At 39.5% G+C, this 222384-nt stretch overlaps 5 protein-coding genes across 8 annotated transcripts; 1 reads left to right on the forward strand and 4 right to left on the reverse strand.

Annotated features, from left to right (window-relative positions):
• Window positions 1–1871: 1871 nt before the first annotated feature.
• On the reverse strand, window positions 1872–14408 carry CAPSL (calcyphosine like). Of its 2 annotated transcripts, none has more exons than XM_072359968.1 (5): window positions 14204–14408; window positions 10392–10528; window positions 9067–9244; window positions 8098–8307; window positions 1872–6533 (listed from the first exon to the last, which is right to left on the reverse strand). In XM_072359968.1, exons 2-5 carry the CDS (start codon window positions 10526–10528, stop codon window positions 6432–6434), a joined length of 627 nt encoding a protein of 208 aa, XP_072216069.1. In that variant the 5' UTR covers window positions 14204–14408; the 3' UTR covers window positions 1872–6431. The 2 variants fall into 2 exon arrangements, with proteins under 2 accessions (XP_072216069.1, XP_072216070.1); XM_072359969.1 differs by lacking the exon at window positions 14204–14408 and adding an exon at window positions 13944–13960 and having other exon boundaries at window positions 6432–6533.
• Window positions 14409–28864: 14456 nt separating this feature from the next.
• On the reverse strand, window positions 28865–61400 carry LMBRD2 (LMBR1 domain containing 2). The gene is made up of 18 exons (XM_072359841.1): window positions 61235–61400; window positions 56727–56955; window positions 56211–56290; window positions 54021–54116; window positions 52543–52710; window positions 52125–52335; window positions 50058–50132; window positions 49630–49743; window positions 47346–47529; window positions 45123–45304; window positions 43697–43830; window positions 43269–43374; window positions 42597–42694; window positions 40743–40846; window positions 39382–39428; window positions 37557–37659; window positions 36120–36249; window positions 28865–34403 (listed from the first exon to the last, which is right to left on the reverse strand). Exons 2-18 carry the CDS (start codon window positions 56898–56900, stop codon window positions 34343–34345), a joined length of 2067 nt encoding a protein of 688 aa, XP_072215942.1. The 5' UTR covers window positions 56901–56955; window positions 61235–61400; the 3' UTR covers window positions 28865–34342.
• Window positions 61401–61496: 96 nt separating this feature from the next.
• Window positions 61497–69192, forward strand: SKP2 (S-phase kinase associated protein 2). The gene is made up of 10 exons (XM_072359694.1): window positions 61497–61609; window positions 62077–62330; window positions 63164–63275; window positions 63549–63692; window positions 64277–64411; window positions 65674–65772; window positions 66805–66932; window positions 67424–67475; window positions 68152–68259; window positions 68827–69192. Exons 1-10 carry the CDS (start codon window positions 61602–61604, stop codon window positions 69035–69037), a joined length of 1251 nt encoding a protein of 416 aa, XP_072215795.1. The 5' UTR covers window positions 61497–61601; the 3' UTR covers window positions 69038–69192.
• A 1513-nt stretch (window positions 69193–70705) lies between these two features.
• NADK2 (NAD kinase 2, mitochondrial) lies at window positions 70706–103323 on the reverse strand. 2 transcript variants are annotated; one of them, XM_072360218.1, is made up of 12 exons: window positions 102888–103323; window positions 89055–89143; window positions 88611–88699; window positions 87131–87212; window positions 86080–86163; window positions 82569–82705; window positions 81498–81576; window positions 79415–79510; window positions 76923–76978; window positions 76783–76836; window positions 76023–76146; window positions 70706–73761 (listed from the first exon to the last, which is right to left on the reverse strand). In XM_072360218.1, exons 1-12 carry the CDS (start codon window positions 103182–103184, stop codon window positions 73623–73625), a joined length of 1326 nt encoding a protein of 441 aa, XP_072216319.1. In that variant the 5' UTR covers window positions 103185–103323; the 3' UTR covers window positions 70706–73622. The 2 variants fall into 2 exon arrangements, with proteins under 2 accessions (XP_072216319.1, XP_072216318.1); XM_072360217.1 differs by having other exon boundaries at window positions 79415–79558.
• Window positions 103324–108021: 4698 nt separating this feature from the next.
• On the reverse strand, window positions 108022–143861 carry RANBP3L (RAN binding protein 3 like). 2 transcript variants are annotated; one of them, XM_072359422.1, is made up of 15 exons: window positions 143428–143861; window positions 134323–134381; window positions 134024–134060; window positions 133328–133405; window positions 132208–132282; window positions 131040–131108; window positions 130239–130363; window positions 129699–129802; window positions 123720–123804; window positions 122556–122646; window positions 118561–118691; window positions 117122–117242; window positions 116478–116620; window positions 114187–114367; window positions 108022–108408 (listed from the first exon to the last, which is right to left on the reverse strand). In XM_072359422.1, the coding sequence occupies exons 1-15, from the start codon at window positions 143642–143644 to the stop codon at window positions 108365–108367; spliced, it is 1560 nt and encodes a 519-aa protein (XP_072215523.1). In that variant the 5' UTR covers window positions 143645–143861; the 3' UTR covers window positions 108022–108364. The 2 variants fall into 2 exon arrangements, with proteins under 2 accessions (XP_072215523.1, XP_072215524.1); XM_072359423.1 differs by lacking the exon at window positions 143428–143861 and adding an exon at window positions 139870–139955.
• Between the last annotated feature and the right edge of the window lie 78523 nt (window positions 143862–222384).

A 222384-nucleotide genomic window follows, 5' to 3' on the forward strand; every position in this document is an offset into this window, starting at 1 on the left:
AGAGAGCAGCCAAATTGAGGAGGCTTTAGGGTTAGCAGTAAGGTTTGCAAAGGAGCTCGTCTCTCAGAAACAGCAATGAAAACCTGAATCACATCAGTAGAATCACAGAACCACAAAATGGCATAGGCTGGAGGGGATGTTAAAGCATACCTATTTCCAACCCCTTCTGCAAGCAGGGATGCCCTCCACCAGCTCAGGCTGCCCAGGGCCCTTGAAATCTCTTGAAAAAATCAGTCTCTTGCTATTTTGCTGGTGCTGGGTCATGATAATTCAGCAGTCCCATTGTCAGCATTGCTGAACATCACATGCTATTCAGTATTCACTGACGTAAATACAATGTGTATATATAGAAATAAAATTGCTCAGTAACTTGCAGAGCTCTTCTAGCAGGAAAAGAAAAAGAAGAAAAAAAAGGAGGAATACAAGTAGGTACTAAAACAAGATGCATAGCCCATACTCCTGGTCTACAGACAGCTTGTAGACACACAGTACATGCATGCAAGCCGTTTCTGAGGGATCTACTTACTCTACATAACAGCATTTCCCCCCATTGCTGTTCCCAGCTCCATGTCAACACCTGCATGCCATCCGGCTCCGCTTTCACATCCTGTGCCCCCTTCTTCTCTCTAGCACAGCCTTTCTCACCCTCACATTCTACATCCTGCACTTGAACTCAGCTGCACATACTGTCTGCAGAGAGCCGGGCTGCCCTGCACTGTGTGACGGGGGCTGACAGCTGCTGTGTGTTGAGGCACTGGGCTCCCAACTCCCAGTCCTTCTTGTGCTGATGGTTTGGCACAGCTGCCCTCATTTCTATCCTCATCTTTCCACAGCTTCTTTGCATAATGCAAAGATCTTCTAAAAGCACACAAATTACCACCCCCGAAGTAAAATGTCTTTTGTCAGTTCTAATAGAATTGCTGCCTAATTTTAATGAAGCTAAAAAATGTTAATTATCTCCCAAGATGATATTTTTTCCCTGCTGGGTTTGTTTACCAGATCTCCTCCACTTGTACGTGTTCTTTGAAAATGACAGTAAAGTGCTGGAAAATGTGACACAGGGTTGTAAGAGACCAGCTAGGGGCTGAGCGAGGGGAAGCAGCGGGGCTGGCTCTTCTCTGCCCCTCCTGGGCTCAGGATGAGTGTGCGTTGCCTGCATTTACACTATGATTCTGTGGTGCAGCGGTGAGAAGGGCCACGCTCACTGTGCTTTTGGCTTGAGCCAGTCATCAATTTGTTATGAATTTCTGAAGCTATCTTTTAAAAGTAGCTAATGTGTATAACAAAGGACTTGCTATCTCTGTGAAAGCATTATTTTAGGGTCAGAGACTTCCATGTTGCTGTGATCACAAAGAATCCTGAATTAGCACTGCTGTGTCTAAGAGAATACTGATAAAACAAACTGAATGCGTCGACACACAGGAAAACAAGTGCTGATGCTGGAGAATGCAGGTGACCCTTTACACAAAGCTAGTCCTTTACTGATAAGTGCCACTTGTTGACACATGGAGTCACAGGGGTATGTATGGGACACTGCTGGTGTCACCACTTCATGCTGCTCACAGATTCGGTTCAGATCAGAATGAGGAAAAAACACAACAAGCAGAGCCGTGTTTCACTTCTTTATAGCCTCTGCTTCCCAACAAGTTGGGGCAAATGGAAGAAAAAGTCAGAGTTTCTAGGATTTCTGCATCGTTAAAACAAAGTATGCACTGCTGTGCACAGAGGCACTCACTGCAGAATGGTAGCTCAAAAATCCATCTTTCATAACCTAGGAATGAGAAAAGTAGAGTTTAGAATGTATGATGGCTCTAGGCTGCAGCACACAGGTGTTTGTGTAGAATATGCCCTTTCTTTTTTTTTTTTTTTTTAATTCCAGAAAATTATTTAGCTGCTTTCACAGAATTCCAGTGTTTTGGTTAGACTGTCTTGACCTAACATCAGGATGCACTGCCCCAACAAGCTCTCACAGTGCACCTAATCCAGTGCCTCTGAGGTCTGTGGATTGTGCTTCCTGTGTTCAGAAACAAAGTTGTTGTTCTGTCCTAGAAAAATGAATCTAAGAAAGCTATTCTTACTATAGCTAAATATTGACAGCATGGTTTAGGTGCTGTAATGAAATTATATTGTTCCAACACTAGCACCGTCACCAGATGAACGTGGAAAGCCCCAAAGGGCAATCAGGCAAGAGAAAATGAGAAACAAAGAAATGCATTGGTAGGGCTAAAGGAAGAAATCTGTGCTATAGGGTCAGACCTTGTCTGGAGGAGCTCTGATAGTAGGAAAAGCCACATAAAGTGGGCATCTGGCAATGACATCAAGGCTTTCTGCTCTACCATGAGCAGCTGAACGTTCTGCTACTGCTGCTCCTGGCACAGAAATCAGGGGCATGCCCAGATGAAACCTCTGGTCTCACATCAGCAAGATGGTACAGCTCTGTTCTGCCCTCTGTTTGAGGGCTGAGTAGTTGCTGCCATGATGGCTTTCTTCAAGCAATGTAAGGAGCTGATTTCATCTGCATAAGCCTCAGCCATTTCCCTCTGTCCCTGCAGTGCTGTGAAGTGCACCAGCAATGCCAGTCATCTCTGCCAGTGCAATCACTTGCCATGTATGTGTATATGTGCTACATAAGCAGAATGTGTTCTGGCTGCCTAAACCAGAAACTCATGCTGAGGGAGGGAAATATGACCCAAGCAGCTGTGGATCAGATCAAGCCAAAAAGCTCCCCTCTGGGAACAAAAACACAAAGCCGCAAAACCACACTGGGGGAAAACCAACACCAAGTCATGAGTGAAAAGGCAGGAGCAGTCCCAGCCTAGGAAGGACCAAAGAGAGAGTCTGTGCCTTGTGTGGCATGCAGGATCACGGAGATGCTCTCATAGCTCAGGCTGGGGAGACCAGGAGGAAAAGACAACACTTTTGCAGCAAGGCTGGAGCCAAAATCATCACCTCTGGTGTTGCCTTTCAGCCATGCAGATTCAGATGTTCCTATGGTTTATGCCATCTTGTTTAGCATTTGTTGCACAATCAGAAAGAAGTAAAATGTTCGAGCCTGAAGCACTGACTGAGATCTGACAATCTTGATGGCAGCACCTGATATGGTCGTGTGCATTGCCACCTATCTCCCAACATCTGCTGCGTGCACTGTGCAGCCCTAGGCTGGCAGGACAGCCTGCACGCTATATATCTGCAGCATCTGTACCCAGCACACAGCAACCTGCAGCTGAGCGAACTGGGAAAGCCACACAGGACATCCTCCTGAAAGTGCTGAAGAATGGGCCCTGTGGGTGATCAGCAGGGAGGTGGGAGAACAAGGTCAGTTGCTACAAAAAAAGCATCACCGTTTTGGGTTCAGCTGTTTGGCTCTATTTTCTTCCTTTTGCAAAGTCTTCCTTTCTAGATAAGTAATTTCAGTTTGGGATGAAGGGGTTAGTACGGGGAAGACAAGCAGGCTGGGAGTCATGGTTATTCAGATTTAAACTTCCATTGCCCTCGATTAAATGACAGCTCAACAAATCATAGTCAAGTCTGAAACTACGAGCTAGAAGGTCAGGAGGAAATAATGTCTTCATTTTGCGATGCCCTCAGTCTGTTAACATTATTTTCTTTTCATTTAAAAGTGACAATAGCTAACATGACACGATGCCCTGTTCTGGAGCCAATTAGTAAATGAAAATGAAACGGATTGCACACAAGCTGCCAGGACATGTAAAGCCTCTATTTCACTGCAAGTTTTTTGTTTGTTTTTTTCTCATACAAGCTATGTTGGCACCTCAGTAGCTTTCCAGTAATTAAAGACTCCTCATACTGTCAATGCCAGTCACAAAGAGACACTTATAGAATCACAGAATCATAGAATTACCCAGGTTGGAAAAGACCTTGAAGATCATCAAGTCCAACCGCAGCCTAACCATACTACCCTAACTCTAACAACCCTCTGCTAAATCATATCCCTGAGCACCACATCCAAAAGGTTCTTAAACACATCCAGGAATGGTGACTCAACCACCTCCCTGGGGAGCCTATTCCAGTGTTTAACTACCCTTTCTGTAAAGAAGTGTTTCCTAACATCCAACCTAAAGTTACCTTGGTGCAACTTGAGGCCATTTCCCCTCATCCTGTCACCTGTCACCAATGAGAAGAGACCAACCCCACTCTCACTGTAAGCACCTTTCAAATACTGGAAGAGAGCAACAAGGTCTCCCCTCAGCCTCCTTTTCTCCGGACTAAACAGCTCCCTCAGCCTCTCCTCATAGGGCTGATTTCCCAAGCCCTTCACCAGCCTCACTGCCCTTCTCTGGACCTGCTCCAGTACCTCCATGTCTTTTTTGTACTGAGGTGCCCAAAACTGAACACAGTACTTGAGGTGAGGCCTCACCTATGCTGAGTATAGGGGCAGAATGACTTCCCTAGTCCTGTTCACCACATCATTCCTGATACAAGCCAGGATGCCATTGGCCCTCTTGGCCACCCAGGCACACTGCTGGCTCATATTCAGCAGACTGTCCATCAGCACTCAAGAGTCCCTTTCCATCTGGGAGCTTTCCAGTCCAGTTTCCCCAAGCCTGTAGGGTTGCCTGGAGTTGTTATGACCAAAATATAGGACATGACACTTGGCCCTATTGAAACTCATGCTGTTAACCTTATCCCATCGATCGAGTCTATCCAGGTCCCTCTGTAGTGCCCTTTCCCCCTCAGGCAGATCAACACTCCCTCCCAGCTTAGTGTCGTCTGCAAACTTACTGAGGGTGCACTCAATCCCCTCATCCAAATCATCAGTGAAGATGTTAAACAGAAGCGGCCCCAGCACTGAGCCCTGGGGGTCGCAGCTCATGACCTGCTGCCAACTGGATTCCACTCCATTGACTACAACTGTCTGACCACAGCTTCACACAAGGTTACAGCACTAGCCAGCATGCAGGTATCTGGAGGCTTCCAGTTCAGATAAAACAATTGAGTTTGCACAGCCTTTACTCAGGAGCTGCAAACTTCTATGACTTCTGCTGAGGTAATGACTAGAAAAAAAAACACAAGCAGAGCCTGCAGAGGACTAGTGCACTCAGGACTGCAGTACCTGAACTCCTAGGAAGCTAGACTAAGTACGAGCAGAGACTTCATTCAGGCTCATTTGAAAGTACAGTGTATAAGTCTATACTGCTTTTAACTGGCTACCAATCTGAGACAGAGCAAATGCTGCTGTGCCCAAACCATTTACTCTGCCACAGCAGCAACAGGTCAGTCTGAGAGAACAGCAGCATGACATGAGAGAAACAGAAGGAAGACAAAAGCAGAAGAAATCAAGGCAGGAATAATTAGATACATTCCCCCTTCCCAGGTGCCACTTTGGAAAATGTTTCCTCATTGAGCTATTTCCCTACCCGCTGCATGGGGAGAGGCCAGCAGATCTCAGAACTCAGGCAGCCCTACTGGTGCAGATAGGACAGCAGGAGAGGTGTCAGTTCCCATCCTTCACACAGCATCAGAAACAAAAGATGATAAGAAAGTTTTAAGTTCTTGAGTTCCCAGAAAGTTTCTTGAAGTCATGAGCTTGGTCATAACCCAGCACAAGTATAAAAAGCAGTAAACAACTTTTTGGTATCGGTGAGTATGGACAGCAGGTACACAGCTGGTAAACATTCCAGGAACAGAGGGAAGAAAGTACTGTAACACAATTTTATCCTTTAAAGCAAACCATTAGTGAAATGGTTTCAGAGTACAGAATGAAAGAAACCAAAGGCACAGAAACAACCAGCAGATCGACACATGTTTGAAGCAAGGGATGTGCAAGAAAGTAGGCTGCATATTGAGCATTATTGGTTCTAAGTCACAGAAAAATCAGGGTTTAAAAGAATCTTCAATGCCTAAAATTGGTCCATGTCTCTCCTGCTTGATTTGTTCCTCCTTCAGCCTCCCACACTCAAAGGTGAGCACTCAGGCAGCTGCTCTGTCCCACTGATGTGAACTGAGAAGACAGGCGGTGTAGCAGGAGAGGAGTGCTGTCCCTCCAGCCTGCACTGAGGAGGCTGGTCCCTGCTGGGACACTGTCTCTGGTGCTGCATCAGGCCATCACCCTCCCAGAACTTCTCATTTTCCTCCTCTTGCATCCTTTGCCCAACAGAGATGGAAGGGGAAAGCATTCAAGAACCAGAGAAAAACTGTGACGTGAGAAAAGCAGCTCATCTCAAGGATGCAGGCAGAAAAGAGAGAGATCTGTACAGTGTCTGGATGCCAGATCTGCTCTCTGATTGTGCTGTCCATCCCCTGAGGCTCAGCCTCACTAAAGCATCTGGGAATTACTTCCGTAGATTGACTGTAATTGGCACAGTTACGGGAAGCTGCTATTTTGGAAAATGAGCATGTTGTTGTACATACACTTAATCATGGGAACATACAAAATATGGAAGTGAAGTCTTGTTCATTTAATCATACAATCAGAGTTTCCAAGCATTCTTCATCATGACGATAAAATAGACATCGGTGTCTATTGAGGCACTGACTCCTGCATAGTAGTTCATGAATTCTTCTGTTGTGACCTGGGACAGAAGAATTTAAAATAGAAAAATTAACACTTATTTTTTTCAAAGTAGAATAATTTAAAACCAAATATTGGGAAAAAACACTAAACGAAATCCAATACCTGACATTTTGCATTGTTGGTAGTGAAAAGGAACCCAACAGGAAAAACTAAGACAGTAAAAATTTGTAGAGTGGGTTTCTCTATCAGAAATAAGAGCTCCTTCAAGAACACTTGGATGCAGATTAAACGCACACAGTTAAGTTAATCTCATCAGGAACTAAAGTTAAAATCAGTGCTGCCCATGAAGACAAATGTTTTAATCTGATTTTTTTCCAAGAATGCTATCACCTCGTTCTTTGCATTATCATTAATGAAAGTAGATTGGGTTTCTGGTGCAACCCAGAGACAGATAGGAGCTTTACACCCCTTCAGCAGAGAGAAAATATCAGTGCTCCACACAAGTCTCACTTAAAGAACCAAAAACGTTTTTAAATACTGAAGAGATTTCAATATCTTTAATGGGTATTTGGAGGATAAAAATGGCATGTATCTCTTGTGATATCTTAACTCTTGATCCATTGGGTCATTCTTTGAATAAAACATCACACAGAAAAATAGTTGCTCTTATAGGATTGTGTTTTTCAGAGCTAAGCAAAATGCTGCAAACAGGAGAAGCAAAGCGTACTGCCTGTCCCACCATTACAACTGAGCACAAACTTCTCTGACCATGTCCCTTTCAAAGGCATCTAGCAAGAACACATTGAAGAGGACCTTTACAGCAAATACTCAGCCTTGAGCCATTTCAGCTGAAAGTCTTTTAAGGGACCTTTAGTGACCTCTGATTCTGGCACGGGAAACTGACAGACAGTTCTCAGAAGAAGCAGCAATCTGATGAGCTACCTTACATCAGGATTGTTGAAAAAAGACGTGAGGCATCAGAGTAACTTTTCTTTAAGTTCAAACACTATGGTATTTTTAAGAAACAAGGCATTGGAGAAGCCCATTGGAAGCACTCAGTTTATCAAGGGGCAATCTGAGGGCACATCTTGTTTAATGTATTCATTTATGACCTTGGCACAAAAAGTAGGAATCTTTTGCTGGGATTTTCTATACACCGCCAGAGCTGCAGGTAAGGCACAATTCACACGGTGCTACTTCTGAGAGTGCCGAAGTAGAAAAAGGTTTAAAAATCAGCTCTACCAATGAAAAGTCTTTCCCAAGGGAAATAAAAGCAATCACCCCATAAAGTTCCTCCAGTTTCTGTGGATTGTGAAAATTAGCGATTGAGTGGGGTAGTTTGAAGAGATAATATATGAAAATAGATCCATAAAAGCTACAAGCTTATAAATGTAATCACACACCCCTGTTTGCACCTTCTGCCAAACTCCTTTCCTCTCAGTGACTTGGCAAGATGCACCAACATTCTACCGAGATGTTATGTTTTACTGTACCCTGTGTATGTGGCACAAATGCAAGCGTAGTGGCCACAGGATCAAATAGTACCTAGAACCTTTAATAATTTAACTCAAATTGTGAGTCAGCTGGCGATTTTGTAGCCTGGCATTAGGTGTTTCACTTACCTTCCCATCTTTGTCATAAGGAGAATCAAAATTATCCAGAAAGGCCCTAAAAACTTGATCTTCTGTCCAGTCTCCATTTTGGTATTTGGGATGGTGTTTTGCATTATACACCCCCCGTAAATCTTCAATCGTGACGACACCATCTCCAGTTTTATCTAACTTCCTAAATGCCTGCATGATGATCTCTTTCCTGGCATTTGACATTGGAGGCTGTAAAGAAATGCCAACAGATTAATTTTCCGTAGTAAAACTGTTGGAACAAAAAAATCATTCAAGGCACATGGGATAATAAGGTGCTGATAGGTTATGTTGCCCATGACATAGGAAGAACAATATATCATCCAAAAATGGTTTGGTAGAGTTTAATTACTGCCTACCAGTAGGACAGTGAATGGAAAATAAGAGAGAAAATGTTTTCTAGAATATTTCTACCTATTTAAAATATGTATATAATCATTAAGGACTAACTATTTTCTTTCTTAATTGTTGAGACTTCAGCAGAGCAGAGGGTCCAACCAGAAACTGTCACACTGAGGTCTCACCAGTCTACCTGACCTTATGAGGAGGAGATACAGCATAAAGAGAAGGATAGATAAGTAAGATTAACAAGGTAAAATACATATATATCCAGACTACAATATAGGAACTGATGTATCCAAATCAGGAAAGCAGTTCATAAGGATCCATCATAACCATCTGTTTATTGGGAGCCTTAGGCTTTGCCAATAAATTGCAATTATGTGTAAGGTTCTGCCAGTCACTGAAGGGTTATTTGTGGCAAAAAATTTTTTTAGCATATTAGATGGAAATGCAATATTTTAACAGCTCAAGAGTTACAGACACATAGAGTACATCTGCCGATTTTGCTAATTACTAATTAGTCATTAACTATAGTGCTGTAACTTGCTAGTTCTAATCAAGTTTAGCTAATGAGAAATTTAATGCAGTAACATGAATTCCCAGACTTACTCTCAGCGTAACAAGGAATTCATCAAAATCAATTGTTCCACTGCCATCTTTATCAAATATCCGGAAAATCTCTTGTGCTTCTTCCTTGTCTATCATCATAGCATAATCATTTAATCCTTTCACAAATTCTTTGAAATCAAGGGTCCTACTGTTGTCATCGTCCATAATCTGAAATACTCTGTAGAAAACATGCAAATAGAGGAGAAAAGAAAGGAGAAATTAGAGGACACTGCAAAGGTTTAGCACTGAGATGAACAGTACCATCAAAGAGTCATGTGTGTCATTGAAGTTTCAGCTGGTCATGCATGGTCCCACTTGTGGCTACGTGGGACGAGCAGGGGGATTCAGGGCATGGCCCAGTTCCCCCTCCCTAGACTAGGTTGTCTACAGTAGGGCCTAGGTGACCCCCATAAGCTAGGCAGTTGACAGACCATTAAACAATGGCAGTCACAGCCCAAGGAATGCAAGGACAAAATCTTTAGTATTGAAATGCTTATATTACTTACAGAAAATGCCAAGTGGCAAGAGACATTTTATATTCCTCTTCTCCCTATGGCAGGCATTATGGATCTTGAGAAAGCACTTTCCTTTGAAGGATTCATGAACATCAGTGCTTTGCCACATGAGCAAGTCAGACCTGTCTCCTAAAACAGGACACTGTGGGCTGTGCCATTTGTGTCAGAAGAGGCAAACATGGGTTCTAGATCCTGCTCAGCCTGCTGCTGAATGGTTAAAGAGTATTTATCACAAAATCAAGGAATTCAAATCTTGAGTGGGTGGGGAGTTTTGAGAACCAAAGTTGGTCCTTAGAATTTGGGCACAGGCAAAAAAGAGCAAGCTGAATAGGATTAAAATCCCTAATTTGTTCTCCAGATCTAGCCATAAATGTTTTAGGGATTCACTGCTCACTTGAAACAAGAGACCAGAGTGGAGTGCTGTGCGTTCCAGGTGTGAACAACTGCACAAGGCACACGAATGATTGTATAACTCAGGAGGACCAGAATTTCAACCAAGAGATGATATTTTGTACCTCTAAATATAGAAATAGAGGACAATTCAAGTTGAACAAGGAATCTGGAAGTGTCTCATGCAGCCTTCTACTGAAAGCAGTGTTAAATTCAGTGCTAAACCAGATTTCTCAGTGCTTTGTCCAGATGGGTTTTGGAATCCACCAACTTATGGCTGTTGACACTCACCCCACCTCTGGACACTCAGTGAAGAGCTTCCCTCTTTTTTCCTATCACTACCTTCTTGCTACTTATGGCTGGGGCCTCCTGCAGCTAAAACTGTTGGATCTAACAAGGAAATTGACTTATTAGACTCACTTGCCAAGTCCTTTGATGCCCGCAGACCCTCTTGCTAAGCACTTCAGTCGAAGTCTTTCTACAGGGTCAGTGGTTTTGGACAGATTCCTTTTGGCCTGGATTGCCATCTCTCGGTCATGCCTTGCTGTACCCGGCATCTGGAAGATAAAGGCTCTCAAACAGACTAGTTTCTTACACACAACACACTGTATGTAAGCCAGACTTAGTATACAGAGCATCCCAAATCCACCCCTTGTAAGGTGCTGGCAGAGGTTTCATGAGGACTCCTTTCCACCCCCTATTTCCCTTCCATAAAATCCTTTACTCTTTATCTTTTCACTAGTGAAAATGATTGCTTTGACCTGTGCTTCATGGGCCACCAAATCTGAACGATAAGCTCAGACAATCACATTGCAACTGTAACCCAGATACAAATGGGAAAGTATGGGTGTGAGTTGGCTTGAACTCACTGAGTGTATGAGCTTGCTGAAAGCTGGTGAGCACAGCAAAGAGTGTGCACAGGTGAGCACCGCTGCATCTCTTGCATCCCATGGGCCTATTCGGTCTTGTGGTCTGGAAGTCAATGTTCTCAACCCAAAGTGTCCTGGTGAGGACTTGTCTGTATGTTGTTCTCTGTGCTGATCCTGGGGAGAGAATCTGTAGCCCATGTGGGCAGTGAAGACAAGCGTCAACTCAGGTCCCTATCCTCATACACAGACTCCACTCCTTATGCAGCAATGCCTACAGTGGTATTGTGATATATGTGTTGATTTCAAACCTCACCAGTTGGGCATAGAAACGAACAAACAAACATTTAGAGAAAACATTTTTGTTCCCCAAAATGGTTTTCACTTCTAGAATAATTGAGAAATTCAGTGTGAAAGAAAATAGATTGTCGTCAGCTTTTGCTTCAGCCAGAAAGAGCAAAGTTCTCCCAGGAGCTCATTAATGAGTGACGAGAAAGGCTACGTGAAGTCAGAAGTCAAAAATATTTTCTGCAGTCAACAGCCTATCCTTAATGGATGTTTCTAGCCAGCATGAATAAAAAATACAGTGAGATTACATAAATGCTGAGCAAACCATATTTTTCTTCAGTATTTATATGCTATATCACACGTACTTTATGTCTATACTATCTCTTTGTCATGAGGACAAACATGCATGCTTAGTATCATGTAATATGCTTCTGTATTATATTTTATTCAGAGATATAAATAGTATGCCAGTGTGGCATGAGGTAAATGATAATTTATCTCCATTACATACTGCAAAAATCTACAGAAACACACGGCATGTAAAGACTTCAGTATCTCTTTGCCTCAAGCGCACTGAAGGCATTTCCCACGTACTGCAATGTTCATCAAATAATCACTGCAGTAAGATATATGAATTGAGAGTAGGGAGGAATCATCTGATATCATATCTATTCCAATTTCCTACACCTCAAGCAAAGCTGCTGAAACTGGTTGTTCCTCTGCAGCAAATAAATAATTTGCTCCTACACAAAGAAATATTTCTAGCTGAGAATTTGCTATTTCTAGGTTACATTATTCTGTTATTGAGTTATTTTCATTTTAAAATATCTCCTTAGTCTGAATTTTCCTCTCATCAGATGTTGTTAATATTTTCTTTTACTAGATTGAAGAGATACCTATTCAAACTTTGTCTGGATGCAAACACTTGAACCCCTTCAAACCTTCCTTGGCTAAAGAATTAAACAAAGCTTAGGACTCTTGACACATAATCAATTTTCAAATTTAAAATACTTTTGATGTTGTCCCTGACCTGCTCCAATATTTTGTCAGTATTCTCTTTTAGACTACAACAAAACGCTTTAACAATCTAATGTCACAGGCAGGAATAATCCCATTTTTTATCTCCACACATAATGGTTAAAAACACTGACAGAAAATACTTCTGCTGGTCTTTGAGAACCTGTACTCTCTAAAATGTTCATTAAAAATATCATATTGCTGTGATAGTAAACTCAGCAATATAAAGATGTAAACACGAGCCTCATTCATAGTAGCATGCCTGCCACTTCCTTATTTCTGCTGGCAGCTGCTTTAAGCTAAAGATAAACCTTTCCAAGACTGTTAAAAGATTATTTTAAGAAATACTGTGAGAAAAGAGCTACTGAATCATGGCATGGATGGAACATTCACACGCCCTCTCCTCTGCTTTCATATTGCTTTCCATATACACTGCTTCTTCCAAGAATCTTCTCTCTGCAGACTGTCCTGTGAAATCAAGAGCAAGTGCAATATATGATCATGTCCATGCTAGACACAAGTGACAAAATCTATGTTATCCAGCAGGAGCAGGATCTGACTGCTGTCTCTGAGAGGACAGAAGTTACAGAGACTACAAGAAATTAAACACTGCAGTGCAAAGCCAGAGTTGCAGGCTGGATTTTGTCGCTTCTTTGCAACAGCATCATATTACTGTGGGAGATGAAGATAGAATAAAACACTTAACTGCAACAAGAGATCAAAACAGCACAACTCCAAAGGGATTTATCACCAGTGACTACTCTCCAGGGGGCTGAAAGCTTTTCCTGATCTCTTGTCCTCTGTTTCTTCTTTGTTTACTAACTCAGAGCAGCTCTTCCTACAGGTTGATTTATATATGCCTCTCCCTGTGCACTGAACAAGAGAACTGACATACATTCATAGCACAGTATGTGCCAGGAGCACACTATAAGGCACCCACAGAATAACCACTGCAAAAACAAATGTTTTAATTAACTAAGGCTCTCTTTTAGGTCTAGCATGAAACAATTGCACAGGAAGTCAGGATTTTTTAACTGTCACAATTCACCATGTATCTTCCAAATGTATTATGCATTAATAACCACAAATAAAGCAAGAAGAGATCTTAAGTATAATTTTATGTATTTATAATTCCTATACGTTCCAAAATCATCAGACATTTCCCACTGTGAGATGAAAAAGAGTCCGCTTAACTTAATTAAATGCTGGACAGCCCTGTTTTGCCACAGCTTGGCTACAGGCAGGCACAGCACTGAGCACTGTTTGTTTCCACGGGCAATGTTGTGTTGTGCAGGCTGAACTACGATGACTGCATTTCCTAACAGAAATGAAACCTGAAATACTGGGTTGGGTTTTTCTGAAAACCTCCATTTGCTCAGCACCCAAATCCCCTTACATCCCTTTTTTCACCTGAAGCTTACATCTGGAAAGAGCCAGATGTAACCAAAATGACATTACAGCTCTGCACCACTCATTTAAACATCATCCTTCTGCTGAGCCTAAGAGCTTTCTTGGAAAATTCAAGCTTTATTTTCCCCAAGAAACACTCAGGCATGGCAGATACAAAGCCACACTGATCTTCAGATTCCAAAAGAGCCTGTCCTGGCCAAAATCCCAAGTCATGCACCACACTTGAGTGAAGGTATCAAGAGTCTGGTGATCAGTTTAAGCTGCTTAAACTAATTGCACGTCCTTGGGATTTTTTCTCACAATTTCATTACATTATTACAAACATGAAGATTGTATGACTATTTGGTGACCACCCAAACATCTAACAAAGAAATTGACTTCCCAGACCCACCAACCCCTCTATATCTGGCTGCAGCCTCCCCTCTGCCTCTGACAAATCCCAGGAGCACCCAGCTCCCTTCTGACAAGTGTGGCATTGCTATTCCACGCACAAATGTATGTACCTACATAAATGTAAAATAAATATATTACATTACATCTCTATATACATATATAGATCTGTAGGTAAATTAAGCTGCTGTTGGCTGAGACCCAAGCTCTTCAGATCAGAGAAATTCATAGTGGGCCAGCAAACAACAGAAAACCTTTTACCTGCAATGCTATCCTGCACGTGGGTTACCACTTGGGTTTCAGGGCTGTCACAGCAAGGAGCCCCAGCTGCTCCCACGTTCTCTCCCAACAAGCAGAGGGTACACAGGTCCAGGCTCACAGTAGAGCTTCCTTATCCATCTCGTTTTACTTGTTTACACAGCCAGCTGCCTTCCTCCACCCTCCCTCCCCCCTTTTTGGGAGGCCTGGAGTTTACCAGCCAGTCTCCAGGGTGACAATGGTGCTGCAGCAGGCCCAGCCTGCAATGACGCTGCTTCCCCAGACAATTGCTTATGCCCCTTTACTTAACCTGATTTGAAATTGAAACCTTCATCCTCCTCATCATCCTGCCCAGAGCAGGGGCTATCTAAAGGCTACAAGGTTGCTCAGAGCAGCTCCCCATTGAAGAAAGGCTGATGCAGCTGGTCTTCTTCAGCCTAGAGAAAGGAAGGCTCTGGAAGACCCCACTACAGCTTTCCAGTACTTAAAGGGAGCTAATAAATGGACAGAGAGTGACATTTTACCAGCTTTGATAGTGATAGGACAAAGAGGGAGTGGGAGGAGGGGGGGAGGGAGAGGAGGGGAGAGCAGTTTTAAGCTAAAATAGGGGAGATTTAGTTTTTATCTCAGAAGAAAAGCCCTTACTTGCATCCATGGTTGGGATTTGGGCTGGGCATGCTCATGCTGCCTCCCTCCTAGAAGCACAGGATATATGCTAAGGGCGCCATGGAGATGGTGATGTTTTGGTGACATTTTTCTCTGCTCCACAGCTGATAGGGCTAAGAGACTTACTGGTTCAGTCTTTTACTCAGTGTGTAATAGGAGAAAGTGATTAATAGTCTGGAAGTTGTGTTTCAATATAAAGAAATTGCCGCTGTATTTTTTTTTTCTCTCTGGTTAATTGCCATTTTGGAAGGCCAGACAGTGGACCAGACAGTGAGCCAGAGCCTTTAGGGAGATTATGCTCATCTGCAGGAAGAAGCAAATTGGAAAAGGTTAAACACCCATCTGATGAGGGACAATTTATCTCCATCTTGACACCACTATTAAGAATCTTGCCTTGCAAAAGGTCACTAGCATTATCAGTGACAAACTGTGGCACCTGCAGAAAGAGTGTCTTGATAAACTCCTCAGGGGTGACAAGGCCTGTGTGTTGCCTACCGGTATTCCCTGTGCTCATGGCTGGGTCCAAGGGCAAGGGCAGGTCAGCAGTGCATGAGAAATGGGGAGAGAGCCCTGTGCTGCCCACAGACCAGAGTGAGTAAGAGCAGGAAATTATTTTAGGCCACTACTAGAGTAATAACATTTGCATCCTGGCAGGCTGCTTATCTTTCATCGACAGGTACTTCCTGGTACTGAACTGCAGTTTCTGCAGGGCTTCATGTGCTCTTTATATCTCCCATCCGGCAACTGGCAGCACATCAGTGCACAACCCGGAAACAATGCATGTTTAATCAGTCACTGATTCGAAAACCATAGCTCCTTGGCAACGTCAGCCCTGCCTGCCCAAACTGCAGGCAAAGCAGAGACACTGGGGCTGGGGATGGAATGTTCTCCAAGCAACAGCTTGATCTTTGCAAGGCAGCATCCTTACAGAGGGGAGCAGTCTCTGTGCGCAGAATTTGCAGTGTTCAAGGATGCCCGCTTGTCTGCACAGCAAGGCAGGCTCTGAAACACAGAGGAGTAAGTTGACATGTGGATACTCTGTTGTTACTGCTGGAAACAATTTATGTGTCTGAAAACAAATATGCAGCAGTTCAGCCTCCCTTCAGCACGCCTCTCTGAAAATGACCTGTTCTGTTTAACGAGTTAGGAATCTGAGTCTGAATAATGATTAATTTGCTTTCAGATGTCTCAGATAGCATATAAGTTTATATGCTAATATCTGATTACCGAGAGCAAAGCTGTAAGCAGAGCACAGATGATTCAAAGTTTATCTGAATGGAGATAAAAGCTTCACCAAAACTCTGGAATTGTTCCTCCTCTGAACACTTAACCATTTGGTTTTTGTTCATGCTGAACAGACTGCTCAGTTCATTCTGCCCAGTCTGTGGTTGAGAATGTGATTGAATTCAGCAATCTGGGGGATCTAATGTAGATGACAAAGAAGACAAATCTTGCTGATGCTCAGTTTCAAAAAATTCAAACTTCTGTTTGAATTTCAGGTGGAGGGAAGACGTAAGAAATGCACAATGTCTCAAAGAAAAGAGAAAAGCCCCTGCATATTTTGCTATAGTTAGTTTACATGCAGTAGTGTTGTTTCTTAGTGTGAATGCACTGTACTGATCTGTGCATATTGGTGCCAAGAAGTTCTCTAACAACACGAAGTGAGGGTGTGAGGCATGAACACAAGTGTGTCCATTCTCACTCAGTATGGCTGGTCAGCAAAGGGCTTAATTTCCATGACAAGATTGGGGGATTAAAAAAAAAACAACAAAAAAACATGAAGAATCAGAATACACCAAAGACGACTATCTATGTGGTATAGACTTTTGGAATTTTTCCTGCCATTAAAACTCAGAAAGTTTCACACACAAAAAAACAAAACAGAACAAAACAAACCCCTTATGGTAGATGATATTGCCAGGGGAAAAGTGTTCCCACTTAAAAGCAAACCGTAAACAAATTAAATTGAATTCCCAGCTTATAAAATATTTTTACATCCTGAAATGCTGTGTCCATGTGCTTGGCAGCCATGGAGCTCTGTAAGCTGTGCTCATGACTGCTCTCTGGAGCATTGCGTGTGCACTGATATTCAGTTCCCACCATGTCCCTGGTGCGCTACTGCCTGCCTGCATGTTCTCCCAAGGAACATCCTCAGCATTTCTCACCCTTCCTGTGTCTTACCTCACCCCTGCATCTCACACTGGAGAAGCACAACTTTCCTGACGTGATTTGCAGAAAAGACAGTTGTTATGAAATCTTGTATTCTTCCTACTAAAAACTTTTCTCATCTGGAGAATACAAATACGAGGTATTTCATCTGCCTGAAAATCTCAGCAACTCATGTTTACCCAAAATAAATGATTGTTAGCCCACAGCACAGAACAGTGGAGATTTAAATTTTAAGGATTTTATGTAGAAAGTCAGTATGTGCCTTGGTACTCTGAGATGGGCAACAGGTATGTGGGATTGTGCAGGCAAGATTTGTCTTCGGGGTAAAAGGTGCTAAAGAAGAGATTTCAGGAGATTTCCTCATTCAGGAGAGGGTTGGGACTCTTCCTCTGGGCCTGGGCAAAGTGTCAGCCTGACACTGCAGGTAGGGGAAGCTGCTTTAGCTGCCAGTGAGAATGCTTCACTGGTCAGTCCATGGAGCAGGTCTGACAGAACCTCCTACTTCAGCCCGTGCATTACAGTTTTTGCAATGACAGATGAGATGTATGTTTTTGTTGTTGTTCTCTGGAGCTCCAAGTGCCAGCGAGGTTTTGCTGCCAGTCTCCAAAAGGTTGCTAGTGGTATGTGGCTCAGATTCTTTTACCAGCAAAAGTGTCCCTGCCAATAGACTTGCCAACCTGGTGACTATGGCTTTCAGCCAGTTTGTTGAGAAGAGTGGCCAAAGCTCATGTGGAAAGAGGTGTGAAGTGGCTCAAACACTTTCCATCTGAAGGGAGCACAGATGGCAGCCAGCTCAAGTGCCTACATAGATATGATGCATACACACAAGAATAGAAGGAATTACAAGTCTAAGTGCTCTCCTCATCTACTTGTTTCTTCTTGACTGTGTGATGTAGGAGTTGCAACTACGTATTTGTAATGCCAGCCTTTGTCATCAGACTTGTCTCTTCAAGGATTCTATGTTATAGTCTTGGTGGAATTAAACCTGCTTGACCTATGCATTTCATAAGCCTTTAATTTCTAGGTTCCCAGTAGAATAATTCTGAGAAAAGGTGCTTGCATTCCCTACCTTACTAATGGACACACATAGGTACCTTTGCCTCCCCAGGGCGAGCCCAAGGGAGTTTGATGCCTGGTTTGCCTGAGGCAACAGTGAGGCTTTGCAGATATTCCTACTGTTCAGCAGAAATATGCAAAGTCTGACAACCACAGCATGAAGTTCTGATGAAATGCAAAGATATTTTACTTTCCCCATTCACTTTTGGTAAGCAATATTTAAAATAAAATACCTACCCTATTTTTTTTCTTAATTCTGATTTTTCACGGTCCTCAATGTGAAATGAAATTTGCAGAATTCCCTTCAGTAGTTACACACAATCACAGTCCTAAGAGCTTCCTTTCTCCCACTCAGAGGTTTCCAAAATGGTTTTAGAGTTTTTTCTGTACTGTTGTCTCTCATTCTTTGATGATGGTACCAAAGGCTTCACTCCAACTGATCCGACTTCAAAAGATTCATTTGAAGGAGTGAGCATACAACTACCTGCACCTGATTACTACTCCCTGGGTATTACAGACCACTGAAACACAGAAATTGTAGTGCTTAGGGGCTTTCATTACAAGCACAGTTTTCTGATAACTTTGACACATGCAAGATTCAAGAACTCAGTCATTCTTTTGATTCCAGCCTGGTAGCATAGTACGAGCAGTAGGAAAGGTCTTTGGAATATATTTCTGCAACAAAATCTTAACCAGACACAGTATAATGTGGGAGGGGAAAAAAATAAACAGAACAATTACTCTTTTCTCAGAGCTACTTATCTCTAAAGCTTCTAAAACCCCTATCCTCAGTTTCATTGGTGAACACTCAGCTAGACAGAAATGGATAGCATAGGACATTGTGCATCATAGGAACATAGAGAAGGACATAAAACTGGATGATGACTCGTCCCTAAAGAGGCAGGCAAGAAATGTCAGAATGTGCAGCTGTGCTGCCCAGTAGCCTGTCATTACTACAGCCAGCAGCATGTCAACAGCTTTGTGCTGAGCTTGCCAAGCCTCAGGGAGAGCCCTACCACCCTTGCACTGTCTGAACTTTCCTTCATCTTCCTGTAGCTCTGTGTTACTTTTTTTCTGTGACAGCAGTTTCTCCAACTACCAGCTGCCCACAGCTAATTGGTTTGAAGAATTTCTATTTTTATATGGTACAAAGGCAGTTTTATACAGCTGGCAGTAACAAGTAGCAGCTCTGTGCATAATGGGAAATTTAATGCTGTCAGGGAAGAGAGATGCCAACCTGATGTAACTGCAGAGGCCCAGATAAGTGGGGATGCAGAGTGCAGCACAGAGAAGCCCAGGGATGTAATGCTAACAGCTGGAGTGTGGCACTGGCAATAGGAAATCCATGGCTCTTATCAGTATCCAGAGAAATGCATACCTGGAGTTGTACAAGGCTGGGTTTGCAGCTTACAGAGCATACAATGAAATAGCTATTAACATGCTTGAAATACACCATACAGAATATATATATCTGTAACATGGATCTGCATAATGTCCAGCTGAGTGAAAGTTAGGAAGGTTCAGTTGCATACTAGGAAGTGCACACAAATGTGTGATTGAGTGTGGAAGAAGCCAGCATCATCAACACTAACTTTCCCAACAAAGGACACCAAAGGCTGAAGGTATTACAGTGTTGTGTTACTGCAATTTGAAGATACAGAATTTATGACCCAAAGAAACTACTGAGGGGTGAGCACAATCCCAAGAATACTGATAAATATTAACAAGTGTGTTACATTATTATCTATACTATTATTATTGGCACATTATTGGCTACACAGAAGAAGGGAGAGATGTGCATGCGGGCTTCTCCAAAGCCAGCACAGGGACAGAATACGCAGTGTAACACCACTCGGGCTCTTTATGAGCTGTGTATCACCTTGCTGTCTGCAAGCTACATTAACAGGAAGTTGTATTGTTACATCTTTGTGGTTACTGTTTCAGCAGATGCTTTGATGCACTATCTTTTGCATGTTTCCCTTAGAATGGGATGGTAGGTAATGCTACTTACCTGGGAGCCAGACAGGTGATTCTCTCCTCATTTACCTCCCTTTACCAGACTGGCTACAGATAAGTGTTTCTGCATCTTCCCCTCTCTTGAATGCTGATCTTTGTTTATCACAGAATTGTCGAATTGTGGAACTGTAGAACGGACTGAGTTGAAAGAGACCTTAAAGATCTGCCCTAGGCTGGTTGTCCTCCACCAGATCAGGCTGCCCAGGGCCCCATCCAAACTGGCCTTGAACACCTCCTGTGATGCAGCATCCACAGCTTTTCTGGACAGCTGTATCAGGGCCACACTGCCCTCTGAGTAAGGAATTCCATTATATTTTCTAATCCAAATCTCCTCTCATTTAATTTAAAGTGATTCCCTGTTGCCCTGTCACTGTCAGACTGTGTAAACTGTTGATCTTCTTCCTGCTTACAAGTTTTCTTCAAGTACTGACAAGCGACAATGAGGTCTCCCTGGAGCCTCCTCCAGGCTGAACAGGCACAACTCCCTCAACACTTCTTCTCAGAAGTGCTCCAGCCCACTGATCATTTTTGTCTGATCATCAGGGCCATTCCAGACCTGATTCAACAGCTCCACATCTTTCTAGTATTGGGGGCCAATCTGGGTGCAGCACTGCAGGTGGGGCCTGACAAGGGCAGAGCAGAGGGGACTGTTCCTTCCCTCTCCTTGCTGCCACCTCTCCTTTGTTACAGCCCGAGATACTGCTGGTTAAAGAAATGCAGCATTGACACATGCATCTTAGACTGCTGTAATAGGAGTGTAGAGTTCTGTCACCATGCTTCTTGCTGGTGTCTGTCACCTGGGCCATGTCTATATTCACAGGCTAATGCTCTCAACATGGGTCTCTCTCAGGATCTCCATTATGAGATTACTGGTGTTGTATGGGACCCTGCTCCTACACAGACTACTAGCAGGAACCAGAAAGCAGCCATTTACACAGCATCAGGCCTAGAATACTGGAAAGTGCCTGCATGTAAGCTTTTGTAAAGCAAATTTTCTGCTGGAAGACATGTTCTTTTTAAAAATAAATTGGCCAAACCATCTCATGTGCTGGTGCAAAAATGTAATTCAGTCATATGAACAAGCAACTGGACTATGAATGCTCTGTTTCTGACATACTTTTCCTGCATTTCAATCCAGATAATACTAAAAAGAATTTGTTAACGTTATCTACCCAGAAGTTGCATAATCTGGCATGTTTGTTATCTCTGGGAGGAAGTCACTATCTTCTGATGGATGAAACCTCACAAGTTTTTGTACAAACAGTCATGCGATCCAGACGTCACCCAAGATGGCTATTTTGATGATGCCAACCTAAAAGAAAAAAAAGAAATAAAAAGAAAAAAAAAAGGCACAAAAAAACCATGTCCCACATGGTAACAAGGCAAAGACACCTACATGGAGTGGATCATCAGGAATGAAGGTGGGAGCAAAGTCCTGAGACTACCGCTGTTGCTTGCAGCAGTGTTTCAGTATGAAAGCCAACTAAATACTCCCGACTGCGCTATCACATCTGTGCCCAGTTGCCTGTAAAGAATCTGACTGACCAGAGGAAAACAGGGGACTATGAAGCCTTGAAAAATTCAGAACTCCCAGCATATTTTTGAGAACTTGTGATAGCATGGCACAAATTCGGCCCTATTCCTTAGTTAGGGACAAAATGTGTAACTGGGATTCACCCTCTGCTAGAGGATCTTTATGAAAGGTTTAATTGCTGTTATCCAGATGCCCTGTCACTGTCCAAGTCTGGGATCCAAATCAAAACAAATATTGAACTATTTGCCTCAGCACTGTGAAAGACCAAGTGTTAATCATTCCTGTGTTGGGCTCATTTTTAGAACACAAGGTAAATCTTAGCCTCTGAAGAGTTCAAGGAGAAAAGAAAGAAGGATGAATAAAAAGCAACATCTTAAAAATGTCCTGCTTTGGAAAATAAATAAATAAATAGATAGATAGATAAATATATGTCATGTGTGTTAAAATAGAAGTAGATGTTCCCTACCAAGGTACAAAGTACTCTGGTATGCAGAACTACACCAGTAAACTCACAAAAATATATGTATTTTCAAGTCACACAGAAAAAGTTTGTGGAGGAGAGGGACTGTCTGCAAAGCCCATCACCATCTCATGGTCCCAGCTAGGATCTTCTTAAATTCTAGACATTAGATACAGATGTCAGACTGCAAAAGTACATCCATCAGCCTAAGTATTTTCTTGCTCCCTCATGACATACCATTATTTACCATATTACTCCTAGGCAAAGCAAAATCTACAAGATAAAACCTGCTTAGAATTAAGTACTGCAGACCCTTATTTCAAGTCTGGGGACTTCCCCAGTGGACCTTATTCTTAGAATAAAATACAAAATAATTCTAGGCACGACACTGAGCAGAGTCAGTGTAGTTCTCAATTCATTACCAACACTTCGGTGTAGGATTAAGACCCAAAACGAGTAATGTGAAAAGAGAAGGAAACACAAAACACAACACATCTCTTGTGCAGATAGTGTTATACTTTCTCTGCTTGAGGCTTGTCTTTTTGGTTGGAACATCCCTGGTCATCAGCATCAGAAATCTTCTGTGGCTGGTGTGGGTGGAGCATCAGTCACCCACTTTAATGATTAACTCCTCAGAAATCAGACAGTGCACTGGGGGAACTTGCAGAGGATATGAGCTTTCCTTTCCAAAGTTTACAGAACACTTAAATTCACAGACTTTTTAGCCCTTACACGGGGACTTTCCCAGTACAGAAGCTTCCTGGAAAGAGACACTGTGTTGAGCCAGGGGTTACTGACATATGGATGTTCTCTGACTGCTGCAGCTTGGATTGAAAACAAACACCAAACACCAAACTCTTTCTGCCTAACACTAGGAACTCAGTCCAGTCCTTTGTTATCATGGGTTAGGGATGGGGAGAGATTCTCTTGATGAATTCTGATCCAGTTGTCACCAAAGATTGTTCCAGAGTCAGTGTCAGGCCTGAGAGACTGCTGTGGAGCAGGCATTTCAGTTGTTGAGAAAGATGAAAGGATCATCACACCAAGCTTGGCAATTTGATGTGTTCAGAGCTACGATGAAGAACAAGCTTCTCAACAAGTGTTCTTCTGGTGTAGGTAGATAGACTTTCAGATTTTACCTATCAGCATAATCTGTTCTGTAGAATTTATAAAGCCTGCTAGTGATTTCCTGGGAGGCAGAACTTTGCCTTACTTGAATGATGAGGCTATTTCAGGTACTGCAATGTTTATCTCAGCTCTGGTCTCTTGAAAACCAACACATGGTTTCCTGTCAACATGAACGAAGCGGTAAGCGGACCAGAAGAGTTTGCTGTGGGGCAGGATGGAAGTGGCAGCTTGTAAGTGGGCATATGTATAACTGGCAAGAGCACTAATGAAACATGCTCCTTCTATTTAAGGGTGCTCTGAAAGTAAGCCAACCTTACCACTGTGGATTTCAGTGGTAAAAAGGACCAGAAGATCTTTTAAAACTTTAACTAGTAGGGCCTGGCTTTGTTTTGTTTTTCCATTTGTTTTCTTAAATACAGTCTATTACACACTTTCCAGAGGACTCACTGAAAAGTTAATCAAATTTGCTAATTTGTAAACCATAAAAATATACAGAATTCATGATTTATAGATCTCACAAAGAAATAATAATTAAAATACTTAAAAGCAATAGAACCCAGACAGTTGTCATTCCATACAAACTTGATTCAGGATGTCTGAATTCATATCCAACAATATACTTAAAGATTTCAATTACTTGAAAGAGAAGTTTGGCATGACTCAGCTCATGCTTTTAATACTTCCTTCTCTGATGTAAAAAAATCAATAAGTCTGAACTCCACAGCATAGTTTTCTATTGACAGAGCTTCACAAGACTGAATCACTATACACATCCAGTATGCCAGTATTTCACTGTCGCTTAACTGTGTACTTCTGAAGCCACGTGGAGTTTTGTGCCTCTCTGACCACTAGCAGCAGAAAGTCATAGATAGACTAAATCCAAAGTGATCGGGAAAGAAGAAAAAGTCAAATTCAAAGCAAAGCTGACTCTACATAGACAACTCTAAAAGTACACTACATTTTCTCTGAATCCAACTAGGATAACAGCCACTGCCCTGTCCTAATTGCATGACAGAAGTCAAAGTGACAGAGACTATGGGGAATCTCAAAGTATAGAGATATGAAGAAATAGTCCTGAAAAAATATTCCCAGTCTTATTGCTGAAAATGCTCTTCTAGAAGTGTACTAGTTTTGACTCTCTGCCCTCAAGCACCTGGAATTATCCTCTGTCCTATGGCTGATGAGCTCGAATTGTCACATGGTAAAAACTACAGCTGGGATTTCTCAGGATGATCACAGAATGGTTGGCATTGGGAGATCTGGAGGTCATATCATAGAAAAGTATAATCGCAGAATGATAGAATCACAGAGTCACAGAGTGGCTTGGGTTGGAAGTCAAAGATCATCTAGTTCCTACTCCCCTGCTATGGGCAGGATCATCAGCCACTAGATCAGACTGTTCAGGAACTCATAAAATCTGGCCTTCAGTGCCTCCAGGGCGTTCACCACTTATCTGGGCAGTCTGTGCCAGTGCCTCACTGTCCTCCGAGTGAAGAATTTCTTTCTAACATCTAACCATAACCTCCAGTCTTCCAATTTAAATACATCTTGTCCTCTCACTATGTACCTGTGTAAATAGTTGGTTCCCATCCTGCTTGTAAGCTCCTTTCAAGTATCGGCAGATCACAATGAGAACTTCCCAGTGCCTTCTCTTCCCCAAGCTAATCAATCGCAGCTCCCACAACCTTTCATTACAGGAGAAGTGCTCCAGCCCTCTGATCATCGAAGGTTGTCTGGTTCAACTTCCTGCTAAAGCAGGGATACCCAGAGCAGGTTACCCAGGTTTGACTAGCTAAAGAATACCATAGCTATACTGTAATCTAAGAATTGGCTTAGTATTTGCTTTTTATTCATAGAATAATAAATTCTTGCAACAAATGCATTATTCAGAGCAGATGATCACTGAATCATTTAATTACAGAATATCCCATGTTCAAAGGATCCACAAGGATCATTGAGTCCAACTATATCCAAACAGCACCTCACAAAACCCAAACCCTACATCTGAGAGCAGTGTCCAAACACTGGAAGCTTGAGGCCATGACCGTTGCCCTGTGCAGTCCATTCCATGCCCAGTGCCCTAACTGGTGCAGAGCCTTTCCCAAACCCAGCCCTCCCCTGTCACAGCTCCGTGCCGTTCCCTTGGGCCTGTTGCTGTCACACAGAGCAGAGCTCAGCGCTGCCCTCTGCTCCCTGTGAGGAGCTGCAGCCGCCATGAGGGTCCCCTCAGCTCCTCTGCTCTGGGCCCAGCACACCCAGGGACCTCATTTGCTCCTCGCAGTTATTTTCTGCTATCTTTTCCTCGCCATCTTTGTAGCCCTCCTTTGGTCGCTTCATAATCTTTTTGAGTCCTTACATTGTGGCACCCAAACCTACCCTCAGTGCTGGAGATGAGGCCCCTCAGTGCAGAGCAGAGGTCAGTCGCTTCCCTCACCCAGTGTCAATGCTGGGCCTGAGGAAACCAGGGTATGGTCCTCCCTTTGGGCTGCTGGGACACACTCTATCTCAGGTTCAACTTGCTGTCAGTCAGAGACCCCAGATGCCTTTCCATGGGACTGCTCTCCAGCCTCTCATCCCCCATTCTGTACATATTTCCAGCACTGCACTCTCCCACATGCAGAATCTTGTACCAAAACCTGATAAACCTTACACTGGAGGTAACTGCCCAGCTCTCTGTTTCTCAGGACCTCTCTATAACTCCTCTCTACCTTCAAGGCAGTCAGCATTTTCTCCCAACTTAGTGTCATCCCCAGATTTCTGCAGTATGTATTGAAGTCCAGTCTACATATCATTTATGAAAAAAATCAGAGTACTGGCCCTACAGTGAAGCCCTGGGGAACCCCACTAGTGACTGGCCACCAGCCTGATGTAATCCCATTTACTGTAACCCTCTGAACCTGACCCATTCCGCTGTGATTTACCAAGTTTTATGCTGGGAATTTTGCCCAGAAGGATGCCGTGAGAAAAGAAAGCTTTGCTGAAAGCTTTGCCAAAATCTGCACCCCTACTGAATTCTCTTGGTCAGCAAAGCGTGTAACCTTGTCACAAAAGGAGACTGAGTTCAATAAACAGGACTTTCCCTTCCTGAACTCATGTTGGCCGCGACCAGTGACTGCACTGTCTTCCAGGTGTTTTTCAGTAATTCCCAAAACAATCTCTGTAATTACACCAAGCACTGAAAGTAGACTGACATGTCTGAAATATTTTCAAGTACATTAATGTGTTCAGATAATCTCTGTAGCAGGTCCCAGACAAATACCCATATAAGATACAGCCTGATCTGCTAACAATAAAGGTCCTGTTCATTTTATGGGGTTAAAACCAAGTTTATAGGTCCTATGGCACAGCGGATATTGTTCCTGATAATCTCATCAGAGTTGAACTCTTAATGACGCAGCTTGTGCATTGGCTAGATACCTGTAAGAGAAGCAAAATCCCCAGGGAGTTTGCACAGTACTGAACCCAATAAGGGCCTTCACAGCTGGTCTGCAACCACAGAACTATGTGTTCTGAAACCTCAGGGGCCAGTTGTCAGTGTGTTGATATCAGAATTCATCTTGAAAATTCTAGGTGAGGCTGTGAGCATGGGAAGTTGTAAGACTAGACTGAGCTCACACTATAGCCATTACCTCCTGCAGCTCCCCCAGGCCTTGCTGTGCCTTTCCCATTGACCACCCCTGTCCCGTCTCTCTGGCCATGGTTCCCCTTGCCTTACTCCTTTCCACATGCAGAGCGATACACTACTTTTGTAACTTGTCATTTTCCATAGATCTGAAAAAAAACCAAAATCCTCCAAAGTAAAAAGCTCAGAGCTTTTACGATATTAATGCTCACAGAAGGAGCCTCTGAGGGACAAGAAGGCACGTGGGTTTTCACAGAGGATGTCTAGGCATAAGCCTCAGTTTTGTTTTTATGCTGAGTGAGCTGTTCAAGTCCACACCTTTAACCAGATAAGCTGTTTGTGTGGATGGAACCCGAGAGCTTTTTGTATGTTTGTGGATAACCTGACAATTGTGCCAGTTCCTGGTCTTTGGTTCTGAGCTAAATCTCCCTCTGCAACTTGTGTCGTGTTCTCCATGAAGGGAAGAAAAGTCATCTTTTCAGTGTCTGGTCCTCATCAACTCAACAATGCTCTCAAAAAAAAACCAAACCAAACCTGATGGCAGTGGTGTCTGGTGAAGAAAAGCACAAGATAATGCAAATGATAAGATGCATACAAAGAGGAAAGAACAAGATCTTCATCACAGCATGCAGAGCAGACTGAGCAGGCACAGCATGACACGGTGCAGGTGGAGAGAAATGAGATGATAGTCACAACTCATACAATTCATTGGCAGTTCACTGCTGTTTCAAAAGGTGTAACATTCACCAAGTACACAAGATAGGTATGTTACTGAACACTGAGAATTAAACAACAGAATCAGTATTGCTCTGGAAGCACATAAAAATCTGACAATCAACACTGAAAAGATAGAAGATCACTCAGCTACCCCAATCTCTTTCCCAGTCAACAGAGGAAATGTCATCCCCTGGAATGTAATAAACTGAGATGAACTTTGTTACAAACCTTTCCTAACATCTGCATGCATAGTTTATCTGCTGCATTGTCCTGAACCCACATATACTTAAGTGGTAAACAAACAAGATCTAAAGAAATGTGATAGTGCAAAGAGGAAGAATGGATGAGATTCCAGAGAGGATGTGACAGGAGAAGTCTTTACCAACAGTTTGAGTCATTCTTACTGCAGTGATGGCAGACGCTGGTCTTGACAGGGACAAACGTTTCCTGAAACTAATTTAAAACAGCAGCTTCAGATTAAATGTAGGAGACAAGAAATCAGATAAGCAGTCAACCTAATCTTAGTAGCAGATACCCTGATGTGCTAATACAATGAGTAATTGCTTGCTCCAGGGTATGGATTTTCAAATTAGTACCTTCAAATGATAATTCTGTAGTTTCCAAGGAAAATCATGTTTCATTAGAATGAAAAAAAAAAAAAAAAACCTAAATACATGTTCTGCCACTATAGCTGTCCATAACACTTTTATTTTTTATTATTACTATTTTTGGAAGGGCAGAAAAGCATGCAAGCAGTAAAAGAGGAGATGAGAGTTAGAGTTAACTCCTTCCTCTCTACATCTTTCTCCTCACAGTTTCTTGCTTGTCACCAACAGCTGGATATACCCACAAGGACTTCTGTTCCAGCATGAAGATGGAAAAGGATGGAGCCATGCCCTCTGACCATCTTTTGTCCCCCACCAAGGGCCCAATCAGCTTCAGGAACACACAGGCACTTGCAGCATTTCTGTACGCACTGTGGGAAGCTTACAGTCTCCCTGCATCCACAGATGAACGAGTGAGCTGTCAGTAAAGGGACTCAACCAAAAGTGCTGGTCTGTGCTTCAAGTCTGGGCTCTGACAATGATATGTTAAGGCATGAAGGCTTCTGAGCAACTTCCCTTTCTAATCTGCTTTAAAGATGTAAAAAAGGTGACCAAAATGTGGTTATATTGTCTCATAGAATAAACTCTCTTTCTGTCTGGAAAGAAGAAATAGGTAGAATTTCTCTGAAAGATCATTATCAAAAACATTTCAGAGAAGTCTGAGTATCTAAAATACAACAAGAAAAAAAAATGTATTGCACAGATGATTTATTTCATGCCAACTTAAGTCATTGACTAGATATTTTAACACACATTTCAAAAATATATCCATTACATCAATAATTTAAATACTACACAGGAAAATTTGTAACTCGGTGAATTTTAAAACAATGTTTTATGCACACATACTTGTATCATAAGGCAAAAGAAGCTAGTCTATCCATGAGCAGCACTCCTACAGCCTACCCTTGATATACACTGGAGAATAAACATCTTCTGTTACTATACTTGAAAATAAATTCCCTTGTCTTCCAGACACTCCTATATAATGTGATCTCTTAAAGAAAGTAATTCCTACAGTGACAGTTAAGATATCACACTTGAACTAATTCACAGGAATGTCAAATATAACAACACTATCCTGAAGAAATAATTGAAGTTGCATATTATTATTGCCTCTTAATTACAGCTAAAACACACACACACAAAATTAGGCATGCTGAGGAACACATTCCAGTGCATTTTAATGGAGACAAAGAACAAACGTGATTGGGATTACCATACAATTGAAACAGAAGATACTAAATGTAATGAAATACAATCAGTGACAGCCATCTATATACTAGAAAGGGATCTAGTTCAAGGTGCTATTCTGCTAGGGATGCTGTGTTTCTGTCAACATAATCAGATGGTGTAGGAGTGTCTCAGCTTCAGATTAGACTACTTAATTAGAGGCACAGATAAGATCAAGAGAACTGCTGTGAAGCAGCATATTCCTGCAGGGTTCATTATGGAAAAGGAATGTAAAAATTTCAAAAGGTTTACAAGATACACTAGTAAGCTTCTCTGTAAGGAAAAAATAAAAAATAATAATAAAAAAAGATCATTTTCTGAATGCTAAAACAAAAATTAAAAGCTAGGAGACAATATTTGCAATGAGTAGCTTTTATTTTCATTATTAAGATGGAAACAATTATCTGTCATGAATAGGCAGACTTCCTTAAGAAGCCTCACAGGAATTCTCCATTCATAAAGTGATCTCTATTTAGTATTGTATATCCCCTCAAATGGCAAGTAATTAACAGCAGTAATGAAAACTGGAAGAAATAACGTACTTTTCATTAAACATTGACAATATTCTGAGATAAATTTAATAAAGTGAGAATTATCATCATTACTGAAAATCAGATCAACCATTGGTAATATTTCATATCTAAAAATCATGACTGTGTTTTAAAATAGCAAGAATAAATACTGAACAGATAGCAGCTTTCCACCATTCCCATTAATACTGCTAATGACAATTTATTTTACAAGTGCTTGATTGCAAAACAAAGACATATTATATATTGTGATTTTTCCAGTAGTGTAAGTTATACAGTAGTATAAAGTTTGTTGCCGTACCTAAATGACAGAATATATCATAGTATGCCCACGTCATCACTTGCTAACACAGACTAGAAGCTCAGTGTCTTTTATATTCCCTCATAAGAAGAATTCCTGACTTTACATCACCAGGACCTGTGCCTTCACATGCAGAGAGGGCTCGTTTCGCAATATATGTAAGTTAGCAGAACATGTACATGCTTAAATGCCTGAAAGCACGGAACTACAAACCTAGCAGGAGCAGTAAGTTTGATTAGAGCTTTTTGCTATCTGTACTTTTTAAGAAATCCAGCACTGACAGACTGTTCAAATAGTTACTGTTTTCACTCCCTCTCTGTAAAGTTTGTGACAATTTACATGGATTCATTCCACTGGTTTACAAGCTTGGGTAGTTGTTTGGTGCCATTTCTATGTGTATATGGTGTCCACAGCTTAAGATGTATACTCTAGCTGCTTGGTAATTCAAAAAGTGAAATTGTAAATTAAGGTATAATTGACACTCTTTAGTTGCAAATAAACATGACTATGTACCAACAGAATTAATAAATCAACATTCTGTTTCCTAAAGCACACTTTGCAAGGTAGTTATACTTCAAAATCATCTACTCTGGATCAAACGTGCTGCAAGAAAAACACATATATTACAATCACTGCTTAAATATGCCCAAGCTGGCTTTAGTTTATTTATTTATTTAAGTGGTCTAGTTTTAGAGTATAATTACAGTAGCAAAGAGCTCAGCAACAGATGCCACAGTCTAGCTCGGAGTTAGGGTAAATCTTCAGGCACTTACTTAACCCCCAGACAAGTTCTGCATCATTTTTTTAAGCAGTAACCAAAGAGGTCTGCAATGAGCTCAAGTGCACGGCAAATGTTGTGCAGGTATATGGTTTGGTTCTGTAATGTTCTTTTATTGTAACCAGGCATTTTTAGTTGAAAGTTTTTCATATTTAGTCATAATAACTTACAATTACTTTTTGAAACACTAATTAGCTACAAAATGCAATTAGAGCAAGAATAATAACTGTTACTCAGAAATGAATACATGGATGAAACATCACATGGATGACATCACTTATCAGCTCCTTATTTAAAATCTTAGCATCCAGCTGGTATGTGGCACTGGGGATCTCAAAGCACTACCCAGAGAGAAATGCTGAGCTATGTGTGTGGTTTCAAAAAGCAGCCATTGGTTACTCTACTACTTCGCTGCAACATGCAATAAAAGGTCAGAAGATTCCCATGTAAATGACTTCAGAATTTCAATATTAGCAGATGGATTCCCATGGCAAATAATTTACAGTAAACTCCTCAAATTACTCTATCCTGAGGAAAACCATACAGAAGTCTTACGTCACAGACTAATTAACTTTTGTATATAAAACCTTCAACAAGCTTCAATTGTAAATTCTGTTACCAACCATCCCACAGATGTCTGAGTGACTGAAGGAACTAGGGTTGTTTAGTCTGGGGAAGAGAAGGCTGAGGGGAGACCTTATTGCTCTCATCCAGGATCAGAAAGGTGCTTACAGTGAGAGCAGGGCAGGTCTCTTCTCACTGGTGACCGGTGACAGGATGAGGGGAAATGGCCTCAAGTTGTGCCACGGTAAGTTTAGGTTGGATATCAGGAAACACTTCTTTACAGAAAGGGTGGTTAAGCACTGGAATAGGCTCCCCAGGGAGGTGGCTGAGTCACTGTCCCTGGAGGTGTTTAAAAACCATTTGGATGTGGTGCTGAGGGACATGATTTAGTAGAGGGTTGTTAGTTAGGGTAGTATGGTTAGGTTGTGGTTGGACTTTATGATCTCTAAGGTCTTTTCCAACCTGACCTATTCTAAGATTTTATGATTCTATGAGTACAGAAAAATCACGCCCTGAGAAGGCTGATTCAATACTCTAAAGTCAACAGCAGCAAGATAGGAATATTTCACAAGAGCTCTGAAAAATAAACATTCCTTTCAGGATTTTTCCATTAGCACTGAATTAGATCCCTTTGTAGTGACATTTCAAGAGTTAAATAAAGAATTTACACCTTATTTCATCCATGTATTTTTATAAATACAAATAAACTTTTGGGCAATTAAATGATATATAAGCTATAAAAATAGAAATATAAAGTCTAGAAACATTAATTGTTGATGGATGTCCAAAAACATATACAACCTCTTTCAGATCAGGCAGGATTAATAATAGCATTTCTAAGTGTATCTAATAAAATTTAAATATGTAACATCACAAAGTTGCTAAAGAACAGTCTGCATCCAAAAACAAGTGTATAATTTTCTTGACTTTCATTCCCTGATACAGCCATGAGATTCTCATCAAGCTTTTGCAAGACATAAAATACCCAAACTAAAAAAAGTGTTCTCTTACATGCAATGTAGAAAATACATGAGCTTGGGTACATTTGAGCATGGCTGTGATTCAGTGTATTCACCTCAGAACTGAGGGTTAATTTATGTCTGCCCTTTTATTTACATAATCATTTTTTACACAAGTATTTTTCCTCCTTCATAATAACAATACAGTGTTTTAAAACAGGCAGATCAATACATTATAAATACCACTACTGTTAGAACACATAATGTACTAAATCACAGGAGGTAGAGTTAGATCCCCATTTACTTCAGAAAAAGACTACTTCTAAAAATTAGTAGAACATGTAGTTCATAAAAGTTTACTTTTCAGACTATCTTAGTCTGAGCTGCTTCAATAGATGCCTGTCTTTTTAAGCATGATATAGAATTTATGACAGAAGCATGTTTTCTTTCCGTTTTCATCATCATTTTGCAATAAGGTCAAAAGAAAACTCCCAAGTGCAAGGAATAAAGCTATAAAGCAGCATTTTAAGTTAATCATATTTCCCAAGATATCATGAGTATGACCACATCTCTTACCTTATGATTACACTTGAAAGTTCATTTGACTAACTACAGCTTAAAATGTATCTACACCAATTAAATTATATAGAAGCACTTCTACATAGTTAATAATTGGCATTTTTGAATGGCATTTAAACAAATATGCATTTATTCTTTTTGCAACAACTTACTGCAGAACACAGGCACCTTAAAAACTGATACATAACGCAAACAGGGCATTTGGGATATTAAAAGTGTTCATCATTATCTAGTCATGCTATGTATTTCCCTTCCTCTAAAGAAACACTCAAAAATTTTAAGCTGTGTCTGATGTTTATGCAAATAATTCTTTTTCAGAATTTAACTCATTATTCACGTTAGATTTCTTTTATGCTTAAAACAACAACCACCAACCAAAACATTAGCATGCCAAGACTTTTCTGCAGTTAGTACTGTAAAAATCTTAAGCAGACATCATGTCTTTGATAACATTTCCTTGCTATTGCACATACGTTCCCATGACTGTGAAACCTTCATCAATATTCAAATAATCACACACAGAATCCTAGAATGGCCTGGGTTGGACCATAAGGACAATCCAACCCCTTGTGCCCATGGCCCCATCCAGCCTGGCCCTGAACACTGGAAAAGAAAATATAACCTTTCTTGAGAAATACATGTTGTTCTTAAACTGATGCCAGCAAGATTTATGAAAACAAACTGCCATTCAGTCCATTTGTTTATATAGGGTCCGATCTAAAGACCACTGAAGCCAAAAGAAGACTAATTTAAAACTGTGAATTTCAGACTAGTCATAAATGTCTAAACAGAAAATGTAGAAAGTGTCCACTGTTGTAGTCACTATAACTGCACTTTGGATGCACCAAGATTTTATCACAGCATCTTTTTTTTATTAAAAAAAAATATATATTCTTCCAGAAAACATTCACTGTAAAGCTTAAGATTGTAATTCAAGTTGAGCCTTTTTTATGAAACTTATTCTCTACTAATTTAATTGCTAGTTCTCTCCTTTTGGTCACTGCAAATAGCTCAAATGGATGCACAATAACATCTAAAATATAAGAATATTCTTGTCACAAATGGTAGAGTTACCATACAGATACATTTTCAAAATATAGTTGTTTCTTCATTTTTTTTATTGAAACAAAAACTGTCTTTTCTGGTTCAGCGATATCATAAATAACAATGTTTACCAAGCAGTGAGTACGAAATAGGTTGCCAGTGATTTTTCTTTAGATTTAGATTAGACATCCTCAAATATTCTGCTTCGAGACATTGACAGATATCTTCCACCAGGCTGGTACCTGCAGAATGAATTTTAAACATGGAAAGATGTCACATCAAAAAGAAGAAAGAGTTTTGAATACGTACAGTTCTCACTGCACTCCTTATTCCTTAAGCCTCAATGATTATTATAGGATCTGAAGTTCTACTGGATTACCGTTTCCATAAGTACTTTTTAGGCAGTCATTAAAGTAAACCTCACGTGAGCAAGAAAAACAGTGATACGAACATAGGGAGTATTAAAGAACTTTGTTTTCTGTTACAAACAAAAGAAAATGAATGTTTTTGTTGAATAGTACAAACTTTTCAACCAGCATTCTTGCTTGGGTGATTAACAGAACATCTCGTACTCCTAGGAGAAATACAGCATGAAAGATGAAAAGATGATTAAAGCAAATGATTGCATAATTTTTGGGGGGTGGGGAGGGGAACAGAGTGTCAGGGAAGAAGGAGAAAGTAGCTTCACAAATTATTGGTCAAGTCTATTTTAAAAGGATTTTAAAAGCACAAATAAAATCTGATAATAGCACAGTGTACTTCCCTCTCTGTAGAACTTAGCAAACTCCAAACAGACAAAATCAGAACTTAACCTTCTAAGTGCTATTACATCATCATAGGACGTTCGTAATTACTCTAACAGCTATCATTAAAAAAGAAAAACAACAAACAAACAAAGAATAAGAAACACAGTGTTATACAAGCTACTTTAAAATTAAAAATTTAAATGCAATTAATCTTGATATATAACCTCCACGAGATGAAACTAAGGTTACTAAAAAAAGGCTCAATTAAGTTCTTTTTTTAAGTTATTTTCTTTTGGAAGTAAAGGACCAGAGTGTTTTCCCCTGCAAACACTGTGTAGGTGCCAGAAGACTTCAAATATTGTATCTGTCACTAAGCAATTATATATTTCTGCTTCCATTTTTGTAGACTGTTACTTATTTCAAACACTGTATAGAAGTGGAAAACAGAACTACGCTAGGCTGCTTCCTCTTTAAACTTTTGTGCTAAAAAGAAACTTGAAAAAAAACCTCCAAAAGCCAAAACTTTTCCAAATGTGGTGACATTAGATCAGACAATTTAGTTGTCAGTACAAGTACTGCTGAATTAACCTGCAGAACCTGCCAGCATCATTTTTAAGCATTCCTTACATGTTTATGAACTGGCCTCTACTTGCTGAAGTTACAGACAAAAGTTAACAGAAACAATTTCAGAAGTCTTACTGGGTTTGGTATGCTAATTTAAACTGAAAAACTTTGCCCGATAGGTTTAGATTTTCATTTATTTTACTAGTCTCAAGATCTGATGCCCAGGAGCGCTCCTGCAACTACTGGCCCCATAATACTCAGTTTATTTCCTGCAGTCCTTGAAGACTGCATTTATACAAGGAAACCAAATAAGCTCTCTGAAGTCTTGTCAGAAATTGAAAAAAATAAAGTACTGAGCATTTGTAAGTCATTATTCTGTTATTTCACTCCTGCATTCACATGCAATAATTTCCAGATTATGCTAACACACAAATTTATGTTCATCTCAAACCTTACTTAGAAAAAATTTCAATTGGGTTGAAAACACTTGGTATCATCAGTGAGAAGGAAAAAAGAAAAATAGACATGTGAGAAGCAAATACTGTTTATAAAGGTATTATTACAAAATCATCTGACATAACTGTTACAGGTCAGGAGATAGGAGCTATTAATATTTTTCAATTGTAAATACAACAGAAGATTCCTCACCTTCCAGAGTCTGATTCAAGAGGGTCATCATTAATTGAGTCTGCATTAAAATCCAAAGGTTCTGCATCTTGAAGAAGTTCTATTCTGTCTCTTTCAGTCCTACCATTTGTTCGGGTGTACTTCGATAGTGCTGAATAGGTAAAAGGAAGTAAAGAGATCCATTTAGTCTGTGAACACCTCCAGGCGTGTGAAAACATCCAACTTCAATGACCAGTACAATATTTTGCTATTAGCTCATCTAAAGTACAATCACAAATATTTAGAATAAATTCAGTATTAAGTCAGTCTGGGTCTTTCTAGATTTTTTGTTGTTGTAACTTCAACAAGCAGATGAGATCCATTTTGCAAAGAATCAAAGAAAATTAGAAGTTATATAAAAACATTATAAATAATTTTGAATAAATAAATAGATCACCTATTCTTCCCAGCTTTCCATTTTTAACAAACTCAGACAAGGATGCTATGTGCAAAATTTAGCTGGATTTTGTTTGTTTTTCCTTCTGTTAGTTTTGAAATGGAAAAACTCATGAATGAATGAAACAGCTGTTTGGCAATTCACTGCCAGCTTCAGTTGAACAGTGCATACATCTTATTTTGGTCTGGGTTAACAGAAGAATATATTTGAATACAATTTTGGTTAGTCTGTGTCTGAAGATTTTGGTTTCCTAATGTTAAAAAGAGTGGGAAGAAGACTTACTTTATTTTTTTATCAAAAGGACTTGCCTTCCATCTTTCCCCTTTTATTTTCTAAACTTTAGTTTTCCATCACTTCATTCAACCTGTCACATTTGGCAATTTAGTTTCATTTCTCACCTGTTGTTAGCTTACAAGAGTACACAATTTATACACTAAAAGTTAGCAAAAGGACAAAAGATTCAGTGGACATCAAAAGGTTTGCTTATTTTCAAACATTTTCAACTCAACATTGTTGTTCTACAAATACTACTGCACATGTAACAATCTAACTTGGCTAGTTTAATGTGCTATTAAATGACATTCATGCACTTGTGTATACTCTGGCTTTATATTTATTAGTCATCTCTCCAACCCTTATCAGTTCATGTAGAAGAGGTACATTTTGACATCTGAAATTTCCAACTTCAAGGTATGCCTTAAATATAGGTATTTTTTTGTTAACAACTACTACTCTAGTTTTATGTTCCATGAGAAAAATCAAGTAATTTACACCAGCCAGATTCTCCAGCCTCAACTGGTCGAAATGCAAAAGATGGGAAGAAACATGGCACTTGTCTTTCATGAGCAAGATAGCACTATTTCCTCCCTACAGAAAGAAGAGCATCAATATATGATCTAAGACTAAAAGGAAACTATTTACTTTTACTTACAGAGTCAGTATTGCACAGACAGGATACTGAAAACCTAAAAGCAAGCAAACAAGAAATCTCCACACTTGGAACAAAAACCCACAAAACTTACGTCTATTAGTATTAGGCTCTGAGAAGCTGGATTCTTTTTGCTCCGTGTGGACAACCCTGTTTCTAGTGGAATCCTCTCTATTTCCATATCGCTCTTTCCATTCCTGGAGACAGACAAAAAAAAGAAAAACATGAGCTGTAGGGAAAGTAACACAACAAAAGCATACACAGGATCAAAAGATACTGCAATGTAGAGCTAACTGGTCAATCGCACCACACAGTGAAAGAAATACTTTGAAAATGTTACTGCTTGGTATCCAGATACAAGAAGAGTTCTTGTTCTGTTTCTAACTCAATGTTTATGTACCTTCACAAAACCAATTTCAGTAACTGCTCTTTAGAAGAAAAATACTCAGAGGAAATAAACCATATATTAAGTCTACAAAATTCTTCAGTTGTTACAGTCTCTGTCTACAGAGAAGACAGATGCTCCTTCTTTAGTTTCTATTTCCATCTAGTGGCAGAATGGTAAAATACCCAGACAAAAAAGAAAAATACACTGTTACTGTTAAATTCCTTTCACATAACCTTTTAGTATTTAGTAATTTTAATATGAAGAATTATAAAGTATTAAAGAAGAAAACCTGCTCTTTTTAGGAGATAAGTTCATAACCCAGTAGAAACTTTTCCAGTTCTTCCAGTAACTTCCATATCATATCATATCGTATCATATCGTATCATATCGTATCATATCGTATCATATCGTATCATATCGTATCATATCGTATCATATCGTATCATATCGTATCATATCGTATCATATCGATATATGGATCCTCAATATACTCAGAAGTTACTCTGCTGATTTATGCCAACAGATTTTACAGTTCAAAGCTGTAGAGGAAGTATTTATCATGATCTAACAAAAGAATACTCTCATATGCTCCAAAAGTTTCAAGACTCTGAAGTTGAGTTTTCTATTGAAACTAAAATTGCTGATTTATGTCAGTTCATTTCAGCATGTACCACAGATACAGTGCACTGACTGGTACTTAATTTTGTATTAAGGGAAAGCTTTAAAACTACGGGATGGAAGGTGCAGAGCAGAGCATCAGAAGAAAGGTCCTTACAGAGCTGGCTGTTAACAAGAGTTGAAGGCAAGTGTCCCTGACCTTGAAGAATCCAAAGGTTTTGGACCCAATATTATCCTGGCTTTCTGCAGATAATACTTTTCCCTTTAGTCACTTAATTTTTCACATATACTCTTTAGATATCTTTGTTTCTTTCCATACTGAATTCAAAGTGTTATTGGTTAGTAACAAAAGCTACAATTAACCGAAGCTGCTTCAGCAAAACTCTCTGAATTACATTTCAATTCAGTAAGCATTCAAAAATGATTTGAAACAAAGATTTTGTTTGTTACTTAGTGGCAGCAGTACTCATTCTTTCCTACTCATTTTCCTTCGCAAAGGGAACTGTTTTCCCTCTCAGAAGGAAAAAAAATTAATTACTGCCAATTACTAGCCAGTGACCACACAAAGCAGCAGGTAGGCCTAGGAAGAGCACGCAGTCCCCACTCCAAGAGAACATTCCATGTTTGTAGCCATGTAGAACCTATGTTTGTAGCCATAACTCATTCAAAGAACAGAGTGAGTAACAACAGAGTACAAGTAGTATGGCCACAATTACCCTCTTATCTTTTAAAAAGAAAATGTAAATTATCTTTTTCCTTCAGCCAGGACTATTCTACAAAATAAAACTGTTTCCACCAGTGACTGGAGGGCTCTTTTGTTGTCAAATACCAGGCTGAATTAAATAGCAATGGCCATCCTTAGCAGATATTTTATTATATTAACATTCTGATTACATAAAATAAATTTTATTACCCTTCTTCTGTTTTCACCTTCTTCCTGTCTTTGCCGTTTTCTTTTCTCTAGAAATAAAAAAAAAAAAAATAAAAATCTGTAGCTAAATACAGGAACAATCACTACTAACAGGTTTTTCTTAAACAAATGTAATGAAAAAAATAACATTAACTACCGAGATTCTCACTGAAATATGTGGTTAATACAATTTAATAAGAAGAAATCATGAAGTTGATTGGAATTTCTCATTAAAATCAGTTTATCACGTTGACAATGGCGGTCACCACTGCTGAAATGCGCCACTCACATGCTCACAGCCACTGCTTGGTCTCCTTAAACATTCAGCAAATATCAGTGAATACCAATTGGTGCCATTTTTTTTACATGGAGGAATTTAATGAAGCACCTTTGCTTCATTTGCACTTCCATGTCAGATGCCATTTTGTCAGACCGCTCCTCTGTTGCCATCTGCCACATGACAACAACATTTAACAGAAATACTGGTAGGAAATCTCAGCCTCTACTGCTATACCATCAACATCCACCTCTGACATTACAGGTCAACGAAGTAAAATAGGAGGCATTACTTTCAGAGCAGGCCTCCCATAAAAACACAGTACTAAAGAAAGACTAATGTGTTGCTTAAGGTAATGTGTGACACTTCCCCTGCTCCAGAAAAGAATATTACGCTTAGCTAATCCAGCTGATCTTGTTTCTAATCAACTATGAAAGGAGTATAAACGTATTGCATAACATAACTTACATACAAAATTTTGTTTCTAAACTATTACTAGAGAACTACTTTCAAGCTGCTAGCTTGAGACAAGAACTCTTTTTTTTTTTTTTCAATAAAAAATTAACAAAACATAAGAAAATCAAGAAATGATCCCAAATAGCTGATAATTTAAGCTCTAAAGAGTACACGCTTAGTGTAATAATGTGCAGTAATTACTTGACCTGGCACAAAATCCTAAGGAAATGATGAAAGTTGGACAGCTTAGCTAAACGCACTTATAAAAAGAAAGACAAAAATAAGGTTGTTGATGATAATGACAATTCAAGCAGTAACTATCTTTTATGACATATGAAACAGGATCTCAGCCCCGCTAAGATATTATTAGATAGTAATGACTTCAGAGTGCCACCACTTAACTGAATTGTAAAATTACCCACGCTGGATGAGTAAAGCTGTATTTTACCGCAGATGTGAAAAAAAGTTGAACAGTACTTAGATAGCAACCAGTATTGTTAATCTGTTCAGTAGATTGCCACTGTACTGCTCAAAAATTGAAAAGCTATGTCTTTTTTTCTTTTATTTTTTTTCTGGACGTGGATGAATTATTATATTTTGTAGGATTATTAGGATATAGGATCTAGGTTACCTCTTCGGATTAACTCTTTTCCTTCATCAATCAAATCAGATGTCATTTCACTGTCACCCATGAACTGCTGAAAACCCAGAAGATTCAAGCAACGAGTTCCTAAACTGGTAAAAGCAGAAGGATAAGAAATTTCCTGTGTTAGTTTACAATGAGTAAATGGATGTATCATACTGCAAAATGTAAAACAGAAATTTCAGAAATACATAAATTAAAAACAAAACAAAACATGAAAAACAGAAAACAAATTATACTACCTGAGAAGTCAGAAATTCAAAACAGTGACAAGGTCCCTGAATGTAATTGAAAGGATGGAAGATCTCTGTTCAACTAGTAGGATAAAAATGCTTATAGTCTGAGATTAGTACAAATGGTTTAAGGCAGTTACTTGATATCTTCTCAAATATAATAGAAATTACACTTATGGTATCCCTCTTGACTCTCATCTGTCAGAAGAAAATTACTGTGAAGACTGCATGCAGTAAGATTTCTGTTTTTGAAACAACAACAGGAAAGCTTTCATCTCAGCTATTACTCTGAAAAAACACCTGGCTTTTTTTCTTTTTTACAGCTGTAGGGACACTTCTCATTTTGGATACCCATCAGGCAGCAGTCAGAAGATAAACTTGTTCCACCGTTCACAGAGGATTAAGCTAATTCTGGAATTGTATCCGGGAACTTTTTCAACTTTCTACCAGAACCTGCAACTGCTGTTTGTGTTGGTTTGTTTTTGTGTTTGTTTTCCTCTGTTATTTCCACAGCATGTTAATATTATGTCTAAATACAGCTTCAGTTACAAGGAAGATTTTTCCTGTCCTATCTCAGCATTAGGACTGCTGGCTAAAATAGCTTTATTTCATAAACTTTAAAAAACATTCAGTCTCACGTGTACTTGATATTTTAGAAAGTATCAGAGTTCATGTAAATCAGCTTCTAGATTTTCTTCCCCTTTCCCTCCCTTTGTATTACACTGTAACAGCAAAAACAAAGACCATCACAGACAAGTCAACCAAAACATTTTTTGTGGCTTTCTTGTTTACTTAGGGGATTCTTTTCCCTTCATATAATCATAGAATGACTTTGGTTGGAAGGAACCTCAAGGATCATCAAGCTCCAACCCTCCTGCCTCACACAGGGCCACCAACATCCATTTCTAATACAAGACCACTTAACCTGAAGGTAGGTAGGGAAAAACTAGGACTGGATTCTTGCTATCTGTGGATGTTCAAACTTTTTTAGCATCAAACTACTTTCCACAAAACTCTAAATATACACATTGCTTCTAATTGAACAGCAATGCAAGACTGAAGTAAACATAAAAACGTATCTCTTAGATTGGTCAGAAGCACTTGTTTTGAAATTAAACAAAGAAAAGCAAGCACATAACAGTATTTCCTGTAATCATCTTTCCGGATTCCAACAATCTGTGTTTAAGGGAGAAAGATCCAGTGACATAAACCACCACATTTTCTAGCTAGTCTGGTAACCATGAGTTTAAATAAGTGAAACAACTTTCTTTCACAGATTTTGATTAAATGTTCGGTTCCACACACATGTATTTGTTGCAAGTCTGCGGGAACATTCATTACCTACAGTTTCTGCAAATCTGTCTATCAGAAAAATGGAATTAGTTTTAAATAAAATCAAACAGTTAGGAGGTCATACAAGGGATATTCTTAAAATGTATACATTTAACATAAATAAGTATGAAACTATTGCTTTTTTTGTTTGTTTGTTTGTTTGCATTTTTGTCATTACGTCACATCTCATCATACGGAAGTGAGTCTCTTCCTAAGTGATAAAATTGAAGTTATTAATATAAAGAAATGTAGAGAATGAGTCTTGCACATTACTTACCTAAAATATGTGGCAATACAAAGAATGACAACAAGCATTGGGTAATATATATAGAATCCATCTGCAATGAAGGACAGCACTTTCATTGATCCCATTATCTGGAAAACAGATCCAGAAGAGCAAGGAGGTTTTCGGTTCAAAACACACAAATACACAATCCTTTGGTTACATAAACATAGGTATTATCATCACAGATCTGATTCTTGTCATCTCACCTAACCCAAATTCAGTACAAATTCAGTGTGTTTCATCTGGTGTGGAAGGACAACAAAGGAGACTATTTGCTAAGAACAAAGTTACATATTACTTGCTGTCAGAAACTGGTCGTTCAGTACAACCAAAACCAGCACTTTTCAGCAACCAGTTAGGTTAGCTCCGAATCCTTAAAGATACACCATATGCTGAAGCCAGTGGAAGCTAAAGTTCTTAAGAGGAGAAGCCTACACTTCAGCAAGCTACACTTTTCTAGGACAGAGAGGACATAACATTTGGTTGACAACTCCACTGTAGCCAGCAATCATTACCAAACCCCTTCTCTATAACTGCTTCTATCCTGTTTAATGTAAGTGCTAAAATACAAACATTTGAATCTTACTACAAGAATTATCACAAAGTATTTTTCCTATTCTCCAAACCATGACAAAGCCTCAATGCTATATTTTCTGTACTTACTGATGTGTAAGCAGTTGGTTGAGCATCTCTGTGAGAGATTGTTGCATCCATGTGGGTCAGGCCCAAGAAGTTCAAGCATAATGGTGGAGTAAGACGGCAAAATAACCTGAATAAATGCAAGAGGTAACAAACAGCATTTAAAACAACTTACTGCATCAAAAATATTTAAAGGCTTATATCAAGGTGTATGGCTTTTATGGCCAGATTGAATGGGGCTTTAGGCAACTTGACCTACATGAAGGCAATCCTGCCCAATACAATGGTCTTGAACTAGATATCTTTAAGGTCCCTTGCAACTCAAACCATCCTATTACTCAATTTAGACACATATGTGAATATAGATGAAAGAATATGAGTAAAAAGCTTAATGGACATTCTCAATAGATAATGTCACAAAAAAAATTGCAAAATATGCACCACATACTCACATGCCACTGAAAAGGAGACTGTATGCATCTGTTTGATGATGTGAAGCTAAGTAGTAATAGTTAAATACACGAATTCTGAAGACAGTGGAATAAACACAGATACTGAGGAAGAAGATGGTAAGAAAACAGGCCATCTGTAAAAGAGAGGAAAAAAATTATTTGAATACAGAACTATCCTGGTTTTGCCTGGGACAGTACTAATTTTCTTCCTAGTAGATGATATGGTGCTGTATTTTGGATTTAGAATAACACTGATAACACATCTACAACTTAGCTGCTGCTGAACAATTCTTTACACTAAGTCAACATATTATCTGATCAGCAAGGAGTAGGGGGTGCACAAGGTGCTGGAAGGGAACAGAACCAGGACAGCTGAACTGAACTAGGTAAAGAGACACCTCATACCATACAGCACCAGGCTGAACAGTAAGACAGGGCTGGGGTCTGGTTAGGGTGGCTGTTGCTGCTCAGGAACTGGCTGGGCACTGGTCAGCAGGTGCAGCACTTCTTCTGTTCATTCTTTTTGTTATTAAGACTTCAGTTTTATTGTTTATTTTCCTTTTCTTCCTTTTTCTTCTCTCTTCTTTTGTATTACACTGTGCTTATCTCAAGCCAGAATTTTTTGCACTATTCAATTTTCTCCCCTATTCTGCTGCATGGAAGCAGTGAATGAACAGCTGTGTGCTGTTTAGCTGCCTACTGCGTTAAACCACAAGAACTCTACTAAAAGTATGAACGTGTTCACACAATCTGCATATGCAACAGATCAAGTGCAGTGTAATTTTTCATTTTGAGGTAGGGCAATAGCAACACAAGTGCCAACACAAGTTTAAGGAGGTTTTTTTCCCTAGTATTGAGCCATACTTGAAATGTTCTGCACTTCATATAAGTATAGCAAAACTGACATTAGAAACATTTATTCTAAGTTTTTGTTACATAAATGGCATTAAGTGCCTTGATAAATACTATGAATGACTTGACACCATCTTTTCTTAAAAAGCTTTAAAAACAGGTGTTTTAAATTGAACCCAATTTATTAGTATGCTGAAGCTTCTTCCACTCATCTGCTTAACTTGTACCTTTCTGCACTCAAATTCTAGCCCCATCAGCCAGGATTAGATTTCTGGCCAGCAGGAGAAAGAGGCCACATAAACAGTCAACAATATGCTAAGTCTAAATACCCAGACTCCAAGCTAACATTTCACAAATTACTCTACATGTAGTATTCAGGTGGAATGGATTTCTCTCTGTAATAGAGAGGCAGAAGGCAGACCTCCCTCACAAAACCGAAGTCTGGTACTAAATATTTTACAGAGCTTCTGAAAGCTTACAAATTACTTACAGAAACTTAAAGTCTGTTTCATCTACTATTATTGCAAAAACAATCTAGTTTAAAGTTTCTCTTGAGTGATTATCTCAAACTTACCTCTATGTATATATAATTGTACGTCTTTTCTGCCAGCTGTATGAAAACTGCAAATAGTGATAAAACCGGCCTTGTGCTGAAAAACGTGCACTCTGACCACACGACAATCACAGAGAACGTGGCCAAAACAACTGCAAGAACCCTGTAAAACCATGGTCGTAAAAGACACTCCCAGTACCACTCTGAAAAACAAACACACATACATCCCTACTGAGTCAGTGAAAATTAAGACAACCAGAAATGCAACTCCTGCAGAAGAACAAAAACCCACTGATAACTTACTGCATGAACGCCCTTACAATCAAGGCTAAATCTTAGAATCATAGAATCACTCAGGTTGGAAAAGACTTTATGATCATTGAGTTCAACCATGACCTAACCATACTAACCTAACTTCTAGCAACCCTCCACTAAATCATGTCCCTCAGCATCACATCCAAATGGCTTTTAAACACATCCAAGGGATGGTGACTCAACCACCACCATGGGGAGCCTATTCCAGTGCTTAACAGCCTGTACAGAAGTGTTTCCTGATATACAATCCAAACTTACCATGGTGCAACTTGAGGACATTTCCCCTCATCCTGTCACCTATCACCACTGAGAAGACACCAGCTCCACCCTCACTGTAAGCACCTTTCAGGTGCTGGAGGAGAGTGATAAGGTCTCCCCTCAGCCTCCTTTTCCCCAGACTAACAGCCCCAGCTCCCTCAGTCTCTCCTTGTTGGGCACATTCTCCAAGCTCTTCACAAGCCTTGTTGCCCTTCTTTGGACCTGCTCCAGTATCTTTCTGTACGGAGGAGCCCAAAACTGAACACAGTACTGGAGATGAGGCCTCACCAGTGCTGAGTACAGGGGCAGGATGACTTCCCCAGTCCTGCTCTCCACACCATTCCTGATACAAGCCAGGATGCCATTGGCCTTCTTGGCCACCTGGGCACACTGCTGGCTTGTATTCAGCTGACTGTCCATCAGTACACCAGGGTCCCTTTCCTTTCCATCAGGCAGCTTTCCAGCCACTCCTCCCCAAGCCTGTAGGGTTGCCTGGGGTTGTTGTGACCAAAATGAAGGACCTGACATTTGGCCCTATTGAAACTCATACAGTTTGCCTTGGCCCATAGATCCAGTCTATCCAGGTCCCTCTGTAGTGCCCTTCTCCCCTCAAGCAGATCAACATTCCCTCCCAACTTGGTGTTGTCTGCAAACTTACTGAGGGTGCACTCAATCCCCTAATCAAGATTGTTAATAAAGATGTTAAATAGAAGCAACCCCAGTACCGAGCACTGGGGGACACTGCTCATGACCGGCCACCAACTGGATTTAACTCCATTGACCACAACCCTTTAGATCCAGCCATCCAGACATTATTTCACCCAGAGGAGCATACACCCATCCAAACCATGGGCAGCCAGCTTCTCCATGTTGTGGGGGACAGTGTCAAAGGCCTTACTGAAGTCCAGGTAGACCAACCACATTGACAGCCTTACCCTCATCCAACTAAGCGGATCACCTTGTCACAGAATGAAATCAGGTTTGTCAGACATCTCAACCTACAGAGTTGCACATCCAAATTCTGAGCTTTGCTGATGTCTAGCGATCTGTCTCAGCCTTAAAGAATTATATGCACAGCTGTGTAAGACAGAATGGATTTGGGCTGCAAATGTTGCAAAATTATTAGGGAGAAGTATTAGAGGGAGCAGAACAGGATTTCCCACTTTCAGCCCAAATACTATGACCCACTTTTTATTTGTCATTTGTATAATGCTCTAACCACAAACAAAGCCTGGACTGTAAAATTGTATCAAGAAATAAATCACTGATAGTATACATCAAATTAGAACTTAATATGTGACAAGACACTTTCTAAAAAACTGCATAAACAACAACATTCCCAATTATCAGTACAGGACAGACAAAGAGCTCTTTCCCCTGTGCTTTACTGCAAGAGCTGCAATATCCTGATATTCTACAAATGCAGAAGTCAGGTACAAATCCGTAATTTGAAATCTCTTAATTTTTTCTTCATTTAAAGCTTCAAAATATTTCAGTTACTATTAAAACAACCTACTGCTATTAAATTTGTAAAACGTTTAAACCTAGAGTCAAGTACATAACTCGACGCCTGATGAATCTTTCTGAATATCTTCATATAAAGCCACCTGTTCTTACATAACATTACCAGTTACTCCTTTATATATTCAAAATCTGGATAACAGCACTTACCAATAGTTGGTGTGTAGAAATACTGAATAATTTTGTTCTCTGGTTCCTGGGACTGAAAAGTATGAACAAACTGTCGAGTTGCACTAGTTTCATTTTTTGCCACATCTTCCAGGTAAAAGGCTTGTTCTAGAAGAATTTGCCACTGGACCTGTGTACGACGATGTCTTTGTACTGAATAAATAACCTACAATAAATTCCAAGAAATTATGGTTACAACATACTCATTCCAAGAAATGAGAGAAAAGCTTTGCAGAAATCCCTTAAAAATTTCCACATTACAAAACTGCTAAGATTAATTCCGTACACTCATAAAGGCAGGCAGTAAACTCTCTTAATAGGTAAGCTGTAAGGGAACAACACATTCCATGGGTATTACTGTACTTTCATAACAATCAATCTGTATCATTAGCAAGCCTACTTTTTCCCAAAATAGCTTTTAATTTTTGCAACTCAGCAAATGTCATGCTTTTTTACAATGAACTGCCAATACGTCATTGCAAGAACCCCAGAATCATCAATCATCTAGCCAATTAAAATACTGTTATCTTGTAAGAGTTTTTACATATCCAGAAAGTAGATCTGTATTATTTGAGATATTGAACTTCTTTATTTTCTTTCTCTCTGAAAAGTCATTAAGTAGTGTTGCAGAACCCACTACAGCAGGCATGTTCAACCTGTGGCCCAGCACAGCTCACAACGCAGCCCATCCCATTCCTGTTGTAGAAACAGCAGCTCTTCCCCACAGAGCAGTCCTGGGCATGTAGCCATCACTCAGCAACAGCTGAACAGTCAGTGTGCTATTAACACTGTCAATTGAAAGCAGGGCACAGGGAAGCCAGTGCTGCACTGTGCTGACTCAGGTGATGGCAAATAATTGTATGCATGTTGATACATAGGCTGAACACAGGGCTGTGAAAAGAGAAGAATATGCAGCCATGCTTTCTGTTTTGATAAAGGAATTTGAAAATAGAATCAGAGAATCATAGAATCCTTAGAGTTGAAGAGGACCTTTAATGGCCATTTAGTCCAAATACCCTGTACTGAACAGGGACATGAACAGCTATATCAAGAGCTCACAACCTGGTCCAGTGTGCCTTGAATATCTCCAGGGACAAAGCATTCACCACATCTCTAAGCAACCTGTTCCACTGCTTCACTACCCTCACTGTAAAAGGCTTTTTCCCAACTTAAATCTACCCTCTTCAAGTCTGAAGCTATTTCTCCTTGTCCTATTACAACAGACCTTGCTAAAGAGTCTGTCCCCTCTTTTCTTGCAGCTCCCCTGTAGACACTGAAAGGCAGCTACCAGCTATCTGATGCCTTCACTTCTCCAGATTGCAAAGCCCCAGCTCTCTCAGCCTGTCCTCACAGGGAAAGCATTTCATCCCTTGGGTCATTTTTGCACCCATCCTCTGGATGCACTCCAAGAAGTTCATGTCTCCCTGCTCTGAGAATTCCACATCTGGATGCAGTATTCCAAGCGAGGCCACAGAGTAGAGGGGGCAGAATCATTCCTCAACCTGTTGGCCATGCTTCTTTTGATGCGGCCCAGGATACAGTTGGCTTTCTGGTCTGTAAGGGAACATTGCAATATCTCCTATTTCACTGTGTTGACCCAAAACATCATAGGTGAGTACTGGAGATATAGCAGCAGAGGCTGAACCTTCCCACCAATATTCCATTAGGTTTTACTGCCTTGTGACAGATGGCAGCAGAGGGGCAGTCTGACAAAATGGAGTCTGACTTGGAAGTGCATATGAAGCAAAGATTTGTCACTGAATTCCTCTATGCAGAAACAAATTGCACCTACTGATATTGATAAATGCTTTCTTAATTGTTATTGAAACCGAACAGTGAACGTGAGCATGGTGAGGTGGTGGGTAGCGTGCTTCAGCAGTGGTGACAGTAGGTCAGATTGTTATGAGTGTGGCATGCAGGTTCTTGTTCATCGCTGGCAAAAATACACAGCTAACGACGCTGACAGTGCTGAAAAACAATGGTTTGTAGCTCAGAATTTGCTCTAATGAATACTGTTATTGTGATCTTTGTATCTGTTCTCATTTCCATGGAGATGATTAGGAGGCATTACTTTTAGAGCAATCTATGTATATGCAACACAGGACTACTTTTACTCACTCAAAGCAGCCCATGCAAGCAAAAAGGCTGGACAATCATGCACTACAGTAAGCTATTTGGGCAAAACATTTTGCAAAAAATCTGTTTGATTTGTATTTATTCTCACTGCATTTGAATAAACTGTATATTCCCTCATTTATTAACATACCTGCTTGTGAAGTTTGACCAAACTTTTCTCACTTGGATAACTGTTCTGTCTTTCATCGAAATCCTCATAATCATCCATGTTCCTACCCATTCTTTCCTGGTACTCAGTAGGACACTGGAAAGAAAAGAAAAATAACTACTTCTTTATATGTTTTTCAATGTTATGAACATTTCATGCAACTGAAAAGCTCACTCTAACTACAAATTTTTCCTTCTGATGCCAACATTTATTTTCTTCTATTAGAAGAAATGTTTTTTCGTAATAACTCATTTCAACTCCAAAGCTGGTCTTAAAACCACAAGATGCCAATTAGAAAACTCATGTTAAAGAGAAAATAAGATACAGCATCCAGTAGGTGCTGGAAGTACTCCTTCCCCCATCAATTAGCTGAAGATAGTCAAAGAAGAGCAAATTAATTTTTTAATTACCTTTTTTAGTATTGTGTCAACACATTTTCTCAAAGGGTGATTATACTTGATACTCTCACTTACTTTACGAACTTCCTGTTGAGAAAAAAAAAAACAACAGAGCAACAGAGCTGTTTGGTCAGTGGATGAAGTTTTACAGGAAAAGACAAGAATTTCTTCCTTACCAGTGAAAACAATAACCATCAGAGTCTACAACCAGCAAAACTCACTGAGTTTTTTACTCGACATCTAATAAAGCACAAATGAACAACAATTTTAAAAGAAGTTATGTATTTATAAAGCATACTACAGTGTCAGCGTGCAATTATTATTCTGCTTTGTAAAGTACTGTTTTCTACTTGTGAATGCTGAAACAGAACTTATTTTCCTGCTTCAGCTGTAAATAAGGGGAAGGAGTTTGCTTCTTACATGGTGTAGTTCTGCTTTCATAGCTAAGTAGTTTGCCAAGTGTCCTCTGGTACTACAGTTTCTAGCATTTTAGTAATTTCTTTCTCTGATAAAGGAAGAAAACAGAAGTCTAAACTAAAACTGGTAAAAGCCAAAATTTTGTGATAATTGCCACAACACAAATGTATAATATTCACAATCAAGTTACAAGAGTCAGCACTGGTGCTCTTAGGAATGTTTTTTAAAAATATTTTCAAGTTTCAGAGTTCCTCTGAAGGCTGGGAAATAAAGAAAATATATGCCAGGCAAGTTTTCTACAGGAAAAGTGCAATGTCTGCAGATCAAAAGACAAGTGACTGCCAGTTCTCAGTACTTAAAGTAACTTTTTATATGCACTAACAATATAGTTGATTTTATGTTGTACAAGATATAACCTCAGAATGTGTCAACTGGCATGGCTAACCAAGGATCTGCTGGTTAGACCGAGGGAAAAGAAACGTACAGGCAGCAGAAGCAAAGTCTAGGAAGAATACATGGATGTTATCCATGGATGGTACCAGAAAAGTGAAGGTGCAGATGGAACTGAACTTAACAAAGGATATGAAAAATAACAAGAAGGGATTCTACAGTACACTTTTCAGAAGAGAGAAGCAAGAAGAGAGCATAACCCCTGTGATAAATCAGAAGGGAGAACCAGCAAAAGCAGTTAAAGAGAAGGATTAGGCCTCAGCTCAGGAGGCCAGCTGTAACCTGGGCTGCATCTAACAAGGAGTGACCAGCACGGTGAGGTGATTGTCCCCCTCTGCTCTTCCTGTCAGGACCCACCTGCAGAATCACATCCAGGTCTATGGCCCCCGCAAAAGAAAGATTTGGAGGTGCTGAAATTGGTACAGACAAGGCCACAGAGAAGATCAGAGGGCTGCAGTACCTCTATTATGAGGAAAGGCTACGCTTGCCTAGTCTGGAGAAGAAAAGGTTCAAGGAAGACCACACTGGGGCCTTCCAATACTTAAAAGGAGCTTGTAAAAAAGAGTGAGACCAGCTTTCTGTCTGATAGTGACAAGTGGGAATGGTTTTAAATTTTCCTAGATGTTAGGAACAAATTATTTACTCAGAAGGTAAAGGAGCAGGTTGCCTTGAGACACTGTGAATGCCCCATCCCTGGAGGCATTCAAGGCCAAACTGGATGGGGTTATGGGAAGCCTGATCTAGTGAGTGACAGCCCTGATCAGGGGGGTTAGAACCAGAACCCAAGCCATTCTATGATTCCAAAACATATCGAAAGATCAGCACAAAAATATACACAACATAGTTCACAAACACTAGCAAAATATCCATACACTAGATTTTCAAGCATCACTCTGGATTGTTACTCATTAGTCACCAACATTACTACAAAAGGGTCAATACACGAAAAAAATAAACCAAACACCAAATAATGACCAGCAGGTTGCCATGAGATAAATATTCTTCTAATTAGGAACTACTTCCTTTCCAATATTTATATAGGATGTAGTGTCAAAGAGGTGCACTATAATGACCTTCTTAAATTACAGATACCTCATAGTAAGTAGTTGTGGCAAGTAGTTTTCTTGCCACAAATACCTAATACCAGAAAATTCAGCAATGACAGCCTGACAATAACCTTCACTTACTTTGTAGCATAAGCTAGTTAATTACCTCCATAATATCCTCCAAATTCTCCTCTGCATCTGCTTTTTCAGTCATCAGTTTGGCAGCTTTGAAATAGGTCTTCATGAGAAGATAACCCCTCTTAGCCCCATTCCAGTGAGAACGGGGAATTTCCACCAGACCATAGCCCAAAAGCAACACAAGAAGAAAGAGACCCCACGTGTTTGCAGCAGCAATCCCAATAGTCTGAAGCTGATTCCTAAAGAAAACAAATGAAAAGCACAAACAGAAAAGTTCAACAAGAAGTTTAAGTCTGTCTAGCAAAAGTTGCGTCAACTAAAAGGTTTTTTTGTGTGTGCATGTATTTTAAATAGCTATTTCAACTACAGAAGACTTTTACACAAGACATTTTTTTATTACACCTTGTTTTAAACACTTGTGCAATTACTTACAGTATTATTCTTACCATTGTAAATTGAACTTCGGGTTTACCGCTACGTATATTAAAAATGCTCCAAAAATCAGCAGGTAAGTACCATAATAGATTGCATTCTCAATCAGTGCAGTTTTAATCTTTCCAGTAATGGAGAACCCTCCTGACCTAGCGTAAGACTGCATGAAAGGTAGCAGAATCCTATGAAGGAAGCAAACAAAAGCAAAACAGATCAGCCAATCAAAAATAACAACAACAACCCCCCCCCCCCCTATATATATATATGTATATACATGTAATAGTCTATCAGTGGAAAGATATTGACACACAGGTGTTAAAAGCTTTTGCCAAGATAAGTTAATGAGGTTTTTATTCCAGATATATTGGTCTGACAGCAAATCTTAAAAAAAAAAAAAAAAAAAAAGTTATAGAAAAAAGTTATAGTTAGCTTTACTAGGAAAAAACTCTTTATCAAGAGCTCACTACCAGTCTTGATTTTAATGACTGAGAAAAAGAAGCTATTTAAGAATGTGCTGGTCACTGATCATACGTAATCTAAACCAAAAGCACAATCAGTTTGAAGTAGATATATCTACAATTTTTTACTACGTAATTCAATAAAAATCAATAATTTACAATACTACATTAAAATTACCCAACTTATTCACAGAATTATTTTGATGTTATATTGTCTAAAATGCAATCTTTTCAGACAATCTCCCCATAAAAATTTGTGTGTAAGCTGGTCAGTCTCAGATACAAATGTGAACTATGGGTACAAGGCTGTCACCTTAGTGACAGGCACAAAAAAAAGTACACTCGATACAGTACTTAGGAGAAATATCTTACTTTCATCTGAGACAAAGTTGTTTTTCTTCATTGAGTCTGGTGTGATGCTATGCTTTGGTTTAGGAGAAGAACAGTGTTGATAACAAATCAATGTTTCAATTCCAGTGCTTTAGAGAGCCAAGGAGATTTTGGTTTCTCAGATTGTTGTACAGTCCCATTAGCGAGAGGGCTGGCGGCAGTGGGGAGCCAGGAGAGGACAGAACGAGGACAGCTGACATAAACTGGGATATTCCATTCCACGTGACATCACCCAGAAGGAAAGCTTGAAAAAGGGTGGGGAGTTCACTGGGTAGCCCCAGCTGCTTGGGGACTGGCTGGGCATTGGTCAGCAGCTGGTGAGCAACTGTTTCTGCACCACACATTCATATATATAATTATCCTATCTATTATTCTTCTTTCTTTCCTTTACCTTTTCTCTATCTTAGTAAATAGCTTCCATACCAACCCACAAGTTATACTTTTTCCCCCTATTCTCTCTCCCATCCCACTGGGAAGGGAAGGCAGTGAGCAAACAACTGCCTGGTACTTAACCACCTGTCAAGTTAAACCACAACTAGAAATTTCATTGATAGATTTTTAGAATGATGATATTACAACTGCGACAATATTACACTTATAAATTATACGTGTATAACACTGTCATATTCCTTGGCCTAACTTACCATGTTAAAAACTGTGATGTCCAGTATACAACGCGCCAGAAAATTGGCATAATTCCATCGGGGATATAGCTCCATGGTTTGAAACATTTTTGCTTGCTGTAATAGCGTAGGGAAACTTGTTAGTAGTTGTGAAGTCAAAAGTGTTGAAGTCCGTTCCTCCCACCCCCTATAAATTCCACTATCTAGAAAAGATTTTGAAAATAGCAGAAGAAATAACACATACTTTTTAAGTAGTCAATTTCAACCACATCAGAAGAAAATAAAGTGAACCCTGATTTGAAGTACATTTAGTATTTAACTCATCAAAAACAACGCATTTGGGCAAGATAGCTTTTTAAAAAAAGAACCTGCTCAAAGAGACATTTTAATAAGCAATTCAAGGCTTTAATTTTTCTTCTTGCACAGAAAGCACTTCCATCATGCAAAGAAAAAAATATTTTCTGTAGACAGAAAAGCATTTAACTTTAATTTACACAGAAGATTTTTCACAGGTATCTTGATATACTAAGAAGACCATTCAGTGGCAAGAAAGTATATTAGTTGTTTCTCCTACAAACCAGCTCAGCTTAGTCATCACATCTGTATAAACTGATTTTGTTGTACTCTTTGGGAGGTACAATAAAGGTAGTGTTTGCTTCAGGAAACAAATAGAAAAAAAGCCACTGGAGGCTTTCTGACAGAGCAGAACAAATGGCATGGTGTTCATCTACACCAAGATACTTGTCGTGTTCTTTTCCACACTCATCTGAGTAATTAAATAACGATGAGTCAAGGGGCAACTCCACCAGTTTAATAGGAGCATCTGCTGAGAAATAATTGATGCTTTCCAGAATCAAACTAGTTAAACCTGTGCTGTGAGGTGTTTTTTGCCTTTACATATGCAGTCTAAATATTTTCAGAACTATCAAATTAAAATAGCATGACACTCAGTGTGACTAGAGGTTTCAAACAAAATGTTAAGGTCTGATTACTGCTAACACTACCTAGCCAACCAAGTTCTAAAATATTTCTATTTTATAGTCTCAAGTTATAAACTGTGTAACAGTTGTCAGCATATTCTGAAATTACAGGCAAGCCACAAGGCTATTAAAAAGTTTTCACATTGTGCATTTACCAAAATATGTTTAATTAACAAACACTGAGCAGTCTAAAACAAAAGGTAAGAAGTTGTGTTTCTAAGTCTAGCATTTTACAGTGCTTCCATAAATAACAATATCCTGGCAGTCTCTACTTTTGGAGAACAAATCTGGCACTACATTGCACATAATGGACACCTTGAATGAAAGTACACTGCACATATCTGCAAGATGCGGAACCAGTCAACTGAGGCAAAATGGATACAGAGAGTCAACATACATCCATGTTTCCCATCTGTAATTATTTTAATTATTTCCTTCCTGCTAGAGGAGAGCAAATGAGCAGTTCCTGATTACTGATTTTTTTTTTTTTTTTTTTTTTTTGTCAGGGAGGCTTGGACATTAGGAAAAACTTGATTACCACAAGAGTGATCAAACACTGGAACGGGTTTTCTAATGATGTCTACAATGCCCCATGCCTTTCTGTGTTGAAGAGGCATTTGGATAACACCCTCAGCAATATGCTTTAAGTTTGGGTTAGCCCTGAAGTGGTCAGACAGCTGCACTCATCTTTGAGGATCATCTGAACTATTCCTACATCCAACTGAACTACTCTATTCCAACTTTAATTATTATATATGCACCATTATTATAATAACCCTTTACATATGTTCCTTGAATATGAGGTAAGTCTTAATCTCTACATTAATAATTTATAGAATTAGATTTTCATATCCAAAGTCTTAAAATTATGGAGCATTCATCATGGCATTTCCTGATAGATAACCAATGTTGTTAAAAAAAACTTAGTTCTATCACTTTAACACCAGGAGAAATCTATTGTGAAACTAAAAACATTAATGGGAATATTTAGGTAATTAATTAGGACTAGTTATTACAAATAAATGCCAACTAATAGATGCAGATATGCTGTTCTTCACCTCTTCTCTCAGCTTCCTGTATGCTTACAATCTTCAAATGTCACTTCACACAGGTAGTACTTACATAGTAGTCATAAAATTATACATATATATATATATATATATTCCCTGCTACTAAAAAAAGAAAGCCATGAAATGTTTCTTTAAGAAAAGCCTATTTGAAGAAAACTTACCTTGGAGCAAGAGTAACAAAAGAGCCATTACTTTCTGCAGGGCTGGAGTTAACAGCAAGCTTGCATCGATTATAAATGGTCTAAAAGACAATTTTTTTTATCAGTGATCAGGAAAAAATGCAATGTGTACTTAAAAACAACAAGTACCATTTTAAACACATTTCCTTTCCTCTGAATTTACATTTGGGAGCAACTAAAGTAATAAACACTCAACATGCAGCCTGCATGCAGGAAAACAAAGTAAAATGGAAGTGCTTCTATGCTGCTGAAATAAATTAAAAGACTTCTATAAACAAAGAGTATTCTAAAATGTGAAAGATTTGTTATGAGAGCAACAAAATTAACTGTAACAGAGAAGTTGTCATGCAAAAAGTGACGTTCTAAGTTTCAAAAGACACTGTTAGAGATCTTTACTTGCTGTTTTAGATAGAGTATCCTGCAATTACAACTTTAAAAACAAACAGAACAGATACTTTATTTTACATAACAGAGTGGAAAGTTTTACAAACTTCTTACCGTACTGACATCCAAAGGCAGTATAAATACAATCAGAAAGCAGAGATACCATGCCAGTAATGTTGCAATGATCACCAGCCTATGCTGTTTCTTGAAGTCTCCATATCGATGAAGTAGGAATAAGGCCAGAAAAAAGACAAACACAATCTCAAGGCCCAACGCTGCACCACTCATTATTGTAGGTTGACTCCAGGCACTCAGCACAGCTCACATAAAAACGCTGATAGAACTGCAAGACAAGACATTATTTAATTACATTAGAATCTTTCAAAGATATTTAGGCAGAAACAAGTTTTCAGTGTAAATTAAACTTACTAATAGGTTTTTCTGATTTTATGTAAAAACTGAGAACAAGATTTTCTGCAAGATGCTCTGAACTCTGCTGCATCTTCATGGTCCAGAGGATCCTGAAATCATTTCTTTGTTCACGAGTAAGTCTATAACCCTAACTTTTAAGATAACTATAGAGAAATCTCTCTTTTACTTTTGTCTACCAGAATGCAAGTAATTTGAACAAAGGAAAGGTTTAAAGTTAAACATTTCCAAAAAGATACTGAGAAACTTCTATTTAATGAGCTGTACATCAACTACAAATTTAAATTCTCTACTCAAGAGTTAATAGAGCATAAAAATACAGCAAAGCTATTTGCAATGCAGCTCTTCTAAAATTTCATATGAGCCAATGTGTTAGGTAGCTAATTCACCTTCCTACTTTTCTTCTGCTCTTCTCCAGAAGAACACAGGTCTCCATTCATTATTAGACTTCCTATATTTTCCTTTCCTCTGGGATGACTTACTGCTACAGTCAAGACTGCTAAAAATCTTTGAAAGCTCGTCCTCACACAGGCATGCTATTAAGCAAAAACCAGTGAGCTGCACAGATCTGTGAGAGAAAATGTCACCACCTTGTTACACGGTTACTAAAATTGCTTCTGATCCTTAACACTTCATACGGTAAAATAAATAAATTGTTTACCGTGTTTAACTTGCTCTTCCATCAAAATTACCATCTTGTTTGTTTTGATTCAACTGAAAGATCTTTCAACATCATTTCTTCACTGTTCTATTTTTAAGTGTTTCTAAGTGTCACTGAACTCAAGATTTAAAAGAAATGCTACTACTAAAATTTCCCTCAATTTACTCAAATTCTGCTCAAGTAAACCATTTATTATACTAATCTCTCAGTACACAGCTAAAATGTTATGAGAGCACTACACACTGAAAGTTGCTTTATTTCCAGAAAAGAATTTCAAAGTTTGTGATGCCAGTACTTGCTTTAGGAAGTCCTCTAGGACCCATCATAGCCACACCTTATGCTATGCAATTAAAAGTATACGTCATACACTCCATGAGTCATACCTACAGAACTTTTTACTACAGTCACACCTAAGGAGCTGCAATCAATAAAGAACATGAAAATTTTGTGTGTGAGATGCCGCACTCAGTTCTTATCCAGAGATTTCAGAAAGGTTATAAGCATGTACTGAACACACTAAAATCAAGAGGGAATTGAACTTGCACAGCTTCAATTCACTTTCAAAGATTTGGTTCAAAAATGTTGGACAGAAAATAGTAAAAAGTAGTTCTAGGGAAAAAAAAAAAAAAAATTTAAAAGTCCTGCAAAGAGAGAAACATATTTCTTGAGTGGAGCTCTTATTGTGAACAAAATCTTCTTAGGAAGACAGCCATACCTGGGACCCTTGCTAATAGAATCAGGACTTAGAATATATTACTGCTTGCCTGTGGGAAACAGCATTTGCCTCTGAAGCTGGCTGTTAACATACAGAAAGATAAGATGCTTGCCCACAATCCTGTTTCTCAACTATTAGCACTCCCCAGAACCAGCTGGCTGAAATTCCCAGACCCTCTCCAGAGATCAGTGAACTACTTCAGAAGAGCTCTTTCTGCTCACATGTTTCTGTTAAGCAATTACAAGAAGTAACAAAGTATCCACTGAGAGAAAGAGCATCTATTGACTCACTCTATCACTGTAGGATGCAGCACCCTCAACTTAATACAATTTAGATGGAAAGCTGTTTTGTTTTAGACATGGGCTAGAACCATATATTTTGAATCCTATGAATGGAAGAACCTGGGTATCCCCATATAGGACAAGAGTTTCAAAACTGCTACAGGAAATCTTCGAAGATCCAAACACAGCTAAGGACTTAGCAAGAACCCCAAAAGGGTCAGTTCACACTTTAATTACTTCAGAGACTCCCTACCACCATGTCTTAAATTACCTTGGCAGCCTGGAGACTGACCAAGTGCAGGGGTACTTACATTACAAATGAACTAACTGCTCACTCAGCCTGGCACAGAAATTAGGTGCTACTAGATGAAACAGCACAAAAACAACCCAGTTGTTTCTTGAAGATTCTAAACAGCACTCAATTTTATAACAGAGGTAATCCAAGGCAGGGCTAATAATAGCAGTGCACATCTGTGAAGAAAGGCCCAGCAAGGAAGTTAATAAAGCGTGAAAGAGACGCTGTACAGAACAACACTGAAGACAGCTGAAGCATACTGGAAAAAACATCTGTGCAGCAGCACCTCCCACCTCAAGCTGATTCCACAGCTCTGGAGCGCAGCTAAGAAAGCTGCCACCTCCAGCACACTATCAGTGCTGAGTTCCATGGTGAGCTCTTGCCCTTTTGGCAGCCATCTCCCAGCTGCTAACAAGGGTGTTCCAGCACATTTGGCAAAAGAAAAGGTGTCTGCCATAACATCTGTGACAGGGCTCTGATGCCTGCCCTACTCTGCAAAACTATCCAGTAAGAATCCCAAAGACGCACTTAAATCTTCTGCACCAATATAAGTGCTTAACCCTAAGCTTTAGAAACTTTCGTCTTTAAAAAATAAAGTGGAATATCTCATGTTTTAGAAATACTAAAAGGAAGAGAAGGTACTACCACGCTGAAAAAGAACCCCTTCAGACACTTTCATACTCAGCTCTGTTTAGTCTGTTGTTTTTCTGTTTCCTCCCAACTTCCATAGTACACACTGACCCTTGCACCACAGGGATCAGATAAGCAGATGACAGATGAAGAGCTTCTTAGCACAGACAAAACTACCTACAGAAAGAAACAGGCCTTCAGCTGCCCATGAGAGCTGACAAGTGCAGTTGCCCTACTGCACCACCCGGAAGAAATAATCTCTGAAATGAGCCAACAGGTGCAATCTGCATAGCTTTGTTCTTCTAAGAAACAGAGATCAAACCATGCACCAACTAGTATTGTATTAGCACCTGCAATTTCAGTCATCTTGGAATGTACAAAATCACAGAATATCCGGAGTTAAAGGGATCCACAAAGATCACCGAGGCCAGCCCTAGCTACACACACAACCACCCAAAAGCCAGACCATATGTCTGAGAGTGTTGTCCAAACACTTCCTGAACTCTATCAAGCTTGATGTTGCTACCAATACCCTGCAGAGCCTGCTCCTCTCCATGAAGAGAGCTTACAAACAAGAGAGGGACAAACTTTTTACATGGTCCAATAGTGACCAGACCAGGGAGAACGGCTCTAAACTAAAGGAGATTTGGGTTAGATGTTAGGAGAAGATTCCTTGCTCAGAGGCTAGTAAGGTGCTGGCACTGCTGCCAGGAAAGCTGGGGTGCCCCATCCATGGAGGTGCTCAAGGCTGGGCTGGATGGGGCCCTGGACAGCCTGAGCTGGTGGGGGCAACCAGCACATGGCAGGGGGATTAGAACTGGGTGAGCTTTAATGTCCCTTCCAACCCCTGCCTCTCTATGATTTTATGATAATGTATGTAAACAAGATTTAAAACTAACTAAACATTTAATCCATGCATGTAATACTCTGGAAATAGTAACAGAGAGAACACCCAGCAGGGAGGCACTACGATGTACAATAAGAAAGCCATGCAGCTGTAGGATGAACCCAGAACAGAACTTGCGATGCGGGCTGCCTGGGGGATGCTCACACAGAGCAGGTGTCACTGAGAAAGTCTTCGTGTGGTTACAACCATAACGCTGCAGTGAGACGGGCAGCCTGCTCAGAAGATCAGAACTGAAATCACAATTATGCCTTATTTATCCCTTCGGTGGCGACGCGGCTGCGGCCGGCCGAGCTCCATCTGCCACGCGTCGCGCTGCTGCGGGCACGGCCCTGTCAGCGATGGGAGGCTCTGAGGAGCTGTGAGCGGAGCCGCAGGTGCGGGGCCGGATTCCACACAGCGCCGAAGCACCGAGAGCCACGCTGACACGGCCCGTCACGCTGCCGGGGCCGCGGAGCCCGGAGCGGAGACAGCGAAGTGCGCTCTGCAACACACTGCCCGGGGTCCTCGGGAGAAAATAAGGCAACCGAAAATGGGCTAAAAACCCGGAAAACACGCGTCAGATGCCCCGCTTCCTCAGCACCCGGCGGAGCCCAGGCCCCGCTGGCCGCCCGCAGCCCCGAGGCAGGAGCTGTGGTGGGGCCCAGGCCCAACGCGCTTCCCGCCGCGCCCCCCCCCGCTCGTGACTCGGCGCTGCGGCCCCTCACCGCGCTCAGCAGCCGCTCTCCCGCGGAGCCCGGCCGGCCTCCATGCTCGCTGCCGCCTCTACCCCGCGCGAGGCCTCAAACCGCCGCGCACACGGCGCCGCCCGACTCGTTCCGCGCCGCCAGGCCCGGCACCGCCGACATTCCCCCTCCGCCGCCGCCGCCGTTGTCGCCGCCTCCTCCCGGTAGGCGGGCACAGGATGCGGCGCTACGAACTACAACTCCCGGCAGCGCCCGCGGCGGCACAAAGAGCGGCTTCCGGGCGGCTGGGGATGCCGCGCGCGCGCGGCGGGACGGTGCGAGGCTGGCGGGCGCGCGGGTCGGTGGGCGCAGCGCGGAGCTGGGGTCTGCCGCTCGGCCATCCGCAGCCATGCTCAGGTACGGACGCCGCGTGGTTCGGCAGCGCTCGCGGGGAGGGAGGAATACAACCGGGAGGAAGGATGGGGGCAGCGCGTGGGGCTTGGCGGGTACGGGGGCAGCTGAGGGCGGGCGTGCTTCTCTGTGAGGAGCGCTCTGCGATCGGGGCGTGAGGGGAGCGCGGGTACGGCTCGCTGAGGCGCGCGGCTCCACATCACGCTGCCCGCGCGCTGCTGGCGCCCAACGGCCGCGTGAGGCAGGATGGGCGCCGAGCGGAGAGCGGAGCGACCGCCCCGCAGCTCTGGGGTGCGGGGAACTGCGGTTACACTGTTCTGAGTGGGGATCGTTGCCTTGGTTGGGATATGGGTTGTTAGCGGGACCTGCTCTCTGCTACGGGGCGCTCTGCCGCCTCTCTGCACTTCGCGTCGCCCTACACAGAACGTGGCGCTGGTCTCGCTGAGCTCTTTGGAATCCCTCAATCCCTGCAGAAAACACCTCCAGGAGATCCCCTCCTCCGACAGCAACGTCTCCACTGGCTTCAGCTGGGACTGGGACTCCAGCAAGGCCTCGGAGTTGCTGTCCGGCATGGGGGTGTCCGTGCTGAAGAAGGACAGGCTGGGCAACGAGAATACCCCACAGGAGCCTCTGCTGCCAGCCTGCACGCCCCACAAGCGGCTGAAGGTGAAGGAGAAGGAGTTTGTCATCGTGCGCAGACCTCGTCTGCTCCGAGAGGCAGAGCCAGGTACTGGCAGGCAGCCCTGCCTCCCCTTACCCTGCTAAATTAACAGGAACTATTGCTGTACCCATCCCCGGTATAATTTTGAAACCCAGGGACTTGAATTTTGTATATAGAAATCTTAAAACTGAGAAACTGCGCCCTCCAGACCACGAAAATGCAGACGTGCATCTCTCACTTCAGGGCGCTAGGGAGCAGCCACTCCACTCCATTGGGGCTGGACTGCATTGGTTGCTAGGGTCCCTACTGGAAAGAGGCTCAGGGCTGGCAGGGGAAGCCTCAGAGAAGTAGGAATACCGTCAGACACTTCTGCTTTTAAATGAATGAGCTCTGGGTCGTAGGCAGCTGTTCTGGAGCTCCAGCATGTATAATTTTTTCCTGGGCAGACAGAAGCACTAGCACTGTATCTGCTTGTGGGAATTTGGGGTTACACACATCCTTAAACAGTTTCTGAGAGGTGTTTTGAAGAGCACTTTGCATTACCTGCTTTTCTTTGTGTACTGTACAGATGCATACCACCCTTGAGGCCCCTTCTGGGGGTGTAAGGTATGCTGCAAGGAGGGATGTATAGGGACAAGAAGTCCTGAGCTGTCCTTCTAGACAAGACTTTCCCTTCCTGCATTTGGGGGAAACATACAAGCCTTCAAATACAAATGGAATAGCTGAGGTGCTCTCATTTCCTGAAGTATATTTCTTAAAATGAGGAGATGAAAGAGAGATGAGTAGTATGTAGAGTCCAGGGACAGACTGTAGTGGTCCTTCTGGCAACCAAACTGAATAAGGCATCAGCAGGCAAAAATGAGCCAGCTTTAACTAGAGCGTGTTCACTCTCCCTAAAGGTGTTTCCTGGGATGAACTTCCAGATGAACTTCTGTTGGCAATCTTTGCCTATTTGCCCTTGAATGACTTGTTGAAAGTTTCCATGGTTTGTAAGAGGTGGCATCGTCTGTCGTAAGTATTACTTATCATCACTTAATGCTAACAAGAACTTTGCTTCCATAGGTTGATAAATGATTTGGTTTCCATCTAACATGGTCAAGTGTAATTCAATCTATTATTTGAGTTGTAAGTATATGTAATCTCAAAAGACAACTCAGTTATTTTATCCTTATTAAATTGTACTCAGTGGTTTTTCTTCCTGTCTTTTGTGAGTCTGGAAAGTTTCTGTAGTTGTACACATAGATGTGACTTTTTCTTGCTAATGAGTGAAATTCTGCTCCCTAGGTTTGATGAATCTCTCTGGCAGACTCTTGATCTGACTTGCAGAAGTCTACTGCCAGGGGTTATTGGACAGTTGCTACCTGCAGGTGTTACTGTGTTCCGCTGCCCAAGATCTTGTATTGGAAATCCGCTGTTTAAAACCATGAAGTAAGGCTTTCACTGTGTACTGAGTCATGGAACTGTCTCAAATCTTCAGTGTTTCTCTCTGTTGTTTTGTTTGTTTTTTTTTTTTGTTTTTTTAACATTTTCACCAGTAGTAGCATTTGTCATCTCTGTGAGGTGTGGAATAGCTGATCAGTGGTTAGGCATATATTGAAATAAGATCTGTATTCATCAGTCAGTTATTAAGAAATCAGCTAACGTGGTATTTGAAAGTATACTTCCAGCACCATTGTGCTCTTGCAGGTGATTTCTTATAGTACCAAGGAATGTGAGCCTTGTCAGCATTTTTATGTGTGAACCTCAAAAATCCTGTCTAACTCCAGCAGGATAGATTTGTGGCTGTTGTGATGAATACCAAAAAGATAAAAGTTCTAAAGTTTTGGCTAGTAGGTTATCAGTACAGCCAGCAAGGTTAATAGTCTACACAGTGTGCAGCTGAAATTCACAAAGAGAACTTCTCTCTGTAAGCTTTGCACACTTGCACAGTATTGCATTGTCATATTTATGCTGCGTGAAATTCGTAGTTGCTTTTTGGTGCAGTTTATTAACCGTGCTTTCTCATCTCTTAGGCCTCTCAGAGTTCAACATATGGATTTGTCCAATTGCACAGTAGCTGTCGCAGATCTCCAGAGTATTCTTTGTCGTTGTGAGAGACTGGAGAACCTCAGCTTGGAGGGACTAGTGCTTTCTGATGATATCATCAAGTGAGTGAAATGTTTGGGGGTACTCTGTAAATAATTACATTCAGTGCCATTCTTTTGTGCAGGCTAGGGACAGAATACAGTTGTTGTCCCTTGTGGGAGCTGTTTGAGATGGCCAGCTCTGTCCACTTAAAGGATTTAGCTGGCAGGTGGTACAAGCTGCCCCTTTCTTATCCTGTTAGTGTTGAAGTTAAATACTAGAAACTTAAGCTAGAAGAGAAATGGATGTCTCTTAATAGCCCCAAATAGCACACAGAGCACCTGGTAGAAGAGTTGCTGGAACTCCTTAAGATACAAAAGAATATGTACACTAAATGTGAGCGTGACAGAAATCAGAAAATAAAAGTAGTTCTGCTCTGCAGCTTCATGCAGGAACAGTAAAAGGACAAAACTGCCACAGAGATAAGCAGTTTCTCAAGCTTCCAAGAACCCTGAGAAATTTCAGAAGAAGAAAAACAAAAATACCAACAAACAACTCTTCCAGAGCAGTGTTTCTTGGACCTGGTCTCGTGAACAGACTTGTGATGCCAAATAAAAAGCATCTGAAAATTGTTTGCAAATTAGGCAACGATTATGAACTTTATTGCCCCGTGTACAAACGTAGTGTTTGTAATGGGAATGCTGCTTCAAAATGCGGCCTTTTTTCTGTTGTTTTTTTTTTTCCTTAACTAACCTCTGCCTTGCCAAGAAGTGATTTCCAAAATGAGATGATTGAGTCATATGATCATTTGAGTTGGAAGGGACCTTTAGAGGTCATCTGGTCCAACTACTCTGCAGTGAGCAGGGACATCTACAGCTACAACAGTGTGCTCAGAACCCATTTAGCCTGACCTTGAACGGATGGGGCATCCGCTGCCTCTCTGGGCAACCTGTTCAATGCTTCACTAGTAAGTGCTATAGTCAGATTGCTTAGTCTTTTGTAGAGGGAAAATGATTTTTAATAGGTCATGGTGTTTGTCCATTGAGATGTAACAGGAGAAGTTGGAAAGGAATTATTTCCTGTCCAGTTTGGCTTATAAATACACAAGCATGTCTGGACCATCATTTAAATAGACAAGTGTCCTTCATCAAGTTGTGCTGTGATGCAGCAGGAAGTTGAGATCCTTAGTGACTCTTTTAGTAGGTCAATTTACTAGAGATGCAGTGTTGAACATTCAGCAAATCTGTGCACGACGTCTTCACTTTTAAACATTATCGTGTATCTTGGCAATAAAAGCAAAGTTCCAAGATTTTATCAGATTTCTCTTTTTTTTTCTCTTCTACAGGAGCATTGCTCAGAATCCCAGTCTGATACGACTAAATCTTTGTGGGTGCTCAGGGTTTTCTGCAGAAGCCTTGGAGCTGATGTTAAGCAAATGTTCTATGTAAGACAAAAATAGTTTTTGCTATTCCTACTTACTCTTAACTTCTGAGAGGAATTGTCCTTTTTGTTTCTTTATAAGCATTCCAACTGTATATGTCTGTCAATGTGTTTCTTATGTGGCTTATTATGTTCTCAAATGCTTAACTGTTGGCTATTACCTGAATAATTATATAATTTCTTTCCATCAATCTGTTTTCTTCTTTAATAGCAAAGAAGTACTTCAGTAATTCTTTGTGAGTTTCTTTAGTCATCCTTAAAGGAAGTCTTGGTTGGTTAAAAACCCACCTACATCCATTTGATTATCTTGTATATTTGATTTTCTTAATGAAAGCAATATGTAATTCTCACAGTGTAAAAGCATACAAGTTTGTGGAAGATACCATCTGAATGTGGAGTACAAGAGCTCCCCGTGCAGTCAGAGAACAGCATGAATGGCAGAACACATTATGCCCTTCCATCCATGGTAGAACAGTTCTTCAGTTTTTGATGCACAGTGTTCAGATTGATGGGTCTAGTGATTAAACCATCTGCTGTCAGAAGTCACTGAATTGAGCTTCAGTAGATGTTGGATTTACAACTTGATCTCTTTGCTGATTTCCCGTGAGATGTTGGACAAGCTACTTAATTTGTTTCTGCAAAATACTATTTTTAATCAAACTGCAGTAGCCCAGTGGACAGACAAAGCCTTAATCTTGCTCTGGGTAGTTAATACTTACTGCTGCTGGATCTGATTACTTGTATGCTGAGCTTCTTAAAGAAAGGCAGTATCTGTACAATGCACAGTGTGTAAAGATCAGGTCTGCTTAAAAAAAGCAGTATTTTTAAATTTATACAATGAGCTAAAGGCTCTGGTCAGGCTGTTTACTATGCCTTTGTCCTCTGGTTACATCTCTTGTAGCTGCACACAAAACAGTGCTATGACTGGTAACGTACTGCTGAGTGTGTAGTTGAGGTAAGGTCACAACCTGGCCAGTACATATATACTTTCATTTCAGTTATTCTTCCAAACACTTTTTTGTTTGTTTGTGTGTAGGCTGGAGGAGCTGAACTTGTCCTGGTGTGACTTCACAGCCGCTCATGTCAAAACAGCAGTCAGTCACATTACCTCAAGAGTAACCCAACTGAACTTAAGTGGATACAGACAGAACCTACAAATATCAGGTAAATAGAGGCATTACAAATATTTTTTCCACTAAGAAACAAGGCTGCAGGCTTTATATTTTCTTCTGATCGGTGTCCACTGTAAGCATTAGAAATACTGGGTGCTGAGACTGATTCTATGCTCTGCATAGCTTTATGTTTGCGCTGTCAGAGAATTCTACTAATTCCTCCATCTTAGCCATGAGGAATGAGATAATTTGTATTCTAAATTTAAAAACAGGTAGAACTCATTTCATCTTCACTTGAAAAGTATAGCCTGCACTTTTGTACTAAGTCCTGCAAGCAGGATAGATTGAATGGATCTCATGTTCAACTGTGAGTCAGCCTTTCTGATACTAACTACTTAGATGCTGCACCAATGTAGTATTCTACAGATAATACATTACAGATCCTACAGTTAATTCAGAAGGCAAATAATATCAATATGTGTGGTATTGGAAGCATGTATGTCTTCATAACTGAAAGGTGGGCTGACTGTGACCTTTTTTCAGATGTTAAAACGCTGGTGGAAAGATGTCCTTTCCTTGTGCACTTAGATCTAAGGTAAGAACTCCTGTGCAGGTAGTCCTCAAGTCCTTATGGTTCAGGGAATTGGTAGCAATACTGCTCTTGAGTAACCATGTAGCAGTAATTAATAGCTGAGTAGGATTGCACAGACAGAAGTTGCTTCCGAGGTTAAACTTAGAAAAAAAAAATACTATCTGTTTTGACTTAGTCTGGAGAGAGTAACTAACTTAAACATTTTGTTTTACCTCAGTGTAAATAGTTTGTACATAAAGGATTTGTTCACTAATAAATGATAGCAGTCAACAGGTAAAATAAAAGGAAGCATTAAGACATGCAAAGCTAAGGAGCTCATAGTACCCTAGTGAGAGTTTCTTTCAGCTCTTGTACTACATGGCCACAGAACTGTTCTGATTTATTTAAAATATATATATATATTATTCAAATTTCACTCTGTAAGGTAACTGCTTTTTCATGTTATGACTTCTGCTGCAGAAAATCTACCTGCAGAGAATCTCTGCTTCATTTGTCCTTCAGTGAAAATCAAAACGTGCGCACATTAGAAATGGGTCACTTCTGTATTGAGCAAGAAGTACTCTAATGGCAGAAAAGCAAGTTGATGTTTATTATACTTCTCAGCTTGAGAAATTTGAAATCAAAGTTACTTCTGTTTTATAATTAAAGGATGATTTCTAATTAATATGCTCTCGTACAGCGACAGTGTGATGTTGAAGCAGGAGTGTTTCCAGTATTTTCATCGACTCATCTTTCTGCAACATCTCTGTCTTAGCCGGTGCTACCAGATATCACCTGCTGCCTTAGTGTAAGTAATCCCTAATTGGCTTTGGTTTACTAATTCAGAGGATAAATAATTTTAAACGTGCTTTATTTCAGGCTTAAGAAGTGCAAGTACTGTTTTGATAAACTTACTGGCACAAACTAGGAGAAGAATAATGGGGTGACTAGAGTGCCTTTTGTCTCTGTTTAAAGGCATTACTTTGCCAGTCTTGTCAATGTCGGTATCAGTGTCAGCATTAGACTTTTAATTAATCAATAACTCGCTTTCAGAAATGTTAACAGAATGGACAGTACTTGCTGACCAGTGTCAGAATCTGTGTATACCTTTCCTTTCTGTGCACCTGCATCAGTTATTGGTTAGCACTGAAACACAGCTTAGAGTTATTTGCTTGAGGGGATTTTTTTCTGCCTTCCGTTATTACAACTGTTCAGCTCTCTCCTGTTTTGCGTCTCAAAAAGTATACCCTCAATAAAAAACCACAGCCTTTAGCCTAAAAAAATGGGTAAGAGTATGTATATCTAGTTTGGATATAGACTGCAAAAGATGCCTTCAGTATAATGAGTAACTTCTCACTGCTTGCTTTCTTTCTAGAGAACTTGGTGAAATTCCAACGTTAAAGACTCTTCAGGTATTTGGAATAGTGACTGATAGCTCCCTGCAGCTGCTCAAGGAGTCACTTCCTAACATGAAGATCAACTGTTCACATTTTACAACTATTGCAAGGCCAACTGTTGGCAGTAGAAGGAACCATGAAATCTGGGGTATCAAATGCAGATTGTCACTGAGAAACCTTATTGGCTAATGGTCTTGTATGGTGGATGCTGTGGATGCAGTGTGTAGTGAAGGTCCTTGAGAAGCAGAAAGTCAGAGCACATCCAATCGTAGTTGCGTTTCTATAAAGTATGGTATCTTGGTCTTGTGCCGTAATGTAGTTCTATAAATATGTTTATACTCTTTAAAAAAAGGAAAAAAGAAAAAAAAAGCCTTTAGAAATTTGGCCATCTGTGAGCAATTGTAGAAACTTAAAAACAAAAAAAACCTTTTTGTTATAGGAGAGCTACTTTAAAAAACAAATTGTGAAACAATCACTGTCATGAAACTGTTACAGCCCTTGTTAACTGCAGCAGGTTCCGATGCAGCTGCGGTTGTACTGTGGGGCTGTAAAGGTGCTTTCAATTAACTCTTCCAGCTCTGCAACTCCTGGAAAATTCAGTGGAGGCACGAGATGTCTTCTGAATGAATTCTGCTGGTCTAGAGTTTACCAAACTCAAATCAAGTACTGCTATCAGAACTATTAAAGTTAGTAACTGAGTGATGTCTGTAGTAAGATGTGAAGCTATCCTGTTTGGGAGAGGGACGGAGAAGTGAGTCTGAATTCGCTGAACAAATGGTAAGGAAGCATTGGAATGGAGGTCTGCAGGAAAGCACTTAAGAGCTCAGTGCTGTACAAATGAGAAGCAATACAAATGAGTTGCTGTGAAGTTTTTCTTCAACAGGACTCCACGTTGCTTTTCCGTGCTTAACTGAGCTTAAATTAGGAGCGCAGTCTCAAAACTTCTTACACAGGGTCTCGGAGCTGCATTTTGTATATTGGAAAAAGTGCTTGCAGGAGCAAGTTATCTTGGTTCTAAAACTGGGCAGCAACACAAACTGGGGCTGCACAGTAAGAATTTTGAGAGGAACTCCTTTGGGGCTTTTAAGAGACATCCATTTCTCTTCTAGCTTAAGTTTCTAGTATTTAACTTCCTGTATCTTTCAGCACTAACAGGAGCAGCTAACATTGTCACAGGAAGAGCTGAATAACTAACAAAAACAAACCGCAAAAACACCAAAAAAAACAACCCAAAAAACCCAACCAAACTAAGACCGGGGACACGTAGTGAGCCCACACCTCTGGGAAGGGACCTGGCTCAGTCCAGCTGTGGGCTGGGCATGTTGCAGGGACAGGGGTAAGCATTATCTGAAGAGTCCCTTAGCACAAAACTTGCAAGCAGTGAGCAACAGTAGGGGATATACCATTGCGGTAAATGGGCTGTTGCATAGGCATGGTGTCTTCCAAAGATAAAAAGCTCAGTAATAAGTACACAATGAAATAGTGTGGAAAATTGCTTGTTTGCAGTTTTAGATTCATGCCTTAAATTGCTTTAAAAGTTTACTTCAAGAGGAAAGGTGTATCTATTTGTAATTCTCTCTCTGTATAATGTAACCCCATAAAACCTGTTCTGCATTTAATAAAGAGCTAAGGAATTGCTATATTGTACAGAATGACTAGTGATTTGCCACCAGCATTTTGGCGTGACTAAAAAAAGCAGGAACTTGTTCAATTGGTGTCTGACCCATTGTGATTTACATGACATGGTATCATAATGTCATGCTTAGTAAATGAAAGTGAGCACATTAAACACGCACACGTGCACACACACACACACACGTATCTAAGTTGAAATCAGGCCTGGGACAGCTTCAAGCGTCTATTAAACTTTTAATTTTATTACATAATGTATAAACTTTAAAAAAAAGCAAAGATGACATGTTTAGTTTAGCGGAACACAAGTGTGGACAGGCACTAAAAGATGACACCACGGATTTGATTTGATTCAGCAGGTAGAAGAGTTCAGTGCCGGTCCAGGCCAATTAAATCAGTGTTACACCAATACTTCAGCCCTGTCACAGAACATTGCCTACAAGGTAAGATGTCTGTACTGCTTTCCTTTGTAACAAAGGATTTTACAATTCTTTAATAAAAAAGGTAGCTGCTTACTGATTATCTATTATAGATCTCTAACCCATCCTTGTTATTTAAATCAAGCATTCACCAGTAAATGCTATAACACAAGTGCAATTAAGATACAGACAAAACCAGTAGAGGCCACTCATGAGTAGGTCAGATTTACATTTTGCTAAGTAACAGTCAGGAACTGAACTGTGAAATGTAAACCCTAAATCAGGTTATACTTTGGGTCCGCAGAACTTGAAAGCTTTGTGTTTTAGTCTCAACATTCAGAATAAGAGCATCTTTATCAGGAATACAACTGACCCAGGATAATCTGTCTTCTTTAAAACACAACAGCGCAAATGTCTCTGGATAACGACCATGCAGGAGCTCTGCCAGAAACTGTTATCGATTCAGCTAAACTGAATACCTGAATAAGATTTTAATCTCAGAGTTGCTGGCAAAGTCCTAAGAGGACGAAGATTAATGTTACTGGCGTTTTTTGAGTCTGAACACCACGCTGACAAGCATACTGGGCAAAAGGCACATAGGGCCATCCTTGACGGGCTACAAAGGGATCAGGAGTAACTAAAACATTATTCTCTGCAGCCAGTGTTTTAAAGTCTTGCATCGTTACACTTAGATCAATGTTGCATACTACTTTAGATACCAAGAGCCTTACTCTGATAGTTTTGAAAGAATATTTGGCTGTTTTGCTTTTCCTCTTCTGGTCTGCAGTCCAGATAACTCAAGATCGGGTGAATAAATTGGTCTAAAGCACACTTAAAGGTGAAATGTGCACAACACAGCGATAGCTTATTTTAACAAGTTCCATCCATACCAGGTTCTCCTTAGAACTGAAACCCGTTTCTAAATTCTAAGTGAATACAAAAACTAACACAGTGTAAGGGAAAAATCCTTTATACGCTTCCTACACCTACAGAAGTAAGTTTATATTTTGTGATTGGCAATAAATACATTGATTGGCCACACCGGAGAACATCCCCATTAAAACTGAGAACATCTATCACAGAAGTCTCTTCATTCAAAAGCAGTTTAAAAAAACAAAACAACTCACTTTTGGAAATAGATTTTTCCTGGTAGGCAGGAAAAAGGAATTGTTTTTCAAGTCACGTTTCAGAAGAGTTCCTGCTGTAGAAATCTCCGTCTTGTCAAATTCTGCCCTCTCATCTACGCCTCCATCAGCACAGATTTTCAAAGGCAAAGTTCACAGTTTCTCTAAAACAGTATCTAAAAAGTCACTTCCTCTCCTACAACCTGTCTTTACGTAACCAACAACCAGAGGCACGTAAAATTATCTTTGCTGCCAGTTTGGTATCAGTTAGAACTCAGCATAATTTTTGTGGGTAAAGTAATAGGGTGATGTGTAAGTATTATTTGCATTCTGACTGCAAGGGCTGCTCCAAAAGTAAGGCCTCCGCTTTTATTACATTGGCCTGTTGTGTTAGAAGCAGATGGCGGTATGGCAGCACAGGAGGAACCTTCCCACCAATACCCCACTAGGTGTTGCTGCCATGTGTCAGATGGCAGCAGGGGGCAGTCTGACATTGAAGTGCAGATGAAGCGAAGGTACGCAACTCAACTCCTCCATGTGGAAAAATGGCACCACTGACATTCAGTGACGCTTGCTGAATGCTTAAGGGAAGACACAGTGGACGTGAGCACAGTGTGGTGAGTGGTGTGTTTCAGCAATGACAGTGGGTCACAGGAGGTATTCCTTTCAGAGCAGCCTATGTAGGACTCAGCTCATTTCATTCTGCAGTTGTAAAGAAACTCAGAACCTAAAATTCCCAATCATTCAACTTCAGGTCCGTATCTTTCTTTATGGTCACTAACTGCACACACTGTGACTGGACACCCACAGACCAGCTACTCCATTCAGTGAGGGGAGATGTCGTATGCATGTTTTCTGTATCATATTCATAGTAAAGGGCTCAATAAAAGCCTTAAGTTTCAAGTCTTTCTCTACTCAAAGAGCAAAGGTAGGAGCTACCTCACTGAAGATATGAAAGAGCTGGAAATTAAACCAGGCTTCCACTTTTGATGAGAATCTACAACGTAGAAAAAAATACTGGATGAGCCAAAAAATTTGCCACGAATTGTGTGAAAATACAGAGTTGTAAAATTGTTGAAAAGCATACAAAAGATTTGTATTTCTACTCTGTCAGCATCAGGAGTTACCAAAATCTATATACATCCTTGCACCAAATCTCTACGTTTTGACAGATTTTCTACAAAAGTGGATGTATGAAGATATGTTTGTTTTTTTTTTAAACCAGTCCCACACTTATTAAAAAACTGTACATCTGAATATTTAATGCTACTGACTTAGTGCTCAAACCCATCTACCTGTGGTTTAAAAAGATGTTCTTTCACATTTGCCATACAAGTTAAAAAATGTCAATTTGCACTGAACTTAGAGGTAAGACTTCAGATACATTTCTTATACACCAGATGCAAAAAGAGCATAAATAGGCATCCAAGATATCCCCAACCCAAGGAATGAAAAGCACCTCAGTTTTCCTCCAATTTCTCTTACAACCAAAAAAAGCCAACTTCCCACTTAATGCAGCATTATGATGTGCTGTCCTCCCCCAGGAGTTCTTCTCTCTCTGGATCCAGAACTGCTCCAGCAGAAGACACTGGGCTCCTTTCATTCTTCTAGCAACACAGTGCACAGTGCATCCTCCGTATCGATCAATATTGAAGCAATCGCGCCATCGTTGAACTCAAATGATGTTCCTCCATCTACAACCATACATGCATCCCAACAACGAGAACGGACACAAACTCTGCCAACAAAAAAATGACACAGTTTAGGAGTGAGGTGGTTCACGGGAGCACTGACTTACCTGAACAAAGGGACTGTTTCTTTAGTGTTTCTTTGCGTGGGCCAGTAAGTGCTGAACCACGCAGGAGCACATGTAGTAACACCAAAGCAGAGGGGATCAGAGGACCTATTCAAATGCAGGCTCCAAGAGTCTGAAGGCTCTTATAATACTATACCTGATAATGAAACTACTTCAGGTGCGTTTTTAAGCAAAGCTACTGACGATCCCATTTAATAAAGATTTGCCTAACCTTTCATAGAAATGAAGTTTTATATAATTTAGCGTGATTTCGTGTATTGGCCTTCAGGTTAAGTGGAATATGCATTTACAGCCAGCAGTGTCTGAAATTCAAATACTCTGGATATTACGGTATTCTGCTGTGCTATATGAATCATTCACAGAAAAGGTAAAGTCATTTCAAACATGAGGCTGAAGATAAGAATGCTTGTCACACAACTTAAGTAGGTATGGCACCAATTTCCTTTGAACATTAAGAGTCTGGCTAGTATGTAGTCTGGTTAATAGAAAAATCTTGCTTATAAATTTAAGGCAGTTCTTCTGCAGCTGGTCCAGGCAGGATATAGTCACTAACCATCTTCTTCACTTGTTGCTATAAGTGAAATTAACACCTGTCGATATTTTTTCTTGCAAATATATAGCAAATAAGAATACTCTCTTTAATACTGTTCTCTATTTTTTTTTTTCATGTTGCTAGATGGGAACCAGGAGTGATTTCAGAAAAGCTGCAAGACTGCAGCCTTACGTAGATGTGCCTGACTGTTCCTGACCTAAGCCTTGGTCTAGACATGTTCTGATCTCCAAGATTTAATCAGCAATTACTCCAGTGACTTAAATCTTCATGAAGACTCATCTTTCACACAGATGAAAAACTTGGAAGCGTGGCCAAATGTCAAACCTTAGCCAGTCGCTGCCAAGTGTGAAGCCTGGGGCACATTCCTCCATTTCACTCTAAACAGCTAAAGTATCTCAGAAAAGAGAAAAAACAGCCATAGCAAGATTTTTAGAACCAAGAGCAAAAGACAAACCATGAGAGGCAGCAAAAACTACTTCAAAGAGGAAAAATGGACAGATATCCTTCATAGATATGTAGACATTTTTTACTGCAGGAGAGTTTCTAGAGCATATCCCACGTTGACAGGACAGGAATTGATCTTGTAGCACTTACAGATGAAAATTCAGTTATTTATTTCTATTTTAAACTCAACTCTTAGAGCCTCTCAAGGTTTGATCAACCTGGAAACCTCCCAGTTCAAAATGACTAAGAAGCAGTAAACATTTAAGACACTATAATTTTACTACAGTGTCATAAAATGTTGCAACACGGTTGTGGCTGAGAAGGAGAATTCAGGTCTCCAAAGTCAAACTCCTTTGTTTTGACACAGAAGGTTGAATAAACATTTGGTTGATATTGACACAATGTATTGTTCTCAGCATAGTTATTCTAAACGTACAATAACAGTTGCATATGTTTCTGTTTACTTTACTGTAGTGAGTTCTATTAAATGTGCTCTATGTTAAAATGACTAAATTACAGGACAATTTAGTTTGGAAGAGCATCTAGTCCACAGCCTTCAACTCAAAGCAGGCCTTACTTCAAAGACAGATTATGTTGCTTTTGGTTTTGCCTTCTCAAGTTTGGACTGTTCCAAGAATACCACCAGCAGTCTCTCAGCAACCTATTCTACTATCAGACCATTATCAGTGAAAAATATTTCCTTATCAGGATTCTATAACATATAGGTCATGACTGTTGCCACCTCCTCTTCTCTCTGAAGAGTCTGCTCTATAACTCGAAGACAGTAACTGTATCCCCCTGCTTAAACTTGTCTTCTTCAGGCTAAATAAAATACCTTTTGACTCCTTCCCATACGTACCACGTGTTTGAGCCCCATAATACCCTTAGGGACCCATTCCTGAACTCACTTGTTTGTCAATGCTTGTCTCATAGTGAGGGCAATGGTATATGTGCTAAGCTGAGCAGTGTGATTCTTTTATTCTGTAAGACCGTGTGCGGCTCAGATGTTATGAAAGCATCATGCAGCTTGGAAACACCTTCTTCCTGTTCTTACTAGAACCATACTCAAGCCACTCAGAACACAAGCCGGTAGTTGAAACACTTGAAGAAATCTCCTGGGTTACCTACACACAGAAAATAAACAGAATGGGAAAGTTCTTCAGTAGCTGCTACAGTCAACGCTTACTTTGAAGAGAAGCCACGCTGCCGACTGCTCGAGAAAACTCTGTTTACAATAGGTTCTCGGATGCTGAAAAACATCTTTGGTTCTTCTGGACTATACAGCAGGGATTCATTGTAATCATTTGTCACTGTAAACAGAAATCAGCCATTAGTTTTTATAGGTAGAATTGTTTTCAGAAAAACACATTCGTCCGGGAAAGAGCAGCTTCCCTACTTAGAAATAACACTGAGTCTTGCCAGGTGTTTGACAGCCTTCACCTTTTGGGTGATTTTACAAGATAGTTCACTTCAGTTCTATTCCATGACCTACATTCACTGACTCTTCAGCAACGAGTATTTACTCATTCAAGTCTTAGGACAACTGAAATTCTCATGAAGATCTACACATACTCAAGTCTAAATTACTGATTTCAGTTCAAGTCAGAAGTTTTTTCCACCAAATATGTGTAAATATTATTTCTGAGAAAGATTAAACTTCTTTACCTTGATGGTGACAAAGCACAGGATCAAGCAGCCAGAGAGGTTGTGGAGTCCCCTTCTCTGGAACAACACACCTGGATGCTTTCCTATGCAATCTGCTCTACAGAACCTGATTGAGCACGGGAGTTGGACTACGTGACCTCCAGACCTCCCTTCTAACAGCTATAATTCTCTGATTCGGTAACACTACAAGAGCACTAAAACAGCTGAAGTGGTGCTGAGAATATAAAAATAAACTGGACAACATTATGATATCTTAAAGATATCTTGCCTTTTTCACTAACCTTTTTGTACTGTTTCCGTGTTCAGTGGCATATTCAAACTTCCATGCATTTTAGCTGTTGGAACAAGATTAAGAAGAGCACCTGTTAGAGAGGAATATCTCTGTGTAAACTTAGCCAGTGATACCAGGCTGTTCACTCACCGATATTAAGGATTTCTTCAACAGCTTGACTTGCTACCTTGTTAATATTATAGGACCTAAACAGAAAAGTAGACATCTTGTTTGGTAAGCAACAAAATCTGAGGAATCAAACAAACAAAAGCCCCAGATACCTTGCATACAGATAAAGAATTAGGTTAAGACAGACAACGGATTTCCTCCTGGGACCAGATTCAGAAACTGACTGCACTGCCTCTGTGCAGCGGTACTGTGAACATCTCAGCTGCCTATTTCTCGGTACAGCTTATAATTCTCAGTCCAGGGCATCAGTTATGGCTGTAAAACACCTTAGAGTGCAACAGACATTCACACGACACACTACAGAAATGCCATGGGTGCTTTTCCAAGGCTGTTGCGCTTACACTTACCAGCCTATGAACCTGAACAAATGCTGAGGAGAAAACGAGATGCACGGCTGTTCTCTCTCCTAACCAGTTAACCTGGAAACTGAAGAAGTACTTGGACATTTAAATATAAATGCCTCACATACTGAGGAGCTCTGAAATCTCAGAGCGAGACCCCTGAACCAGACACCATTTATACAGCAATGAAGATGGGAAATCTTGGAATTTGGATGGAACCCTGGAATCCTCTGCTGAGATTGCTCAGTAGAAAACACATAAGCAAATGAAATGCATAAGAACAGCTTCTGAACTATAACTGTATGTTCCCAAGGTACCAAACACTGGGAAAGTTCTAGCAATCTGCCAGTTTCATTCTTGGCAGCCTCCAGGACAAGGTTATGCTGACTGAATACGAGATTCTGAGTTACAATGAATAGTAAAGCCCAGTAACCATGGTTACAGCATGAATATTCATTTTTCCAATTTCATTAAAAGCTTCTTTTAGTCCACCTTAGCTTGCCACAAAAATCCAGCTTGTTGTACAACCTGAAATGATAAGGATAGCCCAATTTCTAAATCTCTCTCACTGCACAGAAAACTAAATTGATCAGATTTGCATGCAGCACTGCAGTTGTTTAAACTGCTGCTAAGAAAATCTTCTCCTTTGATTACGTTAGTACAGCTCTGCTTGGATTCATGCTTCTTCACCTAAGAAGAATATTTTGGCCAAAAAATGGTGCCTTTTCAGTTATGTTTGAAGGAGACTTGGAAACAGAATGAAAAAATAGATGTGCCAGAGAATACTTAACTACAAGTTTTCCCATTGCTTCAGTCTTCTTCATAAAGGTTTTCTGAGCTTCTTAATCTAAGCAGTTTAATTTGAACCAACAAAACTAGTTCAGAGAAACCTGCCAGGCAGAGCATGACACAAAGTTGGGAGGACTGGCTGACACGCCTGAAGGCTGTGCTGCCATTCAGCGAGACCTGGACAGGCTGGAGAGCTGGGCAGTAAGAAACCGGATGAGGTTTAACAAAAGCAAGTGTAGAGTCTTGCACCTAGGTAGAAATAATTGCATTCACCAGTACAGGCTGGGGGAAGACCTGCTGGAGAGGAGCTCTGCTGAGAGGGACCTGGGCGTCCTGGTGGACGTCAGGTTGGCCATGAGCCAGCAGCGTGCCTTTGTAGCCAAAAAGGCCAATGGCATTCTGGGGTGCATTAAAAAGAGCGTGGCCAGCAGGTCGAGGGAGGTGATCCTCCCCCTCTACTCTGCCCTGGTGAGGCCTCATCTGGAATACTGTGTCCAGTTCTGGGCTCCCCAGTACAAAAAAGACAGGGATCTCTTGGAAAGAGTCCAGCGGAGGGACACAGAGATGGTGAAGGGCCTGGAGCATCTCCACTATGAGGAGAGACTAAATGAACTGGGTCTGTTTAGCCTTGAGAAAAGAAGGCTGAGAGGGGACTTGATCCAGGTTTATAAATACCTGAGGTGTGGGAGCCATAGTGGCGAGGCTGGTCTGTTTTCAGTGCGTGGGGACAGGACTAGGGGAAATGGGCTGAAACTTCAGCATAGGAAGTTCCGCACGAATGTGCGCAAGAACTTCTTTACAGTGAGGGTGACGGAGCACTGGAACAGGCTGCCCAGGGAGGTGGTGGAGTCTCCTTCTCTGGAGATATTCAAGACCCACCTGGACACCTACCTGTGTGACGTGTTGTAGGGAGCCTGCTTTGGCAGGGGGGTTGGACTCGATGATCTCTAGAGGTCCCTTCCAACCCCTACAATTCTGTGATTCTGTGTGATTCTGTGATCTCTCCCTCAACATCCCCAAGCTCTCCTCTCTAGAGAGGGCACACAAACTTCCACGCAAAGTTGCAGGTAAGCTTTTGTCTCAACCCCTCAGCTCCTCATCCTTTCACTTCTTCTCACCATACCTATAAGGGAGAAATTCTCCTCTCAAACACCCAAGACAGCTTGAAACTATGTCTTAACAGTGATACTATTTGGACATAACTGATTTACACGTTGCTTGTTGCTCAACAGTGTCTTAATATGGACAGTATGTTTCAGCAAAACAAGCCAATCTAGTTTATCTGAAATAATATTTTATATCAAAGCAGCGGCATGTACTTACCATGCTTTAGATCCTGTTCCTGTGCACACATTGAGCCCTGAACTCTTCTGCTTTTCCCAAGGACCATCATCAACTGATATCTCATAATAGGAGGCCCTATGAAGCGAGAATTTAAAACTGGGTTTGCAGGACTTAAAGTTCTCCCTGAATAAGACAGAACACAGAGCCTTATCAGGCACATACAAATTTAGGGGGGATATTTTCAAATCTGGATGACAATTTCAAAGGCTTTGCCAAGTACTTCCAATCTGTTAACCACTTTTCACTCAGTTTTATAGCAGTTTTTGTAATGGACAGAAGCAATTTGCAGCATGAAGTTTTAGACAGTTTTCCTTGCAGCCACTTTTACTATTCAGTTCCATGTGAAGAACTCTCTGGATCATTTGGCGGTGACTTTGTATACAAGCAGGGTTTGCTGTACTTAGGAATGAAACTGCAAATACATTACCTTCCTTGCATAATTGTTGAACTACTGCATAAACTGTGCTTATGCTGTGACTGGGTCTCAAAAGTACATCAGGGAACGCTAAGAGTAAATAACAGCATGGCTTCATGCTGAACTCTTGATCTTGGGGCACAATCATCATTCTGCATGGTATCACTGATCTATCAGAGGATTCCTCATCTTAGGCCTATTATAATCAATCTCTCTCCATATGCTTCAGAACTTCCAGACATATTTATGAGCTACAGTTGTTGATGCCTAATAGAAATAGTACGATACGGTCCTCAGATAAACAGATGACCCCTTGGAAACACACCCCAATCACTGTTTTCAGCAGGACTAAACTTCTTCATAGAAGTTTACTGAGTTTTTAGTGATTGACGTTTTGGTCTGGACAAACTAAAAATACAAAACTTTTAATACTTTTTTGTTTTCTTAACTGACATTTGGAAGATGCACCTAATGTTTTGTCTTTTTATGCAGCATTTGAGCCTTAAAATGAAACCCTTCTGTGTGACGTCAGTACTGAAGTCTTCAAGTCCTGTTAACACAAGATTTATTACAAGAGATTTGTTCCTGCAGGCACTGTGTTCTTCATTGCTTCTCAAATGCACTGAACTAAGGAACACAAAGTATTTATGACATTCAGGTGTAGAGGGCTATGGTAAAGTGTTGGAAAACAGCTTTGTGTTCCTTTATCACTGTACATTGAATAAACCTTTTAGAATCTTGATAAAATTATATTTGATTAGTAGACAGCAATATATGTATCTGTTTGAGACTAATTCCGTCTGCCAGTCTGAGGCTGCAGTCCAGATGGAAGATAAAGCACTCATGGAACATTTATACTGTTTCCAGCAGCAATCACAGTGTCCCAGGCACTGTACAAACACAAGAAGATGTTACACACTAAAGTTTAAAAAAATAATAATAAATAAATACAGAGTAAAAGGATACAAAATACAAGTAAAAGTTTGGTGAAGCACTGACTGAGGAACATGTTTTAACTCCTTCCAGCCCCAATCATATTCCCCACGTCCTTTTTGTTATCATTTGACTAGCAGAAATGCATTTATCTTCAGAAAGGACAGTCATGAAAGTACAGTGCATAATGCAGTACCATTATGTGATACAAACTGTCTTCATAGACAAGGACATTTTCCTGCAGTAACAAGGTTTCAGCCAAATGCAGGGCTTCTAAATACAGAGGCAGGGCAAGAAGTTATGGTAAGAATTTCAGTTTGGTCATGCTAGGCTAGTGGAAATATGTTTAAGAAGAAGTGCAGAAGACTAGACAATTAAAAGTTAGCTTTTGAAATCTTCAGTCCATAGTAAAGACAGTAACTGAAAGTATGTGATTAGCTAATAGCTACCCAAGAAAATAACAGACAAGAAAAACAGAGGAGAGAATGACCAGACTGGAAAGTGGAAAAACAGATGCTTACAACACTGCACTTTGCACTTAATCTCTGAGTACACACTTCATGAATAGCAGCAATCCAACCTACTGGATTTTAGATTGATGGGCTAGAGCAGAAATTTGACAGCAAAGACATCATCAGTGATTGACCACTACAGTGTCATAAAAAAAAATGAAGTCAGTTGTGCCCAGCTGAAACAAAAAACAACTAAGCATACCTGGATGAAAGAGATTCCCCAATGAAGACTTCATTGAGTGCTCTCACTGGTAAAAGATGTGGACCAGAGACATCAGATCCTACAGATATTGAAAAGAACCACATTAAATCATGGCTCCAGAGCCTAGATTTTGAAAAACAACCCATGATCCATTGGAAGGAACACTTTACTGCCTGGGTTTGCATTCAGATGTTGGTTCTCAGTGTCCAGTTTTCATTTCAAGGACTCACTTTTTTCACCAGTTTAGCCTCTACCTACCTATAGTCCTTTAGTGGAAACTACAAGTAGTTGAACCAAGGTCAGTAAACCAATGCCACAAGTTTTCAGACATTGCTTTGCCTGAGAACCAATGGCAACTGGACTGATCGTCTCCTCTTCTAGCTTGAACTCAATGACAGTGACTTAATAAATGTTTCAGATTATGTTCAAAGAATTAGAAATATCACAAGTAATTTAAGGGGGTTAACATATATTTCATAATGGACAGGATTTCTCAGTGAGGAAATACAGGACTGGATAAATGAGGCTCTTGAATTCTCAGTCCAGCATAAAGAAAACAGTTGAAGGCATTTGATGCCTAGGAATTACCCATGAAGAAATTGTCACCTGCCTTTTTTCATTTGCTTGGAGACAGAGTGACAGCTTATTTTTCAGCCGTGAGGTAATCTACCTCAAATTCAGTAGAAGTATGTGCAGAGACACTTTCAGAGTGGAACAGCTAAATTCATGGTAAACTGTTCCAGTGGTAACCCCAAGGAATCCCAAGAGACACCACTTAGTAACAGCCTGAGGTATTTTGCCAGCAGATGATACTATTTCAAGAAATCTCTTCAAACTGTTAATGCTGAAAGCTAATTCTAAACATAAACATCCAGAACAAACATACAGAAAACAATCATTCTCCCATCTAAAAAACCCAGAGTCTGAACCTTGAGCTAACAAGTATTGTCTCTTCCTGCTTCTCAGACACAGTAACCAGACTCAAAATACTTCAGCTCTTACAAATCTCTGCCTCCTATTCAAAGTTATCACAGCAAACTGATTACATTCTTGTCACAGACTTTAACCTACTTTGATCCTGGAATCTTTCATTTATATGAGCTCTGCTGTGTTGCTCTTGGCTTAGTTGCTGTTCGTGTAAATCTACAGGGACAGGGTTAATACCAGTTCCTTCAAGATACAGTCGGATTCTTTGTCGCCACTGCCACCTTAGAGAGGGGAAAAGTTTTTATCAGTACCCAAAATACTCATCACAGAATTAGCTAATATCAGAGAGTCTTGAAGACACAAGAGTTTTACCAGTTCATTCACAAAGCAGAGCATCTTATGATTAAAGGCGAAATACAAGGTCCCATTGCAAGTTTCATAGCTTCCATTATCACTTCTCTACTTATGAAGTTAATCATATCAAAATGTTAATACTTTACACTTACCAAATTGCCAGCTGATGTTTTGTTTAAGTGTAAAATAAGTGTAATAACACTGACCAAAAGATGTCTGCAAAAGTCACATTATACTGAATCATGTGGAATCACAGGTGTTGGAAAGGACCTCAAGAGATCATTAAGTCCAATCCCCTGCTAAAGCAGCTAACCTACAATAGATCACACAGGTACAGCCAGGTCTTAAGTATCTCCCATAGAGGGAGACTCCACAGTCTCTCTAGGCAGCCTGTTCCAGTGCACCACCACCCTTACCATAAAGAAGTTCTTCCACATATTTGCACAGAACTTCCTATGTACAAGTTTTAGGCCATTGCTCCTTGTTCTGTCGCTACACACCACTGTTGAGAGCCAGATCTGATCTACTTGTCTCCTGACTCCCATAAGGTACTTATAAAAATCAGATCCCCTCTCAGTCTTCTTTTTCCCCATGCTTAACAGAGGTCACTCAGCCTTTCCTCATATGGGAAATGCTCCAGGCCTTTAAACATCTTTGTGGCTCTCCACTGGACTCATTCTAGGAGATCTCTGTCTTTTTTGACTGTAGAGCCTAGAACTGGACACAGTATTCTGGTTTGACCAGGCAGAGTAGAGGGGAAGGATCACCTCCCTAGACCTGCTGGCCATGTTTCTTTCAACCCACTCCATGATTCTATTGACCTTTTTTTTGCCCCAAGGGCACACTGCTGGCTCATGGCCAACCTGTTGTCCACCAGGACTCCCTCCACCAGGTCCTTCTCTGCAGAGCTCCGCTCCAGCAGGTCATCCTTTAATTAGTACTGATGTGTGTGGTTATTCCTCCTCAGGTGCAAGACTCTACCTTTGCTCTGTTAAACCTCATCAGGTTCCTCCCTGGCAATCTTTCCATCTATCAGCCATGCCTCCCAGCTCTGTATCATCAGCAGACTTGCTGAGAGTGGATTCTGCCCTTTATCCAGGTCACCGATGAAGATGCTGAAGACGACTGGACCCAGCACTGACCCACACATATCTTTTTAAAAATGAAATCCTAATTTCTGAATGCATGACTGATGCACTGAGTCTTAAGAACAAGTACTAAAGAATTTATACAACAATGCCTGCTCTACTTTTACCACTGCTTGCTTATATTCATAGATGTCCAAAAAGCAACCTTATTCATCCTTTTATTAATATGGGCAATAAACACTTTATATATTAAATAAGCTCGCCTGGCCTTGGAATTTTAGAATCCTTAAGAGTTGGGCAGAAGAAGAAAGAGAAGGATAAAGGAATAAAGGTATTCTTCCTTAGGCTGCTAATTACATCATTTAGATTTTTTTAATTTCTTTCCTAGAAATCAATTCCTTTCCCCCTCTTTATAATTTAGAGATTATATAAAATAAAATAGAAATATTACTTTCAATTCAGAAAGAAAAGAATTACAGGACTGGACTATTACATCCTTATTCTGAGACCCTGTTACACTGTTTACCATCACAAAACAAAGGTAGTCTGATACAGATTGCCTTTTATAAATGGACTGGTTGTTACATGGAACATGGTAAATGTTTACAGATTCTTCAAGTGGCTTCCACACAGTTCAAGAATAAGGCTTAAAAAAAACCCACACTCTCTCTTCCCAGCCTCCAACACATGCATCACCATCCCAATGGAACTCTGAGCCATCAGAAGTTCTTTCAGACAAGTTGATCCAGGTTTCCACCAAGTACAAAGCTTCCTTATGTTTAAACAAATCCGATTACACCCACTCAAGTCCTTGAGTATCAGTTTTCAAACTTACTCCGGAACAATAATCAGAAAGATCTTATCTGTTGTGCTCTGGTGAGGCAGTAGCTCTGCTAGAGCAACAACAGGAGCAAAGCAATGAAAATTTCAACACAGCATCCAACAAAATGTTACAAGTGGCTAGACTAGCAAGGGACTTCAGCAGCTTTAACTAAACAACTCAGCAAGATGGAAAGTTAAAAGTTTCTGTTTCCTAAGCCTTAGAACATTTGATTTGAAAAGTACCTTTTCATTTAGTAACACCTAGTAAAACTCCTTCAGTTACATCTAATCAAACCTGAAAGCTATATTCACCTCATTCTATAATTTTTCATGGCACAAATATAAGAATGCTTCAAGCTACAAATTAAGTATGCTAGAAGTATGAACAAAAAACAACTGCAATGTATTATAATGTGAATGACTTGCTTCTGTTTGACTGCTTGCCATCACAGAACTATCCCTGGAATGTTAACATGCCACATGTCACAGTTTGGCCTCTTTCAGTCTAGTTCAGTGATAAGGGGGGAAAGGGACCCACAGACCCACACCCTGGAAAAGGAAGCAGAGGGAGGAAAAAAAAAAGGTAGGGAGATGGGCCTAGACATGGAAAACAGTGGCAACAAGCTAGGAAAAAAAAAAAATCTTAGTTTACTAAATATAATGGCAGAATGTGAGATAATACAATGCAACAGGATCGAAATTGAGGCTAATAAATGAAATAAAAAGAGCTTCCAAAACTGAAGCCCTTACTCTAATGCTGTAGGCAAGACGATTAGGGAACAAAGAGAGCAAAGAGAGCAGAACATTTTCTCCTTTTTTAAATAGGAGACAGCAAAAAACTCTCCCCTAGTTTGTCCTTTAACATTCAAATTGCTTCCTCCTCAGTACAAGTGAGTTTAATTATTCTGAGAATATCTAGTATTGATAAAGAGAAGCTTTCCCTAAGACTACTCTAGTAACAAAATTTAAGTCACTGTACCTTAATCACCAAAACCGTCTACATCAAACTGACCATTTCCTAACTGTGTAGGCTTCATTAGCTTCTATTAGCATTACCAGCCGCTGTACTACAAATGTTTCCGAGTGTTGAAATACATAAAGCAACACATCCTGCCATAAGACTACTGTCCCTTGCTCATGCATTTGCTAAGTTGGAAGAGAAAATCAGCTGGTGAAGGTCTTGCCAAATGCCTTTTCTTCCAGGAACAAGTAGCCAACTTTACAGTCCAGCAGCACTCTTAACACATTTTTCAATACAATAAACATTTACACAGAATTAATGATTTGAACCTTTACGATTTTACTAAGCATCACTTGTTCCTTTATAGATCACACATTATTATGCATTATCCAATCAAGGTATTGTAAAATGAAAAATCAGTGAATCATACCTGAACTCACCACGATAAAGCTTCTGTAGCGCTTCAGGAAATGAGTGTGTATATCTCACAGGCAAACACAGGTGACCCTCTGATCTGGAAACAAAAAGGAATAAAGACACTGGAAAATGACTGTATACCAATATCTGGTATATAAATAAAAAAAAAAAAAAAAAAAGCCTTCTTTGTTACATAAAGAAAAGCAAGACTTTTTTACTTGTACAAGCCTACAGTATTATGCAAGCAAAGTACATCAGCAACCACACCCATCCTTCAGCTCCTGTAGCATACACCAGGTTCTTCTAACAAGGGGCTGCTCAGCTATCAGTCCTGTAAGAATGTGTACCAACAGAGTTCTTGTCACTGCAGTTCTAGGCAAGGAATTCAAAGTTTAAAAACTTTGCCAGTTAGAAACAATATTTAACTCCAGTTGGTGATACAAGACAGGCAGGTGACCTGCCTCAGATTATCTACTAATATTTGATTAATTGATTATACCAGAAGCAAAAATCTAAATCTGAAAATCACAGCAGATAGAGCATGGGTGAATTCTAAGTTTTTATCTGCCATCCATTTGAAGGCTACATCAACTGGGCAGTACTAATACATTGGATCCACCTGCCCAAAGCAATCTTACTGCTAGGTAGAGTTTATAGAAGACAACTAAATGCCATTAAGTGATTGAGGAGGCAGCATCTTCCAAGGATGCTTCTTTTTAAATATGTGTTCATCTACCACACTTAGTTGCTTTTGTTATCTAAGTCTCTTTTCTGTTCAGTACTTTACCACCACCTCCAGCCCCAAGCTTGTGGTCACTAACACAAGTTACCAAGCTCTAAGTACTGCTACACTGGTATGAAAGCAGATGAATAATGTCTATCCAATCAACCTTAGTCCTCTCAGATTAGAGGGGATAAATCATTTTGAAAACTTTTATTATAAAATCAAGTACATTAGACACAAATGTTGCTAAATGCCACAGTCATGCTACATGCATCATGAAAACAGATGCATATTATGCTTGATACTAAATGGAGCACTGCTTTCCCAAATGTGTTTTTACCTTTCAGGATCAGTATTTACTCCAATAACTGGTTTAAATTTATCGAAGACCTTACTGGCTGCCAACAACATTGTACCGTCACCTACAGAAAAACAAAGAGATGTTAGTTTCACTTTTCATTCTGGCATTCCAATCCAAATAGTCTCACATGTTTTGCAGCACATTTGACCCTTCCCTGCCTATCTGCATTTACATCCCGTCACCTAAGAGGTACACACACGTACACACACCAAGAAAGGGATCAGAAAATTACTGATATTTTTAAAGCAAAGTACCACCAACTACATTCAAGATAACCAATGTGACTGGAAAAAAGTTTGAAAAGAGATTTATGGAAGTTTCTATATGCTTATTACCTAGTAAGAGGAATAATTTGGAAAATAATGCTAAACAAAACCACAGAAGCCAGGAAACAATACCAGATTTTACAGTGATTCCCATCAAAGGAAAGACAAAAAAGAAAAAAAAAAAAGCTTTAATTTCATCTCAGAAGGCATAATGTAAAGATCTTATTTGGCTCCATGCATCCATGTTTGGAAAAAAGTCTCACATTAAACTGAGAAGGGTATAGGCCTTTAAATGCCACTGTTTCTTCAGATGTTAATATAGTTCCCTGTCAAACAGAAGGACAATTCCAATCCAAATCAGTCTTTACAAGATAGGAGCTCTGGAAGTCCTTGATGTGCCACTTCTCTCATAACTATGACGGATGTTGCCACAGTCATGCTGGCAGTGGAAATATGAAACCCTCATTTTAATATTCAACTATGAAGATTTCACTGAAATCTACAGCAGTATTATTAGGGTGCTCCTGGTATAAACCACATCCCTAAGACCTATTTTGAGTACGAAGGGCAAAGTGAACTGAGGAAGAAAACAAATGCAGGTCAGTGTTCAGGTCTACTGCCACAATTGCTTGAACATTAGAGCCCAGAAACACACAGTAGATTTTGCAGCAATTTACAAAAGCCAAACTGAATAACCAGCTGCAATCCAGCGTTAAAAGGAATGAATTAGGACAGTTGCTCTGTTGGTTCATTTAGAAAGCTCTAAGCAGTGGCAGAAGCGGCTCAGAAATTGCATACCTCTATCTATCTATCCAAATAGATATGTCTGTCAGTCACAGGAATTAAGTGTGAAAGAAAGAAAGAAAGTTTGGGAAGGGAACAGCAGTTTATTGGTCTCCACCTCACATTTCTCAAAAACAGTGAGGTGATGGGCTCCATGTAATCATAGAAAAGCACCCTCTTCAGTAGAAAGCAATAGAAAAGTCAACAACTTACACCATTTTACACAAGCCAATACAAATCATATCCAAGGTGGCCACATGTTGCCATTTATTTCTTACTGCTACAACTTTAGATACTAGAGAATTTGTTTCCAAGGTATGAACATCTCCAGATGCTTCACACACTGCAAATTTCATTTGAAAAACGCATCTATGAAAACATAATGAAATACTTAATTTTCACAGTCATACCTCCTGCAGATATAACAGCATCTGCCCATCGAACTGTCTCTTCATCATATTCTCGACGTTTAACAAGACGGACTTCTATCTTCTCACTCCTGAAAAGTGAAGGAAAAAGCCAGAATGTGTCCTATATCGTTTCTTGTCACATCCTTCTGGAAAAATAACATGTAACTAAGGACTATTTAGACTGTCATTTGGCTTATAAACATGTTATGCCCACACAGATGCTTTCTATTTTTTCCATCTGTTTTCAAGATAATCATTCAGTGTGTTAGTTAACCAAACTAAACTAATTCACATGATGTTTCAGGAATGACTGTCTATTCACATCATCCTGTTTTCAATATTCTTTTACTAATACTCATCATACAAAGCTTTCTTAACATAATTTCACACAACCTATGTACAGTTGCACTGCTTCTGAAATTCTCAGCATCCATGTATTCTTACCGTAAGCTGTCTACAACATGCTCCACGTTTTTTGTATGAATGCGATGCCTCTCTAATAGACCAGCATAGTTAGATCCCTTCAAGGCAAGCTGTAAGACAGAAAATGGAATAGTTAATCAAGAGCATTTAGTGTAGTGATTAATATAAACAGAAGCTATATAAAACCTATTTTATCTCATTATAAATACACATGCTTTTATAAGTGTCTCTTTAGTTACATCTCGGTATACAGCATCGGCTTACATTCACCACATTAAAGCAATTACATTGTCACAGCAATCAATCTCCAGGGCTGCACGCAATCATGCAAATGAATATGGTACACAGACCTCTATGCCACTGCAGACACTTCCCTGAATTCAAGTGATTTAGACTCTGTGTGAATCTACATAAAACAGTTTTAGTAACATCCTCCTCCAACATGTGATGAAAGCACTCAAGTAATTAGCTATTTACCTAAACTTCATGTTAATCAGAAAGAGGACAACAGAAAAAGCAATACGAAAAAAGAAAAAGCAACAAGGAAAAGCTTAATTAAAACAGGTATCTTTGAAAGACTTAAAGCATTAACCTTCAAATTGTATTTGAGCTAAAATGGAAGACTTCCAAGTGGTAACAAAGGTAGCCTTTCCCTTGCATCAAAAACAAAACAAAACTTTAGGTAAAGCCACCTGCTGCCTTCAATATTGGCCCTTGGTTCATAGTCCAAATTTTTCAAAACCATATCAGTAACAAGTGAAACTGTGTTCAGCAGATGCATTCTAGCACCATCCTTCTTGGAACCAAAGTAATTTAAATACTTAATCTCAGGGCACACTTTAGACTGTGTGAACATTTAGAAGCTCACATGGGTAAGACCTGGATCAGCAGGCAGGTAAGATATATGGCTCATTATCTGATTTTTATTTTTATTTTTTTTTTGCAACAAGCTACCGTTCAAGTAATTCAGTCACTACATCCCTCTGTATTTTCCATCTCATTATTTAGGCTGTTCATTTGGTGCTGGTATGCCAAGTACATGTCTATATGCAGATTATGCCGAATTTGGAAGTTTTCTACTAAACAAAAAAGATGCTATTAAGTGAAAGGAGTTAGCAAATACACTGCTAATGAAAGAGATCCTGCTTGGAGCAGCAGGCTACACTAGATCACCTCCTAAGCTTCCATCTAACCTGAAGTATTCTAGGATGATGCCGTCATCATTTCCCTTTTACAGTCAGCAGAGCAGAAAAAAAAATCCTCCTCAAGTTTGCGTAGAGAAATTTGTCTGTGCCAGAAACTTTGAAAAGGCATTTCCAGCTATTCAATCCTGCGCTTTTATACAAGGCTGCACTGCCTTCCAAGAACAAGCAGTGCCAGACAGCTGAATCTAATCCCATTTTCATACAGATTCCCACACCACAGAACTCCACAGCAAAGCAGAAAGGACTGGCAAGACAAGACAATCACAGTTACCTGCAGTTCAATACCCAACAAATGCAATCTTTATTTGTCTGATAAAAATTGACATCAAGAAATCCAACCGTGAGCCACACACAAAGATAAGTGCTCTAGAAATTATAGAAAAGAATGGAACTGGCAGTTCTGGAATTGCACGTTCATGCTGCCTAGTGGGTTTAGAATCAGTGATTGATACCTACTAGAAATGAAATCCTCGCTGGTTTTACAGCTGGGTCAGGAAACCTTCTCCAATAGAAAGGGCTCTTAGGCTTTGCCTGGATGCCATCAACAGCACTACAGGCAAACAGTGTAGGCAGCTGCCGGCTGTGATTGGTCATGAGCAAAGATAAACCTAAACACCTTCACTGATCTTCCAGATCATTTTGCTTGTTAGCACCACTTTGCTGGGGTGCAGGGTTTTAAGTCCCATAAATTGCCTTGGGTCTCCTCTCCAGCCTATACATTCCAATAGGCCTTCTGCACAAGTACTCATGGTGCTGCTCTGAGGAGCAAAGTGGTGCAGCTGTGGTCAGGGAAAAATATCCCCATGCTGCAGCCAAATACAGCACTGCTCACTGCTGGCCTAGTTTTCAAACTTACAGAATCTATCCAGAGTGGAAAGGAGAAAAGAAAAATATATATATATCTGGTACTCAGAACCCTGAGCACCACAGGTCTAATTTGCTAAGATCTGGATGTTCAGTCATACTTTTTGAAGCACTAACTGACCTTGCTTTACAACCAAAATGAAAACCAAAGCAAATAAACATTACACTCTGGAAGTCTGGGATGGTACACAGAATACACCCCTGGGGATTCAGGTGGAGACCGTTAGAGAGCTCCTCCTCCATCTGGACTATCACAAATCCATGGGACTGGATGGGCTCCATCCTTGGGTGCTAAGGGAGCCGGCGGGGGTTATTGCCAAGCTGCTCTCCACCATCTACCAGTGCTCCTGGTTATCTGGAGAGGTCCTGAAGGATTGGAGGCTTGCCGATGTGACTCGTATCTACAAGAAGGGCCGTAAGGAGGATCCAGGGAACTACAGGCCTGTCACCCTGACCTCAGTACCAGGAAAGTTCTGGAGCAAATCATCTCGGGTGAGATCAAACAGCATGCGCGTAGCATCCAGGGGATCAGGCCCAACCAGCACGGGTTTGTGAAAGGCAAGTTGTACTTGACCAACCTCATCTCCTTCTACAATTGGGTGACCAGGCTGGTAGACACGGGAAAGGCTGTTGACATAGTCCACATAGGCGGTCTCTCACAGTATTCTCCCAGGAAAACTGGCTGCCTGTGGCCTGGACAAGTATACCCTTCTTTGGGTAAGGAACTGGCTAGAGGGCCATGCCTAGCAGGTAGTGGTTAATGGAGTTAAATCCATCTGGCAATCCATTACAAGTGGTGTACCCCAGGGGTCGGTACTAGGGCACATCTTGTTTAATATCTTCACTTATAACCTAGATGAGGGGATTAAGTAACTCAGTAAGTTGGTAGATGACACCAAGTTGGGAGGTGGTATTGATCTGCATGAGGGTAGGGAGACCCTTCAGAGGGATCTGGAAAGGCTAGATCACTGGGCTGAGGTGAATGGGATGAAGTTCAACAAGGCCAAGTGCCAGGTCCTGCACTTTGTCCACAATAACCCCATGCAGCGCTATAGGCTTGGGGCTGAGTGGCTGGATGACTGTGAAGAGGAAAGTGACCTGGAGGTGTTGGTCAGTGCTCAGCTGAACATGAGCCAACAGTGTGCCCAGGTGGCCAATGGCACTCTGGCCTGCATTAGAAATTGTGTGGCCAGCAGGAGCAGAGAAGTGATTATCCCCCTGTACTCAGCACTGTGTGTCATTAAGCCTCAGGGATCCTCTGCCTTTTTCAATTCAAGTTGAAAAAAGTTTATTAAATAGGAAGAGCTTGCAGTTAATCTGAAAGAGAAATATATGATGTAAATTGTGACCCACTGTTAACTTTACTGGTTCCAAAACTTCATGCTTTTAAATCGTCTGATATGGCTTTGAATGCATACACATGCATGGGTACAGGATAGATAGATACATACATTGATGTTTTTACATAAGGCAAAGGACTCCCTGATTTGTGCTAATCTTAGTTCTTTGAAAACAATCAACATGAACTGTGTGGCCAGCGGGAGCAGAGAGGTGATCATCCTGTACTTAAGTCTGATGTCTGCTTATCCTTGTAGCCTATCATTGTAGCCAAAAAGGCCAATGGCATTCTGGGGTGCATTAAAAAGAGCGTAGCCAGCAGGTCAAGGGAGGTGATCCTCCCCCTCTTCTCTGCCCTGGTGAGGCCTCATCTGGAATACTGTGTCCAGTTCTGGGCTCCCCAGTACAAAAAAGACAGGGATCTCTTGGAAAGAGTCCAGCGGAGGGCCACAAAGATGGTGAAGGGCCTGGAGCATCTCCCCTACGAGGAGAGACTTAGGGAACTGGGTCTGTTTAGCCTTGAGAAAAGAAGGCTGAGAGGGGACTTGATCCAGGTTTATAAATACCTGGGGTGTGGGAGCTATAGTGGCGAGGCTGGTCTCTTTTCAGTAGTGCGTGGGGACAGGACTAGGGGCAACGGGCTGAAACTCCAGCATAGGAAGTTCCGCACGAATGTGCGCAAGAACTTCTTGACGGTGAGGGTGACGGAGCACTGGAACAGGCTGCCCAGGGAGGTGGTGGAGTCTCCTTCTCTGGAGATATTCAAGACCCGCCTGGACGCCTACCTGTGCGACGTGGTGTAGGGAGCCTGCTTTGGCAGGGGGGTTGGACTCGATGATCTCTAGAGGTCCCTTCCAACCCCTATAATTCTGTGATTCTGTGTGATTCTGTGATCTGTAGCTTCATTCCTCCTGAAAAAGCCTGCCTCAATCTACCCATAGCAAAGTGCATCAAACATGAACACTTGTTTTAGCAGCTTTTCAAGTAACTACTTCAAATAACCTGAAAAGCATCCACAGCCCTAGTAGGGAGCTCATAGAATCACGGAATGGTTCCACTCCTGTGGTTGCATTTGTACCCACTGCCTCTTGCCCTGCCTCGTACCCAGGATGTGAATGCCACAAAGGGATTACTAACATGACTTCTTAAAAGAGCTCTTCAGTACCAAAGCACTAACAGACTGAGACCACTATCTTGTTTTTACTTTTAAAAAGCTGGAGGCAAAGATCAGACACCCCAGTCAGTGCACATGCCGTCATATCCCTGGAAAGCCTGGCAATGGCTGGATGACCTGACGAGCTCATTCTGCAGACTTAACTTTCAGGCCTGCTGCTCTGACAGGCCCATGATGGACCTTACCAGCTGACTCTTCCAGCTCTCAAGTCCTAGTCCTGCCATTCTGTGTGATGACAGCTGGCAAGTTCCACCCTTCAGATGAAGCCCTGGTTTACAGTTGTCACAGTTCTCCTTTCAGAAAAAAAAGGCTTTGGCAGGCTGGTCTGCTTCCAGCATCCAACAGTGAGCACAACAGCCTCCCAGCTTGTACAGAATAGGATAATGGATGAAGGGAATTCACTGTCTCCCTCAAAAACTCCCCTAGAACAGCTTAACCTTGCAACTACATCCAAAAACTAAGAGCAAACTGAATTCAACATCTTTAAAAAAGAGCATTTGAAGAGGACTTGTCTCTATAACCACCTTGTAAGCAAGGCAAAAAGATGGCTGAAGGGAGCATGCAATGCACATGAACACTCACCTGACTTTAAGGGGAGAAAAGCATGCACTGATCTTCTCTGTTTACATTGCCAGATGTTCAGAGAGCTGAGTGCATAAAAGATGAGGTAGTGACAACTGCAATTCTAACTTTAGGATTTCAGGGCATCATGCCGTCTTAGCCAAAATATGAGAAGAAAACCAGTATGATGGACCAGTGCAGAGTTCATTACATATTTCAAGCTCTACAGATGGCCATTTTGATCTAGGTCTCAAGACTGTCTGAAGAAAAACAGAGAGTAATACCAAACATCTGATAACATCTACGTAAGTAACTTGGTACATGGAGATTTCTTTAGGCTTAACTAAAAAAAAAAAAAAAAAACAACAAAAAACAAAAACACAAGTTACAAGAAACACTTTTATTGCATTTTACCACCAACCTTTTCATGAAAAAATAACTTCCTTGCATGGAATAAACAAATGTTTGACCCAAGAAACTGAAAGTAAAAGTGTCACAGGGGCACAGTTCATAATCCTGCAAAACTTGTCAGTACTAGCACCAGAAAAATAAAAAAAAAATTAAAACAATATAAAGAAACCTACTGGTGCAGTAAAAGGAGTACGGTGTAAACCACAAAGCATTTAAACTTAGAAAGTGAAGTACTTTCAGAAACTGCCAATTTGAAAACTGACTCTATAGACAAGTGGAGAATAAAATGCTGGTCCTACAGAGCTCAGGATCTGCAGACTGCTGCATACCTGGAATTTCAGTTAAAGGCGTAGAAACTTGAAAGCCTGGAGCCCTGCACTGCAGGTAAATATTTATTCCAGTAGTTAGCACAAAAGAACAGTGACAGCAAAGGAAACTGAAAGTACTAAAATACTGATGAATAGAAGTCACAGACTGTAACATGGGAAATAAAACATTTGCCAAGCCCTACTTGCTAAGGCTACCAGAACTGGAAAAAGTTATTTATTTCTGTAAGGGAAGTACATACAGGAAATCCAGCATCATGGCATAAGGACAATCAGCGAAGGGTGACTGCATCAGAAGTTTAAAAAAAAAAAAAAAAAAGAAAAGAAAAAAGAAAAAAAGAAAAAGAAAAGGAAGAAACAACTACAGGTAGCTAATCTGACCTCAAAGGCATGTAAAATTGTAAACATATAGATGTATACATGAGTACAAACATGAGAGCTACTCTACCTAAAGTTTTCTTTGTAGACATATGGTGCACTGTATCAGATTTCAGATAAGTATACAGTTGATCACACCTTGATATGTTAGCTGTTGGTGAGTGGTGCTTACACAGTGCCATGAAGGTTTCAGCTTCTCACACTCCCCTGCCAGTGAGAAGAAGGAAGGTCAGGTACTGGAGCGATGGCATTTGTCTTCCTGACACACCACTGTCACAGAATCACAGAATGACCTGGTTTGGAAGGGACCTCAAGGACCATGAAGTTCCAACCTCCCTGCCTGGCAGGGCCACCAAACTTCCACGTTTACTAGATCAGGTTGCCCAGGGCCCCATCCAAACTATGTGTGCAGAGCCCTGCTGTCCTGGCAGTGGCTGAGCACCTGATTGCTGATGGGAAGCAGCCAGCGAATTCTCATTGTGCCTTGCTTCTGTGTGCAAGGCTTCTGCTTTACCTGGTGAACTGTCTTCATCTCAACCAGGAATTCAAGCACTTTTATCTTCCTGATCCTCTTTTACATCCTCCCTGCAGACAGTAAACAAGTGGCCCTGTGGTGCTGAGCTGTCTGACAGTGTAACACCACAACACAACCTCCTACCTGACCACTTTCAAAGAAAGGCTGATTTTTCATAATGCACCTTTAATAGCCTTTTAGACATGAGACATTTGCAGGAGGCTGCCTTCCTTCTCCAGCCTTCAGCTTGACCCCATGGGACCTGAGCTGTGCAGCCGCTGTTCCAGAGCCCCACAGACCCCATGAGACAGTGCTGCACTGACAGGCCAAGTGCCACACTGGCAGCACCAGGATTCCTGCTGCTGTCCACACATACCTCAGAACTCCTGCTGCTGTCTGTATGGGAATTACAATCCTTGTGTTAGGGAATGGGAAAAAGAAAAGCTGTAGCTTAAGTTTTAATGATATTTCCTAACCTAAGCATTAGGATTGTAGAACAGTAAATATGAATGTTGTCCTGAGCAAAGCTATGAATTGATCACCTTCTACATTTTATCCTAATAGCTTTCCAGATGCACGTAATGTATCTATTCATATTCTAAGACTCATTCCGAATTTGCAACACTGACAAAGTCTTAAGTTGCCTCTGCAGCAGGATGGAGGCAACGCCTTAGCAGACCACAGCTTGTTTTAAGACACCTTAGGAGTCAAACTAGAAACAATTACTCAGGTTCCCACAACAATCTTCCCGCTTCACACACAAGAAGCAAAAGAACGGATTACTGGTTTCCTACCCAAGTTCCATAGAAAGAATCACCAAACAGATTTAGAATGCAACAACTGAACACAGAAGCTTTAATTTCAGCTTGAAGATAATGGTGTTATAACCATTATAGATAAAGACTAGTGACTATTTCTAAGCAAAGCACAGCATTATTAAAAGCCTTGTATCCTCAGAAATTCTCTCTAGATTAACATCATCTCCCAAGTGCAGGCAGATAGCACTCACGCTTTTAAAAGAAACAACCATTTATTTTGATGACACTATGGAAAATTGTTCCTTCTTTTTCCAAGCCTAGAAATAGTTCTGAACGTAGCACACTTCAGGCAGTACACACACTTCTTAGTTTCCTTGGCCAGTATGGAACACTGACTCAAAATCTGCTTAAAGACCAAAGTCTGAGACTGGCAACCTAAAACTGCAACCAAATCGTCTTCCTATGCTCTTGTCTTAACTACAAGACAAATTAATTTGCGGTGTTAAAAACAAATCCACTTTCCTCAGCAGTCAGGTAGTCATGGAGCTTATCCATTTCTCCTCACCTGAATTTAAAAGTTCAACCACATATTAAGCTTTCCTATTATCTACTATAAAAATAATAGGCATACAAATAAGGAGGGAATGAAGGATGGCTCGTTTTCTGGACTTTAGACAATGATGAGAAAAAGACAAAGATAAAAATAAGACTGAACAAAATAAGACTGAGGGGCTTCAGCTCTGTGCTTTCATACAGCAAGTGTCTGGATCTGAGGACGACAACAGCCATCACAGTATCACACCATGCCCACCTTCAGCTTCTGTTAGCTGAAGACCAATTATCCAGGCAACAAACAGTATTTACTCACAAGTTCAGCTGCTGTATTTATACCCACGACCCTGCCCTTGCAGGATTCACCAGGCCTCTTAGACTTTTCAAACTCCCTAAAGCTGAAGCATGTTCTCCTACTTGCTTTTGCACTACAAATACCAAAATGCATCCAAGCTGCCCCTCTATGGTTTTGTTAGAGGAAAAGAAGATTGTGTCATCATCAAATTTGGGAAAAAGTGAATCCAATTTACATCTTTGTCAAAGAAGACAAGGCTAACTGAACAGATGCTTTGTTTATTAGTCTGTGGCTGAAGCTTTTGCTAACAATATGACAGGCTTCAGCAGAATTATGCCTGCAACATGAGAGCATGAACCCATCTGGGGTCACTCAGCCCAGGTAGCCCCACCTAATGAGAGCTGCAAAGCCCTCTCTGAAGCAAACCCAACCGTTTGACTGAGATACAGGTCCTGGATGAACTTAACAACACATTGACTTTAGACGACTTCATTTAAAAAGTGTAATTCACAAACTCAATGTCTGCTTAAAGGATGACTTTAGTAATGACCATTTCCCTTAGCTGAAACAGCAAAGAAACACAGACCTGCCCAAAACAAAGCCCTGCTGAGAATGAGAAAGACCTGGGCTCAAGGTTTAAGTTCCCTACAAAACTTTAAACATGAATTGAGTTTTTCATTTCAAAGTACTGCTGAGTTGCAGGCCGCAGGCATTAAGCCCAGTTCCTTCCTTCTTGTCCCAGTCTGGGACACAAGTAACTACACAAACTGTTCTCAGCGTGTGGCCTTTATGCACGCTGTGTTTCTGTTAGTTCTGTATGGCATTTCCCATGCTGCAGCACCCTAATGGGCTGCTTTATCACGGAAGCATTTTGCTTATACCTCCCAAACCTTCTCTCCCAGCAGTTTAGACCCCTCACTTTTGTTATATGGGGACAGCAGCCTTTCAAATGCTGCCTTTCTAACTGCCATAGAATGACAATGATGAAGCATTTTGTATTCCATTACTTCTGTAGCAGATGACTATTTCTTCACCTGTTAAGTAAAACATGCAACATCACTTTCCAAAAGCTTTAAAGAAATGCTGCTTTGGGGGACGAGAATTTTATCTGCAGATGAACAAAACTAAAAAATACCACAAACTGTTTACTAGTTCTTCATTTACCACACTAAAGTACTGTTACCTTAACCACAACTGAGGAATCCACATAATGGTTTTCAATCTGAGGGCTAATCCAGAACAAGCTGTTGTGTTAACTATAAACAAACCAGGAATTTCTTTCTGCAGTTAAAAGTTTCCAAAAATCCAGCACAATGCAGGCAATCCAAGCAGACAATAACATAACAATGATATAAATCACAGCTACTTAAAGGCCTCCCCCTCCACCCCACCCCCTCCCAAAAAAAAGCCTTTTTTGTCTGTATTAAGTACTAGATTACAAGATAGCTGACATTTAATTTAAACACACCAAAATGCTGTGCATTCATGCCTATTTGCTATACATAAAACTAAGTATACTTGAATGAGGTGCTGGAAAAATGAACTCTATGGAGGAAGAAATTACATTCCAGTCATTTGTTTCAGTTATTTTCCAGACTCCTCACATGACAAAATTACAACCTAGAAGGCATTTTATTCTATAAAGCAGCAACTAAACTTACTGAACACTGAGACAAACACACCAAGTCCGAAAAGTAAAGGTAAGCAAAACAACACTGTGACTATGATTTGAACCACAGTTACACCCACAACAGTGCTTCCAGCAGAGCAGCTCAAACTTTTTGTGAGAAAAGCATCCTAGGTTTATATAATTTCGGCACACTGTAATCCATCTCTTGACTCCACTATTCTTCAAATTCAGTACACAGTATTCATTCTTTTCTTTTCAAGGTGAGGCAGTATGCTATGGTTCTGCCAGTTTTCAAACAGTCCTTGTGCTCTCCCTAGAAGATAATCTGCTGGAACAGTTCACATTACAGAACAAGCAACCAGAGATGGCTAGTCTGAATTCATCCAAATAAAGAAAAGCTTCTCAGCACCACCTCAGTTGTTAATTAAGTCTTCATTAAAAGATCCTACCTTCACACATCACATATCTGGATCCACAGAACATGTGGGCTGACATATACACTAAAGTTCACAGCTTTTTAGCATGGCTCAAGTTTCAAAGTGAAAAGGGGGGAGGCTTTATGTCTTTTTAAAAGACTGAGATTCTGTTTAAACACGAGAATTTTGTTAAACTCGTTAGTTTGCACATTACTTTTCCCTTTCTGCTCCTTAAGAGATGATCTTCTAGGAAGCACAGAAACTTTAATGCACAGATTAGTAACATCTAACCCAGAGGGATGCACCCAACTCCTCCCCACTTCTATCATTTTCTTTTTGGTGCACAAGAACTCACAAGCACAGTCGAGGCTTTCCCACTGCTGGGGGGAGCTCCACTCTGGACCATCCCTGCTAGCATTATTTTGGCACCCCATATGAACACTGAGCTCATATCATGCCTCCTTCAGAGGCAGCAATACCTGAACACTCCTTCTCTACCCATCCGCCATTTTCAAGATACCTAAATGAACGCATTTTTGAGATGACCATCTCAGCCAACTTGCTTCAGTGGTCCAAAGTTTCAGTTCTTTCCTTACCCCACTCCAAAGACAGACACCTAAAATAGTCAAAGCAGCCTATCAGCTGTGGTCCACATTAAATCACCTTCCTCCAGTCAAGACAAACACAACCATAACTTTTCACTGGATGTTTTCAAAAGTAGTTAAACTGCATCTGATGTGTGTTTGGGCAGCTAATTTTGTTGATCTCCCCTAAACACCTTCCAGCAGTAACAGACAAGTCAGCAGTTCAGAAATAGAATGCGAATAACAAAAGTCAGATGTGAACAGGCAGAGCTCTCAACAGACTCATTTTTGAGTGTGCAGAGCATCTGCTGCAGGATATAGGAACACAGCCTCTTGGGAAAAGCATGTGTGACGTACACGCAGAGACGCAATGAAAGATTTAATCTTTCAGAGATCTCCTAAATACTTTCAGTGTTTACTCTCTCCACATGTCTCCCCCATCTGTTCTACTTTTCTGCTGCCTGGACTATTTCTTCACCTCTCCCTGTTTGCAGTGAGAAAGAGTTCAGGAATTCTGAACTTGCTGCTTTGACTTCGCAACCTTTAACAGTGTCTGTGTAGTAAAACTCACTTGGTGTACCCAAAAAAGGGCCACAGCTGCCAGGTGCCTGCATTTCCTACTAGAAGTGTTGGCAAACCAGCTTCTATACCAAGGTAGCATGCAATCTGGCATATGTTATAATCTATATAGCATATCATGTATATGATGCACACTGACTGTATTTTTTCAAATACACTGGAATACATCAGTGATTTAGAGTCTCTGTGAATACAGAACAATTTCACTGCTTGTGTAATTTGTTTAATTTGAAGCCCAAAGGCACGTACAGTGTCACTTCTTCATTGGTGACTTACTGTTTTTCTGTCTTCATGCAAAAGCACACCAAAAGCAATACCTAAACTTGGGCCTGCTTTCTTGTTGTAATGATCAGGCACAAGTGCTTAGGCCCATAACAACTGTTTCCTACACACTTCCATGTTTTTTGCCATCACTTCATCACCCACAGGCTTTCAGACCAGCCCAGACATCCACTTTGCTCCCTGTCTCACCCCCCCACCCAACTGAGCTCTGCATCACTCACATCTGCATTAGGGCACGGCCTTGAGGATGAATCAAACCCCAACCCCAGGTACCCCCGGTGGGACAACCCATCCATATGCCTGGCTTCAGCTTCTCAAAGACCAGCAGCCCTGGGACCAGCTTCTGCAGCCTACACTAGAAGCAGAGATGAGGGAGCAGCATGACCAACTCAGAACAAAAAAAGGCTGTCCATAGCAGGAAAATCATTTTGCCGATACATATGAGAGCTGGTAAGAATCTCCTGAATCCTCATCTAATGCATTCAGTAAGACTGCTTCTAGCCCAGAGATCAAGGAAAAGAACCCAAGACCTGATTCCCAGCAGACAGTAAATAGAGGCATTTTTGCAGAAAGCCTGAATTAATACTGGTTGCCACGTATTTAGGCAAGTTAGACTTTGGCTACGTGGAGATAGTTTTTTTGCTGCAATTTCTCACATGGAAGTATTCTGTGGGGGAAGCTAAATTTAAAGAAAAGGCACTACTCCCAACCTGGAGGATTCAGAATTCCTGAGATTTTCTCCAAAAATACACTTAAGATTTTTCTGCAACTACTGCAATCAAGCACTGTGCATACAGGGTTACTTTTCTTTAAGGGATCTCCAGCTGACACAGGCTTCTGATCCTGCAAAACATTTGTTCTTGGAAGAGCTGCAGCTGAGAGCTCAGGGCCATTACATTCCTCATCGATCCCCTGTTCTGGTCTAGCCTGCACACAAGGAGTTAAGGAAAGGTGAAACAAGCAGTTTTGTTTCTTCTGGGTTCAGCTGCACACGGAGGAACTGAGCTGATACTCACTGAGCACAGAGCTATACTTCGCAGCAATACAGTTTTCTCAAGAGAAACTTAAGTGAACACAGAGGAGCAGTCCCAAGGCGAGCTGGGTGAGATGCTGCTTCTCTGCAGTTGTGGCGGGACAGGGAGTCACTCAGCAGCACTGACCTACACACAGTGACAGTATGAATGCAAGCAGGTGGCTCCACGTGGCACCATGTGAAGTTTGATCACGTAAAGAGATTTACGCAACACACAATATGCACAGACAGGAATTCCACAGGAGATGGATGGCTGCCTGAAGTACCCCGGGAAAAGGTTAAAAAGGAAGACGTTGAAAAATGCCAAGAGCTCTCTTTCTTCAGACACCGTACTTCTGAAGGCAACACAAACACATCATGGGCCTCTCATAGAGGAATGAAACCCCTCTGCAAGTTTCAACCCATCCGAAGCTCCAAATCCAAAGTATCACTTCGGAGCGACGACGGAGACAGTGGGCAGGTGCGGGCCATGGGGTGGGCGGTGCGGCAGGACGGCGGGCACAACGGCGGCTCCGGGGACACCCGCTGCCCTTGGCGTGCCTTCCCAACAACCACCTGTCTTTGCACGGATCGCCTTATAGATCAAACAAAAAGGCATCTCTGAAAGCAGCAGCAGGTCAGACAGATGTGCACGGGAGATCTGACCGTTCGGATGGAGCTGTTAGCAAACGAAAGATGAAACGAGGAAGTGAAGCAGAGCTAAAGGGGTGGGAGAAAACGCAACCAAGTCCTCTCTAGGTGTTGGTTTTCGCAACACAGCGCGTCCCTCAGCGTGCACTTCTGCACATACCGCCTTCTCACCGCGCGCTACAGGGGAAAACAAGAGCGGGGTTCGCTGAGCTCGAACAGCCCGGCGCAAACTCGGGCACCCCCGGCCTCTGGTAACAGCCCCGGCCCGAGGCCGCGCCGCTCTCCCGGCCCAGCACCGGCTCCCGGCTGCCCGGCCCCGCTCACCAGCTGCTTCAGGTCCTCCTCGCACAGCCCCGCGTAGCGGTACCGCTGCTGCTCGAACTCGTAGCGCGTCGTTTTCACCACCACCGCCACCCGCGCCGGCCGGAATCCGCCGCCAGCCGCCCCCGGTCCCCCGCAGCTCCGCCGCCGCGGCCACCACGGCCCGGCCCCGGTCGCGCTCAGCCCGCGGGAGGCGAGGAGCCGTCGGCGGGCTCCGCCGAGCAGCGGCAGTCCCGTCGGGGCTGAGGCGACTCCCGCCGCCCGGCCGGCGACGCAGAGGTAGCGGCGCGGTGCGGACATGGTCCGGCTCGCCGCTCTCTTCTCCTCAGCACGGGAGGCGTGAGGGCACGGCGCTGCCCGGCGCCACCCGCCCCCTTTCTGAGGCGGCCTCCGCGGCCGTGCGGAGAGCGGCACACATGGCGCGGCCGCCCCGACACGCCCCCCCTCCGCCGCGCGCGCGCAGCCACGACCTCCGCCAATCAGGACACGCGGGGCGGGGCGGGAGCGCCGGGCGGCTCTCCCGGGCTGGGCCTACGCGCACCGTGCGCATGCGCTCTGCCGATCAACGCGGGGGTGGGGGCGAGCGTCCGCCGAGCGGTTCCCCAGCCGAGCCCCGGGGCGCGGGCTGCGCATGCGCTCGGAACACCGCCACGGCTCCTGCCTCCCTGTGTGCGGTGGGCGGGGCGCCGCGCCGGGCACGTAGGCTGCGGTGCGGGGTGCGCGAACCTGGCGGCCCCGGGGGGCGTGCGGGAGTGTGGTGTCACCAGGGCGGCCTGCCACACACCCCTTTGGTTGTGCTTACGGAGCAAAATGAAGTAGAATAAAGTAAAATAAAGCTGGCAGCTCCCTCTTGTAGGTCACGGGCGCTCGGTCCTTAGCCAGGGTTTGGGCGTCCCGGGCGGACCTTGGCGAGTGATGCCGGCTCGCTTCGTGGCAAACGCTGCCTGTCAGGAGAGGAGGACCTGCTGACAGCCGCTGTTACAGCGCTGTGCTGAGGAGCGCGAAACACCGCGTACCCTGAGGAGAACGGCTGAAGGCATTCGGCTGCTCCCCGCCGTCCTGCAGCTGTACGAAACCAAGCCTGCACTGACTGGAGGAGGATCCTCTGTCTGCTGATTAGCTCAGCCTTGAAGGACACCGCCACAAACCGGATTATCGGGAGGGCAATTAAACATAACTAATCACCCGATAATGCCTCATTCTGTGTAACCATTAATTTGGGGGCTGTACAAAACAGTAGATAATACGAGGTAATGGAGGACAAATGGAAAACAGAGGATTTGAAAAGTTGTGTCCCTGTCCTGCGAGATGTCTGTAGCACATGTAACTGCTCTTCCAGGGTTCAGTGCCTCTCACAGCACCTATTTACACTGAACTGTTTTGATCATTGTATGCAAAACAAATCAGCTTCAGCCGCTATGTCAGTCTTGAATGCAGAGCACTGTTCTACTCTGAGGCCATCCTGTTGTCATGATATGGCCTTTTGGATTGAGGCCCACAGCAAACACCATAGGCATACAAGATCAGAATGTGCTTTGTAAAATGTAAATTCAAGATGGCTTATGAACTAAATTTTCTGGAAGAAGAGCTGAGGCACAGAGAATCAAGTGATTCATCCATGACTTGCAAGAGGAAGTCCTAGGCAGAGTCACAGAAAAAAAAAAAAAAGGTTTAAATTTTCCATAGCACATAAACCACTTTGTGCAAAGTCACCATGTAGATGGACCTGCTTGCAAAACATTCAACAAATGCTGTTTTTAAAAAGGAGAGACTGATCTTCTACACGGGCAGCTAGTGGTGGGACAAGGGGGAAGTTCAGGTTAGATTCACTCAGAGGGCAGTGAAGTGCTGGTGCTGCTGCCCATCCATAGACGTGCTTGAGGCTGGGTTGGATGGGACCGTGGGCAGCCTGAGCTGGTGGGGACAACCAGCCCATGGCAGCATTGTCTAGTATTAGGTCTTATAAAATCCATGTAGAGAAAAAAAAGAGGATGCTCCTTCCCTCCTTTTCTCTTTTGTGCAGACTCAGTAACATTAAAAACAATATCAGATATGCTAAAGGTTTTTTTCCTGTATTCATTCATTCATTAAATCATTCATTCATTTGTTCATTCGATAGAAATCTTACGAAACTCTAAGTTTGTCGGCAGCAATTCAGAGGTCACTAAAAATGATGATATTAAAAAAAAAAATAGTGATGAAATTAAGGAAAAGAAAATACAAAGAGATTTGACGTTATGGATATATATATATAGAGAGAGAGATATCCATATATATATATTTCATATCCATATATATATATATTCCAATGAAGAGTGTGGAATAAGTCATTTAGGCTGTCCTGTCCAAGTAAATGTTTGTGGAAAGTCATAATCTTTATGGCAGGTATCTGCAGCTGTATCCTTTTATTAGGAACTGTTAATTTTCCCTTCTTTTGATAATTGTTCCTCTACTATTTCCTATGAATTTCAAGCTCTGCATTCTCTATACTTATGAATTATTAGCTGAAATTTGTCAGACATTTTGTATGTTCTTATTAAATAAATAGATTTAAAATGCTGTTCATCTGAAAAAGCACAGAACAAGTTACTCCATGAACAGCAAAATTAGTGATGTTTAACTTACTATGGCTTTGTGCCATATGAAATGTCCCTATGCCACTTTTCAAGCCGTGGTTCCATCCTTCCATGTTTTTATTCTCTTCTCTCCCTGCTCAGAGCCCGGGATGCAACAACCAACCTCACAGAAATTACCAGGCTTGCCGAGAAGCTGTTTCTTCAAAGCGTACCTTTGTCTGATTTATGTCATCCAACAAATGCCAGTTTTCATGAAAAACAGATCTCATACCTCTCAGGAAATGCTTCCAAATTTGCTGTTTGGCTCAGAGTGGTTCTGACAGATAGATGGATGAGGTACATGATCACTTCAACCTTTTTTTGTTGTTGTTCCTTAGGAAAACAGGCTAGAAATACTGCGGAAAGAACAGCAGGAAGTGCTAACTTTCACACACAGTACAGCAAACGGAAATAAAAGCTGTAAGAAAATTGTTTATTGTTTGGCCATAGAAATAGTTGCTCCTGCTGTCATAAAATGACAAATGTTACATCTTCAAGACCAAGTTAATGTATTACAAACCAGCATACCTTCAGTCTCGAGAAACAACAAAACTTAGTGCAATGAGGCTAAATGAAATAAATAATGGATTAGGATCTCAAGAGTAAAACTTCATACTTCAAATGTATCTGCGCATATTTGTATTTCTATGTCTTCTGTTACCACGCTATCCACACTCCTCAAAGTATTCAAACATCTCTTTTCCTCCACAGTTTGTAGGAAGTGTGGCTTCATTTTTCAGTGTGTGTATGTTTGAGTGTGTATACTGGTGTGTGTATGCACATGACAGTCTTGGGAAAAGGCAGCCCAGAAAAAAGGCTTTTTTTACTCATGAATGATCATAAGCTTTGCTGCTTTCACTGTTGAAGTATATTAGAAAGCTGTGAAGTCCTTTGCAAAAATTCTGTTGCATATGCTGTAGTACAACTTAGAAGTTGTGGGAAATGATGATGACACTCCGGTGCTTAAATTCAGTTTCATGGAAGGCTTTGATTAGCAGGGCAGACTTTGAAATCAAACTCTACATTCAGTGCATAACCAGTTGAGCTCCAGGGCAAAGTTCTCCCCATGACCTGTTGCTAAATACATAAGGTTGCTGTTTTTTTTTACAACTGCTGAAGTTTTTGTAACATGGAGCTTTGTTCCTGAGTATGAGTTACAGCAATGAAATATGAAGGTCAGTAATGGAAATGCTGTTGGGCTCAGGAGCGAGGCTGCCACAGAAGGACACAGTGTACAGCTGCTCCAGCAAGAGCATTTTTGTTATCAGCAAACTGAAGGGTGAAAAAGAGTTATAGTGCTTCCCTATTTGAGACAGGTGCTCTATGGTGAAGGCAAAAATCCATTCCCATTTAAACTTGCCCTCATCCATAAGTCAGAGAAGTGCTAATTTTGGCAGGCTGTGTAAGATTCGGTGTAATCCAGATGGTAGTTCAGCTTCACCTGGACTCTAATCTTGATAATTTGGGAAGAAGCTGGAATTTTTCCAACTTCATACATACGTTCAGGTGGGAAGACTAAACTGAAACTTGACTCTTCAGGTGTGATGCAGCTTTTAAGGCTGATAAACACTGACAACTTTTTAAATTAAAAAGACTTAAGATACTTCAGAGCACTTTTTTCCCCCCCAGCTCTGAGAATGATTGGGAATTAATAGTTTGTAACCAACAATATACGAGGCAAGAGAAGTCTGCAGCAGAATGACTACAGATACACACTTTTTGTACCCATTAATGGTGCCTATACTGTGCATAGGCTTGTGAAGGATCTGGGAAGTATTAATTCACATGTGGCATTTGGAGAACTGACCTTCCAATTTGCCATGAGAATGGCAAGGTAGTGGGCTAGTTTGTGGAATCACTTTTACAGAGTTGATGGCACTGTTTGGATTATTGCATATATCTGACTAATGTATTAATCTCATGCTGTTTAGGGATAACTGTGGCTAATAAGAAAGCAGAAACAATCTTAGACAATCTCACAAATATAAGATCAATTTTATGCAGATCCCCACTTATAATGTCCATGCATTTATTTTTATATATAAAATGGACAGCTAAGAGTGCAAGTGCTTGTCCTGTGCAAGCAAAAAGATGTTTGTAAGTGCAAACAGGTTCACTTTTAGATTGTAATGCTCAGAAGTCCCCTAGAACTTCTTACAGCTCTTCATGTTGTAGTCTCATGGAAGTAAGAGCAGAACCCAGTTCTTTGCCCTTTAGCAAACCTTTGCAGTGACTGCTACACATATCAAAAGGAACAGCAACAAAAAGCATTTGAGTTCTGTTGGCCTTTGTCATGTTGAACTGCTACTGACCATTCTGCTTGTGTGTACTTACTGACAGGATGCTGAGTACTAGCGGGCAACTTTAAATAAGTTTTTCAGTGAAGTCCAATTTTAAGTCTTCAAAATGTATCTTTTAAATAAAAGACAAAAAATATATATAAAATATATTTTCAGGTGTGCTATTATTTAATGGTTATGTGTGTTCTTTTTGGTTTTTTGTTCTTTTTTTTTTTTCTTCTTCCCCATCAAGATGATGAATAAACATAGATTCCCTATAAAAGTCCTTACTTTAATAATGCATCTAAGTGTATTTAATTTTAAAATCTGAAGCTATTTTAACAGTTCTTGAACAGCAGGAGCCATAATGTTATTCTCATCTCAGTGCAAAGCAGGCTGACTGGAACCTTCAGATTGCATCTCATGTTCCTTCCCAATGCCCTGAACGTAATCTGTTTATAAAATTTATCTTTGCTTAAAAGTCATAAAGCAAAATTGTTCTGATTTCCTTCTTCCAGCTCCTGATGCATCTCTGGCATTTTGAGAAGATGAGTCCTCAGCAGTCAGTTGTAAACTGTGGTAAATGTCACGAGCAGACTACAGGCTGCCTGCGGGTCCATCTAGAATGATCTGAAACAGAATTTTTAAATAACATTTCTTTACATTTGAGTGTATTCACTTTTTGAAGCAAACTGGCATTTCATAATACCAAAGCAGTGGGTTAAAGTTTGGATACAATCAGTTCCTGGTTTAGATAAATATCTAACCAGATAACGCAGGATTATTCACAAATATTTGAGCATGTGAATAGTGAATGAAGCCTGTGACTCCACATGTCAATAAAGATGAGCACATGAGCACTTAAGGATATAGGTGACCAGACAGAACACTGTTTCTGGGATGCAAAACAACTTGTCCTCTAAGTGGAACACTGACTTAAGTAATTTGATGTTAACACTTAATAACAGATGTCAGTAAACTGTGAGAAATACATCATTTCATTACAACAGTAACTCACTGGTCATAGTACGGTATCCAAGGGTGTCTCTGGTGAGTAATCTAGAATGTTGTTACTAACCTGCCAAAGTATATATGGATTTCAGATACATCACATCACTCTCTCAGAATCTGCTGAAAAATTTCTGCAATCACCTGGCCACCTCTAAACAGTTACTAAAATGTTTAAACCTTTTACAGGTGAACTGAAAGGCCTTGTATTTCAGAATATGAAATCTGAATCTTCCTCTTCCACCTCCCTTCATCCCCCAAAAACCTTTCCTGATATGTCAGCTTTTAAACCAGACAGCTGTCTTTTCTTTTTTTCTTTCATTCTTTTTTATTTTTCAAGGCATTACTGATTTCCACTGCAAAGAATAAGGAAACCTGAACTTCCAGCAACAACAAGAATAAAAGTTGAGATTTAATTCCTCTGCTTATTGAAATCACTAACAACTGTGTGTGCGTGTTTATGTGTGCTTGTGTGTGATTTGTGACTGGATAAGAATTTAAATTGACAAGAAGTGTCAAACAAAGATAGCAGGAGTTCCTACAGCATTACTGAGCATTAGTTTCTTAAAAAAATCTTTTGTAAGAATTTTACTTTAAATCACAACTGCAACAGCAACAGCACTCTCATAACAGAGGTCTTATGTCTTGATGAACAACAGAAGATGACAGAGTCCTAGTGAGACCAATATAGGAGATACATGTACAGTGGACTAAAAAATTTCTCTGCAATAAAACAAAACCTAAAGCATTTCTATAAGAAATACTCTCATGCTCTCTAGTCTCCAAAATCCATGCAATTCTTGATGGATCTGCACAGGACACAGTATGCCTCCAATTTAGTTTTCTCTTAAGGTCTATGGTTCTGTATGGGTAGGCTAGGTCTATGGGTTTGTATGGGACCTACCTAGTCCTGGGTGTCGGCGTCTTTGAATTCACTCTAGTAACTGACATAAAGCATTTCTTTTCCTAGCAATAACTGTCCCCTTTGTTCCTCACAGTCCTGAAGTGTTATGATACCGTGTTGGATTTACAAAGGACTGCTATTTATATTTATTTTTTTTTCACAAGGAAATATGGAAGTTTCTCACTTCAAGGACCTAGTATTTCTGGTGTTTATAAATGTAAACAAAACATTATCTTTTTGAAGAAAGGACAGAGTTTCCTTAAGGGCCTTAAGACAGCACAGTACAACCTCCTAAAATTATCAGAGGCAAGAATATTCTCAGAGACATCTTATTTACTTGGTCTGAGTAATGACTTTTGTTCACAATGGTAAGCTTAGGTATTGTGGTTCTAAATAACAGATCCACGTTCTTGCTGGTTGATTTTGTGAGCCTCTTTTGTTTGTGCCCAGTGGAAAGATGAAGGCACCTTGAAAAAGATTCAGCACTTAAATTACAGAACCATCTATCCAAAAACTATATGTGGAATTTATATGTATTAGTAGAGGAATTCATTACTCCCAAGTGCTGAAACTGTGTCAGCCTGTAGTCAAAGGACTTAAAAAACAGCTGTTCACAATCTGCACAGACTGAACCTGCACAGACACAGGTCTGCCAGCATACAAGAAAATCCCAAACAGATGTTTGAGATCTATAAGCCAAGGCAGAGGAGGAAATGGCAATGGTTTACGCATTATTTTACTCATTGCAGTACATATATTGGGTACTCATTCCTCCTTATCCACAGGGTTTGGGCCCACCTTGACTACGATGACCACTCTTCCTTACCAAGCTATTCTGTACGCTTTGCAAAGGAAAATTCTCCATTCTATCTGTAGAAGCAGATCCATCATAGAGCAAAGAACATGAAGTTTACAAGTGCCAAGAGAAGAAAAACAAGAAAGGAGAGTCATGCAATTGATGGCAGTGGTATTTCCCTCAAAAAGGAGCACTCTAATTCTAATTATTTGCATATTGTACTATCATCTTTTTCATCATTTTACGTCTTAAATTATTTAGCGAGAACGTTTTTCCAATGTACAATAAAGAATTGTGCTGATCTCAGCTAGATGTTACAAAGACAATCTGAGGCAGCTGTAGCGACAGTATCTAGCAGATAAGTTTTATAAATGGAAGGAGAGATTTGCCTAACTTGTCAGTCTAGAAGTTTGCCATCTATTCCAGACTCATCTCCTCAGCTCACTTTTTAGTCAGTGGGAAAAATAAACACTTCTAAGAAAGAGATAATTGCCAGCCACTCTCAAAAATTGATTGAATTTGGATGAACTGCTGTTTCTCTCCATTCAGACTTAAACATCACTTTGTTGCTGAAAGTATCCGATTTGCAACTAGTGAAACACAAGGTAATAAAAACATCAGGTAAATCAGCTTATTATTTATGGATCTTATGACAATAACAACTTTACTTGAAAGTGACACAATTCAATACGATTGTCTATATTGAATAGTAGAAATCTCTCCTACCTTTTACAGCGTCCTTGCACAGGGTTACTATTCTGTGGACAGTATAGTGGTGAACTGCATGTAAGAAAATTCAGTGCAAGCATATTGCATCATCTTCCTGTTCACAAACACTTCACCCATGTAAATTCTACTCGCTTTTATTTGATCTTTTACATAAAAAATAACTTTGATATATTTTTTCCATGTCTTTTACAGAGTCATGAAATATATATTATAACCTAGGGAACTATGTAACTTCAGTTTAACACAGAGAAAACTGCCCATATTAAGAAAAGAGAGAATTGCCATTTTTGGTTTTCCAAAATCAATTGGTTTTGTTTTTTTTGAGACAAAACAGGTAGAATATAATTAAATAAAATCTAGCCATATTTTTTAATCTTATTTCTTGTAATGAAACAATCACTGAGCAGTTTTGCTTCTCCTAGTAGCAAAAGGATTGGCTATTAAAAAGAATTTCTTCTCAGAAGAGATGGTCAGGCATTGGAACAAGCTGCCCAGATAAGTGGTGGAGTTAACATCCCTTGAGATGCTTAAGGAGTGGGCAGATATAATATGTAGGGACATGTTTTAGTGGGCAACATTGGAAGTAGGTGGATGGTTGGAGCAGATAATTTTAGAGATCCTTTCCAACCTTAATTATTCCACAATTTTAAAGGAGAGGATTCCTGGAAATAAATAACATCAATAAGACAATGCACATATTTAAATGAAAATGAAAAGGTAGGATCTTTATCAAATGTTCTTAAATATGCAGGATATTATTTCCTGCATCCAAATACATGCTTCTACATTAGTATTTAAATCTGACCTCGCCTTATTTAAAAAGCTATGACTACAATTAACTGTTTTGGAAATGGAAGTCCCAGGGACAGACAGATAGACACATGTAAAATGTGAATGTCTGCACATAAAGCAGGGCTTGGGTACTGAAATTTATACAAAATTAAAACCTTGTGGCTCCGAGAATAATAGAAAAGATAAGCAGGGAGTGATAGAAGTCATCCAAAAAAGCATTTGAAAGGGATTGTTAAAACTGCTGACAGGAATTGTTTGAACACAAATAGAAGACAGAAGCTTAAACTAAAGGGCTTGACACTCATGAACACCTGACACTCGTATTTCAGAATCTGTTTGCTGGATGCCATTCGAATATTTGTATCACAAATCTCTGCAAATCAAAGTAAATATTTAACTAGTAAATCTGTGCTCCCAAACTGCTTTTATATTCCCTTTCACCTCTTTCTTTTCTTTCTTTTTTCTGGCTTTTTTTTTTTTTCCCCTCCTAAAACAACAAAGAGTTCTTATCACAGTAATCCTGGAAAGAAATCAAGCTCCATCCACAGTTTTCAGGTTACCCAAATCTTTGTAAAGTCAATAGAGATTATTTAGGAATTAGTGAGGGAATGTTTGATTAGCTGGAAGCAACATAGGGAGTTTTCAAAGCCAAAAAAATTTCCATTTCATAAACAGAATAAAGGAATACGTGAGAAGATTTTGTGTAAGAGCATCAAACTTTGTTTAGAGCACCGAATGCTACTGAAGTGTATTTAGGTAACAATTGATCATGGGAACAAGGCTATAAACTGCAATCTGTCAAGTAGGGAAAAAAGGCTTGCTTGTTTTCCTTAAGCAAACAGTTACTCATAGCTGTTAGTTGTGTTTGACTTATTTCTGTTGAATACTTATTAAAAAGAAGAGTTTATAACATGAGGACATCATGTTACTTAGTTAAAGAGGGAAGCAAATTCTAGGAGCAACAGTTCAGTCCTGCCTGCTTTAGTCCTATGAGAAAGACAATTCATTTGGTAGTTTCTGTATCTATAGTAGCAGTTTGGCACTAGCAAGTGAATTTACTCCAGAAATGTTATTTGTGTTCTGCCGAGACAGAAGAGATTGCACGTCTTTCATTTTCTGGAGCAGCATTAAGTCAGTTTGTCCCTTACGTCCTGTTTTAGTTGCATTCTTTACTTTGAAGAGCCTACATTATTATTCTGACTTAAAAAGTTGGATAGATTTGAGCACTGAGCAGTCATTGACAGCGCGAAGTTCAACACAGGAAAATTCTGGGTACTGCACCTGGGAACAAGCAATACAAAGGTGGGGACGGGAGACAAATAGCTAGAGAACAGCTCAACAGGAAGGGACTTAGAGGTGCTGGGGACAGCAGCTCAGCGTGAGCCAGCAGCGTGCCTGGGCAGCCAAGAGGGCAAACTGCCTTGTGAGAGGCCCTGAACACAGCACAGACAGCCAGTAAAAAGCAGTCATTTTCCAATTATTCTTTCCTTGGAATAGCCTCACCTTGAGTATTGTGTGCTGTTCTGGGCTCCACAATACAAAAGGGGTGTTAAGGTCCTTGAAAGAGTCTAAAGGAGGTCAACAAAACTGGTAACGAGGGCAGAGAACAAATCCCATGAGGAGTGGCTGGGGACATTTAGATTGTGCTGTCTGGAGAAGGGGAGGGCATGAGGCAACCTCACTGATCATTGTAGCTCCCTGAGGACGGGGAGCAGAGAGAGGTAATGGGCTCTGCTCCTGGGAACCGATGACAGGATGGGAATGGCACAAAGCTCAAAGCTGCATCATGGCAAGGTTGCATTGGACATGAGGAAAAACGGCTTCCTAAAGAACAGACTTCCTAGCAGTCCCCACACCTGTCAGTGTCTCAGAATTATTGAGATAATGCCTTCAGTAATGTGCTTTAACTTCTGATTAGCCCTGAAGAGGTCACACAGCTGGACTCGGTGATCTTCATAGATCCATTCCAAACAAACTATTCTATCTACAATTTATCTAGTAAAATCTAGCACTGTAAGAGCAGTAAGTTGCAAGGAGTTACTCTCATCTACCTTGCTAAGAGTATCTATAGCATTAACTTTGATTAAAGTTATAGTCAATATGAATATAAGTTTAATTTTGCTTAGAAGGAGAAAACCTTGGAAGAATTACAGCATTCCTGGGAAAAAATTCTGCTTACCAGATCCACTGTTGCTCACTTGAGTTATTTTTTCATCATCTTCATCACTGTCACAGTTTAATAGCTGAAAAGCTGTCTCTGACTCTGTGTCTATTTGATTCGCATCTGAAGCACAGCTTCTCAGTGCCACAAGGCGATGATGTATGGCTGCATACAGATATCCAGCATCTTTTGATCTTGCCTGCAGAAATAAAATTTAGAGTCAAAATTAACAAAGAAACCTTATTTTTATAGAGGTGCTGAAAAGTTCCCTAAAGTAATAAAATAACTTCATTTTTTTTTTTTTAATCAAGATAATGTATGTAAGATTCACAGTAGTTTATTTATTTCTGAAAATAGATTTAAACACGAAGGATGCCAGATTCCCTTCAATGGTCGAAGCTTTAAAATATTCCATAATCACATAAAAAGAAATCCCTTAAAAATTATCTGCCCTGAAAAATGTCTGTTTGTACTGAGTATTTCATACTCTAGACAATTCCTGAATATAATTCCATATAATATAGTAAGGCATTGAAATGGTAATACACGTTTGCATTTTCATTTACAGAATAAATAAAACTTTTAAAACCTAACCACAAAAAATAATAAATTATATTTATAAACCTTAAAAATATACTGAACTTTGCTGCACTTTTTAAATCAAGAAGGGTACTGAAGACTAGACAAGGGACCATTTTGCCAGTACATAAAACTTTAGAGCAACCATGTCCTGACTACTATGTTCTACTTTTGTTGTCATATCTCAAGGACAGGATTAAAGATGGTACAGAGAAGGACACTCAAAATGATAAGGGCATTGCAACTGGATAGCCAGGGAAGTGGTAGAGTAACCAGTCCTGGAGGGGTTCAATTCCAGATGTGACACTGAGGGACATGGTTTAGTTTGACGGGATATCAGCTATAGGGATGGACACCAGCTGCTTCATTGATGGGAACATCATACCCCTATGTGGTAATTCCTTGCAAATAAGTCCACCACATTTCCATCCTCCACTTACCAGCCCCAGCCAAAGAAAACCACTATTCCCAAGAGTGTTGTCTTACATAAAGTCACATTACCAGCTCTCTCAGCTTCTCCTCACAGGAGAGGTGCTGCCATCCTCTTGTCATATTAGTGGCACTACTCTAGACTCTTTCTACTATTTCCAGTCTCTGTGTACTGGGGACCCTGAACTGAACACAGGATGTCAGGGACAGCCGCACCAGCACTAATTACAGGGGAGGGGCAGAGGGGAAGGATCACCTCTATTGACCCAGTGATACTTTGCCTAATACCAGACAAGAACACATTTAGCTTTCTGATAAGAAAGGGCATATTGCAGACTCTTGTTCAGTTTGGTGTCCACTGGAACACTTGAGTCTTTTTCTGCAAAGCTGCTTTCCAGTTGTGGAGCCCCCAGCATGCACTGATATGTTGGATTGTTCCTTCTCAATTGCAGGGCTCTCTACTTTGTTAGAAGTCAGCTGATCTCTCTAGCCTGTTCAGGTTCCTCTGGATGGCTGCACGACCCTCTGGGGAGTCAGACACTCCCCCACTTTTGTGATATTTATGAATTTACTAAGAGTGCACTCTAACCCATTATCCAGGTCATTAATAAAGATGTTACACAGAGCTGGACTTATTATTGAATTCTGGGGTTACTGGCCTCCACCCAGACTTGGCATCACTAAGCAACTATCCATCAGGCCCAACCATTCAGCCAGTTTTCTCCCCTTCTCACTGTTTGCTCCTCCAGCTCATGCTTGAGCAGCTAACCTTTGAGGACATTCCAAGGGACATTACCAAAGGCAAAGGCCTTACTGAAGTGCAGGAACACAATATGCACTGCTCTCCCTTCATCCATCAGACTGGTCATATTAGAGAAGTTTGTTGGTCAGGCACGATAAGTGTTGCAAGCACTGTGTCCAGAATCACAGCAGAAGGCTGCTGCTTTGTTCCTGGGTAATTTATGAATGCATGACTACCTGTATAGAAATTCTTACTAGGTTGCCTTTCTAAGAAACAGTAAGTGATGCATGCTGTACTGTGGAACAATACTGATTCTTTCAGTGGTATGTGAACCAGAGTCTAGAAGTGTCTCTCCTAGGGAAATATTATATCTTCATACCTTTTCTGAAGTATAGTGGGATAACACTGTTAACTCATTTCATAACAAAAGCCACATGAAGCCTAAGCTAATCACAGCTTAACAAGGCATTGAATGCTATTCACTAAAACCATAGCCCCAGCAAGTCTTTGGAAACCTAAATGACATGGGGATTTGGGTGGGTTTTTATTTGTTGATTACCTGAATTAAAAATACTTGAACAGAGTGGTCCTCTTGATCTGTTGCAGTGAAACACAGGCTTTTACTGTTTGCTCTTTTTATCACCATTTGACCCCAGAGCCTGGTGTTGAGAATCAGTCTCAAGCTGCCTTGATTTCGCATAACTAAAATAAGGAGGTTCATTCATAAGTGATTGGAACTGTCTTCCTGTCTATTAGCAGTTACACCCAGCACTTCCGTGCAGCTAATATTTTCAGAATACATTAATTTCTTCAATAAATCTGGCATGCAAAGAAAGTAATCTATTGAAACTATAATGCATTACAAAAATGACAGCACTCCAGAAGTGTCTTGAAACAGTGCTCCTGCATGAACTGTCAGACTGATGGCTAAGCTAGAGATACTTTCAGGTAAAAAGGCACAGAACCTCACAACACAAGCTTGCATGCATAAGCAAACCAAGAGAAAAACACCCAGGCAAGGAAGTGCTTCAGTCTGTAACAAAGCTAACCCTATCAGGTTAGGATAGAAAGATTCTCAGCAGCTTGATTTAAATAAAGTTAGCTACTCAGTTTTAAATGCTCTAAGTGAAAATGATTCTACTCAGTAACAGTACGAGTTACTTAGTGTTTTGTGTATGAGTTGCTTTCTTATTTAATTCTTACTCAGCCTCGATTGCAACATTCCACATTTATTGCTGGAAGTGTCATTAAGCCTCAGGGATCCTCTGCCTTTTTCAATCCAAGTTGAAGAAAGTTTATTAAATAGGAAGAGCTTGCAGTTAATCTGAAAGAGAAATATAGAAATATATGATGCAAATTGTGATCCACTGATAACTTTATTGATTCTAAAACTTCATGTTTTTAAATCTTCTGATATGGCTTTGAATACATTCACATGCATGGGTACAGGATAGATAAAGAGATACACTGATGTTTTTACATAAGGCAAAGGACTCCCTGATTTGTGCTAATCTTTAAGTTATTCTTTGAAAACAATCAATGTGAATTGTGTGGCCAGCAGGAGCAGAGTGGTGATCATCCCCCTGTACTCAGTACTGGTGAGGCCACTCCTCAAGTATTGTGTTCAGTTTTGGGCACCTCACTACAAGACACTGAGGCCCTGGAGCATGTCCAGAGAAGGGCAACAAAGCTGGTGAGGGGTCTGAAGCACAAGTCTTCTGAGGAGCAGCTGAGGGGGCTGGGATTGTTTAGCCTGGAGAAGAGGAGGCTCAGGGGAGACCACATTGCACTCAACAACTTCATGAAGGGAGGTCATGTTGAGGAGGTTTGGCCTCTTCTCCCAGGCAACAAACAAGACCTGAGGAAATGACCACAAGTTGTACCAGAGAAGGCTTAGATTGGACATAAGGAAAACCTTTTTCTCTCAGAGAGTGGCCAGGCACTGGGATGGCTGCACAGGGAGATGGTGGAATCGCTGTCCCTGGCAGCGTTCAAGAGGCATCTGGATGAGGAGCTATGAGATATGGTTAAGTAGCTGTGGTAGCAATGGTAATGCAAGGATGGTTGGACTAGATGATCTTGTGGGTCCTTTCTAACCTTGTGATTCTAGGATTCTATGAATTTTAGTTTACTTTTTCAATTATTTCATCTTTGTTAATTCTTCATCCGTGATATCCACTAACAGGTTAATGCACTACAAGTGCTCTAATAGCATAGTTACCTCATTCTCCGAAAAAGTTACATAGTTATTCATAGAGGTAATTACTAAATAACACATTCTCTCCCAGAAAGTGTTTTGTCATTAAAACAAAACAAACAAACAAACAAACAAACAAACAAACAAAAAACAAAACAAAACAAAAAAAACCTTACTCAAATTACTTCTAATTTTGATGTTTCAGTTACCGTAGCATATGGATATCATATGAAGAAGAAAATATAAACCTTAAAATAAATAAATAAATAAATAGTAAATTAGCATATCTTAAAGCATTTAAAGTTTAAAACATAAAAGCATTTATTGATGTTCTGATTGCTTCAGCAGTAGATTCTGTAAACACGGTAAATTTTAGTAAATTCAGATTTAGACCTTCTTTCCAATAGCAAAACTGCTCACCATCAGGGCTTTATGAAATACACACCTGTAATACATTGTGTTCTTCTTCTTCTCCAGTTATAACTTCAACTTTATCTAACAGGATTTTCTCTCCTGGCTTGGAAATATGAGCAGCTGCTGCCTCAGTCAGTGTTGCATTCCTCAGCAAAGCTGTTCCTGTAGGGGGAGAAAGAAGGAAATCTCCTCTGTAGAATGGGTATTTTTTTGGCATGTATGGTGGCCCATGAATTCAGTACTTCCTGTGGCATCTGATGTCACTTAGTGTTATTATGCTTTTGTCCAAGTAGAAGAAAAAAAAAAAAAAAAAAAAAAAAAAAAAAAAAAGCTGCAATACTGCAAAATGTCTCAGATATTTTATGATCATTCTGAATTGAATGGGGCTCTCTGAAGACGCAGTGATCTGCCCCAAGGGACAAGTTGCAGAAACAAGCCCTAAACAATTAGAAATTGACTTTCCAGATAAAACTGGTTTCTAATAATGCTCTGGAGATTAAAATATAATGAAAAGCATATGTCCCAATTGATGCATCTATTATATATGTTTTCTATGCTGTTATTTTCTTTTTTTACTTTTGATTTGAAAGAATTAAGCTGCAAAAGAAGAAGATCCAAGTACAACAATTAGTAGAGAAGGGTGCAAAGATGACTAAAGGTGGGGACCCATTTGGAATTCCCTTAAAGCCAAGGTTTATGTGTCTTGCCTAGCAGAAAAGCTACCCAATGGAGTCACAGATAACCTCTGAAATCTGTCTTTACAGAAGTTCTAGCCCTACTGTCAGGTTACGAATGAATACAAACATCAGATAGCTTCAAACTGTAGTTCAGAAATGCATTCTGAAAATTATTCACTAAGCTCACTGCACTTTTTCAAATATCAAACATAGCAGTTAAGCTTTATCTTTTCCTGTGTAACTTAGATAATTAATTTTGAAGTCGGTCTAGTTCAGACCTTAAACCGCAGCTGCTTTCTGCAGCAGCACCCATTTGTCATCCTGATCCATTACCGAGAGAGGTCTGCTGCTTACACAGTGCTCACATCAAGGGGGAAAGAGCTGTTGCCAGAAGAGAGTCGGGGGAAGAAGAGGGGAAGAGAGGTTGCCACACCTTGTGCATCCCACTGACTACTACCTGCTGCTACTGTTTCATGCAGGGACCAGTGACACAGCTGTGAGCAGCATGAAGAACCTCAAGAGGGACCATAAGGAGATGAGAGCAGCAGTGAGGGACTAGGGAGCACAGGTAGACCTCTCATCATTCCTCCCAGTTAGGGAAATGGGGAGGGAGAGGGCTGATAGAATTTAAAAAATAAAATAAAATAAAATAAAATAAAATAAAATAAAATAAAATAAAATAAAATAAAATAAAATAAAATAAAATAAAATAAAATAAAATAAAATAAAATAAAATAAAATAAAATAAAATAAAATAAAATAAAATAAAATAAAATAAAATAATAAAAAAATCAATATATGGTTAAGGGAGAGGAGTCAGGAACAAGGCTTTGTCTATTTAAGCCATGCAACTAACTGAAAAACCATCCCCAGGTTAGGGTTAAAGAGAAGGCAGGGGAAGGAGACATTGTAATGAGGGTCTGCTATAGGCCCCTGGACCAGAAAGGCCAAGTGGATGAGGCCTTTTGTAAACAGATAGGAACAGCTTCACATTCAAGAAACATGGTTCTTGTGGGGGATTTTACCCATACTGATTTCTGTTGGAGGGATGACACAGCAGAGCACCTGCTGTGCTGATGATAATGTCCTCTTCCTAGTGGTACAGGAACCTGCAAGAAAAGGTGCCATACTTGTCCTCACCAACAAGGAGGGGCAGGTGATGACATGAAGTTCAAGAAGGACCATCTCCTCCAAGCTCAGAAGCAGTGCATCCCAAAAAAAGAGAAAAGCAGGAAAGAATTCTAGGAGGCCTCCATGGGTCAACAAGGAGTTTCTAGACTTAGTTTGGTGCAAAAAGGAAGTCTATATGAGTGTAAGCAGGAACATGTTACCTGGCAGAGCTGTGAAGATGCAGGATAGGAAAACTAAAATCCAGGTAGAATTAATCTAGCTAAGAACATAAGGGAGAACAAGAACAAATTCTGTAGGTGTACCAGTAACAAAAGGAAGACCAGGGAAGATGTGGATCCTCTCTGGAAGGAAACTAGAGACCTAGTTACAAGGATACAGAAAAAGCTGAGGTGCTTAATGACTTCTTTGCCTCAGCAAGGGCACAAGCTATGCTGCTCAAACTGCAGAAAGAAAAGGTAAGAAATCAGAGAAAGAAGATCTGCCCTCTGTACGTGGAGGTCAGGTTCGAAATAATCTAAACAAACTGAAGATGCACAAGTCCATGGGCCCCAATGAGATCCATCCACTGGTTGTGAGGGAACTGGTGGATGAAGTTGCCAGGCCAGTATCCATCATATTTGAGAGGTCATGGCAGTCTGGTGAAGCTCCCAATGACTGTAAAAGGGGAAACAAAACTCCCATTTTCAATGAAGGGAACAAGAAGATCCAGGGAACTACTGGCAAGTCATTTTCACCTCTGTGCCTGGCAAGATCATGGAGAAGAACCCCCTGAAGACCATACTAAGGCACACAGAAAATAAAGATGTGGTGATTGGTGGTAAACAACATGGCTTCACCAATGGCAAGTCATGCCTGACAAATTGGTGGCCATTTATAATGAAGTTACAGCATCAACAGATAAAGCGAGAACAACTGAAATTATTTATCTGGATTGTAGACTGACATTATCTTACATGCCATCCTGGTCACTGAACCAGAAAAAAATGGAGTTGATGGATGGAGCGCACTCTAGATAACAAATTGGATGGATGTTGGCACTCAGAGGGTTGCAGTGTTGCAGTGGATGGCTCAGTGTCCAAAAGGAGATGGGTGATAAGTAGTGTTCCTCGAGGAACAATGCTGGTACTGATGCTATTTAACATCTTTGTAGGTAACATGGACAGTGGGATTGAGTGCACCCTCAACAAGCTTGCAGAAGACACTGAGCTGAGTGGTGCAGTTCACATGTTAGAGGAAAGGGATGCTACCTAGAGGGATCTGGACAGGTTGAGAGGCAGGCCCATGTCAGTCTCATGAAATTCAACAGGGCTAAGCACAAGGTCCTGCATCTGGGCTGGGACAATCCCAAGCACACATACAGGTTGGGCAGAGAACAGCTTGAGAGAAGCCCTGAGGAGAAGGATTTGGGAGTGTCAGTTAATGAAAGATTCAACAAGACCTGGCATTGTGTGCTTGCAGCACAGAAGACCAACTGTATTTGGGGTTGCATCAAGAGAAGCGTGACCAAGGGAGCTGATTCTGCCACCCTACTTTACTCTCGTGAGACCCCACCTGAAGTACTACACCCAGTTCTGGGGTCCCCAGCACAAGAAGGACATGGAGCTGTTGGTTCAGGTTCAGAGGAGGGCCACAAAGATGATCAGAGGGCTGGAGCACATTCCCTCTGAGGACAGGCTGAGAGAGCTGGGGCTCCTCACCCTGGAGAAGAGAAGGCTCCAAGAGGATCTTAGAGTGGCTTTCCAGTACCAGAAGGGAGCCTACAGGTGAGCTGGGGAGGGATTTTTAAAAGGGCAGATTGCAACAGGATGAGGGGAAAAGGCTTCAAACTGGAAGTGGGTAGATTTAGACTAGATATTAGGAAGACAGACTTTATTGTGAGGGTACATTAACAGTTTGTCCAGTGAGGCTGTGGATGCCCCCTCCCTGGAAGTGTTCAGGGCCAGGCTGGATGGGGCTGTGAGCAACGTGGTGTAGAAGGAGATGTCCCTGACTATAGCAGGGGAACTGGGTCTTAAAGGTCCCTTCCAACTCAAACTATTCTATGATTGTGTGATTCTAAACACAGACTTCACATGCAAGTACACAGTATATTGTACTGGAGATGGGACATGCCGGTAACATTTGAAAACTATCTAGCACCATTCATTTGACAACCTCAAATACACACTCAAACGTGCAGTATGAAAGCTAGTCAAACTTATTTGGTGAGTATGCTTACTGGTTACATGAAAAGATTCTATGTAAAGAGATGTTGTTTCTCCTTCGTATGAATCAGCTTCATTGCATGTCATGGAATGCTTTTCAGGGCTCTAGAAAAGAAAAAAGGGAAAGTAAGATTTCCTATTTATACAAAGTGGCTATATTACTTCTTATTGAACAAAACACTGAATCTTTTAATGTACAGTAGGTAAAAGATTTGGAATTTTAATACATTATGAGTAAAAATTAGTTTTATTATACAATAATTATGCAATTATTGTATAATATTATTCTTCAGTGGAAGTAGTTTTATTGTCATGAAATTAGTTCAAGATCCTGCCAAGAATAATGGCTTCTTTGTAAGGATCCTGGTCTATGCTTTTAATGCACAGAAGAACTTACATGTGTAAGTAACAGCTAATTTCAGTTACATACTTAAATCCCAGAACAGCTTAAAACTCCCAGACATCACACAGTTTCAGAGGAATTAAAACTTTCATCCTATCAGTTTTTCAGATAAAGATTCTTACATATGTTTTAAGTAAATACTTCTGACTTCTGACAATACTGTGACTCGACTTCTTTTATCTGAATCTTTGTCAGGAGTTGTAAACAAGCCCTACAGTTCTCAAACATTTTTACTGGCAGATATGCATATTTTTTTTCACTGTACTCTTACTAGAAAGTGAATTTTAATTCCACTATAAGTGGTGTAGTCCTCAGCAGGATTTAATTCATCAAGCTGTTTCACAGCATGTGCAGTATATCTTAACACAGACAGAATCTATCATGAGTGTTAAATATTCTCTGTTCAGGAGCATTCAAATGAACTTCTGCCAGTTCTTAACAGAACTATTTGAGTGATAAAGGACACATTAACTTCTCTGCTATTGTTGCTGTTATGCTTTACATGGAATATTTAAGCAACTGTTTTACAGGTCAAAAAATTAGCAAAAGAAAATTGCATACTCTTACAGGTTCATAATTAGAGTAGGATGGTAAAACAGGGATGCCTACCCCTCCTACAGAAAATAGTTGTTTTGTCTTCAGCAGCCACTGGAATCTGCTTATTCACATCTTAAAAAAGAACAGAAGGAGCTAAAAAGAATCAATCTCTGAAAAAACGTGCATTATTAGCAATGGTAGTCTTGACAAAAAGTGTGCCAGAATTTACAGATCTTACCACAACTCTCTCAACCATGTTTTCTCCAAACACAAAACCAGAATTGCCACTGCCTAGAACACTTCTGTCTTCTAACAACTGACTTCTGTGGGAACAAAAAAAGGATGTGATTTAGAACTATTTAAAGACTGCAAATTCTTTAAATAAAACAAATATATTACTTGGTAAAGAATATAAGTTCACACACAGGATATGACAATATGTCACACACATCTACTCTACCACATCTTACATTATTACGGACAAACAAAAAAATGACCTTTTAAGCAATCAGATAAATATTGCAAAAATGTGAAAGTTTCACAAAACAGTTGTACTGTCGAATCACATAACAGTTTGAGTTAGAATGGACCTTTAAGGTTCCAACCCTCCTGTCATTGGCAGGGACACCTTCCCCTAGGCCACCATGCTTAAAGCCACATCCAACATGGACAGAGAAGAGGCATCCAAATCTTCTCTAGGCAACCTATTCCAGTGTTTCACCACCATCATACTGAAGAATTGCTTCTTACTGTCTATCCTAAATCTGCCCTCTTTTAGATTAAAATCATTTTAGATTAAAAACATTGACCTGTTGCTACATACCCTGGTAAAGAGTCTACCATACTAGGATCCCTTTAAGTGCTGAAAACCTGAAGTAAGCTCTTCCTGGAGCCTTCTCTTCTCTAGACTGAACAATCCAACTCTTTCAGCTTTCCTTTACAGAAAAGGTGCTTTGGCTCTCTGATCATTTCTGTATTCCTCCTCTGGACTCAACTCACAGAGCTCATGCACTTCTTGTTTTTGGTGTCTCAGAGCTGATGAATTCAACTCCAAATGAGGCCCCACAAGACAGGACTACAAGAGGCTGAAAATCACCTTTGTTTAACTGCTGGCCATGAGTCTTTTGATGCAGACCAAGACATGATAGGCTTTCTAGGCTGCAAGTGCACATTGCTGGCTCATGATAGGATATATTGTGGTACAGCACATGGTTTATGGAAAAGTGTAACTAAAACAGGAAAGGAAGACTTCTGCATTTTTAATGGCCTTTTCTACAATTAAATTTACCATGAGAAGTGAAGAAAAGTAAATACTTGCAGTCCTGCTACATTGGTCAGTTACAGTTTGGGGAAATAGATCAGAGAGAAAATTTCATGCTGCAGATAAATTACTTTACAACAAGGATCTGGAGTTCCTTGTATGTGACTGGTTTTGGCAGAAGCTACAGTAAAATACTTCTCCCCTTTTTTCTTCTCAGTGACTCAGATTTTCCGGTAAAAGCATTAAATTCTATTTGCATTGCCACCCAATTAGCCTTTTGCATCTCAGGAGGCTTTTAGGAGGTGAATACTTCATTCAGTAGTGACAGGGTCACAACTTGTAGAAAGCACGTTACCTGTGGATCACGTTCAAGAATGTTCTAGTATAAATGGAGTTGTGATTATTAATTGTGATTACTGGTAACTACATAGCCATCTAAAACTAATATGATCCTGTTTTGTTTTGTTTTGTTCTCCATAAAATTCACTAAAAATGTTCTAGTAAATTCCTTGTGCGTAAGTTGTTCCTGCTAGCATTTTTAGACAACAGCCCTGTAGGTGGCTCGTGCTTATTGTAGAACTGCATCTCTTGATGTCAAATTCAAAACCATTCTTGTCTTTTTACGTTCTAGAAGGAAGTTTTGACAGGAAGACGATCTGACGTTCTGATACAAACTGCACACTTCATCACTCATCAAGGCATTTCTGAGCATTTATCTCACCTTTGAGGGTTTGGTGACACATCTTGCAGAGGATATTTCTGTTAATAAGTTTGGTTTGTTGATAAAAATTATGATGATCTAGCCCAGGAACTGTCAGAGTTTGTTGAAAGGGTTTTAAATTAGCTATGAAGGGGGAAGGAGTTAAAACATGGCTCATTAGAGATAAGCCTGGGGGAACAATGTTGGGGTAGAAGGTGATGAAAATGGATCATCTGAAGGACATCTACACCAATGCAAACAGTGTGAGCAACAAAGAGGAGAAGCTGGAAGCCATGGTGGAGCAGACAAACCTGACTTAGTTGCCATTACCAAAACATGGTGAGATTGCTCCAATGACTGGAATGCTGCAATGTATGGTTATAAGAAATTCAGAAGATATAGGCAAGGAAGAAGGGCTGATGCTGTAGCTCTCTTTGTTAGAGTTTCAGTGTTGCTGAGTTTCTGGATGGCAATTATAAATTTGAGTCTCTATGGGTAAGAATCAGAGGGAGGGCCAACAAGGCTGACATCCTGCTGGGGTTATGTTGTAAACAACGTAACCAGGACAAAGAGATGGATGAAGAGTTCTACGAGCAGCTGGTAGATGTTTTGTGATCAGCAGCAAAGCTGCTTCCTAGGACATCCAGAGGGCAGACTTTGAACTGTTCAGGACACTGGTAGGAAGAGTTCTTTGCAAGTCAGTCCTGAAGTGTAAAGGGATCCAGGAAGGTCGGATGTTCCTCAAGAAGAAAATCATAAAGGAGCAGAAGCAGGCTGTCCTCCTGGGCTGTAAGATGAGCCAGAAGGCAGGGAGACTGACATGGATGAATGGGGAGCTTTTTTTGAGACCCCAGGAGAAAAAGAGAATCTACCACCTGTGTAAGAAGGGATGGGCAACTCAGGGAATGTATAAAGAAGCTGTTAGGATATGCAGGGAGAAAATTAGGAAGGCAAAAGCCAAACTTGAACACAACCTGACCACTGTGATAAAACGGAACAGAAAGCTTTTTACAAATATATTATTAATCACGGGACAGCTAAGGAGAATCTCCATCCTTTACTGGATGCAGTGGGGAACATGACCACAGAAGATAAGGAAAAGGCTAAGGTTCTCAATGCTTTCTTTACTTTAAAATTTTATGATCTGAGTTTACAGCTAACTTTCTGTGTTCACAATGGCAATGTGCTTGAAAACTCTTCAAGTAGGATGAAGGAATTCTTCAGTACAAACTGTTTCCATCTTGCACTTAAGAAAATATATATATATATATTCGTATTTTTATCCCATACTTGATGTGCCACTAAGACAAAGAAAAAATAAGACACAAAATCTGAAAATCAGATTTTTTTCAGCCTTGAAATCTTTCATACATGTTTTTCACCATTAAAGGAGAACCTGCAGTGTGTTTAAACTAATGACTTTCTTGTCCTTTAGTAAAGAAAATTCTCCTCTAAATTTCACTGAATTGCAATCAATATCTATCCTAAGATTTCATCAGACATATCCAGGTTGCTGCACCAGCAAATCGGTAAGGACAGCATTCCAGGAGAGCTAAAAAGCCAGAAGCCAGAGCACTCACTGTCTCACACAAATAATGTGTTAAATGTATTTTGTGTGTTTTGAGAAATTCAAGAAAGAAGTTATCAGTGCAGGATTTTTCTAGTTGTTCTTAAATTGGAAGTACCAGCCTGAGAGACTCATTAAAACCTTAATATCCTCATGTTGCTGCAGGGCAAGAACAAAATGTGCCAGGGATGATATTGCCATGGAGATGCAAAACAGAGGCACTGAATTCAGGGAATTACCATGAACAAAGAAGAATAGAAGGAGAAACTTGGAAAGGACCCTGGAAAGATAGAAGCAGATCTATGTACTCAGCTGATCCTTCTCGATGTCCAAAGAGTTGACAGTTCTAGTGCTGGCCCTGACCCCCTGCAGGTTTTCAAGCAAATCATTGTGAAAACCTGAATACATCATCAGAAGCCTGGAATTTGACAGCATTGTATTTGTCGCTTAAGAAATTATTTCCTTTTTTTAACAATATTTTCTTCTTTCTTTTAATAATTTTGTGTTCATAATTAATATTAATAACAATCATTTTAGTAATTTTAATGTAATTACTGATTTCATAATCAGGCTCAAGAAACTCAATGACTTTCTCTAAGCTACATCCAGTTCAGGAAACTGAACTGTTGGAAATGGGGCACGGGCAGCCACTGCGATTAAGGAGGACTAAGAAACCATTTTCATTCATCACTCTGAAGAACTGCATTACATAGAGCAGAACAAGTGGAAGAAGAATGACAGAACAAGACATCTCCAGTCAACAAGAATCCCTGCTATTGAATTTCCTTCATTTTTGTTGTTGTTGTTGTTTAATGTACACAAATGTCAATACCTTCACCATGGTTAATAATTAAAAATACACTCACAAGATATTTATTTAGTAATAAATGCAGGCTTTGGCTGCATTGGTTGCTATTTTTTAGCATGTATATGGAATTTAATGTTATATGAATATCTGTGAAGTTACCTGTGAGAAAAGAGCTATGCCAGAAAAAGACTTTAGTGAAGTATTTCAAAGAAATGAGCACCTTATAGAGATCAGAAGAATGGCACTAACCGCCCCCACCCCCCCAGCCCCCGGGTCATGCCAAGGGAACAGAAAGTACCTGGTCATTTTTAAATGAATAGTCAGCTTGGCAATTAACTCGACATTTTTTCACAGTTCTGATACACAAAATTAATCAGGCACTGAATACACCAAGCAGATGAGAAATCCCTCTTAAAAATGGAAGGAAAATAAACACTGTAAGAACTTTCAAATCCTGTATCTTGCCAGTACTGAAACTCATCAGAGCATTTCTCTATTCACCTATTTCATAAGAGACAGCCATTCAGTTGTCCTTTCCTAGATACTGTGCAGGTGTCAGAGGGTAAGTGGATTTGGAATATTCTTATCAATTGACCTGAAGGTGGTAAAGTCTTCCTTTAGCTTTTCTAATATGTGTATTACCACCATTCTGAATCTCCTAAAAATCCAGTACTTTACGTGGCTCCATCTTGTCCTTACAGGGTTTCATCACAGCATGGATGTGCTGGCCCTTCCAAAATCACCACTGTGCATCTCCACCTTAAAAACCCTCTTCTTGTTGATAAAGACTAAGAAGCTAAGTTGTCTGAGCATATAAAATCCCTCATCTCTTCTGAAGCCTGGCATCCCAAGTTTTTTTGGGGATTCTTTACCTGTGGTCCCATCACATTCTCTGCCCTCTTTGGGTGGGAGGAAGAAAGGATGCAACACTGAAAATACACTCCCTGTGGTCTTAGCAATTAAATAATAGAATCATGGAATTGCTCAGGTTGGAAAATACCTTAAAGATCATCAAGTCCAACTGCAACCTAACCACACTATCCTAACTCTAGCGATTTTGAAATGTTCTTCTCATCAGTAACTCATTTCAGGTATTTTCCTGATACAACTTTCAAGTAAAAAACTGTCATCCACTGTTAGCAAGCGTTATTAATACAAAATAACCTGTTTGCACTAAACTAGCTAACCTCAGAAAGGTCTTAAGTATTTTCATGATCCAGACTTCAGAGAGAGGTGAGTAAATCAAGGGACCACTTTCACACTGATATATTTCAGTTATACAGGGAGGTGACAGTCCCAATGCAAAGAAGTCAGCTTCCTCATGCAGAAATTCAGAACTTCATCCTGGACAATCCATCTCTGTACAAATATGCTACTCCACTGCAGTCATCACAGCTAGTCTCTCATGCCACAGATTTTGGTATGTGTGCAAATGTAGCATATCAGCTGCTTTATTCAGTGATGGTACTGCATGCTTTTCTTCATGAGTTTTGTGTCTGATAAGCTTGCACAGATTGGCAAATCATCTGTTTATGAAGAGGGGCAGCTATGTAATCAGAACAGGGTTCTCCAAAGAGAGACAAACATGACTGTAAACATTCAAAATCAAGATATAGTTTGAACTGGCAAAGCTGCATGAGATAGTGAACCAAAATAGTTTCTGGCCTGGGAGTTGTTAATGAGAAATGAACTGTTTCCTGGCAGGACTCCATTCCGTATGGCATATGGAACTCAAGTCAGCACACACAGATCCTGGCACCACACACAAATACCAGTGAATACAGTGTGGATTTGGACTGTGTAGGTTTAGACATACAGTACAAAAGGGCAGGCCGTATGCTAAGTAACCAAATAGTATACAAATATAATAATCAAACTTACCGTGCTGTTTTAGAGCTAGAAATATTTACAGTAATAGGTGACTTCACTGCTGTTTTGGAACTTGCTGAATTCTCAGATGAGGAATAAGAGCTGTCTTCAGATAACTAGAAATAAAATAATAAAACTGGATGTATTAATCAGTCCAAGCTTATTTTCTGTCATAAACAGGTTTGCATGAAATCCAGAGTCACTGAGGTTGATATATGTGGTAGTTGGTAAAAACTTCCTCCTGCTGTATACTCAGCCAGCACCCTTAATCAATACACCAAAAAATCCAGAAAATCCCCAAACTCCATTTGCCCAAAGAACTCTGATATCTGAAAGTAGCATCAGACTGCAAAGAAGACTTGATTTTTTAAAACTGCACTGGTTTAACATTGATTCCCCTCAAACTGATAGAGGAACTTCCTTGAAAATCATGCCATGGAATACTGAACTGAACAGATCCATGCTTTTGTTTTTTATTTTTATTTATTTACTTTATTCATTAGATTGAGCTCCAAACATATTTTTTGTCAGTAAAATTACTTTTCTTTTTACCTGAATATGTGCTTGTTTCTTAGTCACCAGAGACACTACAGGATTTTCAGAACAGGTCAGGGCTTGTGGGGGTTGTAAAATGGCAGGTCTAATAACATTCCACAACTGACTTTCTGACAAGGATCCTTGCAAAATACAAAGACAAAATGTTTAAACAGAGGCATTTTCTCCACATTTAGTTAATATCGATGTGTTTTGTGTTGTTAACTGAAAGCTTCAAAGTATTCAAATTACTTCTATTGTTACTGCTTCTTTAGTACATATTCTAAAAAATCTTAATTCCTCTGAAACACATAACTCTGGAGGTGTCACTACACTCTGTTACCCTATCAGGACAAGAGGGTAATGCACTATATATATGTATATATATATTTAAATATAAGATATTTAAAACCTAAATGTATGTTTGGACCTAAATATATTGTGCATTTACATATATTACACATTTAGGTCCAAACAAATCAATACTGCCTTCCAGCATTTCATATTTAATCATGCACTTGCTAATGAAGATGCCAAGAAGGCATTTCATCGCCTTCTCAAAGAGTAGTTTTATCCCTATTCAGTCATGTGTTAAAAAAGTGGAATTTCACTATTTGAGATTATATTCATTCCATTGAGGAACTAAATAGTCAAAGCAGAAACTCAGACAAGAACTCAGGGAATATCTACACCATCAAATAAATAAATCATAAACTTCAAACAGGCAATTAGCATATCACTCAGCTATTTTACCTTTTCTGAATCTGTTAACAAGGTATTTGTGGAGCTACAGAGAATGAATATTACAATGACAGTTACCTTCTTTTGTACTTTCAATGTCAGTGTTTCGTTGAAGAAGAGCTGAGGTCATGAATATGTTGTTCTTTGCTATAAATAAGGGATTTATACTTGATTAACAAATAAGATAATCTTTAAATGATTACTTACCGTTTCTGTAGTCCTCCCCACTTAGTTAGTGTCTAAGCAATATCCTAACCTATTAACCTGAACAGCTGTCACTGACTTAGGCACAGCAAGTACCATGGGTTTTCTGGTTCTGCCAGAGACAAAACTCTTTTGAACATTAACAGATGCATAAATCCCTGAAAATATTCAGCTCTAAAAGCCAGGCGCTGCTAGTAAGCAAAGCTTCTGAAATGCCAACACTATCTGGTTCCATCTAATGATTTTCTGAGATGAGTAAAGGAGACCTGAGAACACGGGACAAGATTACTGTACCCTGCCCTTGTTCTCATAGGCTTTCATAACTTACTGCAGTGATGGTATTGCACTACTGATAAAAAAGATAAAAAATGACAACAAGAAATGTGTCCATAATAGCAAACCTATATCACACTCTGTAAAAGCACAGAACTAATAGATAGTCTACACATGATCACTGCTTTTTCATCACAGGAAGAATGCCATTTCTTGCTGCAACGTTGTCCTTGTAAGACTGTTCAGGAATCCCTCACGCCAGAATCTGTCAAAGACCTGCTCCTGACAGGATAGACTGGCCTTTCAGTCCACTCTGTCTTCTCCAGTATAAAGAAGCAAGAGAATGCTGATAATGTCACTAGTCAGATCAAAGACAGGCTCCTGGGACAAGAAAATGACACTTGTACAGGATCAACAACCATTAAATCACAAGCAAACTAAATCATTTAATTACTTTAATTCCATTTTGGTTTTTCAATTACTATTTGTGGCAACACAGTAAAATGTCTATTTGTAACTCATTCAAAGATTCCTCCCTTGCATTGCAGGATTCCCTAAAATCAAGTGCAAAAACCATTTCTTTTCTTGAGCTGCCAACCCTCCTAACATATTTCTTTCTTCTGTCCAAATAACAGCCTAGCCCAATCCTGTCCAGTTCTGTCCCTGTTCTGTAGGAAGGCATTTCTGTATACCTCTTCATTTTAGTTAATATATGCTTTTCTATGTAGTACATATTGTTCTCATTTATTTTATTTTTTTTCTTACTTACCTGGCTGGGAGGGAGGGAACCTAGGAAGAATGGTAAAGGAAGATGATCTCCCTCTTTTCTCAGCAAGAATTGTATCTGAAAGAATAATAAACTGAAATTATTATTTGGAGCAAAACAAGACAATTTGATGTCATGTCTTAATTGACAACAGAATAAACTATTTTCTGTTATCTACTGCTTTCTAAGGTAGGCTATGTCTGAAGCTGAGCTGAATACTGCTGAACTGAAGACATCTCTGAGGCCAAGTAGCACAGCCTGGCTCAGTAGTTTTATCTCAGAGATCATCAGTTGGTGAAGTTCAAATGGAAACAAGGAGTAAGATATCAGTTAATATTGTAGACAACCAAGAGAACTAACTAAGCTTGCTTTTGCATCCTACTTCATATTTTAATGCAGACATACTCTAAAATTTCTACCCTATGGTTTTTGTTTGTTTGTTTGTTTGTTTGTTTGTGTGTGTGTGTGTACATGATTTCAATGTAATTTTTAGCACGAACCCAACCTAGGTTATCTTAAATCTGTTTAACTATGCTCAGGTTTGCCATAGCACTAAACAAAAATATTGTTCACATATAGTAATACACAAATAAGGAACTTTCTGGTCCCACTACTATGTTAAACAAATACTACAAAAAAGTGTCCAGTCCTACTGCTTAACAGCCTTCAGTGACTTGTGTGCACATCTGGATTTCATGGTAAAAAACCACAGTCCTCAAGGGAATTTTGAAGTCTCCTGTCAGTTAGATGAAAAGAGAAGTCCTTCTGAAAAGTGCTTCACATTTTCAGGAATTTCTGAAGGGATGACAACCTCCTCCACAACCAGGGCATCTCACTCCTGTCTAGCCCTCTTTTTCTACTGACCTTTTGAACTCATCAAGGAAACTTATGGACTATGTACATTTTAAAGTATTTATGTAATATTACGTCAATGCAGAGAAATAATGCATTTTAACTTTAAGAGGCATTTATTGAAAATTGGCAGGAAATTTTACAAATATGCTTAAGTTTTCATTCCTATCATGCAGAAACATTTATTGGACAGGAAATCTCCTTCACTTCTTTAGAAGACAAGAGTACAAAACTACTGTTATCATAACACAACACTGCTTAAACATTATACCTGTATTAGACTCTGAACTGGACCTCTGGAAAGCAAAAGATGATGATCTTGCACGTTTTTTGGAAGAACAGATGAAATCTAGAGAAAAGCAAATATAATTTTCTGCAGAGAGTGATTGGCAGACAGTTTCAGCACAGTGTTACGAGAATCAAAACCTGAACACATTAAATTCTAGGAATGATTTACAGAACAGTCTTAAGACCATCTATAAAAGCAAAACAGGGTTTTAGCATCTCTGTCAGCACCCGGCAGGAGGCTGTAGGTTTTTTCCTACTAATTTCAGGAGACCTAAAATTAAGCCATTGCGATCAGATCATGGCTCACAGGCTTGAAGGGCACTTAGAATGCTAAGCTGCTTTATGCTACAGCTTCAACAAATAGAAAAGGGCAGTTAAGAGCAAATATAGCTGATGAATATACTTGGACCCTTTTCAGGGCTTCCTGTAGTTTGACTTCCTGATGAATGTGAGAGGTATGATGCCAAGAAGAATTCTTGAGATAAGATAGGGACATACATATCAGGACATAGAAGTTGGCTCAACATCCCATGTAATCTTAGACTACTAACATTCATTTGTCTCAGTTCATACAAAATAAAGTTCCATGCACACTTTCCAGTTCTAAAACTGTCTTTCCAGTCAGACCCTACAAATATATCAGTATATTATTATACTGTTTCAGTGAGGTGGTTATTACCATTTTCAGCTTTGCAAACTGGATCTTCAGCAGGCCGCTGGAAAAAAAAATATAAGTGTGGAAAGGTCAAGGAGAATAGAGCAGCCATTTTCTAGAGCAGGTCACAAAGTATATCAATCCAACATATGTGTATTAAAACCAGTCTCATTTGTACCTTTCTCTTTTCCTTGTTCTATTTTATTCTCAGTTAATGCAAGACTGGGCTAAAATCTTTTATTACTTCTAGGATCATTTTCTATAGAATATTCATTTCCAGTATCCTTTTATCAATGATGCAGAACAGAAGTTAAAGTTTTTACCTTCAAAGGGCGGTCCTTCTTTCCAAACACAAATGTTGGCTGGGCAAGCACTGATCTCTCTGGAAAAAGGGATATTTCTTAATAACAAACTCGTTCTTAAAGTTCTATGCAGTAATAAGCAAGACTTTCTCTTTTTGTTAGAGATGAAGAAACCAAAAAGCTGCAGTGATGTACAACAGTGTCCATAGTTAAAAAATAAAAGAGTTAGTACCACAAATCCCAGGGTGAGTTTTACTTAACTGAAGGCTACAGGATTTAGGCTTGGTAGTTTTATACTTCTTTTAGTTAAGAAGAAAGAATCACCCTTAGCCTTTACCAACTACATGTTTGATTATGTAGTGTAAGCAAACTTAAAACTCACAGTGTATTTCCTTCTGGATACCAGGTAAGTTTTCAGGGACTACATGATAGTAATGACATACTGTTTTTTAGATCTCACCAAGTAGCAACTTTGGAAATTAAGTGTTCTCTTCCCCTCATGTCTAGTGCAAATTTGTGCTTATGATCCTATGCAGTTAAAAAGCACGCGCCCTTTATTTTTGATTGTTGCAAATTTGGACCATCTCTTCCATTGTTTTAATACTGGAATTGTGTACAAACTGCCTGAGAGCTTCTGCTCCTGTTCAGAGTAACATTCACTTACTCCTACTTGTGCTGTGTGTCTTTCCTTGTTACCTTAGCAAGCATCTTTCATCTCTTCCAAATTGCTTTCTCAAATTTGTTTCTTATGAGATCAGAGTATCTTTTCTGAAATCACAGAGCAGAAATTGTCCTCAGGAGAGAAATCCAGTTTCTCTAATACATCAGCTACTCCTGTGTCATTCCTGACAACTGAATGCCTAATATCCAACATGTTCCTGAAACTGTCATAAAGGAGACTTTACAGCCTTCCCAGTCAATGTTCAGTTATACAAATTGGACATGGAAAATGATTCATGTCAGAACTGTCATCAGAAATTTTCTTTAACGTCAAGTCTGACATTCTTTTTCCTGTATTAAAGCATATTCTCAGTGGACTGGGAAATGTGTTCCTTTCCCCAAAGCATTCATAATTGTCTTTAAAGTCTCAACTCACTTTTATTCTCTCCTAAACTAAAAATTCTTTCACTCTGCCTTTGAAGGCGTGTGATCAAAACATCACTTTAGTTGTTCTTCTCTGGACTCCAATGCCAGATGCAAATTCAGTTAACTGAGACAGCACAAGAAACACAGCTGAAGCCTCATCAAGAGCTGAGTAGAGTGGAAAAATTATTTATCATTTATATGTGCCATTATTACTACTGTTTTCCCATCTGTTATGTCAGCTGTCCCCCAGTATCTCAGTGACATTACATTGTTGATTCATAATGTATGCATGAGGCACCAAAACCTGTGCATAAATTTCTGCATAGTACAGCTTGCTCTGTCTTTTTATTCAGAGAAAAAAAATAGAAATGACTCTTTGATGTGATCAGCTCCAGAGGAAATGATGCTGCCAGTTACTTAACAAGTGGTTATCTTCTACATTCTTATGAGAGTAAAATATTAAATATAGACTCCATATTTTTTTACTGAAAGACACAGTCTCACTTCCGTGCCTGGCAAGATCATGGAGAAGACCCTCCTGAAGGCCCTACTAAGGCACATGGAAAGTAAAGACGAGGTGGTTGGTGGTAAACAACATGGCTTCACCAAGAGCTAGTCATGGCTGACAAACTGGCCTTGTGCAAAGTATTTGATATTGTCCTGCATGACATCCTGGTCACTGAACTGGAAAAAAATGGATTTGGTGGATGGATCACACTCTGGATAACAAATTGGATGGATGGTGGCACTCAGAGTGTTGCAGTCGATGGCTCAGTGTCCAAAAGGAGACTGGTTGTGATGAGTGGCATGCCTCAGGAATTGGTGCTGGGACAGGAACAATTTAACACAACACGGACAGTGGGATTGAGTGCACCCTCAACAAGCTTGCAGAAGACACTGAGCTGAGTGGTGCAGTTCACATGCTAGAGGGAAGGGTTGCTACCTAGAGGGATCTGGACAGGTTGAGAGGCAGGCCCATGTCAGTCTCATGAAATTCAACAGGGCTAAGCACAAGGTCCTGCATCTGGGCTGGGACAATCCCAAGCACACATACAGGTTGGGCAGAGAACGGCTCGAGAGAAGCCCTGAGGAGAAGGATTTGGGAGTGTCAGTTAATGAAAGATTCAACAAGATCTGGCAATGTGTGCTTGTGGACCAGAAGACCAACTGTATTTGGGGTTGTACCAAGAGAAGTGTGACCAACAAGGGAACTGGGTCAAGGCATCAAGGGTTAAGGGAGCTGATTTTCCTGTGTTGGGGGCCCCAACATATAAACATACAAAGTCCTGGAGACCAAATGTTACTATCCTGCATAATTGTATTTTTTTAGGCTTACAAACCTAACTGTGAACAAAACACCCTGTCTTGGTATCAGTTATTTAAAGGATTAATAAAGCAATTGCTAGCGCACAGGAGTTAAAAACACTAAATAATTATATTTTCAAATACGGTTAAGAATTACAAAAAAAAGTTAAACACTGTTAAAACAAATGCTGCATGTATGTAACTTGGGGCAAACAGTATGATTCTATTACGGATAGCCAGTGATCTGTAGGTACAGCAGCAACAGCTAATACTTTTTTGCTGTTACTGAAGTTAATTTTGCAATTATGTTCGTGCAAATGACTGGATTTAGCAAACAAGGTATGCTTTGTGATTCGAGTTGTCATTAATAGAGAAAGCAGGAAAAAAAATCGCATTGTTCAACTCCCAAAATGATAATTCTCTGTCACTGGAAGTTAAAAGAATTTCCATAATTCACTTGCAGATTGTGGTCCATTGCATGACATGCGATGGAGCAATTCCACTTCTATTCACTAGAGGGGAGTGGCTCACATAAACAATAGTATTTCAACGAGAAGGAAAAAAAGAATAAGAAAAAAAAAAAAAAAAAAAAAGCCACACAGACAAGGAAGGAACTTGTACTCCTCTTGAATGAAGGAAAAACACAAAAAATCAAGTATGACTACAGAATCTTCATATTCTGCACAGTCCCCTCAAAGTTAGTAGTATTTTGAAAGTACATTTGCTACTTCAAAGCATGGAATTAGCAAAGAGTGAACTGCTGTGAAAAAAGAAGTGACTTTCTATCTCAGTTAATTTTTGCCGGAACTAAAAGTCTCTTTCCAGGAATTGGGAAAGTTCACTGCAATTTAAACAATATAAACATTCCAGTAACAGTTCAAAACATAGATGTTACTGTAGAAAAATTCACAACTTCTTCATTACCAACAAAAAATGCATAGCGAGACTATAATGCTACCTCTGAAAGAAAAATACTCATATTTTGACACTGCAGTAAGTATAAAAGATGTTTCCCATCAACATTTTTGGGGGTAAAGGGAAAGCTTTCTTGAGTATATTTAATAAGAGGTTGCTGATGCTGGCACAGTTACCATATTTAGGGTTCTGATCTGCATCTACCTAAACAAAGAAAATCTTTTTCTAATTCCAGAAAACCATTCCACGTAGTTCACCAGTTAGATCCTCAATCAGGCCATCTGTTTTACATGTATATTAGCTGTATATATAACCTTTACATCATTTTCCCATTGCATTTTAACCTTCTCAGTTAGCTAAACACAAAATACCCACAGCTGATCTACATTGGAGTCAATGCAGAATTACTTGTAGATCTAACACACAGCAGCATCAAGAAGTCATAGCAATCACCGTAACAGCACCAAGGAGCTGCATGCCACCATGCTAATTTTAACACTAGCAAGCAATTTTGTGTGTTCTTTTACTTGGTTTTCTGCATTAAGGCTGCTGCTGCCAGAGCTGACAGCAGTGCTGGGGGAAGGAGAAGCCCTTTTGCAGCCTCCTCTTCTGGCAGTGGTTGGGGGCACCCAGCCAGGCAGGGCCTGGCCCACACTCTGGGCGAGGCAGCAGAACCAAGGCTCCGTGCAGGCAGACACGGGGAGGGAAAAGGAGGTGGACTGAAGCCACCCCTCCTCCTCCTCACCAACAGGACGCAGTCAGACACAGGCTGGCTACTGCCTGGTTAACACTGGGTTGCTCCGGTTTCTGTGGCTTGGTACTTCTGGATAAAAGAGGTTGCTGGAAAAGTTACCAGAAAAAACTGCCAAATGGGCTGTCTCTGGCTGCTGGGACTGGAATAAGCCACCAGCCTCAGCCAAGAGTCCAGACACAAGACCTGTCGGCCTGCCTATGAATAATCACCACACACTGGGCTCTCTTTTCTTCTCTACAGTTCCCCTACAGTAGCTGAATTAGAAAGGTCTTGGCTTAATTTCTGCATTTGAAGTTAAAATCACTCCCGTAGCTGGAAGATACATAAGAAGTGCCCAGTTCCCATGTTTAAGATCTTACCTGCATGGTCTCCTGGTTCCAGCAGTTTGTGCCAAACAGAAGCAGAAGAAAATGTGCCCTGACCTGACCACCTACACAAAAGGCATGCAGCTCTGAGGGCCGGTGCCTGCCCTGCACCCAGTGCTGTAGTCCCTGCCCCATGTCTCTGCTCAGTGTTGTTCCTTAGCACAGTACATGCAGGTGATTAGTAAGTCACACTAGCCCATAAAGTCCAATAAAGGCTGCATTCCTAAAGTTGAGTTTGCAAGAAAATGCAAGTATGCATTTTTAGAAAGAAGAGTATTGGCTGCTGTCAAATTCTAGGAAGCACTACTAATCAGTACGACATGCCAGAAATAGCATTAAAAATGCTTTCACCAACTCTGTGTGCAAACCATGAGCCAGCATTATTCGTGTGTAGGAGTCATTCAGCCTTTACTGTGACTGTTTACATGTTACACTTCTCACTTCTACTGCTTTTGCTTTTGTCCTCATAAAGCTGTAGAAACTTCACACTCACAAAAAGCAGGACAGTGGCAGCTTTGGCAATTGTAGCGTTATTACAATTGCTGTTTCATCTTGCACAGAGAGGAGAAAAATGATCTGTGGCCTCTGAGACCTAAAGACACCATGGAGAGGATCCAAATACAACTCTTCCCAATACTCAGGGAAATAAAATCCTGAATTCCTACGTCAAAGGTAACTGTCAGTGCTGTGGCTTTACTCATCCCAGAGCAAAGCAAAAAACAAACATCTTCAAGAGGATGAAAACACATTTGTACTCTGAGTAGAAAGTTCTTATATCTGGCTTTTTTAAGAGGTTTTTTTTTGGCTTTTATTTAATTCTTTGTCAGTTGAGTGCCATTTGACGAGTTATACAGCAGGGTTCTCTGGTCTGTACTGTTTCTTTCAAGGCTTTCATACCAAGAATTTATTTAAATGCCTAATGGCAATCCACTAGACTTTCCCTGAACTTAATATATTATTTTTGTAGCTCTTTACAAATAACCGATCCTGCAGGTATTCCAGGTTAGCCTGGCTACAGAACTGAATTCATCAAATCCAAAGTAGTTCATAACCCCCAACAAAGGTGTAACACTGATGACAAAAAATAACTCCTAAAAAATTCTATTTTCTCCTTGTAGTTTAAGTGAAAATAACAACAGGTACCTCCTTCAGTTTTGTAACAGTTCCATTTCGACTTCATGGGAAAACTTTCATTCTAAGACAGAAACCACAAATCTACTTTATCCTGTTAAAATAAGTAAACAAACAAATAAATAAATATGGATAGAAATTCTTAATCAAAGATCATTTTCTCAAATTAACCCTGAGTAATGTCACTTCCAGTACTTGATGGACAAAATATTTAACTTTGTCCAGCTTTTGTTCACAACTTACGAAGTATTCTGCAGCACCCAAAACCCACTATAGTCAAATGTGTGAACAGATGAACGTGTTGTCGTGCTGGGAGATAAAGCTACAGCATACCATTTGCAAGTCTCTCCACTCTGATACACCACATCATTAATATCATTAGTGCTATTTTCTACTACTGTAATTTGCAAATTTAAAAGTGGAAATCCCACTTCATTTTAATGCTATATCATAGACTGCTGGCTTTTTAGTAAGAGAACACAAATGCTATGAAGTTAAGTAGAATCAGTGTACTCTTCCATGTACATTGTACCCAACATTGCTATTTTGCTTGTTTCACTTCATCTTAACTAAGCAGGAATGTGTAACTGGGGAAGACGTTCAGAGGAAAAGTAGATTTAATGTGTTTTGAGTTTTTTATTGCCAAATGTAATTTCACATTAACAAAATACTAAGAAAAAAAACATCAAGGCCTGTGCTATTCATGAACACAGCAATTACTTGAAATAAACACAAAACTAAAATATTTTTCTTGGTATTCTGTAGTGAAATCCAGAGAAAAAGAGATATCTAACAGTGATCTAGGTTATAAGTAGAAGCCATGGATTCAGAAATTAGCATAGTTTCATTCAAGAAAAATGAAATATTTTACTATACCCACTGGCATTACCATACTACCTCACGGAGAACCAAATGTACACTGTATACTGACATGATAATAAGCTCTAAAAGCACAGAAAGCTACTTATACTTTAGACAATAAAACTGCAATGTCAAGCAGAAAATAAATACATATAGAGAAAGTATACAGTAAATTAAGAAAATGGTCTTTGCTTTCCACGCTCAAACTCATGCTTAATTATATTTACTGTTACTAATCTGTTTTTGATAGAAGCACGCATCTGTCTGTATTTGCAGATATGGACTGTTTTCATCTAAGAGGAGGTAAAAAGTAAAAATAGTAAAACCTTCTGACTAAGAGCAGGATTTGCCAAAGCTGCTACAGAACTGTGGTTTCTGTTTTATAAATACTCCCTGAACTTTGCAAGATAAAACAGAATCACTTCACAGCCAAGTGAGAACACAACAAGGCTGGCAGCCAAATCCTCAGGTCCACAGTGACCCCACTATATAGCAAGCCAGAACTCAAGCAAGGAAGATAACATGAGGCAAAACAGAGATGTCCTAAAACAGTGCTACAGGCACTAGCTTAAGAAAATTCATCTACCTTAACATGTACAGAAACAGCTTCTAAAAATGTCCTTTGCTGACTCTGAATGGCATGTCTGTGTAACTGTTGAGCAGCTGAGAGCTCCCATGGAATGCACATGGATGGCTGCCCTGCACCTCTGAAAAAAAACAATTGTACCTATGTGCTGATTGTTGTGTTCTTTATGTTGGTTTAAATTTGAAACTGCTAAAAACAAGTTTAGAAAATAAAATAAGGTTATAAATCAAAGAAGTCTAATCCAGTCCAATCTCCAGTACTAATCAGAAGAGTTTTTCAAATGCAGATGTAGAAGAGACCTTGTCCCACTGACATGTAATATATATTTGACCATTTATTACTGCACAGGCAACAAGTTTTCATGTTTAAGATCTTTGTAACACTTCCAACCTGTAAGCTAACTGAATTTGTTCTTTCAGAATACTCTTCCACTGAAGAAGGACAATAAATCAACAAGTTTGCAACAAGTTCTCACAAATTCTCATTTTGGAAAAATTTCAGTAGAAAACATTCCCAGTGTCTGGTCCAAAACCATAACAAAGCACCTTATTGGAAGAAATAGCTTCAGTATTACTGAAATAAAGTACTTCAAATGCATGGAGAAGAAATTCTAGACAAACGCTTCTGCTTTTTGAAAGCATATGTTTCAGAATTAGATTTCGTTCTTGTGTATGACAGATGTTTGTCTGTGAATGCTACAGACATGACTGCCTTTCAGCGGCAAATGAGAAGATCACTGAATACAGCCCTTCATGCTGCTCATACACCCTGTTTTAAATATAAAGTGCATGTGTGGTGCTTATCTTGGGCTCAGATAGACTCCTGTACATACAGATTGGGAACAGATAAACAACCTCACACATTCCTGTTCGGATCAGCAGCAAGTACATTGCCAAAGGAGTGCTTTCTGTTCTTGTTCTCAGAAAGAGAAAGGGAAATGTTCATCTAACTGACTATTGCACAATAAAACTTGTGGAAGGGAAGTGTGAGGACAACTCCACTGTACTGCTCAGACTCTTGCACATTCATTGTCATACTAATTGTTTATAATCCACCTAAACAATGTCAGTGTCAGTGAGAGCAGTTATGGCAGCAAGAATTCTTCATCTAGGCAATGCTGTACAGAATTGGGCCTTAATATTTGAAGGCTTTTTCTGCCTCTATTCAGTCACCCCTCCAAATGTTGCAGAATCAAAGTACAGTCTTCTGATTAGTGAGGAAAGGATTCTTTTACCCAAACAATTCTGCTTATGACTCCTAGCTTCAGTATGGGTTTGCAGCATACAATATGAGATAAGAAAAATAAAATACTTCACTTGTGCCACATAAACTCAGCTGAAAGCCTGCAAAAGCTTTTATAAATACAGCATGTGTTGCACCTATTCATTTCTGCACAGACGAAACATAAACAGGCAGAATGTGTTCTCAAGTACAAAATAGAAGGGACAGTTAACCAGTTAATTATTCCAGGCACAATGAAGTAAATTAGTTGCAGCACCACGTTGAGACCTGGAAGGTACACACTACTTCCTCCTGCTGACTTTGGTTCATTCATTAAAAATGATTGGTATCACCCCCTGTAAAACATGCTACATGCTGGTACTTGTTTCTAAAAACATCATCTTCACAAGTGATATTATTACATCTCCTTCTGAATCACTTTTGATTCACAATCCTCATCACTATCCAGATGACACAGGGTTTTGTTGTTCATCCCCATGGCCATGCAGCTCCCAGAGGAGCCAGGCTGGACCACAGCTCTCAGGGCACAGAGCCTCAGTGCAGGGGTCAGGACATGAGTGCTGTTCCCCCTGCTGTCAGGCCTAACACTTTGGAAAGCTGCAGAGTTGGAGTGACGCTACTAGAAACACAGAGGAACCACTTTGGGGTGCTCCAGAGGTAGAAATCCAGTCACACTCCATCTTTTACCCAAATTATATGTAACTTGAAGATTTCTGTCACACTATGAACTTGCAATAAAGAAACTACTGCCAGCCAAGCTCTGCTTCACTTCACCAATCCCATGGCCATCAGACATAGACACGTTGTGTTATCGCTGCCCCGTTCCCCAGCAATCCCCTCGCTGTGGGCACACAGCACTGATATTAGCCAACAAGACATACCTGTACAGCGCTCCTCCGTTGGATTTAGTGTGCTGTGCATGATCTGTGCCTGCTGGGCTGAGGCTGGGGACACAGCTTGAGGCTCTCTGCCTTCAGTGAGATCACGTTTAATCTTCCCAAAGCACTGGGATCCATCTGCAGCATCACAGCCTGCACAGTGCTGTACAACTGTGTAAGAAACACTCCCGACGCAAGCCGAAATTTCTTGATTTCTCATTTTGACGGCCTCAAAAGCCCTTTATAAATATACGTGTAAACACGTATATGTGTTTACATATCTATAAGCCTCAACTGTGACTTTGAATTTGGCCGCAGTAACTCCTCCCTAGGCGATGCTCCCCCAAGCACCAAACAGCCGAGGCCGCTCACAGCCGCCCCCGCCGGGCACCGCCTCACTGCGCTCAGCGGCCGCTCCGGGTGCCGGCGGGCAGTGCGGGCGGCCGGTGCGGCGCTGACAGCTCGAGGCAGCTCGTAGCGGGGGTGGGCCTTTGGGAGGGGATATGTAATGCCCGGCGGATTAACATAATCGGGCGGGAGGGCGGGGAGAAGGACGGAGCCTGCGATGCGTGGCTCGTTCAGGCGTGGCCCGAAGGGGATGGGGTCGGAGCTCGTAGTTGTGCGCAGTGCACCCTATACTGTCTGTGTCGCAGTGCTGACAAAGACAGAATGCAATGTCAATTAAAAAGGTGTTACGGTTTCCACCTCACGCTCTGTAGCTCGTTTGTAAAGCCTAGATTGCGTCTGGTGTAGGTCACTTAACTGCTAACAGCGCCAGATTCTTCTGCTCAAGTGGTAGCAATCTCAGGCTGCTAGGCAGCATGCCTAGTGCTACACTGCCTATAATCTAAGGTAGGAGTTAAAGTTTATCAGAACTGTGCTTCTAGGCTTGCTTCTCAGCACAGCCCTATCCGATGTTTCACAGAAGAATATGCAAAATTCCCACAAGTCCAAGAGCAGGCAGCTCTTGTCGTTTGTCTCCACCACAACCTCAGCTGGTGCCAGCATGAATCTTGTACCATGCCACTTTACCTCTCCTGATAGAATCATAGAACATCCTGAGTTGGGTGGGACCCGTGAGGTCACTGACCCAACTCTCAACTCCACACAGCACCATTCATAATCCAGACCCAATGTCTGAGACCAGTGTCCCAGTATTCCGTGAGCTCTGGCAGCTCAGGGCTGTGGCCATGGAATGCCATGCCCTCCATTCTCTGGTGCAGATCCTTTCCCAAGCCCCTAGCCCTCCCCTGGCACAGCTCCATGCCATTACCTCGGGCCCTGTCGCTGTCACACAGAGCAGAGCTCAGCGCTGCTGTCTGCTCCCTGTGAGGATCTGCAGCCACCTTGAGGCCTCCCCTCAGCATCTCTGCTTTGGGCTGAGCCAACTGAAGGCCCTCAGCTGCTCCCCATCCACCATCCCCTCTGGACTGTCCACCATCTTTGTAGCCCTCTTTTGGACACTCTCTGATAGCTGTATGCCTTTTTGTACTGTGGTGCACAAAGCTGCACACGGTGCCCAATGAGGCCGCAATGCAGAGAAGTGTGGGACAATTGCTTCCCTCGACTGGGTAGTGATGCCATGCTGGGTGCGCTCCAGAACATGGTTGGCCTTCCTGGCTGCCTGTGCATGCTGTGGGCTCATGTTCAGCTTGCTGTCAACCTGCATCAGGTTGACCTGCAGCACCCTCAACCTTAACTGTTAGTACCACGTGTTTCTGTGAACTAATTAGTTGGCCAGTCTCTGCCTAAACTTTGCTGAATCCTTGGACTCAGATGCATCATGTCAGAGAATTCCAGAGTCATCTCATTATACTGTGCAAAGGTCTGTTACCGTGTTTTGTTTTGCCAGTTTTCAATTTAAGTTGAATATCCCCTTATTACTGTTGTGTGGAACAGTCCTGTTCTAGCTTCTCAAACGTGCTACCTTGTTTCAGTTTTATCACATCTGAAACAAACCGGTCTGAACTTTTCAATTTTCACTCCACTGAGATCTGTCCCTGTTTTTGCTGCAGCTCTTTGGACTCTAATTCCAGAGAACTCTTTTCTGGATAGTCAATGCTGCAAACAAAAAAGGCCTCGATGCAGAGCCATACCTGATGTCTCCTGAATTATTTTTTATTCACTCCAACACACTCCCTGACATTTGTTTTTCTATCATGATGCAGACTGAACGATTATCACACTGCTCGTGATAATGCATAGTTGCATTTTTGAGATCATCAATAATTAACTTTGAATTCCAGTATTTATGAAGGATTTATTTGTCTGCTAACTAGTCATTAGCCATAGTATTTACAATTTTACATTTACTGCTTCTCTCTGTATACTATGTACAGATTTTTGCTTAATAATCATATGCTAGAAATTTCATACTTACAAATTGGTGAGATCTCCTGTGCATTCATATGCAGATTTTCTAAGAACTCAGTTTTTAATTGTACTTACTTATTTGCGTGTTGTCCACATCTGATTGTGTACTCTGCTACAGAATCAATATATTATGCTTTCAATGGACAGTGAATAATATGTTGAATAAATTAATAAATCAGTGCCATGCTCATTGAAAGATGTTGAGCACATTGTGCTCATGACTGATGTGTCTACTTAGATTGAAAAGACTTTCTATGCCGCTCTATTCACTTGGCAGAGTTGAAGAGCTTAATCCTTGCAGTCCAAATTTATAAAGTCATGTTCTAAACTGGCAAACAAATTTACTTTGAGAGCAGTAATTATAAGGGCTTATTTCTCACTGTTTTTGAGCAAGAGCAAGAATTCCAGTTCTCTGGAATTCTCCTTGAGTTGCAGCAGATCAATAAAATTGAAAATTAGGGCACCATATTTAGATATCAAAATTACTACTATTAAAAAAAAAAATGTAAAAAGAAGTTTTTACTCTTAAGATGAGGAGACTGGTGTCTCTTTCAAAAATCCATAAGATGGAGGTCAGCAGCAACTTACAGTTGTGTAATAACATACTGAGACTGATCCAGTGGTTCCCTGTGGGGTATCATTTGGGATTCTGTTCTGATCTATGTGTAATCATTCTTCTCCATGGCAACATATTACTGTGAAACTCACTTAAAATACTTAAAATACTGTGTTAAATGAATATATTTTGACACCAAATGTGGCTAAGTAAAAAGGGAATTTGAGTTTAGAGATGTGTGAAATGAGATGTAATTTTTTTCTACTAAACATGAGTTTGGCTAAAGCTCTAATAAGCCTGACTGTTTGGAAAGCTTGGACCAACAGGTAGATCATGTCTGAACTTCGAAGACTGAGCTTTCCTAGTAGATGGGGTGTTTTCCTCATGATGTGTGTGAAGAAGAGTGAAGCATTCACAGTACTGGGACAGGTGCTGCTTCCTGTCACAGTAGGACATGGCAGCATGGATACTGCAGGATGCTTGTGCATCCCTTTCACCCTGCCCACTGCCATCCCAGTTGCACCATAACTGGCACGGCCCTTGGGACAAATGTGGATCTGATTTGGATCAGTGACAGGAATACCTCCAGCATCAGTGGGACTGAATGAAAACAAAGGACACTTGATTTTTAATGGTGAATGCTGAAGGTTAAAAACACTGCACACTACTCTTTTGCACATGTAATTACTAATATGTAGAGACATTACTGAAGGAAAACATCATAAGAAGAATGACCACTTCAGCCACATAATTATTGCATGTTCTGAGGTCAGCCTACACAAAACACCAGCTTTGACAGAAATTACAAGTCACCTGAAATTAGGCTCTCTGGCAAACCATCAGTCAATAGACACAGATATTCAAAATTTCTGTGACTCCATGTAATAGATTTTATAGAATACTTCTGAGATCATTGGATGTCCCTAGCTGAAAACTGCTGGAGAATGAAGAGGTACTCTGGGGAAGCACCACACCAGCTTGTTCTATTATGAGCCCTGTCATTCATTGCAGACCACTGCTGAAGACAGGATACTGTGATCCACCCCTGAATCACCATTATTGGATCCCCGTGTTAATAATGTTCTCATTTCCACTGTAAAATTCCTTTAAATAATAAAATATTTAGTAAATTACAAGTCGGGTGAGTGTTGGACATCACCTGTAACTGTAAGCTAAAAAAAGCAGAATAATCTATTTGGAAATCAAGAAGTGCACATATCTGGTGCTGCTGACATTTCATTTAGGAAAATGTGAATTATTGTATCCCTACATATTTTCATCAATCATTGCTGAATTCATTTTGTATTAATTAGAAATAAAGAAAACATTAATCAGATTTGAATTAGTAATGTCATCTCGTTAATAGACTGAACGTATAAGAGAGTGACACACACTGTAAATAAGCTGTCCTCCGCACTTAACCAAGCACCACATCTACACATTTCCTGTGCACCTCCAGGGATTGTGACTCCACCACTTCCATGGGCAGCTCGGCCCAATTTTTGACCACTCTTTTGAAGAAGAAAGTTTTCCTAGAATCTAACCTGAATATCCAGTGGCACAAAATGTAGCTGAGCATAGTTCAATGTGCTTCTGCAGCCTTATGTAGCATTCAAAGAGATGTGCTGTGGGCCTTTGCAAAAGTGATACATTACTTTGTGTGGGCTACTTTTATGCTGAGTGGAAAAGAACAGGGAGTATCTTCACTGATCTACTAGAGAGGAAATGCAATTTATGTAACAACTGAAATGGGCTACTTGGAAAAGAAATAAAAGTAAGAAGATGATCAGAGATCTTGAACACATAAAGAAAGGTTGAGGGAATTGGGCATGTTTAGCTTAGAGAAGGCTCTTTGAAGACCTTGTTGTGGCCTTCCAGTACTTGAGGGGAGCTTAAAAAAAGAAGAAAGACCAACATCTCGTATGGTCTGATAGCAATAGGATAAGGGGGATTGGCTTTAAACTAAAAGAAGAGAGACTTAGATTAGATGTCAGTTGGAAATTCTTTACTCAGACGCTGGTGAGGTGCTGGTGTTGCTGCCTGCAGAGCCCTGGAAGTGCTCAAAGCTGGGTTGGAAGGAGCCCTGGGCAGCCTGAGTTGGTGGGGGCAGCCCTGGCAATGACAGGGGATTGGAACGGAGTGAGTTTTAACACCCCTCTGCCCCAGGTCATTCTGTGATTCTGTGAGGAATCATAGCTGGGCTGTATTTCCAGCTACACTGTAAGCTGAAGTCATTAATTGTACAGCCTCCAACTGGTGCAAGGCGTCCTTTTGTTACAAAGTAACTATGAGCATTAGACCAAAGACATTGTAATAAAATCTAGCCCTTTTGTGAACACAAAGTTACAACAAACAAAACCAAGCGTTTGCAGTTAAGAGTTCGAACAAAATCCTGCAAATGCTTGTATGTGTTCTGTGGTCATAGGCATGGCTGGCATTCTCCTTGCAGATCTGTTTCTCCCATTAAACAAAACCTCTGAGGAAAGCTCTGGTTATGTGTGTGTCGGCTTGATGTACTCACATGACCTCCATTTTCCAGAGATAACCTCTGATTTTTATTTTTAACAAGAATAGAGCTAGCTCAATACATTCATTTTACCTTTCAGATAGATTCATCACTCAACCAAAAGGCACCTATCACATTCTTCTAACCACTCTCCATTTTTCTTTTTTAATCTGAGCAGGGAATACCACTCGTATCACAGTATCTGTTACCTGGCTCCTCACCTTCCTGGACAAATACAGTCTATAATACTACCTTGCAGCTACAGCAACATTTCTTTTATCCACACAGAGAGAGAGAGAGAGAGAGTAAATAAATAAATAAAAATAAAAAGGATGGACATAGAATCATAGAATCACCAAGGTTGGAAAAGACCTAAAAGTACATCCAGTCCAACTGTTCACCTATTACCAATAGCTGTCACTAAACCATGTCCCTCAACACAACATCCAATCGTTCCTTGAACACCCCCAGGGTCGGTGACACCACCACCTCCCTGGGCAGTCCATTCCTGTGCCTGACCACCCTTTCTGACAAGTAAAATGAGATGGAGATAACAGCCATTATCTAGTTTTCCAGGTATGTGTGCTTTTGAGCACTTTTCTTAGTACTCTGCTCCTTTAATTACTTTCTGTAGTACAGATTTTAGTCTTCTGATATAGTGCAGTGATGCATTTTATTCATTTTTAACCTCTTTCCATATCTCTTTCCTCAGACCCATTCCAAGTCTGTATTTGGGAGGGATGTGTCTGTGGTCTGTGTGCTAGGATTTCAGCCCTGTGTGATTAAGCAACAGACCGAAGGGGAGCTCAGTAAGGTAACTAAGTATGTGACTGCTCTGCTGGGAGCCCTCACAGAGTGTCCTCCTTATGCCTGCCCTGCAAACTGGCACAGCCAGACGTAAAGTTGCACCATACAGTTTTCGAATGGGAAACAGGAATGAAGTAGTGAGAAAATGTATTGCTGCCACCTCTAGTTACTGCTTACATAGATGGAGATAGCTACTGAATAGATGCTTATGGCAGCTTCAGGGCTGGTAAACGAGATCTAACTCCTAAATGGGGCAGAGTCAGAAAAGAAGTGGCTCTAAGCCCTGCTGGGTCACCTAGCACAGCTGCCTTACAAAGGATTAGAGGGAGATAGAAAACTCAGTGAATACTGATGAAACTAAAGAGGAATATGTTTGGCAGCAATCTGCTACTTAGTTTCCTTTATGGTATTCCAGAATAAGCGCATAAAGCAAAACAAGATTGTTTTTTACAGATTGGGGCCATGTGGTGTTCTGCTTAACCAACAGCTCAGGAACACAAACTGACAGAATCCTTGTGACTTTCACTGCTTCCCAGGAATGCTACTCATTCAGTACCTATGCATTCATTTTTTTTACCCCACAGCTTCCAAATCAAACTCATTTGAGACTAAAATACACAACCCAGTTCAGAATTAACTTTATGCTTGTTATCTCATTCTTTAAATAATTCCAAGTCCAAAATATGAAAGACTTGATAAAAATGCAATGTCTTATTACTAGTATTCTCGTTGAATATCTGGAGGAACACACTTCATTTTGGGAACAAATTTTCCACATGTCTGTCTGTGAGAATGTGCATATTCAGTGCTTCCCATGTACTTATTTGTGACAGTGAGAATTAGATGCACTATTTATAGTACATATTTTGTACTAAAGAAAAGGAACTCTATGTATATGAACAAAAGACATAAGTTTTTGGTTGTTTGTTTGTGTGGAGTGAGCACTGAAATCTGACCAGATTGCTCCAGCCAAATTCTGAAAACCTCTGTGAAGAGATTTCATGACCTCTCTGAATAGTGTGATCTGTTTCTGTTTCTGTTTTGTTTTAATATTGATTGAGATCCGCTGTTTCATTTTATGACTGCTCTGTCTTGTGCTTCTGCTGTGTACCACAGTGAAGTGGCTTGGTCTGCTCCCATGTTTTGGAAGCTCTACATGATACTCCTGGAACTGTCTCTCCAGGATCAGACAACACATCTCCCTCAGCCACTCCACACAAGGCATGTCCATGGCTTGGCAGCCCATGGCTTGGATGGGTACACTCTCGGCTAGGTAAGGAGCTGGCTGGAGGGCTGGGCTCAGAGAGTGGTGGTAAATGGAGTTAAATCCAACTGGCAACTGGTCAGGAGTGGTGTTCCCCAGGGGTCAGTGCTGGGGCCTGTCCTCTTCAATATCATTATTGATGACCTGGATGAGGGCATTGAGTGCACCCTCAGTAAGTTCGCAGATGACACTAAATTGGCTGGGAGTGTGGATCTACCTGGGGGTAGCGAGGCCCTACAGAGGGATCTGGACAGGCTGGAGAGCTGGGCTGAAGCCAATGGAATGAGGTTTGACAAGGCCAAATGCCGAGTCCTGCACTTTGGCCACAACAACCCCAGGCAGCGCTACAGGCTTGGGGTGGAGTGGCTGGAGGACTGTGTGGAGGAAATGGATCTGGGGTATTGATTGATGCTCGGCTGAACATGAGACGACAGTGTGCCCGGGTGGCCAAGAAGGCCAACGGCATCCTGGCTTGCATCAAAAACAGTGTTACTAGCAGGAACAGGGAGGTAATTGTCCCCCTGTACTCAGCACTGGTGAGGCTGCACCTCAAGTACTGTGTTCAGTTTTGGGCCCCTCACGGCAAGAAAGACATTGAGGCCCAGGAACGCATTCAGAGGAGGGCTATGAAGCTGGTGAGGGGTCTGGAGCACAGGCCTTATGAGGAGCAGCTGAGGGAGCTGGGATTGTTCAGCCTGGAGAAGAGGAGGCTCAGGGGAGACCTTACTGCTCTCTATAACTTCCTGAAGGGAGGTTGTAGTGAGCTAGGTGTTGGCCTTTTCTCTCATGTAGACAGTGATAGAATTAGAGGCAATGGTTTCAAGCTGTGCCAGGGGAGGTTCAGGCTGGACATTAGGAAATATGAAAGTGAAATAGGAAATATGAAAAGGAAATATGAAACCCTCTCAGAAAGGGTAGTCAGGCATTGGAATGCACTGCCCAGGGAGATGGTGGAGTCACAGACCATGGGAGTGTTCAAGAAACATTTGGATGTTGTGTTGAGGGATATGATTTAGATGGGAAGTATTGGTGATGGTTGGACTGGATGATCTTTTAGGTCTTTTCCAAACTTGATAATTCTGTGATTCTGTGATTCTGTGATGTCCAGCAGGACCCTGGCCACTTTTATGGTTATGCCATATACATTTACTACCCCTTCAAAACCATCATGCTACTACTGTTGATACAAATGTAGAACATCTGCAGACTTCCAGCCTCTGGAAACGCCCACACATGTTCACTGGTCAGTCTCCAAGGACACCTACTTTTTGAGCAACACCAGCCAATTTTTAATTCATTCTCCATGTACTATTTATATTGTACAGTACATCTTTTTGGTACATTTTGCAATACTAAGTCAAAAGTCTTGCAACACTTTATTTCAAAAAATATTGTCATATTAGCACAAATGTGATAATACGGTTTAGTCTAAGGCCTAGTGTTATGATTTAAGTCTGAATACTTGGACATTTATAATACTGTGTTCTGTTCTGGACTCCCCAGTTCAAAAAAGACAGAGATCTCCTAGAAGGTGTCCAGCAGAGGGTCACAAAGATGATAAAAGACCTGGAGCATCTCCTGTGTGAGGAAAGGCTGAGTAACCTGGGACTGTTCAGCCTGGGGAAAAGAAGACTGAGGGAGAATCTGATAAATAATTAGAAGTATCTAAAGGAGGTGGGAGGCAAATGGATGAGACCAGGCTCTTCTCAGTGGTGTGTAGTGATCAGATAGGGAGTAATGACCTAAAACTTGTGCAACAGAAGTTCTACACAAACATGTAGAAGAACTTATTTATGGTAAGGATGACAGAGATCTGGAACAGGCTGCCCAGTGAGGTTGTGGAGTCTCCTTTTATGGAGATATTTGAGACCCATCTGGATACCTACCAAACAGGTTGTGTACCTACTCAGTCATCTCTTGAGATCCCTTCCAACTCCAGTGATTCCATTATTCTGTGATCTGTAAGAAGATAGAATGTAAGATGAAGCTGAGCTGAACACAAATCAGTAGATATAGTCTGCAAAGTAGGAAAAGGGAAGCTTAGCTTTTTTAATTCCTCTTTGCTCTCCTCCTCTGTAATAAACCATCTATGAGAGTTCCTCTGCTAGCTAGCATTCTGATTCTTACATTTTTTTATTTTTTTTTTTTTAATGAATTTATCTTACTGTTTTAGGTTTTGCTAATTTACAGTTATTCACACAGCACTTTACTGTTCTGCAGTAGAAGGCAATGTGTACTTGCATGCCAACATATAGGTTAGGCTGTGTTGGTTTAAGTGGTCAGTGACAATTCTAGACTGAACTGTAATGAATGAAGACACAAGTATGCCTGCATAACCATCTTAAGACTTAAAAATAAGACTCAGATAAAGTGCAAAGTTGTATTTTTCACTCCAAAAATATGGAAAAAAGACCCCATATGTATAGAAGTTTAATGACAGAGGTTTGAAAAAAGTCAGATGACTCATAACCTGTAGCTGTAAATTTGTCTGCAGTGACTGAAGGAAAAAGACTGGGATCATTTCCGCATGTTTTGATGCCCCCTAACTACAGTTAGGTTGAATGCATTCCACCCACAGCATGAAGTTTCACTTTGTGGAACATATTTCAAAGTCAGCTAAAAAAATTGTTTACCATCAGTACTGCCACTTACTGAAACTCAGTCCAATGTATTTTTTTTTTCCCCCAAAACCTCAGAAATCATCATTGTATCATTATAACGCCACAAAACCAATCTGCTCACTTGGGAAATTGTTTTAACACAGATACAACTAGAATGTGTACATCGGGTTTCTATTAAATAACTCTGTATCTAACAGGATGATTTTCACTGTAAATATTGTCTTGTGTCCTCTTTGCTGATATTAAGAAAACTAATCAAATCCCAGAAATCACTGCTATCATTAGTAGACCACACTCAGGAAAATCTCCCTCTGAAGTCTGCAGAACTTTATACAGTAGCTTATGCACAAATATAAATAAATGAAAAGCCGAGAGTTTTATGTACTTGTAGAATCATACCTACCCACTTTTTATATGCTCAAAAATGTGAAGCACCATTTCTTAATAAAAAATGAGATAAATTACAAGGAGTAGACATTCTTTGAAGGTTTTATTTCATTTGTTAGTTACTCAAACTGGGGTATTTGTTACTTAAACTGGAGCAATTTATGAAGAAATATGAAGATTCATTTCATGTTATTCTTTTTATCTATTCCATTCTTCTTAGCTGTCTCATTTAATTGATTTATTTTATAAACTATTAACATCATCATGACATTACAAAGTGTAACATCACACTGCCTGACAGCATGCTGTGTGGCCACTACCACAATACTGTACATTCTGTTCTAGGGCACATGACAATATTAGCTACATTCAATTCCTTGGCAACCTTCCACTGGTCCTGTAATAGATATCCCAGAACAATGTTACATTACTTAATTCTATGTACAACAGACTTGGTTTTAATTAACCTGCTTTCAGTAATTATTGAAAGAAAATTGAAGGAGGAATGCAAGAGAAAAATCTGCCATGCTCATTAAGACTTGAACAGAGCACAGCATGTCTTATCAAGAAAGGACTTGAAAATGTCCACTCTCTGCTCCATTATCTGACCTCAAACTATGTTAACAGACACCTCAGTGGTTTCTACAGTAGTCCAGAGACAGGACTAAGGGAATGAAAAGCAGTGAAAAGTTCAACATCTATGAAAACAAAAATTAATGAAGAAGTTTTAAGTCTAGAAATGAACAGAAGTTGACGTTTTTGAGTTGATTATGAGAAGACTGTGCTTTCTGTTTTTTCACCTTGCTGTTAACGGCGTCATTGTCTCTGTTAATATCTGAGACTCTACATAACTCCCACTTCTTTCACTCAGCTTTCATCTCTCCACCTGGGATAGGAAATAGGCTCATTACCATCAGACCTCTAATTAAATACTGCTGCACAGCAAGCAGTGAGACCCATATGTAAGTCTTATTTCTATACTGCACATGACTTTTGAGGTCTCTAGAAAGCTTTGTGTAAAGTTGCTTTTTGAGGCAATCCACAAATTTATTAGACATCTTCTGTTTAATAATGAATATTATGAATAATGTGTCTGCATGTGAAACCACAAAATGTTTACAGAAGGTTTATGTCTTCTCTTATCTAGATAATAATTTTAAAGGCTCTTGCAGGAGATTTACAAATGGAAAAATACTGAAGGCCAGGAGAGGAACTCTGAAATCTTTGGAAAAGCTTTGCTTTTTAAAAATAATAATTATTTTTATGTAAAATGAATTTTGCCCTGTGAAAACTTTTTTTGCAGCAGTAACCAGACAGCTTCGTTACACAGAACATGAGGTTTAATTTATATTCCCTAATTATCTAATTATCTCGTCCTTGGAAAATAAAACACACATGCACAATCCAGACTGATTTTTAATTTTTTTTTTTAATTTTTATTTTTTTATGATTTCCTACAGCAGTGAATTTTCTTATTTGGAATTCAGATTTCCTCATCCTTTGGAGTCTAAATCATTTGGAGTTCATTTGAAGCTGATATTCAAAGCAAAACTTGGACTATTTATGCCTACACCAAGTGTAATCATAAAAAGAGCCTAAAAAAGCCCCATGGAATGCAAATGTTAGATATCATACATCTCTGATAAATGCTGACATTCCTCCCCATTTGTTTCCTGTTTTGGGATGATTTTGAGAATGTATTTTATGCTAAGGCAGTGTGTATAGTGAATGAATGAACAGGTTCCAGAGCAGGAGAACTAAATTTCAGCCACTGCCATACCATGCTGGTAGGCAATAAACATGAGAAGAATTCCCTCCTGTACAGTCCCCATCATGCAAGTACATGATACATGCTGTGGGACTGGCAAGCTTTAAGCCCTTCTCCTCTGCCTGTCTGTGAAGGTTTTCTGATGTTCAGTGCAGAGAAGAAGAATCAGGTCACTTCCACTGACCAGAGTGTCTGATGAACCTAATGACAGAGACACCTCAAAGCCTTGTTTTACTGCTCTGAGCTTCTTCCTGATAAACACAGTTGTTATTTCTTATGGCCAAGAAGCTCCAAAAAGCCCCACAGAATCTTATGTTCTGACATCCCCCAGCCAATGAATAATTGATTTTGATTAGTGTTAATGTCTTCATTTTGCTTTACCTTCTTTTGCAGTTTACCAAGTAGTTAACTATCCACAATTGCCAGTTTCAGTATTTCATAGTAAACAAGGCCATAAAAGATGTAGCTTTGCATGCTTACTTTCTTCTCTGATGGCTTGTCATACAGTGTAATAAAATTACTATCATTAACATTGCTGCAGTGAAAATTATTAATTTATTTTTCATTAGCTGGAAACACAAACAAGAAACAAGTTACAATGCTGCATATTTATTTCCCTTGATTCAAGGAAAATCAGAAAGCCATGCAACCTAATACACCAAGCAAGAGCTTGCAACGAAAGCTATGGCTCAAGGTTACAATAAATGCAAATTCAGAAAGCATAAAGTGAGTCACTGGGACTGATGGCAAATACAAGAGTAAGAGACTGTTCAGGATTGTGTGCAAGGCATTAGCACATAAAAGGAAACCAGGGAGAAAAAGAGAAGCATTTATGTTCTTTTGAAAGGAAATGAGGCAGAATAACTTGGGCATAGGCAGACAAGTAGTTTTGTCTCTGCTAATCGCAGATGCTTCATCAACTTCCTCTTTTCCTGGAGGGTACAGCCTTAAGAATGGAAATGACAGGTTTCGAGAAAGGCTTAATTCAGTATTGATGGTCACAGAACTCCTCAGTATGACCAGACAGAAGTTTCCAGGGAAGCATAAACAATTAAAAGCAGGGTTAATGAGGATTAAGAGAAAATGTAAAGACAACATTGTTAAACACATAAACGGCTGTTCTTTTTCTGCCAAGCAGGAAATGTGATGTCACACATCTACCTTTTGTGTTTGGCACATAACATAAAACCTATTCTCATAGTGTCAAAGCACAAGTCATGACATGTCTTTGCTTCAGTACTTAATTAAAAACAATGATGGAGATAATCTACTTTTATAAAACTGTTAATAAATGAGATCTATCCAGTGCTATAACCCATTGTGCACTTACATTAAAACAGTTCAATCAACCAGTAGATTACTTAACCAAGTGAGAAAATCTGAGTCAAGCAGACAGCTATTGGTATATGTAATAGAGATATGTAATAGAGATATGTAATAGAGAAAATAACAGCCTTCGATTAAGATTTGTTTTCTTTAAAGTCCTGCACTTTGACTTGTGTAAAACATTTTATGAAACTTTGAATTTCTTTTTATTTGTAATACTGTGCAATTTTCTCAACAGGCTGTTAAGAACTGCAGTATGTCAGTCACACATCTTTCCTTATAAACAGTTCTTACCTCCTAGCAAAGCATGGATTCTATGATTCTCTAATTTTACTATTGGTTCAGTTTCTGATTTCATTTACCATGTAACTAACTAAAAACCTGAGCACACTCTGACACTCTGACTTGGGTCTAAGCACAAAATAATAAGGAAGACTGAGAATACATGGGGGACACAAAACAACTGACAAAGCCATTTACACAAACATTCATCCTAAAAAGGTTTTTGTTTTGCTTTGTTTTGTTTTTGTTTTGTTTTGTTTCCTGTAATTACATTCCCTTTTGGCTTTGCTGCTGAAAAGCCAGGAAGGATTTATTTGATTTTTGTGTATTTTGGTCTTTTTAAAAAAATTGTTATCTGCTGGGCTCCTTTGAAATCCCTGCCCTACATTCTGAGACACTGATTAGAACTGCTCTTTGCAGAAGTATTTGACTATCGCAGTTCTTTTAGAATAGGATAGAAGAGCTTCAAGAATTGTGGACTGAGTACTTGCCAGTATGTGATTTTTAAGTGATAGTCAGAAACTCTAGAATCTTACTTTCAGCCATTCATACTATTTTTGCTTGTGAGAAATTAGTTAATCTTTTTTGTCCTTCATAGCTTTTCAAAGTACTGCTTCAAACTCACTCTACCTAGAGTACTGCTTAGCTGCCTTCAAGGATGAGGAACAAAATAATGATCTTGTTTATACATAATGAGATGAGCAGTTTTAGGCGATGTTTCTCTCTCACTGCCAAAAAGGAACTTTCCAGGGTAATGAAAACAGTTTCTTACATTTTCTTGAGAAGGATGATTAATAAAGCTGAATGGAAACTGTGAGGTATACCTTTCTTGGTAGCTGTTGTGGGACCAGATCTTCCCCTCTGTACTGAGTCTTTGCATAGTCTGTGTTTCCATTTAACCTAACAATTGTTTTATCTTGATAAAAGTTCACAAGGTGAGACTTAGAGGAAAAGACATTATGGAGAGTGAAGGAAAGGGAGACAATAGAAGAGGGAATGGAAGGGTGTTTTCTTCTTTTTACTAATTCCTGTTGAGAGATTCCTATGTAGAATGAAACAATTTTATATTCTGATCTTCTCTGATAATCGTTCTGGGCCCTCAGGATCAAATCATCTTCAAGTTTAACTATCTCTTAAAGAGTAACATTTTTATATTAATGAAACCATTAACCATTAGAAAAACCTCTATTAAAAATACCTGTTTTAAGTTTTTATGCTATGATGAATGCTAAAATAATTTTCATTCCTTAAAAAGATTTCTAAAGTCTTCACCAGACTGAATTCTTAATGCTGTTCCATTCACAAAGCACACACTATCCATTTTATCCAACAATTTCAGGAGCTAGGAACTAATCCAAGTTGCTCTCATGTCAACTAAAAATCTCTGTTTTCAACTGGCACCACAATTTTTCAGTTGACTAGAAAATGTGACAGTGTTTATGTTATCTGATAGGATTCGTTTGTATTTGTGTTTAAAAATCATAAAACATTCCCTCATTCATTTATTTTATTATTCTTTAATGTGGAAGATGAAAGTAAATTTCATATACACCTATTCTACTATTACTACTTCACCAGGTTTATATTTCTGGTGCCTTTACAGTACCCGTGTTTCCCACTGCATTTGGTTGTTTATTTCAGATATACTAGGTTCTGAAAGTTATCTGTCCATTCAGTTTCTTCTGTAGCATCCATCAGAGACAGACCCAATCTCTTTTTTTCCTTCCTTCCTTCCTTCCTTCCTTCCTTCCTTCCTTCCTTCCTTCCTTCCTTCCTTCCTTCCTTCCTTCCTTCCTTCCTTCCTTCCTTCCTTCCTTCCTTCCTTCCTTCCTTCCTTCCTTCCTTCCTTCCTTCCTTCCTTCCTTCCTTCCTTCCTTCCTTCCTTCCTTCCTTCCTTCCTTCCTTCCTTCCTTCCTTCCTTCCTTCCTTCCTTCCTTCCTTCCTTCCTTCCTTCCTTCCTTCCTTCCTTCCTTCCTTCCTTCCTTCCTTCCTTCCTTCCTTCCTTCCTTCCTTCCTTCCTTCCTTCCTTCCTTCCTTCTGTGAGTCATTGTTACCTGTGAGCACTGTCCAAACTTATCTAGAGCCTCTCTATGTCAATCATGAATTTATCAGAAATTTCTCATGTTTTCCAGTGAAACAGAATTCATTTCTGGAGTTCTTTATAAATGTGAATAATACATACAAACTAACTGAATCAGTTTTTTCATTCTTTTTGAATATCATAGAAAATTCCAGTCATAAAGAGAACCACAGTGTGTTCTTCAGTACTTCTCTGTTTCCCTCTGTACTACTGCTCATTTTTCAAATATAAATGCCTCAATGACAGAGGGTAATTGATACCAGGCCTACTTTCTTCTGCGTCTTTTAAATCTTCTTTGAATTCAAGATGATCTGCTGTTTCACAATAAGCAGATGATTATTGCTTAGCTTTGGGTACACAATCTCTCTAGATATTTAACTGAAAAACAATCTTTTTAAATAAAATTCTTTTTGCTACTTTTCTGTTGCTGAGAACCAAGAATTCGTAGTTTCAGTTCACTTTCTAGCTGCTATTGGATTAATGCATTCATTTCTGGGCCTTTACTGCATTGGGAGAGGGCCCAGGTAATTCTAACACCATACTTTCATTTAGTAAGCTTTTTGTGTTTTCAAATGAAAGTCACAAAAGCAAAGAACTATGTGACTGTTGAAACAGTTATATTGGGGCAGAATATACATTTCTAGGTATAAAGAATTATTGTTACTCTCTTAAGTACTGAAAAATTACATTAAAGTTATTAAAAACTATAAGGCAAAACACAAATTGCAATCAGTGGACACATCTGAAGTCCCAAATCACTTTTTGTTGTTGTTGTTGTTCAAATACATGAACAAACATGTTGACAAAGAGCTCAGAAAGGGTTCCCCTATTTAGCCTATCTGTTTTACTGGTCAGACCTGCCAAGACATATTTTTTTCCACTCAGGTAAGTTAGTCTACGAGTCTTTTGGAGCGTATAAACACTATTGAGTCATTCTAAAATGACATGAGGCACTACTTCCAGTAGATAATGAAAAGTCTATTTTGCATCCTGCTAAATAAATGCAAATAGTTTGTTCTGAAAGTAATGCTTCCTATTTATTGCCATGAATGCTATTTTAGATAAAAAGAGCACAATAACATGCTTTGATAGAGCAAATTCTCAGCTACAAAGTAACATTTTTCAGTATCACCACCATCTATGCATTTTTGCCAGCAATCAACATAAGCCTGCATGCCATGCTCACAAAAACCTGCATGGCTGTCCAGATGTTTCACATTGCTGGCATCACTGCTGGAGCACTGCACCCACAACCTCATTGTGCCAATATCCACTGTTTGATCCCCATAAACATTCATCAAGCATTGATGAATATCAATAGGTGCCTTTTTTTTGACATTTAGGAATTCAGTGACAGAAATTTGTTTCATATGCACTCCTGTGTCAGATGCAGTTTTGTCAGAAGTGCCTTTCTGCTGCCATTTGACAGCAAAATGTAACAGAATATTGTCAGGAAGGTTCAACCTCTACTTCTATATCTCAACATCTACCTGTGACATCATGGGCCAACATAACAAAAGAGGAGGTATTACTTTTGGAGCAGCTGTCATATATTAAAGATCGGAAATTAGGAGGAACACCTTCATATGAGAGAAAAATTGTATTTCATTGCAATGATGCTACGCTGAAGGATCTGACACTCCAAAATGTTAAGGTCTCACTCTGCAAATTCCAGATGTAATTCTGTAACAGGAAAGACAGTTTTTCATAAAATAAATTTTCTAAAAACAATTCTGTTTTTCAATCTCATTTTACAACAGAGGTCCTATAGTGTAATCAGAATCACATAAAATCCTGTAACACAGAACACGTGCCTTCTTATGTGAAGGTAGCAATTCTGCCAAGTAAAAAGAATATTGTATGTGGAGACGGTTAACTTTAATTCACACAGGTTATCTCTGACCATGTTGGTAATGTAACAAAAGCATTCCATAAACAGAAGTGTGCAGGAAGTTATGACTGAAGACTGCTAGACAGCATGGAGCGATAGATGATCTGAACTGATTAGGTGATTGTCTGTCTTCCTAACTGGGAGAACACAAGTTGCCAACCATTATTTTATTCAGGGACACTGGTGAAGTCAATATATACCAAATGGTAGTACGGCCATTATAGAATCTAAAAAAATATGCAACTTACTGAGTTCACAGTAAAAACTCTGGTTTTCCAATGGATTTATCCTATCTGTACATATACACACATGCAGAAATTGAAAATCCACAAGTGTAAAACCTGACTGTGGTTTACCTCCTAAAATGTCTTCAGAACATCAGCAATAGATCTGGCAATAAATATATGCAAATTATTCTGTCCAGATCTTGAAAAAGGAAATTGGTGTTTCTGTCTTACTAATGGTGAAAAAAAAAAAAAAAAAAAAAAAAAAGAGACTGCATTCTCATGTTAACTCATGAATCTTAGGGCTCTAATAAATGAATTCATTAGTTCAAGATCATTGCAGCTGACGAAGTTATCTCCATCTTTGATTTGGCCCATTCCTAGTGTCATGGTGGCTGGACTGCTGATAGAGCAGCTTTTAAGCCACTTAAATATCAGTACAGTTCTTTACAACAAACTAAAACTAGTTATGGCTTTACCTTAGAAGAGCTGCAGATAACTGCTAATGGATTTAACTGCAGTGGTTAACGCCATCTTCTGCTAGAGGCCACCAGTTGGTAACTGAACATAACAAGCAGTGTCTACATCTTGTATTAATGCAAAAGTGAGTGTCATACGGGGCAATGCAGCTAAGAATCAATACAGTATTATGACAACAGGTTGCAGCCCTGCTGTTATACTGGGTCATGGTGACCTACAAGCTGGTCATAAGCCAGCAGTGTGGCCTTGTGGCCAAGAAGGCCAATGGTATTCTGGGGTGCATTAATAAGAGCATGGCCCTCAGCTAAAGGGATGGTGATCCTACCCCTCTACTCTGCCCTGATGAGGCTACATTTAAACTACAGTTCTGGGCTTCCCATTTCCAACAAACAAACAAACAAAAACACTCAGGAATCTCCTAGAAGTCCAATGGAGGGCCACAAAGATGATAAAGGGCCTGGAGCATCACTCTTATGAGGAAAGGCTGAGCAACCTGAGTCTGTTCAGACTTGAGAAAAGAAGACTGAGAGGGGATCTGGTCAATGTCTATAAGTATCTAAAGTGGGGGAGGCAAAGAAACAAGGTCAGGCTCTTTCCAGCAGTGTGTGGCAATAGGACAAGGGGAAATGACCACAAATGGAATCATAGGAAGTTATACACAAATGACCATAAGAACTTCTTCACTGTGATGGAGCACTGGAACAGGCTGCCCAGGGAGCTTGTGGGTGCTCCTTCTTGGGAGACATTCAAAACCCACCTGGACACCAACCTGCTGCAGGAGGCCTGCTTTGGGAGCAGGGTTAGACTGGATAAGATGGTGAAAGGCAGCCTGGCCTAGGGGCTCAATGTAGCATTATGTTATTTCCTTTTCTCTATTTCTGTGAACCAGAGACAAAGGCTCCCACCTGAGACATCTTCTGAAGTCATCTTCTGAAGGGAGAGAAGCATATATCCTCATCCGAATATCTCAGTGTGTTAACAGGATGGATCTTTAATTATTTAAACTACAAAGTCACATAAATGTAAGAACAGACCAGTTGTGCCCTCATCTTACCCTCTGATGTTTGGACAAAATGCTTTTCTTTGTTCCAAGTGTCTTAGAGACAGCATCACAGGGCAGAGTGAAAGATGAACAATAGCTTTTCCATTGTCCTCCTTGCAGAAAAATTAACAAAAGCTTGTTTGTTTGTTCATGGCTATTACATGCCTGTGCTGCAGCACTATATTTTATGAAAAAACAGATTTAGTTTTTATCTGCTATTTCACATATTTCTTATCCTTCTCCTTTCAAATTTTGTAACACACAGCTAGAGTATGTGGAAGGCAGGTGCAGGCTACAGGCACATGGTGACAGGTAAATGATTACATTTTCTCTATCCCCACCTCTGAGCTGGGGATTTTCCACTACAGTATCTTTGCTTAGGGAAAATTTTAAAATGGCAAGAGAGTCTCAAGCTGTCTGATTTTAGTGCTGATAGAATGGCACTTGATTTGCTTGACTAAGGAAGGTGCTGGCAAAAAAATGTTACAATTGCCAATTTACTTGTCTCTATGCATATTTTGGCTCCATATCAACTTTTTGAAGTTTTTTTCCAGGCAGGTGCAGAATAATCTGCACATCTGCTGTGTAGAGAAATCAAAACTTGATGCATTTTATTTATTTATACAGTGTAATGCTAAATTGTGGTTTGATGTGTTATAAAAGCCAGTGCTAATGCAACTAATTAAAGATAGAACCTCAACATAGAGTGAAAAGATTTTTCTCTTACTGAGAATGTTTTTTTAGTAACCTTTCTGACATGCAGAACACCAGTGCAGGACACCTTACAGGGGAAAATAGTTGAGTCTTGCTCCCTTCCAATTCTCATCCTCAAATACACAGTGTTCACATGATCTGCTAGTGTTATAAAAAGTCATAGCTCTAAACAAGATTTGTTGATATCCTCATGAAAAACCTTCTAAGCCGGGATCGCAAAATAAAAGAGCAAAGCCATCTATATTATTAAATTACTGCAGTTCAGGCGCCATGTATTTTATACTTCCACAGACATTCTCATTTTATTTATATTAAAGCAAAAACTATTTATTCTCACTCTCTATAACAGGCTTGTATTACAAGTAGTTTTGTCTAGTTTTTTTAAATACAAAGACAGAATGCATTTGGATTAATATACAGTAGTCTTAAAGCACACAAAATATTTGTTAATGGACCTTTTGTTTAAAATTTGAAATATACCAATTAAATGATATAGCAAAGATGCTCTTCAGTGAAAGTAAAGACATCAGATTCTCACTTCTATTGCCAGCAGACTGTCAGAGAAACTAACCCATCAAAAAATAATTTGTAAAATGGATGCTGGAAAATGAAAACTTGGAAAATTATTAGGAAAGAATACTGATTTATTTCTCCTTCAATAAAATCACCCCTGTATTACAAGACTTTTAAGTATAATTATACATACAACATAAGATTGTGCTTAAATCCAGTGTACCTGAATAAGAGATAAATAGATGTTTCTTAGTTGAAAATCAGCCCTAATATAGCTGTTTTGTAAAGCCAAAATCTCGGATGATTCGAAGTAATTGGCACTGTAACACCAGCTTTCCTCAGTAATTTGAGCTTCCAAACTTAAAACTTCCAAACTTCTTGAAAGCTGTCTCAGGAATTTCACTTTCTGCAGACTTTTGTGACTAAGCTGTGAGAGGGTTTGTTGTTTATTATAAAGAATAACAACATAAGACAATGTTAATGTTACTATTTGATTTTAAAGCTTTGTGAAATTTTAAATCAGGGTTGGATTAGTCCTTATTTTCTGCTATAATGTGCAAGAAATACAGCAATTATATTCTATCCAGACAAGCTTTCATACCACACATTCTGTGTCTTACTAGGAGAATTCTGGATACTAATGAAGTCACATCTGTTATCCAGCAAGAAACTGAGCTTCTGGTTAATTATAACACTTGATTAAATTCACTTATGTAGGAAAGGTAACAACACACATATATATTTATTTTCTAAATATTTTCTTACTTACACCTCTGATATATGCATGTTTTCCTTCAACACTTTTTGAAGACTATTTGTTCTACTAATTTAATTTACATCAGTCCTTTCAAGAGGAGATCTGAAAATAGAGGATGCAAAGAAGCAAGAATGGTTACTGGAGAGAATCTGAAAGAAAGGAAATATTACATCAACAGATTAACATAAGAAATTTAAAGAAGGATTTTCTGTAAATGCAATTGCTAGAAGTCTGATGCTAGAGTGCAATGAAGTTATTTGATTTTCTACAATCTGTTGTATTTGATACTTCAGTTTCAAAGCTGAATTTGTATTTGTTAGCTACCAGAAAGTATTCACTCTTGAAGGCACATTTGTACCTGAACAATACTTTGTGTTGGTCCATCCAGTTTGGCAGAACATCTCTTAGAATCAGAAGTACTGTGTTAGAAACTGCCTGGGAGTGTCAGCCCCAACTGGATTCCCACTGTAAGGTCTTTCTTATGTTATTCTGGAGACAGTATGACTCCTGGATCCTTTTGCATATAGTGCAGCTAAAGCATACACGAGTGATACTTCTACAGGACTTACTGGCTTCAGAATCACAGTTTAACACTTTGCTGTTTCATGCACACTTTAATAAATTTACTTTGGTTGTTTGACTCTGAAGTACATCTCATACCCCAAACGAAATTCATTTATTGAAATGCTACTATGTATTCATAAGCTTTAGTATGATCAAATGCTTTACCATGTAGGTTTTATTTGGTAATGAATTGTTTAATCCTCAGCTTAGCAGATAAAATCAGCTACAGGGGTATATTAAATGAACCCCTAGGTGAAGTCAGCTAAAGAGAAGTGAAGGGACTTAAAAAGATGAAGGATGGGGATTTCAGATAGGCAGGAGAACATCTGGACCTCCATTACAACACAGAATGAAACAGGGAGGACAAAGGCAGTTTAAAGCAGGGCCTCTGGCTACAGAAAATCGAAGGTGACTGAGAAGTAATGAGCAGAACAAAGCAATTCAGGGTGCAAATATGGCTGCTGAACAACCCCTGAACCATTTGCAGACACTGAGAGAAGGTACCACTGAGCACAGAGCAGAAGGGAAGAACAGATCTAAGTGAGAGAAGCTTCTAGAAGCAGGAAGATCTAGATTAAGGAAGATGGGGAGAGCTTTCCTACAGTAATTACTACAAACACAGAGTAGAAACAGTTTCTAATAAATCTAAGAGGCATCAAGAATAAAGACACCTTTACATCAGAACCATGACTCCTTAGTACATAACACCTGGCTGAGCTGTACTTCCTGATATTTGGTGTACTTAATATTGTGCTACTTTACACAGTTCTCACCTGATAATGCTAAGAATAGGGCAAGAGTTTTAGGATGTGTTTATTTTTGAAGGTTTTTTTTCTGATGATAAAACGTCTTAAATTGCTTTTAGTTAGCTAGCTTCCTAAAATGACATTTGATTAATAATTGTATTTTGTTTTAATATGCATGTTGAGGAGATGGGCATTTTAAAATGAAGTTGTATTCAATTACACATCATAATATCAATTATTTTCAAGCTTCTGTCGGTTTTGCACTTTTACCTTATTACCAGGAGATTGAACCCCAGAAGACATATGCCAATATAATGTAATGAATTATATACAATTTTAGTATGTGTACATAAATTCATCCCTTATTACAAAGGTTTTTTGTTTGTTTGTTTGTTTTGTTTTGTTTTGTTTAAATAAAAAAGAAAGACTTCACATGAAAATGACAAAGTTTGAGGGAGACCAGTTACAAAGCTCTTCCTTCATAAAGGATTTATGCTACACAATGAAGTACACTGATCATAATTTGCTACATTCGCCATTTTAATAATTATTCACTGCAAAACCCGAGACTGATATTCTCAACAACACTCTAAACTGAAAAAAAGGCATCACAACTGCTCTGTAACCACTAGTTCTTTAATAGTTTCCTCCCAGTTAAAAGAGAAGAAAACACTCAGATCTGTAAGAAGAAAAGATTGTATGTGATTGTGAACTGCTCCAAAGAAAATGTGAACAGGGGGAAGTTGGGGTGAAGGACAGGAAGATAATGGTTCTACTTGTTAAAGATACTCATTATGCTCCCTCTGAAGTCAGCGGTAATTTTGACAGTGACATCCGCTGAAGCAGGGAAGGTACAAATACTGTGTTGCTCATATATCTGTCATCACGAAGCTGATGATAATGATCCTGACATTCTGAAACATGTAGCTCTGTTAGACAAAGAAATCTGTCTCATATAATGTGTTACAGTACATATAGAAAGACACTGGTGTGCAATATACTGATCTCCAAGTTTCCAATTTCATCATCTGCACATGTCAATTTGTATTAGAGAATGCGAAGAAGATAATGACGAAGAGAATTACACTGCTCCAGCCACTGACAAAATGCTTCAGTTAATGTTACTTCTCTTTTGATTTACTCTTCTTTTTTTTATCCCACTTACAATTTATTTCCTTATATTCCTTCTTTTGTACATGGATCACCTTGAAATAACTGTTTCTGGCATCAGAAAACTGAATCCTTTATGTATCATATTTATTATAATGAATGAAAACTGTTTTGGTCTGAAATCTAAAGATACACCTTAACTTAAGCTCTCCTCCATTTCAAAGGAGTAGCAGTGAGGAGTTGAAGGAGGCTGCTATTCCTTTCTCTCTCTCTCTCTCTCTCTCTCTCTCTCTCTCTCTCTCTCTCTCTCTCTCTGCAGAGTCTGGGCTTTCAAAGCTGAAGATAACGTTTTCAGAGCTGCTAGATTTTTCTAAGTTAATAAAATCCAGTATTCAGGATTCATCTCATACGGCAACTCAAATTTTGGCCACACGTCTGTGAAAGGGAAAATGCAACCCTAAACCTTCTGACAAAATTGGACCAAGTTGTGAGTAATTTTTATGCCAAAGTAGGATTTTTAGTGAAAGTTGTCAAGAATATTTGCTTTTATGCTATCAAAAGCATAATCATTTCACTCAGTTTCGTCTCACATTTTAGTTTGAGCTCTCTGTGGATGCAAACGTATGCAAACTGCAGACAGAACAAAGTTAGGCCTGTAGCCAACAAAAACTGCTGAGTTTCACACAGCTTTAAATATTTTACAAGGTCTGAAGCTTTGTTTGCTCTCATTTGAGAGAACTGTTAGGATACTGCTCACAGTTTACCTGACCTCAGCCTGTAATTTGGAAGGTTTACTCCCAGGCATACCTGTAACTTTCCACTTCACAATCAGTCTCAAGTATTTAGGAAGAAACAAGTGGGCAAGAAACAGAGAGAGAGTCTCCGTCTGTGCCAGAAGTGGTTTCCAAGTTTCCAAGTTACACCAATGTTATAAAAAGATGACAGAATACTTAAAAATCAACGTACTCAAGGGCAGACAGAACAAGTTACTATGAGGGTCTTGATAGATAGCACACTACTCATCATGATAATCACTGCTAGAACCAGTTCATAGCAGGGATCTGTTTTATCATAGAAGACTTCCATCTGAGAAGGAAAAGGGCAGTGAGTGTCTTCAGTTCTAAATGCAGCTAATGAAGTATAATCACTCCTCATGTAAACTGAAGTTATCTACATTTATTTTCCAGTTTCTTTTTCCAAGGATCACTAATGAAATAGTGATGATAAGAATAATTATCCATAACAAAAAATACAAATCTCAGTTCTGTAACTTTAAAGACACTGCATGCATGAAGAAGAATTGGATACAGAAAAGTCAACAGTCAAGTGGCAAAATCTCTATTTTAAGTATGTTTTTATATGCTAGCAGGAGAAAACTTCAGCTTCTAGTACACATCCATATGTGTATACTTTCATGAGGAGTTTTTTAAGGGTGAATCTTATGTTGCTAAAAATCACTGAATCAAAAGGTGTCCAGAAGAGAAACGTAAATGTAATAGAAATTATTTCTATTATTCTAATATTACTGGAAGTAGAAGAAGAAGCTAATGAAGAAAATTTTGAAAGACAAAACTGTGTCTGCAGCAAAGGTCTGTACACGGGTCTGTATTATATACAAAAGTATATTCACAAATATGTTTCCAAAAAAGGAAACTATGAGAAAGGAAAAATAAACAATAGAATGGACATGTTAGGAAACTGGTTAAAATAAAAACAACAACAACAGAAACTTTTAAGGAGGAGTCAGTACTCAGTGGGAACAAGGACAACAAGGACAGTAATGAGATATTCCATACATTACAATTAATAAGTTCCTAATATTAGATTTAGATCATGACAGCACAGACACTAAGATCTTTTCTGGTCTATTTTCTGGTCTACACCTTTCTAGTGAAATAATGAGCAGTATATACATTCCAGGAAGATCATTACAGAATTTCCATTCCAAAACAAAGTAAATAATTAAGGAGAAAAAGTAGAAAACTATAAAAATATTTTAAGTCATTGGGTCATTATAAGTTCCATTTAGAAATTTTAATTGCTGAAGAGTTCAAGAGTTCGGAGTTATCTGAACCTCAAGTGATGATTTTCAGTAACTAATAGATCACAGGAAGAATTCCTGAAAAGTAGAAAGAAGCTGATGCTGCACATGTGTTGAACAGGTGAGCAGGCAGGATAATTGCAAATTTATTGACTTGAGACTGATTTTACCAAAATTCAGGCCCTAATTTTGTAAAAAAAAAATCTAAAAATATGTCCAGTTACTTACATTGCAGCCAAATATTTTTATTTGATAAGACCTTGAGGCTGGAATATTGTCTCTGACACTTCAGTAAGACCGCCAACTCTGCAGTGCAGTGCAGTACAGGTTTAGTGCTGAAGAATGGCATCACTTCATAAAATGGATCTACTCAATCAATATACTATTTAAGATGTGGAGATCAAACTGCATTACCACAATAGGCTCTTTGTCTCTCTTCTTACAACCTACAAATCAAGCCATCTAGTGAAAATCATTGTTTCAGTTTCTAAGCATGGGAAACCTAAAGAGCGGGAGTCAGATTCCAGCCATAATGTTAGTTTCCTATTCTGGTATAATTACCAAAACTATTATCTGACGGTAAGTTTAAAAAAGGTGCAAAAAATAACAGAGATTTTCATCTCTACTGCAGCTCAGTAGTAATGAAAGTACATAGACAGCCTGCTTCTCCTCAGTTCTGCTTTTACTGTGAGACTTTGCATAGTAGGCTTCACATATACATCCACGGGTCATACTGTTCCTTGACTCTGAAGGTTTGTCGAGACATGGGAAAACAGAAACATCTCTTCATGCTGGAAAAAGAATGTTGAACTGAAGGAAGTTTTGAGGCCAAGAAGCTTGAATATAATGAGATGGTAGGTGGAAGAAAGTTTGTGTAGATGGAAAGTGAACAATCAAATAGATGGACTGCAACATTGCTTTCAGTGACACGTTTTTCTCAGAGCAGTTCAATAGAAAGATCAAGTAGGTAATGCAGAGTTACTGAGGCTTGCTCTAAAGGTACACTGCTGAAAATTGTAATAAGAAGGGATGTTAAAGAAGTAGAAGCCTCAATGAGTGGCTTAAATGTGGGACAATGAAAGAAGGACATACATTTACCAGTTTGCACAAAGTTGTAAAAACTAAAGCCTAAACAAAGAAGGATTAGAAAGTTCAATTAAAGTTAATATCATATTTCCTGCAAAGATACAGATGTTCTCAAAAACTAAGCACTGAATTCATTACAGCGGGCTGACACTTAATACTGTCGCTGATATTCAGATGAAAGGAAGGCAAATTGGTTACAGCTGAGGAGGCAGCAGCTTCCAAGTCTTTGTTACCCTTTCATACGGCAGATCTGAAGTAAGTTACTGCTGCTATCAAAGACTCCCGGGAAAAAAATACTCTTGCCTGGGAACAGCAAGGCACTGCATTACCACCCTCATGTTCTCCTGTTTTTTTCCTTGCTATGTTTATGCATCTCAGTAAATGCAGGAAGCAACAGAAGTTGTAGTGCTGTCAGAATCACAAAATGAATGTTTGTCAGAATGCTCTGGGAGGCGAACCTAGATAGCCCACAGTTATGGGGGCTAAATGACAAAGAAAAGTGAAGAAGGAATGTCAGGTTTTGTCATTTGCCTTCAAATACAAAAAAAATATATATTTTTATTGTCAAATACAAAAAAAAAATAAATACTACACTTTCCTTTCTTTTCCCTTTTTCACACATCCAAGTACTTTTTTTTTCCACCTTCCTTTGCAGCTTCAGGATGCACTCATTTTCCGTACTGGTATCATTTCCATTTCTTCTGCTCTCTTATTTCACAAATCTTGCCTTAAGAAAAATCTTCCTAGAAAATCTTCCTGTTTTTTCCTCTCCATGATTATTTCTCATTGCCTATTCTTTGCCTGTTATATTTCTTTTATCTGTAAAAATGCTCAACTACCTTAAATGATTTGAAATAGATGTTTATGGTTTTAATTTGAACACTCCTCATCATTTAATTTACTGTATCTGCGTATTTCTTGCTAGAATTGTAAAGAAATCATTCTGAGGAGAAAAAGAAAGATTAGATTAAGTTAGATTTGAAAAGATTAGTTATCTTCCCTAAAGCAAAGGTTATACCTTTTCAACCACCATAAAGAATTGCAAAACTTCAGTATGTGTAGGGTTAAAGGGTGGAAATGTGCTTTAACTTGCAGTGGAAATTTCCACTGCGTGCTTTATTGGCAGAAGAATGAGCCATACCCGTAGCAAGGGGTGTGTGTATGTGGTCTCTTCATAAACACGCTGGAATGCTGTGTCACATTATTTTTCCTTCCAGCCTTATGACCTGTTCTTGTTTTCAGTCTTCCTGAGTTTTCTGGGGTCACAATACACAGAACTGTGCTAAAATCGGTGTGACATTTGCCTGAAAATGAAATACAGACTCATATTTTAGCCTGCCCCACTGTTCCCTTGTACTGACACATTGTACTGCCTGCTTTATTCTCCAGTCATCTATTCAGTCATTCATCCTTTTTGTTACTTACTGTAACTCCTTTTTTACAGTTCTTTACAGCCAACAATTAATTATAGGTATGGGAGAAACTGCGAGGTTTTGGGGGACAAGTACTCTAGTTATGTCCATGAAACAGTAGTTTCTATGCTTGTGTGCTAGTAGTTGGCTAAAAGACACACGGAAAGAGTTATGGGTACCTTGGGAATGGTTGTTAGGAAGCCAAAAAAGCTCAGAATTGGAATCTCAAATTTATTTGTTGATATGTTAAAAGGGATCGCACAAATAACAAAGTGGGTAGTATTATTCACAACACACAGGAATAAAGCTGGCTGCAAAGGAACTACAAAAATACGTGGCTGGGTGATGAACTTAAAGACATAAAATAGGAAAAGGTTAATGAAAAAATCCCTATGGATGTTTATAATCTCTTAAATGGGGTTTGGCATGCAGGGAAAAAAAAAGAATCTTAATAAATATGGATAATTTTCTGAAACCATAAATTCAGTGAGAATCCGAACATGAAACAGTGCTCTGAACTACAAGGAAGGGAATAAAGAATCCGTGGGTGGTTATGCCTCTTTATAAGCTAATTTTGTGAATGAATCCTGGATGCGGCTCACAGTCCGTGTCTTCCACTGAACAGAATGTGCTGGAAGCAGAAGAAGTATGAAGAAATAAGTGACAGGGATGATGGGAGGTGTGGTTCCCACACAGAGAGAGTCTGAGCAGAGCAGGAATTTTCATGCTAAAAAAAGGAACAGCTCACAGATGTCAAGATACCAGGATCTGAATGAAAGTACCTGAAAAACCCGAAATAAATACTGCAATTTAAACACTAGAGGGCAGCATTGAAATCACCAAACAGCAGGTCTTAACAGTCTCGGGAGAAAACTGAGTTACTTGTTGATGCAAAGCATTATGGCAGGCAGAATGTAAGGGATTCAGAAGAGTGACGTAATTGAGTGAAAGCCTGAGCCTTTGGCAGCAGTGAAGCACTGCATCTTCTGTCTCGAGAAGCAGGCATATGACAGAGACCTGAGCTGGAGGCATGACCTGTCTCACTGAGTCTTCCCCAGGCAGATGCTGTAAGTCACTGTATGAGGCAGATTCTAAGATCTGACAAACTTTTGGGATCCCCCAGCAGAAATTCCTAATGTTCCTAACACTAAGCATTAATCTATCTTAGTGATAAGCAGGTAAGACCTGTGAAGCCAAGACATTTGTAGCATGCTAATAATTCATGAAGAAATTCTGTGTATAGTGTGCAAGAGGGGAGGTTTCTGTAATACTAACATACCTCTAATAATCTTAAAACAAAATCATTTTACTCAGAGCATCAGTTTAGAGTGTAGTTAAGTGAATGCTGAAATTTTAGATATCCCATATAAGCTGTCTGTGTCACATCATGGTTAGTGGTGGTGAATAGTTACCTCTGCAAGTTTCTATGTCTAACTACACAGGGGTGTACAAAAAGCTCCTTTATTGTACTCTGAAGGAAAGCACAAATGAAAGTAAGCTTACAGTCTAAGGAGCGAAAATGACAAAGCGCTTAGGCTCAGACTTCATGCAAGTTAAATGTAATACAGCTGGATTTTTGGAATTTCATCTTTATTCTTCTTGTGCAATTTGATACCACATATTTTTCATGGGCTTTGACTAATAAAATCAATCTACAAGACTGAGAATGTAAAAATAAATAAATAAAAATGCTCTGGTAGATTCACAGCCAGACCATGGGACTGAAAAACCAAACAGCATTGTCTCCAGTTGCTGATAGTGAGCTTCAAAGAGCTCTTTGAGAATCAGCTGTTTGCACCTACAAAACAAAATAAAACAGTTTTATGAATTTATGAATCATTGGGCAAACTGAGGTTTTTGAGATTCTCTTAAAATGACTGAAAATTTTGGCACATCCATCAGTGCTGATCAGATAACCCCCACAGAATTAAGAGATCATATTTGCAAAGAAACTTGAACGAGAATTATGATTAAGGGCTATGAAATCATGAGTGGTTTATGGAAGGTGAACATGGAGTGGACGTTCAAAGCAGCTTCTCTTATAAAAGTACAAACAAGGGGTCATGAATTACCATGCAGCAGTCTTTAAAGAGACTAAATACTTTATGATAAAATGACTGGTGGAACCAAATGCCACAGGATTCTTTAGACAGAAATACTATCAATTAAAATTAAAAAGTAGTTGGAGTAAACAATGGAATAAAATAAACAAAAACCTCTAAACACAAACATACATTTTTAACTTCCACTCACAATTCACACATTGCCTGAAGCCAGAAGGGTTTGTCAAAGGAAATACCACTGTATTCCTTTTTCATTTGTGTAGTCTTCCCCTAAGCTGCTGGTCTGGCCACAGTCACAGATAGCTTTCTGGGCTAGATGGGCTTATGGTCTGACCTAGCAAAACTGAAGACATAGCTCTCAGCATTTCATAGAACATTCACAATTTATAGGCCATGCAATTTGTAGGATAAAGATAAGCTCAACAGGACTAAGCTCATATATATTTGAGGAATAAAGAAGACAAAGAAAAAAAAACAAACAGATAACTATATGTGCAGCTCACAGAATATGCATTAACACTGAAGAATTTTAGGCAAAAGAAATTACAAAATATAGGAGGGTGAAGTGGTTTGCTTTAATACAAATACGTAGGATTTGTTGTTTATTTTTTAGTGAAGTTGCTCCATATTGTTTAAAAGTCAGAAAAATGTATGCCAATGAAAATTACTTTTGCTTCTTTAAGGAGACAAAGTCAAGGAGAATGCAGTAATCCGTACAATGTTTGCTTGTGGTTTCTTCTTCATAGTCAGAATTTATTGCACTTTTGGTACCTCAGGAAAGAAAATATGTCTATTACATCTCCTCTGTTTTTTTTATGTCTTGTGATATGTTTTGAATAAAAAATATTCTGAAATTAAAGGGGATATTTAGATGTGTTTCTGCAGTTCTGTGGTAACCCTGCTGTGAATTAATCACGATCAGTTCTCAAGATAGTTGTTCCTTTTGTCAGGAATGACCGTCACTCCACAAATCATAATTTGTAAATCCATTTTCTATCATTGATTTACAAAGCTTATCTGCCACAGCTGTCTTTTAGAAAGGAAAATGATGGTGAAGATATATTGCTTCAATTTGAGTATATCTACGGAGACTTACCTCGGAGTATTTACATTAATTTACTACTCTAAGGAATTATGGTATGAAATTGTTACTTCTGTATACTTTACAATGCAGTGTACGATAGATTAATTTCTTTATATGATATCAGTTATTTTCAAGTAACAATATAAAGAATAATATTTGGTTACCATCAGTTTCAGCCTGTTTCTACTTCAGTTTGTTTTGTCTCTTGGTGGAATCCTCACCTTTGCAAAGCATAGAGGTCATCCAACTGAAGCTACACAGACCTGGGGGGGGGGAGCATTTCCAAATGAATTGTCAGTCATTTTACATCTAAGTAAATGACTATAGACATACATCTATGTCTATAGCCCACATCTGTGTAAAAAAAATAGTTAATTTATAAATATGAACATAGATTTAAAAAGAAAAATCCTCCTGTAACTTTAAACACAGCTGAAGTAAACTGACACAATTATTGTCAAATTCATTCTGCAAATTGCTAGAAGCCAGGCCAGGAATTCCATGTGTTGGAAACTCCTTTCCAGTGGAGAAAAGGAACTACAGCTATAAACACACTTCACAATAGCTGGTATACTTAGAATACTGGCAGTAGAGGATTCACAGCTTTCATATCTTTGCCAAAGAGGTTTCATCCTACAGCTCACTTCTTTCAATGGGGAGGTGTGAAGCACAGGCCTAATCATTACCACTGTTGAAAAACTAGAGTCAAGCACAGAGAGGCAAACTCTACAGCTAGATGGCATCCTTTTGATAAAAATCCCTTTAGGTCACAGAAGCAGCTTGAGCTGTAGTAGCTAAAGCAATAGCTCAGGATGTGAAATAGCATCAAGTGGGTAAGACTCCCAAGTATGCATTGAGAGGAATATTTAATAATTCTTCTGTGGAATTTTGTTTATAGGCATCAGTGATTCTCTTTGTTAAATGATGATTTCTAGTATCTTAGGTTATAAAACCCATTTATTTTGAGATTTAAAAATTCTGGTGAAATGCATTTGCTTTCTGTCAGTAGCAATGACTTACAAAGTCATGCTGAACATGACAAAATTACAAACCAAGCCAAGGAGAAATGCCCAGACCAGTGTTTAAGGAAGAACTGACTCCTTGGAAGAAGGAAGGTAGTGACTGAAAGGCTCTTCACAGGACCATGCACACATTTTACAATCTTTCTGAACAAGAAGTTACAGAAGCAAAACAGCAAAATTGCTCTGTCTGGATAGCCTATACCTGCATCTAACATAAAACTCCTGAACATGCACTTAAACAACTTTTCTGAAGCTCTACTAAAGTACACATTTTCAAGAAAACAATTAGATTTTTTTACCATTTTCAGGAAATGTTTTCACTAATTGCAAGGTAGCCAGAATTACAGGTCTAACACCCACACATTGCTTAGCTCAAATCATATTTCTGATGTCAGGAGGAGATAGTGAATTTATTCTGAAAAAGTAATTTACTTAAAATTGATGCTTGAATGTTTTGGAGACTGAGACAAGGAACAGAACTCTTTATGAGTTGCTGGAACTTGGAAGCCTTAGACACATTGTACATTTTATCTTGAACATGAAGTCTTTGGTTCTTCACAGTACCAACTTCTAAACTGGCAAGATTTTTCAAAAGAAGCTCCTGCTGTAACAACTGTAAGACTATCACAAGTATTTTAAAGGAAAGATGCAATTAACAATTAGAAAAATATTGCCCTAAGTGACAAAGCGCGTTCAAAAAAATTCAGGTCTTAAATGATATGCGCTGACGTTCATTTCTCAGCTGATCACACACTCTCAAATCAAACATGTTATAATGCTTTCTATACCAGATGGATAGTCATAAAACATTGTCTTTTTGATAACTCAAAATACACCACAACTATAATCATCTCATGCATTATTTACTTTGTGTTCTTTATTGCTTACTACGCAGTTGATAGGGTTACTGGATGAAGGAGAGCAGTGGATGTTGTGCTGCTCCTTTTCAGTAAAGCTTTTAAGACCATCTCTCTTCTAAACATTTGTATAGTCAAATCAGTGGAGTGCAGACTAAATAAGAAGACAGGGATATGGGCTGAAAATTGTCTGAACCGATGGGATGTCATCAGTGGCACAAAGTCCAGCTGAAAGCCAGTCACTTCACTGTAGGGGTCTATACTGGAACCAATACTGGAGCGAGTCCAACAAAGTGCTGAAAATCTGATGAAGGGAGTGTCTGAATAGAAGGAGAGCTGAAGAGATGAAGGACTGTTCAGCCCAAGGAAATGAAGCCTGGGGAGATCTGGTGAATATGTCTAAATACCTGAGGAAGACAGGAACAAAGATGGAGTCTGTCTGGCAAAAGGCAATAAGTGAATTGAAACAGAGAAGATACTAATTAAATGGAAGAATAAATAAATAAATAATAATAATAATAATAAACTATTATTATTATTATTTTCTTTTTTACTGTAACTGTGAATGAATACCAAAATAAGTTACCCGGACAGGTTGCAAAGTCTCCATCCTTGGTGAGATTCAAAACTTAAATCACACAGTGCTGGGCAGCCTGCCTTATCTGACCCTACTCCAAACACAGAGGTTGCATTGGACAGTTTTTATGGGTCCCTTCCAAATTCAGCTCTCCAGTAATTCTGTCATTTATTCAGGTTCCCCTCAACAGGCATGTCCCTGTCTTGCACTACTAATAAAATACAATGTGTCAAACTACATAAAATTCAAGTGATTGATTCACTTACTCTGAACTGAGTAGAAGTTTTCTATCATTTTTCCCTAGTGGGACAGTTGGAGAATCTTCCACTTTCTCTGATATGCTTTTTTCAAAAGCTGAAGAGTTATTACCACCTGCAAAACATTAACTGAATAAACAACACCCAATAATATGAAACATCTGCTTTTTGTGAGCAAATCTGAAGAAAAAAAAAACCAACCCTGAAAACTTTCTAATAAAAATGCTGTCTATCAGCATAATCTTGAAGCAGTCTGACAAGCTGCCCATTTCTTTCATGGTTGGTGCCTTTTAAAACTACTCCCTGTTGTGCAGCTGTTTGCTGTCTGTTTTGTCTTGCCAACTTTACTCTCCTTGCTCACAATTCAAAGATATGCCATGCAGAGCACAGCATTTTTATGCCATTAATGATGATTGTTGTTTATTATTGTATCTTGCACTGCATGTGCCAGATGCTTCTAGAAAATGTATCATGGAAACACATGGGCCTGCCATTGCCTTGCTGATGGTCTTCATGCCTAACATGGAACATTTTCTTTTTGCTGTAAAGGGTATTTGATGGTACAAAAGCAGCACATTCTGGGCTTGATGAAATTTCTTCCCTTCTCATGTAGAAAACTTCAGACCAATATCTGCAAGCACAGCAGAGCAATATGATCAATATGATGAAGAGTTTTTTTCTTCCTTTGCTGAAATACAACAAGAGAAGAAATAGAAACATCCATCTGTCACTCTATATTTAAAACTTGGTGGGCTGCATGCGTAGAAAATAGATATGATCTGGACAATGCCTTGTTCAAGGAGGTTCCAGTCTTTTACCAGATTACTAGATTGCTGTCATTTTTATATTTTTTTTTTTTTCCTTGAAAACATTCAGACTTGCACAGCAAAACTCTTCCGGCTATTCTTATAATAATTCCACTAGGGCTACTTTTGCCTTTGACATGATATTTTGTCCTGGTCTTAATGTATAATGAAGAAATAATTTTTGAGATTGTTATTCCAACCCATCTTCTGGGCAATTTTTCACCAAATCTCTTTTTTTCTTCTCTAGAAAGTGTAAGCTGTTGTCTTCTTTTCCTGCCTACTGCCCGCTCTTTCTTGTATCTACCATTTCCCCTTTTCACTGAGATACTGATTTCATAGAGCCATAGAATGGCTTGGGTTGGAAGAGACCCCAAAGATCATTGAGTTCCAACCACCACCCTCCTCCCTCCTCCCCCCCCAAAACATACAGGGCTGTCAGCCAGTAGATCAGGTATCAGAGCACATTGCCCAGGGCTCCATCCCCCCTGGTCTTGAACACTTCCAGGGATGGGGCATCCACAACTTCTCTGGGCAAACTGTTCCAGTACCTCACCACTCTCTCAGTGACAAAATTCCTGATGTAACCCTGGATAACACTTTGCCTTTCAGTGCAAAGTGCTGACTCATGTTGTTTTTATCAACCAGAACCACTAAGTACCAGGACCTACTTCAGTACTCCATCAACTACTTTCTCTTGAAATACTCCTGATGATGATAAGCTGCCCCTCAACAGATTTCATTAGATGACCTACAAGAATATGGTAATTCTGTCAGTGTATTGTTCATCATGCTTTCCAATAGTATCTCAATGTTACCTTGTACTTGACTGATGGAAAATATCTTTAGTCACTTGTTATATCTTAGTGTTTCTCTGACACCGTCATTTAGGGATTGAATTTCTGAAATGCAAAATGGTCTCCTTGTCCAAGGGTAAGCCTTAAGATGTTAAGGTAACACTGCTATTAATTACTCCTGCCATCTTACAAAGTAAATAAAAATGAGTATCGTAGATATTATTATCATTAATGTCAATAAATACATTGGAGGTTTTCATCTTGCTTCAGTACTAAAACAGATAATATCACAAAATTATACATCCAAACACAGTGTTTCACTAATAAACAGGACAGCTCATCATGGTCTGATCTTCGAGTTCCTTTTCAACCTGGGCGATCCTATGATTCTATGATCTCCTCTGGGCTTGTTTAGCTTGGAAAAGAGAAGGCTCCAGGGAGACCTAGTTGTGGCATTCCAGTACATGAAAGGAGCATATAAACAAGAGGGGAAATGGATCTTTATGAGGATGGACAGTGATAGAACAGGGGGAATGGTTTTAAACTAAGACAAAGGAGGTTTAGTTTAGATATTAGGAAGAAGTTTTCCACACAGAGGGTGGTGAAGCACTGCAACAGGCTGCCCAAGGAGACTGGATGCCCCATCCCTGGAGGCATTCAAGGCCAGGCTGGATGTGGCTCTGGGCAGCCTGGTCTGGTGGTTGATTGATTACCCCGCCCATAGCAGAGGGATTGAAACGAGACGATCACTGTGGTCCCCTTCAACCCAGACCATTGTACGATTCCCTGATTCTATGACCCTTGAGAAATATCAGGTTTTACCAGAAGGTGGAGCTTATGTGCCATTAAATTAAGAACGACGCAGTCCCACAAAGATCCCAGTAGTAGCGCAGAAAGCAAAACAATCATTTATAATTCCTGTCTTTCTTATTGAAAAGATAGAGAGAACTGTGAACATAAGGAAGCAATATCACAGCAATATCTTTCACCCACAGGAGAAGACTTTTTTCGGATTATTAAAACTGGGCTTTCCTTTCATTTTGCATTAGGATTGACAGCTTGAAGTGCTGTCAAGCATCAGACTTCTAACAAAGGAATGAGAAATAATTTACAATTAATATTTTTTTTAGAAAAGAACTTACATGTTGGTGTACCTACATACTAGTTGAGTTTGCATTTCTAAGTACCTTTCTAAGAGCTGCAGATCTGATGACCAATTTTTACTATTTGGAGTTAGTTTTGTTTATTTATTTATTTTTATTCTAAGAAATTAAGTAAAAATGTTTTCTCAGAAATCTGCTAGAAGGTACAATCTGAAATTAAACAAAGAAGTATATGGACCTAACATACTTCTGTAAATAAACCAATTTCTTCTAAACAGCAATATTTTCATGTAGGCAGTATCTTTCATCTGACAGGAACATGTTATTTTAGGTGCTTTGTGTCTAATATTTCTAGTTTCAGAAGTTCTGTTTACAAAGCTGCTTTGGAAGGGTGAAGATCGTATCCTCTTTTATCAGGCGGTTGTAAATTCTTGAAAACTGTATATCTTAGACTGAAGCTGTTTGCTTACTCTGCCTGAAATGAATGGTCTCATTCACTGATTTCAAACACAAAACTGAAGGCACAAGGGAGCAGAAGTTAATCTTCTTTCCTGTCTGTTCGTCCACACACTTACTGCTAGCACAGAGTACAGCAAGCTCAAAGCTGCTCTGGTATCTAAGACAGCAGTATGCATAACAGCACTATGGTCACCCCAGCTTTTCCTGACCACATGCCACTTCTTGCACTGTAAGTGTGTGGCCCTCGCTGCAGACTGCTATATTGTGCTCTTGTTCTCTACTGGGTAAGTGCATGCAGCAACATTTAGAGATTGGATTACAACTCAGTGATGAATCAGAGAGACACCTCTCCTGTCTTGGTAGTCTCTGTCTCTATCTTTTTCTCCATGATACAACTGTTATTTTGTGAACATGCTTTAACCTAAAGCATTTTAAAAAAAAGATGGAATCGAGTATGATGTGGCAGAGGGTTTGGATGTCTGAGTTGCAAAAGGAGTGGGTGACTGCAAAATAAACAGTTCTTCCAGCCCTATATATATTTTTATACATTTTTGTGTTTATTGTTATTTATTATGTTTATATGCTTAAGGAATAAAGGGAGTACTTTTCCAACCTGGTCTGGTAGAAGGACAGAATAGAAAATGAATACACTTAAAGAGAAAGTTCATTTACCAGTTTTGTCTTCATGTTCCTCCCTTTTGTTCATTTCCCGGAACTGCTTCTACCTTTTTGAACTCTATTTGTGAAAGTTCAAATAACTTAGCTGAATGAAAGCTACATAGACCTCGACCCCTTCCTCCCTAGGAGGGCTTTTTCTTCTCTTTCATCTCTTCTCTAAAGAGTCCAGAAATATGGTATCTTTATCCGAGTGCTTGCCTGCCTTCAAAGGACGTTCTGATGCTTCCTACAGAAACAGCTGCTCCAGACTTTCCGTCTGATTTCTTGAGGAAACAAAGCTTACAAGAGATCACACTGTCTTTACACAAGTCTCTTTGTGTGCCAAGGATTCTCTTCATTTTAGACTCCTCAGTATCTCACACAACACAAATTTCAACTAACCCTTTTCCCACAGTGCAGATATTCCTAGTGCTTTTCTTTCATTTTCTGATGTCTGAAAAGGGCTGAGATAAAAGCATAGCCTCGGAATGATTCACTTAGATGTTTGTAGGCTCTTACGGTAAACCAGGCTTCACCACTTGCACCACTCACTGAAGTACTTCCTGTTGCACAGAATTGCTCCAGTATCTCCAGTACTGCCTCTCATGCCATCCTTTGAGACTGTGCCCAAAAGTCCTTCTAAAATGAACTGTAGGTATTTCTTTCTCTCTCTTTCTCAGGAATTGTGACCTACATTGTCCTTGCCCTTTCTTCACAATTCCTTGATCTAACAAGGTAGCAGGTTAATAGCACTTGTTCCTCTTTAAGCACTTGGGCTGGTAGAAATTCACTGTTTAACTTCTGGTCAGCCACAGCTCAGCCAGCAGAGCTTGAAGTCTGCACTAATGTGCTTCTATAAGGCACTGTGAAATTATCACTGCAGAATTCTTGAAAGCAACAAGAGCAAGGGCATATCTATACTGATGTGAATTTACTCAGCCCACAGAGAGCTAAGGACTTGCTGCATTGAATATAGAAATATGTTGGGGTCCCTTCTAAGAAAAGATTTGAACCACGGATGCTGATCTTTGTGAATGTTCACACAAAATGATGTCCAAAATCACATGTGTATCTGTAAAATAAAATGTATCATTTTACAAAGTGAGGGCTTTTCCATCTGAAGGTATCCCAGAAAGACAAACATATTTGCTTTGTTTAACTGTAATCTTTGGCTGAACTCTTCCATCTGAAGTTCTGAGAGGCTTCATAGCGTGATGCAGCCATGGAGTAGCAATAGGAAGTTTAGAAGACTACCCTGTGTTGTATAGTTCATAATCCACATTTTCCAGATGTTTTTCCATAACTCCCAGAATAATAGTCTCCAAAGTTTTACCAGGCATTGAAGCAAGACTGGTGGGCATTTAATTACCAGGGTCTTCTTTTTCTTGAAAACAACGACAGCATTTGTTAGCTTCCAATCACTCAAGACCTCTCCAGATTCCCAACACTCATGAAAAATAATTGAGAGAGGTCTCTCATTGACATCATGCTGGTCTTTGAATACCCTGGGATCAATCCCAGTGAGCCCCATAGACTTAGATGCATCCAGTGGCAACAGCAAATCCTGCAAAAATTGGGGTCTTACTGGGAGCTTATTATTCTTGCAGACATGGTCCTTCAGCTCTAGGGGTCCTATGGTCTATCACTGGTTCTGAAGACAGACATAGGGGGACAAGCTGAGAGAGCTGGGACTCTTCAGCCCAAGGAGACATTGTAGTGGCCTTCCAGTACCTGAAGAGTACAGAAAACATACATATAGAAAAACTGGTGAGGGACTTTTTACAACGGGCATGTAGCGACACTGTGAGGGGAAATGATTTTGAATTGGAAAAGGATAGATTTAAACCACGTTATCAGAAAGAAACTCTATACTATGATATTGGTGATACACTGGAACAGGGTGCCTAGTGAGGTTGTGGATGCCCCCTTCCTGGAAGCATTCAAGACCAGGTTGGATGGGGCTGTGAGCAACATGGTCTAGTGGTAGGTGTCCCTGCCTACAGCAGGGTTGTTGAAACTAGATGACCTTAAAGGTCCCTTCCAGCCCAAATCATTCTGTGATTCTAGTATTCTAAATACTGCTGAAATGTCAGTTATGTTAAAAAGTCAAATGCATACATATGTTCAAGAATTTCTTTTAAATCATCAGTCTTGTATGTGTGCCAGTTTTTGTACAACAGCATTGCAGAAACAGCTTCATAGAATCACAGAACCTTGGAGGTTGGAAGAGACCTTTGGAGATCATCTAGATCACCCACCCCCTGCTAAAGCAGGTTCCCTACTGTACATTGCACAGGAAAACATCCAAGTGGGAGTTAAATAGGAAAAGGAGATTCTACTACCTTCCTGAGCAGCCTGTTCCAGCAGTCTGAATCAGTCTTCAGAATGTTTTCTACAATTAAGCAATCACTGTCATTCTTTCTTGAATTTTGTCACAAGTGATCTCCAGGTGTATATACAACGTTCTAAGTCATTAAAGGTCTTTTTTACATCTTATTTAGAGTTGATCAAGGACCTGCTCCAATAGGGCAACAGCTGTGCTCTAAATCAATAGTTCTGAAATTATTGTTTGTAGTCATCCATGGAGAGCTGGCTTGTCATATGATACTGGCTATAACCTCATAAGCAGAAATAGACACTAGAAAGATGTATTAAATACTTCTCCACGACATAGTATCAGCAAATAAAACTGTAGTGAACATGCAGTGCTGTAAGAGAACTGGGAGTGTTCCTTGAGAAAGCTTGGATATTTCATGTCATATTTGCACTTCTAAAAGCTAAGAAGCCTATCTCTGCTCCTCTGAAATATCAGAGCTTTCAAGCACACACATACATACACAGAGAGAAAGTGTTAATAGAGTAGCATTAGAGAGTAGTGAAGCCAAAGAGAGAACAACAAAATATAAGCAACAAATTTCAGTAGGTTCTAGTAAACTCAGGGAAATGTCACCTGAGAATTTACAGAAGTCAGGTACATGAGGAAAAGGAGTTAAAAAGACCTGGCAGTTCCTCAAAGAAATGGTATTAAGGCACAAGTACAATCTAGTCCAATGAAGAGGAATGATAGAAAATGTCAAAAGAGAACACTCTGACTAAGTCATGGGCTTATGAAGCACAGGAAGAGGCCACAGAGAAAGTGGAAATTAGGTTAGACTGCTAGAGGCAAGTATATTCTAGAATATGCAAATACAAGAAGAGCGAAGTTTCTTCTCTATAGATGTGTGCTACTGCTATTGGTTTGAGAAGCAGCATCTGACAATGGATAGACTAATTTTCCAACATACATATACAAAATAAATCACAACTCTTAGATACTTTCTTGTGGTTCTCATCATTAATAAAAAGCAGGCATCAAGTGCGGTAGTAAACAAACTGATATTGTGTTTAAGCTTTCATTTTTGAAATGAAAATGTCAGGCTATATATGTATTTATGTATATATATGTAACTTGATCTAGTGAGTGGGAATCCTGCCCATGGCAGGGAAGCTGCAGTTCAGTGATCTTTAAGGTCTCCTCCACCCCAAGACATTCTACAATTCAGCGACTCCATAACTTCATACTCAGGGGCAACTCATAACTGTCATAATACCAAGCTCAAGCAAAATCTACAACATATACAAGTATTAATCAAAAGGTCTTCATATTTATCTAATGTTTTTTGACAATCAAGACAGTGTAACACAAAACTTAGCAATGGTTTTTGTCCTATCTTTCTTTCATGTTTCTCTCACCCTCACTGCAGCCACCAGTTAGGTGCTTAGGTGCCAGATAGGAACCTTCAGTAACATCCTTCACATTTCCCCCATGTGCTCAGTAAGCTCTCTGCAATATCTTGAAACAATCTTTCTTGGTCTGGTTTCCAGATAGTCCAGAAGGTTAATTTTCACCATCAAACTTGTACATCTGAAACAGAACTGAAACATAGGAAAAATTCACAGCAGATGAACTATGAATATTCCCAGGCTATAATTTCACCTTGGATCATAACAGATTGTGACAATGGAAACTTGGTGGTGATCTCACTGTACACCTTTTTCAAGTCTAGTCTATCCAGTAGCCAAAAACACTGAATACTCAGGTTTCATACAAATATAAGGTACTTGGTACCAGATGAGCTGCTTTTATACCAGTTTTCTTTAAAGTGTTTCACAATGATTTTCAAGGCATTAAAATTACTCCAACAAAACTCCTGGTAAGGTATGTGATCTGTGTAAAACAGAATATGTCTTAAGGCTGAAGGCCAAATCTCCTTCCCTATCTCATCATGTAAATCCTACTGAATTCAGCATTATTTATCAGATAACCAATCAGATGCTACAGAAAAAAAAGACCGTGATTTTAAATTCTGCATTCACTAACTACTCCTTTTTCTGTTGACATCAGCGGGCAAAATTCAGTCCCTCTTAATGTGTATGACTGCAAGAGCACACATGCATGTAAAAGAACATGGTGAGTATGTATTCTTACGTGGATCGTGAAATACTTTCAGACAATGCCTAAATGACCAAGAAATATGATACATGCTGTAATGCTCTATTTGGGAAACAGCCATGAAAATCTGATTGACACTGCCAAACAAGGACTGAAGAATTCGGATATTGCTTCTGTAACCTCAGCTTTTACTAGTCCACAGTATTTCCATACTGGATGCCTTGCAAATACCCTTCCCCAACAAATGGAATGTTCCTGACACAGAACAACTACGTCTTTGAGCTTTTCTGATATGATGTGAGGAAAAGGTATTTATTTCCAGTGACATTTTAGAAAGAGCTAACTACTCCCACAAGAAATTCCACCAAGACATCTAGAACTGGGAAAAACTCTGAGCAGTGAAAAAGAAGATTTTTTTATAGTTTCAAAAGATGTATGAGGTATAATTTGTAATTTTAAAATTTATTTGTAAGTTGCCTATAACATATTCTGCAACATCCAGTCAATTTGATTTCTTATGATGACGCTTCAGTTTTGGTTGAGGATGATATAATCCGTTTCTTTCCACTTAAAGGCAGAGGTACATTTATATGAGCTGCTTAATGCAGCGCTTTCTGTTTTTTATTTTTTTGTGAGGGACTGTGCTTACCTCTCTTCTTCATTTCTGTGCAGTGCTGCTCTTTCACGGTGACCACTTGTAAGTACCCCAGAAATGGGCATCATTCTGATAACCTGAAGGCTTGTGCTCTCTCCCTTGTTTTGGGAGCCTTCTAACTTGCACTGTGGAAAAGCAATGGCAGTTGCTGTGTATGCTCAAATAGATTTTTTAAGGACCTCATTTGCCGCTTCCCTATGAAAAGGCTAAAATCATATACTTGATACTAATCAGGTTCTAGCAAAATATGGCCTTGTTCCTCAGATGTGAGAACAGGCAGCAACCATTTCTAGTCAACAGTAATTGAAGAGAATAGCAGGGCTGATCTGAAGTGTAATTCAAGAGGATTACCATAACAGCACTAGCTGCAGAGTGCTGGTAGTGTTCCTGTCCTCAGTGTGACCCTGTCCTGTTCCCCATCTCAGCATCAATGCAGGCAGTCCCCGAGGACAGACACTCCCTAATCCACCTTCAGGAGGCTAGGAGGATTAAATAATAGACATGAGATTTATTTACAGGTAACTGTGATGCTACAGTGTTACCTTTCTGTACGACAGGGTTCAAAAGGTCTTAGAAATACCAGGCGACAAAGCTGGCAACAAAAGGAGGTAATTTAAGAAATCTATCAGAAAAGGAAGGAAATCAGTTGTTTTCTTTTTTAGGATGAATCACAGTTCCTGTGCAGTCAATTGCTTTAGTGAGGCTATTCATGCTGGTAAGGTAACTTTGCTTGCTTGTGAAGGTAGACCTGGTGCACGCTCACAGGTTGAAGAAGAACAATTGAAGTTCATATTCTATTACTTAGATTTCCCCCCCTTCTTCTGGTGAATGAGTACACAGACTACTCTTTTAGACCTCAAGTCTAAGTCTGTAATCACTTTACTCACTAAGCACATTTTCATGGAAACTAAACTTTTTATCCACAGAATTGTAGGCTAGTATTTTGCTTCAGCTGCATGCAGAACACTACTGCTGCACAACTCTGAGTCAAAAAGAACAGACAGAATGCTCACAGAGGGCATGTTTGCCTGTTCTTTCCATCTTCCTAGCTTTCATTTATGACAACTGCTGGAGACACTGGTGTTTGATGGACAGCTTTGCTGTGTCCTCGGCCAGTCACTCTCATGATCTGAAGTGGTGACTCTTACTCTGCTGACATTAAACTGCTCTGCAGGATGCTGGTCTTAGCTTCAGATCAGATGAGTGCTGCCTTAGCTGTATCATTTACAACACTCTTCACTGCTGGACTGTAAAATGCAGGTTATATATCTGGGAGGCTTACATCATTCCGTGAATCAATCCATCAGTTATAAGAGCAACCGTGAGTCCCACTAGTCATGGCCCCTACTGCAATTGCAGGTGCCAACCCTAAGTCACTTTGGGAAATATAGTTTGTATGTGTCAGCACACCCTAGAAGAAATGAAGGCTATGCTATATAGAGTGGTGTTGACTGGTTGCACTTGCTCCTTGTGTAAATTTTTGCAATGTACTTTTGCCAAACAGCTGAATAAAGGCATATATATATGCATAATTAAACAATGGAGAATTAAAAAGTGTTCCAAAGAAAAAAGATCTGTTAAACTCCTACATACGTGGCTCTCATGCCCATTTTTTTCTAAAGAGAAGCACATTCAAAGGAATAAAGCTGAGATACATCTTCAGACACAGAGTTATCTGTGATAATATACATTATCTGAATCAAATGTGTTTAACAGAAGTAAATGGAAAAGCACAGCACTGGAAATAGGAAGCGATGGGAAGCACTGGAAAGATAATTATTGCAAAAGGAACACCATCACATTGCCTGGTTGAATGTTGTGTTTAGGAAAACATTTTCCAGCACAAAGAAAGTATAATGCTCCATTTTTATTTTTATTTTTTAATTAAAATGCCTATAAACTTTCAGCCTACAAGCAGTAAGATGAAATATCTGGAGTCCTACAATCACAGTGATCCTTCACATTCTTTGTCTAGCATCATGAGTGTGAGACTTACATCACTTCTATGAATGATGCATTTGAAATGCTTCTATTGCAAGCTTTTATCTGCCTCTGCTCAACAGCTCAGTTCCCATAGTGCTCTGTATTTCTTAGAAAGATGTTTGTACATACAGTATCACACATTTCAGTGGTTGCTATAGTAATGAAAGTACTTGCCTGTAACAAAACTGTAGAATGAAAAGACAAGGTATAAAATATGAACATTAAACAGAAGTGTAGTTAGTCTGTAAGGGAGTTTTGCTTAATTCACTGACTGATACTTCAGTTTATTCCCTTTCTGTTTAATAACATGAAACCATACTAATGTAATGAAAAGAAAATGCCTGTGTCTGGGCAACAGAAGTGTGCATACTTCATTTGTGCCAAAGAATAGTGCATCAGTAACTGATCCAAAACCAAGTATCTCATTTCTGCATTTTCAAATACAATATACTCATCACACTACTTACTGTATTTATTCGTGCTTTTACTGAACAGTGGCAACACAGATATTTGCATAGAACTCTGGAATAAAAACTGGTCCCTGCACTACAAAAAGAGACATTTTGAAGCTCATATGCCCCATCCAGTCTGATGTCAAGAGAGGGTCAAATTGCCTCTTAACAAATGCTACTAATTTACAGAGGAAGAGAACCAAGAGGGAGATTATATTCAGGAAGAAGTGCAAATAGCAAAGACAGGAAGGAAAGGTGGTAGACTCCAATAAGGCAGAAGTATGATCTGAAATTACATAAGCAAGATTCATTTGGAGAATAGATTTCTACTCCTGTGGAAGTGATTCAGCACAACACAGAAATATATTAATATATTACCTCAGATGTGAACATATCATAACACGTGTAAACAAGGTTCTATACTCATAAAGCACAGCAGCACATACCTATGGAAGAGAAAAATGAGAAAAAATATCAAGACAGAAATATCTGATAATAAGAAATTAATGATGATGAAAATAATGAAAGTACACGTAGCTACAATAAAACATCTGTTAGAAACAACTTTCTCCAACTATTAAGTTTCTAGAAATATTTTCAAGGATGTAGAAATATGTGACCCTACATTTCATAGTTAGATTTCTCTTATTTTAGTCTCAAGGCCACTCAAATGTTTCTGTAGGATTTTAATTAACTTTCCATGCCTTCTAATCTCAGGCAGTGCATACAAGCATTATAGAGGTTCTTTTCTTTAGTTTATGATCTTAACAATTATGTAAAGTAGAAAAGAAATCAAATGAGAAACTAGATGAAAGCTAAGACCATAGAGTCTCCATGAGTTAGCTTATGTCATATACCATGCCTGTAATTAAGCCAAAACATGATCTCAGATCACCAGCATCTCAGGGCAATGTCTAAATTGGAGGAGAGTGCTTTGTGACTGGGAGAAATGCTAAGCCAGCCAGTTCCTAGCATTATCAGTGTGATAACCTTGCTATTTTTTTCTATGTCTTAATGACATCAATGGTCACAATTTTCTTTGTAACAATATTTCCCCACTAAACCATACTCTTTTTAGACCTTATCACTTGTGTTTCTGTTCCATTGAATCCACCCTGCTTTCATTCTAAACCTTGCCAGATTTCTCTCTTTTCACCTGCAGTACTCAGCTTCATCACTACCTGTTACCTGTTACTATCAGCCATTTTTGGACATCCACTAATTCACTCAGAGTGTTGTTCCATAAAACATACTGTCACCAACTGGGAGACTTTCACAATGTCTGTGCTTCTTTCTCCTCACAGAATCAGAGAAGTCATAGAGTTGGATGGGATGTTGTCATGGTTTTGTAATGTTGCTGTCAATATTCCACATCATAACATCATGTGCAGTATGGATCATTAAAAGGTTCATATTCCAGTCCCGTGGGATGGCAGTGTCCTGAGTACTTAGCTCTCTGAAGAAAATTACATATCCCAGAGGATGTTGTGCCCAGAGATAACTCACGGGAGGAGGACATATATAATCTAGCTCCCAGGCTGGAGTTCTCTCTCTCTCTCTCAGACTCTTGGGAGTGGGAAGCGTTCCAGCCGTGTCGCCTGGAGTTCACAGTAGGCCTCTTGGTTTTCAGGGACTCTCTCTCTCTGTTTTGTTCGATTTATTAGCCTCAATCATATTGTATTACACTGTGTTATCTTGTATTCCGATATCATATTTAGTAAAGTAAGTTTTCCTCCTTAGATTGCTGAGGCTTTTCCTTTTCCCATTCCCCTTTTCCCTTCCTATCCAGGCCGGGGGCCCTACGGGGTGGCTGCCCCTGTCACGGGCACAGGTAGATCTAGGTAACCTGTGACAGATTTGGTGGAGGATGAGGGCAAATGCCTTATGGGGGCGGTTACAGCAGTGGGAACAAAATAACTGGCAACGGAGGAGTAAACCTATTTGGGCTGCTGAATTGTGGAAAGACATTGCTGCCCAAACAAAGGATATGGTTGTAAAGGTGTATCACATGGATGCACATGTGCCCAAGGGTCGGGCTACCAAAGAACAACAAAACAACCATCAGGTAGATCAAGCTGCCAGAATTGGGGTGACTCAAATAGACTTGGACTGGCAGAATAAGGGTGAAATATTTCTAGCTCAATGGGCCCATGAGACCTCAGGCCATCAAGGAAGAAACGCGACATATAAGTGGGCCAGAGACTGAGGGGTGGACTTAACTATGGACGCTATTGCGCAGATTATTCACGACTGTGAAACATGTGCCATAATTAAACAAGCCAAGAGGACGAAACCTCTCTGCGAGGAAGGGTGATGGCAAAAGTATAAATATGGGGAGGCATGGCAGGTTGATTATATCACCTTGCCACAATCTCGTAGTGGTAAGTGTTATGTGCTTGCCATGGTGGAAGCAACTACTAGGTGGCTTGAAACATATGCAGTACCCCATGCTACCACTTGAAACACCATACTGGGTCTTGAGAAACAAGTCCTGTGGTGACATGGCACCCCAGAAAGAATTGAGTCTGATAATGGGACACATTTCAAAAATTCCCTTATAAATACTTGGGCCAAAGATCATGGCATTGAGTGGATTTATCATATTCCCTACCATGCACCAGCTTCTGGTAAAATTGAACGATACAATGGGTTGTTGAAAACTATGTTGAAAGCAATGGGTGGTGGAATATTTAAGCACTGGGAAAAGCATCTAGCAGAAGCCACTTGGTTGGTCAGTACTAGAGGATCTGTCAATCGTGATGGTCCTAGCCAATCTAACCCCCTACACACTATAGAGGGAGATAAGGTCCCAGTTGTACATGTAAAGAACATGTTGGGAAAAGCTGTTTGGGCCCTTCCAGCTTCTGGAAAAAAGAAAACCTGTCTGTGGAACTGTTTTTGCCCAGAGACCTGGGTGCACTTGGTGGGTGATGCAGAAGGATGGGGATGTTCAGTGTGTACCACAAGGGAATTTGATGTTGGGGGAGTGCAGCCAGTAATTCTATGTATATATGTATATATATATATATTGGCATGTGTAGTGCATTTTAGTTTTTTAGTTATATTACATTTAATTGTACTATCTAATTATCATAGTTTTATATACGTGTATATATGTATATATATATCAACCATGATCTAATAATGTAGAATAAGGAGTGGAATGTCATGGTTTTGTAATGTTGCTGTCAATATTCCACATCATAACATCATGTGCAGTATGGATCATTAAAAAAATGTATGTGGAATATTGACAGCAACATTACAAAACCATGACAGATATTTAATAGTCATCTAGTCCAGCTCCCCTGCAATGAACAGGGACATCCACAGCAATGTTGATAACACACTAATGTTTTAGTTTCTGCTGAAAATTAGTGCATTAAGACAGCTAAGAGAAGCATCACCTGTGTCAAGGGAGGAGATAGGGTAGTATATCTTATAAAAGAAGGGGAAGGTAGACAATCAGAAAGAAAGTGCAGATTTATAGGATGTGGCACATATGATCTCATTTCACTTGGCTCACTTTCCTGAGGAGCTGCAGCCTAAATCTTGCTTGTATATGTTTATTTTAGAATTTTTTCAGCCTTATTTCTAATAAGTTCCCAGATCATAATACTCCCCTACACCAAATTCACTGATCCACACCCCCTGCTCATCTGGCCTTGGTAAGCTAATGCTCAGATTGCTATACTGCTCCTGATTCAGCTCTTATCTCCACTGCACTCCAGAGCACATTTGAGTGCAGGAGAGACCCTGCTGCTCCTGGCATTTGTTTGCCTACAACTAAACTAGACCACAAACAGCTGGAAGTAACTACACCAGAGTGAGGTTTTGTGCCTGGGCTCTGTAGCACGCACAGCTGTGTTTTTAGAGTGACGTGCTCAGGCTGGCCAAGAACTGCGCACGGCTGCCTCCATCAATCTTCAGATTAAGTTGCTGAACTCTTAACAAGTCTTGGAACACATTCCAAGTAAGATGATTCAAAGCATAACTTGGCTATGTGAGGGTAGAACTCTAGAGAAATAGTTATAAGCACATTGCCAAACTGTGAATACCATAGTAAAGAGCTGTCAGAGTTTTCAGAGAGGTGGTTGACAGATATCTTGTTTTAATTTGAAAATGAAAAGTTTTCTTACATCCGCATGGAAGCAATGTATTCAAAAGAAAAATTTCTCCAAGCATTCAACTTAATGCAGTCTGAAAAAGTGAGTTAATGCTTGATAAAGTTATAGGTAATTGAAGATAGATTCTTATTAAAAATGTCAATTAACATTCATAGAAGAAACTGCAAGCAGACCTACCTACATAATTGCTGTGTACATTACAGCTACACGATTTTGTGTTTTCCTACCAGTTTTCAGAAGTTATACCCTATGTCTTGCAAGTTCAGAGAAATGGGTCTCAAAATCATTTGATAGGAGAAAATAATTCCATATAAATTAGTTTAGGCTAAGTATTTATGTGCACAAAAAGCCTACCATGATTGTCGTTACCAACAACTGACCCCAGGCTGGACCCCATCTGGAATGGACCCCGTCCGGAGAGAGACACCGTCATGGGTGCCATGGAGTCTTCGCTCAATTTACTGCTGCGTCACATGGCTTATATACCAGCATGGCTTCCATGCATGCATGTCCTGTACACCTGCTATGCAACCGCATGCACACACAATCCTTCCCACTCCCAGAGTCCCCCCTTGCATAAATCATGTCATCACAGGACATCCAGCAAAGCTCTTCTTCATATACCCATAGCATGGTTCTGCTTCAGCTCCTTTGGCTGTTGTTATCTTAGCAGTTCTTCACTCAGGCCCGTCCCCCAGTTGACCTTATTCCCCAATAATGATACTTCAAGAGAAAATTAGGCTTACCTTTAAGTCAGATTTTCCTGCAATTTTTACCAGCCAACCTTCAGAACGATCAGTAAAACCAGCATCACTACATAAGAGATTACCTCTTCTTTTCCCTTGCCAATAAAGTTTGTTCACCCCTGTAGATTTTGTTTTCAGAGTGGCAAACAATCTAGACACCACTAACAGTAGTTGTTGTATATGCATAAATGAAATGAGGACTGACAGATATCTAAAGCTTTGGATGACATCAGTGGCTGCAAGGTAAAACAAGGCCAATATTACCTGATTTTGACAATCTCTGTTAAGCTGTTTTCAAAATAAGATTTTTTTCCTTCACTGATCTGTCAGAGCTTCACACCTGCATGGCATAACGCCAAACTGTGGAACTGACTGTGTAATGGATCCCTTGGTTCACTGAAAAACAGGAAATAAACGATTTTGTACAAATGAAAATGTTTTATTCACTAAAAATACAGTGCTATTCCTCGCTTTAAGAACATAAAGTGAAGAAAATTTCCAAATACGTGATATAATGTTACAACATTTCTTACTTTGATTACCTTGGTTCTGCATCAAAGAATCACAGAACTGTAGGGGCTGGAAGGGATTTCTAGTCCAGTCCCTCAGCAAAGCAGGATCCTTACAGTAGGCTGCACAGGTAGGCCTCCAGGTAGGTCTTGAATATCTCCAAAGAATATCTCTAAAGAAGGAACTCCTACAACCTCCCTGGGCAGCCTGTTCCAGTGCTCCATCATCCTCACTGCTCCAGGTTACGGACATTTCCAATGTATCACCCTAAAAATCTGTTAAATAAAGATCAGTAAAAGCAAGTATTGATTCTTAAAAGTAGACAGCACTTTGCAGTTTAAATAGATTTTTTCCTAAAGAGAAGATGTACCCTCACAATGCTATGCGTCATGAACATGAACAAAAAACAAACAAGTAACCTTGTCCAGTTTTTGTTTTGTGAGAGTGACAGAAGTGTTCACATGCAATACATATCCTCTATTAAGAGAGAAGAGATTATCCACTGTGGCCAGAATAAATACTATCTATATTCTTTTTAATTCCTCTGGGAAACAAACAAACAAACAAACAAACAACAATGACAGAATGAGACACTTCTTATATCAACTAGTTGCTTTTTAAAAACAGAATTTCTGGGAAGTCTCTCCTAGTTAACTGAGATAAGATCACATGATTACTTGCTCACAAGACTCTTTCCAGGTAGCATGAAGGAAACAAACTCATACACTCTCCATCTGTTTGTATCACAGCTCATTCATGTTTCCTGACTTTCTGGTTCCTTTATCCTGTGATGTATTATAGATGAGATGGCCTAAGATGATGTTACACTTTTGAAATAATCAATATTTGGCACTTTATATAAATTATGAAATCTTATTTTTCACTATAGAAAATATGACAATCAGAGTCCAAATCATACTCATGCTTTTAGGTTGCTATATTGCAGTGTAATTTATGAAAACCTTACTCAGAATGCTATAAAACAGTGGGTAACAAATAGCAATTCCTGCCATAGGAAGTTAACAGAAAACTGTAAGACTAAGATTCAAAGCCAGACACTGTACTTCCTGTCTTTTAGATCTTCTAACATGTAAATGAACCATTACAAAGACGATTAACTGTTAGAATTGTATGACTGGAGTCCAACATTCAGCTGTCTTTTTTTATTCACCACCAGAGTAGACCAGGTGTCCAGAATCCTAATGCGTGTCTTTTCAGTTTAGGTTTGTATGATCTGCATACTAAACACTAGTCACCATTGTTTTTCAGCTTTAATTTATTGATGCCCTTAACAACTGGCTATTTCACTGCTAATTGTACTTTAAATTTCTAGTACAAAATCAAACAGCAATTGGGACTCTATGCACGCACTTTCATGAAGTACAGTTATTATTAAAAAAATATTTTAGTTCCCAACTGTTTACTATAACAGAAAATTAGATTTATATTCAAAGCCTTTCAGTTTTCTCACAGAAAAATATGCTTTGGTATTTTTGTTATTTTAATCACATAAGCTTATCTTTATTTTATCTACATTCTAAAAGATGTTCTAGAAATAAGATGACCGTACAAGAGAGTGTTTTCAAAAGTTGAAATAACTGTCTTACCGGCATATGTGTATCTTTAAAAAGGAAGCTCCTTTTTGCTTGAGAATCTACCCTATACATCTTGTTAAAACAGACAGAAATATTCTAATTCCATTTTGAAAATCTGCTTTATCTCCCAAAAGTCACTGCATGGCTTCAGTTTGTAATTTAAAACATGCTTTTCCTGATAGTTGTGGAATAGAGTTGAGGGTTGGCCTGGAATGAGAAGTTCTCTGTGTGTGACTGTGGATTTGGCTGTTCTGCTGGTATAGCCCAGACTTCTAAGAAAATACAAGCTTGAAAATGGGCTTGCATGAACCAAATCATATTCAACAAGGCCAATAGAAAGGAGCTGCGCTTAGGCTGGGTCAAACACATAGGTGTGTACAGAGTGGTACATTTTGAGTAGGTCTTTGGATAATGACTTGGGGGCTCTGCATGCCAAATGAGACTGCCTGGCCTGGAAGCCAGCAGGTTGAAGGAGGTGATTGTGCCCCTCTGCTCTGCCCTTGTGAGGCCTCACCTGCAGTGCTGTATCCAGTCCTGGAGTGCCCAGTGCAAGAAAGATGTGGAGCTGTTGGACTGGGTCCAGGGAGGGGCACAAAGATGGTCAGAGGGCTGAATCACCTCTTGTATAAAGACAGGAAGTGAGTTTTTCTTGTTTAGTTTGGAGAAGAGAAGGCTGTGGGGAGACCTCATTGTGTCTTTCCAGTACTTGAGTGGAGTTTATAAACAGGAGGTAAACTGACTTTTTACATGGGCTGTGATAAGACTGGGGGGTGGCTTTAAACTAAAAGAGGGTGGATTTAGATTATGTTAGGAAGAAATTCTTTAGAGGGTGATGAGGCAGTGCCATGGGCTGCCTACAGAGCTGTGGGTGCCTCATCTCTGGAGGTGCTCAGGGTTGGTTTGGATGGGGTCCTGGGCAGCCTGAGCTTGTGGGGGGCAACAAGCCCAAGGCGGGCAAGTCAGAGGTAGATATCTTTAACATTCTTTCCAGCACAAGCCATTCTGTGATTGTTAGAAAAACTAATTGTTACTTTGATGACATGGATCTAAAATACAGTTCTTGACAAATGTGTAGGGATATGCCTTGCTGAAAGTCACCATGAAATAATAATACCTAGGTTGTCTCCAAGGAGCTCAGAAGATCTAACTGATCTAATAATCTAATAGGTGTTATATCTTACAAGCCCATTTTGCTAGTAGAAATAAACCTCAGGTTTAAAGAGAGTAAATGACTTATCCTGAGTTACAATTGGAGCCTCTTGCAAAGCTGGAGACAGACTCTCAACTCATCACCTCTGTCCTGCACTAGAAAGCTGACCATTGTTTTCCAGTAAAAGAGATCATTTTCACAGATGATCTTGATCTTCACAAAATACAGGAACTGGGGCATAATTCAGAAAGAAGATACACTCTGCAGATTGAAAGACTAAGTGCCTGAACTTCCATGGTCCTGTTTCATTTTTCCTATTTAAAATACTGTCCAAGCTGAATAGATGGAGTTTTTGTGTTTTTCTGGGTTCACTCAATAGCCCACGATGAATGAATAATTTCTTACATTACAGGACTACAACGTCAAAGAAATTCTCAAGAGCTATGGCAGCCACGTAGTCAACTCTTGTTCATGTGTGAGTAGTCACCCAGTGCACTCTAGATTCAGCAATGCTAACTAAGCAGGCTTGAGTCTCTTCTCAGGACAAACATCAAAGAATCATGTTTCCAATTTGTGAAACGTAGTCCCATAAGTACTGACATCTTCATGCTGCCAGATGTGGAATAGCCTCTGATGCTCTGAGGCAGTTTAAAGCAGTTGGAATAATAATTTTTATATATATAAAATCTAAGGCCTAGGAAAAAAAATTATGTCAAATTTTATCTCAAGCTTACATTGTAAAAACAAAATCTTGGTTGCAAATGTAATTTGTAAAGTTCTAAATTTATTTCAAAATATTTAGAATAATATTTTCATGGAATTCATTAAAGCATTAAATTTGTCTTGAAATATGTGATGCTTTTTAATATGTGATAAAAAGTAGACCAATTACTGTGGAGAATATGTAAGTTCAGTTACTCAGTTTTTAACTTCCAAAACTTAAATCCTCCCCTAAGGTCTCTGTAATTTACTTGAACCAGTTTACTCACTGATGACCTGCAGATGTAGTAACAACAGCAACAGTACTTTTTTCAAAAGTCTGCACGCAAATATTGAATTTACCTTAACAGTTTAAGAGATCTGCTTAGATTAAAGACTTAGAGGACAAGAACCCCCAAGTCCTTCTCTGAAGGGCTGCCCTCAATGAGTTCTTCTCCCAGTTTGTACACATAGCTGGGATTGCCCAAACCCAAGTGCAGTGCTTGGGCATGTTGAATCTCTTTCTGTTCATAGTTCACCAGGAAACAAAAAGAGAGATAAGCCCTCTGGAAATCTTGTATTTCAGTCTTGTCTATTCTCAAACTTACCCATACATCCAAATTTTTCTTAATTTAGCACCAAAATGAGTTCACCAGCATTGTAAGTTTGAATTCCCTGTTACTCTCTGTTTACTGAAGTCAGTATTTTAAAAGGGGAATGCTTCATTTCTTTGATCCTTCCCTCAGTGTAAATCCATTGGGTGATATGGCATTTGCTAAGTTGAAACTTGTTCTTCAGCTTATGCAACAAAAGCAATCCATGTGACATAAACTAAGTCAAGCCACAAATGCTAACTAACATAAAGAAAAACTGTGGAAGAATCAGCCCAAAGACCTTTCTTTTCACTTCAGCACAGTTTCTCCATCTGCAAAATCAGTAAGAGATACTGAATACTTTGTGTATCTGCAGATGTGAAACACTGCATGAAAACCTGGTATTCATTTTTATGATGGCTAATGATAGTAACATTGAAGAAAATTTACATTCTGGAGAATAGCTTACATGCAGGAGTTTTGCTAAGTTAGATACTCAGCTATGTCTTGTTCAGGGCCCCTGGCCATAATGACATACTGTTGCTTGAGGTTTTGCAGAGAACAAGAAGGAAGCTGTCTGAGGGGGGTGGAAAACAAAACATATGAGGAATGACTGAGGCAACTGGGATTGTTTAGTCTGGAAAAGAGGAAGGCTAGTGGAGACCTTGCTGCTCTCTACAAGTAGTTCAGAGGATGCTGCAGTGCAAAAGCTGTCAGTCTCTTCTCAGGTGACAAGAGATAGGATGTGAGGAAATGGCTTCAGACTGTGACAGGGAGGTTTATAGTGAATATCAGGAACAACTTCCTCATGGAAAGACTGGTACAGAAGTGGAACAGGCTACCAAGGGAAATTGTGGAGTCCCCTCTCCAGATGGTATTTAAGAGAAATGGGGTCATAGCAGTAATGGGCATATTGTATTGGTGGGACTCAGTAGGTCAGGCTGATGGTTGGATTTGAAGCTGGGAATATCTTATGTAATACATTTTCTTAGTACTTTTGATGTTGGTGTTATTTTTTTTTTTCTTTGATATATTTTTTTTTTTCTATGTTTGGACAAAATAAATGAATTAATCACTTCGGTTCTAAGCAATTTACAGCCCATTCCCTTGCCCAGTTCTCTCCACTAAAACCATAGACAGGGCATATGAAAACACAGCCTCTCAATGAGTTAGTGAATGAAACAGAAATCAGTCCATACCCTTTCCTGGAAGCTATAAATTTTACAAAGATCCAGCTGTGACATTGTCAAAAGTTACAAGCAGTTGGCTACTATGCAGGTATACTGCTTCGGGATCACACTGAAAAACAAAATATAAATCATAATATTTTAATTAGATTACTATGTATACTCTATTTCATATATTTAAAGATGTCAAACCACTACCCTTGCCTTAAGCATTTTTTGTACCATTCTATAACCTCACTGAATTTTCCTGAATACACACAAACTTTTCCCTCTGAATTCAGTAAGGAACTATAAGATAAACCTTCTCCAAGACTGGAACTTAATTACAGTTTGAGACTGTAATTCAATTTAGATTTAATTCATCATTGATTAAAATAATAGTTCATGCATAGGTGTTTTTTTTTAAGATTACAAATATATTTTCCACTTGAGAAGGGAGTATTTCTTTCTGACTGTAGCTAGAACTTAGAGCAAAAACCACAGGAAATTATTTTAAGCATTTCCTACAAGGAATTATCTGAGAATGATATTAGCAGATCTGCTTTTTTGTTTTATTCGCAAAGTGCTTAAAAAAAATAAATTTCAATAGCTATTTTTCTAATTTCTTTACTAGAATAATTTTTATTACTGACTGGTACATAGGATCATGCATCATTTCTGGATTAACGTTTGTTCTGAAGAATTGACTTCAGTATAATTCATTAATTTCTAGTACATATACCTTGGAAAAATTTAACTGGCGTTAATATTCTTATTACAGTCCTTTTTCAGAATTTTTCTGTTGAAGAAAGAAAAATGTATTTAATGTACATATTCAAGTCAGCAACAGTTTGAGTTTGAGTTGCCAAAAACTGCTTTCTGTATATCATCTCCTGCATATTTCATGATATTTGCATGCTAGTCTTCACAGACAGCATTTCCCTACAGTATATTTTTCTAATAAATGGTACTATTAAAGGTTGGAAACAAACCTATTAAATACAGCACAACAACGCACTGAGTTTCCCTGTGGCAGACCAGCACATTATTCAAAGCTACTTCAGGAATTCAGCCAGTGACGACATTTGGTTGCCTGCAGCCTCTAAACATGACTGAAAACCCATAAAACATGGGCATAATTAAAGAAGAAAATGAGACTGGTATGTAACTTCTTTCTGTGCTGAGGTGCAACACATACCAACAGAAGGGTGGAGATGGCCGCCAATAAACTTTGCTCCATTTGTGTTTTAGGAAGGGAACAATAGTGACAGAAATTACAGCAGAATTCTTATGCTCCAGCAGCACAAAATCAATTATTTACGTATATACTACTGATTAGTTATTCAAATTGTTAGAAACTATATTTTTAAGTATCATTAAAAGTCAGTCATAGAGTTTGGACACATTTATGAAGGATAAGCTTAACAGAATTTAATATTCTTCTAGAAATTGTGAAAGGAGTAAAAGCAGAAACAAAGAAGCAAGATTTACAGGAAAATGTCTGTCATTAGACCAAACGCTAAAACAAGAAAAAACAGTCAAGCTTCAGTTTTTGTTACTTTGTGGTTACTTATTCTGAAATTATTTTTATGGAACTGTATCTTTTTCACCTTAAAAATCTGATGATACTTCCACTGCAGTTTCTCTTTTTAATAATTGGCCTTTTTCTGAGGTGTTGGTTCCAAAATTAGATTCTTTAATTTTCCAACAACCTCTCAGATTTAATAAGACTTGTGGAAAGTTTTTGCTTTGTTTGAATCTTGCAGATTTCTCCTTGCAGAACCATTACTACTGGCAAGTCAGATCGTGTCTCCTGTTTGTGCTCTGGCTTCTTCAATTGTAATTTCATCGCAGTATTCTGCAGAGCTCCCTGCAGTGTCAGTCTTGTGATTGATTTCTTTAATAACTTTCTACATAAGATTCTAATCTCAAAAGCGGGAAAAAATCCTGGGATATTCATATCATTATTTAGATTAGTGGAACAGGTGAGGTAAGCATCCCTTTTTTTCTTTTTTGATGGAGTTAATTCTGAGAGTGGCAGTTTTTGTTCTTGACATAATGTAGTTGCTTCTTCTTCTATTTAAAATGCACTTCTTTGCAGATGTACTTGTCTGCAGTTTCATAGTGAAGGGAGCACTAACATAGACGAAGTGGGTAGATACCTGGACCGCAAATATTGTCAGTTCTGTGTTGGCTATCCAACCAACCAGCTATGCAGTTGACTTCCTGCTCCAGCAAGTGTGGAAACCGAGGTGTCTGAATCTCTTCAGGTGCAGCTGTGATCCCTAGGAAATGATTGTTTCAGATTCAACTGAATATTAATCATTTCATACTGAAGTATGTTATGCCACACCTCTTTATTATAATAAAGACTTGAGCATGAAATTTAGCTACAGTACCAAGAAAATTCTAGAACACCTTTTAAGTTGATTTTTATATTGATAAAAAGTAGAGCTTCTGAATACAAACTTGAGAACCCCTAGGACAAGTAAAAAATGGAAGAATTGTTCATGGAAATACATGAGCCTGTGCTTCTCTGTCACTCAGAGAAGATGAAGAACAAAATATCAGAGGAGATTCTCATTACTGTTATTGTACACTGTGCATTTGTGTATTGCAAACAATCCTTAGGAAAACACAGCAGCAGAAACTGTGTTATGTTTGTGTGTGTGTGAGTGCATAACCATTGCAGTTTTAAGTGTACTGCACTAAAGTAAGACTCATCACCTGTAACTAATTACTTGTAGTGCCCAAGGAGATCTCTATTCATTTTTATGTTCCACTTAATGATGGTGAGTACTCATTTATTTTAAGAAAAGCTTCCTTCGCTCTCCCGTAGGGACAGGAACTGCCCACAGGGCTGCTGTTTGTGTGCTCTACCACTTCCAACTTTTGGTCACATCCTTCATTTGTTTACAATTGCTATGGCAACGATGACTGCTATGGTAACTATTAATAAACTGCCACTAGTTCAGAAAAGAAAAGAAAAGAGAAAGAAGTGAAAGAAAACACATTTTGCACTAAGCTGCAAAAAGATAAAACATTTTAATCAACAGCTCACTCTTTGTAGGGCCAGATTCCATCCCCCTTTCTCAAACAGCAAGTGGAGACATGGGACAAATCAAAGTAAAAAAAATAATAATAATAGTAGCAAAGCGAATGGGAAATCACCCCACAAGCTGGAGTTGAATTAAACTTCTCTTAATTCTCTTACTCTTTTAAAAGTCAACCACTGCTAGTACTTTATAAATTGCATGAGTCACAGGAGTACATATGCACCAGACAATTTTTATAGCATTAGTTTCAGAAGATTTCTGGTGAAACACTTCAATGAGCAAAGCAAGTGTTTTTTGGAAGAGATTCAAATGCAGAAGGAGCAGACTTGTGGCTGACCATGAAGTGTAATGAATAGCAATCAACAGCAGCAGCATGGTATCTCTTCATGCATGCCCTTAAACAGGCAAACATGAACTAAATGCATTTCCTCACACTTCTGAAATCTATAGGAGATATCATGCTGTCTTAAAGACTAAATTAAAAATCATGGAACTAAATTCTATTACAGGAAAGCTTCAGAACTACTGCACTTATCCTCAGGAGCCTTAAAACAAGTGGTGTACATTATTTTTACCATTTAATTCACTTAGTAACTTAGAAATATATCTATATCTATCAAATTCCTAAGTTAGGATTTAAACTTTGAGTGTTCAATTCAACTCCAGAATATAAGGCAGAAAAGACTGTTTTCCTAATTAAAAAATTGATAGCAGACTGTGACTGTTGCTTGAACAGAAGGCTTTTTGACATAAATAGTCCTGGCTGGTTATAGGCTTTAAGAAATTAGGTAGAAATTCAGCATCCTTTTTATGTTTTTATGTTCACAGAAATCCTAGTAGATGAAGAGCAGGACGCTGATTAAATCTGAGTAAGAAAACAGCATGAGACCAGGGTACCACAGTCTATGCTCTTTGCAAAGTGGAAGGCAGGACCATTCTGAGGGCACTCAACATCTCAGTGAAAATCTTGGGATGCACTTCAGCTGCTTGCATAGGCAGCTATGAAGGATACATAAAAACAGATTTTTAGGTGAGTAGATTAGAGACCTTTGACATTAGCCTGGAGTGAGAAAAGCATTCAAACTTCAAATGTTCCCTAGAGTGTGCAATTGGTCGTCTCTCTTGTATACAGAAACAGTGTGTTGGTTTTTTTAATCTGCACAACAGAAAAGCAAGAAATCATGGAATCATACAACAGCTTGAGATTGAAGGGACCACAAAAATCATCCAGTTCCAACTCCCTGGGCCCCGTGCAACTTAGCCTTAAACACCTCCAGGGATGGGACACCCACAGCTTCCTTGGGCAATTTCTTCTCATAAACATTTTCAAGATATCTTTTCACTAGCTTGGACAAACAGCAGCATGGGAGCATCTCACAAAGCTACTTCTAGAAGCATCCTATGCATCAGTTAATAATACCTTCCTTCTTAGAGTATTTTGTTGGGTTTGAGTCATCAGTCTTGGAAAGAATATACAGTTAGAAACAAAATAAGGAATGCAATTCAGTAACTAACTACTGAAAATAGCAGTCAGCAAAGGAATTACAAAATTAGGAGTCCCAGAATTGTTTGAGTGATCCCTCTGAATTCCCCATCATCTCTTCATTAATATAACTTATCACTAGACATAATGTAAATTAGAGCCTGCGTGAACATGAAACAATTTTGTTGTCACTAGTACCAACTTAAAGCTCAGAAGCTAGTGAGCTCTAGTTAGATAAGATCAGCAGAAGAATTAAGATGTTATAGCAGAAGCAGAGGTGAAATCTATGCCCTACTGTAAGATGGCTAAGTATTGCTGAATGGCTGATACAGAATAGTTTTAAGGCACAGAAGTGTGAAGAAGATACATTACTTCATGGAGATAAAAGGGTAAGACAGCGAAAAATCTTCCTGAGAGTAATATTGCTATGGTTACAGTCTCTCACAGAAAACATTTGAAAATATCTGAAACAAAATATGCAGTAACATCCTATGGTAAGTTAAGATAGATCCTTCCACTTGCCTGCTCAGTATATGTAAGAATGCTGCAGTAAAATACCATGCTAAAGAGAGCCATACATGAAATCTATATAAGCTCTTTCCATCTTCTAGAGAATTTCAAAGTCATAAAACTGGGAGATCTTCTTTGGAACAAGCAAGAAGGTGTTTGGGGCACAGATCTGTGCTATCTGTCTTGAGTTTTCTGTCTATCCTTGTATGTCTACCATGTGCAGGGCACAGGAACTGCTCAGGTTTTTTTCTGGCTGTAGTCTTCTACCCATGCGCTTCCAAAAGAAGGATGATTCATAAAGATACATCCTTGTGGAGACTCTCCTGTTCTGCCACCTTATTTTGTAAAGTGATTGTTTAAATAGAATTCTTTATCTGTAGCTGTTCTTCCCAGCTTGCACATGGTGTCACATTTGCCACTGGTCTCTACAAAATTCTTCAAATGCTTTATGATCATCGTTTTCTTAAATGAAAACATATTGCTGGCATATATTTCTAGCTGCACTAGCAGCATATCCACCAACACAAGCACACACTTCAACATTCTCAAAGGAATGCTTGTGTATTTCCATTGTAATGCTGGGTACTTTTTGCCTTTGAGAAGTTCTCATGAAGCTCAGTCATAGAGCATAGAATCATAGAAAGACTTTAGATGGAAGGGACATTAAAGATCAACTAGTTTCACCTCCCCTGCTATGGGCTGGTTGACCCCCATCAAATCAGGCTGCCCAGGAGCCTCATACTCCTCCAGGGATACGGAACCCAGATACTCTGGGCAGTTTATGCCAATACCTCACAACGCTCTGAGCAAACAATCTCCTCCTAACTTAAAATAAATATCCACTCTTTTAGTTTAATGCCATTCCCCTTTATCCTATCATTATTGGTCCTTGTAAGAAGTTGGTCTCCCTTCTGTTTATAAGCTTCTTAAAAGGACTGGAAGGCCACAATGTGGTCCCCTGACATCCAATCTAAACCCTCCCTCCTTGAGCTTAGAACTATTCCTCCTTGTTTTATCACAGTCTATCCTTGTAAAAAGTTGATTCTCCTCTTGTCTATAATCCTCTCTTAAATAATGGAAGGCTCCATCAAGGTCTCCTCAAAGCCTTCGCTTCTCCAGGCTGAACAAGCCCAGCTCCCTCAGCCTGTCTTCATAGGGGAGGTGCTACAGCCTCTGCATGGCCCTCCTCCAGACCTGCTTCAACAGTTCCATATCCTTCTGGTACTGGGACCCCATACCTGGATGCAGCATTCCAGATGGGACCTCATGAGGACAAAGCAGAGAGAAACAATAATCTCCTTGCCCATGCTGACCCCCCTCTTCTGACAGAGCCCTTATACCATTGGCTTTCAGAGCTGCAAGAGCATGCTGCTGACTCATATTCGGCTTCTCATCCACCAGGATGTCCAGGTCCTTCTCCACAGGACTATTCTCAAGTTCTTCTCTTAGTCTGTATACTTGGGATTATTATGACCCAAGTTCAAAATATATGTTTTTGAATGTTGAATCTCATGTTGAATCTCACTATGTTGAATCTCACTGGGTTCACATGGGCTCACCTTTCAAGCTTGTCAAGGTCCCTCTGGATGGCATCCCATCTTTCTAGCATCATCCTCAGCTTGGTGTCATTGGCAAGCTTGCTGAGGATGCACACAAGCCCATCACTGATGACACTGATGAAGGTGTTGGAGAGCACTGGTCTCAAGACAGACCCCTGGGAAACAGTGTTTATCACCAGCCTCCACCTAGACATAGTACCATTCACCTCAATCACCTCCCTCTCCCTGCTTCCAGCCTTCTGTTGATGCAACCTAGAATACCCAGGATACTTCTGGACTTCTAGGCTGCAAGCACACTGCTGACTCATGTCCAGCTTTTTGTCCCCAAGAATCTCAAGTCCTTCTGCACTGGGCTGCAATCAGAGAGCTCTTCTCCCAGTCTGGGGTTGCCCCAGACCTTGCACTTGGCCTTGTTGAATTTTATTATGTTCTTGAGGGTCATTTTTCAAGCCTAAGTCCCTCTGGATGTTCTTCCATTCTTTCTGTTATATCAACTGCATCACTCAGCTTGGTGTTGCCTCCAACTTTACTGAGGGTGTTTAAGGGTAAAACAAAAGGACAAGCTCTAAGGCAAAACTATAGGAAGAAAGTACATCATACCACAAAGGAGTTACAGGAAGTGGTAAGGGATCTGTGGCAGAATTAATTCCCAGAGAGTGTGTGAGGCAAATTGGTAAGAGAACTGTTACGCTGCAACTTCTGCCTCTGAATGGTTGTTATACTTGTATCATTTCTTATCAATGACTATCAGTGACAAACTTTTATCTGTACACCTGGAAGAGATCTTTCCAAGGGGGAGTCCATGTATTTACGTGAGATGGAAAACTCAGATTTTATAGGTAGGCTTTCAAATTATTTAATTTCAATGAAATGCATGTGTAAGTTAATTAGATGTGTAAAAGTTGCAAAAATAAAAATTAAAAAATTTTAAAAAAGAAGCATTATCATTAAGATTGTAAATTTTATATTATTATCTCTGTAAATAGGAGGCAGTGTTTATTTATAAAATGCAGAGAATTCACTTATTCCAAAACATATAGTACTACATTTTATATAAGTATACATAAACATTACTTGATATCTATATATTGCCACATGATATTAGCACTGCTGTAAACTATAGGCTTTCCTCAAGAACTATTATCTTCAAATATCTTTAGATTATAATTAAGCCTGAGCTGCCTTGGCATAAATTACCTAAATTTCTATAGAGAGAGAAGTAGTAACACAGAGCTATTCCATTCCATTCCATTCCATTCCATTCCATTCCATTCCATTCCATTCCATTCCCTTCACTATAATGAGTTACTTTGGAAGCTTTGGAATACATTCTGTAATCTTTCCTGATCTGTCCTCTTGTTTCAGTGATTGGGCAACAGCCAAAAATAAAATGAATTTGAGATTGAGAAGCTTATTGCTTCACTGCCTAAAAATTAAAATCTAGGGTGCAGGAAAGTTCCCGTTGTAATGAGTAAGAGAGAGCTACCTATTGAGAAGAAGTCAGTGTGTGAGGTGGAGACAACGTCTAATCCAGGTGACATCAAATGAGGGTAAAAAAATGATCTGGAGCGCTTCCCTTGCTTGCTTGGAAGCTGCAAGCAGTCACCTTTGTGAAACCACAGTTAAGAGCTGGGTGTCTTTGGACACACATTACTTCTGGCACTTAAACATTTGCCTGTGGCACCACTTCCAAGTCAGGAAAGTGACTGAGCTGAAAACTTGTAATTTTCTTGTTGATGCCACAAAGTCAATTCTCAGCCAGATCAGTCCTTCAAACTGTCCAACTGTTTAGCTTGGCTGAAGTTCATACTGGCAAGTGAAATTTCTGGCAGCAGCTTGGGCAATGGCTCAGAGAAATCAAGAAACTGCAGCTTAAGGATGTGGTGCACTGGTGTATCTGAGTGCCTCTAGCAGCTGTGTACTTCTCATGGGGAGAGCAATTCTTCCCATGGTCCCTGATGGACTGTGCCTACCCCTCCCTTGCTCTGTCAGTGGGGCTGATGTGATACATCAGTGACCTGGATCAGAAAGGAAGACTGGATTAAATTAGCTTTATGAAGGGAAAAATACTGAGGAGTACAATGGGAAACTGAGTGGTGAACATTGAACTTATGGAAGGAAGCAAGAGGAGAAAGGGCTGGACTAACTGCTGGAATGCCCAGAACTATATGATCCGGATGGTACTTCCAGATATTACTCTCATCACTGAGCATCAAAAAGTAAAGTCCTGCATTTGAGTACTGGCACACAAACCACTGTTTTCTCTTACAAATGTAGAAGAGTAGCTGGAGACTTATAGTTTTACCTTTACCATGGTACTCTGATGTTTGGAACATTTTCCTTGTCATGAGATCATGGTAGGTTACGTTCAATTACTCTCTGAGAGATTTTCAGTGATCACTTTTTACTTTAATTTTGCCTTATCTCACATTTGAAAGACAAATGTGAAACATGAAATATTTAGTTTTGTGCATTCTGGATTCAAAAAAGCTATATGTGTAAAATATTCTGTTGTTAATCAGAAAGTAAATAAGACAACTACAGAATCCTGTGAGAATCAGAAATAAGATTTTTTAAAATGTGTATCAGTTCATCTTGTAATAATCAAATACCCCTCTACATTGTGTTGCGCTTTCTATGTTTTAATGTTTATTCTGTCTAGAAGTACATTCTGTCCCAATAGAAGAACAGATAAATTTAAACAGATTTTTGTTGGATTCCATCCACTTCATTCAGTGCAGCTATGACCTTATCTTCCTGTTCTTTGGGCTCTTGCTTTATTTTGGATACCCTAATCCCTGAATAGTGAGTACAAAATAGTGTCCCTTTCTTCACTTTCCCTCAGTTTTGCAACTTAATATGCAACATTAGTTAGCCCTTAAAAACGTTTCTCCAGGTTTGATGGCATTCAGCCCATTGAATTCTTATTGTTAGAAGTCTTTATAGTCATCCAAGTGCTAACAAATGCTAAATAAAAGAACCTGTTTTTCACGTTGCCAGAGGAAAACTTCAAACCAAAGGAAAAGCTGAAAAGAAATATTTGTTCAAGATTTTCTAAGCTCCATTGGGAACGTGATTTCAGGTAATTGTGTTCTAGTGATGTTATTTCCTGCATTTTCACACACATCCCTCAACTGAAACAATTTATATGAAAGTAAAGTTATCGTATGTAGTTACTGCAAATTCTTTAAGTATGTTACATGAATACCAAAGTCACAGGTTCTATAGCTCCTTATTTGCCCCCTTCAGAACAAGCAGATTTGGAATATTTCAAATATTTATCAAATATATGCATACCTCTTTGCCTCTCCTGTGACTCTAATTGTCATTACAGGAAAAAAACCTCTAGCCTGACTAATACTGGTGAGGGCTATTCAAATGTATTTAAACCTTTTTGCTTCTTAGTCCTCACTTTCAGCAAGCTCTGAAAATGAGGACAAAAAAGCAACCTACTCAAGCTGTAATTTCTGCAGAATTCAAAAGCTTGTGGCTGTGGAAAGCACATCTGAGCATCAAACATTTTAAGCCAAAGTTCTTTACCTGTCTAAACTAGATGTACTCTGTCTTACAGATGCACTGTCAGCTTTCCAACTCTCACCTGAGTTCATGTGGAAACCAGAGGCAAATGTTCCTGTGCCCATGCCCACAGAAAAAGAAGAGGGAAGGGAATAGAGAAATCTAAACACTGTCAATTGTGAGTTCAAGTCACTGATTTTTACTGTATTCATAATGGCTGCAGAGGACAAGTTGTATAAGATATTCAGAGAGCAGAGAACTTGGGAAAACAGAATGAAGAAAATGGAAACTGTGGTTGACCTGGCACCAGTTTTGACAGAGAAACCAATGGGAGATGATCCCAAATCAGCGGTCACTATGCAGAAAATTTCAAGGAGATAATGCTAAGGCAGTTAAACTACAGACAATACTTTCTTAGAAAAAGATGTTGTGCTATGCAGTAAAAAGAAAAAACAAAATATTTGCCTTGTGTTTGAAACTCAGAGTGAATGGAAAGATGTATCCTGAGGGCTTATGCATCACAGAAGACAGTGTAAATTATCTTATTCTTATCTTCTCTAAATTTGGCCCAGTAATTTCAGTTTCTTCTATATCAGTGAATTAGGTTATCTGAGCACTTTAACTAACATGATTTGTTTCCCTGAGCCTTTTACTCACAAGTTCAGACTTTTCCTGGTATGAACCATGATAAAAGACAAAAGAGAATACTCTCTAATTCCATCTCCTGAAAACCAGTATTTTCCAAGAACTTTTAACAAAATATGGTGGCAAAAGATTTATAATTAAGTCCTGATTAAACTTGACTTATGCAGAACATTAATTTTGTTGTCTCTCTATAGATTTTTAACATTGATTTCTAGAATTTACGCAGGTTATATTCAGATGCTCATAATTTGTATGTATTACTCCAAGCCCACATGCACAAATGTCTGGAAAGGAGCTATGCACCTAACAAAATGAAAGAAGTTGCCAATAACCCAAAGAAGATGTTGGCATTTAATAGTTATGATAGGACAGTAGTACCTAAGATAGAAGAGCAAAGAACAAAGATGATCACAATATCTTTAAAAACGGTGATCTAGGAGTATGAGGTCAAAGGAGCAGGCCATAGGGAAAAAAAAGGGAAAAAAAAAAAAAAACCAGAAAAAAAAAAAAAAAAAAAAAAAAAAAAAAAAAGGACTGCCATAATAACTGACAGTAAAAGAAAATACACAAAGACAACAAAAGAGCGTGATAATCTAGGGAAGACACCTCAAGTGCGGGTGAAGTCTTCACGAATATCAAAAATTGAATGGACATTTTCCCAAAGTTATCAAATTGCTCACAAGTGGTACAGAAACAGACACACAATTGTATATGGATGTTTCATTTATTACACAGTTTTGCTTTCTTTAACAAGACAGCTAAAAAAAGAAAATAATAATCTATGTCAAAATCTAATCAACTTAAAATTCATATATATATAATTTATATATAGAAATATATAAATACATAATTATGCATAATGAATATTTATAATTTCTATAAATATATATAAAATAATATACATATATATATGTTACACATATATATAATTTTAATAAGATCAAAATTAATTCCAATTGTTCTCTTCTCCTTCCATTGTGCATCCCTGAAAAGAATCTCTATTCATTTTCTCCATATGTTCCCATTAGATATTTGAAGACAGCAATAAGTTCCTCCCTGTTTTTCTTCTCTTTTAGAGGTAGAACAACTTCAGACTGCTCACAGACTACATTCTGCACTACCATAACCACCTTCATAGCTCTCTACTGGACTTGCCCCAACGTGTCAATGTATTTCCTGTATCAGGGAGGCCAAGACTTGATTCTGTAGTCAAATGAGGTATGACAAGTGCCATATTGAGGAGAAAAATTAGTTCCCCCAAGCTATTGGCTACACTCCCATTAATGAGAATCACTTTGCTAATGTGAATGGCTTTCTGCAAGGGTACAGTAACATATCTATGAAAATACTTCATCAGTGTTACATACAGGTATTAACACATTGCCAGACTACAAAAAATAATAATAATAAAAAAATAAAATAAAATAAATAAAATAAAATAAAATAAAATAAAATAATCTGTTTTAATGGAAGGCTTAAATGTTTCATCAGGCTTTTCTTAATCAAACTGCAAACAAAATAGTTTTGTATCTCTTCTTTTTGATTTCCAGTTTGAAAGAACTTCAAACATGATGACAAGTTATTCCTCTACAACCAAAGGAAAAAGAATACCATCAATATCTAGTTCAAAAATGAGTACAGAGTACCACAGGAAGAAATGGTTCAATGAGAAAGAAGTACAGAGGGGCAGGGGAAGTAGTAATGGCATGGGAAGAGGGGAAAAGGACTAACAGAAGGTCAAAACTGTAAATCTTAAATGAAATGGCAAGTAATTACAGAATTGAAAGATTGAGAAGAAATATTCTTAAGTCTTTATAAGCATTTGAAAAGCTAGGCAACACAAGTAAAGACATCTTCTGAAGTTCTAGAGCTATTAAGAGCAAAAATGACCCTGCTGATCTCTTTCAATACCTTTTAAAGTTCTAAATGATATAAAATCTATCTTAGTGCTTCAAGTAATCTCAGTGACTGCTTGCAGTGCGTGAATCCTTGATCAGTCTTTTGGCTCTACACAATCAACTTTCCATAGCAAAGTGAGACTCTGGCATTGCTTCTCAGTGGCCAGTGCCAGCAGCAACCTGAATTTCAACTATTTTAAATTTGGAAGGATTAAGAATTTAAATGTAAATTCAGTGGCTCATTTTGTACAGAGGAACAATCTACGCTTTAATATTTTGTTTTAACCAAGTCACTCAACATGTTGACCAGTTGTCCCTAAACTGGCTGTTTTTTGTTAATTTCACTTTTGAGCTTTCAAACTACCCCTCCTAGTTTTTAGCCATTTGCCCCAACAGTATCAAACAGGGCATTTTTGTGTAACGAACTCCTTTCTCCATGACCACAGCTTTCACCGTGGACAGCAAGAACGTTGCAAATAGGGTTTTATTTACTTATTGTATTTGTTATATAACACCCATCCCCATGTATCTGGCTTCCCTACAAAAGCTGAAGACAAGAATAAATAAAATAAGGCTGTACCCAGTGGCCAGAGAGAAGCAGCTGTTCTGCCAAGAGAAGAGCAAAGAAAGAACTCCAACAAAAAGAGCTGTTGAAAAAAAGTATGATAAAATGATCAAAGTTGCACTGTCCATGAAGGTCAGCAAAGTTTATATACCGAAGTCTTTTTGTCATATCTAAGCATTTTACAGTTGTCCCTGGAGCCTAATGCAGTTCATGCTGCTGTGTGAATCCATCAATGGAACCAAAAAATGTTCCATGTTTATAAGAAAGAAAAGAAAGAAAGAAAGAAAGAAAGAAAGAAAGAAAGAAAGAAAGAAAGAAAGAAAGAAAGAAAGAAAGAAAGAAAGAAAGAAAGAAAGAAAGAAAGAAAGAAAGAAAGAAAGAAAGAAAGAAAGAAAGAAAGAAAGAAAGAAAGAAAGAAAGAAAGAAAGAAAGAAAGAAAGAAAGAAAGAAAGAAAGAAAGAAAGAAAGAAAGAAAGAAAGAAAGAAAGAAAGAAAGAAAGAAAGAAAGAAAGAAAGAAACAATCATGATATTCAACTGTAACTGCTTAACAGAGCTGAAGACAGTTTATATTTGTTAGAGCCTTTGCCATAAAGTCAAATTACTGTGACGGTATGGCAGAAGATAAAGTAAGACTAAATTTAAATTATCTTTAGTACCAGCAACTGTAGAAAAGTAATTTTTTTTTTTTTCATTAGCAACTAAGATGCAAAATTGAAGCATACTAGAAAAGTATATAAAGATTTCAGAGAATTCAAAAAGTTATGAGCACTCAATTTCTGTCCAACCCTATAGAATGGGCAGAAATAAATATTTCTATTTGAAATGTGCAACTCTACAATACAGGGGGGAGGGGTCATTATTCTGGCTGTTTCTTGCGTAATGCAGAAAAAAATTTGGTTTTGAGCCACATGATCATACAGCACAGTCACATGGTCTTAAACTATCAGCACAAATGCCAACCAGATCCTTCTAGCTCTTTAGTCAGTATCAGCACATGCACATGTTGAGCCCTGTCTGGAAGACATGCAGACAGGACTAGTTTGCAGCTAAACTGAATTATGTAATTTGTACTTCTGTACTGTTGAACTTATTCTGCTCTTTTGCCTTTGCTTGTCCCTCCTATTCAGTACTGTTCCACCAGAGACACCTACTAAGCAAAACAGCAGCATATGGATATTTCCAGACACATATTAGCCAGACGTACCCAGATAGGTACAACTCCTCTTCATCCCTGGCCACTTGCTGGTACATGCCTTGCAGTGCTTACCATATTGCCTGTCCTGCCAGCAGAGCCACTCTGCAACCATCTCCAAGATACTTCAGTCAAACCCAGTCAAGTTCACAGGAATTAATGGGAATCTTACATATATGTCAAGTAACTTAAAATTAAGTCTTCAAAATTCAAAGCATTATGAGTGCAGGTTAATATTTTACTACAGTAAACAAGCCAAGTCATAACACTATAAACATTACATATTGTTTTAAGAACCTTACACTCTTTTTCCTTTTCAGTTCCAAAATCCTAAACATGATTAAAATTCCTCTAGGATGACACTGTGCTTTGTAAAGCCTTCCGTTTAAAATTCCAGTAGCTAATTAGAAGATACTTTTATCTTTCACCAAATGCCTCCATAAGGCCCCATGATCCTGGCAGATTTCCAGCTATCAAGATTATGTGCCTGTTTTCCACCCCTGTATTCTTTTTAATGCTCTTTCCTGATTTCCACTCTTAGAAGAAAAACAAAAGAAATAAGTTCCACAGGATGCTGACAGTAGGATCCACTCCCCAGCAGATTCATCTGTTTGGTACAACCAGCTCTTCAGACAGAAAGCCCTTCAGGGCACCGACTGTCTGTTTTCTGTGCTTAAGCTACACAAAAGGCCCAGCCCTTGCTGGGAGCACTGGATGCTATCTGGGTTCTAACAGATGCTTTGATCTCCCTCCATTATCAGGCCTTCCCTACAGGTCATCAGGCTCAGACTACTGAGGCTCTTCTACATTTGGCATCATACATTAAATCTGTATGTGGAGGAAAGTACAGTTTTTCCTTGTTTTCTTTTAAGAACTCTCTCTTGTTCCCTCTGTACATCTACTTAAGTACAACAAATCCATCCCTTATTTCAGTCTGCGTTCACAATTTAACACACAGAGGACCCTGTAGTTGTGGTGCTGCCTGATGTAAGCTGGCCTGCTAGTGAGAAACCCAACATCTCAATACAGACATTCAAATATATATTTTATGAAACATGGATTTCTTAGCATGCAAAAATAATAATAATAATAATAATAATAAAAAAAAAAAAAAGTAGGCCATCATAGTATTAAACACGTGGAACAGAAATTCCTGAGAGGGTTTTGAATCCTCTAGCCATATGGAATCACCAGATCATCATCCAAACATGAATGGTGTTTTCTAAGCTGCTCATCACCCTACATCCAATCCATCCAAATTGAACAAGCACAGAGATTGAATTACCTACTGCCCATGGACAAAATAATTGCTTCTCATTGCAGGGATGAGGGTTTTGGCAGGGGTACCAGGCAGTTCCCAGTGTAGCTGCCTCTATGTCAGGGCTGTATATGGCTTAAGGGCAAACAGAAGATTCCCCCTGTGCCAACATATCAACCTTTGTAAACACAATCATGAAATGAAAAATCAGAAGAGGCAAAAGTGTCTCATGCCAGTAGTACATGCCATACTTATTATTTTAGTGCATATGCTCTAAATAAAAAGATCATTGCAGGGGTTCCACTGCCATTCTCCTTCAAAATTAGGCATTTCTAAATGCACAACAGCTGATGAGATACTTTTCAAGTAAAAAAGATAATATGTGGAGAAATCTAGTTTAAGAATGACACTTTTTTTCTTATTGCCTTTTTTGTTTTCTCACTATAGTGTATCTTGAATCACTGTCAGTCATTCAGTTGTACAAAAAGGGGACCCTTGTATCTCAGTGTTTAAGGACAATAGCTCTCCCAGCCTCTCTAGGCATCAAATTCCTGATGCTGAGCGGGTTGCACAGAAGGTGCATACTGTAGGAATTGAATTTCACACAAACTATCTATGAAGAAGAAATCTTAATCACTTGACTTTTTTCTTTTCACACTTCAAATTTAATTAGAATCTTAATTAAAAACAGATTTGAGGAAAAAATGCTTTCTGAAGTTGTTTTGATTGTTCTGATTTTGAATTTTAGTAAAAAATAGTATGATTGGGAAATAATGGGACAGTCAGTATGATACAGTTTTTCAGTTAACTTGCATCTAATTTCTATTTGAAATTGTATCATGGTGACCTTGGGAAGAAAATAATGGCTTTTACTGCAAGTTGTAAGAGACTGACATTTTTCCTCTGAATTTGCACAGATTGCACATTTTTCTGAAACACGACGGGAAATTTTTATACTTCATCTGAATTATAACTCTCACATCCTTATATAATTTGAGACTCTGCTTTTCACTCTTCATTCACAACAGGCACCACTGGAACAAGAGCTGTGCCAGGAGGAAGGTGGCCTCAAGATCAAAATGCAGATTTATCAAGAAAACAATAAAGAATAGGAAAACAAAACCACTTTAACTAGACAAAGCCATTGTACATTCATATCAGGAAGATTTCACTCATTAGCATATTTGTGAACAAAAAGGAGAGCCAGGCACGAAGAGGAAAGTCAGACTGACGTGAATGAGGTTGCAAAAATGTAGCTGAGAGGTTTGTTTTTCAAGTTTCATATGTCTGTAATATAGTCAGTGGTGGATTAATATACTACAAGTGGGAGATCTGGAAGCTGTTCTGAGCCCAGAAGAATGTCTGTTTTAAAGTGGTGTGCTAGCTAATGAGAACAGTCTTCTCCAAAGTTTCCTGAGAGCACCTATGGCAAAAACTTTGCTATGTTCAACTTCTGTGATAATATTCATGTTTTAATCTTGGTAGAATTCACAAACAGAAAAACGCAGGAGTGGGAGATGTTCTTCTGTCTGCAAGAAGGCTCTTACTCAAATGTACTACAGAATGCTATACTGATAGCCCAAAAATGCTATAAAAATATTTTCCAAATGACATGATCTAGTAAGTTTAGAAGAACAACATAAAATATGTAACAAAAGAAATAGTATATTATAAAGTTCTAATTAATTTATTATTTGAGGATTTCCTTTCAAAATTTTAAATCCCAACAACTTCAAATCAAAGCTTGTATCAGCACATCTGTGGATCAGTTGCACTATTTGCACTGAATTGCTGTGATATAAATGTGAGTGCATGTACTGACTTCCACATATACAAGCACAAAAGAAAGCCAGAGAATCTTTTTACATGTTAGACTGTTAGCAAAGGAGAAAGCATAATTGGTGTGGAGGAGTCTCTTTTTTGCTTGTTTGTTTAGGAAAAGTCATACTGTGTGATCAAATTAAGAAGAAGAAGAATTTTATTAGGATAGCAGGGTAGGTGGAATGCAAACTGCTCTGGTCTGGCTGCTTTCATTAATTCCAAGTAAAACTGCCTCTACTTTCTCTGCTCTGTGGTAGAACTTACATTCCTGTCCAGAGAATAAAAGACTTCAAAGATGTTAGCATGAAAAGAATAGTTTTAAGATTAACACATATAACTTATTTATATATTAAAGTGGTGTGTTTAGAATAACAACATCTGCACTCCCACTGTTTCAGCATCCAGATTTCTCTAGTACTTCTCTCACTAAAGAGCTATTTGATCTGCTAATAGTAGTATACGGTCATGTAAAGATCTACAGATTTTGGTGACTAGAAAGGTGATAGCCAGATACCTCTATATTTTTGAAAAAGCACTCCAGATCCTATTCCATGGTGTACTAAGTGTATAAGCTAGTAGTTCATTTCCAGCACATTTCCAGTGGCAATCATTTGCCTAAGATTTTCTGTCTCTTCTGCCTAGAAGGATGGTGCTTACCACTGCTCCTCCTCTTGCTGCTTTCTGCTTGTGTGAGGCATTCACACCAACAATCCAACAGCCCTTCAGCCTGGTGTTTGCCATGTACCATGCAATTTGACATAGAGGCCCACTGACTCCCGTTACTAATGGGCCACAGTTCCTACCACTTCTCAGAGGTGAATATGGCTATTCCTAAATTTAATCTATATCTAAAAAACAAAATCCATTAAATTACAACTTTATTTTCATAGCAAATGTAGGCATTATCTTCATTTAACAAAATAAATAAGTAAATAATTAAAACCCGTAAAACAGAACTTGGCATTTACAGATACTGTAGTTTCATGGTGGAACTACAATACAGTATTCTAGTTTCAACTTTTGAAAACCTGTGATAGATAAGGATATTACATAATGAACATGTAGATTAACATTTCTAATAAATTGTGTATGGCCATCTGAAATGCATACCAGATTTGCTTTGTTAACACTAGCAAAGCTGTTCACAAAATGAAATTCATTCAAAAGGCATTTCAAAAATTATATGAATTACATTTGTGTATGGTTAAGATTAAGACTTTGACATGAAAATAGAATTGTAGTCAAGAACTTACACGCAAATAAACAATGAATGAACGATGAAAAAACAGTGCTATTTGTGTCAGTAATTATATTAATATGGAATTCACTATGAATTTAATAGTGACACCACAGTTCTGCTTCACAGATATCAATTTAAAAAAAAATACCAACCCAAACCCACATTTTTCCCTTTGGGCTCCTTTTGTGACCACAGTATTTATCTTAAAATACAGTGAGACCAAAATTATACTAACTGTTACTCTTTCTTCAAGAAGGATCTACTGTGGAAAAATGTACCTCTCTCTTTTACAGACAACTTTACTATGAATGAATGAAAAACATGCATGACAAGGAGGTGGTCTGAGTCAGCCAGCACAGCTTCACTAATGGCATATTGTGCCAGATCAATCCAGTGGCCTTTTATGATAGAATGACAGTATTTGTGGACAAAGAAAGGGCAACTGATGTTGTCTGTTGTGATTTGCACGGGGCCTTTGACACAGTCCCATCCCACATCCTTATATCTACGTTGGAGAGAGAGGGATTTGAAGGCTGAGTGGATAAAGAACTGGTTGGGCGGTCATAGTCAGAGGGTTGTGGTCAACTTTCTATGTCCAAGAGTATGCTAATCACGAATGGTGTCCCCAAGACGTCTGTTCTGGCACTGGTACTTTTCAATATTGTTATTCATATAGACAGTGAAATTGAATGTACCCTCAGCAAGGTTGCTGATGATACCAGTTAACACAAAAGAAAGAAGGGTTGTCATCCACAATGATTGGGACAGGTTTAAATAATGAGGTTGAACAAGGTCAGGTATAGGGTGTTGCACCTGAGTTGGGGCAATCCCTGATATGTAAACTGGGGGAAGAACTCATTAAGAGCAGCCCCTTAGAGAAGGATCTGTGGGGTTCTTGTGGATGAAAGGCTGGACATGAGCCAACAGTGTTCATTTGCAGTCTGGAAGGCCAACAGTATCCTGGGTTGCATCAAAAGAGGGGTGGCAGCTGGGAGAGGGAAGCGATTGTCCTTCTGCTCTTCCCTCATAAGGCCCCAACTGCTGTACTGTGCCCAGGTCCGCATTCCCCAGAATAAGGATACAGAGATGTTGGAGATGTTCCATAGGATGGCCACACAGATGACTGAAGAGCTGGAATGCCTTTCCTATGAAGAAAGGCTGAGGCAGTTGGGTTTATTCAGCCTGGGATACTGGGGAGGCCTCATTTCAGCCTTCCTGTAATTGGAGGGAACTTATAACCAGGAAGGGAAGCAATTTTTTACGTGGTCTAATAGTGATAGGACAAGGGGGAATGGTTTTAAACTAAGATTTAGATTAGGTGTTAGAAGGAGATTCTTTTCTCAGATGGTGGCACTGGCATAAGCTGCCCAGAGAAGCTGTGAATGCCCTCTCTTTGGAGGAATCCAACATCAGGTTGGATGGACCCTGGGCAGCCTGATCTGGTGGGGGACAACCCTGCTCAAAGCAGGGGAGCTGGAACTGAATGATTTCTAATGTCTCTTCCAATCAAACCCATTCTAAGATTCTATGGTCCTGTGAAAGCTATGCTTTTTTTTTTTTTTTTTTTTTTTTTTTTTAAATAATGGTTCTAGTGTCATAAGTGGTACTTAGTAAAATATTATTAACATTGCTTATAGCATCTGTAGCAAATGGTTAGCAGTAAAGTGGTCATGTCGTTGGAATACACAATCTTTGGAGATCCCTTCCAATTACACTATTCTATTCTAAAAATAAATATCATGAAAAAAAAATCACTAAAAAATAATATTTTTCTATACTCTGATGTTGCATAATATTCAATAAAATATGCAGTCTTTTAAAAACAATATCTTGGAAATGAATACTGACTACATACACTATACATTCATGCTATTACATAAACATGAATTTTATGTATGCAAGTGTTTTTATTTTCAGAGAGTATAAACACGTCATAATAATAAAGATACCATGCCATGAAAAAAAAAAAAATACAGAATTGAATAGGAACTGAAGTGCGCCATTTAATTTAAAAAGAGAGAGACAGAGAACTGTAATAGAAATTGTCTTGTCCCATAAAGATTGCTACACATCATGGGTGCTGGTACCTCAGTTGGAAGTGATGTATTAGGAGTCTGAAAAATCCTGTTGTATTGTACTGTGTTGAAAGTATCAAAGCGAAAGAATAGTTCAGAGATCTTGAGTCTTGGAGAGGTTATTATCATTTACAAATACCCTACTGTGTGAACTGGATATGTTTCTTCTCCAGGGCTTTTATCTGAAGCACTCAGAAAATGAGTAAAATTATAAAATGCTCTGAAAGTGCTCTGAAGTTCAGAGCTGAAACCTTCCTCTGGAGAGGAGTTCAGTTAAAGAAAAGTTTTAAAAAATCAATAGGAGGTTAAAAGAGATCTTTAGTAACCTTATTCTAACAGCTTTCTTATTATCTATATAACCACACAGAGACACACAAGAAAGGGGGACAAATGGAAGAAAGGAAGGGAAGGGATGGGAAGGGAAGGGAAGGGGAGAGGAGGGGAGGGGAGGGGAGGGGAGGGGAGGGGAGGGGAGGGGAGGGGAGGGGAGGGGAAGATTGTATGTGATGTAATCTTTATATGCTTAAGTTTGGGATGAGAAGAAACCTGCGATTAAAGAAGAAAGCATATGTATCAAAAATAAATCTGATGTAACAAGCAAGAGGAAATATCAGAAAGGAATAGTTTACCTCTATAAAAAGATATGAACCTTGTAGTGTCATTTAAAGTAGGTTTAAATCTAAAAGGAATGGATCAGTGGAGAGTTTTAACTTGAAGGAGGAAAATTGCATTAATATTATATATGAATATTCTGTCTGCAAATGACCTTATGCAAAAGGGTGATGACAAAGTGAAATTAGATAATTTTCAAAGTCTCCTTCCAAGTCAAACCAGTACATGTTTTAAGGCAGTATGATAGTGTATATAATGAGAATCCAGTGAAATCAAAACTCATCTGATACACTCACAGCATGTTTCATGTTTCCCACATTATCCTACAATCATTTCTGAGGCTTTGAGAAGCTTATACTAAAGGTCTACAATTTTAGTGTAAGCCAAGTGAAGCTCTATGATAATTTTCACTTTTCAGAACACCATATAGAGCTGTGAGTGGTTTTGCAGATGACTCATACTCTTTCTAGTCATGCAAATAAAGTATATTAAGGTTTATGGTTAATATCTGTTTAGAGAAAAGTATCACAGTATTGTAGTATATTGCAAATGTATTAACAGCAGCCCCTTATCAAAATGTCTACAGAACAAAATGTTAAATATACACAACCTACCAAGATATTCTCATTAGTGGGATTCATGAAATTAGTTGGGTGGGGATTAGACATATCTTACTCTTTTTTTGTTCCCTCTAAAAAATCCATTAGATTTCAGAGGAAAAACTGGGATGAAATGAAATAATTAAGCGCATAATTAATAAAATGAGGGAAATACAGATTATAAACACTTAAAATGAGGTAAAGCATGTTTTATTTTCATGCTATTCCCCTACACCTATGTACAATGTAGTACAATGTTACTACAAACCTTCAAACAAGATAATAGATGTAAGAATGTTGAGTTTGTTACTGACCCACTGAAGACTTGAAGAGCTTGTGATTTGTACAGTTTGCATGTCTTATGTCATGCAAAGCACAACAGAATCTGCTAAAAGCTATCATTTCATTCATCTCTTATTTTGTTCTCCTGAGACACTGTAATTCTGTTTCCAAGAAATGTATCAGAAACTTGATCACATAATTAAATACTATCATATTCGGCTTAACAGAAAATCAAAAGTATCAAATATTAGTCAAGTATCCAGATTTCAGAGAAAATAGTGCTTTAGGGATACATTTTGCAAGATGACCCA

Source organism: Excalfactoria chinensis, chromosome Z (genome assembly GCF_039878825.1).
Source record: "Excalfactoria chinensis isolate bCotChi1 chromosome Z, bCotChi1.hap2, whole genome shotgun sequence".
Classification (NCBI taxonomy): Eukaryota; Metazoa; Chordata; class Aves; order Galliformes; family Phasianidae; genus Excalfactoria; species Excalfactoria chinensis.

What these genes read in the sequence shown, in the direction of transcription:
- RANBP3L (XM_072359422.1), bottom strand. Translation starts at nt 143,644, where the DNA reads ATGAGAAATCAAGAAATTTCGGCTTGCGTCGGGAGTGTTTCTTACACA. An exon ending in TCTAGCTCTAAAACAGCACG is followed by an intron (nt 123,805 to 129,698) that starts GTAAGTTTGATT and finishes TTGTTCCCACAG; the next exon opens with AAGTCAGTTGTTAGAAGACA. An exon ending in AATGTTGCAATCGAGGCTGA is followed by an intron (nt 116,621 to 117,121) that starts GTAAGAATTAAA and finishes TCCTTATTTTAG; the next exon opens with TTATGCGAAATCAAGGCAGC.
- NADK2 (XM_072360217.1), bottom strand. Translation starts at nt 103,184, where the DNA reads ATGTCCGCACCGCGCCGCTACCTCTGCGTCGCCGGCCGGGCGGCGGGA. An exon ending in TGCTGTTATATCTGCAGGAG is followed by an intron (nt 87,213 to 88,610) that starts GTATGACTGTGA and finishes GTTTTTCTGTAG; the next exon opens with GTGACGGTACAATGTTGTTG. An exon ending in TGAAAGATTCCAGGATCAAA is followed by an intron (nt 81,577 to 82,568) that starts GTAGGTTAAAGT and finishes CAATATCTGTAG; the next exon opens with GATCTGATGTCTCTGGTCCA.
- SKP2 (XM_072359694.1), top strand. An exon ending in CTTTCTGATGATATCATCAA is followed by an intron (nt 64,412 to 65,673) that starts GTGAGTGAAATG and finishes TCTCTTCTACAG; the next exon opens with GAGCATTGCTCAGAATCCCA. An exon ending in ATGTTAAGCAAATGTTCTAT is followed by an intron (nt 65,773 to 66,804) that starts GTAAGACAAAAA and finishes GTTTGTGTGTAG; the next exon opens with GCTGGAGGAGCTGAACTTGT.
- LMBRD2 (XM_072359841.1), bottom strand. Translation starts at nt 56,900, where the DNA reads ATGAGTGGTGCAGCGTTGGGCCTTGAGATTGTGTTTGTCTTTTTTCTG. An exon ending in TTTGTTACTCTTGCTCCAAG is followed by an intron (nt 54,117 to 56,210) that starts GTAAGTTTTCTT and finishes ACGCTATTACAG; the next exon opens with CAAGCAAAAATGTTTCAAAC. An exon ending in TGGTCAAACTTCACAAGCAG is followed by an intron (nt 47,530 to 49,629) that starts GTATGTTAATAA and finishes AATTTATTGTAG; the next exon opens with GTTATTTATTCAGTACAAAG.
- CAPSL (XM_072359968.1), bottom strand. Translation starts at nt 10,528, where the DNA reads ATGCCGGGTACAGCAAGGCATGACCGAGAGATGGCAATCCAGGCCAAA. An exon ending in AATTCCTTGTTACGCTGAGA is followed by an intron (nt 8,308 to 9,066) that starts GTAAGTCTGGGA and finishes ATTTCTTTACAG; the next exon opens with CCTCCAATGTCAAATGCCAG. An exon ending in CTTATGACAAAGATGGGAAG is followed by an intron (nt 6,534 to 8,097) that starts GTAAGTGAAACA and finishes CTTCTGTCCCAG; the next exon opens with GTCACAACAGAAGAATTCAT.